Consider the following 252,972-nt stretch of genomic DNA (forward strand, 5'->3'; position numbering starts at 1 on the left):
TGAAGCGTCTGTAACCCGAGGTAGCACTGTATTTTGAATTGAAAAACACCCAGAAAATCAGTCATGTTACCCAGCTCCCACCTTTAGTGGGGGAGTCTGTCACAGAGCCAAACCTTGTGAGTCTTTCACACCTGATCATTGTCATGGCTGAGTGGAAAAGACCCACTTGATTGACTTCATCTATGTGACTGGAATGGTACGCGGGTGGTGCTGTGGGTTAAACCACAGAGCCTAGGACTTGCCCGTCAGAAGGTTGGTGGTTCAAATCCCCGCTACGGGGTGAGCTCCCATTGCTCAGTCCCTGCTCCTGCCAACCTAGCAGTTTGAAAGCACGTCAAAGTGCAAGTAGATAAATAGGTACCGCTCTGGTGGGAAGGTAAACGGCGTTTCCTTTTTTTTTTAAATAATTTTTATTAATTTTCCAAACATATAATAAAAACCAACAATAAAACAAAACAAAACATACAAACAAATAAACATATATAATTTCTTAAACTTATTTTCATTCACCTTACTTCCCTGACTTCCCCATACCTCCCTTTTTCTGCATCCTTATATTTACCCTTTCTCAGCAACCCTTCATTCAATTAATTAACTCATTTTCATTATAATTTCCTTGAAATTATGATTTACAGCTGCAATTCTCTATTTCTTAACACCATTACATCTCAGCAATCATCAATCTTACAACAGTTTTTAAGATATATTTTAAATTTCTTCCAGTCTTCTTCCACTGTCTCACTCCCCTGGTCGTGGATTCTGCCGGTCATCTCTGCCATTCCCATATAGTCTATCACCTTCGCTTGCCATTCTTCCAGAGTGGGTAGCTGCTGCGTCTTCCAATACTTTGCCAGGAGGATTCTTGCCGCTGTAGTAGCATACATAAAGAAAGTTCTGTCCTTCCTTGACACCAATTGGCCCACCATGCCCAAGAGAAAAGCCTCTGGTTTTTTAAGAAATGTCCATTTAAGGACCTTTTTAATTTCATTATAGATCATTTCCCAGTAGGCCTTGACCCTCGGGCAGGTCCACCAAAGGTGGTAGAAGGTACCTTCAGTCTCATTACATTTCCAACATTTATTATTGGGCAAATGATAAATTTTTGCAAGTTTGACTGGGGTCATGTACCACCTGTAGATCATTTTCATTATATTCTCTCTCAATGCATTACAAGCCGTAAACTTAACACCTGTATTCCATAACTGTTCCCAATCATCAAACATAATGTCATGACCTATGTCTTGTGCCCATTTGATCATAGCTGATTTTACTGTTTCATCTTGTGTATTCCATTTCAGCAGCAAATTATACATTCTCGACAAGTTCTTAGTATTGGGTTCTAACAATTCTGTTTCTAATTTCGACCTCTCCATCTGGAAACCTATTTTCCTGTCCTGTTTAAATACCTCGTTTATCTGAAGGTAGTGCATCCAATCTCGTACTTTGGACTTTAATTTATCATAACTCTGTAGTTTGACCGTTTCACCTTCTTGTTCTAAAATTTCACAATATTTTGGCCATTTGGACTCCATATTTAGTTTTTTTATCTCTTTAGCCTCCATTGGTGATAACCACCTGGGAGTTTTACTTTCCAGTAGATCCTTATATCTTATCCAAACATTATACAATGCTTTCCTAACAATATGGTTTTTAAAGCCTTTATGCAGTTTTACCTTGTCATACCATATATATGCATGCCAACCAAATCTATTGTCATACCCTTCCAGATCCAAAATGTCTGTATTCTCAAGAAGCAGCCATTGTTTCAACCAGCAAAACGCTGCCGATTCATAGTAAAGTCTCAAGTCCGGCAGGGCAAACCCCCCTCTGTCTTTTGCATCAGTTAAGATCTTGAAGTTTATTCTGGGCTTTTTGCCCTGCCAGACAAATTTTGATATGTCTTTTTGCCACCTCTTGAAACAGTCCATCTTGTCCAAGATCTGGAGTGTCTGGAATAAAAACAACATTCTAGGCAATACATTCATCTTAATGACAGCAATTCGGCCTAACAAGGAAAGTCTCGACCTTGACCATATTTCTAGATCTTTCTTCACCTCTGTCCAACATTTATCATAATTGTCTTTAAATAAATTCACATTTTTAGAAGTCAAGTTCACACCCAGGTACTTCACCTTTTTTGTTATTGCTAAACCTGTTTCACTCTGAAACCTCTCTTTTTCTGCCATTGTTAGATTTTTCTCCAACACTTTAGTTTTTTGCTTGTTCAATTTAAATCCTGCTACTTGACCAAATATCTCAATTAGTTCTAATACTCTTTTGGTACTAGTCTCTGGCTGTTGCAAAGTTAGTACTAAGTCATCTGCAAATGCCCTTAGTTTGTAATTTCTGGCTCCGACCTGAACTCCTTTGACCAATTGGTCCCCTCTAATCATATTTAGCAAAACCTCCAGGACGGTAAACGGCGTTTCCGTGCGCTGCTCTGGTTCGCCAGAAGAGGCTTAGTCATGCTGGCCACATGACCTGGAAGCTGTATGCCGGCTCCCTTGGCCAATAAAGCGAGATGAGCGCCGCAACCCCAGAGTTGTCCACGACTGGACCTAATGATCAGGGGTCCCTTTACCTTTATGTGACTGGAATGTTCCCGGGATCCCTTTACCTTTATGAGACTGGAATGTTCCCATGCTCTCTGGTGCCATGGGAACATCTCTCTGGGAAGTGGCTGCCATGCTACTAAGGACACGTCCATACTTCCGCTTGTTCTGAGTCTAGGAAGCACACATCTGAGAGGATTTTTTTTTTTGTCCCAGGCTTCCTAGGCAATGGTCTGTGCGGTTTTTCATTTGTCCTGCCACTTTACCCCAGAAAACCCTTTTTGCCACTGAATCAGAACCAAGTCAATCTGCAGAAAAACTAATCGATGTTTGTTCTGATTTAGCAGTGAACAGTAGGTTTCCCCCGGGGAAAGCAGAGGTGGAAGTGTGGCTTTTCCTTTGCGGATATGGGAAAAGATAGCAGATACTTCTGACCAAGGCAACCATACTGCCACATGAAAACATGCTTACTTGCATGAGCAAAGGATGCACTGAGCATGGACTGCCTTGCGCTTCTTGGGCTGGCTAGCTGCCTGCTTATTTACTGTGGGAAGCTAACACGAACCGCTGGGAAATGTATGCAAGTTTCGTTGCCCTGATCTCTTTTTCTTAGTATTTGTTATGCTTTGGCAACTGACAGTTAAGAGCACATAGAAAATAGGAGCACCAGGCCAATATTTACATTGTTCTGATATATTTAGCCTACCACTCATCTCTTCATTGATCTCCCTTTCTTTCTCTTGAGGGTTTCACCTCAACAGCTAGGTTACAGGTGCAGGGTTTCCTCTGCCAACATTGCAGGTGACTCCCTTGCCTTCTTAGCGAGTGCCAGGAACAGAGCCACACCTGTTTGGCAAAGAACAAGGACCTGGTTGCATCCTGAAGGCACACAGGGGATCATGTACACAATGATGAGTTCTAGAAAGGAAAGGAACATTGCAATCACAACGTGACAGGCCTTTTATTTTCTGTACTCAGGAAAAAGGCTTGGCATGATCCTAAAAGGCTCTTTCTCTCTCTTTTTTTTTTTTGGAAACGGGCATATTCTCTGTTGAAACAGGTAACTTCATGTTCGAAATAGCTGCCTTAAAAAACAACAACAACGAAAGCTTAGTTCTATACACCATTGGTCTTTAACCAGCAGGCTATGACCCACAATATACTTACGGCTAAATAACGCTAATACCATTCACTGCATTATCTCGTCCCAGTTCTCCATTATCTCTATATTTATTTATTTAAATAATTTCTTACTTGCCCGTTAGCGCTGGCTCCCAGAGCAGCTTACCAATAAAACACTGCAATATTCAGACAAAACAAACAAACAAATCGCAGCAGGCAGTAAAAATCCAACATCAAAGCTATGTTGAAAGACTAAATTAAGCTAAACTATAAAAGGCCTGAGCAAAAAAGAAAAAAGAAAGAAAGACCACCCACCCCTGAGGACGACGCTTCTGGCTTTTCTCTGATTTCCCCACTCTAGTTTGAGAAAATAAGGGGAAAGCTCCAGGAGAACACAGAAGAACAACAGCTGTATGGCAGTGGTATGTCTGCCCTGTAAAAAGCGAGAGGATTGTGCTGACTTCGTGAAACCAATTTTTGAGTGCATCTTCCTTAATAAAACTAGACAAATACCGTGCCTTTTTCACTGTGTCACTGTAATGTTTTTCAGGCCTTAAAGAAGGGCTCTGCACCATGCTGGAGCCCGAACTAATGCCCAGCTCCTTCTCTCTATCCCTCTTTAGGCTTATCTCTGAACGCTATTATGGAACATATGACCAGGGGACTCAGCTATACAGTGGTACCTCCGGTTAAGAACTTAATTCGTTCTGGAGGTCTGTTCTTAACCTGAATCTGTTCTTAACCTGAAGCACCACTTTAGCTAATGGGGCCTCCTGCTGCCGCCACACCGCCGGCGCGCCATTTCTGTTCTCATCCTGAAGTAAAGTTCTTAACATGAGGTACTATTTCTGGGTTAGCGGAGTCTGTAACCTGAAGCGTATGTAACCTGAAGCGTATGTAACCCGAGGTACCACTGTACAGCTGCAATTAAAATGTTTTAAGTGTGTTGTACAGTGCAATATACAAATGTGACAGTAGATGGTGACAGTGAGCGATGGCAATTTCAATGTGTTTCTCAAAACTTTTTTTTAAAAGCATTTTCACAGCATTTTTTATATGTGTGTAGATTCCACCCAGGACTGGTTTCCATGGTTTGCTCCCCCATTGCCCTGATCCATGGTTGGGGAAATAAACAATGCCTCTGAGGCTGTACCCTTTCCTTAAAGGCTCAGCCAAGTAGTGATCACTGGTTTCTAGGGCCCCCGGTTCAAGACCCACCTTGGCACCCTAGAGACTGTCACAACAGAAAATATCTGTCTCCAGGCATCACCCACCTACTTCAGGTGGTGGTGGAGACACAGAACAGGGCCTCTGAGATTGGTCTTGAGCCATATATGAGACTTAGGTGGAGTGGAAGTTAGAACATTACAAATGTTTGGTAAACATTTATTATATGAAATGCTCACTACAACACACAGAGACACACCCCATTTATCTATCTTCATATTTTCCTTAACTGCCATGGCTTTTGCTTCTGTAGAACAGGGTGTTCTTTTAATCTTTAGATTTGGATTTGCACCACATATTTATTAGGCCAAAAGGAGGTTTGACAGCTTTTGAAATCAAGAAGATCTAGGGTGGAGAAAGGAGCTTGTAGTACCAGGAAGGTCTAGAAGCAGAGTTCAATGTAAAAGCTCTTAAGGTCTATAGTGTTAAACATAAAATGACTGATAACGGTGGGTGGGGAAATTGACCTTTCCCCCTTTGCTTTCCTGGCAACTAGCCTGAAACAAACAGAACCCTTCGAGACTAGTTTTTTTTACTTGTCATTTGGCAACCATCCTTGAAAAGGTTTCCTAGATTCCGCTAGAATAATTAAGCTTGTGTTGCTTCCCACCTCTTAATAACTTAGCTGCATCCTGGTTATATTTAACATATATTGAAGGTTTATTTTCTTAGATATTTTTTTCTATAGAGAGGAAATGATGAATGCTTATTAATACTAGGAATGAACCCAAAAAAAGCTTATCCCTGCCTTGCTATTATTGTCTCCCAGTGACCACAGGCAGTATTAATGTTACTATTCTCTTCCTGATACATGCTGTTTCACATTGTGTTTCTATACCCAAAATGGCTAATATTCTACATTATGCATTTTGTAATCAAATCATCTAGTGAGGGGAGGGGAGTAAAGAAAATGTATTTTTAAAAATAATTATTAAAAATATCTTTTGAAATGGGTCTATATGGGAGCACATCACTGTGGAAAAGACAGAGCCTGTCTCCATAAGATCTCCAGCGACTGTTGAAACCAGGAAGGTTAGGCAGAGCCAGACTGTCTGGCCTCTTCACTGCTGTGTATCAGAAGCTGCATATTGCAATTTTGAAAATATATAATGTGACGTATGTTTGGGGCAAGAGATGAGGGATGCAAAGTTTCCCTTTAGGAAGCAGCCTTATCCTGAGTCAGACCAAAGGTCTGTGAGTGACAAAGCTGAGGGAACTTGAATTTGAATGTCTGCATGCTTGCCAAAGCAGATATGGGCCATGAAAGACTCTCCCAGTTTCATATATATATATATATATACATGCCTTGTCCAATTGTAGAATACTACAGTGGTACCTCGGGTTACATACGCTTCAGGTTACAGACTCCGCTAACCCAGAAATAGTACCTCGGGTTAAGAACTTTGCTTCAGGATGTGAACAGAAATCATGCTCCGGTGGCGCAGCAGCAGCAGGAGGCCCCATTGGCTAAAGTGGTGCTTCAGGTTAAGAACAGTTTCAGGTTAAGAACGGACCTCCAGAATGAATTAAGTACTTAACCCGAGGTACCACTGTATCTTCTCAACTCAACTCAACTCAACAACCTCACAGTCAGCATTATATCAACACCATTCAGTTCCTCCCAACAGCCACAAGAATAGCTTCTGAATGACCCTTTGCCATGAAAGGAGGAAAAGGAAAAGGAAAACAGCCTGCTGAACTGCCACCCCTCAGCTCCCAGATGTGGTGGCTCCTCCCTCATCCAACTGTCACCACGGAAACTTCTGCAGAACCATCTTGCCCTGCAGGGTGTGGAGAAGGAGCCGTTACTACAGCTTGTTCCCTTTACTGTAACATCTTTTCAATAGATGCTTCTTGTTGTAATCATCTTTTGTGAAACCACCTTGTGAGGTTCGTCTCAAAAGCAGCATATAAAGAATTTAAATAAATAAATGTGGAGATATGTGCTCCCTGCCCCCCCCCCGAGGCTGAAGAAAAAGTAAAATAGAATTCAATCCCTTTTGAGATGTGCCAAATTCACGTCAAAACTCTTTGTTCTTATTCATTCTTTGCTATGGGGGAGGGTAGGTAGTGAAATAACCAACTCTTTGCAGACAGGTAGATGGTTTTAAAAAATGAAACTGGTTGATGATGTCTTAAGATGCAAAGCAGTTTTTGGCTGAACTAAACCCTCTTGAGTGTTGCTTTAAGATTCTACAAATTCTGCAGTCAGATCTCATTTCAGGTTTTGCTCCAAAGGAGGCAACGAAAGAGGATCAGACAAAAGGATCCTAATGGCAGCACTATCTGATCACCCCAAATGTTCCCTCTCCTCTTTAACATGTTCCTATTTTTGGCACAATGGATATAGGTTTCTAAAGGACTGTTCAGAACACTGATAATAAGTTTTGCTTGTATATAGCTGAAATGGAAACAAGGCAGAACATGTAAAACAAAATCAGCAGGGCCACCAACAGACCTGTCAAATCAACTCCCAATGAGGATGTCATGTTACTCCAGAACTCGGTTTTACTGTCAGCCATTTGTTTTCATGCCACATAATATCACATTAACTAGCTGTTATTATGCATTCATTCTTGGCCTCATTAATGTGCTTTCAGCATGTCAAGCTGACATATATTTGTTGCATTGATAACTGCAGAACATTCAAAGGCCTGGTGAATCAATATTAATTCCTACACTACGTTTCTCTAACATGAAAGGAAGAAGAGAAATAACCCATCTCCCATTGTCTGTACAATAATCTGCCATAGCAGCATTATAAAGTAAAGGTAAAGGACCCCTGGATGGTTAGGTTCAGTCAAAGGCAACTATGGGGTGCGGCGCTCATCACGCTTTTCAGGCTGAGGGAGCCGGTGTTTGTCTGCAGACAGATTTTCTGGGTCATGTGGCCAGCATGATTAAACAGCTTCTGGCACAATGGAACACCGTGATGGAAGCCAGAGCTCACGGAAATGCCATTTACCTTCCCGTCACAGCGGTACCTATTGATCTACTTGCACTGGTGTGCTTTTGAACTGCTAGGTTGGCAAAAGCTGGGATAGAGCAAGGGGAGCTCACCTATTCACAAGGATTCAAACCGCCAACCTTCCAATCAGCAAGCCCAAGAGGCTCAGTGGTTTAGACCAAAGTGCCATCTGCAATCTCTGCTGTGTGGTGGCAAGATTCCAAGGGGCTCCAGGCACTCACCCAGGGTTGTGTTTCCATAGGGAAATCAAGGCACAGTGGACACCAGTGTCTGTAAGAAATATGGCTTATTTTACAGATTGTTACACCTAAGGCCTTCAATGGAGGGGGTACAGAACATTACATCCCAAGAGGGTCTCTCAGTGCTCTCTTCATAGTTTCAGCAAACTTGGGTCCTAAGCAGCAGCCAGTCTGGTCTCTTGGTGCAACCTCATCCAGCAGGTGCAATATGGCGTTCTCCTACTTCTTCCTTCTTGTTCCCAGAACACCTTGCCAAATACAGCCCCTCCCCTTCTGTCTGCTCGTCCCCTTCTCCAGAGGGACAAAATTTTTCCTTTGTGTCATCACACCCATGTTAACCTGGCAACCTTCATCTCTCAGATACAAACATCTTCTTTTGATGGGTCATCAACAACCTTTTCATGCATTACAACTTTGATCCCAAGAGAAGACTCCAAGTATTTAGTAATTTCTAGCAATCAATCATTTCAAACATTCAGTAACTTCTTAGAATTATGGGCGCTTTTGTAAAGCATCAGTGACAGGTGGCCATCCAACCACTGCTTAAAAACTTCCAAGGAAGGAGAGTCTACCACCTCTTGAGGGAGACCATTCCACTGGCAGACAGCTCATACTGGCACTAAAAAAATGCCCTTTAAGTTTCTCTCATGTGTCTTTTGCAGCTTGTGAATGTTGTTAATGCAAGCTAAAATGTAAAAGAGAACCATTTAATTTTAAAGTCAAAAGCACCTTCTAGTCAATGTCAATTTTATATCCACGTTGTCACTAGTCAAAATGCCCTTATGGGGCTACAAAAAAATGTCAGTCTATGATGCCATGTGCTGTGTTCAGAAATGTGCACAAGAAACACATTTGCCTCTATTTAATTATAATGACTTTAAAAGTTCCCAATATGTGGTTTCAAATTACTTGAAACCTGTCAAAGATTAGAGCAGCAGAGGGCAAGAAGGAAAGGTAATAGGGATTGGGAAGAGTTTAGGGATAAATGGTATTGTAGGGAGAAGAGCAGCAATCCATTTGCATATTTTTGAAAGTTTTAAAAGGGGGAAAATCCTGCTTCTTATGGTCCAGTTCTAAGCATGTTTATGCAGAAGCAAACCCACTGAGTTCAGTGAAATTTACTCCCTGGTGTGAACAGAATGACAGCTTTGGGGAGCTGATTGCTGTGCTGCCTGCTCACATTCTGATCCTGCGGTGACATGGAATACACACAGAGGCCAGATATTTGGACAAAAGTATATTTTGTGCATTTCTAAACTCCACAATACAAACACATATGCCATATGTTTCTAAAGTGGCATAAAGGACAGGTGCGTGCGATGTGGAAAATAAAACCACATACCACTCCTAGCTGCTGACACACCCAAAGATCTACTGAGGTTTGGGAAGGTAACATCTCAGTCCACCAAAGTGTAGTAGCACTGGGAGGGGCTGACACCCCTCACCGCACCAATCAGCTGTTGAATGGATAAGGAAGAGTGAATAGAGGAGCTTTGGCCTAGTCTATTTTTGAAGGTTTAAAATATCACTGGACAAAAGATTGTCAAGATCCATTAATAAATAGGTTCCAAGGGCAAAAATCAGACATCTTATTTAAACCTCATATTGGTTACCTCCTGCTGGCAGCTAGGCTGGTGATAGCTAAAGCTTGGAAGGACTTAAAAGGAATATATTTAACTACTGGCTCAATAAAACATTGGAATTGGCTCTTGTTTGAGAAATTTACTAATAAAATGTGCCTAACAAAAAGACAAAGACCTAAAGACCTATTTAAAATACACTGGTATAGCTTTATTACCTCTATGAACAAGGAGGACAATCCTGGATTCTTGAAGACATTCATTTTTTTGGTTGCTTTGAACATTTCTCTTTTCTGCATGCTGACCTTCTCGGGGCTGAATTTTTGTGATGTAATATTCTGCTGTATGCCAGGGGTTATTTTGGTCAAAGTGTGGTATAGGTTTAAAATTCAATAAAAGGTATAAACAAAGTAATAATATAAATTTATACTAACAACAACTAACAGGAATGGACTGAGTTGAGGGAGAAGAGAAGCCTGATGAAGCTGGTGTCTCCAAAGAACCAGCAACGTGACAGACTTCCCATCTCTCTCTCTGCTGCAGTCTGAGGGGCAGATTTCATTCTCTTTGTCTGGATTGATAGTTCCTTGCGTGATCCTGCCTCTCTTTGGGCCTCAATCTGCCCAAAGATCTGAGTCTCTGATGTGGAGAAGCTGTGCTTTCCAGTACAAGTTGGAAGGGTGTACGGATCTTGTGTGTATCACCAGCAGTGGAAAACCACAGAAGGAAATCAGTTAAAAAGTGTGTAGGTCAAAGCAGAGAAACGGGCACTGGCATTTTCAACAACTTCATCTGCCAGCCTCTCATTCTGGCCAAATAATAATAATTGTTAAAGGCTGAGTTACAACAGCAGACATGCTTCCACAGGCTTCAAGCCACATGTTTCCCTCCTCCCATTGTTAGCGCCTGCCTGGGAAATGCAGTTCTTGTATGGTATGGCATGGCTATTTATTATCCCTATTTTTAGGTGCTTCTGCAATACTCAAGGGACACGGGTGGCACTGTGGGTTAAACCACACAGCCTAGGACTTGCCGATCAGAAGGTTGGTGGTTCAAATCCCTGTGACGGGGTGAGCTCCCATTGCTCAGTCCCTGCTCCTGCCAACCTAGCAGTTCGAAAGCACGTCAAAGTGCAAGTAGATAATTAGGTACTGCTCCGGCGGGAAGGTAAACAGCGTTTCCGTGCACTGCTCTGGTTCGCCAGAAGTGGCTTAGTCATGCTTGCCACATGACCCGGAAGATGTACGCTGGCTCCCTCGGCCAGTAAAGCGAGATGAGTGCCACAACCCCAGAGTCGGTCACGACTGGACCTAATGGTCAGGGGTCCCTTTACCTTTTTACAATTCTCAAGGACAGATGCAACCCCACTCTGGGTTTATGCAACCCTAAAGGTGAGTGAGGCAGGGAAGTCTTAGCAAGGCGGATGACGGTCCGACCATGAGATAAAAAGGAGAGACAATTTAGGAAACCGTTCATCATCCTCAACTGTGGACAATGCAGTTCTATGCAGATGGAAGACAAATGACTGGGGCGTCGCAATACAAAGGTCTGCAATCCCCTGCCTTCGACACAAGCTAATCTGGACGGTCATTTACTCAAAACATACAAAGATTACACTATTTATACTGCTCAACACAGAGGCTGTTTGGAGACCCTCAAAGTGAACTGCGGACACAATTTGTCCGGAAGAGCCGTAAAGCGACAACGTCGTGAAGGAGGCGGGAACGGGCCCTAGAAAGCAAGAAGAGGAAACTTAGGGGCGGGGCCAACGCCGGAGCGCGCGCCAATGGGAAGCAAGGAGGAGGAGCTTCATCGAGCCCTTTCGTTTCCCCGCCTCAGGGTGAGCCGGGCGGTGGCTTGGGACCCGGAAGTGGAAACGAGCACGCCCCGGAAGCGCTAAAGGGTGGCGGTCGCTTTGAGGCGGACGGCTGGCTAAGCCTTCGTGGGCGGCGGAGCCCGGCTGTCGTTGTTGCTGCCGCCGCCATGTTTCTGACCGTGGCCAATTGTGAGTGGGCGGGGGAGGCGGCGGGGAAAGGCGGAAGGGCCCTTTGGGGAAACGGCTGCCTGCCGCGCCCCCGGGATGGATGGGCCTGGGCCGAGGCGCCATGGTTCCCGGGGGTATCTGGTTACAGAAAGCGCCGCTACTGGGATGGAGAAGGGTTGGGTGGCCGGGGCTTGTAGTTCCTCACAGTGAGACTTCCTTACCTTTTCAGTACAGTGGTACCTCAGGTTACAGACGCTTCAGGTTACAGACTCCGCTAACCCAGAAATAGTACCTCAGATTAAGAACTTTGCTTCAGGATGAGAACAGAAATCGCGCGGCGGCAGCAGGAGGCCCCATTAGCTAAAGTGGTGTTTCAGGTTAAGTACGGACCTCAGGAACAAATTCGGTAGTTAACCTGAGGTACCACTGTACTTCGCAGGGGTCACTTCGCCTGTGACACTTGATCCAAGGTCACTTGACGATGAAACAGGGCAGCTCGATGCGACCCCTTGTATTACTTTTCCCCGAAAAGCACCTTCGTCTTCCGTTAAATGCTTTCCCCTGCCTTTCCTCCAAACAGCTTGTGTGGTTCTCTCCCGCTCCCTCTCTTTTCCCTCCTTCCCATTTTATCCTCATGACAGTCCAACGGGGAAGGTTAGGCTGAGAATTAATCGGTGGCTGACTCACCCGAGTGGGGATTTGAACATGGCCCCCCAACCTAATTAACATTATCACCCAAATGCAGCACTCGAGCTCCCTGTATTTTAAAAAGGTAGCTATGGTATACGCAATAATAATGTACTGTACTATACACATCAAGGCAAAAGTCTGTAAGCAAGATGCTGACACAGACGGCCGGCGTTCTTTGAAGAACGCTGTATTGCTCACTCAGATGGGCAGCATGCAGTTTCTTCTAAATATCGCAGTGAAGGTAAAGGACCCCTGACAGTTAAGTCCATTAGGCGTTATAAAAAGGAAAACCCAAGTTTGCCATTGAGCATGCTTTGCCAGGGAACCATGGCCAACACTAGCTCCTTGGTGAGTTTTACTGACCTACACATTTTCATGTTCACATGGTGTGTTTTTTAGGCCATACCTAAGAATTTAAGTGTGCCTAGAGCCCTTTAGCCTCATTCACCAGCAGTTGGAAAAAAAATAAGATTGATCTACATAGCACTAATTTCCATCATTTCCCTGTGGTTTTCACAACTAGAGAAAATAGGTTTTATTCATGTTATCCATTGAATGACAGCTTGCTGCAGTTCGTTTTCCACATCAGGATTTTGTTTTGGGATAGATGGAAGTATTATGAATGCAGAGCATGCCTCTTAGTGTCACTGTCTTTCAGCCCAACCTGCTTCACAGGGTTGTTGTGGGGATTAAATGAGGGGGAGGACCATGTATATTACCTTGGGCTCATTGGAGAAAAGGTGGGATATAAATGCAATAAAAATAAATAAATAGAAAGTTAATATGCCTACTGAAAAGTATATATTTTAGCAGGCAAACAGGGACTCTTTCCAGTGAATTGTGTTAGAAGATAGAATAAGAGATTAACGAAGACAAGGCATAAATTGGGGAAGGTCTGAAGCAAAGCTGTGTGGTAGAATGAAATATTTACTCTTAATAGGTGTTGCAGTGCCATCGATGAACCTCCTCAGTGAAAAGAATTAGAATTTCATAGCCCTATTGCTTTAGAAGAGGGATGGGGGAACCTGTGGCTGTCCAGATGTTGGGCTACAACTTGTTATCCTTGGCCCCTGTCCATGCTGATTGAGGATTTAGAGCTTTGGAACCCAGCTTCTGTTCCAGCTTTCTGACCCATCTGCTTCAGATGGAAAAACACTTACACAAACAATTAAACAGTAGTTTGGTGTATCTTTCTGCATTTAGAAATTCATTTAAATAATAAAACAATTTCTCAGCAAGTATAATTTTGATAAGAAACATGATGGTAAAATAATTTCTCTTTTTCTTTCCTGTTCTGCAAAACCAGTGGCCAAGAGCAAATCAAAGTAAGTGAAAACTCCCTACTACTATGGTTGTTTTGCTTAGTGTCCCAGTGCGGTCTTGGTGCTTTTGTCTATGGAGATTGTGGATTTTCTGCAGTAGACTCTTGCTTATCTGTAGACGTGTCACTGCCATTCTTCTACAACTGGAAAGGACTTGTCCACAGAAGATTTCATGTGAGCAATGTGTATGAGGAATTGGGGCCTGATATAGCCTGATAGTGTTGTTTAATAACTCAGTAACAATGTTGCGTGCAAATGATTTTGTTAAACATATTGGCTAGTTAGGCAAGTACCTATTGTAGCAAGATATTTGGGCTTTGAATTGTTTGAGCAAGGTACTGTTCACTTGTGAGTAATAGTGACAATGGACTCATGAGGAATATGCAGTGAAATCTTGAAGCCTGAAGAGAGAAACACAGAATGCTACTGTAGTAAAGTATGAGTTGTATCTGTTTAAGTCATACTCAAGAGTTGGCCCATTGAAATTTGTAAACTTAGTCATGCCTATTGATTTCAGTGGGTCTACACTGACCATGACTTGGGGTAAAATCCTAACACAATTTACCTGAGTAAGTCCCATTGAACACTAGGACTTCCTTCTGATAGGATTGCCCTGTTAATAGGATGCAGCTCTGTGAATTGGGAGTGGTACTCACGACTCTGAAAAACAGGATTTCATGGATCAGAGACAAGTCTAGTTCAGCTTTAAAATTAAGTACAGTCATATCTCGGAAGTTGTACGGAATCCGTTCCGGAAGTCCATCTGTCTTCTAAAATGTTCAGAAACCAAGGCATGGCTTCCAATTGGCTTCAGGAAGCTCCTGCGGCCAATCGGAAGCTGTGACGGATGTTCGGGTTCTAAAGAATATTTGCACACTGGAACAATCACTTCCAGGTTTGTGGCATTTGGGAGCTAAAACGTTCATCTTGCAAGGCGTTTGACTTCCAAGGTATGACTGTATAGTTTGATTGCACTATGCAGTGAGTCTTTCAAATGGTTCAAGACAACCTGGCACTCATAGAAGCACTCTTTTCCATGTTTCAACCGCTTTGAGGTTGTGTTTTTTACAGTTCAGCAGTATATATATTTCATGAAATAAATAATGGCAGTGCTGTCTTGGGTTTCTATTCCCCAATTGAAATTTAATCTGAAGTAACTTCCAAAAACACATTAATAGTTTTTACCATTATTGCCACATCATCAAATTAAAATTTGGAGTAATGACTTCAAGAACAGTTTAGGGCTACTCTCTGTTCGATTTTTGACTCTGTTCGAAGACTAAATGCTTAAGTTATGCTTCGTTTGTTATACCAGTGGTTCAGGCCTATAGAGAGCTCTGCTGTGAAACTATATATGGTAGATCATGAGTACTGCTGCAGAACTCTTACCACTTAAGCTGCTGGGTAAATTCAAGGGAAGATTCCCTCCTTCTGGAAGGAGTGATACTAAAGTTGCTTTTATTTTTGGAGGGCACAAACCCTTGCATACAAATTGCTAATAGGTGGGGATGATGGGGAGAAGTTAAACAGTCTTGTAGAGTTTGAAAAAATCAGCCTTCAGTGGAGCTATTGCTAAGCCCCTGCAGCTCTGAAAATATCCCTCTAATTTTAGTAGTTTAATTAAATTACTAAAATGCATACTTAAAGACAGGTTTTAAGGGAAGAAACTGACCTCAGCCTCAACAGTATCCAAATAAAGGGACTTAATAACAACCACCCATCTGTTGGATGGTGAAAAATCATTTCTGGTTCAGAAGATTAGGTCTGCAATGTTTTACACACTTACCTGTGAGAAAGCCCCATTGAAGTAAATGGGACTTATTTTTGAATAGACATACAAAGGATTGCTCTGTTAAGAGTGTACCTATCTCTGCAGCTACAGCAGGCGCTATGATTCTCCAGTGATCTGACTTCATTCCTAGAGGTGCACTCCATTGTCTCTCAAGTCTGATGTATGCCAACAAGGGGCTTAGCCATGTGGTCATCTTTTTTAGAAAGCACAGCTGTTGTGTGTGTTTTTCAAATGCTGTTTTCGTTTTGTTTTAGTGTAATGAGCAATGAAATAGAGGAATTGTTATCTTTAATATTTATAGCACTAATTGTAGTTTACAGTTTATTAGACAAAATCTTTTGCAAATATAATTACAGTGAAGTTTTGGCAACATGTAACTTTATCTAAACTTAGTAAATAAACTAAAATTATTAATCATGCCTCTAGAAATTATATTATGAATTAAGGTAAAGCAGTAAGAATAAATGGCAGGCAGTAGTTCCACTTTTTGTTTATCGTTCTAGGTATATCCTTGTGCGGATGTTGAGTGAAGCAGGAACAGGTTTTGCTTTCAACATGAAAAGAGGCCGACTTGAAGAAAAGTTAGTTAAATTGAAATACGATCCTATAGGTAAGAAGTTGGGGGATGCTTTACAAGGGGTATAAAATTTTTATCTTAACCACTTATTGAATGTGAATAATATGCATATTCAAATTGTATTCCAAACATTCATCCTTGAAATATCCTGGCAGTTTTAGAAGGAACAGTGGGTCACAGTGTTTTCTTAAAAAATCTCTGAACTGTATAGGATGACAGTGGCAGAGTGTGGAGTGGCACATAACAGTGGATGAAATCAAGACCTGTTCCCAGCTGCGTGAACTCTAGTGCTGCTTTATAAGATGGCTTGAAATGAAAATTATATTACCGTATTTTTTGCACCATAACACTCACTTTTTTCCTCCTAAAAAGTAAGGGGAAATGTCTGTGCGTGTTATGGAGGGAATGCCTACGGGTGGCATGCCTATGGATTTTCCTCCTCTAAAAATTATGTGCGTGTTATGGCCGGGTGCGTGTTATAGAGAGAAAAATACGGTAATTTTTAGTCTTTTTAACCAAAGGTAAAAGTTAAATTTTATATGAAATAGTAGCTTGCTTTTAGAGGATGCTTTTTCAAATGTAAAAAATGTTTTTATTCTTCAGTTTTAAGTGATTGGTGCAATAGCTTCCCTTTTTTCTCTAGGGAAGCTGTAAAAACTGCAAGGATTTTAGCTTTTACTTAATAAAAGAGCATACAGAAGAGTCTAGAACACTTGAATTCACCAGCTTATTTATTGGCTAAAAAGCAAACTGGCCAATTCAGCAGCTTATTTACTAGCTTAAAAGCCACACAGTGGCCTTAAGTGCGCCTGGAAGCTCGTCTTTCCCATTGTTATTCTTTTTTCTAATGATGCACGTGTCTATGTGATAAGTCCAGGAACATGTAAATACACATATTTAGACATTGCAATGACATGTTAAAATGTATTCATTTCACTATCACAGTCAGGAAGATGCTGTGGTGCTGGGAGAGATTTTCAGTGACATAATCCAAATGAGTTAAAATATTAACAGTAGACAGTATTGATCAGCTTTGTAAGTAGAAATTCAGGAGCTGGTCATCTGCCTTGCTCGTTGTGCAACTGCCCCTGCCCTGCTATATTAGACTCAGTATTTAGAGAGTTAGGAACATGCACATTAAAGATGAATAGGAAGATGATGTGAGTATATTTAGCTAGAACGAACTGCAGGTCTCATTGCTTATATAAGGCAATTGAAAAAGCTATTTTAGAAGTTATTATTATTAATTTACATACCACCCTTTATGCGAAGATCCCTGGGCAGTGTACAACATTAAGAACATAATTTACGCAGCATAATAAAATAATAATAATACAGAGCATAACAATACACAACATAAAAATTAAAGAATCATAATAACGGTCCTCCCATATTTAACAAGCCATAGATTATTTAATGTCCAAAGGCTTAAAGAGGAATGTTTTTGCCTGGCACCTAAAGACATGTAATGATGGCACCAGGTGAACCTCGGGGGGGGGGGGGAGAGCATACTACAGACGGGGAGCCACCAGAAAAAGGACCCATTCTTGTATTTTCATCCACCGAACCTCTCAGGGATGGGGGACATAGAGAAGGGCCTCGGATGACGACTGCAGGTCTGGGTCTGTTAATATGGGGAGAGGCTCAGGGATTGAGGTCTTGAACTATGTAAGGTTTTATAGCACCAGCACTTTGAATTGGGCCCAGAAACTAATTGGCAGCCAGGATTGGCATTATATTCTCAAACCGTCTTGTTCTGGTGAGCAACTTGGCCTTCAAATTTTGCACCAGCTGAAGCTTCCAAACCATTTTAAGAGGCAGCCCCAAGTACGTCAGTGATGTAAACTGGACTAGAATTGTAAACAGAGACTATGTTTTCTTCCTTGTTTTAAAAGGAGACAATAGTAAAATTCTGTTTTTCCCCCATGCAGTGTTCTAATTCATAAGAACAGATACACACCTGTATTTGTGACTGCTCTGCTGCTGTTTTTGTAAACTGTGGTGTTGATTATTCATGCTTCCAAAAAAGCAAGATACATGGCAAGATACACATGACTGAGCTGGTCAGTGGTTAGGTATGTAGGTTTGATAAAGCCTTTTCAAAACCTAAACTAACTTTCTTTCATTTTCTGTCTATAGTTAAACAGCGTGTCCTCTTCAAAGAGCTGAAAAAGGTCCGTTCCCTGTAGACAACAACAGGCAAAAATGATTGATTCATACACAAGGCACACTCATAGGAGGAAATGCTAGCCCCATAGTGTTCTCAGAAAGGAGAGGAAATGGACTGAGATGGCTGTCTCCTGTAATTTGAAGACCATTGTGAAAGAGAACAATGTAGAAAAAGAAAGTTTTTTGTGTCTAGCCATGGATCATCTTAAGCAGCAACATATTTATAGTTAATTTTACAGCTCTCAATTTATAAAAATAAAAATAAAATTCCCTTGTCTCTGTGTGTTTCATTTCAACACCACTGTGGAACTGCCTGCAGTCTTGAAATGCTTGTTTCACATAGCAATAATATTAAAACTTCTAGTAGGACCTTAGTCGAACAGTTTCCAAAGTTTTCTTAGGCATCCAACCACAGAAGGCACACAAATAATCAGCAGCCAACTTCAAGGGGATGTTCCTTTACAGCTACAGCTTACTGGGTACATAATTACATCCCAGCATCTTGTCATACTTGAAAATGTTTCCAGTGAAACCACTATTAAATTCAACTTCATTGAAGGCTTTTTTTGGAACAGCTAATTAATTTTGCCTAAAGCAGCCATTCCAAATATATATATATATACTTGACAGACAGAGCGAGCTGCTACAATACTCCATTGCCTGGTCAGCTAGCCTTTCGTTAAGTATTTGTTGTGCTAGCAGGTCCAGTGTAAACACTGAACAACATTGTTTCTAAATTTATCAGCTGTGTTTTCCAACAAAGAAAATTCGGTTACCTAAGAAGTTTTAGTCTTAAAAAAAAAACTTGCCATTTTGAGATCACAACTTCAGAAATTATTTTGTGAAACATTTATTATAATTAAGGCATCATAACAACATCAAACCAAACTGCATCTCTTCACATCCCTTAACTGAGGAATGGGAGTGTCTCATTCACAGATCTGAAGTCAAGTATTTCACAGCGTCCTGGAAAGACCCTGCAGTGAATGGTACCCTGCACACCTTATTAGGGGCCAGGACCTACATATAAGAATGTGTTCGATACAGTTGTCTCCTTTCAGATATATGTAGAAATTGTTGAAATTATACATTATCTTACAAATTGAAAATTAGTGGACCACCATTGTGACAGTGCAGTGGGCAGGTTAGAATAGGTCTTGGGGCAAGTCCTTTCTATAGGGATAGGAAGCCTGTGTCCCTGTTGCTTGGACACTAATCATCGCAATGAAATTACTGTTCCGCAGCATTTCTTCTAGAGGCAGGTTGGGATAGTAAGCCAGGTAGAAAGCCAGTGCCCCCACAAAGCTGTCGCCTGCTCCCTGAAAGAGACAAACCAAAGTTACTGCTCCTTCAAACGTAGTTAAATAGAAAGTCCTGCAAAGGAAAACAGTTTGCCTAAACAAATAAGTATTTTCATGAAATCTGAGTTTGAATATACATTTAAATTCGGATTTTATGAAAATACATTTATGTACATGTGTGCTCTGCAGTGAATGGCTAGAATTTGGTGACATATAAACAGTGATTACTGTAATTACAGTAATCTTGGATTACTATTTTCAGACACTTTTGAATATTATTATATTTATTTATTTATACCCCACCCATCTGGCTGGGTTTCCACAGCTACCCTGGGCGGCTTCCAACAGAATATTACAACACAATACAATACAGCACAATACAATACAATACAATACTCTATTAAACATTAAAAGCTTCCCTAAACAGAGCTGCCTTCAGATGCCTTCTAAAAATCTGGGAGTTGTTTTTCTCTTTGACATCTGGTGGGAGGGTGTTTATTTCCCTACCTTAAGAACACAGAAGTAAATGTTGACTCTCATGTATAAGTGACTTACCGTAAATTCACTGGTATATTTCTGAGCTTGTGGACATGGAGAATAAAGTGATCAGTAGCTGCTACCCATGACGGCTATGTGACAAAATTACAAGTATTCTTTCTCCTATTCTGATGGATTGGCTTATTCTATGTTATACAATTCTCATAAATGTTTTATAAATCGTAATAAAGTTTCAACCTCTGATTACATATTAAAATACTGTAACTCAACAGCCTTGTGCCTGAGACCCACCTCCTGCTACAATAAGAAATGAAGTCTATCCATCTATTCATAAGATGATGTTGTCTTTGTTTGCCTCCCTTACTTCTAAGATAATGAAAATAAAAAAATTCCTTCCAGTAGCACCTTAAAGACCAACTAAGTTAGTTCTTGGTATGAGCTTTCGTGTGCATGCACACTTATTCAGATACACTGAAACAGAAGTTGCCAGATCCTTCTATATAAGAAGGATCTGGCAACTTCTGTTTCAGTGTATCTGAATAAGTGTGCATGCACACGAAAACTCATACCAAGAACTAACTTAGTTGGTCTTTAAGGTGCTACTGGAAGGAATTTTTTTATTTTGACTATGGCAGACCAACACGGCTACCTATCTGTTCTAAGATAATGAGTTAACCTAGCCATTGTAACAAGTTCTCCTACTTTAATAGAGAGGGTAGTAGGTTGTCTCCACTTTTTTGCACAGAGAATTCTTGCTGCTCCTAACCTGTAAGAAATTGTTCACATTCGGATTGTAAAGATGCCTTCACATACACCAATAGTAATAAAAGATGCAGTGGAATGTGCTACTGAAAAATTTCATATGCTTGTCTTTTTCCTTAGTTACGTTACTATCACGTATGAAAAAGAAAGTTAATTTTTTGAATTTTCAGCAAGTTGCGAGAACAGGCTGCTGGACTAGGTGGGGGGGTTTTTTAGTCTGATCCAGCAGGGCTCTCCTTATGTATTATGTTCTTATTCACAAAATTTTGTGTCAAATGATCACCATTCATTGAACATTCATTCTCCAAACTGCGGTACAAATCTGCAAGGTATAATATGAGTAGCAAGGAAAAATATGAAACAGTGGCTTAGTGAAAAGATTAGCAACCTCTCACATTAGTGGCATCTGTACAAGATTAGACTTCAAGGTGCTTTAAGGAGAAGCAATACAAACACAAACGTATTTCAGACTTCAAACTTGTAACAACCCACATTCCCCTGGTTACTTTCTAGGAGTCATCCTTAGTCTTTAAAGTTCTGCAGCCCAATGTATTAATACGAGCCTTCCCACCCACCCACCCACCCACCAAGTTTGTAGCAGAAGTGCCTTCATCCTGCTTTCCATATGTAGTTCTTTAATTCTGAAATCCAGCTGTGCTTCTGTACAGCTGCGGGTTCTAAAAGGCTGTTTGATGCACTTCTGCTTCCTTCAGTTTATACAGCTGGAAATGTAAGCCCTGTGCTGGCTGCCTCCTGTCCCTACTAGCACTCATTGATGCGGCAGCAAAAAAGAAAACCTAATGCTATTCCAGGTTGCATCAACAGAAATAGAGTGTCCAGATCAGGGGAAGTAATAGCAGTAATCTATTCTGCCTTGGTCAGACCACACCTGGAGTACTGTGTCCAGTTTGGGGTGACACAATTTAAGAAGAATATTGGCAAGCTAGAATGTGTGACCAAGATGATCAAGATGAACCAAGGCTTATGAGAAAGGGTTGAGGTAGTTGGGTATGTTTAGCCTGGAAAAGAGGAGAGTGAGAGGAGATATGATCGCCATCTTCAAATGTCTAAAAGGGCTGTAACGTGGAAGATGGAATAAGCTTGTTTTCTCCTACTCTGGAGGGTAGGACCCAAACCAATGGCTTCAAGTTACAAGAAAGGAGACTCCGACTAAACATCAGGAAGAACTTTCTGATGCTAAGAGCTGTTCGACAGTAGAATGGACTACCTTGGAAGGTGGTGGGCTCTCCTTCCTTGGAGGTTTTTAAGCAGAGGTTGGATAGCAATCTGCCATGGATGCTTTAGTTGAGATTCCTCCATTGCAGGGGTTGGACTAGATGACCCTTTGGATCCCTTCAATGAATGCACTCTGCTGGGCTGCCACAACCCTTGCGTCTGAGGGTCATGGAACTACCAAGGCACCCTCCACCGATCTTATAATCAGGGAAGGGGAAGGAGGCGAAGTTTTAGTTCCAGCCTATGGGTCTCGAAGCCTGGGCAAGTAGCAGACAGGCTACATAAATAAACCCCCAACAATTCTTGCTTTTCATCCTCAACTTGCATGATATTACCTCTTAGAACTTTTTGATTTGTTGTCATATTATAATGCTGTGTTGACACTTGTAACCAAATGTAGAAAACGCTTGTGTTAACACTTGGGAACTGCTTAGTCAGAATTTGTCCACAACCTTTCTGCTGAAGAAACAGAGATGCTTGAGTGGGTGGAAAACCCATTTGCAGCTGATGCCACAAAGTTGTTTTTATCTGTTCAAAAGGAACAGGTTATCAAATAGCCATGTGATTTGACCTTCAAAGACAATTCTTTTTGGAAGTGAGGTTTTCTGAATTTTGGCTTCTTTTTACACACATACACACACAGAGAGAACTTAGTTACTATTGAGTAGCCTGAGCTTGTGGCTTAAGAAATGCTTGTGCTTTCATTTGGTGGTACAGATTTTTGAGAAGCAGGTTTTTCTGCAGAGACTGCTATGAAGATGAAATAAAAGGCTATGTATCAATAATGATCTGAGGCTATGCCTGACAACCATCAAACCCTACACATTGCCAAAAAGCAAGCTCAGCCATCCCGCTAACACTTGCCCAAATTGGCTTTATTGTGGAAAAACTATTTTGAATATTCAGTTTGTTATATTTAACACCACTTGTATAACCATATTTTTTGGACCAGATTTTTATAACTTAGGAAGCAATATCTTGCAATTAGAAGAGTGGTATTCTTACATTCCCATTAAAAACTGTTAATAACTTTCTAAGTACTATAAATAGTTCAACGAATTCTACTTTAATAGAGGCGTTAAGTAAATTCGGATGCCTTGGGTAATGGTTATAAATAGGCAAACTTACATTTAAGATGCATGAAACTGACAGCTGCTGAAGACTAAAAGTCCCAAATTCATGTGATAATAGAATGATGGGTCACCGTGCCAAGCAAATTTGGACAGTGGGAGCCACTGTTTTATTTAACCCTCCACGAAAACCTGATCCACAATCCACTAACACAGGAGTGGGGAACCTCAGACCCAGGGGCAAAATGCAGCCCTAGCAGGCCTCTGGGTAGCCTTTGGGGCTCTTTCCAGGCTGCACCCTCTCATCAACCCTGCTTCGGGCCGTGAGTGTTTTTGCCTGTGTTTTGGAATGTGTCCTCGCAGTCTAATAATGCTTCTTGCTTACTTGGATGGAGGTTAGAGACGGGTGGGTGTATAGGACGATTGCCCAGAAGCAAATGTGGCCCTTGGGGTGAAAAACCTTCTGCAGCCTTGCAACAACAAATCCCACTGAGTCCAATGGTTATGTTCTAAGCATGACCAAGGCCCCATCTGCAATGTATCATACTACAGTGGTACCTCGGGTTAAGTACTTAATTCGTTCCGGAGGTCCGTTCTTTACCTGAAACTGTTCTTAACCTGAAGCACTACTTTAGCTAATGGGGCCTCCCCCAGCCGCTGCGCAATTTCTGTTCTCATCCTGAAGCAAAGTTCTTAACCCGAGGTACTATTTCTGGGTTAGCAGAATCTGTAACCTGAAGCGTATGTAACCTGAAGCGTATGTAACCCGAGGTACCACTGTGCTTTGAACAGTCACGGCTTTCCCCAAAGGATCCTGGGAAATGTAGTTTGTGAAGGGTGTTGAGAATTGTTGGGAGACACCTATTTCCCTCACCATTTCTGGAATTCCCTGAGAATTCTGCTTGGAGTCGTGGGGTGCAGATAGGCACCCTGACATTTCCCTGTGGGGGAAAGCCCAATATGCCTGTGCTTTTAAAATGAAAGTGCAGTTTATAAAGATGTGTACAGAGAGAAATTATTCTCTGTCTCAAAAAAACAGCTGGATTTTCACACCAAGATTCCTTGGCAGCAAGTTCAAGACTGACGAAAGGGAATTTTTGGAAACCACAAAATTATGGAATGCATTTCCCACAAGATTTGCTGGTGGCCACTTGCTTAGCTGCAATTTATTTATTTTTTTAAAAAAGGCGTAGACAAAATCATAAAGGGCAATCTCTAGCAAAATCTTATTTAGTCACTGCAGCTAAGAATGGATCCCTCATATACAGAGACAATCTCTCTCCCATGTTAAGGGGGTGGGGTGGGGGCACTTTTTATTTTCCTGCTCTTATTTGGCAATAAGAGTAGTAGTAGCTGTATTTTATTTCCTGCTGCAGCTTTAGCGTCAACTTGTAAGGGATGTTTTAACTTTGTTGCCAGCCATTTTGAGCTCTTTGGAGGAAAGGGATGGCAAATATGTTTTAAATAAAATAAAATAAAATCCCACCTTCTTTCTCAGTTACTCTGGAGAGGTGATGTCTTTCCTAATGGCCTCAAATCAATACCGGCACAAAATGTTGGTCAGCCTTATACAGAGTCAGACTTTTGGTCCATCTATCTCTCTTCTTCTTTGGTGATCACTCGTAGCCTAGTAAAATTGTCTTCCATAAATACGGTTTTAACAATGAGTCCATAAGTGACTGTGGAGGCCAATTCTGGATCATCCACACGTCCTTCCACAGTGGGGACATTGGTTACCGGGCGGGAGCTGATCACGGTGTGGATTTGCCCAACGTGCCTTCCTCTTAGCACATCTCTCCCTTCCTTCCTGAGTTCGAGCGTCTTCAAAGCCCATGACACCTTTGGTAAAGGCTGTTCTACAGTTGGAGCGCTAACAAGGCAAGTGTTTCCCAATTATTGGTGTTTATACTACATTTAAAAAATTTGCCTTGAGACAGTCTTTAAATCGCTTTTGTTGAGCACCAGCATTATGCTTTCCATTTTTAAGTGCGGAATAGAGTAGTTGCTTTGGAAGACTAATCAGGCATCCACACAACATGATCAGTCCAATGAAGTTGATGTTGAAGAATCATTGCTTCAACACTGGTGACCTTTGGTTCTTCCAGTACACTGATATTAGTTCGCCTGTCTTCCCACTATTGCCTGCTACACTGGCTGCCACTGGCTCTCCACAGTTACAGAGACGGATCTCTCCCAGCCCTATCTGAAGATGCTGATGATTGAACCTGGGACCCTTCTGCAGGCAAAACAGATGCTCTACCACTGAGCTATGGCCCTCCCTTCATTAAAGGTTAAAGGAAAATACTTCTTCACGCAGCACATATGGAACTTGCTCCACAGGAAACGGTGACAGCCACAAGCCTTTCAAAGAGGGTTAGACTAATTCATGGGAGAGAGGGCTCTTGATGGCTACTAGCTATGATGGCCCTGCTCTGCCTTCATGGTTGTAGGCAGCAGTGCTCCTGAATAGCAGTGGCTGGAAAACACAGGAGAGGAGAATGCTCTTCTGCTCAATCCTGCTTGTGGGTTTCTCATGGGCATCTGGTTAGCCGGGATGCTGGACTAGATGGGCCAGTGGCCGGATCCAGCAGTCTCTTCTTACTTCCCCCTGAAGGTGAGGTAAGGTGATCTTTGGCTTCGCTGTCTAATGGGCACACAGCCTTTTGGCTTTTCAGAATTCTGAAATGTTAGGCGGAATAAACTTGTGAGGGACAAAGCTGAGTGAACTCGAACATGTATCAACTGCAAATATAACGGGTTAGTCAGTGGCTCATGAAGCCATGATGGCTTTATATAACAGTCTAAGAAGCTCTTTAAGGACAAGTGCATTATAACAGGAAATAGTCTTATGGGACAGCCTTACTTCCCCTCTGTGAAGAACTTGCCAGCCAGTCCACTTTAAAAATAAAAGGATATTCTTCATTGTACAAAATAAAACACTTTGCCAAAAGGACACTTTGGACTGCAAAGATAAGGGTATGCTACACGTTCCCTCAACAACAACACTCAAGCCAGCAGTGGCAACCTCTGCCAACCTCTTTTTCTGAGTTATTTCCTCTTAGGGAAGAGTCATTGTGCAAATCTCTAATAATATTCATCAGCCGTTTAAAAAAGAATATGGAACTGGAATCCAGAAGTGTGAAATCAATGTGCAAGTCAAATTCTGCTCTGGTGACCCCAATTGTCGATTTAGGTACTTTTTCTGCTTTGTCGGACTAATTGCATTTAAAATGATAGCAAATGCTGAAAGGGATGAAATATATTTAAAGACATCAAGGGAAAATGACAGCTTTAACAAAGTGATGTAATAAAGTCATGGACAAGACCAGAGCCACTGCACTCAGTGGAAAATGCAGCAGAAAAAAAAGAAAGGAAATTTACTTTAAATGGTACTGTTCTATCCTTTCTGCGTCCATGTGTGTTCACGGTTAAAGACGGGAAAAGTTGGCTTTGATGGGAGTGACCAGCAGACAAGAGAGGGATACAATTAGTTCCAGTGTCTCTCCCCCAACAAATACAAATGTGTGTGTTTGTAATGGCAGTTAAACACTTGCATGTAAAGTGTAGCCTGGGTATCAGATCTGGAAGTCAGATCAATGGGAAACACTGCTAATTGCAGTTTTTCCAGAGAAGAGCAGTACAGGCACATAATCTAGCTTCCTCAGAAGCACACTTTTATTTTTATTTTTATAATGTACACTTTTAGACTTTTCGGCTCTGGAGAAATGGTTGAAAGTTGTGGGGCAATGACTAAAACAGGAATGGGGGCACTTCCCCCATGATGGTTCACCTTCCAAGCGTCACTTGGCAGTGGCAGTGGGGGTCAGAGGCAAGAGCAGCCAGAGCAACAAATGTAAAATTTAGCTTTGTGCAGTAGACTAGTTTCTACACACAATCACACACCCCTCTTTATCTTCCATCCAGACAAGCGGGAGGCATCATCGCGGTCCAAGGGTGCAATTCTAGTCAGGCAAAAACAACTGGGCGCAAAGTAGGGCCTGTGAAGGCTGTGGCCTGAGGAGAATTCTGAGGATCAGGCTGAGAGGCCTGGTCGACCACATTTGACTCCCAGCCCTGAGGTGGCCTACCCTGGCCTAAAACTTTTGAACCCAGAGGCGTGGCTGAAGCTGGTTTCTGATGGGGCTCCAGTGCCCTGCAGAGCTTTTCCCATCCCCAAATATCAGAAGATATCGTGCAAAAGTTTGCGCCTTGTCTAACTTTGCATCATTTATTCTCATTATGTATTTTATCACACATACAGTATTTTGACTACATGGGTGCTGGTTGTTGTTTTTAGTAGCACAAACAACTTTAGATCAGAGTTTGCACTGTTCAGTATTTCCAGTGGCAGGTTTCCCTGAATAACGAAAAAATAGATATTTTGGGAAGGCTGACATAGTATGGTGGAATGGAGATTAAATCCACAACACCACCATGTTTTGTTGGTCTCCTGTAGCTGTATGTCCTTGTGCTCTTTCACCACTTAGTTCCTTACTTTTAAAGCATTCCCAGTATAGGCTTGTGTAGTTTCATAGCCAAAGGACCCAAGGAAAGTGCCCATAAATTATGTTTCAACTTGTTTCATTCCTCAACAGTAGAAGGTAAAACATGCATCTGGTCTGTTTCAATTCTGACAATCCGCTTCTCAATTTTTCTTTCAATGGCCTCGGACAACAGCTCTTCTCCCTCTTTTTGTTCCTTGCTGTTCTCTCATTCTTTTCTTCAGTTCCTTTAACCTCTTCTTTTTTGCTTTTCAGTCACTGATATCCTTATATTTGCGATAGCAAAATTCTGTATTACTACTCACAGAGTTTATTATGCTTATTTTTGAATCTCTGCAGTACCTGTCATTCCACCCAATTTTCTAGCATCTGCAAATATGACATACATATCTTTACTCCAAGTGATTCATGCCAACATCAAACTACATTGAATCTTCAATAAAACAGTTGAGAATAACTTCCTGCCAATTGATATTGATCCATGTGACCGCTTACAAGCTTGGTGTGATCTGTTCTAAATGCACCACAGATAGATGTTTTGGACTACAAATCCCATCAGCCCCAGGCACCACAGACATAATTTTACTTTTCATGTTTTCCCCCCTACCTACAGGTTGCTGGAGATCTATCTATCTTTCAAGAGCTCACAATGTTATATATTTTATTGACTTCAGATGGGTTCAAATACAGTCAAATATTTGGATTTCTGTTAGAACTCCACAGTTAGGCAGCTACTACATTGTCCTTCATGTCTGTGAAGGGCATGTATATCAGTCAGACACAACCAGACCATGGACTGTTGCTAGGAAAGTATGCTAGTGCAATACTTTGCATCAATCCTCAGGAATTTGTACCCACTTCCTGACAGATTTCCTGATGGGTTATTTGCAAACGATTAAATGGTGCTGACTGTTAACCCCATGCATTCCTGAGAGATGAGCCCAGATAGAGTGTCTTGAAAACATCCTACTCCACAAAGCCATTCAAGATCAAAGCAGAACAGGGATCTGGAGAGTTATCTAGCTTGTGGTGTACCTTGCAAAAGAACTAAAGAGATACACAACTATCAATCCTAGGCAATCTCTCCCCTCCCTTCTGTACATTGACCTAAAAAGAGCTCTGTAGCCTGATAATTCTTGTAATCTCTGTAACACTTTGCATTCTCAAGGTCCATCAATCACCCGGAAGATAGGAAACGTCTCATTTTTTAACAGACTTGGGAACAGGCACAGCGATAAAGCGTACATTTTTTGGAAGTGTCAACTAGTTTTGAGGATTCAGACTACCATACATCTCTGATTTCTAAATAGTTAGTGCAACTCTTGTCTTGCAGCACATTTTATGGGACATTCATGAAGGCTTAACTTGCTGTTCAATGCAAGTGTGTGCATGGTCCTTAGTTGATTCACCTGGTTATAATTTACCAAACTTGCCAGCGGACATTTCTGGCACTGTGATCTTATTCTCATCTGAATGTGGCACAGGCCTACTGACCATGGGATAACCTGTTAGAATTGCTGGACAGAAGATACCTGCTTCATTAGACAGATAAGAACTAAAGGTCTGATGCTGTGCAAACTCCCAGCCTTTAGCCTTGTTGTTGAAACTGAGAACTCAGTACTTCAAATAGTCAATTATTCTGTTTCCAGTTGGGTAGTTGATTTGCCCAGCGCTGAATAATTTTTTTTAAAATGATGACTGATGTTCAGGAACTCTGCACTGTTTTTTTTGGGGGGGGGGAGAGAGAATCTCGGTATTCATTTACATTAATTTGTACTGTGATCCACAGAAGAAGTTACCCACTTTTATCCAGGTACTGAAGAATCTTTGTGAAATATTTGCTAAGAAATGGGGTGTGTGTGTGCATGTGTGTTTGTGTGAATTGTTCATGCCTTCCTGGTTATGATCGCTTTGAGTCTGAGTCAGGTCTTTCAGAAAACTATGGATGTGTCATCTCATAGTAAATCCTCTTTTCCTCTGACTTGCTGATTTGATCATTAAGAACGTAAGTACACTTATGGGGAATCAGACCAAGCATCAAGCATCATTTTGTCTCAGCAACTGGTACTCAGAGGGACACGGACTCTAAATAGTAACCCTACTCTCATAGGTGAAGAAGAAGGTGAAGGTGAAGGTGAAGGTGAAGGTGAAGGTGAAGGTGAAGGTGAAGAAGAAGAAGAAGAAGAAGAAGAAGAAGAAGAAGAAGAAGAAGAAGAAGAATTTTACTATTTATATGCCTCCCATTTGGCTGGGTTGCAAGTGATAGCTGTTTATCAGACTTATCCAGGACTGGTCTAATGAAGTCCATGGTCATCAAAACATCTTGTGCTAGTGTATTTCATACACAAATCATGAACTGTATGAAGAAGAATGTTCTTTTGCCTGTCCTGAGTCTAAAGCTAATCAATTTATTTGGGCAACCCCAACTTCTGCTAGGCTTGGGCTGATAGGAGGGCACCAGCTTGGAGTAGATTATAAAAACAAAGGGTGCTATGCTGTTTGTCACTTTCGGAAGATTTGTGGTGGTATGCATCATGCTGGAAGCAGTGTATGAACTAGAAGGCAGTACAAATATTTATCATTGCCCAATTTCCGGATACCAGCCTAAAACTGGGCCTGGCTTTACCACCAGGCAGAACAAGGCAGCCAGAGGGCAGGAAATTTCCAGCTGTTTAATTTATTATTATACTTTTGACTGCACAGGTGAGGTGATGTTTCACTCTGGTGGACCAAAAGGTTTGGTGCAATGCAAATTCAAACAAATACTCCAAATTCAGATGGTCAGCACTTGACCTCTAGGCCCCTGGGATTCTTCCACTGCTAAGGAGCACCAACATCCTCCCCCAAAAAGATGCACAGCTATAGGTCTGCTTATCACTCCATGTGCACCGCAGAACATGCAATGGGGAAAAGCCCAGTTCCCTGGTATACATTTCTGTGGGAAGAGATAGATGGTCATTATTTATTTTGCCGGTTTTTATCTTTCGCCATATATAAAGATCTTGAGGTGAGTACTGCATTAATAAAACAAACAAACAAACAAACAATCTCATTTTAAAAGGGGGTTAAGAAATAGCCAAGTCAGAGTGCCAGCAGTGTGGGAGCCATCTAAATTTCAAGGGCAAGGGCACTGCAGGCTTAGGGTGCAACTACAGACAAAGCCCACCTATGCATCATTGTTAAGTGCGCAGTTTCTGGAGTGGAATCTTAAGCTGGGCCTCCTTTGAGAATTGTTGTAACGTAGTTCTGGTTGGTGGCTCCACTCAAAAGGAAGGCCACCACATTTTGCCCAAGTTACAAGTCATCTTCAAGGGCATCCCTATGTAGAGTGTATCGCAGCAATCCAAGCAGGAGGTTATCAAGAGCATGGATTATGGTGGCCAAGCCACCCTGGTTCAGAAACTGTTGTAGCTGGTGAGCTAACTGGAGCTGGGCAATGGCACTCTTGCCATGGAAGACACCTGTGTCTCCAGTGACAAGGTGGTATCAAAGGACACTCTCAGAATATGCACCTGCTCTTTCAGGGAGAGCCCAGCTCCACCAAAAGGAGCCTGTTCCCTTGATTCCTGGACCTGAGAGCAACTATGCCACAGCACCTCCATCTTACCAGGATTTAGTTTCAATTTATTAGGCCTCATCATAGCAGCTAGGTATCAGTGCAGAAGCTGCATGGTCTCACCTGACTGATGAAAAGCAGAAGTAGAGCTCTGAGCCATTAGACATGTCCTGTGTTTAACATGTCTAAAGAGAAGCGCCTGAAGCTATGAGAAGTTCCACCTTTTGCCGTGACAGCTCTTCTCCCTTGTTCTACATAGACAGTGCCTGGTTCCAGCGACTCAGTAATGAGGGGCAGGCCCTCTGCACATCCCCATAGGCATTCTTTTTTTATTATATCACACACACCCCAGGATAGCCCTGGCAATGAATGCAATGTTCTGCGGCCGAGCCCTGGTCAAATTAAGGCCTAGGGCTGTCTTGTGTTTGAGCTACAAGGCTCTCTTTAAACTCAGAGGGAGAGCATGATGAGATATTGATTTTCATCAATGTCTTGATTTTATGGCATTGCTCACAATTCCCATCCCTCCAACAGCTGGGTCTCCATTAAATGTTTCGGTCCCATCTGGAAGGAGACTATGAAAGGCTTGCAGGCCCTCTCCCCCTTAAAATGAGAAATAGAAAGGGATTTAATTAGGGAGCTGGGTGGCTTAGAAATAAGACCAGACCATGACCTGGGTGGTCTTCCAGCTCTCCCGCTACATATGTTAAGATTGCAAGCAGCACCGTACAAACCCTTGTTTACATTTGCTCAATTTGCTTAAATTACATTTCCATTCATTGATCAAAAAGCCATTTATACTAAGTGGGGAAAATGCCTTTTTTTAATCATATGGTGCTGTCTTGTACTAGTCAGGGCAGGCCCTTGGGATCCAGTATTACAAGGCTTAGTATCTGGCTGCGTGGCAGTGAATCAAAGAGCAACCTTTGGCAACGCATCCGTTGCTTCATTATGTCGAGATGATCTTTGAAAAATCTGTGCACCTCCCGATGCTTCATTTATCCTCTCTGCAAATTAGGGATAATGATGCCTTCTGATCTCAAAGGGTAGTCAGATGCCCCAAGGTTTGCAAGGGACTTTGAAAATGCTCAGATGCACAATACAGGTCTGTTAGCAAATAGAAGCAGAGAAAGTCCCCCGCTTTCTTCTGGGATGGTGCCCAGAACAGCCCTAGTGCATGACAAGGAGCTCCTACACAACACTGCAAATGCATGTGACAATTACTCATTCTCCTTCACATTTGGCTCCTCGTCCACAGGAATACCTGCAAAACATATTGACTCCAGCATCCCTCAACCTGCTAAGAATCATCTGCATGTGCAGAGCCTGACTAATCCCTCTGGCCGTTCAGATTCTATTCTAAAAGCTATACTTGTGTTAGCCCCAATGCAACATCAATATGGCACCAGGTCCAGTTCCCATATAATGGAAAGTGAGGGACCGGTAGCCTTGCTATGTAGCAGGAAAGCTATTTGTTGAACTGATTGGATGAGGAACAATCATGGAGCATTCACTGAGCAAGCTTCTCTTTGCTGCTCAGACTTGGCAAACAGATGCTACAGTCAAGCAAGCGCTCTCAGTTGCTCTGAAAGGTTGTGATGGAACAATGGCAGGAGTCCAGGAGACTGATTATATCCAGTTGTGTCTGGAACGGGAGGGCAATCACTTACTAAAAAATGTTCCCTAAAAAATGGAAGGCTGGAAATGGACCTGATAGCTGGCTGGGAAGTCTGCATCCATTGCCGATTTATTTTTTTCTTTTAGCACAATCTCAAGTAACTGTAGATTTGAGGCTAGATGGCAGAGATGATGAACCTGAGACCTTTCAGAAGGTATTGAACCACAACTCCCTGCTTAAGGAAGTTTTTAATGTTTGATGTTTTATCATGTTTTTAATATTCTGTTGGGAGCCGCCCAGAATGGCTGGGGAAACTCAGCCAGATGGGCTGGGTATAATCATCATCATCATCATCCCTAAGCACTGTCCATCCTGATGGGAGCAATTCCTGGAGGGCCACAGGTTCTCCATCCCTGCCCCTTCTGTGGAAAAAGGCCCTGCTGCAGTAGTAGCCATGATACCCAACACCGCCACTTTCCATTGTACGTCCCACTGCACTATCTAGAAGGTCGCCTTCCTAGTGACAAATGCAAATACCCTTGGCAACAGAAGCACTTCCTGAAGGAAATACATCCGGATCCCCTGCAACCCATGAGCAACAAGTGCATGTTTATTGTGTGGAAAGAAAAGATCATCCGGAAAGGCCCCGAGGGGTCTGTATCAGGATCAGAAGCTGGGATGATCTAAGGGACCTTGGTCTGCTATAAAGTGAGTCAAGTCAGAGGGGATGATTTCGAGTCATGCGATGTTCGCGGCCAGCCTGAACTTTAGAAAATAATAGATGCAGTGTTAAATAAAATTTAATAGCTGCTGATTGGAGCAGCTGGTGGGTTAATTTATTCTGTAAGGCTCTTTGTATTACAAAAAATTCATTGGATTGCATATTTGTAGGCGAGAAAGCAGAAGGCTAAGTCACAGGGTTATTTTGGCTGTATGATAAATAAAGGGAGCTATTATACTATCACTATCTGGGGCGTAATTTTTTACAATAATACTCTCCACCTCACCATGCTGGTGCGTGCAATTAACCACAATTAGAGCCCAATTGCTCGCCTACTGCTAACAGCTGCCACTGCTAACAGGCTTCTCACACTGTGGTCAAGGCCATTTTTTCACTATAGTGCAAACAGCTATGGTAGGAGAAAGGTTAACCACCCTCCTTTGGTGAACGGAAGAAGTCTCCCTCAGACACTCTGTCTGCCAACTGCTTCATTTACCAGCAGCTGTTTTCTTCCCCATTGTCAAGAGGATAACTGAAACAAAAATCACTGTTCTTTGGGCAAACTGCATACTAGATAGCAAGCTCCGAGGGATATTATTGAATAGCAAAGGCATTTGATAGTATTAGAACCAACCACAGGTTCCACTTCTGCTGATGCGCAGAATTTTGAGCAATTAGTCACTGGATTAAGTTCAGTATTTATAACCCCCTGAGTCATAGCCGTTAGGCCACAGAGTTGGGAAACAAAGAAAGGTTGCTGTTGTTGTTTTTTTTAAAAAGACTCTTGTTCAGGGTTTATTTGAATATGCTTCCATTTTATTCCAGTAGCTATTGCAATTTCCTGGCTTGGTTTTCATCCAGAATTTGGAGAAACATTAAAATTATACGTAAAGAGTGGGCAAGAGTTTGAGAAGAGGATGGGCGGTGCTGAGGAATGTCCTTGGGATGGAGAACGGTCCTGACTTCTGTCACAGCCTTCTGGTGAGTGAGGTGAACTTCACATGTGGAGAAATTGTTGTTACAAGTGAGCAGAATGCCTACCCCAATGCAGCAGTTAAACAGCACTATAAGTAGTATGAAATAAATTTTTTAAATGGCATTTGAAACAGACCACTGTAGTCATCTTATCAAATTCAGGAGTCCACCTATCACATTATATCTGAGCTTTCACATGACGTAAAAGCCACTTCTGGAAAACCAACGGAATGGAACACATGCTCAGCGCTCATTTCCATGTATTTTGATTCCAGATAAAATCCATTTATAGCCCCCTTAGCCCAGAAAATTACAAGAGTAAAGTGACAGAATTTGGGGCGGTACCTTAGCATATGGTTCTTTCCTGCTGTTTTCATGGGGGAACAGAAGCACACACATGTGGAAAGGATGGGGGAGTAGTGATACTGTCCAATGGATGACATTCATTGTTGTGTCTCACCACCACGCCCACATATGAATGAAATTTAGAGCAATATGATGGTATATCAAAAAGCCGCAATTCCATAACACAACAGGTACTGCAATGTGAAAACGGGACAGAAATGCTAGCAGGAAAACTAACACGGTATTTCTATGTTTGAATGCACCGTACCAGTGGTGGCAGTGAATACAGGTGCCTTGCTGGGCCCCTCCAGACTGGTGGGGGGTTTTGCAGGCATATTTGCTTCAAGGTCATTAATGTAATGCTATTAGTGGTGGATTTATTCTACGCTGCCCACACACCATTCCGCTTTATCTGGAGGGGTATCCTTGCACTATAGTGCATCAAAAGAGGGACAACCAAACAACCTGCCCACCTTGCAGAACATTTGTGGTATGGGTATTTAAAGGATTTCGGTGGGGAGCTGTGAGTCATGCACCCACAGAAAATGAAGCGGTATGTCTGCTCCAAAACTTCAGCGGGTGTAAACAATATCAAAAGCAGAATTACGTATAACTGCCCCAGTAACACCACAAGCACAAATAATCATGGATGCATAATAATAACAATAAAGAGAAGTCTGAAGGGATTCATTATGAGTCCCCCACCTCGGACTGGAAGATACTTGCTTTTTCCAGATGCCACAACAGAAAACACTATTTTCGCAACTGACTACCTTCCCATAAAAGCACTTTATGGAGAATGCAAGAAGCCTACACCCGGCACAATATATTCTGCTGCCTGAGGCAGACAAAATACCCCCCCCCTTCCTGCTATCTGCATATAGAAGGCACTAAGACTTGTGAACTGAAGCTGATGGGTCTCCACCCCCATCGCTCTGCCCAGACGCTGAGGTCCAGCGCCGAGGGCCTTCTGGCGGTTCTCTCATTGTGAGAAGCAAAGCTACAGGGAGCCAGGCAGAGGGCCTTCTCAGTAGTGGCGCCCGCCCTGTGGAATGCCCTCCCATCAGATGTCAAATCGATAAACAACTACCTGACATTCAGAAGACATCTTAAAGCAGCCCTGTTCAGGGAAGTTTTTAATGTGTGATATTTTAGTGTATTTTTGGTTTCTATGGAAGCTGCCCAGAGTGGCTGGGGAAACCCAGCCAGATGGGCAGGGTACAAATAATAAATTATTATTATTATTATTATTATCATCATCATCATCATCATCATCATCATCATCATCATCTGAGGACACCAGGCTAGGTCATGGGACGCAGGACAGGTGGCACATGCACCTTTGCCTTCCAGCATCTCCTAACCCCCAATATCTGCCACCAGGGGCCATTACACTCACTCAGGTGTGGGGAACCTCTGGTCCTCCAGATGTTGTTGAACTACCACTCACATCTGCCCAGGAAGCAAGGAAGGCCAAAGTTTCCCCATACCCTATCCAAACTAATGGGAGGCCCATCTCCCTGTCCCTGAGAAACCACCACTGCAGTCGGCTGTTAATACGGTGAAACGTACAGTATATCAATCTTACTGCAACAAAGAGCTCCCCTTGCATCTTGTTACAAAAGGAAAGGTGGCAGAGGGAAGTTTCACACATATTGTGTGAGTGACATTTCAGGATTCTGGCAACATGACCTATTACAGACAACCACAAAACTTCAGACGGAAGGCAATTAGACAGGAGACATTTCTGCTTGTTGCAACATTCTGGTGTAACAAAACAGGTGAAAATGGGGTGGTTTTATCTTAAGAAGACCATTATCTCCTCAGCTTACTTAAATACACCCCTGTGTTTTTGCTGTTTAAAATAAGAGAAAAAACAGTGTGTGTGTTGGTGGAAGTAAGTGGATGGCAAGTTTTGAACACCTCAATCCCCAGTGGAATTTTCTTATACGTGATTTAAATTGTGACTACTAATCCTATGTGTGTTTACTCGGAAGTCTCACTGATTTCAGTAGGACTTACTCCCTAGTTAGTGTGCACAGGATTGCTGATTAATGGGTGCAAGCTTTTACATGTATGGCACCCGACCTCCCTCCTCCAGTATTCCTTCCATTTGCAGGTGGGACAGTGTGGATCTAACCCAATATTCTGTACTAGATGGGCCCTTAGTCCAGGCAGACTCTTCTTATATGTGCTGAAGAAATATAACAACAACAACAACAACAACAGCAATTTTATTATTTATTTATGTCTGTTGTTGTTGTTGTTGTTGTTGTTGTTGTTGTTGTTGTTGTTGTTGTTGTTGTATTATTCATATTCACCATGGTAAGGCAAGACCTGATTTTGAAAGCTTTTTGAAGACCAAAAGATACCAACACAATGTTTCTCTGGGGAATCTGGTTTATAATATTTGTGAAACTGGCTTCCGGTTCCTGTACTGTGCCATGGTCGCCTCAATGGCTCGCCCCCACACAGATCAGAGTGGGGGTGGGCGGAGGCACTGGGTGCTACGCACTTCGCCTGATGTGAAACCCCCCCCCCCAATTGCCATTGGACGTGGAGGTTCTCCTTATAATTGGGTTTTAATTGACATTAAGAATAGGCACACACTGGACGAGATGGACATTATAACTGCGAACCATCAGCTGCATGGAACTGAGGTTTGAAATTGGGAGAAGATTCTATCTTGAGTTGGCGGTGGATGGAGGAGAGGGGGGGCTTTGCTACGTTTTATGGGAATTTTTACATTTATGATTTGGCAACCCTCTCCTAATATTGAATTTAAGATATACAAGCGAGGATGGTTTGATGTACGTTGTAACACTGGGATTTAAAAGATGATGTAAAGCTGCTTGCGGCTTGAAAGGAGTCAAGGGGGGGGGGAGAGTGTGGTTGTTTTGTTTGGAAGGATGTTGCTGGGAATTAAGAGCCTACGCCCCTCATCCCTAAAAAAAAGACTGAAAGAGATCGTGGAGATGTTGAGATATAACCTTTTTTCCCTTCTTTAAAGCAAAATGCTATGGTAGTGGCAAAAGGAAAGTGGCATGAGGGGTTTTTGGGTGCTGGAAGAGGAATGGCGCTGTCTTCCTTTCTGGAAGAAGAAATGGCAAATCTCTGGAACTTGTCGATTTGGTGCCAGTGGAAGGGAGGGATCTGCTATTGGAATTGCTTGATTATTATGGGAAAGAGCTGAGCAGAGGAAAGAAGAAGGCTTAACCTTGAAGTTGCAGCTCCGCCCCAACCAAGCTGGAATAATACAACAGTGGGAATAAGGAGATAGCCCCAAATGCTACAGGATAAAGGAAAACATCAGAGAGACATATAAGGCCAGGAGACTAACAACCGACTTTTGGATGTGGCACATGCAGGATGAAAAGGAAAAAGCTATGGTTCCTCACTTGAAGCGTTTTTGGAGGGAAGTTAAATAATATAAAAACACAAATAGAAATCATTAAGAGTGCAGCTGTTAATGATGTGATAATTTTGAAAACAGAATAGAATAGAGATAAATAAGAATATGAAACACAGTAATATTAGATCATAAAGGCCCATCAAGAACAGTGCACGCAAAGCCTCTTGACAAAATTGTTTTAATTTGGAACTGATTTTTGTAATTGCGTTTATATTGAAAATCAAATTTAAAAATTGGCATAATAATAATATTTGTGAAACTATTTTAAAGGTTTTCACTGTAAGGAGCAATAAATTATGTGACAAATATAACATTGGTAGCCAAACCTTGAGGTGCCAATAATGCACCAGTAATCAGCAATTATTAAGTACATACAATTGTTTCACTAAAGCATTTCACTGTTGTCTAATCAGTAAAAACCTGTCTAAGAAAACCCTTCACCTAACCACAAAGAGACAATCTGCATGGACTGGGGTGTTTAAATGAAATATCACTTTATGAGAACAAAGGGAACTCGACTTGAAAACAGCCAAGTCATAAACCGATGTATTGCTCAGCGAAATAATAGAAGCTTTCATTCACGAAATCAAACATCAGCACTTTTATATTAAACCAACAGCTGAACTCAGTCTGAACCACAGCTCAGTCTCAGAAGCTGATATTAAGTGCCAGGATTGGCCTGGGAAGTGTAAAGTAAAAGCAAGTGCAGAAATTAGGCTTTTCAGCCTATCTTCTTGGAAACTGAGCACTTGCCTGAGCTTAGCAAATACCACAAAATTTCAACAGGCAGCAGTTCTGCCAATAAGTCTGTGCTTCTCTGAGTAAGGAAGTTGACAAATGTTTCTTTGTTACTCTCATCTACTGTGAAAAGAGTAAGGTCCTTCCCGGCAAACAGTGACAAAAGGGTTTTTGTCTGAGCACTAAAGTAGCAGTAGCCCAGGTCCCAGTTTGGCAACATCCTGCCTGTACCCAGTGGATCGGTGAGAGGAGGTGGATGTTCTCTGCGACAGAGTGATGGAGAGTCATTGCCGTGCAGTGGTTAGTGTGTTGAATTAGGATGCAGGAGACCAGAGTTTGAATCCTTACTCAGCCACGACTGTGGGTCACTCACTTGGGGCTTGTTCACACTTCTGCTTGTACCATTACAGTCAGGGTGGATTTGATTTAAATCACTAGTCAGTAAGACTTGATTTAAATAATTTTTTTTACAGAAAGACTCATTCTGACTGGTATAATCTTAATATTTACAACCAGAGGAAGGTTTCATTTTTGGAATGATAAACGTTCAGTGTAGTTTTTACAGCTATATCAAAAATTACTGATTTGGTTATACTATTAGAAATACATAGACAGATAATTACGAAATTATTGTGGGGTTTAATAAGCTAACTGTTTATATTTGGACAACTTTTCTGCTGTACTTTAATCATTTCCTTAATAACAATTTAAACAATTTATTTAACTAAAACAGTAACATTATAGCATATGTATCCATGTTTGTTAACTGATGTGGTTAAACGGTGTTGTTGTTTTAAAAAACTTAGACTGAGTTTTAGCACACATGAAAAACTTAGAACAAATCCTTATTTCCTGATGAATAGCCTTTGGACTATAATGTAACTTAAGCAGAAAACTGTATTTGGAAAGATTTTTCCCCCAAAGGCATTTTATTTTAAAAATCCGCTTTAAATTAAAAAAAAATTAATTTTTAAAAAACCATTTATTTATTTATTTTAAAAATCATTGATTTTTATCCACCCTGATTACAGTACAGTACTAGAAAGCATGGGTGCCAGTGACAAACTCAGTGGGGAAACTCCAGAAGCTTATGGCAGCAGTTGCTCTGGAGGAGGAAGAATTAGGTTGCACACACGAAGCATGGAAATACGGCTGTTTGGATCGTGGTCCATTCCTGCACAGACTCCTGGCCTGCTGTTTATGGCCTGGGAGGGGGCAGGAAACCTCAGGAACATTCAAGATCAATATGCTTGCCTGCTCCTTTGGATCGCAACTGCTTCTATTCAGAATTCCGGTCTGCTATTTTTTTTGGGGGGGGGGGTGAGATGCAAAGAGGGTCTCAAGGCAGCCACCACGGCACTGCGCACAGGCAGTCAGCACGAGCACAGATCCGTTTCCTTTGCCTTCCCCTGAATTGAACTGGCTATTCTGGTTTTAGGTACATAGCAGCACTATGTTTTGCCTTTTAACAAAAGGGGGGAAATGTCACGGTTGCAGCAGGAGAACACATGTTACATTTCATGACATCAGGCAGTTAAAATGTATAGCTGGTACATACAGTGCTCTCACCAGAACTACTCTGGATTTGCATCAGACAGAACTGCGAGTACAAAATGTCCCAGCTCTTGTAAAAATGTGGGTGAGATAATATTGCTATCGGAACCTTAACTATTGCCTTTCTTGATGGCTGCTGCTGCTGCTGAGCTAATAATCCTAACATTCCACTGAAGGAGTGTTCAGGCAGTGCTTGATCATAAACAGGAAAGGAATGAAGGGGGGGGGCAACCCCAACCTTAGGCTTTATGAAAGATGCAGGTCATTGACCTTACAAATCGCGACAAAATTAATTTGGCACGGCATGCCGCTTCTGCCTTTTAACTATGCCCTGTGGAATTTGAGCACCTGATATTACTTAAGCTCTACAAAGCAAAAGGCTTTTGCCAGCACAAACAGCTCAGGCATGTGTGGACAGAGCCAGTCATTCAATTTTGGGGAGTCTGAGGAGAGAATGGCTGGGCGTCTCCTTTCTCCCACCACAGAAAGAGCAGGGGTGTTTCGAGGTGATGGCGCTGAGGGATTATGTCGCCATCTTCCACAAGTAGCAACAGAGTCGCCGCGCACACTGTTTGCCGCAATACGGAATAGACAGGAGGGTGAAGGAGGAATACAATGATTTCATCAGTACATGCTGGTCTGTCCTGTCTATGGAACGCCAGCCTATAAACCTTGGGTGAACTGACATGCACTGTGCAATGGGATGGAATGGGATAGTTTGCTGGCATGCATTATGCCTTGCCCAAAGATGTGGCTGATTACTCTGGGTTTTTAGTGTTCAAATAATAATTAGTTGTGTACACACTCCGGTTTACTCTGCATCAAGCACTGCATCCCAGTGCTGGTTTGGGAAGTGGCGTGCACACGACATTAGCCACAATCCACACCTTTACTGTGATTTCTTATGAAATACTGTGTTTTGAGGTGTGTGCCCCCTGCAACCAGATTCTATCAGAATTGAAGAAAAAAATGACATAGCCACGTTTTAAGCTGGTAATGTGTACGCAGCCTCCCCCCAAAGAAAAGGCTTTTGAATCGCAAGTACATACCGTGGTGTCCACAGCGGTGACCTTCTTGGTGGGTATATGTTTCGGGGTGGGTTCCTTTGCGGAGACCAACACACAGCCCTCAGGACCCAAAGTTACAATGGCTGTTTTACAGCCTCTCTCGAGCAGGATCCGTCCCACACGCCCAGCATCTTCAACATTGCCAACTGGGATTCCCGTTAAAAGTTCTGCCTAGGGGAAAAGGTTGAAACAACACAAAACCCACATTAGCTTGGGGGGTGGGGATTAAGCAAAAACATCAATTTATTTCAAGACTACTAGCTATATGAAACAGATATGTAATATTTGCTACTATTAAATGCATTGAGAGACAGTGGTGTGTACCAGGAAATATAGTGGGAGGTGCAATAAATCCCTTTGAAAGCACAGATTAACCACTCAGCCCTTAATTTACTATTTCCACAAATGAGGTATCGTACTGATACGGTAAAGAAGCTGGTAAAATGTGGTCTTGACTATGCTACCACTCAGTGGATTTGTAACTGGCTGACTGACCGAACCCAAAGGGTGCTCATCAATGGTTCCTCTTCATCCTGGAGAAGAGTGACTAGTGGGGTGCCACAGGGTTCTGTCTTGGGCCCGGTCTTATTCAACATCTTTATCATGACTTGGATGATGGACTCAAGGGCATCCTGATCAAATCTGCAGATGACACCAAACTGGGAGGGGTGGCTAACACCCCAGAGGACAGGATCACACTTCAAAACCACCTTGACAGATTAGAGAACTGGGCCAAAACAAACAAGATGAACTTTAACAGGGAGAAATGTAAAGTATTGCACTTGGGCAAAAAAAATGAGAGGCACAAATACAAGATGGGTGACACCTGGCTTGAGAGCAGTACATGTGAAAAGGATCTAGGAGTCTTGGTTGACCACAAACTTGACATGAGCCAACAGTGTGACGCGGCAGCTAAAAAAGCCAATGCAATTCTGGGCTGCATCAATAGGAGTATAGCATCTAGATCAAGGGAAGTAATAGTGCCACTGTATTCTGCTCTGGTCAGACCTCACCTGGAGTACTGTGTCCAGTTCTGGGCACCACAGTTCAAGAAGGACACTGACAAACTGGAACGTGTCCAGAGGAGGGCAACCAAAATGGTCAAAGGCCTGGAAACGATGCCTTATGAGGAACGGCTAAGGGAGCTGGGCATGTTTAGCCTGGAGAAGAGGAGGTTAAGGGGTGATATGATAGCCATGTTCAAATATATAAAAGGATGTCATATAGAGGAGGGAGAAAGGTTGTTTTCTGCTGCTCCAGAGAAGCGGACACAGAGCGATGGATCCAAACTACAAGAAAGAAGATTCCACCTAAACATTAGGAAGAACTTCCTGACAGTAAGAGCTGTTTGACAGTGGAATTTGCTGCCAAGGAGTGTGGTGGAGTCTCCTTTTTTGGAGGTCTTTAAGCAGAGGCTTGACAACCATATGTCAGGAGTGCTCTGATGGTGTTTCCTGCTTGGCAGGGGGTTGGACTCGATGGCCCTTGTGGTCTATTCCAACTCTATGATTCTATGAGTAGTGGGCTGAAGAATAACATAATATCTATTGTAATAACCTCTACAAATAATTAATTCAGGGCTCTGGCGTTCAGCCAAACCCAGTTTCCTGATTTGTGCATGTGACACATGCTCAAAAGCACATTTAAAAAAAATTAGTACATTAAACAAGCAACATTTTTAGGTGCACATAAAAAACCCACCCTAGTAAAATGTGTGAAGTGGCCAACTGCGTGCTGTGCCCGTAACGGGGATTCCACCATGAACTTCCCTTGTTCAAGGGAGGTAAATGATTTTCCATTGCTTTACCCAAGGAGCTGCTTTGAAGAACCACCTCTAAGAAAACTACTGTGGGGCTTCCCTCTTGTTCCTTCCCCATTTTCCTTGGGAGTAGACCCTATGTAAAGCAATGGGGGGGGAGGTCTGTGTTGCTTTGCGCAGGAGGTTGTTTGGAAGGGCTTTCCTAGGGGGAAATGAAGGAGTTTGGATTGGTTTGGGAAATAACCATGCTTTCCCTTGGGGGGGGGGAGAGGGGAAGGGGGAAGGGAAGGCTTGGTTCATTTATAAGCCAATCCAATGTGTGTGTGTGTGTGTGTGTGTGTGTGTGAGAGAGAGAGAGAGAGAGAGAGAGAGAGAGAGAGAGAGAGAAGTTTTGGAATATATAACAAGACAGAGGGCCTTCTCGGTAGTGGCGCCCACCCTGTAGAACGCCCTCCCATCAGACGTCAAGGAAATAAACAACTATTCGACTTTTAGAAGACATCTGAAGGCAGCCCTGTTTAGGGAAGTTTTTCATGTTTGAAGTTTTATTCTGTTTTTATGGTTCTGTTGAAAGCCGCCCAGAGTGGCTGGGGAAACCCAGCCAGATGGGCAGGGTAGAAATAATAAATTGTGTTGTTGTTGTTACACACACACAGGGAGCTGAACCTGGGGCCACACTCTTGAGAAGTGTCCAAGTTGCTTTTAAGCAGAGGTTGAATGGCCACCTGTCATGGATGCTTTAGCTGAGATTCCTGCATAGCAGGGGGTTGGACTAGATGACCCTTGGGGTCCCTTCAAACTCCAAGACTCTATGATTCTGTCTCCTAAGGAGAGTCCACTGCTCAGTCTTTTCCACCGTCAAATGCCATCTACTGTTAGCAAGTTTCTCCTAGTGCCTTGCCAAAGTCTGCTTCCTTAGTAATTTCCACCGTTTCATTCTAGTCTAGAGATGCAACCCTGTAGCGTTGGCCCTAGCCCTTCTCACCATGCGCATGCTACAATGCCACACTGAGGCAATACCACAATGAAGTCCTTGAAGGAAGGGCAGGTTACAAGATGTAAATACATCTGCACCACACCCTGTTGATTGCATGGATTGTGATAGTACCTAGTTTAGAAGAGAACACTGTGTTATTGCTTTAATCCCAGAGAGCGCCCACAGTCCTTGACTGTTATTGTCTGGCCCTCCTTCTGTGCTGCACAGTATACAAAGGTGGTTGTGGACCGATTAGGCAAATACAGATGCCTTTAGGAGTTTCTGCTGCGTCTGCCATCTGCAAAGAGTTGCCTCCAGCTGTATTTGCAACAATTGTGATGCAGCTGAGATACAGAGGGAGAGGGGGGAAATGAGGACACCGCAAGGCAGGCCAGGAGTCGATTTCCCGCAAAGGTAGCAGACACAAGACAGATGCTACGTGCCAAAAGTTAAAATGTACCACGAAGTGTCAATTGTGAAATTAAATATAAAACTGCTGGGCTGTGTTGGAAAGTTCCTCCCTCCAATAAAATCACTTTTTTTATTAAAAAAAAATACAATTGGAGGAAATAACTAATGGCTGCTCTAAAAAAGAAAATGAAGACACAATAGCAGGAGGCCAAGGAGGATATTTTTAAAGAGCTTTCTACATAAGACCAAGGGAAAGAGATTCTTCCCTCTGGCTCCTACCACCACATTTTGCAAAAAGGCGTAAAACACACACAGAGAGATGAGGAAATGACCAATTACTTATATTGTAAATCTACAAGTCTATATACAGTCAATGTAGTACCCCCAGATGTTGTTGGGCTAGAGGTCCCATCATCCCTGACCATTAGCCATGCTGGCTGAGGTTGATGGGAGTTGGAGTCCAGCAACATCTGTAAGCCCCCCCCCCCGTATCTACAGGTAATGCTGCTGCTGCAGAACCAAGTGCCTAAGCAGAAAATGCAGAAATGCAGAATTCAACAGCTTAAAGATATGCAAGCTCACATTCTGCAGAAATGAATTTCTAAGGTGTGACTCCTTATTTCATTGTACCCACTCCAAACTGTCACACCTTTAGAAACATGACCAGGCATGTTCCAAGTCTACTACGGAAAATGCAAAAAGAGCAATGCATTTCCCATAACGTGGAAAATGCAAAAATAGCATTGTGCCACCCAGCCCCAGCCAGTTTTGCTCAGCAAAGTCCCATCCGTTGTTGGGATTTTTCACTTGCCGTTAGGTCCACATTACGGGTGGTGGTGGTGTAAAGACTACACTACTGTACAAAGATTGAGCTTACATTTGTTGCTCTGACCACCTTTGTCTCTGGCTCCACCCACCACTGTAAAATGGCCCTGGGATGGCTTCCCTGAAAGAAATATGGCCCTCAGATAAATATGTTCCCTACCCCTGAGCTTAAAGTAACAAAAACATAGGAACCAAATCCTAGGGACTTCGGGGGCTTTGGTTCTCCCAATAAAATATTTGAGGGGGCTGCCCCCCAAGCTGATAAGCATTGTTATTCAAATGGTTTGTGTGTGAACCGCGTCATGTAATCGATTATGAAGGCGGGGCTTACCCCCCCCCATATTTTATTCATATTGGCATCCCTGAACAGAAGCAAGATGGGAAGGGGGCAGGTTTGGGCTTCCCTCCCCTGCATGTTTTTTGTGTAAATAACAGCACACACCCACACCCCTTATATGTGAATGCAACAAATGCATTCAGTAACATACACATGGCTGACCCTGCACATCTGAGATTGTTGGTTTTTTTTACTGGAATAACTCTCTAAAGTGCCAAGGACATTATAAATGCAACACCTACAACCATTTCCCTTCAAGTCTGAAATCACTTAGTGGCACACAACCTTAGGGTTTTGGCTTCCACAGGACCAACATTTGATATACTTATTCTGCAATTCTTTTATTAGAAGAATTAGAAAGAACAGAGAACCAGCACATTCCTGGGCAAACCTCAGGGATTAGGCTCTGCTGCATCTGGTGCACAGTGAATTAACAAGCCAGTTTCAACAGGCTTGATCTTTCTGGGAAAAGTCGGGGGGGGGACCAAACTACCAGCTAAGCAAAAAATCAGGAACTGATAATCTTGCAAGATGCATTCTCAGTATTTTGCACACGAACCACATACAAAGAAGTAGAAGCTACACAAATAAAAGTTTATTAAAGCAATGAAAAATATGTATCTGAAACCACAGCTTGTGAAATATCCTTTGTGGTAGATAGCCCACTGATATTATACCCCTGTTTTTTGCTCCATTCTAGCACAACAATTCGGAATGAACAAAATGTTTCACAATACCAAGTATTTGTGGTTGTCAAAGCCTCCACAAGTGTTTGGTGGATGTGCTTCCATCCAACAGATATTTGGAGGATGCAGCCCATGTGGCAGGGTTTGCAGCAACTTGGGGTACTTCCAAGGCTTTGCAAAGTCACAGACTAGTTTTATGCCTCTGCTGCCGAGAAGATAAATAACAGAAACTTCCTGTCTGATCCTATAACTGTTATCAGCCAATCATAAATGGACGATTACAAGCACACAGTATGAATTATTAAGGAACCTGGCAGAAACTTCACAGCTCATGTTGACAATGGGGCATAAATTTCCACTTCCCTTTGAAGTAGGTGGCTAGTCAGCACAAAAAGTTGGACGGGTGTTAATTGTGATGAGCTCTGAATTCTTTTTTCCTTTAGAAATATTTCAAGATGATGATTGGCAGCTATTCTGCCCCCTACACCCACAAACCCACACACCCTATACTGCTGTGTTCTGTATGGTCAAGCTTCATCTGTTCCAATACAGGTAATAATTTTACTAAATTATCTATAAACCCTGCTATGTGGGATCTTTCACCTCTCAATATGATGGCCCTCAATGGGAGAAAACCTGGTATGAGACATGGCACTGTTCTTTTCATCTTTGGGACCATGTGGATGCATGAAAACTATATGGACACAGAGGTGGGCTTCGATCAGGCAGACCTGCAAGCATGCCCCATCTCTGCCACAGGCTGACTGTGTGGACATCTAGACATGATGCAAGACGACAAAAACTAGACTGGAAATGCCAAGAGTGGAGTTGGATATAGCTGAGTAGGTTCAGCAAGGCAGTGCACTGGATCTATAGTTTATTGTTTACGAGCCTATATTCAAAGCATGTTTACCCTGCTCTTCGATGAAAAAGGCTCCCAAATCAAGTTGCAGAGCAACTTTTTAAAAAGGCAGTCCCTGCCCTCAGCCTTACAATCTAAAGGACACAACACAAAAGGGGGGAAAGGATGGGTTGGGAGAAGAAAAGGGAAAAGAGGAGAAGTGGGAAGTACTAGTTCTTATAGTTACAGTTCTTATAATGGTGGCTGGCTTGCTGGCATGGAAAAAAATCAGGTAGTTTGCTAGCACTGGGCACTGCAAGGTGACACATGGAGGAGAAGACGACAGAATAGCCCTACTTTCCTTCTCTTTCTTTCTTGCAGTCTGATGGAATCACCCAGGTTTATACAGTGTGCTATCCTAGACCCTCCAACACTACTCAGATGAAAATAGGGACATTTCTCCTTCCCTCCCAACTGATCCTCCTCGACCCCCCATTTTTGCCACCCTCCAACAGAGCATTTTCTATCAGAAGAAGGGCGAGTGCCACCATCACCACACCAAGGGGACACAGCACTCACACCCCCCACCACCCCGAGAATATCACTTAATCCTCTTATTTTATTTTATTCTTGTAATTTTGAACAATGATTACACATTACAAACCCAGCCATCGGTCAAAGCTTTCTGGGTTGAAGTATGAACTGTATGTTTATTTCCTCTTTGGTATGCCACTACAACCAGTGAGATGGAGACCTTTTGTGGGAGGGGAGAGATTATCAGTTCTGTTTCAGGTGCTATCCAGCCCATTCCAAGTAAAGCCAGCATTGTACAACACTTCATTTTCAGAATTTGAAGCAATTACTTGCATTTAAATACAGAAAAGATGATGCAGAAAACAGATTTTAAAAGTTGCATTGGTCCAGAGCGACCAAAATCATGGTGATGACACGTATTTACCTCAGTTTCATTGCAGCAGATGATGTCAGAATAGGTATAAAATCGTGGATCTAGGTCAGCGACGGCTGGAGCAGGATTAAATAAAGTCTTCACTATAAGAAAATGGAAAATGTCTAAATCAATGGCACATGATGCTTGAATATGAATAATTGGGCAGAATCCAGCAAAAACTCTGTGTTGTTATGGCGAAGGCACTTTCAGCTCCACATTCCCCACCAAGATATATAAATTACTTGCAGACCAGACCCACAAATCTTCAGGAAAATATCCTACTTTCTCATGTTGCAAAACAAAAAAGCAACTCCGATTCACAATAAATAATAATGGTTTCGTTAACCAATTTTGTTAGAATATTAAAGCCCTGATTATCATGCCACTGTCATCAAAGTGAGAAAAGAAGAATTAATTAGCAGAATGAAAGCTCTGCTGAATTCAGAAAACAGAAAGTTGAGTTACTGCTAATTTGTTTAATATTTTTATAAGATATTCCATCTAAGAATCACAAGGCTGTTTGCTGCTTTTAATTTGAAAATCAAAGGTGCATGGAAACTCACTCAGCTAATGGAAGTACCAAATACAGAATCCAGCTTGTCTTTAACATCCTGTGCCCTGTCAGCCTTCCATATTAAACAAACCCTCTTCCATATTAGAAATGTAATTCACTGAACATGATTCTGGTTATCCTAACGCTTACCTATTGCAGCAGGAATACTTCCAATGCAGAACATGGAAGGAAATGAAGCTCATACAGCAGAAATGGCAGCAGCTCATTGCCAGCATGTGCCTCAGTAAATAAGCAGCCTGCCTCATCCCACAGAATCTCTGAAGCTTGGCCCAACCAAGGCTACCCGCTCAGCTAGCTGTTGCACCTAGACCCTTCCTCAAAACCGTGGTCAAACTTAATGCCTTTGAGTTGACTGTCTGAACCTCTGTAAAAGTAAATATGGGAAACAGAAGCACACAGTGCTCCTGCAGCACTCCCTAGTGCACTGCGTATAAGCTAAAGATGGGCTCAAATTCTCATGTTTTCTGATGATGAAGTGCCGGCAAGCGGAAAATATGTACTTCAATCTTTGTTGAGCTGAAAAAAATAGATTTTTTTTTTTGAGGGGCAAGGGAAAGGGACTTGCAATTTGATTTCAAGACACCATAGCTGTATCCTCCTCCTTTCCATAAACTTTCTGCCAATGTGACAAGCAAGGTTGGCGGTCCTAGCGCAGTCAGAGGCCATTTCTCCTCAGTGTGCCTCTGTGAGAGGATGCCTTGTAACAACCTTCCAGCGGTATTGTTGGAGGGCAGGGGGGTGGTTGTTCAATGGGGCAGCCACTCCTCTCTCCCAGCAATGCCTTTGGAAGGGTGCTACGTTGTAAAGTAGCACCCCCCTCACAGAGGCACAGTGAGGGAACTGACCCCAGATCATGGTAGCAGCACCCAGCAAAATGGTTATTTAAGAAAGGGGAAATGGAGGGGGGAGATTTGCCTAAACTATGCAGAAACTAAAATGTAAACACTGGAAATGAAGTAAGGTTTTTCACCACTCCATCCCTCAAAATGGTTGAGAGCAAACTTTTGTAGTATGAGAAAGGAGCTGTGAAGATAGGGAGGCACTTTCTATCCCGTTAGAGTATAAGCAAATTAAAGGAAAGGAGCTGGAATACGTCCAAGACAGGTTGCAAAATGCACGGGAGGATAATCCGTACAGTAACAGAAAAGGCTGCTCAAGTGACTACCAGCAATCTAATGCGACAGGGCAACCAACCAACCCTATATTCTGCTGACTGTGTGATGGTAGTTTGGCACAATGCTCTCTAGCCCCACCAAGACAAGGTAGGGTGGAGAAGGCAAGCAAAGCAGCTTGCCACCTACTGTCTCCTGTTGCAATGATGCAAGTCTCTACTGTCAGGACTGCTGGCTGAGTCAGAGGGATGGCAATCTGAGGTCTGCAGGCCACGTCAAGAGAGTCAAGGCCCATCCCTGCCAGCTTGTGGTGGCTTGCCTGCAAGCTGGTTTTCTTTGAAGCAAAGTGGGCAGGGGTCCACCCTTAGCAGGTAGGACAAGGGGTCATCCCCATAGCTGTCAGCTTTCAGATTTGAAAATAAGGGATCAGCAGCCTGTCCTGGGGACAGTCTACGGGATATCTAACAATCTGGGATAGCAGCAGGAAATGGTGCTGGAATAAGGGAATTTCCCACACAAAAAAGGGAAGGTTGACAGCTATGGTCATTCCCCCCCACCCCCATTGCAACGTTGCTTCAGGGAGCTACATCCTGGTGGTGGATTGGGGCAAATATAGTGGTGAGCAGGGCCAGAACCATCCCCTTCTCTCTCTCTCTCTCTCTCTCTCTCTCTCTCCCCCTTTCTGCTACTCGCTTCTCTCTCTCCCTTGCATCACCCATCACCTGGAGGGGGCACAGATCGCTCTTGCCTGAGATCTGAACTGGCGGCTTGCAGAAGGCTTTTGAAATTACACTGAAGGTGACACCAGGGCCATAGGTAGCCCAGCCCTGCCCTAGGGGCTTGTAAGTTCCTTCATTATATACCTTTAGGCGCCAGGCAAAAACATTCCTCTTCAACCTTTGGTTTATTGACACCCAAAGCTCCTTTAAAATGTGTTGGGGGGTCAATTGAGTTGTTCTTGTTCTTATTTTTATTATGTATTTTATATTGTGATTTTATCATGCGAATCGCCCTGAGACTTGTGGGTATAAGGCAGTATACCAATAATTATTTATTTATTTTTTAAAGCAGAATGGTGGGTGAATCAATGTTTTTGTTTAGGCACTTCTGAGAAAGCAGGGTCCATAAATGGGCGACTTCAGCTCTTCCATTTAACTACTCAAGCGAACAAGAAGAATAACATTTGAGTCAAGAGTGCTACAATCGCTTTGGCATGCTGGATTTAATGACCTGTCCGGGCACTGTGCCAGTCAAAACAGAGGCCAGCGCTTAGACAAAAGCTGCCACAGGGACCTTTAATGACTACTAGGAGGACAGTGAGACATCGGCAAGTGTAACACTGTCGGTTCGCAGCCTTGTAAAACGGGGGTAAGTGAATGGGGACAAGAGGGCTTACAACCGCAAACTTCCGTTTCCTCACTTCCCCTTTCTTTTGAGCATGGCATCTCGGTGTGCATCTGTTAAACACAAATAGTCTAGTGTGCTTCCTAACATAAACCCCTGCATTAAACATGCAGCGTCTGCAGACTAAAGGAAAGGAAATGCCACTAACACACTCCAGCTGGGAGGGTGTTTAATACTGCGCAGTGTTAGCAAAGTGTTTATGGGGATGTGGTTATACAAGGCAGTTTGACATGTTTGTCCTGTCATCTAGGGCAGAGGTGGCCATAGATTTACTGGAGTACGGAGCACACTGTGACGAAAGATGGAACGGTTAGGATGGTTCTGATCTTCCAATTACACAGTCTCTTGCCTTAACTTGCTAATGCCTTTCTTGCTCACATTCACCTAATAATTTTTAATTTATTTTTGGTTTAACACGGGTGATGTAATGAAACACTTAATAATTTGCCGTTGCTGCTACAAAAAGAGCTCCTTCAACACTAATAAATTTATTATGGCACAACAAATTTATTATGGCCACTTCGTAAGATGCACAAGGTTGTCACTCTAGCCCAGCGCAGGTGTGCACTGTTGAAACAAATGGGTTTTCTAAGCAAAAGATTACACAAACTTATGCATGTTTGCTCAGTGTAATTCCAATTGAATTCAATGAAGCATCCTCTGAGGTAAGTGGCTGTAGGACTGAAGTTTTAGGAACTTCTGGGGTAGCAAGTAAGGAGAAGAAGAAGGGTGACTGTAGGCAAAAGCAACATTCAGAGGTGTGACTGTTGCAGTAAAGGGTCTTGTAGAAGAATTTAGCCTCACTTTCCACAAAACGTGGCTTATTGTTATGGGTGAAGCAAAGATTGTGGTTTAAAACAAACTCTGGGCAATTTCTAAACAAGCCAACTACAAACTACGGGTTTCGAAGCTGGCTTAACTAACCAGTTTGTTTTAAACCCCAGTCTCTTGGGCAGTACATAATGACAAAAAGTGTTTTGCAGAAAGTGAAGCTATGTAATGGAGGAGGAAGAAAGGCAGGAACATAAAAATCCAAGGCTTGCAATGGCTTCTTGCTCCTCATGCACGGAACACTAAACCATGGTTTGGCATTGCCTTCCCAACTTATGTGCTCCAAATGTTTTCGGGCTAAAATTGCCATGGAGAATGATCAGGGATGATGGGACATGGCAGTCCAAAATATATGGAGGGCATCAGTTTGGGGAAGGCTCCGTGAACCCAGCTAGTGAGTATGTGCCTCTTATGACAATTAAGAGATGAACTTTGTCATGCCAATCAAATGAAATCATAGTTTCGCTCTTCTTTTCAAGTCTGGCACAAGCTGCCAAACACACGTCACCTCCTTTTCCACTACTGAGTTTTAAAAATAGTCCTGAAGCCCTGCTGCCTTGAAAGGATATAAAAACATTTTAAAAGAGAGCAAATAATTAAGACAGATTATTAGATTACCTCTACTGGTGTGTGCCATTTTCAGGGCTTCCAGAGAAATAGCTGGGTTTATTTCAAGTTGGCAGACCATGACTTTAGCATTTGAGATGACATGCGCAGCTCTCTTTAAGTCATCAGAATTCAAAAGCAAATTTGCTCCTGCAACAATGACGATAAAGTTTTCCCCTAAAAAACAAACCAATTCTGATTTTTAAAATGTTTACAAGTAACCATGCAACCAGTCTCTTTCGCAAAGGGATGGATTCTACTCACATAGCTGTACATCTCCCCTTTGCTTCAATTGGAGCTTGCACCTGGGGAACTTCAAGCTACGTTGTCGTCTAAAATAATATTATGGTTTGAGCTTCCATAGGCTCAAGACAATTCATCAGATACATGAAGCACACTGGAGAGACACATCCTTAGGTCAAATGATTCCTAAGTGTCCATTAACGTTTGTCAGGAGGATGCTTTAACAGAAATTTGTCAGTGGAAAACTTTTTGGTCCCAATACAGAATGCCTGTCCCAATATATGAAAATGTGTGTGAGAGAGAGACTCGCTTTCACCTGTCTACCACTGGCGCATGACTCTCAAGAGCGTTGGTCAAAGGGGAATACAACCCCTTTAGGTTTAAAAAAAATGATCTGCTCAAAGTTCTTCTAATAGGGGCCCTTCAAGGATGATTAAGCCAGTGTGGGGACAGAAATCATTCTGATGTGCTTTTATTTGTTTGCTTATTAAAAATATTTACATATCACTATTCCTAAAAAGTGTCAGAGCAGTTTACAACAATTATACACAAAATCATTCAATTAAAACTATATAAAATGTTGAAATCAGAAAATAGCCAACTATTATGGAAATATGTTATTCTTAATCGCCTGCTTAAACCTGATGGAATAGAACAGTTTTCAACAGCTGTTTAAAAATTGAGACAGAAGGCACCTACTTAATGTTTCAGCATGTGTGTTTGTTTTTTAAAAAGAAAAAGTACTGTGATGACTAGAACTTGCAAATAAGTGGACTAACAATTCTGAAATAAAACAAATAAACAGCAAGCGTCAAGTTATTTTAGAAGAACCCACCACTTCCTTGGAACAGGCACAACTTCAGATTTGTATTTTGATGGTGACATCAGAACTCAGTTATGTTTCATTACATTTTATTCTGAGAGGGGAGGGTGGGGAGGGGAACGTGACAAGGGTCTGTTGCTTTCGGCAGCAGCTTGCGTTTATCATAATGTATAGCTCCAGCTTACTGTAGCATGCAGCCTTGCCCTTAGGGCGTGTTTTACAGTGGTGCTGTTGCACATACTGCACATCCAAGCCAGAGAATGGTACAACTGCCTGGTGTGATTATATTCCTGGAGTCTCCATGACCCCAGGGAAGGAGATGTCAGTGCTGCTTCACCACACACTACACTGAGCCCGGCTTTCCTCCACACCAGTGTCTGCCTGCTCCTGAAGTTACTGCTATAGCTAGGGAGCGTTGCTAAGGCCACGTACACATTAAAGGCTTAAAATGCAGTGGGGCTGTGTTTCAATTCCATGTCGATACACTGTGTCATGGTTTGATGTGTTTCAACTCCGGCTGTGTGTCGGTCAAAGGAGGGGCTAAGAAAGAGTTTAAACTTCATCTCTGTGATTCTGCACTTCAGACTTCTCTCTTTCTCGGGAGTAAATCCCATTGCATTTGGAAGATGTATTGGGTCATAGTTGCAGCCACAGGAAGCTGATCTCGGGAGTGGGATGCAGTTGGAGGGATTAAGCTTCACCAGAGAAGGGTTGGGGCTTGCAAATCATGAATGGTCACCTGATTGGCTGTGGGTTGGTTGCAAAGAAAGAGCTAAGCTTTAGGAACACAGTATTTTTCATGAATGAGACTTCCAAGTGCCTTGCGTGCAAAAAAGCGCCTCCCAAAAATACAGTGATAAGATAACATCATGAACTCACAGGGAGGAATTCAAGTTTCCAAAGCAATTAGGCCACTGGTAACATAGCTCAAACAGTCACATGTTAAAGCTTATTTTGGTTAAAGCCCAGGCTTTTTGCCCTTCTCCTATCAGACAAAAGACCTGTTCTCCGAATATGTGGAGGGACAGTGGGAGAAGATCACACATGCTAACTGTAACTACAGTATCTTAATTGGTTCAACCCCAAACTTCATGTGTTGAGCAGGAAAGTCTGAAGTGGGACACACATTCTGCTAAATGCACTTCAAATCCTTGCTGAGAATGCAGTTTGAATCCTTGTGTCTGAATTCACGCAGACTTAAGACTGGGATCCCTGACTGCATGAAGAATTCAAAGTGTATTCAGCCAAACACCATTTGATTCCCCATTCAGACTCTCCTGCTCAAGGAACAGGGGAAAGAAACCTGCCTATTATTAACGAGCCCACCAAGAGCCTCCCGAGTTGCACCTAATGTGCCCTGCGCAGTGTCTGTTGTCCATTCCCCATGTCTGGGAACAAGGTGAACCAGAGATGGAGATGGAGCAAAGGTACGGTAACTGAAACAGGTTCATGGGAGGCTGAGCTTGGAGCTGGTTTATGGGAGCATGATAAGCAGCTGTCATCCCAGCACAAGTCCAGGAGAGACTAGGAGGCTTATATCCGCCCAGGAAGCTCCTCCCATTCCAGCTCAACTGCTGGATCTCAGTGCACACCTGGTTCTTCTCTGGCTCCCTCCCCTTCCTGACTAGACTGCTCCCCACCTATAGCGAAGCACCAGGCGATAACTCATCTGCCAGCTTTGGATTTCTTTTGGCCCAAACACCACCGCAGCCCCTGTATATGTGTGCATGTGTGCTCTATAGGCGAAGACAGAGTCTGTGCCAGAGGCAAGCATTTGTCTGGGGGTCATGGGGGCAGGCAAATTGTTTTCGGGGCTAGTAACTAGAGAGCTTGACTGTGACAGCATTTTCTTCAGGATCCTCAGTAGTGTTGGGGGGGTCTTCACAGTCCCCCTCCTCTTCCCGGGATGAGTTCCTCCAAGAGTCCTTGTTGGATTGGACTCTTATCATTTGGTTTCTGAAAACCTCAGTAGGAAGGTACTAGAAACTGTGTGAAAGTTTGTCCTAGATAACATTGGTCCTAGATATGAAGCACATGATGCAATTTGTTGCAAAGCTTCCAAGACTTAAGAAGAAAGGAATCCACTTGTTGAATCGCACCAAAGTCCAGCAGTTTATCTTCAACAATGGCGATCCAGTTGTCCCTGGGAGATTCTCAAACAGTGCATGACTGAGATAACTATTACCAGTGTTTGCAGTGGTGCCTTTTAATCAGAGAAATAGTGTCTATCTAACAAAGTTTTTCCATGCGCCTAAAGACTTCCACTTGCACCCCCTCCTAAAACTTGCTCTGAAAGGATGGGGAAACCCCAAAACAGATTTGTGAAGTGCAGAAGGAGCAAGAAAACAAGGAAGGGAAGTTCTGTTTATTTATTTATATTCTGCCCTTCATCCGAGGATCACAGGGATAAACTTGTTGCTCAAGTGGACTGCCCTTGCAGGACTGGGATGACCTTGTTGGATACAACTCAGAATTTCTGAACTAAATAAAGGTTCTATTTTTAGCAACAATGGCCATTAAGATACTTACCCACCTGGCTAATTTTTTTTTTAAGTCCCTATAAGCTAGTGGCCACTAAATATATCTCACACCACAGAATATGATAGCTAATGACTGCATGAAGAACTAACTCATTTGGTTTGTTCTGACCAAACAGTTGAGACACCCTGAATTCTAGAAGGGCATCCAGAATCCAGAGCAAAACGAACACATTACAACCCTATATCAAGTTGTTAAGATCCCAGATTAATGTGGGTTACATTTTTTAATATCTGTTGGGAGCCGCCCAAAGTGGCTGGGGAAACCCAGCCAGATGGGTGGGTTATAAATAATAAATTATTATTATTATTACATTAGGGTCTAGAATGGAGAGATTGGGAAAAGGGCAAAGTTCCTGCACCTTCGAAGTTGTATCAAAAAGGGAATTTTAGAAGGTGCAGAAGGTGCATCTTGCAGGACTATTGAAAGTGCTGAAGTCCTGTCCTCTTTATTTCCTGCCCCCCAATCTGGGATATAAATATCATTATCCTCTCTTATTATTTTTAAGAAGGAGACAGTAAAGCAGAAAAGGAACTGCAAACATATTGTGGAATGGAAAACAAGCACCATTAATTTGCTTTTTAAAAAAAGTGGGTCCCAGGTCTGAAAAGTCTGAAGGCTACTGTTTTATTGTGAGACTGAGAATTCCACACTAAGAAGTGGATTATGTGACAAGCTGACCAAGATTTGCAGGTGTCCTTTAATCTGGAGCATCTACTGCTGGACTGCTGGACAACAGTGGCCACACTTTGGCACACTGTCTCAACAACCTCAGCAGCAGAATCAGCATTCCTGTGTATCATTTTCTAAACCACTTTCCTCCGGCGAGCAAGCTACGACAGCTCGCTAGGTGACAGTGTTCAAGTAGCCAAGGTCAAGCTGTGGGTGGAGCTCCTCTGTTTTTACCTCCTGCCTACGATGTTGAACAACCCAACATGAACCCCTCTGGCTGTACAACAGCTGCCAAGTTTATTAAGCTAACACACGAGATCCACGTAACATCTCCCCACACCCCTCCAGAGTCAAAGTTTGTGTTTGACATACTTTTCTTTAATCTTACTTCTTTAAATTTTACGTGTGTGTGTGTGTGTGTTTGAGAGTGTGTAAATACACACACGTACACACACAAAAGCTTTCACTGGTATCAAGGTACACTTAAGACCTTTTGTACTCAGGCATCCGCATGCATGGAAAAAAGTCTTTCTTCAGTCTTTGTGTAATGATTAATTAACAGCAAAAGATACAGTTAAGCTGAAGCAGGCTTCTGCTGGTTTCCTGGTTTGGCTCCAACTCTGAGGGGGCCCTTGGCAAACTGTCTCTGTCTCCTGCGTTGGAGGGACCAACACTTACCTGGCAGTGTTGGTGGGCGGCAGCAGTGCTACAGTGATCTCCAAGCTGCTCAGCAACAAAATGAAGCTGAACGTTCAAGGACAGATAAAAGAAAGAACTTCTTCACCCAGTGCGTTGTTAAACTATGGGACTTGCTTGCACAGGAAGAAGTGATGGCCGCCAACTCAGAATCATAGAACAGAGTTGGAAGGGACCACGAGGGTCATATCAGCCAACCCCATGCAATGTAGGAATCTTTTGCCCAACGTGGGGGTCAAACCCATGACCCTGAGATTTAAGAGTCTCATGCTCTACCGAATGAGCTATCTAAAAGAGGATCGGACAAGTTCATGGAGGACAAGGCTATCAATGGCTATGTTCTACCTCCACAGTCAGAGGCATTGTACCTCTGAATACCAATTGCTAGGAATTGCAGGAGGGCAGAGTGCTGTTGGACTTATGTCCAGTTTGCAGGCTTCCCAAAGGTGTCAGGTTGGCCATTGTCAAAATAAAAAAATTCCTTCCAGTAGCACCTTAAAGACCAACTAAGTTAGTTCTTGGTATGAGCTTTCGTGTGCATGCACACTTCTTCAGATACACTGAAACAGAAGTTGCCAGATCCTTCTATATAGTGAGAAGGTGGGGAGGGGTATTACTCAGAAGGGTGGTGGGAATGGGTGATTGGCAGATAGCTGAGATGAGCCTGTTGACACTCTTAATGACTGCAATAGGTCTTACAGGAAAAGGCAAGGGGTGAGAAGGTGAAAAATGGCTTAGTCATGTATAATGAGATAAGAATCCAATGTCTCTGTTCAGACCAGGTCTTTCCATGGTTTTAAGTTTGGTAATGAGTTGCAATTCAGGTTGGCCATTGTGAGAACAAGATGCCAGATAAGAAGGGTCATTGGCCTGTTCCAGTAGGCTCATCTTAAGCTCTGCTTTTTAAAATTTCCCAGTGTCCCAGAACAATGCGACATCAGAGGTACTGTAGGAAAGTGAAGTGCTGGATGACCTGTCCAGGTCTTTAGCACAGTGCTGGGCCTTGCCAGGGTTTTGAGCCCCCAGAAGCCTCCCAGGGAAGTCACACACTTGTCCTGGCTTTTATATATATCGTATAGCAGCCTATTTTGGTGCTCTCAGCTAGACTGGCCAGTATCCTTTGAGGCTTCACAGTCATAGCATGCTGACACGCCCAATCAGAGCCCATGCCGGGGAACAAAGGAGATGTCATTCTCACCCAGAATTACTATGCTCCCCTCAGCACCATCTCACTAGACAGGCGCAAGGAAAGCACGTGAATATTGGAGGTGATCACGGAATAGCATGATACTGAGAGCTTATTTCAGGACTGAACATAGGTTGGGAAGGTTGTCCAGAATGCCATGGAATGCCATGCAGAGAAGAAGCCCTTGCATGAGCGGAAGTGAATTTTGCCCTCCAGATTCCAGCCTATGTCTACAAGCCCTGATCTTTGCTTGGTTTCTTGTGGAATTCATGCATGGGGAAAACGAAGTTCTACCTTTGGTCTTAAGCAATAGGTTCTGGGCAGGGTCAGCTTATCTGTACTAATTAACCTGATGTAGACATGTCAGCTATTTAGCCCATCAAATCCTTGCTCAGAACAGAAATAGCTCCTAGAAAAGACTGCTATGGAATTTGATCAAGGATAACAGGTCAGCCATCCATCCTTTCCTCTTCTAGACTAGGGATGAATGTTCTCCTTTGGTTTTGTAAGAGCTAATCTGCACTTTACAAGAGGACATCTCACACGTAAGAACAAGTCAAACAATGTGGAAAATTACACAGAGCATTTGGAGGGAGAGACAACACAAGGAAGGGGTCTGCAGAATACTACAGTTCTGTCAATGTTGTCAGAGCCAGCTTGACCCCAAGGCATCCACCCCACCAAAAATTTATGTGGGTCAGTAAAATGTCATAGCAAATAGCCGCAAGACCCCAAGTTGTCATAATACTCCCTCTTATTCCTAGGATAGCTATAATCAACAGCAACAAGGGAACATCTTGTATCTCAAAGGAATGGTGGGTGGAGATAAAAAGACGTCAATAACAAGGAAGAATGGAATGGCAGTTTCTTATGGTGGAACAAAACAGTACAAAGGGCCTGGTACTGCTCGATAATGCCTTGCCACTTTCTCTCCCCCCCCCCACTACCTGGATGGGGATAGGTAAAAGGTAAAAGGTAAAAGGTAAAGCACCCCTGGACGGTTAAGTCCAGTCAAAGGTAACTATGGGGTTGCGGCGCTCATCTCGCTTTCAGGCAGAGGGAGATGGCATTTGTCCACAGACAGATTTCTGGGTGTTGTGGCCAGCATGACTAAACCGCTTCTGGCGCAACGGAACACCGTGACCGAAGCCAGAGTGCACGGAAATGCTATTTACCTTCCCGCCACAGTGGTACCTATTTATCTACTTGCACTGGTGTGCTTTCGAACTGCTAGGTTTGTAAGAGCTGGGACAGAGCAATGGGAGCTCACCCCATCACAAGGATTCGAACCGCTAACCTTCCAATCAGCAAGCCCAAAAGGCTCAGTGGTTTAGACAACAGTGCCACCCGTGTCCCGATTTGGATGGGGATAGCCTGGCTTCCACTGGCTTTGCTGTGTAACCTGGGATTGAACCTGGGACCTTCTGCATCCTACCAATGCGATACAGCTCTTCTCCCTTCTGTTATAAATGACCTTTTCTTGAAAATATGAATGCTACAAAACCTATCTACGAAGGCTTGTGAGAAAAGGAAGAGCAGGATAAAATTGCAGGTTTTATTGTTACCGAGCAAACTAATTCCGCTAAGCGAGGATAATGTAAATGGCAAGAGTAATGTTGTACTGACTAATGTATTGAATTGTAGTGCTGTCCTTCCTGGATGTTGTTGGGTTGGTTTTTCTTTTCTCTACCTCCGCCCCAACAGTTATTTATTGTCCAAGCGCGAGGAGAACTTTAATTTTCAGTGAACATTAAACCACAGTGCAGCTCAAACCTAAGGAATATTGGGGGGGGGGGGGCGCGGCGGCCACTTTAACTTTCAGAATCCCAGAAAAATGATTGATTCCCTTCCCCCTTTAAAACCCAGCAACTTCATTAGAACAACAGTTGGAAAAAAATTCAGAATATCCCTAGATACCCACCTTCCTTGTTGACAATGATCGAAGCCGCTCCAGTAGCAGCATCCTCTGTTTGGCCCACAAATTCTAGAATAAAATAAAATAAATAAGACATAATGTTTTAGCACAGTACTTATGGCAATTTTTAAAAAAGAATGGAAAAAATGCCATTAGGAAAAGTGAAAACTAGAATAAATCCACTGGGGTGTGTGGGGTTGTGTAAACAATGGTACCTTGGGTTAAGAACTTAATTCGTTCCGGAGGTCTATTCTTAACCTGAAACTGTTCTTAACCTGAAACACCACTTTAGCTAATGGGGCCTCCTGTTGCCGCTGTGCCGCCACTGCACAATTTCTGTTCTCATCCTGAAGCAAAGTTCTTAACCCAAAGTCCTATTTCTGGGTTAGCAGAGTCTGTAATGTAACCTGAAGCGTATGTAACCCGAGGTACTACTCTGTGTAACCCGAGGTACTACATACACACACACACACACGCGCGCACACACACACACACACACACATATATATATATACAGTGGTGCCTCGCAAGACGAAATTAATTCGTTCCGCGAGTTTTGTCGTCTTGCGATTTTTTTCGTCTTGCGAAGCACGGTGTCGGGAAAGTTTTGGAAAAGCTTCAAAAATCACCAAAGTCTTTAAAAACCTCAAAAAAGGCTAACACACCGCGTTCTATGAGTTGCTCCTCGAAGTCAAGTCGCAACTGTGTTAACGGTGTTAAGAAAAAGGAAACAAACTTGCAAGACATTTCCGTCTTGCAAAGCAAGCCCATAACGAAAATCGTCTTGCGAAGCAGCTCAAAAAACAAAAAACCCTTTCGTCTAGCGAGTTTTTTGTCTTGCGAGGCATTCGTCTTGCGAAGTACCACTGTATATATATATAGAAATGCAGCAATACCAGAGGGTGAGGAGAACCTCACATGTGCTAAAATAAAATCACAAGACAATAAAAACAAACTCAGATTAATTAACTGCAGTTAATTCTCTGTTTCAGCAAAAGCGGGCTTTTAATACAGACTTTACTGGAAGCTGCAATGTACTGTTAATTCATGTACACATGGCAGAATAAACATTTATATGACTTCTGCACACGATGATGTCCACAGTTGTACATTTCCCCAATCTTGAACATACTGTCAAGCAACTACATTGGGTCACTTAGAATTATAATATTATGAAGATGTTCTTTTTCTTTATCCACTTTGTTTGAGTTTCATGCGCACAGTTTTACAAACTTCCTATGCCTCTGCTGGCCTGCTTTGCTGAGTAGAGGAAGAGGACTTTGGATAGAAATTATTAGTGCGGTGTTGATGTGAATATAGCCTCTGCGTCTTTCCAAAGCAGATTTCCCCTTTGGACCTCATAAACAACTACAAAAGAGACCACACAGGTGGCTCTTTTTCCTTGTGTGTAGCATCCAGCTCAATACTTAGAAATGCCACCTAGCTAGCTTTCAAATGCTGTTAATATTTCATTGTAACTATTATAATGGCTGTTGATTTAGTTCCAGATTAAAATCTCAACTAATGATGGATTCAGAGGACAGTTTTGTCTCATTACTATAATTTATCCCTCCGTCTTGGGGAAAAGACTTTAGCTCAGGTATACAGCAAGTACTTTGCACTTGCATCAAACCGTGGCATCTTAAAGTAGGATTCTGAAAAGTCCTTGTCTGAAATCTTGCAGAGCTGCTAACATTCAATGTAGTAGACAATGCTGAACTATTATTATTATTAATTTCATTTATGAATCACCTCCCATAAAGCATCTTGAAAAATCTTACAATACAATATAAAACATTTGTATTATCTGTTTTTTGCAGATAAAGTCGCTCTGATTCCGGAAGAGGTAGACTCCACCGTGGGAGCAGGGCCGGGGCGGGAGAGTGCTAGAGTCCTGTCTAGTCAAATTGCGTGGGATCAATTCCAATCTGTTACCTCCGAGGATGTGGACAGGCTGCTTGGACGAGTGAAACCAAACACCTGTCTCCTTGATCCTTGCCCATCCTGGCTTATAAAAGCTAGCCGGGAAGGGCTGGGCGATGGGCTTCGTGGGGTGGTGAATGCTTCCCTCCGTGAGGGAGCCTTCCCAGACCCGCTGAAAGAGGCGGTTATTAAACCGCTTCTTAAAAAACCATCTTTAGATGCGGCCATGATGGCCAACTATTGCCCGGTCTCAAATCTTCCATTCTTGGGCAAGGTAATTGAGCGAGTGGTTGCTGAACAACTCCAGGCATGCCTGGAAGAAGTGGACCATTTGGATCCCTTGCAGTTGGGATTCAGGCCTCATCATGGGACTCAAACTGCCTTGATCGCGCTGGTCGATGATCTCCAGCGGGCTAGGGACAAAGGTGAGAGCTGTTTCCTAGTTCTGCTGGATCTCAAAGCAGCTTTTGACACCATCGACCATAACATCCTTCTGGTCCGTCTAGAGGGGCTGGGAGCTGGGGGCACTGTTATACGGTGGTTCTACTCCTTTCTCCTGGGCCGTGTCCAGAAAGTGGTGGTGGGGGATGAGTGTTCAGACCCCTGGGCTCTCACTTGTGGGGTGCCTCAGGGTTCCGTCCTCTTCCCCATGCTTTTTAATATCTATATGAAGCCGCTGGGAGTTTGGGCTGGGTGTTCATCAGTATGCGGATGATACCCAGCTCTACCTCTCTTTTAAATCAGAACCAGTGAAGGCGGTGAAGGTCCTGTGTGAGTGTCTGGAGGTGGTTGGAGGATGGATGGCGGCTAACAGATTGAGGTTGAATCCTGACAGTTGAATCCTGAAGTACTGTTTCGGGGGGACAGGAGGTAGGCAGGTGTGGAGGGCTTCCTGGACCTGAATGGGGTAACTGAGCCCCTGAAGGACCAGGTGCGCAGCCTGGGAGTCATTTTGAACTCACAGCTGTCCATGGAGGCACAGGTCAATTCTGGGTCCAGGGCAGCTGCTTATCAGCCCCATCTGGTATGCAGGCTGAGACCCTACCTGCCCGCGGACTGTCTCGCCAGAGTGGTGCATGCTCTAGTTATCTCCCGCTTGGACTACTGCAATGTGCTCTATGCTGGGCTACCTTTGAAGGTGACCCGGAAACTACAACTAATCCAGAATGCGGCAGCTAGACTGGTGACTGGGAGCAGCTGCCGAGACCACATAACACCGGTATGGAAGACCTACATTGGCTCCCAGTACGTTTCCGAGCACAATTCAAAAGTGTTGGAGCTGACCTATAAAGCCCTAAATGGCCTCGGTCCAGAATACCTGAAGGAGCGTCTCCACCCCCATCATTCAGCCCAGACACTGAGGTCCAGTGCTGAGGGCCTTCTTGCGGTTCCCTCGCAGCGAGAAGCCAAGTTACAGGAAACCAGGCCGAGGGACTTCTTCGTAGTGGCACCCGCCCTGTGGAACGCCTTCCCACCAGATGTCAAAGAGAAAAACTACAACCAGACTTTTAGAAAACATCTGAAGGCAGCCCTGTTTAGGGAAGCTTTTAATGTTTAATAGACTATTGTATTTTAATATTCTGTTGGAAGCTGCACAGAGTGTTCTGGGGAAACCCAGCCAGGTGTGCAGGGTATAAATAAATTATCATCATCATCATCATCATCATCATTATACAACTACATATAAAGACAATTAAAACACTATTATTATTACTTGCCGCCCATCTGACTGGGTTGCCCCAGACACTCTGTGCAGCTTAAAGGTAAAGGGACCCCTGACCATTAGGTCCAGTCATGGCCGACTCTGGGGTTGCGGTGCTCATCTCGCTTTATTGGCCAAGCGTACAGCTTCCAGGACATGTGGCCAGCATGACTAAGCCGCTTCTGGCGAACCAGAGCAGCACACGGAAACACCATTTACCTTCCCGCTGGAGCAGTACCTATTTATCTACGTGCACTTTGACGTGCTTTCGAACTGATAGGTTGCCAGGAGCTGGGACCAAACAACGGGAGCTCACCCCGTCGCGGAACCGCCAACCTTACATTTAGGCAACTGTAATGGGCTTTGTGTGGGGCTCCCCTTAAGGCTATTCTGAACATAGCAGCTGCTGCTGAAGACTGTTGCCTGGGTGGTGGGTGGTGCCCCTTACCAGGTACATGTCACACCTGGGCTATGGGACCTGCACTTGCTAACTATCAGTCGCCAAACCAGTTTGAAGGTGTTGTTTAGGGCTTTCTGCGCAAGTAACAACTCTGGACCAGGTTATCTGAAAGCCAGACTTCCCCTGCATTGCCAGGGTCAGGGCATTAGGATGAACAAACGGAATCCAATTAGCCATGTCACACTGTAACGATTTTCACCGGTGGCCTAGTTGTGGAAGAACCACTCTGCTGAAAAAGGAGAGGTCCCATCTGTATTGGCATTCGGCCAGCTTTTTAAGACATACCTGTTTAAGCAGGCCTTCCCCTTGATCTCTTGACACGACTCTCCTGCTTCAATTACAGTGCTGTTTTATTGGGTATTTTAATTACGGATATTTATATTTTAATGCTTGTGTAATTGGTTTGCATACTTGTAAACTGCTTGGAAGCCTGCCCATTCATTTCCATGGGTCTAATCCAGTAGCCTCTGGCTGGCCTGTGCTCATCAGGATGACTATAGGACAGGATGTGGGGATGGAGAAGTCAGGGGAGCTCTAGCTTGGCAGCGGCTCTGCAGGTGGGCATACACCTGCAGGCTGCCACTGCCAACCCAGAGCTTTCCTGACCTTGCTACTGTCTCACCAGCCTTGGGAGGATGCCACTGCTGCCCCCACCCCCATACCGCTGATGGTCTGTGATTTACTTGGGTGCAACATAGTTAAAATATGAAACATTTACCTGTGGGAATCCCATTTTTCTTAAAGTTTTCAAGATAATCATTGCCAAAGGAATCCTTCCCAACCTACACAGCAAAAGTGAAAAAACATTAGATCTCTTACATTTAGTTGATGTTATGCAACTATATATTGCACATGTGTCACAGCCTTGTATTCCAAATGCAAATATTCTATATCAACAAGGGGGGAAAGATACACGCTCTTCTTGTGTATCTTGATTTACTGAGGCTGTAGTTTCAGCAAATTTTAACATTAAAGCATTCTGCACTCCTGTTTTGTAAGACCATTTCAAATACATGAGGTGGGATTTAACTAAGTTGTTCCGTGAGCATAACAATTCAAACAAGTGGGGGACTTCCTCCACCCCTTAAATCCACTCTGGAGGTTTGGGGGAAGCTCCAAAGAGGTTTAAGGGGTGCATGGGGTGGGAGGAGGGGGTGGAAACATCTTAGTGTGGGAATGAATCTTGTTCCCCATGCACATACCATATGTTGAATTCCACCCAGAAAGTTTAATAGGCATATTATTTTGCTGTATTGCTGCAACTCATATTTAGGATTCTACAATGTCCCACTTGGGATTTCTTTCACCGTATAAAGTGATTGCAAAATAATGTAGTGTAAGGTCTCTCTGGGAGAAGAGTATTTTAAAAATGCAAAAATAGGATATCCATAAAACAAGCTCCACAAAACCAGATTTTTAAGCAAATGTTTAGCACCATGGGTTGAAAGTGATTTCAAAAGCATATAGCAAGACAAAGCATTTTAGAAGATGCTATTAAGATGCCATTAAAGAATATCACTGTTCCTAAGGGAGAACATAGACATCAGGGACATTTTGGTAAAGATGGACTGTTGTGGTCACGGACCAGAGAGGAATTAGACAAATAAACATGTCAAGTGGTTCTTGAAACTGAGCAGGAGCGATTTGTGGTTTCAAGATTCCCAGTCGGTCCTTGATTCCTATGCTAACATTTTAACAGAGCTGACATTAGCTATGCTTCCCAAGAGTGTTCTGTGTGGTTCAATGCATCACGGTAGTGCAGAATGCAGCATAAAACCATCTAAGATTTTTTAAATTTTTCTTTTTGCTTCAAGCCACTGATTTCAGGAATAAAAAAAAATGGTACTAATTTCATAGAATTGTAGAGTTGGAAGGGACTGGATCCAAGGACAGGTCTTTGGGAAGAATATACCTTCTATTTGGGGGTCATTTCTTTCTTATGCCTCTTCCTTCAAGCATTTGATAACAAAAGCAAGACTCTTTGAATGGGAAGATAATTGGTTTTGCAATGATATGGCGCCCTCCTGATTTTTGGGCTGCCCCTCCCACCAGCCTAGTATCCAATTTTTCAGCATGATGTTGTTGGCTAAGATTGGCCTACAGAATCAAAATAATCTGTTAATCTATAAATTAATTATATTGGGATGGGCAGGAGTATTGGCAAGCATTTATTATTGCACTATGCCCTTTTAAAATGTGGGGTTTGGGGGCAGGGTTATTGGGTTGTTGTTTTTATTTTGATTATGTATTTTGTGTTTGGTTTGGGTTGTTTTTTTCTGTGAACCGCCCTGAGACCTCCAGGTATAGGGCGGTGTATAAATTCAATTAACAACAACAACAACTATCTGTTCTGCATAACTAAATTCTATGGTCAACTTTTTAAAGAAGCATATTTCTTATTTTTATTGCACTGGAATCTCAACTTTGTTATCAAAAATTAAAAATCTAGTAAGATCAATTTGGGGTGAGGGGGGGATTAAATCATAGTTTAGGATGTCATAATTCAGCTTCCAAATTCATTGTTGTCATAGATGCACTCACACCGTTATGTAACGAAAACAGCAATGCTGTTTCAGAGGATTGTTTCCCACATCAGTCCTGCAAGCATCACAGATGCAGTTGGCAGTGACCTACGATTTGAAAGCTTTTTTACATTCCATACTTAGCAAACCCAACCCTTTGCTAACAAAGCACAACTGAGGTTCAGAGGCGACTTTCATTCTTAAAGTGCTGCAAAGGAACAAAACTGAAGCTCAGCCAGATAAAATGGAGATGCTGGGGGTGGATGGTCTGTTAAAGGTGGGTGTAGGGCCACACTCCTTAGGAGAGCCGATCAATTTGGCTTTGCTTCTTTAAGTTGATGTGTCTGTCTATGGCCAGGAGTTATTGTCACCAGTTGGGAGAACGCTTTCTGGAAGGGCTGAACCATTGTCCAGCCTGATATGGCTATCTCTTGCCTTGACTAATGACATACATGGGCTTGCCCTTGAAGACATTTTTGGAAACATCAGCTGGTCCAGGATGCAGCAATACAGGGTTGGTTGGTTGGTTGGTTTTCACTAGTCCATTACAGCATTATTAGAAGTCCAAGGTGCAGGTTTCAGCCTTCAAAAGAGGAGTGGAGCGCTTGCGTCCGAATGTTAAGACTACAGCTCTCATCATCCCTGATCATTGGACATGCTGTCTGGGACTGATGGTCAGGACTGATGGGAGTTGGGCTGATTCCAATGACATTTGGAAAATAGGAATATAAGAACATAGGAAACTGTTTTATTCCAAGTCAGACCATAGGCTCATCTAGCTCAGCATTGTTGACAATGACTGATTTTATGTATTTGATATGATTTTATGTATTTGATATTTTATGTGAACCGCCCTGAGACCTTCGGGTGTAGGGCGGCATAGAAATTAAATAAATAATAAAATAAAAATAGTAACTGGCAGCAGCACTCCAGAAAGTCAGCCAGGGGGTCTCTCCCAGCCCTACCTGGCGATGCTAGGAAGTGAACTTGGGACCTTCTGTATGCTATATCCACTGAGCTACAGCCTATTCCCATCTCAAATGGTCTGCATCTGGGAAACCTTAAAGACTATCCACTCCTATATCTCCCTTGAGCAGAGCTATAAACAGTGCCACTAGCATCTCAAGTACTCCTACTCTCAAATACTGCTACTACAAAACAGTGTCAGGGACTGGAGGAATGGTGGAGACCGCCTCTGCCTCCTGAACCTTCCAGAGAAGAGGAAGACAGTATAGATTTACAACAGTGGTTTGAGGAAAGTCACAACTCAGAGATAGAGGAAGGGCAGAGTTGGGAAATAACAGGAGAGGAGGAGGGGAAAACAGAAGGAGCAGCTGGCTGTCACGTTATCACTAGAAAGCAATCCAGACCCCACTTCTCCCAGAACCAAGTGAGCATTGAAAATATGAGAGCAAAGGGCTCGTTGGCAAATGTCCCTAAGCGGCCACCATAAAGTGGGTGGTGCTGTTGACGATTGAGGAGAGAAGGGGGATGGGGATTAGTCGGAGCAATGCCATTACTCTAAGAGGCACCATTTCTAAGCCTCTCTGTGAATATTGAATAAAAGACATTGGTAAGAACTCTCCCTGTTTTGTCTATTCCTGGCAGCCTACTGGGGGGGGGGGAGTCGTATTCCCTGAAGCCTGACAAACAGAGCTTTTTGCAGTGGGGATACCCATTGTATCAAGTTCCCTCCTGAGGAAAATATGCCCCACTTGCCCCACTGTGGTTTTTAAGAAAAGGAATAAAGACTATGCTTTCTAACCAGGCTTCTGAGGAGCTAGCTTAAGGTGCACTGCTAGAAAGTTGACTTGAACCCTCCGTTCTTCATTTGTTTTTCACTGTTGCTTTTTAAAAATACACTTACGACCGTATGTCTATTTGGGGCAGGTGTGAACCCAGAAGATGCTTACCATGCATATCATGGAGGTTTTCGCCCCAAGTCGAGCAGCTTGGACACACTGGTTGGCACCTTTCCCTCCAAATCCAGAGAAAAACCTGTGACCGTGTATGGTTTCTCCAGCTTTTGGCAGGCGTGTGGTAAGGCTGGCAGTTAAAGAAAGAAATATAATATGGGGTTTGAGTGAATTAACAACTGAAATCATAAGAATTACAAACCTCATACTAATTGGGCATATACATAATGTAATAGGGGAATCAAAGCTATTGGGATACATCCAAAAGTACTTACAATAGTAATCCAGTACAGTGGTACCTCTGGATACAGACGCTTCAGGTTACAGACACTTCAGGTTACAGACTCCACTAACCCAGAAATAGTACCTCGGGTTAAGAACTTTGCTTCAGGATGAGAACAGAAATCGTGCTCTGGCGGTGCGGCAGCAGCAGTGGGAGACCCCATTAGCTAAAGTGGTGCTTCAGGTTAAGAACAGTTTCAGGTTAAGAACGGACCTCCGGAACGAATTAAGTACTTAACCCGAGGTACCACTGTATAGGTAAATGCAGTCTCTTTCACTATAAGCCTCTCCATTCAAATCTTCTCCACCACTATAACTATCGCGAAGAAAAACAGGCCTCACAACAGATGCATTGAACTTTGTTGTTAACAGATATGTCACAGCAGAAGGTGGTACCAAGAACCACAAGGTCCAAAATAAAGCTTTGAAGTTCCCGGGTCAACAGCTTTGCATAGGGCTAGGGAAGCTGGTGCTCCCCCACTGTTGCTGGATTACCATTTTCATCACCCTTGGTCATTGGGAGTCGGAAGCCAACATTTGGAGGGCCACAATATCCCCACCCATGGCTTAATAGAAGAGGATGAGACAGTTACCTTTGCTAATGATTACATATGCTATAAAAAAATTAAAACCTAACTAGTTTTTTTTTTTTTTTACAAAAAATGCAATTGCACAATTATGCCAGGAATCTGATGAAAACCACTCAGCAAATTCTATGTAATTCTCTCTCTCTCTCTCTCTCTCTCTCTCTCTCTCTCACACACACACACACACACACATAGCAATCATCAGAAAGAACAATTCTTCCTCAAACACATTTCCACCTTGCATATTAAACATACTCCCAAACACTCATCTATACGCAGTTATGGAAGGTTCACTTTTACCGATACAGCTATTAATAAAATAGAAGTATTGTTAAAATGTAATGCTATTATCTTGTCACAGATTTCTGCAATGAGAAGCAATTATTAGATTTTGCTTTTCATCAGACTAGCTTAAAAGGCATTTCAGACCGCTGCTTTGAATTGACAATGATGAGTAATCTGTACGATTAAGGAAGCATCGGAATTCTACACTTACTAACATTGCCACAAAACTGCATAATAGACCAAAAGCACACATACGCAGAAACAGCTAACGTTACAAACTAAACCCAAACAACTTTGTTAGGATGTTCACAATTGTTGCCTACAACATTTTCTATGTTAATTCATAACTGACATAAACATTCAGGCTGCCACCTTACACAGACTTATCAAGGAATAATTCCCATTGTGCTCAGTGGGAATTATTTCTGATGTAAGCATGGTTAGAATTACATACACTGCAAGCAAAATGGATATGTGCACACCACTGAAATAGTCTACAGATGAGTTAACATAATTTCCATTCCACTGTATACAGCACACTCTGTAATGTAATCAGAATTAAATTAAATCGACTCTTTCCCCAATTTTCTTCCCAGTTTAATTGTGCATGTTACCAATTAATCTTGACCTTTGTTAATATAATAGCTATTTTGCACTACCTCTTCTCTTTCTGGCACCATGTCACTGCTGATGGTGCTTTGAGACACAGCCTCTCTGAAAGGTTCTTCTTGAGGGACTGATGGAATGATAGACAGGAATGCATTCTGCTTATATCAGGGATCCCCCACTGTATCAGGGATCAACCATAAAAGAAAAGAACACATCCCCAAACAACCAACTCCCCCTACAAAAGTCTTTAAAAAAGAAAAGAAACTGACAGGTATCCATAGGTATCAGGGTGTCTAAGGGTGCCATATTGGGGACTCCCAGTCTCTGTGGTCACCTGGTGAGTGAGCTGCCATCTTTCAATTTCAGAAATTTGATACGATATATGTTGCACACCACCCAGGAACCTGACTTGGTGAAGGGTAGGTGGCACAAAAATATTTCCCCCTCTTATACCTGCTTTTCCTCATACAGATCCCAGAGCTGCTAACATTTGTAAAATTCAACATAAACAAGTTAAAACACATATCACACTCAGTTAATCCAACAGGGCTCCTCTCACTATGCTCTAAAAACCCGCAGAAATAGTTAGGTCACCAGCTGCTACCTGGATGGATATAAAGAAGAGGACAGCTGTATCTATACTGGGCAGGAGTTAAAAAAAACGAGGTGCTGCCACTGAGAAGACCCTGCTACTCACTCCAGCTCATACTCATGAGGGTACCACAAGCCAGGCCTCCCCATAGATCTCAAAACTCAGGTAGGTTTTTACTGGGGAACAGAAAAGGTCCCACGTAAGTATTTTTTCAAACATTAACATAGAGATGGATTGAGATCATTTGTATTCAGTGGTCAGAATTTACTGCCTTGCCAAAGACTATCAGAAATCCCACAGTACAACTGAATTCATTCTCAACTATAGCCTCTCTTCATCGGTCCTTACTTATGTAACATCATGAGAGAATTGTGGATGCAAAGCAAAATCCCCTGGAAAAATCTGATATGACCGCCTTCCCCCATCCTATTTTTGTTTCATTCAGGAAAGTGGAGCAGTGACTCATTTATTTGTAGCACTGTTCATTCAGCAATTAACACATACAGGAATAAAAACTGATACAAAGAGTGAAACCCTACTACCTACGGCTGGGGAAGACCATCCAGATAAGGGGTCTGAGAGCAACTGCCATAGCTGCTGCTACCACAGAGCAACATGTTAAATTGTGCACTGGGGCTGAGCTCAACAACCTGTCACTTTACTCTGCAATTTTAAGCATGTCTGTTCAATAGGACTTCCTCCCCTGCACATATGTATAGAAAGTATACAGAAGCATATTAAATAAAAGGAATTTAAAGAGAAATCTTCAACGGTGAGTGATCTGCTTATAAACCTTGGTGTACTGGGTTTGTCACACATCAAGAGTTTTGAGCAGAAGTCTTAAATGCATTGCTTTGAAGAAAATACTTAATAACCAAGGAAACGGGCAAAAGAACTGGCAAGTAGGCATGCTAAATGCCACATAGCAGAAGATGTTTACACAGGACTTTGTTCCTGGCAACAAAAAATGTTATAAGGGTGTTGACAACACAGCACAATGTTCAGTTTGTGAATATCTTAAAATATGGTGAGATGGAGTGAAAACTTTGCAGGGATCCAAAGCACGTCTCTCAACCTCCAAAGTCCAAGTAAGTTTGAAAAAACCCACCAAATAAGGGAGAGAGGGAGGAAGTCAGACTTACTCATGGTCCTGTAATTTGTAAAAAATTATCTCCTATCAAGAAGGTCTAATGCATTTGAAGGAGTCCCTGCCTATAGTCCTAGCCTACAGTGGTGTAGGTAAGGGACTCTCCAATCATCACAGGATGTCCCTGAAGTCTTGCCACTGGTTCCTCACAACTTTGGTTATGACAATCAGAGTGAGGGCTTGCTTGGGACAAATACTCAGTAGTCAGGTTGCTAACAGAAGAGCCTGGCTCAACATATTGTCTATGAAGATTCTTATTTTTGCAAGTCTTGTTGATTTCACCTTTGGACTGAGCTGTAAGAATGAACAGAGTCCATATAATACAAGATCTGGGGCAAATTGGCTCCTGTGTGAGTTGAGTTTCACATTCCCATGGAGGATTCATGTAGGATGATCAGGCAAGGAGATAGATCACTGGGAGAAATGCCCTTCTTCTGCCACTACTACAAAGGCTCAGCATGGCTGCATCTCAGCAATGTGGGCAACTGAGCACACTTGTGACAGGGCATGAGAAGTTAGCCTCTCACAGCTTGTACATAAGAGATGAAAAGGGCAGGACAAGGATGTCAGCCATACTTTAGCTTTGACAACAGGATTTTTACAAGTTCCTTCCTTTCCCAGATTCCTTGGAAGCTGGTGCCACTTATATTATCCGTTCGGAGTTCAAGACTTACAAATTCAATTTATGTCCAGATAATGGGTGCTGATGGCAAAGAAGAAACTGCATCATCAGAATTCTACCACCCAGAAGTGATCGCATTATTTCTTGCCCTCTTAACCCTCATCAGGATTAAATATTAGCCATGTCTGCAGCCACGGCCTGATTTCTGCAGTCTGGCACACAGCACTCATTTTTAGCACTAGACTGACAACTGATGCCAACGTGATGCCACGCACCACTTCTCATGTCACTTTCTACCAGTCGTGGGAAACCCTCTGCTCACAGTGTTACACATGATCATCCTTAAAATTCTTAAACAAGTCTCATTCTTTTTCAAAGCTATTAATCCTCTGCTTTTCTTGTGTATCCCTTAAATTCCACCTAATTTTACTTACAGTTGCAAATTCCCATAGTTTAGTGAACCACTCTTTTAGAGGAATTTCCTTTCCCCCTATATTTTACATGCAGCATCCTAGCTGCTAACACCATATAAAAGACATCCTGCTAATATTAAACATGATTTCTTGAAATAAATGTTTTGCTTCTAGGAAGTCCACCAACAGTGGATAACATCCACTCTGCCTGTTCAACACTTCCAAGAGTTACTGTTACCAGTATCACATATACTCTTTTAAGAGAGTTGAATATCACCTAGTTTATAACTTGAGTTTTCTATTAATGATATCAATACAATTCATATTGTTCATATATTTCCCCATATCCTCTAGAACCCCCTCTCCTATCATTGCTTCCCATGTTCAAGTGTAATCCTATTTTCTGTCTTCTCTCTTACTCAGTATAATTTGGTAAATTTCAAACAGCATATTTCTTGGTTTCTCTCAAATTAATCCTTCAACAGTATTTAACTCTCTCAGTTCCACTCTGTATCTGAACTCTCTCTTATTTGAAGATATTCAAATACTAGCGGCCTTATTATCACTCAAAATTTCCTTAACCCTGCTCAGGGGCCTGACCTGATTACTGTTAAAATTCCACTGGAATGATTCCATTTTTGTTAAACTGTTGCTAAAATAGCTGCATCCAGTGGAGATTTTAAGGAACAGAAACAGTTTTTAAATTTACCATCCCCACACACTTTCCATAGTGCTACTAATCCCTTTTTCTAATTTTTATCTTATTTTTCTGTGCACAAGAACACATTTGGTGCAATTCCAGCAGAATAGTTTTCCAAATTGTTTATACAGTATAGCCTTCTTCTATTTCATAACAACTTTTAACCGATCCATTTCATGGGCTGCTTCTGTAGCAGTAGACACACTAAGCTTTACTCAAAGGAGATCTATTGAAATGAATGGACCCAAGTTAGTCATATCCATTAATTTCAGTGGGTCTACTCTGAGTATGATTAACATTGCCTATAAACCAAAATACGTAATTTAAAGGAGGATATATCCATAGATGTCAGGAGGAACAGATCTGTAGTCCATAAATTTGTTAATCCAGCATACCTGAATCTCAAATATCTTTGACTGGAATGGAACAAAGCCAGTTGACACAGTTTTGCAATCATACTATCTAATATCAAAAGGTTACAGATCTCTGGTAAACATATTTCTTAAACGCACATGATAGAAAGGTTAAGGCCACAATCATATGCACACTAACCTGGAAGTAAACTCTACTGAATGCAGAGGGGCTAACTTCTAAGTTTCATGTAATAATAAGGGCTAAAGCTAGTTATTTCATTGCATGTTTCTTTGGAGTTGGCTAAAGGGACAAAAACAATGTCATGTGACAGGCAAACTGAAATGCTCCCAACTGATGCATAGCAATAGAAATTTCTCCGGGAATTTCAGTGCACAAACTGTAGTCATCAGACTGCAATTCATATGTGTTCTTTCCACCCAGGCACAGAAGACGCTTTCGAGTTGCTGATTTTATTTCATTTTAAACATAACTGTTTTCCTTCTAAGATCAAACAACGCCAATTCGCTTATTCCATTACCCATGCTAAGGCCCCAAAGAATTAAGCAATGGTTTCCAAGCCCCATGTGGGCTATAATGCCATGGAGCTTGGTAAAGGCAAGCCTTATCTCACAATCCATAATTTTTAATTGCCAGTACTCAGAGGAATGCTTAAATCTTCCACTGATGGCATCACAGTCTACTGCCATGGAAATAGTTAGCACTACAAACAGCGACCTCACCTCTATGGAAAACAGAGAAGACTGTGTAAAGTGGAAATGACAGCTGGGATAAATCAGCCTTCAAATATAATAAACATTTAAAGTAGCCTGCTTAAACATACACACAGACGAACACACACCAACAGTTCATACTAGCCTAGGGATCACTGCAGGACACACAAGTTTCTAGAAATATCCATGTGTCCTTACACACTCCTGTGCTGTTTCTATCTGCAGGATCTGCACCATCTGAGAATTTATTATTCATCCTCTCAGGGCTGGCCAACATCTCTAATCTCAGTCCTCGCTCCTCAGTTGTTACTATCCTGCATCCAGCCGATCTTTACTGGGATTGTGGTTCTGCGTACCAAAGTTTAAGAAGGCTGCCAACAAACTGGAGCATGTCCAGAGGAGCGTAACAAAGATGACAAGGGTCCTAGAGGACAAGACGTATGAAGAAAGTTGTGGGGGACACACAACAGACGAGACCATTTAGAGGTGACACAACAGCCATCTTCAAATATCACATGGATGGAGCAAATTTGTTTTCTGTTGCTCTACAGGGCAGTACATGAACCAATAGCCCCAAAATACAATAAAGGGGATTTTGATTAGACTTCAGGAAGTATGTGTTCATGGTATGAGCTGCTTGGGGAAGAAATGGATTGCCTTGAAAGTTATAGAGCAGGGATCAGCAACCTTTTTCAGCCATGGGCCAGTCCACCATCCCTCAGACCATGTGGTGGGCCGGATTATTTTTTTTTGGGGGGGGGGGGATGAATGAATTCCTATGCCCCACAAATAACCCAGATATGCTTTTTAAATAAAAGCACACATTCTACCCATGTAAATACACCAGGCAGGCCTCACAAATAACCCAGAGATGCATTTTAAATAAAAGGACACATTCTACTCATGTAAAAACATGCTGATTTCTGGACCGTCTGCGGTCCGGACTGAGAAGGAAATCTGGTTGGATCTGGCCCCAGGCCTTAGTTTGCCTACTGTCAGGGAACTGACATCGGAAGGAAGGGAGGTGGAAGGGCTCACACAGGTTGGGAGAGACTCAGCAGCTGAAGAGGGAACCAGCAGGGGGAGAGGAGGTGAGCCGAGGGAGGTGGAAGGGCTCACACAGGTTGGGAGAGACTCAGCAGCTGAAGAGGGAACCAGCAGGGGGAGAGGAGGTGAGCCGAGGGGAAGTGAGCAGGAGGGATGGCTCAGAGACACTTCCAGCGAAAACAGTGGGGAGGTTTCAGGACCTCCTGTAGGGACACCCACTCCTCGCCGGAAACTGCCACGTCGTGAGTCCAGGAGACGCGTTTCCGTTAAGGAGCTTCTATGCTGGAAGCGCTTCCGCAGACAGCCACTGTCAGACTCTACGAGTGATTAGAGCAGACATGTTTGAGGAGCTCTGTCACACACAGAGGTTTGTGGAGCCGCACAAACTCTGAGGGAGCACGATTTTACGCACAAGCAGCTAATCATCCCATCACAGCAGTCTGACAGTCTCTGTACGCTGCCTGTGCAGGAGAAAGCATCATGAGCGACCCGGCCGGAACCGGAGGAGCAGGGGCTGGAGCTGGTCCAAGCTTGGAAGAAAGATACCGAGCGTTGGAAGTCCAACTTGCGCTGCAGACGGCGAGGCTTGAGGAGAGAAGGGCTCAGGATGCAGACACGAAGGGGAGAGCCACCCAGTTCCCCAGAAAGGTACCTGGATTGGTGCAGAAGTTTGGGGGGGACCCCAAGGACTACCATGCCTTTAGGACAGAGATGCAATATGCCCTTAATGTGCAGTTTGATGAGTTCCCTGATGAGGAATCGCGAGTTGCGTTCGTGATTGGGCATCTTGAGAAGGGCGCGAGGGATTGGGTTCGACCCCTGATGGCAACGCACAATGACGTCTTAAAGGACACTATGAAATTCTTTCGTGCAATGGATATCATGTTTTCCAGCGATATTGAGGAAGGGTTGGTGCGCAGACAGTTAATGGCTTGCAAGCAGGGAACCCGATCTGTCCGTGAGTACTGGACTGAGTTTACCATGCTGGTTCACAGATTGGGGTGGGATTTATCGGCGGCACCCATTCAGATGCTATTTGAAGAAGGTCTTTCTTCGGCTGTGAAAGACGAACTGTCCTGGAGCCCCAGGGCGGTGTCTATGGATCAGCTGACCAAATCTGCGCTGACCATAGGAGCGCGCCAGGAGGCAAGAGCCTTGGAGAGGCGGGAAGGGAGAGGGGAACGTTGGAAGGAGTTCCGCATTCCAGACATTCCTGAGCCAGCTTTCCCGCCGGCAGAGCCGATGGAAATTGGAACAGCGCGCGCGCGCGCAGTTTCAAAACCCAGTGAGGGGGCTAAGAAGGAGGGAAAGGGCGCCCGGAAATGCTATCTCTGCCAACAGCCAGGCCACTTTGCCAGAGTCTGCCCCCAGAGGAAGGAATGGCAAGGGATGGTGGGAGCTGTTGAGGGAGGAGAGCAGGGGGAAACGGAGCAGGTAAAAGCCAACGCCTGGTTGCCACAGTCGGGGCACTGCAGCCAGGCCAAAGAGCAGTGAAAGTGCCCGTGCCAGAAGCTCCTCAACCTGCTCTAGTGATTGAAGTGTCGCTAGAGCTGCAAAATGGACACCCCTTAAAAATAAAGGCGCTGTTGGACTCAGGCAGCTCTTGCAATTTTATGAGCAAGGAGTTTGCTGCTGAACACCAGATACAGACGATCCCTTTAAGCAACCCCCTGCAGGTGACCACGATCGATGGCAGGGAGTTGTTGGGAGGAGGAGTCAGCTTGCAGACCGTCCCAATGATAATGAGGGTGGCAAGGCACACAGAACTGATAGCGTTTAATGTGGCCACCTTGGGAGGCGCTCCCATTATTTTGGGAATGAGCTGGCTAGCACTACATGATCCGCTGGTGGGCTGGCATCAAAGAGTGGTTTCCTTTGGTTCAGCACATTGCTTAGAACACTGCAAAGGGGAAAAGGGTTCAGCAGGGGCCCAAGCCTCCCTAGCAGGGACTGAAGTAATGGAGAAGGTGAAGGTACCACCCCAGTATGCAGATCTCAGCGACGTGTTCAGCGAGAAGGAAGCTGACCAACTACCCCCGCATAGGCCCTTTGATTGCCAGATCAATTTACTCCCTGGAGCACAGCTTCCTGTAGGCAAGTTGTATGCCATGTCAGACAGAGAAATGCAGGAGCTGCGAGAGTTCATTGACAAGAACCTGAAGAGAGGCTTCATCAGAGAGTCCAAAGCAGCGGGGGGTAGCCCAGTGTTTTTTGTGGATAAAAAGCACACGGACAAGCCGAGACTTGTATGCGATTTCCGGCGGTTAAATGCAGTGACAGAACCAGTCGCTTTCCCTATGCCCAGGATTGATGATATTTTGACCAGGGTGCGGAAGGGAAAGATTTTTACAAAGCTGGATCTAAGGGGGGCGTACAACCTGATACGTATAAGGAAAGGGGATGAATGGAAAACCACCATGTTCACCCCTTTGGGGGCATTTGAATATCTCGTTATGCCTTTTGGATTACAAGCAGGCTCAGCGTGCTTTCAATCGTTTATGAACCACGTACTGGGTCCTCTGCTCTACAAGAATTGCGTGGCCTTCCTAGATGATGTGTTGGTGTATTCGGAGAATGAGGAGCAACATGTGAGAGACGTCAGAGAAGTGTTGAGCAGGCTGCAAGCCAACAGGCTGTGGGTGAAACTGGAGAAGTGTCAGTTTCATACCAAGGAGGTGGAATTCCTGGGGTACCTCCTGTCAGACAAGGGATTGGCCATGGATCCCGGCAAGGTTCAGGCAGTGCTGGAATGGAAAACACCCAAAACCAAGAAGGACGTGCAGAGGTTCCTAGGGTTTGGAAACTTTTATCGTAAGTTCATCCGAAATTTCGCCCACCTGACGGCGCCCAGTACGGACTGTCTCAGCAGTAAAAAGAAGTTTGTTTGGACTGCGGAGGCGGAGCGAGCGTTTGAGGAACTGAAAAGGGCCTTCGCCTCTGAAGGACAACTTCTGCATGTGGATTTACAAAAAAAGCTGAGGGTCGAAACAGACGCATCTGACAGAGCCATAGGGGCGGTGCTTCTTCTTCTGCAGCCAGGGAAGGAGGAGTCAGAGTGGCGACCGTGTGCCTTCTTTTCGCGAAAGTTGAACAAATCCGAGAGGAACTACACGGTGTACGACCGGGAACTTCTTGCCATTCATGAGGCTTTCCGGAGATGGAGGCATCTGCTAATTGGTGCACAACATAAGGTGCAAGTGTGCACGGACCATAAGAATCTAGAGTATTGGAGAACTGCGCGAGTGCTCAACCAACGGCAGTTGAGATGGGCCCAGGAATTCTCCAAATTTAACTTTGAGATTTGTTACGTGCCAGGCCCAGAGAACGTTAGGGCGGACGCTCTCTCACGCAAACCTGAATATTTGGAGGGGGAGGGAGCACCCGAAGAGACCCATGTCATTCCAGAGGACCGCTGGGTGTGTGGGGCGGCATTGGTGGGGCAAAGGGAATTGGTAGAGGGAACGGTGCATGATGAATACGCCCAGGACAAACTCAGGGGTCTCAGGAGGGAGGGAGACAAACCCGGGGGTTTTGAGGAGAGAAACGGGGCGTTGTACTACAAGGGAGCGTTATATATACCTGAAGGTGAATTGAGGGAGAAGGTACTCAAGCAACTGCACGATAGCCCAACAGCAGGGCATTTTGGGCAACACAAAACCATGTGGCTGGTTACCAGGGAATTTTGGTGGCCCAAGGTCAGGGAAGATGTGCGGGAGTATGTGAGAGGGTGTGACCAATGCCAACGAGCCAAGGGGGAGAGGCGGGCACCGGCAGGTTTATTAGAACCACTACCCACACCTGAAAGACCATGGGAAACAGTGGCAATAGATTTCATGACTGATCTGCCGAGGTCCAGAGGGAAAACAGCCATAATGGTTGTGGTAGACCTGTTAACCAAAATGGCCCACTTTATAGCCTGCTCACATGCGGTCACAGCAGAAGAAACCGCTAAATTGTTTGTAGAAAATGTGTTTAGGTTGCATGGCGCCCCCTTGAGGGTGGTTTCAGACCGAGGGAAACAATTTACTTCCAGGTTCTGGAGGAAGCTCATGAGCTTATTGCATGTAGAGGTTAATTTCTCAACTGCCCGGCATCCAGAAACCAACGGGCAGGCGGAAAGAGCTAATGGTGTCCTCCAGCAATATTTGAGGTGTTATGTGAATGACAGAGAGAATGATTGGGTGGAGAAGCTGGCGTTGGCAGAATTTGCCTACAACAATGCAGAGAACGTGTCCACGGGGATGAGCCCCTTTTTGGCTAATCATGGGTGCCATCCCCGAGCCTTCCCAGGGGGGGAAGGGGAGAACTGGAGCGTTCCAGCTGCAGAACAGTTTGTGGAAGAAATGGAAGCGATCCATCGCCAGCTCCAACTTAACTTAAACAGGGCTAAGGAGGAATATAAGAGGCAGGCAGACAAAAACAGAAGGGAAGGTGAAAGCATTAGGGTGGGGGACCAGGTGTGGCTGTCTACCCAAGGGTTACCATTCAAAGGGGGTTGTAAGAAGTTAAGACCCAAAAGGCTGGGCCCATTTGAAGTCACGCAGCAGGTCAACCCAGTGGCTTTCAGACTCCGGTTACCGAACCACATGAAGCTGCACCCAGTTTTCCACAGGTCGTTGCTGTCACCGTATAAAGGGGACAGAGAAGGGAGGGTCAATAGGGGACCAGCAATGGAGGAGAAGGAACACAGCTACCATGTAGCGGAGATTCTCGATTCCAGGTGGAAGGGAGATCAAGTAGAGTATTTGGTGATGTGGGAAGGGGAGCCGGAGTCGGAAAACACCTGGGTCATGGCAGAGGAGGTAGATGACGAGGTTTTAATAGAAACTTTTCATCAGAGATTCCCACGTAAACCTCAGCCAGTGGCGAGGTTCCGGAGGGAATACTTTGCCACCACCGACGAAGAAGAAGAGTTGGAGGGGTTCGTTGATTCCGAGGAGGAGGAGGATTCAGCGAGCCGGAACGAAGACCGATGGAGAGAAATGTTCGAGACGTCTGAAGATGAAGAGGATTCTTTTCGGGGTTTTAACTCCTCACCGCCCAGAGGAGAGAGTATGGGCGGGGGGGAAGGGGGCCCTGGAGGGGAGGTGGATGCGACTGGACCTAACGGTCAGGGGTACCTTTACCTTTTACTCTAAGTAGAACCTAGTTAATGGAACCCAAATGAACAACTAACACAACTGCCAGGCTTCTGACACACATCTTGGTATCTTGGATGACACCTTCAGTGACTCTGGGTCACATGCCCAGTGACTACAATGAATATATTCTGTGGCAACAAACCATTTAGAAAATGAAAATCAGAAATGCAACTGGCCACTGTGAAACATTTTAAAGGTTTAGGGCTTTTAGTCAAGTGCCTGCTTAGAGATCTGTATAATGTATTTTCTTTTTCGCGGGTGAACAGCTTTAATTACAGGCTAACTAACAATGAAACAGAATGATAACTCAAATGTTTTGTTGAGGGTTTATAGATGTGTTTAAGGCTGGATGGAGAAAAAGAGCTGGAAGGTGGCTCCAGGCACATTCGCCAACATGAAAGAAGGCACGCATTCTGGAGAGGAGGAGAGAAAGACAAAGGGAAGGTGGAGAAGTCTAGGCAGATCGTGGGGTGTGGAAGAATGCAGGCGGAGATAAGGGCTGTGCAGGGAAGGAAATTCATTTTCTCCTCAAAGAACCCAAAGCAGTTTTTTTCAAATCTTGGGAAGATACAAATCTAGAAAACTGGTTTTTGGGAAATCTATGAAGGGAATGGAAACAACTTGTTGTAATTGGAAAAAAGAAATAATGAGGCCAAGACAGAACATTCTAAAAACAATACTGTTCATGGTTGCACATCAAAGGATGAGTTGCACAGAGCAGACAGAAGCAAAAGATAATTGCATACACACGTTTTAGAGAAGGGTTGGTACCCTGGAAGGAAAAATAATCTATTCAGTATCTTGGGCTTCACGGGAAAGAAATACCTTCAGCAATTGTCCTTGTTTGCCTGCCACAGTATGACAAACTATTGCTTACAGGGATTGCTCATGGCTAGCAAGAAGAGAACTTAAGAGCTTATGTTCAGACAACATGCCAAGCCAAACTTTGCTTGGCAGAGAAATAAAAAAAAAACCCACTGGGGTAGGAGCAAAGCAGCAGTGAACTCCTCTCAGAGAAACTGCATGTTTGTGAATTCTAGTAAGCCAGAGTTTACCACAAACAAAGCCAGGGGTCAGCAATTTTTTTCAGCAGGGGGCCAGTCCACTGTCCCTCAGACCTTGTGGGGGGCCGGAATATATTTGGGTGGGGGGAAATGAATGCATTCCTATGCCCCACAAATAAACCAGAGATGCATTTTAAATAAAAGGACACATTCTAATCATGTAAAAACACGCTGATTCCCGCACCGTCCGCGAGCTGGATTTAGAAGGCAATTGGGCCAGATCCGGCCCCTAGGCCTTACTTTGCCTACCCATGACCTAAAGCATATCTTGAAAATACCTGTCTAACCTTTTGCTTAGACTTCTTCAACAATTTTTTCCCTACTATTCAAAATGATTTATTTTTAATCATAATATGATAGTTACCCACTCCCTGCCCCAGGTCACATCTCATGCCATTCAGGTTTCATGACTGGCCGGATCTGGCCCCGGGCCTTAGTTTGCCTACCCATGAACTACGCCATTTGCTTACTGTGATGTTTGGAACCAGGTGCCACCACATATAATTGAGCTTCACAATAGGTCTGTGTGGTATAAGAAGCTAAAATACACTTTTACATACAGCTTTATGTGTGTATGGCTTTAAAAGAGGCTTAGACAAATTCATGGAGGATGAGCCTGTCCGTGGCTACTAACCCTGATGGCTATGTTCTCTTCAACCAGGGATCAAGTCTTTGGAGTGACAGGCCCTGCCTGTGGAACTCCTTGCAAGTAGAGGTCTGGAAGGAGTCAACCCTGCCTTATTTTGAAACTTGCATTTTTAAACCTACCAGTATTAATTGCTATTTTTTTTTAAGGAAGATTTTATGTTGTAAATTGCCAATTGTTGGCTGCAATTATATTTTAGTAAATTGTGGGTTGCTTGCTTTATCAGCTGTTGGTTTGCTGATATTTTACTTGTGAGTATATTGTACTATATATTAATTTTATTGGAAACCTCTTTGGAAGAGTTTACTCTTCAAGATGGCATATAACTGTTTCAAATAAATGCTATGCTGGTGGAATGCCAAATACACTGGTGGCATGACAAATACGCCAGCAGAACTCTTCTAATACACTTGCAGATGCCTCCATTCGCAGAGCCATTTCCGGCAGAATAAAGTATAGGATTGCTCTGCCTATCTTTTGAATGTATTTATGATTATGGTTTATTGTTACTCAGTGTTAAGCTTTGGTAGATTGATGCTGCCTTTATCATTTCCTAAAATCTAAGGCATATATTTTTCATTGTTCCTCCTCAGCCAATCAGCCTATTAAAAATTATTATTAACAGAACTGAGTACAAGATAGGACTAGAAATCAGGATGCGATTCCTATTTTTGGGTAGTGAAAATAGCAAGCCAGACGCAAATGAATCCCCATGAGAGGGTAAGAACTGAAATATTGTTTGCCCACAACAAGCATACGTGCTTGGTTTCAGGGTTGCAACTTTTCTTGTTCTCAAAAAAATTAGAAGGAAGCAATATTATTGCTCTGATTGTTTCAGCATAGCTCTCTGCATTTAATTTCATCTATTACAGCAATTTTCCATTTTAAATTTAGTTATTTTTAGTGTGTCTTATTCTCACTAGCCTTGTGTACTGGAACTCTCAACTGCATGAAATGCTATGCAGATCTTAAGCCAATACTGACCATCTCTAAGTTACCTTCACTGCCATTCTATAGCATTCCTGCAATGTTGCATGAGCATATATGTTGATCCGGAATTAAATTCCACTAGAATAAGGCAATATGTGTGTAGATTCATGTAATGAGCTAAAGACTGAAGGTTTTCTCAACTTACTGGCAGGATACTGGAGGGTAGGGCTGTAGTAAGCCATTCCCAATCCTCTATTCCCACATAAAGTTTCCTAAATTCTAGAGCAAAATGGGGGAGAGAGTTTTTGGACCAGCAGGTGGAGTGGACGAGAACTGGACTCCAACAACATCTGGAGGGCCACAGGTTCCTATTCTAGCTTTAACATCCCTTTTCTAGAGCGTCAGGTGTTAATAGACCTGACATACCGTAGTCTCTCCCACTGTTAACAACAACTAAAATGCCAATGCCACCAACAGACATTTAAAATTCTAACATTTAAAGGCTTATCATCAATCCTCAACACAGTATACACAAAACATGCTAGCCTTCTTATACAAAATGAAAGAACAAGGTCTCATGAGGGCCTTTTAGCATTTTTATAGTGAAATACTATGCATCGCTTCTCACAAATATGTCCCACTGAATTCAATGAAATGTACTCCCAGGTAATTATGTAATGGTATTATAGCCTTAACTTTCCGGGGGAAGAAACCTACATATGCCAAAATTCAGAGGTGCTTTATAGAGTCACTGACATTGACAATCAATACAAGAGAATGCAGTGGGGGGAAACAGTGTGTGTTTGAACATCACAATAAACCATAAGTTTCAGATTTTAAACCAATCTGTTTAGTGTTTTCTTTGTTGTACTTAAGTCAGTGTGGACACAAAAGTGTTTTTAACTTTGCAAAAGATGGCATATTTTTATTTTATTTTATTTTTTAGTTTAGTTTTATTCTTCCCTGTCTAATTAGTTTTAGGGAACAAACATAAAAGCTATTCATTAGCAGTAATATGTAATCTGCTCCAAATATTTGCTTAAATTAGTATTTGCAAAGTGTGTTCCGAGTAACTCTGGGATTTAACTGAAACTCTTCAGGAATTTCTTGATGAGAAGATAGATAATTATGGATATGCTGCCTGAAAGACTGTTGGGGAACTATTACTGATTTACCCTGGAATGCATAGTTGAAGAAAAGTAATGGAAGCATTCTAGGGTGACAAGTGAGCTTAACAAACCTGGCTGTGTGCTTGTCAGCCGACTGCAACCTAGACCAGGGTTGGAGGGTTTTTGTTTTTTCCAGTCCAAGGACTGCATTCTTTCAGGGACAACCTTCTAGGAGCCACTGGTCTATAGCGGGCAGAGCAATAGATGGAAGACTTACTTTTGCACAACAGGTTACATTTCAGGCACACAAATACCAGAGGTTTCTACACACACATACACCTCTCCAGCCCACATCCAAACAAGACAAATTATTGGAGACCAAGGAAACATTCTAGCCACACAAAATTACTTGAGGGTTTGAGTAGGGCCAGTAAGAGATGTGGCCAGAGGAACAGGGAGAATCTTAAGGGCCAGATAGAGACATGTGGTCCAAAGTTTTCCATCTCTGCCTTAGACCACTGATCTTCAGCTAGTGAGCTGGGACCCAACATGGGGCCATGATCTAAGGAGATTTGAAACAGCAGGTGGCAAAAAAGAGAAAAGAAATGGGTCTCCCAAAGGTGGGTCCCTGGTTTGAAATTATTCAAGGCTACTGCCTTAGAACATGCCCCAGAATTTTCTGAAAGACACTTGTAGGAATTTTGAAGCAGTCATCAACAATCCATCAAATGGGGAAAGTGTTGCTGGAAATTACTGACTAAATACATAAGCCACCCATCACTTCTGTAGCAAGTCACAGTGGTCTCAGAACAATACTTTTATTTGCAGTAGGAAGGCAAAAGCGTATCAGGCAGATATTCCTGTTTCCACTGGACCATAGCTCTGCGGCAGAGCACTTGCGATGCATGCAGAAGGGCCCAGGCTCAACCACTTAAAAGGACCTAGTGGCAGATGCTGGGAAACATCCCTGCCTGAAACCCTGGAAAGCCACACCCATTCAGGAGTAAGCATGGACCAATGGTACCAAATAGTATGGGAAACAGCCCTACTAGAAAAATTAACTAATAAACTGAAACTGACACGGGGACAAACAGAAGAAGACACCTTCACCCCGGTATGGCTCCCCTTTATCACACACACAGCCCAACAGGACATTGACAATAATCCACCAACAGCATACAAATCAATATGGCTAACCTGATCCAAAGCACCCACCCACCTCACTCACACACGAAAACAAAGATCACCACAGCCAATCACAAGCAAACAATCACACCCTAGGCCAACCTCAACCTCTCTCACCACCAAAGGAACACAAGTGAACAACACAAACAACGCTGACACCAAACTATACACATTAAACATAATAGAAACACCGCCACCCGACCCCACCCCCATCCATCCTCCCTCTCTCCACCCCTTTTCTTCTCTCTTTCTTTTTTCTTCTCCCCCTAATGCCTCAACAAATGAAATGGATTTGTAAAAATGTTACATGAAAAAAACAAACCAAAAATGAGGCACTACACTTCTGTAAAACAAGAAAATCCTTAATAAAATATTTTTTTTTAAAAAAGGAAAGCCACACCCAGAAAGAATAGATGGGCAAATAGCCTGACTTGATATAAGGTAGCTTCCTATGTTCTTGGGGGTCTTTTGGTTTGTCGTTATGACTGTTAGGCTATTGATAGATCTTTTACATCTTATGACTGTTGTGAACTTCTCTTTAACTCTGGTAAAAACGGGATACTAAGTAAATAATGTCAGGGAATGAATACATAATGGCAGAACATGGGATCCATTGTGGACTGTACCTTACCCTTCCTGTATAAACAGCAGGTTATTTCATTTTCATCAGTGGACATGATGCAAAGTAGGTACTTTTGTCTTAGTTAGAAGGAATATGGTTACTTGAGTCACACTGAGCACGAGGAATTAGAACTCTTCAGTTCTGCTTGTATATCACACTATGAGTTATTAATGTATTAACTCCTGAGAACTGAAAAGGCAAAGTCCACGGTGATAGTTTCATTGGGATACATTGATCTATAAGACTATGCAAATGCTTAACTTCAATTTTTTCTCCCTCTTGCTCGCACAAAAAAGCTATGTGAACCTAAAATTACTTCAAAAGCTTGAATGTTTTCACAAATTAAAGTTGATTTTTGCTCCAGAAAGAATCGTGGAGGTACTTTAACTACAAATTGTATTCACAATCAACACACAAACGGATAAAGTTTTTTTCCTACTTCAGTTCAATATGTGCAGAGAGGCGACTGCAATTACAAAAGGATAGTATTTATTTTGGACTTATTAGGAGCACGATCCTAAGCGTGCACCATTGAAACCCACCCCTCTGCATATTTACTCAGAAGTAAGTCACACTGGGTGGTATGCAGTGGGGTTTCTTTGGGGGGTGCAGGGGTACGCATATGCATAAACAATTTGTGAATCTTTGTACTTTTGTCCATTTACTGTATTCATTTCCCCCGATTTGAACTATAAAATGGTGATTTTCTTGAGTCAAAATGAGAGTACCCCAAAACATTTTTTAAGGAAAAAAAAGCACCGGTGGTATGCAATGAAACAGTTGTGCTAGTGCAATAATTAGTTCCAAAATTGGTGCAAGTGAAAAAGGATTACTCATTACTTTCTTCCCTACGTCTGTTCCAGAGGGTTTGGCGGCAGTGAGGGAGGGACAGGACCCAGAACAAGCTGGGGTTGTGTGGAAATGAGAAGAATGTTCCATTGTGGAAAGAGAAATTGTGCTAGCAGAATGGCTCACATCAGTGTACTGCTGCATGCAACCCGCAGAGTTTACAGGGACTTACTCCCAAGTTCCAGTTACAGATAGGTAGCCGTGTTGGTCTGCCATAGTCAAAATAAAAAAAATTCCTTCCAGTAGCACCTTAAAGACCAACTAAGTTAGTTCTTGGTATGAGCTTTCGTGTGCATGCACACTTCTTCAGATACACTGAAACAGAAGTTGCCAGATCCTTCTATATAGTGAGAAGGTGGGGAGGGGTATTACTCAGAAGGGTGGTGGGAATGGGAGATTGGCAGATAGCTGAGATGAGCCTGAGATGAGAAGCTGCTGAATTGCAACTCATTACCAAACTTAAAACCATGGAGAGACCTGGTTTGAACAGAGACATTGGATTCTTATCTCATTATACATGACTAAGCCATTTCTCACCTTCTCACCCCTTGCCTTTTCCTGTAAGACCTATTACAGTCGTTAAGAGTCGTCAACAGGCTCATCTCAGCTATCTGCCTATCTCCCATTCCCACCACCCTTCTGAGTAATACCCCTCCCCACCTTCTCACTATATAGAAGGATCTGGCAACTTCTGTTTCAGTGTATCTGAAGAAGTGTGCATGCACACGAAAGCTCATACCAAGAACTAACTTAGTTGGTCTTTAAGGTGCTACTGGAAGGAATTTTTTTATTTTTACTCCCAAGTGTACATCTTAGGCATGCTTCAGAAAAAACCTCCATGATATCTACTAGGCTGCAGCAGAGAGAGAGACCCTTTGTCAGCTCTGCTGAAATATCAGGACCATTGGGCTTTTAGCCCATCAACTGTCACCTGACATCAGCCCCTCAAGCAAACTGCAGTGGAGGGAAGAGAGAAACCAGTTCACTTGGGGCTCCTGCTGTCTTTGCAACTCTTTCCATTCCAGTTGGCCATGATGAACTTCGCCACTAAGACCAGAGTTTGCTCTTTTCCCCCTTCTCTCTGCTTCCAGAGGCTTGGGCTTGCAGGGCTGCAGCCTCCAACACGCCTCCGCCTCTCCCTGGACTCTGCAGCCACTTCGCTGTAAGAGCCTTAAGAAAACCGAACCAGCTGGTAAAACAGGGAGCGCAGCAGCAGCAGCAGAGGATCCCATTTGCCATACTAACCTCACCAGATCAGTCATACAGGATCCCACCACCACGACCTCAGCAGCTGCCATGTCAGAGAGAGGTTTAGGACCACAGCACCTAACCTGACTCGCATCTACCTGAGCTGCCTGGGCACTAGCTCTCCAACCACCGCTCACCCCGCTTTGCCACAGGGGGGTCCTTCGCCTGCCCGCTATGTGCGCCCGCCAAGGCGCCTGAGTTTTTACTTTGCGCTTTCCCGAACTTCGACTGCGGAGCGAGCTCAGCACACCGTTATCAGAGCACCCCATTATAACTCTGCTGCCCGTTCTAACGGGCGCGAAATTTTTTTTTTTCAGGCGCGCTTTAGTCGCCTATATATCCACGGAAGCCCCGATTTTCCTTTTTTAAAAAAAAACAACTGTCTATCGGGTGCGCGCTTGGCTTTTCTGCAGGAGATTGGCGCGCGGGCGCGCACGCAGGAGCGTGCTGGGCGGAGTGGGAGGGTCTACGCAGGCGCGCGGGGCAAGGCGAGTCGCAGCTGCTGGGTTTCTTGGAGGTTTGTTTGCCCGTACTTCTCCCCTCCCCCCCCCCGTGCAGTCTCCCTTTACACACAGCAACAGGGGGTGGGGTGGGGGGCAAAGATGGTTCCCCTTCAGGCTGGGTGGGGTGGGTGGATGCTGGTGGGGTTTCTCCACCCCTCCTCTTTCTCTTCTTATTAGGGGAGCAAAGCATGAAGGAAGGGGCTTGGCTTGGCTGGGGGGGGGGGGGAGGGACAGCAACCCCTCAGACCTGGGCATTTGACGGGGAGAGACCGTTTTATAGGAAACAGCCACTACCAATTGTGTGTAAGACTTGTGCTGCACTTACTTGTAGGTGCTGTTAATTTATGAATACTGCTGCTCATAATATCCGTTTCCTGTGTTTCTTAATAGATTGCAGGGTTGCAGCAGCTGGTGCCCTTGCTGGGCTCATGTGCCACTCATTCTTGCTACAGGTAGAAAGCCAGTTGTAGTGGATAAGTCCCCTGGCTCAGGCATCATCTCTGCCATGAGCTTAAGCAGCCATTTAACTGGACCCGCTGCATCTGCAATATGGGTATAATAAATAAATAAAAAATTGGTCCAGTAGCACCTTAGAGACCACATAAAAGCTTATACAGTGGTACCTCGGGTTACAGACGCTTCAGGTTACAGACTCTGCTAACCCAGAAATAATACCTCGGGTTAGGAACTTTGCTTCAGGATGAGAACAGATATCCCATGGCGGCGGCAGCAGGACGCCCCATTAGCTAAAGTGGTACCTCAGGTTAAGAACAGTTTCAGGTTAAGAATGGACCTCCAGAACGAACTGAGTTCTTAACCTGAGGTACCACTGTACCCAGAACAAACTTAGTTGGTCTCTAAGGTGCTACTGGACCAAAAAAATTCTTTATTTATTTCGACTGCGTCAGACCAACACAGCTACCTACCTGAATCTAGAATCATGGGTATAATAATTCTTTTAAGTATATACACACACACACACACACACACACACTTTTCAAGTTTATACATTTCATTAATTTTACAGTCATTTTAACATTTCAAAATTGGGAAACAGGTATAATAATTCTAGTCTACCGTGTAAGGTTATTGTGATATGACGTGTGTGAAGTGTGCATTCAGCGCTTCAACAGCTATCTGTGCATGCCAAGTATGAGTATTTTATGTTACGTTGAGGAAAACTGTTGAGTTTTACAACACATAGCTGTCAAAGGTAAGGGTGCCCTACAAAAACAAGTGCCAGCTGCCTACCATCGATATGAGGATAGGAGCTTGAAGAACTGCTTCCAGTCAGAGTTGACAGTACTGGGCTAGACGGACCAGTGCTCTGACTTGGGATAAGACAGCTTCATGTGAGGGTTGTGTAAACAATTTATAAATTTATGAATCTATAAATAAAAGTGGGAAATGATTCAATGGCATTTAACCATTTATCTTATTTCTGAAATGTTCAGTTTTGTTTGCAGCACTGTAGTCTTCTGCACTTTTATATGAATATTGTTATATACTACTTACAAAGTTTAATGCAATCTCATATGTAGTATTTGGGCAGAAATTCAAAGCACGTTAAGTTTTCTATTGTTACTAAGAGACACTTTTCTCCCAATATTTTTTTCAATTTTATTTGGATAAAAATAATAAGCACAGCATATTTGATCTCGGTTCTGACTTAACAAGGTATTTTAGTAAATTGTTTGGAATGGTAGGTAAATTTTATACTCTGGTAAACTTTAAAATGTGTTAATGGTCACTAAGCTCATTGAGAGATTAATAAAAAGGGCACTGTCCAACTGCTGAAGTAACTATCAGGCCTGGTGACACACTGAGTTGAGCACAGCCCATCAGCTGGATACAGTTGTCTGCCAAGAGCCTGACAACCACCCTTCCACCTCTGCTTTTGTCACCCCAAGCAACCAGCAGAACCAGAAGATTTATCAAGTCAGTGGTGGGCTATTCTCATCTTGTTAGGTCATAAGTTGTGTTGTATTTTATAATGGACCACTGAACAAAATGAGAGAACCATGTTTTATGAGTGAGATGCTTACTAAATATTAGGAGTGCAAATGGTTGTGTGGCTATAACTGTGGACCATAGGCAAGTGGATGGGCAGCAGCTAGCCCAAATGTGCCCCCTGTTCCCAGCAGGCTTTGCTTCCATTTCCTTTCCCTTGGCCCCTACTTGCATCAGCCTTTTTTAAAAAGTTGCTTGCTTTCATCATCCTTTCCTTGCTTGCCTTGTCTTTGGCCCTGCCTTGTGTGTCAGGTCTCAAGAGGCGTCTTTTTTAAAATATGTATAGAAATGGTGTGGCTACTCTTTGATACGTTCACAATTATTTTTCCTTGCAGAACTGTGTGCACCTTGCAGATTAGGATGTCCCCTGAAGTTGCTTTGCACAGAATATCTCCAGCACTTTCTCCTTTTGTTTCTAATGTGGTCAGGAATGGAAAAGTAGGATTGGATGCAACTAACTGTTTAAGGATTACAGATCTGAAATCTGGGTAAGTGCCCTCAATGGATTCAAATAATGTCTGTGTGCCAATTTTTGTTGTCAGTAATCACATTCAATTTATTTGGAATGAAGAAATTTAAGAAGTTTTAGCAAGGCTATAGAAATCGTGATGTGTAGTGCAACACAATTGGATTTAATATTATTATTCATTGGTAGAGCTTGGTAATTGATTTCAGAAATGAATCTAATGTGTTTGAGCATTTCATTTCCATATCACATTTGGTTTTGTATCCAACCCTAAATGCCTGTCTTAGGTATTTGGCTATACATAATCTGAAAAATAGGGCTTCCTCAAAGTTAACTTTTCTTAAGATGTTACTGTTAAATGCTAGTTATATTGTGTAAGAATTTTCTTGTTGTTGAATACCACCTTTCATCTTTTACTGTTGGCAATAATGCTAGATGTAGGTTTAGCACTAGATCTAGGGACACGGGTGGTGCTGTGGTCTAAACCACTGAGCCTCTTGGGCTTGCTGATCATAAGGTCAGCAGTTCAAATCCATGCAACGGGGTGAGCTCCCGTTGCTTTGCCCAGCACCTGCCATCCTAGCAGTTCAAAAGCATACCAGCACAAGTAGATAAATAGGTACTGCTGCAGCAGGAAGGTAAACTGCATTTCCATGCACTCTGGCACTTGCCATGGTATTCCGTGCACCAGAATCAGTTTAGTCATGCTGGCCACATGACCCGAAAAAGCTGTCTGTGGGCAAACGCCGGCTCCCTCAGCCTGAAAGCGGAGATGAGCACCGAACCCCATAGTCAAATTTGACTAGTTTTAATTGTCCAGGGGTTCTTTACCTTTTTTTACCTTAGGACTAGGATTGGGCTGAGGAAGAACTTTTATTTTAGGAAAGAACTGCAGCTTAGTGATATAGTGCCTGCTTTGCAAGCAAAAGGTCCAAGGTTCAGTCTCCAAAATCTTTACATAGGGAGAATACCCCTATCTGAAACCCTGGAATGCTGCTTTCATACAATGTATTGAGCTAGGTGAACTATGTTCCTAAACATGACTCTTCTACCTGGCCAGAAGGCCACCAATAGATGTAGGATGGTAGCTGTAACTTTGCATACATTACTGATGTCCAGTGAACCCTCAGTATAACTTGGTGTTGTATCAGCCACAACCACAAGTCTAGAGAAGCAATAGTAATAAATTTCAGTGGCTGACACTGCTGTCAAGCATGAACACTATGACATGTTTCTGTGCTGATTTCTTCATTAGTGGGTCTGTTCTGACAGCTGACATTTCTGAGCTGTGGGGAATAATTGAGCACAGCTCACACAACATAATAAGCACGTTCTTAACCTAGGGATTTGCTCATATAATTTTAATATAGAATAGGTCTTGCTTTTTCTGGGAAACTCCCCTGTAACCTATTTTATTTAAATATTTTATGCTGTCTCTTTCAGCCTATTTAAAGACACCTAAGGTGACTAATAATACCCATAATAAGATAAAAATAAACAACGACCAACCAACAAATTCATAAAAAATAGTAAAATAAATAAATAAATTGAAACACCAGCAGTAGCGAGATTCAAAACTACTGAAGTTGACCACTGCCTAAGTCATACATGTTCATCTGAAAGAGGGAGCCAGGTGTGGCTCACCTGGGTGGTGAATTGCAAATCTAGGCATCGCTATTGAAAAGGTACAAATTCCACATTGGGTATAATTAGAAAAGGAATAAATAAAATAAAACTGGCAAAACAATACCAAATAACCACACTTGGAATACTGTGTACAGTTTTGGTCACCGCGTCTCAGGAAGGATTTTGCAGAGCTGGAAAAGTTGCAGAAAAAGGCAGCCAAATGATCAAGGAAGGGGCTCAAGGACAGGTTACAACATCTGCGTCTTTTTAGCTTGTAAAAAAGATGAATGAGGTTAGACATGGTAGGTGTGTGAGAGATTATACATTGTGTGGAGAAAGATATGTTATGTTCTCTCTATCATAATATTAGAAGAAAGGGTCATCAGATACAGGGCAGACTAAAGGATGCACTTTTGCACACAGCACTTAGTTAAAGATGTGATGATAGTCACATCTTTGAAAGTGGCTTGAAAGATAAGACTGTCCGTGGCTACCAGGCATAATGACCGTATCATTTCAACACAGATAACTCGCAACTTAAATACATTTAACTTGTGCGCATTCAGCTTTACAGGCTTGGCTAAAAATTAAAAAGGGGACAGGCATCAAGGTAAAAGAAACACTTGGAAATAGTCTTGGAAATTAATTGACAACCAGTGAATAATCCTGGTTCATCTGAATCACGAACTCTTATCTTCTGCACTCTGTACTGATCAAAGTGTCTGAAAACATCCTCGCATATAGTACGTTGCAGTAGTCCAGTCCAAAGTTGATAATGGCATGCATAGTGGTGGCCTTTTCTAGGAGACGGTCCAGCTGGTATACTAGCCAAAGCATGATGTAAATGTTTCTGGCCATGGCTGCTACCTTGGCTTCTTGGAGCCTAGCAGGATCCAGGAGCACTCTCAGACTGCAAACTTGATCCATCAGGCAGAGTTAAACTCTGCTACAACAAGGCAACTGTCTATTTAGCCTAGATAAGCTGAACCCCTTGCTAACTGTATTTCTGCCATTATTTAGCATAGTAGTGAGGGGCAGTCATATTTCCAAATCTTATTTTTTTGGTGCTAACACAGCTGTGTTGGTTTTGTGAAATGAGTTTGAGTTTGCCTTTAAGTATCTTAATGTGTAACTTGGACAACTTCAAGACACTTTCTCCCCCCAAAGCACCCAAAGTTTAATATTTTAGAACTACTGTTACAGAAGGCTCATAATATGATACGGCAAACTTGTGGATAAGCTTTCTCTACTCTGTGGATGGGGCAGAGCAAAAGCAAGCAAGCTACGACTTTACACAACCAGGAAATGTTGCAGGATATGCTTCAGTTTTCTTGTATGGTGCCTGCATCTATTTGATTTATATCTTGGGAACCACTATTAATGCTCAATTTTCTCACTACTACTTCCTTTTCTCTTGACAGCATTTGTAGCTCCTTAAAAGTATTTTGCTAACTAATACTTTTTGCTCAGAAAGTACCTGCTTTTGAAATCTCTTGTGTAGCTTTATCAAAAAGTAATTTGACAAAATGTAGCCGCAGCTGCTGTTAGCTCTCATTTCTAGACCAGTATTTATATATATGTGTGTGTTTTTTAAAAAGCAGAATCTTAACAGCCTGGAAAATACTTAGTGTTGCTTTTAAGGATGCTCTTATTATTATCTCTATTACACCGTAAAGTATATTATCCTTTCTCCCCCTGCTATTCTGCAGTGAACTAAATGAAGTGGTTTATTTGCAAAATCAGAAATACCTTTTTTATTCCAACTGGGTATGTTTATCTAGAAGATGAGAAGACAAGGGTGCAGGGACAGTGGGCATGATTGCATTCTTCAGATGTCTGAAGAGCTGTCAAATGAAGAGAGCAAAGACTTGTCCTCTGCTGCCCCAGACAGCAGGACTAGATTGATGGGTGCAAGTTATAGGAAGGTAGATTTTAATGAGACCTTGGAAGAAATACCTGAAAGATCAGTTTGACAAGGAACCCAATTACTTACAGGGGTGGGGACAACCTTTTATTAGGTATGCTCTAGCTCTGAACATGAGGCTGGGCTAAACACTCTTCAAATCTATGATTTACAAGGAAGATTGGAATCACATGTCAAGCTACAGCTCAGTATGATGTCCAATAAGCAATAATCTGCTGCTGATGTGTTATAGGGAACTTGTGAAGTTAAATGTCATGCATTTGTGATTGTTTCAATGGAAGTTGGGAGTTCAGTGCAAAAGATGGATCTGTCCATGAGTTTGAATAGGTGTTTAGAATATCGGGCCATGCTGGGGCGAAACTTAAATGTGGAGCCTTTAATGGTAGACCACGAGGGAAATTATTCACAGGCCAGTGTTTCTGCTTGGGGTGCAACCCTCTCATGCACTGGTGGTCACTCACTGCTTGATTTTGATTCTGTATCCACTGCCAACTCTCTCCTCCCTCTCTACATCTTGGGGACATGTGATGACTGTTTAGTGGTGAGCAGTGACACTGAGCATGGCCAAAGGTGCCCATGGCAGTACGCTGGAGTTATTTTTAGATCATCCCTATTGGCAGCTCTTCACAGAGAATCCCCAAACGGCTTTGGTTTTTTTAAAACCAACCTTTTTGATTTTTTTGTCAGATGTGTGAAGTGGGGTGGGGAGGAAGTCTGATGTTATATAAGATAATAAAGACATACATATTTATAAATGAAAACTTCAAGGAAAAACCCCGAATACAGCAAGGCTATAGCATAAATGTGACAACGACACAGAATAATTCCTTGTATCGTATAAAAGTCAGTTAATAAAGGGTTGAGAAGGTTATTGAATGGCTTACTAAAGAGGCAAGTGAATCCTATGCATGTTTACTTTTATGTAACCCCCCACTGTATTCATTGAACTCCCACCTATGGCAGTGCATAGGACTGCAGCCGTAATAGCCATCTGAGGTATGTATTAGGTATTTTATTATATTATGGGGATGTTTTCCTTGAGAGAAAGCAAGTCCACATGCAATATATGGAGGAACTGTTGCAGCCATTGCTCTTTTCTTTTTGGACAGGAGCCATTAATAATAATAATAATAAATTTTTATTTATATCCCGCCCTCCCCAGCTGAAGCCGGGCTCAGAGCAGCTAACAATAATAAAAGCATTGAAGAACACATAAGGAAATGTGGATGAGGAGCAGTTTCCTACTTTTATTTGTTAACAGGAGCAACTGGAATGGACAAGAGATCCTGTACTGTGCTTTTATTTCTAAAGTACTTTACATACTTTGAGTGCTTTACAGTAAATAAAAACTGACACCAATAATGGCTTTCAGATTTCTGATTACTTTGGTTTTCTTATGCTTTTATCTAACGTCTTTGTCATTTAATCTGGGCATGTGTTGCTCATTGGTCAGACTCTGATATTGTGTGCATCTTGGTCCTTCAATTCTATCTTCTTTCCCTTCTAGCTGCATGTCCTTGACTCTTGGGCCCAGCTGTGATCGCTTTAAGTTGCATATTCCATATGCTGGAGAAACACTAAAATGTAAGTGCTCAAACTTTAAAGTCAACTACCTTCTGAGACTAACTGGGGAAAGTGCCTGCTGTATGGAATGCCTCTCCCCAGGGAGGCTTTCATGGTGCTGAACCTTCATTTGGTACAAGACTGATAGAAAACATTTCTATTCTCCTAAATGTTTTAGATAATGTTTGTTAACTCTGTTCTAATTGTGGTGGTTTATGAAAATACATTTCTGTTGCTTTTAGCCATGTGTTTATTTTTTTATATGCTGATCATTTGGTTATTTGTGTATTTTTAATGAACGTAATTGAACCAGTGAGTCCCATTAGCAGAAACCCTGCACAATGAGTACTGCTCATGCAATGAGGCTTTCTCCCTCCCACCCCCGTGTCCCCTGAAGTCAGCTCACGGGGTAGAGGGTGTCAGGAAAATAACCAGAACATCATACAGGGGAAGGAGGGATGGGTTTTTTTCCATCTGGCAAGGCAAAATGATTGCCCTGATGGAGCGATGGTCTTAGCATGATGTTGTATTCCTCCCCATGTATTGTTAAGCTGCCTTGGGAGTTGTAAAGTTGAAGAGTGGGGTAACACATGTTTTAAATAAACAGAGTAGAGGTGTTTCTGTTGCATCTTCTATATCTGTTAAAATATGCATGTGCATTGATTCCCTTTTACCAGTTTGTTAACCAACCTTGTTAAAGCTTCCAGGCTTTATGGAACTGGCTCTCACGACAGCAGCCATTGCAGCCCTTGTTCTGCATCCAAGAAATGCCTGGCTTGAGGAGAGAGTGCAGTGCAGGGAATGGGGAGGCAAGATTGGATGAGGCACCGAAGGGCAGGTCTCCCCTCCAGTGCAGTCTTTTTAAACCACGAGGGCTCGTCTCTCCTGCAGCTGACATGATCTGGCAGTTGGTCTAGTAGATCTGTCCTGTTGCAGCTGGAGAATAAAAAAAAATCTGCCTGTGTAGCAAACCCAGTGGAGTCCCTTCTGGGGAAGGCATTTGGCCTTGAGGGATGTATGCCCATGTCCTTAGTCCTGGGAGGTGGAGGAATTGAGCCTGGCAGGCAGGTTTCCAAAGGTCTCAGCTCTCTCCTGTGCAGTCATCAGTCTCTGGCATTATGTGGGGCTCTGTTTTAGGAGAGTTTCTAATTCTATTGATCTTTTTGGTTGCTTTTTGTGGACAGTTGTTGTTCCAATGGTGAAGCCTTTCTAGTAAGTGTCTCTTCTGTACAGGCGTTGGTTGCCAGATCTCAGTTTGGACTACATCACTCTCACACACTCCACATCACATCACTCTTAAAGTGGACCATAAACCAAGAAAGTGTTTTGAAGTCACTGGGAGAAAGCAAGTGGGAAGTGGCCAGTGAATCACCCCCTAAGATGCAATCCAAACCTATTACATCAGTGGTGGAAACATCTAATTCAGTGGAGTTAAAGATGGCATCTTACATGATGTGGTAGCATCTGGTTTTGTGGGTTACCGCTTTTGGAGTTCATTCTGCTGCCTGTGTGTGGTTTTATATTAGATTGAGATCTTTGAAACTGTTAATTGTGCAAGTCACATGAAAGAAAAATGGCATCAGGAAACAAAGGAGCAAGTATAGCTTTTAATTTCTTTATTGCTGTAAATGACCAAATGTGATGCTCATTTCCTAAAAAGGCTATGAGTTGTTGGCACCCGTCTTTCTCAAGAAACAATGGGAGAGTGTGTCATTGAGGGTAAGGTCAAACCGTTGGTGAGTTACAGCGCCTGCTGTGGCTGTAGAGAGCTATATGAGAGAGGCATGTTTTATTACAGCTGGGGAAGATGAAGGCACCCAGTTTCACTGTTATATATGCACCATGATGTTTCTTCTCTCTGTGCTCCTCCCAGCGGTCATGAGTTTTGCTTGGTTTGGTAGCCAGCTATCAGATTCTAGAATATCCATAGGGAGCTCATATACAAAGGACATGAAGCTGATCTTATCCAAGCTTCTGCTTCAAGGTAGGGTGTGAATATCCTCATGACACACTAGCATCCATTACGTAATTCTTTCTCCAGGTAAGTTTATTAAAATATATCAGATAGTTAGACAAAATGAACCGAGTCCCATATTAATGAGGGGAATCATTTTTCATGACTTGCTGTCATGTGGGAGATTCAGACAGGTGACTTCTTTGGGCCTCGTGTAGAAATAATTTTTCAAAAATCAGTATTTACTCTGTAGAAGAGGGCTTAGCCATTGATGTGCTTGATGTTAGTCTTTTTGGCTGTGTACACACAGCAGTTTAAAGTGGATTTGAGGTGTGCATGTTTTTCACATTCACATGTCATTGTCCTCATCCAAGTGGCAGCCATTGCTCCCTACCCCCTGTTTAATTTGGACATTCCCAATTGATGGATAAAGTGGGGCAAACACAATTGGAGTTCTTTTAATAAACCCAGTGTTTTGTGTAATATGGTATATTGGAAAACCCATATCTAAAAAAAGATTTTAAAAAATGTGTTAGGCACAGGTGAACAAATACTTGCATGCATTCCCACAGTGACCCTCAGATTTCCTGAACTTGGAGTGATTGAGGAAGTACTAATTGAGGCAAGGGGACAACAGCACACAATATAAATACATTCCCTCTAGCACTGCCCAGTAGTGTAGCTGGAAAACAAAAATCTCTTGAGACAAAGTTCATTTGAAAGTTCTCCTCTGTTGTCAGACATGCACAAAAGCTTGCATGGAAAAATCAGATCTGTGTGACGCACGTGCGTATTACCATTTTGGTGTGTACACTGCCTTAGCCTTATAAGTCGTCTATTTCATCCTAGTTCAAGGGCTTCGTTCTCAGTTGCCTGAACATGCACAGGTCTCTTTGTATTGGTGTTTACTAGCCTCTGTCATTCATGTTTAAATGGCCACCCAATGAGAATGATACGTTATTTCTAAGGTGCCTGGGTGGCCTCTGACCTGTGCAAGCTGCACCAATATATCTGAACAAGAGGAACATACTGTAAGCTAATGTAAATTGTTTAACCACTACTCTTGCACCTTTTTTCTATTTCATATATACTCATGTAATCGCTGAGAAGAAGAAAATTATATTCTACCATCTTATACTAGTTGCTAAGACTGGCTTTCTGCATTGTCAGTAAAGGACAACTGGAAAACAAGTAGCAAGTAGTCTATGTATTTTAGTAGAGCATAGAAGCTTATGTGTTCCTAAAATGTAGGAAATGTTTTATCATCCAGAGTACGTGTTTATACAGTTTAAATGTTGAGATTACACATAAACTCGGGTGGCAGCTTTTTCCTAACAGCATTATATCTGAAAAGGAATAATTATTTAGGCAATTTATGAATGTTTTTAACATCTTATGTCACAAAAAAGTATCTGAATTGTCTGAAACAAAACATTAGGCTTTTTCTGTGATATCATGTAAAATTCCAGTGGCATAGTTCCATGTATTTGGATATATACGAGGAAGAAAAAGATTTCACATCAATGATTTTTTAAAAAAGTCGTACTGCTCTTAAACTAGCCTGGGGAACCTATGTACTTCATATGTACTCTTCATATGTAATTAGACTCCAATACTTCTCAGCCTCATCTAGCATGACCAATGAGTGATTGGAGTTGCAGTCCAACAACATCTAGAAGGTCACATGTTTCTCACCCCTGGTGCCTTAAAACAAAACAGCCAGGGTTGTACAGGGAGGCACGATGAGACCTCAGTTCAAACCCTGTTCATCCATGGAGCTGTCTATATGATGTTTGCTATTTTAACCTAGCCTACAGTACAGGATGGTGGTGAAGTTGGAGGTGACAAGACTGTGATGCACAAAATATTAAAACAGTTACAAAGCAACAGGCGAGACCTGCCCCATGATGATTATTGTTGGGTCCTTATAGGATTGCAACAGTACCGAGAAAGAATATACTTCAGTGTTATGGTCTGCTGAATATAACAACTTCCCAATATTACACATGCCTCTCTTTACAAATCCAGCAAGATTGGCAGCAAGTTTTTTTGAGTCAGATCTACTCAAATGAAAAATCTATGCTAAGAGAGAATGCATATTTAAACCCATGCAAATATAGATGTGATATAGCTGCAAATAAGTAGCAGATGAAAAGTGTTAATATGTGGAAGCATTATGAATGACAGTGTTTGTGGTTCAGAACAAAATGTTTTTTGATGGGCAAAGGACATTCATAATTGGCACTTGTGGAAATTATTACTATAAGCAGACAACAGTGTACAGGAACACCAAACATCCTGTTGCTAGATGTGTGGCTGTTATCTTTTGAAAGCAGAATAATTCTATGAAAAATGGTCACTGAATGTCGTAACAGGAACATTTTGAAGTGTTCATGGTTTTGTCTTGTGAGATTGGTGCTGAGTACAAGCTGAAGTGCCTACTTCCTTTGCGGCTAACCACTGCATCCTCTTTGTAAGAGATCAGTTTTCCTCCTCCAAATTATCATTCACAACAGCTGCCATACTTCAAATCCAGGTAGCTTATTCTAGTGTGTTAATCAGTTGGCATTTGGGAAGTACAACTGTTTTGACTTTTTCTCTCCCTGGAAGTCAATGGGAAGACTGAATTTACAGTGTTAGGAATTGACTTTGTGGCAACACAGTGCATCTTGTATTGAAACTGATAGCTAGTTTACACTGTTCCCTAATTGTTTAAAGTTCCTTGGCATTCAGATGTGAACAAATCACTTCAAATTGCACGTTTATGTCACTTTGATTTATTGTCTGTCCTTGTTTCATAGTCTCTTGAACTTCATCAAATACCAGTTTTGCCAGGGCTATCAATCCTTGTTGTGATCTATTAAGAAAGATTAGCACTTTGCAGATGTAGTTTATTCTTTGCTATGTTTATACTCCACTTTCCTGTTAAAACCAAAGCTGCTTGTAGTAGAAAATACAATATAATAAGCATATAATTAACAGAGCACAACCATATAAGAACCAGCAGTATTGTCATTTAAGTGATGCTTAAAAAACAGAGGCTCGGATTCAAGTAACCTTGAATCATTTAACCACAAATGAATTGTAATTGTCAGGGGTTTAGGAGCAGAGGCACGGGCAAGGGAGGAAACAGAGAGCGAAGGGGAGGAGGCAGAAGAAAAGATGAGTGATGACGACGACCCGAGATCTCCTAGTCTTTCCAGTGAATCAGAGGATTCACAGAAAGGAGCACCAGTGGCCAGGGCAAGGGGGGAGTCTAGGGGGGCACCCCAGGAAGATAGAGCCAGAGGGGACTCAGGGGGGAGCAGCTGGAAATCGGGACCAGCGTCACCGCCAGGAAGCAGGGAAGAGGAAGGGAGCCAGGGGGGAAGCGCTGGCAGCTCACCACAGGAGGGAGGGCATGAGTCAGGAGTGGCCACACCTCCATCGGGGAGCGAAGAAACGGTTAAGAGGAAAGTGGAAGGTTGGGCGCGCGCGCCAAGTTCAAATGCAGAGGAAGGCGGCGCAGTAAGCAGCCCCGAAAGGGAACCAGGTCCTAAAGCCCGGCGCAAGGAGGCAGGAGGGTCCGGGTCAGCGTCAGAAGAATCCCGGAAGGAAGAAGCCCCGGGGGGTAGAGGGACCCAGAGGAGGACAGTCAGGCGGAAAAGGTGGAGCAAGGCTAGGATATTAAGTTGGTGCACACGGGGCGGAGACTCAGACGGAGCTTCGCCGATCTAGCTACTAGACGTAGAGTTGCGCGCAGCAGCGTGAGAATGGAAACTGTAATTCAATAAAGACTTTTACTTAATGATCGCTGGCTAGCGTGATCCTCTGTGAGCTAGGATCTTCAAGCAGCTCTGACAGTAAGCTCCGTCTCCCTCTTGTGGGCATCTACAGCCTCGAGGAGGGGAGAGAAACAGGTGCCTACTAGCGAGCTCACGAACGGCAGACGACATGACGGCTGAGCAGCAGATAGAGGAACTCAGAAACGCAGTGGCACAACTGAACGCCGAGGCTCTCGCATCCAGGAAGAGAGAGGAGGAGGCAGCTGCCGCCTGCAGGGATCTCCAGGTCAGGTTAGACGTGCTGACAAAGCAGACACCCCGGCAGGAGGGAATTGGGTTGGCGAGACGGACAGGCGGGCTGGTCTCTCACTTCGATGGGAACCTGCAACAGTATCCCAACTTTAGAGCCGACGTACTGTGCGCACTGCAACTGCTGCATAAAGACTTTAGAGATGAACAAGAGAGAGTGGGGTTCATCATGTCCCATTTGCATGGGGATGCGAAAGCATGGCTACGCAATTTATGGAGAGATAAGGATCCGGCGCTCCAGAATGCAGATGCCTTTATTAAAGCGATGGATGGGTGTTTTTTATCAAGTATTGACGTGGATCTTGCACGGAAGGAGGTGCATGGGCTGAGACAAGGGAGGGCCAGCGTCAGGCAGTATCATGCCCGCTTTTTCGCCTTGGTCAGTGCCCTGGAATGGGACAGAGATTCGGCTCCTGTAAGAGACCTCTTTTGGGAGGGGCTGCACAACTCGATTAAAGATGAGATCGCGAGGGGGGAGAGACCCCGAACCACCCAGGAGGTCGTTCAGAGGGCACTGGCAGTGGGGGTGAGGCTGGAAGGACGTCCGTGGAGCAGGGACGAAGGGCGTGGAGAGCGCGAACCAGCCAGGGGCCCCTCCTTCCTTCCCAGAGAAGCAGCGCGGGCGCAATCCACGCCTCCGCCAGGAGGAGGAGCCGAACCTATGGAGGTTGGAGGTGCAAGGGCTCAGTCAGCAACCAGAGCCCTAGCACCGGCAGCAGTGAAAGCGAAGCCTCCTAGAGGGAACAGGAAGTGTTACGTCTGTGAGGAGCCAGGGCATATGGCAAAAGAGTGTCCCCAGAGGCTCCACAAGCTTACTGCAGCCTCGGCAATGGTGACTGCAGCACCGCAGCAAGGGGGACCACAGCAGGGAAACGACGCAGTCTGGCTGGAGGAAGAGGCCCTGGGGCCCAGCCAGACGTGTTAGTGACGCAGTCCCCAGAGGTTTTACAGCCCGTGAACCCCCTCCCGCCCAAACCAGTGGTGAGGCTCACCGCATCTCTCCAGCTGCCCAATGGGATCACCACTGACGTGCCCATCACAATTGACTCGGGCAGCAACGCGGACTTTATAGGGCAGGACTTTGTCGACAAGCACGCTATACAGTTGCTGCCGGCCACACTGCCCCTGCAGGTTGTCACGGTGGATGGCAGGGAGTTGCTAGGGGGGCAAGTGGTGAAGCAGACGCCGCCCATGGCGATGCGACTTGGAAATCACAAAGAAATCATCAGCTTCAATGTCACTCAACTATCGGATACGCCCATTGTATTGGGAATGAGTTGGCTGGACAAGCACAGCCCAACGCTGGCTTGGTACCAGAGGCAGCTGATCTTCGGCTCTTCCTTTTGTGCTGAACACTGCATCGTGCCCCGGCAGGAAGGAGAGGAAGAGGAGTCACAGCTGCTGCTAGGCACGCTGCAAGCGATTCCCCACAAGTACGCAGAATTTTTGGAAGTTTTCTGCGAGAAGGAGGCGGACAGGCTGCCCCCTCACAGACCATATGACTGCAAGATTGACCTGCTGCCGGGGGTGGCGCTGCCTAAGGGGAAACTGTATTCCATGTCAGAGGACGAGCTGCAGGAACTCAAACAGTTCATAGATCATAATTTGGAGCGCGGTTTCATCCGAGAGTCCAAGGCAGCGGGGGGCAGTCCAGTATTCTTTGTTAAAAAGCGAGACACGCCCCAAAAAAGATTGGTCGTGGACTATCGCATTTTAAACAATGGGACCAAGCCGTCGGACTTCCCCATGCCCCGAATCGACGACCTCCTGGCGAAGGTGCGGAAGGGAAAAGTGTTCACCAAGTTAGACCTGCGAGGGGCGTACAACCTCATTCGTATGCGGGAGGGAGATGAGTGGAAGACGGCCATGTTCACGCCACTGGGTACCTACGAATACAGAGTTATGCCCTTTGGATTGCAAAATGGCTCCCACGTTTTTCAAGCTTTCATGCATCACGTGTTGGCGGGACTTCTCTACAAGACGTGCGTCTGTTTCTTAGATGACATCCTGATCTTTTCGGAATCGCAGCAGGAGCATGACAGACACGTCAAGGAAGTGCTGACCAGACTAAAGCAACATAGGCTCTACGCCAAGCTGGAGAAGTGCCAATTTGACGTGACGGAGGTGGATTTTCTGGGCTACAAGCTGTCTGACAAGGGGCTCGCCATGGACAGCGCCAAGGTTCACGCGGTATTGGATTGGAAGAGTCCACGCAACCGGAAGGAGGTCCAGAGGTTTGTCGGCTTTGCGAACTTCTATCGCAAGTTTATCAAGGGCTTCGCGATGCAGACAGCGGCCATCACAGACACGCTTAGCTCCAAGAAAAAGAAGTTCGTTTGGACAGAGGAGGCGGAGCAGTCCTTTCAGGCACTCAAGCGTCTCTTCGCGTCGGAAGAGCAGCTGCTTCACGTCAACCCCAGCAGGCCGATGAGGGTGGAGACAGACGCCTCGGACAGAGCCGTGGGGGCGGTCCTGCTGCAAAAGGACCAGCAGGGGGTGTGGCGACCGGCAGCGTTTTACTCCAGGAAGCTCAGCAAGTCCGAGCAGAACTACACCATCTGGGACAGGGAGTTGCTGGCCATTCATGCAGCGTTCAAAGCGTGGAGGCACTTCCTGATCGGCGCCAAGCACACGGTGCAGGTTTGCACGGACCACAAGAATCTGGAGCACTGGCGCACGGCACAGTTCCTAAACCAGAGGCAGATACGTTGGGCTGAGTTTTTTGCGAACTTCGACTTCCGCATAGGGTATGTCCCGGGGGACACTAACATCATGGCGGACGCCCTCTCCCGTAAGCCACAGTATCTGGAGGACGCAACGCCAGCGGCCGCCATGCACATCTTCGCACCAACAGTATGGGCGTGCGCCGCGGCCACCGTGGACCTGGAGGCGGTGCGACGAGCGTTGCAGGATGACTCCTTCGCGCAAGCAAAGATGGCAGAGGTGCAAAGGGGCACGGCTGCGGCCGACGGTTTCCAGCTACGAGATGGCTTGCTCATCCGTAAAGGGGCCATCTACGTGCCGGGAGACGACCTTCGCGCCAAGGTGCTGCAGCAGCTGCACGACGCGCCCACGGCCGGGCACTTTGGCAAGGAGAAGACGGTGGAATTAGTAGCCAGGGATTTCTGGTGGCCTGGAATGAGAGGGGAGGTCGCAGACTACGTGGCGAGGTGTGACACCTGCCAGAGGGCCAAACCAGTGCACAAACCGCCGGCCGGACTGTTGGAACCGCTGCAAACTCCGGTCGAACCTTGGGAAAGGGTGGCCCTGGACTTTGTCACGGATCTGCCCAGCTCGAGGGGCAAGACGGCAGTGCTGGTGGTGGTGGACCTGTTTTCCAAGATGGCGCATTTCATTCCGTGTGCTAAGGTGGCCACGGCGGAGCAAACCGCCAAACTGTTCATAGACCACGTGTTCAAGGTTCACGGTCTGCCACGGTCTATTCTGTCCGACCGGGGGCGGCAGTTCATCTCGAATTTCTGGCAGAAGCTGATGGGCTTCCTGAACGTCAAGATCAACCTGGCGTCGGCGAGACACCCGCAGACCAACGGGCAAGCGGAGCGGGTCAATGCCATCATGCAGCAGTACCTGAGATGTTATGCAAATCAACAGCCTGCGACGTGGGTGGATTACCTGCCGCTTGCCGAGTTCGCCTACAACAACACGAAGCACGTGTCCACGGGGGTCACGCCGTTCTTCGCCAACAACGGGAGGCACCCCAGAACCTTCCCGGGACTGGAAAGAATGGGGGAGGGGGAGCCGCAGACAGCAGATGCGTTCGCGTCGGAGCTGCAGGAAGTCCACGATCAGCTGAGGCGCCACCTGGAGCTGGCCAAGCACGCATACAAGGTACAAGCAGACAAGCACAGAAGGGTTGGAGAAGAGCTCCACGTGGGAGACTGGGTTTGGTTAGCAGCCCACGCAGTGCCGGCCAGGTCGTTGGCCAAGAAGAAACTAGGGCATAAACAACTGGGGCCCTACCAAGTCGAAGGACAGGTCAACCCGGTAGCTTTCAGACTGGCACTTCCGGAGGGTTCCAGAATGCATCCGGTATTCCACAGATCGGTGCTCACTCCCTACAAGGCACCGCACAGGTTCCAGGAACCCGGAACGGCGCCGAGTCCGGTCAGAGACAGAACAGGGCACGCGGGAGTGGCACAGAAGGAGCGCATCAACGAAGTCACGGAGATTTTGGACTCCAGATGGGGGGAAGAGGGGGTAGAATACTTTCTCGCCAAGGAGGGCACCCCGGCCAGTGCGAACAGCTGGGTGCCGGGCTACGCCTTGGACGAACCTCTGCTCAAAGACGAGTTTCATGCCCTCTTCCCACATAGACCTATGCCAGCAGACTTTTTCGACGACTGGCTTTTCACGCCCACGCTTTCGGCCAGCACGTTCCGGGGGTTCGACTCGGACGAGGAACCGACACGAGACGTCCGTTCCCCGGAGGGGTCACCCTCGGGATCTGCCTCAGAACCCTCGTATTGGTGGGACGATAGGCCAGAGGAGCAGTTCCGCAGAAAGTGGCTGGGATGCTCAGGACGAGCAACGCCGCCAGGAGGAAGTGAGGGAGAGACGGACATGGACATTTTCGGGGACGACCCTGGTTTCGAGCACGGCAGCACAGAGATGGAAGCGGAGGTGACCGTCGTCGACGAGAGCAGGGAGGAAGACCCGGGAGAGTTCAGATGGAGGCCCGCCACGGGAAGCGACCGATATCCGACGTTCGTCCCTTTGCAACAGCAGCCCCCAGCTCCAGCACCGGAAGGAGGGGAGGGGGGAATGGGGGGCTTCGAGGGGGGGATGGATGTCAGGGGTTTAGGAGCAGAGGCACGGGCAAGGGAGGAAACAGAGAGCGAAGGGGAGGAGGCAGAAGAAAAGATGAGTGATGACGACGACCCGAGATCTCCTAGTCTTTCCAGTGAATCAGAGGATTCACAGAAAGGAGCACCAGTGGCCAGGGCAAGGGGGGAGTCTAGGGGGGCACCCCAGGAAGATAGAGCCAGAGGGGACTCAGGGGGGAGCAGCTGGAAATCGGGACCAGCGTCACCGCCAGGAAGCAGGGAAGAGGAAGGGAGCCAGGGGGGAAGCGCTGGCAGCTCACCACAGGAGGGAGGGCATGAGTCAGGAGTGGCCACACCTCCATCGGGGAGCGAAGAAACGGTTAAGAGGAAAGTGGAAGGTTGGGCGCGCGCGCCAAGTTCAAATGCAGAGGAAGGCGGCGCAGTAAGCAGCCCCGAAAGGGAACCAGGTCCTAAAGCCCGGCGCAAGGAGGCAGGAGGGTCCGGGTCAGCGTCAGAAGAATCCCGGAAGGAAGAAGCCCCGGGGGGTAGAGGGACCCAGAGGAGGACAGTCAGGCGGAAAAGGTGGAGCAAGGCTAGGATATTAAGTTGGTGCACACGGGGCGGAGACTCAGACGGAGCTTCGCCGATCTAGCTACTAGACGTAGAGTTGCGCGCAGCAGCGTGAGAATGGAAACTGTAATTCAATAAAGACTTTTACTTAATGATCGCTGGCTAGCGTGATCCTCTGTGAGCTAGGATCTTCAAGCAGCTCTGACAGTAATGAATACAATACAGTTACAATCTAGAATCGGGGTTCTACAACACAGTCCCCATGGGCACCATGACACCTGTAGACTCTTCACTGGCACCCTGAGCCAGGGACCCAGGCTCTGAACGTTCATTAAAAAATAGTATTTACCCCTCCTAGTAAGAAAGTTAGGAAGTAAAATGTGCAGGTTCCCTTCTAAGTGATTTCTGTGAAATGAGCCAGCCTGACTGCTCCTGCTTGTCAGTGTTTTTAGCCAATGGGTAAGAGTTGTTATTGGTGAGTTGTTTGCAATAGGAGTCCCTGGGGTTGTAAACTGCTGCTGTTTCCTACTCCCATTTAGTGTGCTTTTTCTGCTTTTATCTCATGTTCTAGTCCTTGGAATCTCTGTAGTTTGCCCTTCCTTTTCCATAGCAACCATGATGCATCTTTACCGTGGCGGGATTGTCTTGAGATCAGGTAGTCCCTAAAAGTAATTTTCTGCAAATACTACTGCACAATAAGTGTGGGTTATATTAAAGAACCCTGCCCCCTTCTCGCCAAAGGCAAAGGTGAAAACTTTGTAAAGAGGCTTAGTCATGTCTTCAGCTGTGCAGGAGCTAAAGATCAGGCACTCATTAAGATTTCACTGTATAGCTAACTTACAGTACCCTGGTATACATGTCTACTGAAAAGTACATCTCTTAGAGTTTAATGGGGTTTACTCTAAGGTACAGGATGGCAGCCTGGGCTTTGATTTATTGTTGGCATTGAGGAATAAAGGGTTATTGTGCCTTTAACAGTATGTGTCAGTCAGAAATTGAACAGACTAAACCTTTTCTAGTATGGAAATACAATTTTGGGAAAAGCTTTACCCCGACAGTGCTCTCTAATTTTGTGTTCTGCCATCCTCCCTTCCCCCAAGCAGCCTTGCGCTATGACACACTCACTTGGCTCCATAATGTTCCCACTGGTCCACAAAGGTTGGCAACCTCTGATCTATATTGGAATAGCAAATAAGTTTCATACATGTGGGCAAAGGGGCGGGGAGGCAAAGCCTTGCACCCATATGTTCCTTACGTTTAAAATGTATATCTGACTAATTCTGTCCTCAAAGGCACCCAGGGAGCTTAAAAGATAACAAAAAACGCACACATAAAGAAGTAATAAGTAAGAGAACAAAAAGTTACAACTGAAGTGGGTTAGCCCTTGCTTCTCAAGGGTTCTCTGGAAGAGAGAAGCATTTTGCTTGTACTGTATCAGAAAGGATGCCAGGGAAGGGACCAACTGAGTCTCCCTTGGGAAGCTGTTCTGTAATCTGAGGGCAATAAAAGAAACAGTACTGGGATTGCCTAAACTAGCCTATGGTTGCAGAACATGAAACAGGGACCTGGGTGATGACCTGCGTACCTGGACAGGTACACACTTGGCAGCAGGTGGCTCTTCGTGTATCAACTTGCCTGGAAACCAGTTGGGAGTCACTGTGATGGATAGTTTTAGTCTGACCTCTGCATTGAGTTGCCTGCAACAAGATAAAGTTTCTATCTAATAAATTTTAATAAAAATATCAACAATAATTCTAGAGCAACTGCAGTTTCCAAATGGTCTTCAAAGGTAGCATTAATATTATATTATATGACAGGTTCACAGTAACATATTTTTTCCATTAGAACAGTATTTTAAGGAGCCAATACATCTTCTGGACTTTTAAGTATATATGGGAGACTTTTAAGTATAGTTCTCTTACAGAAAGTGCTTTAGCTAATGCTAATAGTTTAGCCTCACCATGGACTTGTATTGCACCTGAATGCAGTCAGTGTGTATAGACTTTTCTTTGCTATTGTGGTAGTTAAGCTATTTCCTTACTTGTTTGCTTGTTTTAGGGGATATAATTTTTAATGCCTACTATCCAGAACTGCCTCCTGACTTCATCTTTGGAGAGGATGCTGAGTTCCTTCCTGATCCCTCAGCTTTACATGTGAGTACATCTCTAGTGTTTTGTGTGCTGTCATTTATACAGACACCTACTTGGCTGCTTATCCGTGGCCCTCAAGCTCTGGAATGACGTGTGTTCACCCACCTTCATATTGGCAAGCCTTGCCTGTGCTGGCAGGCATTTGGTGGTGGGGCTAAGTTGCTTATTTATTGCTCTAATTGTTGTTAGTGGATTCTTTGTATTATAATATGTTCTGTATTTTTAACTGCATTTTGCTAATGATGTGGTTGAATTATTATAATTATAATTAATAAGTACCTTCAGCTATTGGTTGCAGCAGCGGGCTGAAAACGCACAAAACCAATTAAAAAAAGTTGAACTGAAATTTGCAAACCCAACAAAGATTTTCAGTCTTGCATTTTCGCTGCTCTCTTAATACATGTATGTTCTTTTATTATCCTAATGTAAATTAGATTTTGCCTAAATTTCGTGAATCAGGGTGCTGTCAACAGTTGGTCATTTTTTCTATAGCATATCGATTGAATAATTGTGGTAACTGTTAGTTTTCGTAGAGAATACATTACAGTTAGCTAAAAACTACAATCCTGGAGAGAGACTTCCATTGCCTGTTGTAACATCTGCTGAAAAAGTTTGCATATTCCTCTGGGTTTTCAATACTTCTACTTTTTTAAAAAAAAGAAATCAGCTGCCACATGGCCCTTAAAGTGATCACATTGCAATCTTTCCTTTTCTGATGAGTTATCTGTTTTTCCTGCTACTGTTATTGAGCTGGACTTCCACTGTCACTTTTCTGCCTTTCATGATCAATCCATTTTTCATTTTTGTGGACCACAACATTCTTGCCTTGAGACAGCAGGCCTTTCAAGGCTAAGAAGGGTTTAGTTCTTATATGGGTAGGATATTGTATTGGGGAACTCTGAGGAACTCTTTCCACATAACCATCTCTTGCAATCGCGGGAGTGGAGTCGTAGAGACCAAACGCATGGAACAGTATTCATTCGGGAAGATTAGATGTAGAGGCCATGGGAGATGTTTCATCTGATGTCTTTAGCCCTCTCATTGTAAAACGCCTTGCTGTAGGCCTAATAATAGGTTAGACTTCCCTCTAATAAACATTGTATAGGTTTTAAGAAGGGCTAATTCTATAGTACAGAAAGTACTATTTGTGAGGGTGAGGTTCTGTATTCATACCTTGAAGCATGGACGTGAAGTGAAGGTGTACTCCAAGTTTCATCATGTTAGGCAACACTCTGAAAGCTGGAGATTTAAGTGTGTGTTTTGTAATAAGGATAGGCATGCTTTCAGGAAGGGAGGATGCAAGAATCAAGTATGCTAGATGGACAGCCCTTCAAAAAAAAGGGATGTCATTGTCTAAGGTGGTAAACAGATCATCCCTCCCTTGAGGAACTGTTTTTGTTGCACTGTGTTTATATTATGGAAAGAAACTGCTCCATTGCTACAGATAAGGATCTGGTGTCACCCAAGTAATACATTAGTCTTATCCATATACAGTAGTGCAAAGCAAGGGGTAACTAGCATGTGGCTCTCCAGATGTTGGACTCCAACTCCCATCAGCCCCAGGAAGCATGACCAATGGTCAAGGAGGGGAGTTCTAATCCAGCAATATCTGGAGGGCTGTAGTTTAGCTGCCCTATGCTAAGCCACAGTTTGTGTATGCAACCAATGTTGAAGCTTAGCTAGGAGGCAGTGAGTCTCCTAGAAGCACATTTTGCAAGTTGAAAAGAAGTATCTTTCCAATTCCTGCCTTTTAATTTCATTTTTTAATGAGAAATCATTGAAATTAGCAATTCTGTGCCCTTTAGGTTCTAATTATTGGACCATAAGAATTTTTCCAGAGAGAAAGTAACTGCTTGCGAATGTGCAAGTAAAACATGTAATTTGTCTGATTAGTGCATGTCATTTAGGAAATAATTAGCTGTAGTTAATCCCCTTTAAAAAAAATTTTTTTCAGTTTGTAACTTCTGTTCTACTTGGAACAGAAATATCTTTCTTACGGGGGTTCCTTTTTGTTTTGATTTTTCCCCTATATAGCAATACAGTTTGCCTTGATTTTTGACATTTTATAATTGGAAAAGGAAACCAATAATATGTTGTATTGGGGTAGAAGTTGTAAAACTTTTCTCATCTACACTTTCATCCAAAGTCTGCTTACTTAGAGGCAAGCTGATTTATAGGCGGCGACCATTTTGCGCTGGGGTTCTGTTCCTGGCCCCTGCGAGCATCTATAGAGAGCCCATCTTCTGGGTCCAAAAGGAGCCAGGCCAATTGGTGGTCGCTCATCAATTGAGCATGCAGGAAATGGTTGCCATCTGTATGTGAATAGCAATTACTTTTAAGTATAAGTTTGGTTGATCAAGTCTATTTCGGACTATGAAAACAAGAAATACTAGCCAACTGTTGGTTGTGTACACTTAAGGGGACACACTGCATGGTTACAATTTGAATGTTAAATAATTTGTAGTATATTCAGAGCTACTTTCATACATTACACAGAGACTCTGAGACTGCAGAAAAGAGCAACTAAAAGGATCAGTGATCCTGGAGTAATTCTCTATGAGGAAGGGGACTTATTGGGGGGGGGAGGTTAGAGGACATGTTAGAGGTGCATAAAAACTATGGCTGGTGCGGAGACACTGAATACAGATACAATTTTCTCCCTCTTTCATAATAGTAGAACCCAGGATTGTCCAGTGAAGCTGAATGAAGCGAAATTCAGGATGGGCAAAAGAAGGTGCTATTTCACACAGAGCTTTTCAGTACAGAATTTGCTTCCACGGGATGTAGTTACAGCTGCCAACTTGAACAGGAGGTTAGACCAATTCATGAAGAATATGGCTATCAGTGGCTACTAGTCAGGACTGAATACTATTTTGAGACTCAGAGGCAGTATGTTTTTGAATACCAGTTCCTGGAGAACATAAGCAGCAGAGTGCTGTTGAGCTCATGTCCTGCTTGTGGGCATTCCATAGGCATCTGTTTGGCTGCTATTGGGAACAAAATGCTGGACCAGATGGGCTTTTTGTGTGGCCCAGCAGAGCTGCTCTTATGTTTTTATTGCCAAAGGGTTGGCCTGTCCTAATTCCCCGACCAGTGTGCCTGCCTACTACAGGTGTTTGCAAACACCTGTCTGTAACTTTCACATTTTTACATTTCAGGTGTATGTGTGTATGTTTAGATATTTTAAGTGTATGCCTAAAGCTGTAACATATAAACAGATTCTGATACTTCCTGTGAAGTGGACACTTTGGATATAAGTGGAAACAAATGCTTGTGGCTGAGAAGGTGATTGAATAGATGGAGAATGGAATAGTTATCAGATAAATATTCATATTTTTCTGTTGGTTTATGAGCATTGGTACATATCAAAACTGCTTCAGAATAAAATGTTTTCGACAGACCTTTTATAGCAAATCTCTTTTGCTTACATGTTGAACTTGTACAGTGTTTGCAATTAATCTGTGAAGAAAGGCTCTGCATAAATTTAATCTTATTAACTGCTATCAAGGGCTTGATTCTTGTGTTTCCTGACATTTATTTCCTTGACAATTATTGCACTTAATTCTATACTCCCTAAAAAAACCCCACAAAAAAACAGTGCACCAACTGAAGATCTTGCTGTTTTCTGTAGTACAGCCAGAAAAAACAGTAGCAAGCTGTCTTCTTCAAAGTCACGTTCCTGGAAGATATTCCGGCAACCTGGATGCTTTAAGCACATTCTTAAGAAAAACAAGTTCCATTTAATTAAGAAATGATTTGCTTATTCTCTTAATGACAGGAACAAATTGCATCTTATGCAGATTGTTCCTGGTTTTAGAAAGAGATCATACCACATGTATGGGAACGATGTCTTACAGGCACACAAGCTCCATCCTGACAAGCATTGCCTTGACAGTTCAGATCTAGACTTCTAATGGCTGGTTAAATATCCTATGAGCCAAAACTAGCTGATTGAAATGGGTAGTCGCTAAGCATGTTGAGATGGCAGGCAGCAGTTCTGCTGAAGTCAGTTGTTGTAGGGCTGCAACTATGTGTCATCCGGCATGGTAGCAATAAGTAATATTGGTCGCTTCCTTTTAGAATGGAGTACTGTTTTCTCACTATGATTGAGCTGCAATAATTTCTAAGTATTCAGTTTTCCCTTTCTTGCCCTGAGTGGTTTTTAAAAAGTGGAGGCTAGACGGGATGCACTTCAGCATGCTTTCCAAAGCCATAGGAGTGGGCTGGAAATCAAAATAAATAAAAGATCCAGTAGCATGTTTTTTTCCGTCTGTATAAGATGGATGGTGCAACTTGTCTTTGCATATGTGAACTTACCTACTGTGTATTTGGTGTATATAGGAACATATGTACATTTAATAAATAAAGTAATAAATGATATAAGTAGTATCTGGAAACCTGGGGCATGATATAGCCAAAGCAGCTGAGCACTCTTAAGCCTCCTTGAAGGTATGAAGAAGCATATGTTGAACGCTCTTTGCTTGTAATTACTAGGATTTGAAAGTGCTTGACATCTTTGGCTGTATTGTGCACATAATATTTTGGTTGACATTAGAATCATAGAGTTGGAAGGGTCCTCAAATATAATCTAGTCCAACCCTCTGCCTGTTTGGGGCAAAGGTACAGTTGCTCAGCTCAGTAAATATTTCTATATTTATACCCCAAATCCTTCTTTGCCTAACATAGGGCTCGTCCACAGTTCCCTTTTGCCTTACACGCATTCTAGGCACAGCTCCGTCTTTTCCCAGTCTATGTCCCGCTATTGTCCCCAGGAAGACTCGCTCTTTAATGCTGAATCAAAACAAACAGCAATTAGAGTCTTCCACGGAATGCCTTTTGCTCCCATTTGCTGGTAAAGAGTGGGTTTTCTGATCCTGACTGCAGTCAACTGTTGTATTAATAGAACCAAAAGAGAGAGGTACTCAGTGTAACCCCTGGTTAGTTAACAGATATATTAAGAAGTAGGTGATTAAAATCAATTATTTTCAGAGAACAATATTGTATGCATGCATATAAGGAGGAGTTAATGGCATATATCTTTGAACTCAATGGATAGCCCAAATGGCCTCAATTTCTTCTAGAGGCAAATAAAGCACACAGCAACTATAAAAGACATGTGGGGACTCTTAAATATGACTATAGAGCAGAAGAGAGGGTGTCAATACAGTGCGTGATTGTGTGTCGCAGCTTCCACAAGCAACCTTTCCTTCTGACTTTTCTTCATGGTCTCATGCAATAGCAAACCCAGTGGTAGACTGCTTCCCATGCCAGAATATTTTCTGTTTCATAGAACACATGCCTGTAGTAAAATATTGTTAAATTGTTGGTGTGGCAATATTTGATTGGCGACCCATAGTAAAATATGTATTAAATGCAATTAATCAGAACAGCATTAAAATAGCATTCCAAATCTAAAATTGCTATACTCTTCCATAGAAATGTTATATAGTTTTATGAATTAAGACTTGCCACTATACACTTCCTCACTTGCTGTATGTTTATAAAAGGCAGAAATTACACTGATGTTTCCCAACCTTGATGGTTTTTAATTCATCAGTATATCGGCCTCGGTCCAGTATATCTGAAGGAGCGTCTCCACCCCCATCGTTCTGCTGAGGTTCAGCTCCGAGGGCCTTCTGGCGGTTCCCTCACTGCTAGAACCCAAGTTACAGGGAACGAGGCAGAGGGCCTTCTCGGTAGTGACACCCGCCCTGTGGAACACCCTCCCACCAGTTGTCAAAGAGAACAACAACTACCAGACTTTTAGAAGACATCTGAAGGCAGCCCTGTTTAGGGAAGCCTTTAATGTTTGATGCATTACTGTATTTTAATATTTTGTTGGAAGCTGCCCAGAGTGGCTGGGGAAGCCCAGCCAGGTGGGCCGGGTATAAATAATAAATTATTATTATTATATCTACCTAACCAAGTCAACTTAATATCTGTTACATCACCCACAGAGGCTCTTAAGGAGTCAGCGTGGTGTCATAGTTAAGAGTGTTGGACTAGAACCTGGGAGACCAGGGCTCCAATCTCTGCACAACCATGAAACTCACTGGGTGACCTTGGACCAGTCACTGCCTTTTCAGCCTGACCTACCTCATAGGGTTGTTCTTGGAATTAAATGAAAAGGAGGGAAACCATGTATGCCCCCTTGAGCTCCTTGGAGGAAAAGGTGGGATAGAAAACCAATCATTCAACTTGCAGAAAGGAACTCCTTGCTGTTCTCCTCTGCTGAGAGGGTGGATTCTCCATTGAAACATACCATGTTTAAGGGGGCATGTTCAGTGGAGGAGAGGCCAAGCTAATACAAACAGGAACTGAGTAGAAAAGCAAACTGTCTCTTGTGCACTGTGGATTTTCAAGGGGATATTTACGGAGACCTTTTGTGGTAAGGTTACCAGATGTCCCCGTTTCCTGGGGACAGTCCCTGGATTTACACATCAGTCCCCATACAAAATCCATTGAAGTTGAAAAGTGTCCCCTGATTCAGTGAAAAAAACCTGGTAACCTTATTTTGTGGGCACCATGGGAGGAACTAGTGGGCACACTGACACTTGTCAGGTGCCATGTTGGCAACCTCCATTGTATAACATAAAAGGAGGATACAGTCTTTTGTGACTGTGATGCCTAGCTTCCTTTCTTTTTAAAAAAAAGGAAATGGAAGTCTGGTGAAACATAGCTAACTAAAGTTTTACCCAACTCGTGGTTTTACTCCTTTTTTTAATATTAGCGTATGAATTCAAGAGATGGATTGCTTCCTGGAATCTTACCCACTTGAAAGCATTTGGTAAAGGCAGAAAAACTGTCTTCAGTCATACTGCCCTAGAATGTGCCAGGAAAGAAGGTAGTCATCTGCAGGATGCTTCTGCCAGTGTGTGTTGCCATATCTGTGGTACTGCACAATCAGCTATACCGTATTTCTCTGTGTTGAAGATCTGGAAACTGTACTAACCTGTATCTGGTACCATTGCTTTTCTCATCTTGCTGGAATAATGATGCTGGCACAAATGTTTCTCCTTGCAGTTTGTACCTTACTTTGGTTCCTGATGCAGAACAGTAGTATAAGTAACTGAGGTGACACTTCTAAGGGTGGGTTTTATGTGAGTGTGGTCAGGAGAGTGTGTGTGGCTCCTCGGCCAGGCATAGTATAGTTTGCCTTTTGTGTGCAGATTGGGCAAAAAAAGTTTATTAAGAGGCTATAAGAACTGACAACATGAAGAAATGGTTCTTCCAGTGTTATGTTTTCCTTCTGCCTGACCGCTGTTCTGATTTACTTTGACAAAAACAAATTAGTTATATGTAATGGCTAGGATCCAAAATCTTTGGGGCCAAAAAATGTGCACAAGTTTGGTTGTCTCTAATGGGGAAGGGATAGTACAAATACAGTGAGTGCATTCCTTCTCCTCTGCCCTAGATTTACAGGAGCTCATTGAAAGTCATCTCCCTACTGCCTGCCATGTTTATTCTTTAACTTTCTGTTTTGCAGCTGATCACAAATCTCTTGATAAGCTGGTAGTTCTAAATGACCGTTTTAAGAACAGGGTCGTTTTGTTTAAATCAAAGCCAATTAAATCAACATGAAAAAGACAGAAGAAAATTGTTTTAAATCATGTGTTTCCTGAAGAAATGTGCATAGTAGTTGGTTCCTATAACAATTTGAACTGATTGGTCAGCATGGAGCCTTTATATTTCCTGGTGGCATAAGCAGAACCTTTAGCCATGCAGCCCACATGACTCTTGTGCCACAAAACTGTGTCATTTTAGATAAGGGAAACAATTGTGAAATTAACAGATCATTGGCTTGTCTCTCTTTCTGTGTAGAAAGAGATGAGAAGACTATCTTAATTGTCCAGAACGCTACAGAAACAAGGCTTGGTGGTTTGCCCAGTAATGCTTGGCCTTCATCTTTATACATACCCCCACCGGTGTTTGTTCTTTTTATATGGAAAAGCAGTTTTTTAATTAATACATTTCGGATTATAAAAGCAGATTTCGACATTTCAAGTTCTGACTTCAGTTAAAACCAGGATATTTTTTTTCAAAGAGAAACTTAACTTAAATGTTTAAAATATAGAAGTCTGACATAAAATAAAGATTCTCATTGATTCCCCCCCCCAACTTTGATTTTTATGTGTTTGTACTTCATTATCAGATTCAACATCATTTTCGTTTATCCTCCAAGTAATTTTTCTCTTATGACTTACTTAAAAAAATATAGTTAATGTTGGAACAAAACAGCTATCTTGTGAGATGATTTTTATGTCTAAAACTGATGTGTTAGGGTGAAGCTATTTGAAAGCTCTGTTCTGATGCAATATTGTTCAGCTTGACAAGAATAACCCTGCTGTCAGAACAAGAACAAATGACGGCTTCCTCTTTCTGCTTTCCCCCCTAAATGTTTGTTAGTTGTTTTAAAAAAGCATATATGGGTGTGATTTTCTGTCTCATTAGTGCTTGGGAAAAATACTCCACTCCAATGTAGGACAGTTATTAAAACGTTGGTCATTTCCTTTAACACAATACTAGTGATGCAACACAATAGAAAAAAGTGGGGGGAGAAGGCATTCCCATTTCTCATTAAAATGATGTCAGCCCCTACTGGCACATTCCATCCTTCAACTTTCTGGGAAAGCTGTTTGCTTAAAGGCTTGTGGAAAGGAAATAGCAACTATGCAGAACATGTCTGCTTGCTTGATTTCTGACCTTGTGATGCAAGATTGATTTCCTACATGATATGCTGTGGGCTTAGCTGACAAAATCTGATAAAAGTGAACTTTCTGATCAGTTGATCTGTACAACACCTCGATAGGCATTGCACCTAATTACCAGTTCTTAAATCACAGTACAGTGGTGCCTCGCAAGACGAAATTAATTCGTTCCGCGAGTGTTTTCGTCTAGCGAATTTTTCGTCTTGCGAAGCACGGTGTCGGAAAAGTTTTGGAAAAGCTTCAAAAATCACCAAAAACCTCAAAAAAGGCTACCACACCGCATTCTATGAGTTGCTCCTCGAAGTCAAGTCGCAACTGTATTAACGGTGTTAAGAAAAAGGAAACAAACTTGCAAGACGTTTTCGTCTTGCGAAGCAAGCCCATAGGGAAATTCGTCTTGCGAAGCAGCTCAAAAACCGCAAAACCCTTTCGTCTAGCGAGTTTTTCGTCTTGCGAGGCATTCGTCTTGCGGGGCACCACTGTATGTGGCAAGGATCACAGGCCTTCTCGCACTGAAAGATTCCAGACATCTCCTCTACTTAATGTGTAACTGAAAAATAGCCTTGGTGCCTACTTACTCACGTTGATTGCCTGTTCCCCATACTTTCCTCCCCCCTCCTATGTTCTCCCCTTCTAATAAAATTTATATTTGTAAGCACTTCTGAGCAAGGACCTGTCTTCTTTTCACTCTGCAAAGTGCCATGTGCATTACACTATAGTAGCAGCAGCAACAATGCTAATAATAATATGTTGTATTCAACGGAGTGCTAAGGAGATTGTACCATTAGCTCAAGTGTTCCTACTTGCCTGACAGAACAATCTCTCATTTGATTTCCACACACAGACTTCTGGAGGATTTTCCAACTCTTTGAAGCAGATTTGGGAAATATATATGGGAGTGGCAGAAGTGAGAAGTCCCTTTGCAATATTAGGAATCTTTGTGCTGGCTTCCGCTAATACAACAAGTTACTATAGTTGAACACGGCCCAGCGTTTGTCTAGACTAGTTCATCTTCTTCTTTGGTGATACTGAAGACACAATTTCTCCAGCTTTCCATAAAATGTCACACTGTTGATAGAACCTAATTCTACTTTATTTTTTAAACATTTAGGCTTATATTTTATTTTTGTCCTTGAGTCCTTCCTATCTTTGGAAGATTGAATAAACTATAGTCTCTCCCATAAATTCAATGCTCCTTGTCTAGGGCCTTATAGGAGACAGTGGAGCAAAGATCACTTTATTTCTCTGAATTTCTAATGCTGAAAGTAAATTACTCCCTTTAGTATAATGTCACTGCAGGTTCTTCCTAACATAGTTTATCTTTAATATCATAGCCTCAGGTAGAGAGAGAGAAATCTTTTTAATCTGTCTTGTATTCTCCCTAAGTTTTCATTTTAGCAGGCATTTGACTTGAGTTTCTAACTAAACTGTTCCCATGCTCTTTTAAGCAAGTGGAATGTCCTACAGCTTGGTCTAACTCGAAACCTTTGCTTGGTCAGGCAGTGAAAAAGCAACTACAGTCATACCTCGTGCTGCGTTAGGTTCATGTTGCGTCTTTTCAGCTTGCGAACGTGGCATGCACAGAAGCGTTCTGCATGCTTTGCACATGTGCAGAAGCGCTCTATCACGCTCTATGCTTCCACAGAAGCGCCGCTCTAGTTGCAGACTTTTTGGGGTGCGAACAGCACCCCAGAATGGATTGTGTCCCTAACTAGAGGTACCACTGTATACAGGTATACAGTATACAGTGGTACCTTGGGTTAAGAATTTAATTCGTTCTGGAGGTCCGTTCTTAACCTGAAACTGTTCATAACCTGAGGTACCACTTTAGCTAATGGGCCTCCCGCTGCCACCGAGCCACCGCCATGCGATTTCTGTTCTCATCCTGAAGCTGCATATATGACATTTGGTGCTCACTTTATGTATAGTCAAAGAAAACTATACAGTGGTACCTCAGGTTAAGTACTTAATTCGTTCCAGAGGTCCGTTCTTAACCTGAAACTGTTCTTAACCTGAAGCACCACTTTAGCTAATGGGAGCTGCCACTGCCGCCGCGCACCCAGAGCACGATTTCTGTTCTCATCCTGAAGCAAAGTTCTTAACCCGAGGTACTATTTCTGGGTTAGCGGGGTCTGTAACCTGAAGCGTGTGTAACCTGAAGTGTCTGTAACCCGAGGTACCACTGTATTAGTATTCCTGTTGTCATGAATTAACTTGGTCATTGTCTCAATTCATTACACAGAACTTGGCCTCCTGGAATCCTTCAAACCCAGAATGCCTGCTGCTTGTTGTGAAAGAACTTGTTCAACAGTATCACCAGTTCCAGTGCAGCCGACTACGTGAGAGCTCTCGCCTCATGTTTGAATATCAAACATTACTTGAAGAACCTCAGTATGGAGAAAACATGGAAATTTATGCTGGCAAAAAGAACAACTGGGTAAGTGGTTGTAAGTCTACTAGCAAAATAATGTAGAAATCCTTTCTTCATGGGGACTGTAACCATTGATTTGGAAAGGTTATTTGTGCTAGGTGTGCGGCTCTTAAAGTATGTGAGGTGTCCTCAGTTTACCTTCCTTGTCCTCAGCCTAACTTCCTTGACCTCAATTTACCGTCCTTGCTGTCTACTCCCTCTTTTGTTCTTTAACTCTGTTGCTCTACTAATTTAGAGGCAAACAGATGTAGAGAAAAGGATTGCAGCAGTTACTGGCAGGCAACCACTTTCAGGAGGATGGGGTCGAAGTGTTGCCCCCCCCAAGTGGCTTTCTATGAAAACGAATTACTGGCTGGGCTGCAGTTTGCACAGTGCTGTCTGATGTACATTTATCCTTCAGAGTTTTTCTTTTAGGTTGACTGTTTATAGATGGGTGTTGGAATAACACAGCAAAGAATTCAAATGCTTCAACTCAGTTTAGCCTGTCTCTGCAAAAAGTATTTTCATCAGATAATGATAATGTGGAAGGTCTAGCTGTATAATATATGATCTGCTCTCCAGATATTGTTGAACTGCAGTTCCCTCTATCGCTGACCAATGGTCATGTTTGCTAGGGCTGATGGGAGTTGTCTTTATTCGGGCCTTTTGCTATGTGAATTTCTCGTCTTCTCCTGCATTTCTGTGCACTGCTGCTTTGTTGTTGACTTTTTGTTTTTGTTTTTAAATGTAATTGTTTTAACTGTGACATATTTGCCCTTGGACTATCTGATGATGGGAGAGAGCTTACAGTATCAATCAAATAAATAAATAAAAACCATTTGGAGGGCACCTAGTCTAATTATAATTACAGTGGTACCTCGGTTTAAGAACAGCCCTGTTTACAAACAATTCGGTTTACGAACTCTGCAAAACCAGAAGTAGTGTCCCAGTTTGCAAACTTTACCTTGGTCTATAAGCCAAACGGTGGAAGGGCGGCAGGAGGCCTCATTAGGGAAAGTTCGCCTCGGTTTAAGAATGGTTTTGGTTTAAGAACGGACTTCCAGAATGGATTAAGTTCATAAACCAAGGTACCACTGTATTTGTTGTCATAAGGGTGTTCTGAGTACCTTTCCTTCCCTGTTGTGCTAAGACACTTTTGTGTACTACATACTAAACTAGAAATATATTCTTGGCTTCATTGCTAGAGTGAGCTCTCTAAATTCTTAGGACAGCATTAGGAAACTTCCAAAAAGTTTGATGTACAATTCTGGCTCTTGCTTCTGCTGTACAGTGATATTGCTCAGCATAGGTCTCACTATTTTTTCTTCACTTGACAGACTGGTGAATTGTCAGCTCGTTTCCTTCTGAAATTGCCGGTGGACTTCAGCAACATCCCCACTTACCTTCTCAAGGTAATGATTCACCACGGTGTTAGCTAGCCTGTTATTCTGTGGAATAATCTGAATTGATGAGACATTCGGCATTCAAATTATTCTAATCTGCTTGGAACAAGTGATAGTCTAGCATTTTAAAATATGTTTTTAATTTGTGCATGGGGGCACTGCTATTAGAATGATTTTGGATAATACTGATGATTGGACTCAGATTCCAACGTGATTAGTGACTATCTGCAGCCACACTTTAAAATTCATTCTACATTCATTTCTGGTCCCTGCTGTCTACTTTGGCATACTTTCCCAAAGAAGAAATGAAATGAGTTTAATTACCAGAGTGAGCATACAGTCCTTTTAAGATTTACAAACAGGCCTTTACTAGTTTTCAGCGTGACACCTAATATCTGACTAGACTTAAAATCAGAAGAGTCTGCTTAAGCCTTTGAAATTTAGTCATTGCATCAGCAAGCCAACTGAGGGGGAGGTGCCCATAGGAACTTTCCTATCATTATTACAGCTCAAGCTACTGAATTAGAGCCAAGGAAATTGCCTCTGTTCACTTTTAAATATATCCTTAAGTAAACAGGGAGTGAATATACAGAATTTAGATAATTACCAAACTTATGCTTGACAACTCTGCAGAGCTGGAGAAAGAGTGGGAGTTTGCATGAAGGAATACAAAACACAGTATGACTGTCAAAAGGACTGGTTCACATGTAACACTGGACCATGGTTAAGCACTACATAGACAAGCAACAGCAAAGGCAGTTGAATCATCAGGCCCACTCATCTCCCCACTGTGTGACCAGGAGGAGATTCTTCCCATTTCAAAGAATCTTGGCTTAGCATTAAGTGCAAAATGAAGTTGGCTTATGTAGGAAGTAGTCATCAGTTGTTGTAGGCCAGGTTCTGTAACATCTACACTGAGATTTGAAACTGAAAATAAACACAGCCGAAAATCTGCTCCCAGACATGCAAGTGGGAGAAGGGGAAATCATTTGACTCTGATGCTGTGCTTTGACTTGCTGAGGCTCATCCATGTAGGGCTAAACCATGGCTTGGCATTGCATGCAAATCAGCCCGAGAGCTAATGGTAAAGGAGAATTTATGAAAAAATACACTGGGTAGAATATGTTATACTGAAATGAGGAGATGTAACCAAAGATCAATAATTAAGTTGGAAGTAAAATTCCATGTTCCCAGATTTAACAGTGCAATATCATATAAATGATGCTGCCCCCAATATCAGGCAAAACAAAAATGTCCTTACCTGGCGCTGAGAGGATGACAGGTTTGGTACCAGGTGAGCCTCTGGAGTGGGTCTAAAGAGAGCTCTTGAAGCCTTTTTAGTTCACTTGGAAGCTTTCGTGGACTACTGGTAAATGGCATGCATGCTATCCTTTCAATGATGAAAGAAACGAGGGAAAGCTGGCAAAGTCTCATCATGTTTTGGACACATATTGTAATCTTCCAAGACTACTGGATTCCTGTCAGTGCTCATTTGACACTAAGTCTATAGTCCTCTACTGAGAGTAATCCCAGTTGAATTCAGTGTGGCTGACTTCTGAATAGATATGCATAGTTTTGAGCTCTAATTTATTGAATTTAAATCACTTCTGGCATCTCCAGCAAGTTCATTCTGTAGAATCTAAGTGATAGGAAATTTGTTTTGTTGAAACACAGATTGGAAGATGCTAGCGTTAAGCTGTTATCAGAAATCAGTGTTAGGAAATCAGATGGCAAAATATATATTTAGGAAATAATCTGGGGTATTGTACTGGGTAAGATGTAAATTCTTGACACTGAAAATGTTTCTGTTCACCTCCAGAATGAAATAATTAAGCGATAAGTATTATAGTCCAAACAACTCTTCACATTTATATGAATTGAGTTTATTGAGTGTGCAAACTGTGTTTCCAACTGAATAATGTGTGGGAGTGCATGTTTTCATAATGAAAGCTCACGTTAATGGTCTTACAAATGTATGGGGTCAGTTCTAGAAGAGTACAGTGAATTAACTTCAATAATTTTTTCTATATGTACAAGGTAGTAATGCCACCTTACCTGTACATTTTGTAGATACTAATTTTGAATGGTTTCACAAAGGGAAAATAATTCATGGAAGGAGCTTTTTACTGTATTGTTTCTTCAGCAGTTGTAAAGGTCCAACAATTTAAAGAACCTCAGAAATTAAATATCTTTCCCCTGCTATTTCTTCTAAATTGTATTTATGCAGTCAGTACAACTGTAATTGCTGAGAACTGATTGGAACCATGCTGTCTGCAGTCCAACTCAAAGAAATATATGCAGCCTTATCAAATAAGTTATGCTTTTATGACTGCTGAAATGAATACCCAGAAGTGCAATAAAATTTTAATATATTTTTCTGCCTGAAATTAAATACTTGATTTACTGTTTGATTTACTGTAACTATTAATCTGAGGCTTATATAAGTTGGGAATTTTAAAGAGTCACCACTTTAATGTCTTGCAACATTATTGCTAAAGAACAATATGCTTACCATTTCCTCTTGGGTTTGGTTTATGGCAATTTGAAAGCCATATGTTGACGTTAGATGGTTTGGATCAACTCCTAAAACCTTTGAGTCCTGTGTACCATGGCATCCAAAAATCCTTGACACAGGGTGGCTGATGTTTGCTTCTGAAATCCTGTATTTTGTGTTCTTGTATCCATAAAGGACAAAGCATCAGAGCACTTCAACACCATTTATTCAGTTTCTTATTATAGTGCCAGATTTTTAATCTGAATATTTGGGAGGGGGCAGTAAGGTTTTCAAACATTTTTGTTTATTTTATTTAAACAATTTATATACCTCTCAACTACAGGCATCTCTAAGCAATACACAGAAAATACAATATGGAAAAGGTAAAAATCAGTTAAAACTATTTAAAAAACTATAAAAAGGTCAGCAGGGAGGAGGCCTCTTTGACCACAACTGGAAATTCCATAAATTTGGACCTACGATACTGAAGGCATGGTTGATCTGGACCATGCATCCATGCTGCAGGGGACCACCGTCTTGGCTGTCTCTTTTTTGCAAGGACAAGCAAAGCCTTTGTGTAGCAGTGACAGTGGAACTGAAAAAGATATTGATGATCAACTAGTCACAGAATTAACCTTGATCTTTGCAGAGTGCTCAGAGTATTTGGCTGTTGGGAAGCTAATTGGAACACAACACACAACATTGGGGTCCTGTTTTTTCTTCCCACTACTCTCTATGCCACTCTCCCAAAGTCCTTTATTTCCCTGGTGATTAAAATAATTCAGAAATGGGAGTGACTCCTTGCACTCTCATCCGTAGTTCTTTGGTTGCTTTCACTCTCCCTACTGTTGCAAATTGTTTAAGGCTGCCTTTTTTAGGGGGCAAAAGAGCCAGAGGCATCAGGGGTGGAACAATCACTATGGGGCATCCCCAAAAGTCCACATAAATCCAGACATTTTTACAGCTATCTTCTATGCTGTGCACAATTCCATTTTTTTAAATATTTTTTTAATAAAATTTTTATTAAACACATACAATACAATACAATACACAATACAAACAAACAAACACATAAACACACAAGTATAATTTCAAATCTTTTCTTTTCATAAGCCTTACTTCACCGACTTCCCCGTACCTCCCATTTCTGCATTCCTATTTCCAAATTCATTTCAGCAAATCCTCCCCCTTACATTAATCTAATTTTCCTTGTTCTTCTCTTTTACTTGATCTTTTACAGCTGTAATCACCCCTTTTTCTATAACCTCAACATTTTAACACTCATTAATTTTACAATATTTCTTGAGATAAATTTTGAATTTCCTCCAATCTTCTTCCGCCGTCTCTTTCCCTTGGTCTCGGATTCTGCCAGTCATTTCAGCCAGTCCCATGTAGTCTATCACCTTCATCTGCCATTCTTCCAGAGTGGGTAGATCTTGTGTCTTCCAATACTTTGCGATGAGTATTCTTGCAACTGTTGTAGCATACATTAAAAAGGTTCTGTCTTTCTTTGACACCAATTGGCCGACAATGCCCAGGAGAAAAGCCTCTGGTTTATTAGGGAAGGTACATTTAAGTACCTTTTTCATTTCATTATATATCATCTCCTAGAAGGCCTTAATCTTTGGGCACGTCCACCAAAGGTGATAGAAAGGTGATAGAAAGTACCTTCCGTTTCATTACATTTCCAGCATTTATTATCGGGCAAATGATAGATTTTTGCAAGCTTGACTGGGGTCATGTACCACCTGTAAATCATTTTCATAATATTCTCTCTTAAGGCATTACATGCCGTGAATTTTATACCGGTGGTCCACAACTGTTCCCAGTCAGCAAACATAATATTATGACCAATGTCTTGTGCCCACTTAATCATAGCTGGTTTAACAGTTTCATCTTGTGTATTCCACTTCAGCAACAAGTTATACATTCTTGACAAATTCTTAGTATTGGGTTCTAACAGAATATTGGGAAATTCTGGAACAAGAGGGTGATAAACTGAAATTACAGAGCTATGAGAAGTTGAAGTCTAAAGTACGTGATTGGCTCCATTATTATCAAATAATGGAGGTGTACAAACAGGACAGGAAAATTGGCTTCCAGGTGGAGAAATCCAAACAATTCCATTTTTTTTATCACCCTTTCCCCCATGCTCCTCTCAATTCAGTTCATTCTTCTCCTTCTCCTCCTCCTCCTCCTCCTCCTCCTCCTCCTCCTCCTCCTCCTCCTTCTTCTTCCTCATCTTCTTCCTCCTCCTCCTCCTTGGCAATCACTCGTAGCCGAGTAAGATTGTCTTCCATGGAAACGGTTTTAATAGTGAGTCCATAACTGACTGTGGAGGCCAATTCTGGATCTGCACATCCTTCCACATAGGTTTCTGAGCAAGAGTTGATCATGGTGAGGATTTGCCAAACGAGCCTTCCTCTTAGCTCGTTTCTCCTTTTCACCCTGAGTTTGTGCTTCTTCAAAGTCCATGACACCTTTGGTAAAGGATGTTCTCCAACTGGAGCAATTGCAGGCCCATGTTTCCCAGTTATCAGTGCTTACGTTACTTCTTTTTAAAAAAGATTTGCCTTGAGAGTGTCTTTAAATCTATTTGGTGCTTTAACAGGAAACAAAAGCATTATATCTGTTGGTTCTTCCTCTCAGCTATTTCTTGGTTTCTTTCCTTGAACTCTGACCAACAGAGGGTAGGATGAGAACAAGGCAGTCAGACACACATGTAAGCTTGGTGGCCAGGTTGCGGAGCCTGGTGCCTAAGGCATAGTTCCAAAAGATGCTCTGCTGTAGCCCCTGCCCTTTGTGGATTGTGTACATACTTGTCTGGTCTCCCTCTTCTCTTGATACTCACCGTGGCACTCAGTTGCAAAGGAAAAACATGCCCCTGACATGTAAAATGTCCCCAGTATCCAGTTAAAGGATGTTGGGTAGCAGGACTAGGAAAGTCTTCTACCTGAAATCTTGGAAAGCAGCTGCTCACTCCTTATTTGAGCACCTGCATGGTAACCTAGAACTGCTACATGTATTGGTCCCAATGTAGAGATCCCTTTTTTAAAAAGTCATTTCATATCCCTAACACACTACAAATGCCTTCATACTGACTGGCTCCTTGATTCTGGATACTTGTGGCATTAAGGCTGTAACCCTAAGTCACTGAAACCAGAATAACTTGGGTCCCATATTTGATTGAAGTTGCTCTTTATGTTATGAATAATAGCTATATTCGATAGACCAGAAATAAGTGTGGAGAAATGGATAGATATAGCGTATTCACATATGTGCTTAACATGAGTTATATGTAGGCAGAGATAATTTGCTGACATGGAAAGAGAAACCATTTGAGAAAATAGGTTGTTTTTTTAGATTTCGTGTGTGGCCAGGCATTTGTATAAAATGCTTTGATCCGGATAAGAGGAAAATAGGTGATGCTATTGAGTAATAACCTGCAATTATTTTTTATAGCCATTGCATTCCAGTATCATAAATCAGTGCTTATATTGCTACGGTACAGAATTGGCATGATTACAGGTTCTGACAAGATGGTGAATCTGATTCAAGTAGTGTAATGCAAACACTTCCACCTGGTGCATAGGGCTTATGAGTGTAGAAACGGCTCAGTTCTTTTGTCTTTTCTATATATATAAAAAATTAAAATAACCCCTCCACTTGATAGTGATTTCTTGCATCTCTAAGTTGGGGAAACTGTTAGAGTGTCATATTTTCTTCCTGGATGCCAAGAGGAAGGTATTGGTTGAGAATGATTGACTGTGGGTGACATGGTAACCGATCATGAAGTAAGACGTTAAGAAAAATGAATGACTCAGGTTTGTACAAAGTCAGTAAGGGTGCTCCTCTGCTAGGGTTTTGATAGAAAAAGTTAAGTGGATTGGAGAAATAAGAAAAGTATGACGATTCCTGAGGAAAAGACTAAAAGCCGAAGGCTGTTTTGATAAAAGAGAAGAAAAACACACATGTCTTGAAAAACAGCAAGTATTTTATTCAGACCATATAACAGAATTCTCTTCCCACCTCTCAAACTTCTTTACTTTTTCTGCTACTCAGTCATGCAAACATGCCATCTTCTTTGTATGCTTTATGTATTTATTATTTGAGCCAGCAAATTTCCTTTCCTCTCTTGAAAAGTGCTTTCAGGTTGTATAAAATGCTAGACAGATGGGAAAAATCATCTTAGCTGACTGATGTCTCTCTGATGATACATAAACCATCAGTTACTTGTTTGGAAGAACCCTGGGGGCTGGTGGGTTGGTTAACCTCAAACGGTGATTGCTACAGAAGCTTGTTCCAGTCAGAATTTTCACTCTTTTAGTATTCATAATGCTGAGTATTCAAATGAAAATTAATTCCATTTAATTTCAGCCATTCTACAATGCTTATTTAAATGTTAATGTGCCCACTTTCTGATTTATTAAATTAGATTATGAAGAGATGGACATGTTAAATATCCCCACGAATCTGATTTGATAAGATTTGAAATATTCCTTATTTTGTCATATATTCCATGTTGCCTTTGCATATAAATGCCTTGCAAGTACTCTGTAGTTTATCTTCGTAACATAAGCAAAGGCACATCTGTGTAGAGCTGCTCCCATTCTAAGGTCATCATTTTGTGCCCAAAAGGGAACTAGGTGGAAACCATGAGAAGACAGTGGTATATGAAAGGAAGGCCAGGAAAAAAATGTTGCAGTAGGTGGGTGAAACTGGGAGACTTCTGCCTCACGTTTCAGCTGAAGGGACAGAAGTGGTAGAGTGCAGGTGGGTCACTGTGTGCTGCCCCTGCTTTCATATTTATCTCACATAACACTGCAAAAAGTTTTCCCTAATCAATATCTATATGATAAGTGTAACACCACACTGAATTTGTGTAAACTTATATATGCAAGTAGAGTTGAACAACAGCTGTTAAGTTCATAATGGCATCAGTGTTTGGGGTTCAGCTTAACTGGACAAGATTGACTCCATCCAGAAAGCTAGCAATGACCCTAGGAGCAGCACTGTTGTGAACATTGTTAATGTGTAAAATGGCCTATCCATGGATACAGGAGCAATGACTCTGCAGAGATTTTCCTGAACACTCTAGCTGATGAAAATATCACTGTAATAGTGGAACCTGCTGCTGGTTCATTATGGCTGTGGATGAGCAGATTCGTACAGTGCCCTATTTTGCATGTCAGCTAAGCCAAACCATAGCTTAGCACAAATGCACTGGTTTCAAGAGAGGAATCATAGAATCATAGAATCATAGAGTTAGAATAGACCACAAGGACCATCGAGTCCAACCCCCTGCCAAGCAGGAAACACCATCAGAGCACTCCTGACATATGGTTGTCAAGCCTCTGCTTAAAGACCTCCAAAGAAGGAGACTCCACCACACTCCTTGGCAGCAAATTCCACTGTCAAACAGCTCTTACTGTCAGGAAGGTCTTCCTAATGTTTAGGTGGAATCTTCTTTCTTGTAATTTGGATCCATTGCAGGAGATAGTGATGAGTTTACTCCTCCACCCCCAGTCATTTTGCTGCTATGGTGAACTAAGCCGTAGCTTGGCTTAGCATGTCATATAAACCTGGACTTGTTGTTTTAATTCTGCTGGACAAACCATAGGACAAACCTTGGTTACAGTAATAATAATAATAATAATAATAATAATAATAATAATAATAATGTATTATTTGTACCCCGCCCATCTGGCTGGGTTTCTCCAGCCACTCTGGGCGGCTTCCACAAAGACCAAAAATACACCAATATGTCATACATTAAAAACTTCCCTGAACAGGGCTGCCTTAAGATGTCTTCTGGATGTCAGGTAGTTGTTTATCTCTTTGACATCTGATGGGAGGGCGTTCCACAAGGCAGGCGCCACTACCGAGAAGGCCCTCTGCCTGGTTCCCTGTAGCTTTGCTTCTCACAATGAGGGAACCGCCAGAAGGCCCTCGGCACTGGACCTCAGTGTCCAGGCAGAACGATGGGGGTGGAGACACTCCTTTAGGTATACTGGGCCGAGGCCGTTTAGGGCTTTAAAGGTCAACACCAACACTTTTAATTGTGCTCACAGTTAGTCTCTTGTTAGAGAGCTAAGCCACGTGGATGACGTGGTAAGCCAAACTATGGCTTAATTCAGTGCAACGCAGCAGCAAAATGACGGAATGAGCAAAGAAGCCATGAGCTCCTTTTTGGGAGCTCATGTGCTTTGAGTTCACACTATGTCATAGTTTGGCTTAACATGTTATGTGAACCAGGTCACTGTGTTCTTCCCATCATGGATTGCAAGCATTTGACATAGAAGATTCTAAATGCATGTGGATGCACACAGTTCTCATTCATACAGTGACAAAGCCGACTCCAGGACTATATCTACATTGCTTCTCCAGCAGTACCCCCATTCTTATGTGAGCTCTGCATTTATTTAATTTTAAAACAAGGATCATAAATTTCTGAGTCATATGTGGTGGAGGGTCGCGTGTGGGTCTTCACCTTGCCACACAGAAAATCTTAATTTTTGCAAATGTGTGAACTTGCCCTAAGTGGCATTCGGCAAATACATTAATTCCTTTCCTGTAGCAGACTCCTTGCCTGATTAATCAATGACCTTATTCTGGTAAGCATTTCTGTCAGTATCTGTCTTGCTAATAACTCTATTTAGCCTAGAGCATACGAGGCATCGACTTCCTCTTCAAAGATTGTTAAGTAAAAAAAAAAGTGTTGGTAGTAATGTGGGCATTGCTTGTCCAAGAACGTTAAGACCTCAGTCTGATTTTTCTAACCATAAAAGGCGATGTGTTATGTCTTCCTGTTTTGTGTGGCTGGGAAAGGAGTAAAACGAACTTTTATTGGAGAAAAATATTTCCGTTCAAACAGTATGTGATAGAATAATATTCCAGAAAAGAGCCTTTGCAGCAAATTGTTATTCACAATACATACTTTCTGGCTGCTAATTACTATACTAGTCCATGAACAACTATATACTATTCTAATTACTATATGTGCATGTGAAGACTCACAAAATAAGTAACTGTTTCTCCTGAATAGTCTTTTTTTAAAGTACAAAATAGGTTGAAGTGGTTGCTTGAAAACTTTGAAGATTGGTTTATTAGGTAGCCAGTTTAAATGATGGTGTTTCCTGCTTATTTCAAGTGACAGAAAACATGTGATCTAATAGATGATGAAGCAGTTAAAAGTATAATGCGGGAGAAACTGAACGGTACATGTTGCTAGTCTAAGAATCTGTTTCCTGTACTGCGTTTTGCATTTTGATTCCTGCATTGCAGGGGGTTGAACTAGATGACCTTCGGGGATCCCTTCCAACTCTGCAGTTCTATGATTCATTTGTGCCCGGGTATAAATGTAAATGCAGAATATTATGTGCCGCAGCATTGTGATAGCCTCTCCCATGGGGATAAGTTGCAGGAGGATGCTAACCAAAAACAGCAGCAGCCAAACAATTTATGATGTGAAAACCGTACATTTTGTTGTGAGAAAGAACAGGCTTTCTCAGTCTCATGGAAGAAGTTGGAGGGGGCAGGATTGCAATCAAGCTGCTCTGTGTACTTTTGGGAGGACATATGTACCCTGCTTTAAATGCCCAACATTATGGTGCTTTTTATTTTGTGTATTTATTACAGAGGCTGCGGGAGGGGCAAGACTTCTACTGCCTTTCTGATCCCTTTCCAAGAAGTGCTGTTGTCAAGCCTGTTTAGAATCATAATCTGTTAGGAAGACTGTCTGTGCCTGGCATTATTAATCCAGATTGGTTCTTACATCAGGTAGATAGTCTAGACCAGGAGTGGGGAACCTGTGTCCCTCCAGATATTTGTTTTTGTTTAGTCATTTAGTCGTGTCCGCCTCTTCGTGACCCCATGGACCAGAGCACGCCAGGCACTCCTGTCTTCCACTGCCTCCTGCAGTTTGGTCAAACTCATGCTGGTTGCTTCAACCATCTCATCCTCTGTCGTCCCCTTCTCCTTATGCCCTCCATCTTTCCCAACATCAGGGTATTTTCCTGGGAGTCTTCTCTTCTCATGAGGTGGCCGAAGTATTGGAGCCTCAGCTTCACGATCTGTCCTTCCAGTGAGCACTCAGAGCTGATTTCCTTAAGAATGGATAGGTTTGATCTTCTTGCAGTCCATGGGACTCTCAAGAGTCTCCTCCAGCACCATAATTCAAAAGCATCAATTCTTCGGCGATCAGCCTTCTTTATGGTCCATCTCTCACTTCCATACATCACTACTGGGAAAACCATAGCTTTAATTATACGGACCCTCCAGATATAGTTGAATTCAAACTCATGTCTTTATGGTTGATGAACAGGAAGAAGGGAATTGGTGGCCTGCAATATCTGAAGGGCCACAGGTCCCCAAGCCTGTTGTAGACTATCTTAGAATACACTCTGGTGTGTTTTCATCTTGCATCTCTTAAGGATATGATGCTTTCCTCTTTGCATTCACGAAGGTTACTACGTTGGTTCTGGGTAGCACTTGAACCCGAGCTACAATCAGACTTCTAAGCTAGCGAAGGAGTTATCAGCATAATTATGTAGAACTGTTATATGCCATTCAGCTCACCCAAGGCAAGGGGACATTTTGGAGTGGTGAAGGTCCTTGCCACATCTGTGCTCATTGAAGCGACCAAAGGATACAGGTTGTCAAATTGTTTTTGTCCTTGAGATGATTGCAATATTCATCTGCTGTATCTTCCATCCTACAACCTTAATAAAATGAGATATGGAGCGGAAGAGTTGTGGAAACTGAAAAGGTGCAAGTTCTGTTAGAGAAAGAGAAAGTTAAACTTGCCTCTTCACTTTGGAACATGCCTCCTAACATCTATCTCAATAGTAGAGAGCAGCAAGAAGGGGAAACAAGCAACACCAGGTGCGTGGGACTTGTGAAGAGCAGGTAGATAAGGAAGGGAACGAAGACATTTGAAAGCTTGTACAAGTTCACAAATGTGAGAAGCAACAGGGAGCCAATGTTCAGAGAAGTGTGGTGGGGCAAAATGAACTTTGCAACAAATGGAACATAAATTTCTTTTTTATCAGTTAGCCTCAACGAGTGAGTTTTAGTCATGAAGGTGGCCTATAAGTATTTTAAATTAAAAAAAAAAGATGAGCTGAAGAGTTTAAGATAGCGGAAAGAGTTTTGAAGGAAGAGACAGAAAGAGAAGAATAGGCAATATGAAGAGCAAAGCTTTCGCAGATGTGCTCACTTACTTGCTACTGGCAAACTCATATTTTAGCCTGTCAAGAGTAGTCCTCCTTGCCAGGCAGGACTAGTTGCTTATTTCTAGGGTTTGTTGCCAAATATAGGTAGCCTTCTAGGTTGGGCACAGTTTGGCATAGAACACACTAACTCATACCACGTTTGCATCACCCTAAGATAGTTTATGGGAACAAGATGTCCTTTTACCCCCCATGTAGGTATGCAACAAGGGTTGATCATATTAAGAAAGGTATCCAGAATATCTGGGCTTGTGATCACACCTGAAAGGGGCATTGCTTTTTTAAAAGTGCCAGATTGGGCAGCTGAAATGAAAAAGAAATGCATTTTGATGCAGGATGCACATTTTAAATACAATGAAAGAAAATGCTGTCCAAGAATCAATCCTGATAATATAAATAGCATTATGATGTGCCACTGAAAGATCTTAAAGCAAACAGAGCATACACAGAATGTGTCTTAACTTCTGCAGATTAGATGTCAAATTTAATACTAAATAGTAGTGTTTATTACTTGTACTTCACAAGATCAAGCCCTGTGTTATAACATTCTCAAGATTCCTTAGTATGTTGTCAGTTCTTATCTTTTCACATTAAGATGTCAGGCTCCTCAGGCAAGAGTTCATCTTTTCCTTTATGTCTTGAATAGCTCAAGTACACTGTCACCACTTAGCAAAATAATACTGCAAGGTTTATTCGAAACTGTTTGGTATAGGTTTAGAGACTTGTCATGTAGCTAAAATATGCTTTGAGTGTTTTACCTGCTGGCCAAACATAGGCACATGACTGTAATGTTAACTCATTCTTACTGCACTACCATCATAAAAACAAAAGATGCCTTTAGTGTGCATTGCATGATGCAAAGAAACCACCCGCATGGATGAACTTGAAACTGATGCACTGTTTTTCATTGTTGCTTTGGCTTCCTATGTTTGTTTTTGGGCATAACTATGATTGTTCTGTTGAGGACAGGAAAGACATAGGAACTCAACTGGGTCACCTCAATCTTGAGACGTTCATAGTATTCATGCAGTGTATATGGTTAGGGGATGGGAATTGAAGGAGCCTGAGCAGGGTGTTCACACAGCAGTATTGTTGATAAGGGTAGAAATATCCTTTAGCTAGACTGCAATCAGTTTGGGGGTTTCTACTCTTTGTTTGACAATATCGGATTGGTTACAGTAACTCAATGTGTCACTTTCTAAAATATTGTTTTGACATAATCTGGTGAAACTGTATGTTCCTTTAAAAAATACTTTGGAGTCCTGTTTATTGAAAGGACAGTAGTTTTCCCAGTAGATTATATCTAATGTAGCCAAGTATGTGTTTAGATTTATAGCTCTTCCTGTCTTTCAGGCTTAGGGAAATAATGCAGTGTGTTCATATGAAATGGGAATAATGGGCATAATCAAGAAGCTTTCCTGAGCGAGACTCATGTGCAGCTTCCATTCCTTTCAAGAGGGAAATAAGAACTTGGGTTGTGCCCAGTTTGTGTAATATGAAAGCCAACAATCTCAGTTTAAGATGATACGGGTTCAGCTTTGAATATTGGTTTCCATCTTATGGTGGTAATAGTGACCACGAAGTCCTTAGTTGAGACCCAGATAAGGGAGCATTTGCCATAAATATTGAAGTCCCCACCCCCAATATGTTAGAAGTTCACAATGCCAAATCCAGAATGACCTTTGCCAGTCCTGCTGCCTGACCAACTTCGTGGCTAAGCTGAAAATTCTGGATGATGATGATGATGATAATTATATGCCACCCATCTGACTGGGTTTCCCCAGCCACTCTGGGTGGCTCCCAACAAAGTGTTAAAAACACAGTAAAACATCAACCATTAAGAACTTCCCTGAACAGAGCTGCCTTCAGATGTCTTCTAAAAGTCAAATAGTTGTTTATCTGTCTGACACCTGATGGATCCGCAGCACAAGGTACAAAACTGGCCATGTTCCCTACTGGGTTCTTCTGTTGGAAATACCTGAGTCATCTGGCATGATCCTTCCTTCCTGAATGCCCTCTCTTGGCTAATGTTGTATCAGATATATGGCTGGAAATACTCTAGGTCAGGGGTAGGCAATCTAAGGCCGTGGGCCGGATGCAGCCCAATTGCCTTCTCAATCTGGCCTGCGGACAGTCTGGGAATCAGCATGTTTTTACATGAGTAGAATGTGTCCTTTTATTTAAAATGCATTTCTGGGTTATTTGTGGGGCCTGCCTGATGTTTTTACATGAGTAGAATGTGTGCTTTTATTTAAAATGCATCTCTGGGTTATTTGTGGGGCATAGGAATTCGTTCATTCCCCACCCCTAAAATATAGTCCAGCCCATCACATGGTTTGAGGGACGGTGGACCAGCCCCCTGCTGAAAAAAGGTTGCTGACCCCTGCTCTAGGTCAAAAGAAACCCTCTTGTTTCATCCATCCAAGGCTGTATAATAAGCAGCAGATTTCAAGTTGTGGAAAGTGGATATTTTACTAAATAGTACTTACTTCAATAGCATCATATCCAGGGTGGGGAACAGCAGCTGAGGGAATTCCAGAGGTGTGAGTCTTGCATTTCTTGAGGTTAGAGGAGGCCTGGGGCAGCTGATAACAGACTCAGTAGAAATGATCCCCACCCAAGTGCTGGTAAGTAGAAAGTAAGGTGTACTCATGGCATTCTTAACTCTCTCCTGAGTAGTGAGAGCTGGGCTCTTGCATTGAGCATGAAAGCTGCCTGAGATGGAGGGAGAGCTGGTGAAGCAACTCTTATTCCCTCGCAGTGAAGTTGTTGTCGCTGTTCAGTATATATTCTAAAAGCAACCACTTAACTTGGAAAGGAGCAGTGTAGTCTCTTTACAGCTTTTATCAATCAGTTTTATTCATTATGATGGTTTTTACCCCAGAAAGCTGTAAAATTGAAACAAAATAACTTTGCTGTGCAGATCCATGTGGTTAGAAAAACCTTTCCAGTATGTAAGCAAGTAAGGAGTTTTCACAATCTCAGCAAGAGCTTTATCTGCTGTTTGGGCATGATTTGATCTGAGCCATTTAGCTGCAGAGAATATGTTTTGTGGGCAGGGGGTGGGAATTCATTACAGTCTTTCTCTTTTCTTGGTTGGATCTTTTGTCATCAGGGACTGAGCAAAATAACTTGGACTCAAGGAAGAGTATTCAAAAGTATTTCTGTGTGAGAGAAATGGCACTCTTGCCTGAGCACCTCCAGGTTGTGAATTTCTGAGGTGCTGCCATAAGGTTTGCGAGCAAGAGCTGGTGGAATGGTTGTGATGGTTTTGCTGTTGAAAATTCCAAAATAAGCTATTTGATCCGATCAAATGTCTAGTTACTCTGTAGCAGGGTGGGTCCAAGATGTGGCTCAATGCCTTTTTGGGTGCCCTTCGGCAACATTTCCAAAGTTGGGTAAGCAAGCCACTGGACTTTGGCAAGGAGGCATGAGCGTCCTAGAGTCCTCCCACCTCCCTCCCAAAGCCTAGTTAGTGCTTTCCCAGTTTTGCGAAGGAAGTTGGAGGGCTCTAGAACCCTGTCGGAGCAAACACCTCCTTCCCAAAGCCCTGGCGCCTTTCATAGCTGGCTTTGGGAAAGCAGCATGAGGGCTGGGGGGGGGGGAGGCATCAAATTTTAGTCTTCCCCTCCCACCCCCACACAGGACAAAGCAGTGTGTGGCTCGCAGGTTCCATGTTGAAGCTCACGTGGTATGAAAACTTGGGCTGCCCTGTTCTATAGAGCATTAAAAAGCGTTATAATTTATGTAGGTCCTGCAGCTAGGTTTTGCACAATGAAGAATAAAAGAGACAAGCCCACTTGCGGCATTAGAAACCTGAAAGAAAATCCAAAATACCTTCCAAAGAGGCAGATCATGTATTGCATGGAATGCATGAGACACTGAAGCACTGATATTTTTTAAAAGCACCACTTCTTTAGAGTTGAGGAGGTGAACAGAGATATCTGTGTGTATGTGCCATTGTTTTAAACTATGTATGGGGGTGTGTATAAGGGTGGTTTTTGTGTTTCAGGCAGCCTGCAGTTCAACAGGCAACTTCAAGAGTGGCAGTATGACATACAGTGGTACCTTGGTTCTTGAATGGCTTAGTTGTCAAACAAATTGTCTCCCAAATACCACAAACCCGGAAGTAAGTGTCCCGGTTTGTGAACGTTTTTCGGAAGCTGAACATCCGACGCAGCTTCCACTTGAGCACAGGAAGCTCCTGCAGCCAATCAGAAACTGTGCCTTGGTTTTCGAACAGTTTCAGGAGTCGAACAGACTCCTGGAACAGATGAAGTTCAAGAACCAAGGTACCACTGTAATACACATCCATATTTCAGCGGAGGTATTTAAGTTCTGTATGTTAACTATGCTGTGGCACCACTGTGTAATTCATCCTTGGAGATAGCCACTCTCCCTTTTTCCATTGGTCAGTAACCTTGAAGCTTGTTTTTCAGACAAGGATGGACTGCTGCTCTCCAACAAGTTTGCATCTAAACATTGATTTCTCCGTCCTTCTTGTGTGGTTGGCATTCACTTTTCTGCTCTCTCCTGGAGCCCTAGTGAAGCATCTGTCTGCCCGCCATGCCCAGTAGAGTACCTTTGCTGAAAAATGCTCCCCTCAACTGCTTAAGATAGCTACTATAATTAAAAGCTTCTTGTATTGTCCAGCTAGCTATGTCTTTATTCATACAGTACATGGTACCTCGGGTTACATACGCTTCAGGTTACAGACTCCGCTAACCCAGAAATAGTGCTTCAGGATAAGAACAGAAATCGTGCTCTGGCGGCGCAGCAGCAGCAAGAGGCCCCATTAGCTAAAGTGGTGCTTCAGGTTAAGAACAGTTTCAGGTTAAGAACGGACCTCCGGAATGAATTAAGTACTCAACCCAAGGTACCACTCTACAGAGGAGCTTCAGTGCTAGCATATTTAATGGATAACTTGAGATGCAAGCCATGCTTTTCTCTGAGATGGAAAGAGGAGTGTGTCTTTGTAGGAGGCAGAAACTTGTTTCATATGTAGATATTCATAAAGTTGGAGCATGAAGAAATATTTCATACAGAACTGCTGTACAAAGGAGGAAGGGCCCAAAATCAAGCAGTGGAGTTCCATTTCAAGCAAGATTCCTCCATCTGATTTCAGGCAGTTTCCCCCTTTACTCCAGTTCCATGTTCAGGATCCCCCCACCACCACAAAGAAAAAACAACCTCTGGAGAGGGGAGGGGAGAGGAAAGCTTGTTTGCGCAAGCTGCCTTCCTCTCACGCAACCACTGCATACAACACAGTATTTTTAGCATCTAATATCTCCAGAATGAGGAAGCTGTCTCCAATACTGCCTATTAACACGAGGCTATAAATGTTAATAATGGAGGGGGGGACGCAGGCAGGCAGACAGGCAAATGGTGGTGTCCTTCAATCTAACTGGGCAAAAATGGTTAGGATAATTGTGTAGATTTGTGCAAAGAGCTGAACTGGGAACATGTACACACCCTCTCTGATGGGTGTTAGTTACAAATAATTATGGGTACTTGGTTGGCATAAATATTGCCTTTTGAAAAATCGGTATCCTTTCCTGAGTTTATACCTGTTTTTTGTAGGCTTCTTCGTTTCTCAGATCCTTACTATGCAACTTGGTTCTACTCCAAACACAAGGGGAAATGAATTATAGCAGTTGTAACAGTGTAGAGCAGATGTTTTGGTTGGACTGGCTATTAGCACTGTGACTCATCATAAATCCTCAGTTCCAGTAAGTTCCCAGTTTTTAGTTACAGTAGGTAGAAGGATGCAGGAAAACAATGTGTTCGTGCATTGTGCTTTGAATGTGTTTGGGCATTAGTTGCCAGGAATCTATTTTTTAAAAGGTTACTCTGTTGTTTAATGGCTTACATGGTCAAATAAAAAACAAATTGTGAAAGGTATCCTGAAACCTACATCACTACAAGTAACAAGAACTGGCGCATCGTTTAATGATCCTAATGGATAAAACACAAAATTCAGTTAAGAGAATTTTAGCATACTATACATTACGGGGAAATGATTACTTTAAAAATGCATTGTCATTAAATTATTTGTTTTTAAAAGAAACTTATACCCCCATCACTCCAATATGCACATGAGGCAGTTTACAAATGCAAGTAAAAACAATATCAAAATCTTTGCATAACGAATTGTGTGAGAGTTTTATGGTGAATGAAATGGTTTGTTGTTGTTTTTAAAATAGTTGTATGTTCTAAGCATCCTTCCCCCTCCCCCCTTAAAATCTGTGATCTTCAAAACTGGGAACAGTGGCTTTTTTTGAACTAGGAACAGTGGCAGGGAATTTTGAGCAGTGTGTATGATCACACGGCTTGTTCACAGTATAAACCATAAAGGTAAAGGTAAAGGGACCCCTGACCATTAGGTCCAGTCGTGGCCGACTCTGGGGTTGCGGCGCTCATCTCGCTTTATTGGCAGAGGGAGCCGGCGTACAGCTTCCAGGTCATGTGGCCAGCATGACTAAGCTGCTTCTGGCGAACCAGAGCAGCACATGGAAAACACCGTTTACCTTCCCGCCGGAGCGGTACCTATTTATCTACTTGCACTTTGACGTGCTTTCGAACTGCTAGGTTGGCAGGAGCAGGGACCGAGCAACGGGAGCTCACCCTGTCGCGGGGATTCGAACCATCGACCTTGTGATCGGCAAGTCCCAGGCTCTGTGGTTTAACCCACAGCACCACCCGTGTCCTTGTATAAACCATAGTGCCCCATAAATCTGTTCTGGGCTTCCCCCCATCCTCTGATTTAGTATGAATGAGTAGTGTGATCATACACTTAAAGAAGAGGGAGAGAGTCTATCAGACTAGGGGGGAGTTCTGTAAAAGTTGTGCCAACACTGAGATGACCCTGTTCCTGGATCCTACCAACTGTCCTTTCAGTGTGGGCAGTCAGTAAGCTGAGTGAGGGCAGTCACTGAGCTGAGACTTTGATCAAGTGGATTTATACAGGCGAAGGCAGCCCATCAGGGTGTCATTAACTTAAACTGGGCCTGTATACTAATAGGTAACCAGTGCCTTTGGTATAGAATCTTTGTGCTCCAGTTGCCACAGCCTGTTCAACATCCTGACAAGCCACTTTTTGTACCAGTTATCATTTCTGAACTCTCCTTGAAGGCAGCCCTGCATAGAAAGTGTTGCAATAGTCCATTCTGAGCGCGGTTAAACCACTAGGACATCGACTACCAATGTCAGATCTGCTTTCTTTGGTAGGTGCACTCTGCCTAGAGAAAATGCAGTTAAGTGTGCAAAACAATACATATGCAGCCCTGGGCTCCCCGATGTCTTGGGGTGTCCCCCCCCCCAGCAGATGCGGAGTAGACAGTGACAATGAAAAAACAGACATGCATATAGAAGTGACTCAGTATTATAAGCAGGCCTGCATGACCTTCAGGTCTTGTTCAGGCATGCTACAAATTCTTCCTGCAAGTGTCATCTGTGATACCTCTGGCTTGGTTTACCCCCCATAGGGTATTTCTCTTTCAAGTTGCGGTAATTAGAAAAAGGATTCCATTACGCTTACATAGTTGTATTGTTATCTCTTGACCAAATAAATAATTAAGTGTATATATTTATCACAGTATTTATATACCCCCCTCTTGCAAAGCTTCAGGGACATATAAACATTTAGGAGTAATACAAATACCCTACTGAATTATGGAATTAGAACAAACTGATTTATTCCCAAATTAAGACCATTGCTGCATCTAGCCCAGTATTGGGCCACAACTCTCCTGGATTTCAGACTTTCCCAGTCTTTCTACCAGTGAATGAACCTGATTACATTCCGCATGCAGAGCATGTGCTCTACTTCTGAGCCATCGGACTTTTGCCAGAATATTTATTCTCTGGGATGTTAGCAACACTGGAAAGAGATATTGCTTGGTTGCTCACGAGCCCTCTTCCAACTTTTAAAACAAAAACAGAGAAAGTCAAGCTGATTGAAACAACTGGAGAACTACATTTTTCAAATTTTGGGAGGGTCAGCAGAATAAGTCATGCACATGGCCAAATTTGCCATCTAGGAAACCATAAATTCACTTCCTTAATTTTAAAAATAATCTTGCATTCATAGTTGTGAAGGGCAAATTGAAATGGTGGCAGCAAAACTCAAGATTACAAATCATGAAGCAAAGAATCAACCCATATTCCTTGTTTGTTACAGTTATAAAAAAATTATTATTATTAAGAGCTGAGTTGAGTTTTGAGGGCAACAATTTCTGCAGAAGAATATTGTGACATGCCCACTAGCAGTAATTTGACATCTGCCATGTTCATAGCAATGACATGTAATTTATGTCGACCACATGCACCTAAAATATGCAGATTTGTCCCTGCTAATGTTCTGTTTTCCAGTGTGCCCCTCAGTGCTGAGCAAGTTGTCTCTCCACATTTTTTTTAATGGGTTGCACTTGCAGACTGCAAACCTCTTGAACAGGCCTTGGACTCTCTCCCATTATTGAGCTTATGTCTACTTTCAGTCTGAAGTTGTTTTCTTTTTGTGTATGTTTGTTTGTAGGATGCAAATGAAGACCCCGGGGAAGATGTTGCTCTTCTTTCCGTCAGCTTTGAGGATACAGAAGCTACTCAAGTTTTCCCCAAACTGTATCTGTCTCCACGAATCGAACAGTAAGTGCAGCACCTCATATATGATATTCCTGTTCTCATAACATTTAATTATACCACTTGCTGTTCATGCATGAAGTTTTGGGGGGCATCAAACCTCTCTGACTTTTAATTGTCAAAAGCCAAGATTATGATTGTAAGTGGCTGTGCTGGTAAATCCATGCAGTTTGCCATGCCAGATCCATCCTTAAGTATATAATACTATTAGAGCTGAGCCAGCACTGGCAGTATTGCAAGCAGCTTGTAGCTTCCTGAAATGGTATTGGTTGAAGGTTCCATCTTTTCTCTCTTTATTCCATTGACCACACCCCCCACCCAAGGGGATTTAAGGTGCAGAGATTTTTCTCAGATTTTTTCCATTAGGGGAAACATATAAAACGCCAGTGACAGGCTGATCATAGAATCACAGAATTGTCGAGTTAGAAGGGACCACGAGGGTCATCTTGTCCAACCCCCTGCAATGCAGGAATACTTTGCCCAACGTGGATCTCGAACCCACATCCTTGAGATTAAGAGTCTCATGCTCTACTGCCTGAGCTGTCCACTGCTTGTATGCCAGTCATCTGGTCAGTCAACGCACTATCCCAGTAGCAACTTTGACAGAATAGTACATGAAAAAACAGCAGTGAATAACCATAGCAAATGGCACAACTCACCAATGGTTCTAGCACCTATTAAAAATGAAATAAAGTAATTAAATGCTACCATTCAGCAATGTCACAGCTGCATGAGTGACAGCCCCAACTCATGCCTTCGCCCAAGTTGGGTGTCTTGTTAACCCTTTCATTGTGTTTTGCTATGCAGTGAATTTACATACTTGCAATGTGTTTCAACTGTAGCTAGTGGATATTTTTATTGAGAGGCATAAATCAAAGTGTCTGGAACTCTTTGGCTGTTGTGCTAGCTTGTGATCTCTGAATCTCAACTACTGTGGGAATGGGGTCAGAGTGATGTGAACCAGGAAGTGATGCTTGTTTCCCTGCCGCTATCTCTGTATGCCTGGTGCTGCGTCATTATTACATTGTGAGTAAGTCAGTAGCCAATCTTCCAACCTGTGGAGTCAGGAGTGAGGAATGCAATGCAACAAGCTTCATTCTGCAAATGGACAGAGCACTGGTTAAATTTAATTCTCACCTTTTTAATGCAGTATTTAACAGGGAATAGGATCAAGCTATTAAATCATTTTGTTCTATGTTGTTGTTGAATAGCATTCCCCCTAAACTATGCCCTATGAAGAATAGAAAAAGGCTTCTTCAGATTAAGCGGTATTTAGGCAAGCTGTAAGAATGCTTTTCTTAAAGTGCAGTTGGGAATCTGTGGTCTAAAAAGCTGTTTTGACCAAGCACATGAAGGAACATTTTACTTGAAAGTTACTGTGCAATACATTTAGCAGACTTGCTAATAAACTAATTTTGCTCCTAAAATGGAAGCATTGGAAGTGGTGGGGAAAATCCACCTCCTTCATTAGTTTTCTCTTCTTCCATTTTTGGAGCTGAGTGCATCTCTGTTCCTTTTCCAGCCCCCCCCCCCCGGCACTTTGTACTTCAGTCTTGAAAGGTCTGCTTCAGAGCTTCAGAGCTTCAGGCTTAAATGTACTTTACCTTAGAGATAAGAATCCGTGGAAAAACCTCTTGTTTTGCTTTACGTCTTAACAGATGAAGGCTTCCAAAGAGAAAGTTACAAGTTGTTAACCTGAAAGAAAGCCTCAAAGGCTTTAAAGGTTTCTAGTGTCCTTAAATGGACGCAGTATCTAAAGTGGAAGACCTGCTTCTTCAAATACCTAGTCTAGACATAGTTACAGGTAGGTAGCCGTGTTGGTCTGCCGTAGTTGAAACAAAATTTAAAAATCCCTTCCAGTAGCACCTTAGAGACCAACTAAGTTTGTTACTGGTATGAGCTTTCATGTGCATGCATACCAATACCAAATTTAGTTGGTCTCTAAGGTGCTACTGGAATGATTTTTTTAATATATATTTTTTTAGTCTAGACAGTGTAGGATATTGAAAGAAAGAAATGGTCTCAGGTAACTGATTGGACAAATACATCCTCCATAGGTTTGTTTTTATTGTAGATGTTAAATGTGCATACACTTGGATTGTGAATGCCTATGGGACACAGTGCCAAGTAATTTGCAAAAGAAGAAAGTGTAATTAGACAGGATTAATTTTTGATTAGGATTAATACTGATCATAACTGAAGGAGGCTTTGGGGCTTGGGAGTATTGCTGGACCTAGCTTTGAGTGGCCACTGTAGCCAGGTATGTTCCTTCCCCCAAAAAAGCACTTTGAGTGGTATATTGTGGTATATTCATAGTGTCTGCTTGAGAAATATGTGTGCCTGCCTACTACGGTCCAGTAGCCTAGTTGCAAGGCATCCTTAATACTCTACCTTTGAACAATGTCCAGGATGCTGACTACATTGTTAACTGGCTACAGCTTAGGACAACATACCTCCAACTCACAAATGACTGCTCTGGTTACCAGAGTTTCCAGAGCCAATTGAGAGTATTGGTTTTAGCCATTCAAGGCCTAAGTGGTTTGGACCTCAGATATTTGGGGGAACTCCACCTTCTCTGTACACCTCTGTGTGCATTAAGTTCTGCATTACTGCAGACCAGCATAAGTAAAAATGTAATCAGTGAGCTTAATCAGTCATAAGGAATGTTTCTCAAAAGCTGCTGTTTTCATTGAGAGGATAGGTCTCTGGCCCCAGGCCCATACATAGCATGAGGGAAAGGGTTAAACTCACCCTCTCTACGTGCTGTAATCCTGATAGTTATCAAATACAACGCCCAGTAGCCGCTGTTTTCATTTTTAAAACTATGCACATTAAATCAAATATGCATTTACCATCACATTTACTTTGACCCTATGACAGCTGCTGTCAAATTTAGCATCTAGTTAAGCACTTAGACATATTTTATGAAAATATATTGTTCAGACACCTTCAAACATTCTTTAGCAATAATGGGGTAATAAGATTTTAAATACAAGTCATAATGGTCTCATGTGAAAAGGTTAAGTGAAATGCATGTCATCAAGATTCTTTTAAGGAAGAAAGCACTAGAAATAATCTTTTGTTGACTTCCGATGCAAGCAAATTACCCAGTTTATTTCATTGTTTTAATGCTAGCTGATTATATTTGTGAAAAGGAAGGCCAGTGCTTCAGCAAGTGCTTGTTACAATGCTAATTGTAATCTCCGCAGTTGTTTATCTCGCATGAAAAAGTACAACTTTGACAATTTTGCTAGGAATACAAAAGTTCAGGATAGTTAATGGTCTGTCACCTTCTTTGGTGTAACCTCTACCGACTAAATTATACTACCATTTTATTTGGGGGGTAATTTGTGGTGTAAAAAGATAAAGGTAAAGGACCCCTGACAGTTAAGTCCAGTTGCAGGCGACTCTGGGGTTGCGCCGGTCATCTCACTTTACAGGCTGAGGGAGCTGGCGTTTGTCCTCAGACAGTTTTTCCGGGTCATGTGGCCAGCATGACTAAGCTGCTTCTGGTGCAACGGAACACTGAAACCAGAGCAGCGCATGGAAACGCCGTTTACCTTCCCGCCAGAGCAGTACCTATTTATCTACTTGCACTGGCATGCTTTCTAACTGCTAGGTTGGCAGGAGCTGGGACACAGCAATGGGAGCTCACCCCATCATGGGGATTCGAACCGCCGACCTTCTGATTGGGAAGCCCAAGAGGCTCAGTGGTTTAGACCACAGCGCCACCCGCATCCCAGTTTGTGGTGTAGAAGAGGGTAATTGCAAAGATCGATCCATCTCTTTTAGATTTATGATTGGTGAATTTTTAAGGTAAAGTGTATACAAAAATTTTTTGCAAGGAGAGAAAACTACTCAAGAAACTTTGTTAAATTTGAATAATTGCTTACTTAATTTTTATCAGGTATTTCTGAACTGGCAAATCTTTGCTTCATGTTTAACATCTTCATGAAACATGAGCAGTCACTTGCAGTGTTCAACTTTGTGGTACACTTATCCTCCTGAAAGTTAACGGTTTAAATGTAGACTTAATCCATCATGGAGCCTTGGCTTATCAAGTCAAACTGCCACTTGTGATCACTTGACACTCATACAATATATCTACTTGCATGTAATTTTGTCAGAACATTAGAAAGCCTCCAGAAACCTAAAAGGTATGCTTTAGTGGCTAGAGCTCTTCCAGATTCTTGCTGTGTACTTTATATAAACATATTCACAAGGCAGAGCTCTGCCGCATCAGTTTTGAAACATTAACCAAGAGGTATTTACTCCAAAATTAAGAAAATGTATCTGATATCTGTCTTAACAAGCAAAATTATTATAATGGGTCAACTTTAGTGAGCTGTGCCAGATATAATAGCTGTAAACCCTGCTTCTATGTTTTCCCGCACCAGCAGCCCTGTGTTGCACAGAATAATTGGGTGCAGTTTATAGATACAGCTGCTGCAAGTGGTCATGAAACAGAAAAGAGCAAGAACCCACTCCCTTCTTCCAAGATGGAGGCACGTTTAACAAAGAGAAGGAGTATGCGTATCAGGAAGGATGAAAAAAAAAGTTCTTGGTCTCTTCTTAAAAATAGGTGGCCCCTGGCCTCCTTCTCCAACTTACAAGTCAGAAGAAAGGGAAATTTTAATGAGATCACAAGCAGCCTGCTCTTTTTTTAATCCCATGTTAGGTCCAAGGAGTACCTTGGAGACAGCGACCACAAGTCTTAAAACTGATATTATTAAATAGGTGCTGGACACACATGGTGATTAACCGCATTACTGTTATTTGGCAATGGCAAGGAGGAAGGAGTCTGAGTGACTAACATGGATTTTGAGCATCAAGTCATTCAGCAACAATGTTGGGAATGGAGAGACATCAAATTCCTGCTGCCTCCCTTTAAAACATTTTTAAAAGCACAGTGTATTACAGTTAGCAGCACCAGGAGTTGCATGTTTACATTTCTATTACGCTAAACACTGATTTATTGTTTGACTCACACTATCCAACTGTTTCCAAATTTGAGCAGCAAATGAAGTTCATTTCCAAGTGATTTAGAGAGTGAACCAGTTTCAGGAACATAAATCTCCGGGGAACTTTTTTCCATTTGGTAGCCTTCTCTTTATTACCAGTATATTATAGCTTCCTCTGGCTTCCAGTATGCTTCAATATTTAAAAGTGTCATATCAGGAGATCCATCTGGCAAAATCACAGCTAAACGGAGGAACTTTTAGAAATAGGTAGAGGGGGCTTATTAAAATATAAAACAAAATTTTAAACAACAGTACAATCTGAAATGTAAGTAGAAATCTTAATCAAATGGTTTAATTTTTTTGCTGGTCAAGTCAGGTACAGTGGTACCTCAGGTTAAGGACTTAATTCGTTCTGGAGGTCTGTTCTTAACCTGAAACTGTTATTAACTTGAAGCACCACTTTAGCTAATGGGTTCTCCCACTGCTGCTGTGCCGCCGCCGCGCGATTTCTGTTCTCATCCTGAAGCAAAGTTCTTAACCCAAGGTACTGTTTTTGGGTTAGCAGAGTCTGTAACCTGAAGCGTCTATAACCCGAGGTACCACTGTATTAGTGATAGATTTACAGGCCATAGCCCTTTGGGGTCTCCAGGATTTCATATGCTTCACATTATGTGTATATCTGCCCAGAGTGGGAATTGTGTCCTTGCTAAATAAGACCCACCATAACCGTATTTGCTGGCACAGGAAGTCCTGTGAGGGAGGCTGGAAGGAATTTCAATTCTGTAGCAGCAAGTCAACTTCAAAGTTGTTCACATGACCCTGCCTCTAAATGCTTCTGTGTGTTCTGTAGTCTCTCTCAGACAGTGTTGGAAAAGCATTTGGAGCTTTGGGTTTGCTGCACATATGTATACTAATTCAGCGGTGTAGGTAGCTGCTGCTGCCGCTGCTAATTTAAATAAGTCAGTTTCTGTAGTGCTTTATGAACACAATCTCCTTGACCTTGTTTGGCATTTGTGCAGTAAAGATGGAGAGCCTGACATGATCTAAGCATGCTGATTTCTAAGGACATGTCTCCCTGGGTGGGCCTGTTTTGCATTTTGTTGGCATTTTAGGCCTCCTTTAGAGCTTTTGTAATATTAGCTCCTCCGGGAAATAAAGCCCTGGCAGCTAGTTTCACCTCGGAACAAGTCTCTAAAAATTGGTTCCTTGTTGAGCTTAGTGGACTTTGTAAACAAATTATGCAGCCATTAAAAAAACACATGCAGCTGAACAAGTATGGTGTATGTATGTTGGGCTCTTTGCATTTGCATAAGCATTGTGTCCTAGTCTTTAATATGATCTGCTCTGAGATTGTTTGCAATAGAGGACGAGATATAAAAGCGAGAGCCTATACCTATATGCAGCGTTAGCATGTTCATATCCAAGCCAACTAAAATGTCTGGATAACCAGTATATTAGTTATAGCCCACCCTTCATTAGATGATGTTAATTTCCAGCTACTTGAAACACAGGCAGCTGCTGCAATGCATTCATTGCTATTGTTTGTTTACACAGGACCTTTTTCCTAACATCCTCGTCAAACATTTCATAATGCACTACATACATGCAAACTAGGCAAGATTTCCAATAAGCTGTCACCCTACAATCAGCTATAAATGACTCCTTTTCACATTCACTGTTTTCCTCCTTGCTCATCAAACATCTCTCTAAAGATAACTGGGTGAAAGCATCTAAATATTACTACTTGCTTAAGGGTTGTTTGCATTTATATAACAGCATGTTTCCATAAATACTTAATTCCAAGATAGATTCACACATGACTTGATTTTTTTCTCCATCAGTTTTTTAAATATATATATTTCATTATCAAGCTGTGTGAAATAAAAAAGCTAAGTCCATACATTTTGGGCTGTGTGTGTGTGTGTTTGTAACATTGCCCATAATGCTGAAAACTTTTTGAACTTGGAATTCCATCTTGAGTCACATAGATCCCTCCTGGCCTTCCTCCCAGACCCCCGCAAAAAGAACATCTTGGCCCCTAAAAGCTAAAATATGAATTTTGCTCTATGAAAACTTCTGCTGCTGGGCATGTTTTCTCAGGAAACCTACACACACACACACACACACACACACACACACCCTATCTTATAGGGCTGTCTCCATGCACACATGCGTGCATGACTGAATAATTCTAATTTCACTGTTTCTAAACTGATAAAATACTAAAAACTGTAAACAGATCACTTTATTTTGTTTTGACTGACAGACGAGAGAATTTACAGATATATTATTTATAAAGAAACTTGTGATCCGTAACATTTTGCTATATGTTCTCAAAAGCTTTGGTTATAATTCAGCTGGTATACAAATCAGATTTCATAAAGTTGTACATCATATTGCTTAAATGCTCATTAAAATGTTTATAAGGTGAGGATCCCGTGCTGGCAATGTCTGCCAGCTGGAATGCATAAGGCGGCAAAGGTCAGTAAGTGGTATACAAACACAGCTGTATACAAGTAAGGCAAGGCAAGTAAGCTGCTGGTTCAGAACCAACACTGTAGAGAAGCAGAAGATGTATCAGAATTGGGCAAAAGGACATGGAGATTTGGAGAAAAGTAGCCAGAAAATGGGGACATGGGTGGCGCTGTGGGTTAAACCACAGAGCCTAGGATTTGCCAATCAGAAGGTCGGCGGTTCAAATCCCCACGACGGGGTGAGCTCCCGTTGCTTGGTTCCTGCTCCTGCCAACCTAGCAGTTCAAAAGCACGTCAAAGTGCAAGTAGATAAATAGGTACCACTCCGGCGAGAAGGTAAACAGCACTTCCATGCGCTGCTCTGGTTCGCCAGAAGTGGCTTAGTCATGCTGGCCACATGACCTGGAAGCTGTACGCCGGCTCCCTCGACCAATAAAGCAAGATGAGCGCCGCAACCCCAGACTCGGCCACGACTGGACCTAATGGTCAGGGGTCCCTTTACCCTTTACCTTAGCCAGAAAATGGCTTATGTATGAACACTGAAATGACTCCTAACATTGAATAATGACATCTTTTCTCCCTCAGTTCCACTTCCCATGTTACAGTTTTAATTCATGGCAAAAAAAGTTATATGTAAACTTCTCAGAGGCTTTAGCATGCTTAAACATGGGAGAAGTGTTAGCTGTAGATCTGAAAGTTCTGAGGTGTCAGAACCTGTAAATAAAAGGGTACAGTGTGGCCTCCTGAGAAGTATGGTTCTTCAGTGTATTTTAACTGTTGCATATTACATTAAAACAGGTTTTTTTAATGAATGGGAAGACTCTGCTGATAGAGGAGTCTCCTCACTTAAGATGGTTTTCTCCAAATCCATCGAGAGCCAGTGTGGTGTAGTGGTTAAGAGCGGTAGTCTCATAATCTGGGGAACCGGGTTCGTGTCTCCGCTCCTCCACATGCAGCTGCTGGGTGACCTTGGGCTAGTCACACTTCTTTGAAGTCTCTCAGCCTCACTCACCTCACAGAGTGTTTGTTGTGGGGGAGGAAGGGAAAGGAGAATGTTAGCCGCTTTGAGACTCCTTAAAGGGAGTGAAAGGCGGGATATCAAATCCAAAGTCGTCTTCTTCTTCTTCAAATCAGGGTAGAACTTGTCCTTGCAGTTCTTTCCTGTGCATTACCATGCTGTCCTCATACCTGCAGAAAGCTTAAGTTAGCATAACTTTTAATGGGCTCCCGTTTGGGAGAAGACCTTTGTAAACCTTCAAGCTAAAGAAAGTATCCAGTCATTTCTATACTGTATCTGCAACCCACATGCCCTGTGGCTGTGATGCACTGCCCAAGCCGTAAAATATGTTTGTGACCTGTATCTGGCATACCTCATCATCAGTGCATGCCCGTGATCTGCATCCAATTTGGGGCAAGAAGGGCGCCCCAGTTTCCTTGGACAAGAACATTTGCAGTAGCTAGTCACACAGATTTTAGGAGTAGAAGATACCTGATCAGGTATGATGACTACTTCAGTGTAGTACTAGCAACCTAGTAGACAGAAGTTGATTGTTCCCCATGTGTCTAAACAGCTTTTCAATTCATCTCAAGTAAATGTTACAATAAGCTTTTTTTTCAAGGTTCTCTGTATGCTTACAGATCAAAAGCTAATTAGCTTTGCTTTGGTGTTTTGGGTACACTTGCAAAATGTTTCAGGGGGGGGGGTGAAGAATTGCTGGGAAATCACACTGAAGCAGCACTAAAGACTGCCCAACCCACACAAATTATGTCTCTGCTAGAACAAAACATGACTCCTGCTGGAAAAAAGTATGTCGAAATTATTGAGTGCCATAGAGTTTAATGCTTCTCCAAGGGGTCCTGTTTAGATTTGCCAATTTATACCCTTAAATGTGCACTTATCACAGTTGTAGTGTGACTGGGGCATCACATTTCCTGTTCCCAAAAAGAAAGCTTCAGCCGTTGCCGTATCGTTCCTTTGCCCTGCACCACCGCCCACCAAAAACACACAGACCCAAGCACTAATTACTGAAGTGAGTAACAGTAGTTTTAAATTAACTAATTAGAATTTGTCCTCAGAGTGATTGTAATAGGTTCAAAAAGGTTAATTGTTCAAAGCTCTTGACAGGCATGGTTTCTGGTTAACTCCCTCTCTGTAAGCCTCCTTTTGTTGCCGTGCGGACATAATTTTTATTTATTTATTTATTTGTGCTTGGTAAGAGTCCAAACCCTGTTCAGATGTGAAATCTTGCCATTCAGAATGTTCAGTACTGTTACCGTGGCCAGTTTCATGTGCAGTTAGCTTCCTTTTAATAAACATGCATGGAAACCTCACTCAGTTGGGAGATTGCCACTTCAGTCTTTGTTTCACAATGCCCTTTACATTTCTGATTTTGTTTCTGCATCTTTGTACGAGCCCTAGTTTGCCAGCCTGTGAATCTAGTAGGAGACAACTATTTATTGCTAAATCAAGAGGCTGGAAAGGTTTTTGCCGAGACATTCTTCAGAAGTGTTCCAGCTTCCCTTAGAAAGACTTTGCTTTGTAGTTTGGTCTGTCCTGCTAATGTAGCCGATGGATCTGCTCAAGGAAATTGTTCAGATATGGCAAATTTCCTTGTTTTTGTGACTAGTGACTACCAGTTGCCCAATTAATTGTGCAGGTTGTTACATGCACACACAGCTCTGTTCCACATCATATCTTGTATGATCAAGGCTTTTAACATCAAGTGTAGTATAAAATGTTTCCTTTTTCTCCAGTGAGAAATTGAATGTATCTGTATATAACCTAAAAGCAGTTATTGATATGTAACTTAAAAGCAGTGTTCTGTTGCAGTACTGGGCACCTTTCATAATAATAAAAAAGTAACCCTATTAAATGAGCAAAATCTTGTCAGAGCTAGTGATGAAGTTACACCAGAGCTTTCGGGAACAAAACTTGTACAAATAGAGCAAAACAATTCTGCTTGCAGATAACATGGCGTTTCTGGAGGAGAGGCTCTGCTCTTCTGTGTGGCTTAGCAATGTCAAGCTCTTATCTTGCTGGAGGGAGTTATGCTACTATAGTACTGTTCTGACCTTGAATAGCCTATTTACTGGTTGAAGGCACACACACAGAAACACAAAAACCCAGGTCACTTAAGGACATAGGCAAGCCAGGAGAAATACGTCTGGGGCCCTGCCTTCTTCTATGTTAAGTGATGTATCCCGCAGTATTTTTCTTCCTTGAAATTTTTCCAAGATAGTCTCAAAACTGTTTATGCTAATTGTTCCCTTGCACTGCTTTGGTAGTCTTTGTTCCATATGTTTGGTTCTGCATGCAAAAAAATTCTGCCAGTGGCTGGCTGCCTTGTGTACAGTTTCTAAGTTTATGCCCCTTTGTTCTGTTTGCTAGTAACTCCCAGCAGCCTTCAAGCATTCATCTGTGCCATTCCCTTTGGAAGATTTTCTATCTCCATGTTATGCTTGAATTCTCCCCCCACCCCACCATCCTTGACAGCGATTTGGGTATTTGGGGGAAAAAAATCATATTGAATAAATTGCTTCTCTGGGTTGAAACAATCTCTTGGATTGGTTTCTGGTTAGCTTTCTCCCCCCCCCCCCTGTAATTATTTTTGATAGGGGTGGGATGAGAGTGATGCTGGTTTGCAAGTTGCTTGTGGCCTTGTAAGATCACATATTAACCAAGGTGACTTGCTCAGACTAACCTTCATGTACTATCCTGATTGCTCTTTAAATATGCTACCAATCAAAGTTGTTTCCCAAATGTTCGTAAATGTTTTTTCTATTGTATCTCAGTTGTCATAACTACGCCCATGTCATAGTGGGTTTTTCTCTCCTCCAAACTTTATGACACACCCTTGAGTAACAGCTTTGCGTTCTCTTGAGCTGATGGAGGCAGAATAGACACAAAGCTTAGAATAGTCAGGTATTCCTGTAGCAACTGGTGGTGATGGACAGAGCAGGTACTAAATACTAAATACTAGATACTAAACCCCCTTTAGAATACTTAATTCGGCTTCCGGTCCTGTCTCCCTTCCTGGAGGCAGCCCCCAAGACAGCGGGAAATTGTCTGCAAACAAAAAACAAGGATGACAGAGGGTAAATCATCCTTGCAAATTCCCCCCAGGGACAGGGGGAATGGACTTCACTCGCAGTTCATCTTGGTACCTGGCTCTCACTCCGACATGGAATGTGGGAGGCAGGGAGGCACCAAGTGCAAAAGCATTTTGCCTGGCAAAAGCCCTCCCACGCCACCATTAAGAAGCAGAGGTTCTCCATTTCATTGGATCTTTAATTGGCTTTAAAGTACCGCTGCATGATGGGAAAGGGTTGCAAGAGCATACTGTAAAATATATCAGCCACATGGAACAAAGGTTTGAATTGAGATAAGATTTTCTTTGGCGCAAGAGTCGATTGGAGAGAGGGAAGCCCACGGTTTGTTTATTCTAAGCTGCTTTTATATATTTATGATTCGGCAACCCTCTCCGGAATACAAGATAAAAAAATGTATTTACAAGTGAGGAAGGGACATTGGGGTAATACTGATATTAACAAGCAAAAATGGAAACTGCGTGTGATCTGAAATGAAGAAAGGAGGGGGAAGGAAAGCTCAAGTATGACTGTGTTGGAAAAGCAGAGTAATTACCCTCAACTCCACTTAAAAACAACAGACAAGGAAAAAGAGACCGAGATTTGTGTGTGCTTCTGACAGAATGTAATCTAAGATAAAATTTAATTGGGCATTAAATCTCTAGCTGAAAGGAAAAGAATTTGGGGGCTGTGATAAGAATGATGCAGAGATTCTGGGAGTTGGAAAGGAATATTAAATCTTCAGTGCATTCAAAAACTGCCCACCTTTTCCTAGGCTGAGGGGGAAATGGCAAAGATCTGTGACACGTTTTACTAGTGAGGCAGAGTGGTTTCTAGCAGACTGTTGCCTGTTCCGAGACATTGAAACAAGGGACGGAGAGATAAGACCGCTGAGAAACTTTGAGATTCAGTTCTGCCCCAAGTCACGATGGGAGAAAACAATAGCTGGGAAGTGAAAGAGACAACACTATACATGGACAGAAGGAATCTCCAGGGACATGATAGTTTTCACACGCAGGGCAGAATAAAGATAATAATTTGAGTTCCTCACTTGAAGCTTTATAAATTTTTATATTGTAACATCACGAATGGAAATTATTAATTATGTAGCTGTTGACTAAGGGATTATTATAACTGAAATGTAACTGACATTAATTGAGTGATATAACATCGGAAATGCACCCAAACCACCATGTGGGGAGCCACTTTAACTAAAATGTATTGATTGGAAGTTGATTGGCATTTTGATAATTGTATGCCTTGGGAATTAATTGTTATTGTTATAATTTAGCTATTATTGGGGGCATATTGGAAAACTAATTTAAAAATTATATATATGAATACTTCTTTCTGTTTTGCTTCATGTTCTGTTGCTGAGCTATCATTGCTTTAAGAAAACATTTCCCCAGATCTAACCCAAACCTTTTTACCTAACAATTACTTCATACGTAAGGTTGGAATCTGTCGTGTGCTTACCAATACCAAACCATTTTCTCTATGAAAGGAAGGATGACTTCCATCTCTACCTTCCATTGATGCTTGTAAAGTGGTCAGTAATAATAATAATAATAATAATTTTTATTTATATCCCGCCCTCCCCAGCCAAAGCCGGGCTCAGGGCGGCTAACAACAATCAAATAAACAATCAGTATTGATTATCAGGATGCAAAATGTCACAAAAATGAATTCCCCACAACGTGTTTCATAGTCAACTGGCTTATTGACCACCTTCTCCCGCATGAAATTTTCAGAGGCAATTCTTTGTGCCCCACTGCCTTCAGAAGTGAAGAGGGTGGTCTTTTTCAGTTGTGTCATCCTGGCTTTTGAATGCCATCCCTAGTGAGGTTCACCTGATGCTGAATCTGATATCTTTTTGGCACCAGATCAACACCCTTTTATTTTCCAAGGCCTTATAAGATTTCAGCCTTTTTAGAGCAGAAGTAGTCAAGCTGCTACCCTTCAGATGTAGTTGGGCACCAGCTTCCATCATCTCTAGCCATCATGGCCAATGGTCAGGAATGAGGGTTGTCCTGCCACATCTGAACGACACCACATTGACTACCCCTGAGTTAGTGTGTTGAAGTACTGTTTTTGCATGTATTGTGCTTTCCTTGCCTTTTCTAGATGGAGCTGTGTTAGGTGTTTGTTTGTTTGTTTGTTTGTTTGTTTTGCTGTGTTAGAATTGTGCAAGCCATTCTGAGAACCTTTGGCAGTGCATTCTTTTTGATGTTATCAGCTTTCTAGGTGGTGTTGACTCACCCATTTGCTTGTACATTGATGCATGGTAAGGGCCAAAATTTCAGGGTAGGCATGAAAAAATGAGCTTGGATATGGAATTGGGCAAGTGCATGAGGAAATCTGCTTTGTCTGTAGCAATAGAGGAAAATTTCCACTCCTTCTTTCTTCTCTGTGGCAATCTTTAAGACAAGGGATGGATAACATTTTTCACGTGAAAGGTCATGGTCCTATGGGAGAAGTCAGTTAGGAGGTGAAGCATGGCAGGATTGTATAGCTCACTCTATTTGCCACCACATCCCTTCTGCCTCTTTGCCATTCTTCCCATCTCTGTGAGCTGCGTGAAATAAGGCAAAGGGCACAGGTTATTAAGCTAACAAATACAATTAAAACTCAACAATATAATCAACATACAGAAAAGCCAGTACAGCAGTGGAAGAAACAAACCACACAATTGTCAAAAACAAGCCAATCACTTGATTTTGATCTTCTGGGGAACCGAAAGTCAGGGAAACTTGTTCTGGAGTCGTTATGGGCTGTTACATTACTGCTATAGTGTATCTTTGGGATTAGTATTCTTACATATTCCCAGAAATACTGTACTGCTATTAACATGTATTTGTTCACTCAAATGTGTTTCAAGGCAGCTTGCTAAATCCAAAACCATAAAATAATTAAAACTGAGAAACCAGAACAAAAAATTACACATTTCAGATGTATTTAATCATTCAATATACAAACAAGTCAGCCTTTTTTAACCATCTATTTGAAATGCTAGAATCAGCCCTCAGGGAATATATTCCACAGAGCTGTGGAAATCTGTGAACTAGTAAAGAAAAACAAGAATATACTTATTTCTTTTTTAAATTTTTTTTTTGAGGAATGCCACTGAGAATTGTTTCCCACAGTATATATTTAAAATTGCTTTCCTGGGCATGATTTTATATAACCAATAAACTGTCTGACAGATCTTCTGGTGCCATTCTAGGTCTAATAGCACCTTTTGCAATTCTGTCTGTCATATAAGGATCACTAAATATATTGCAAAACTTGTTAAATGTGTAATGACTTCTTTGAGAAGTAAAAACCAAAAAACCTCCTGTTGCATGTCATATAATTTATTCCCTTCAAAGGAAAAAGTTTAAACAATGGGTCACAAACAATCCTCTCTCCCAATTTCTTTTTCCATCTCAAGCCTCTCTCTCTTTTGCTTATAACATTTCTGAGTGATATCCCAAGTAAGTGATACTTGGAGTAGACCCATTAAAATCAGAAGAGCATCAATTTCAGTGGGTTTACTCTGACGTTGGATAGGTCTGTAGTTGAATTTTTATCAGAAACAGAAACGCCTCCTGTAGTATTGAAGTAGCATGTAGTTCTTATGAAACAAGATTGTGATCTCCTATCATTCAGTTAATAGTTGTATTAATTATCTTGTGCACATCTTTATATGCTACTGCCCTTTTCATGTTGAAGTCATATTGCATGTCTTTGTCTTAACTTTGAGAAACTAGTTAATGCATTTTTGCAATCGGGGGTCAGTACATCAGGAATAGGGAACCTCTTTTCCCTATTCCATCCTTTCCCAAGGATGCAGGTGGCGCTGTGGTCTAAACCACACAGCCTAGGGCTTGCCGATCAGAAGGTCGGCGGTTTGAATCCCCATGACGGAGTGAGCTCCTGTTGCTCGGTCCCTGCTCCTGCCAACCTAGCAGTTCAAAAACACGTCAAAGTGCAAGTAGATAAATAGGTACCACTCCGGCAGGAAGGTAAACGGCGTTTCCGTGCGCTGCTCTGGTTCACCAGAAGCGGCTTAGTCATGCTGGCCACATGACCTGGAAGCTGTACATCAGCTCCCTGGACCATTAAAGTGAGATGAGCACCACAACCCCAGAGTCATCCGCGACTGGACCTAATGGTCAGGGGTCCCTTTACCTTTCCCCCCTAAACCATGCCCACCCACCAGCTGACAGTGGTTTCACTCTGCATTGGCTATTCAATCCTGTTCCCAGATCTGACTGGTACCTGCTGAGGTCCCTGGCACTCGCAATACACCACCCTGCCAAGGCCATGGTGAAGTGCCACCTTTGAGTCACAGCTGCTGCTTACCGTCACTGGTTTCTTACCTTTCCCTTCTAGGCTTGTTTTGCCTGCTGGTCTGTGAGGCAGCAATGCTTTCGAATGTGAGCCAAGCCAGCCGTCAGCTCCAGTCTGCAGTGGCCATTTGCCATATCCCATTACCCGCATTGGGTCAGGCATTGCATTTTGGGTAATCAGAAATGTCAGTTTTCCATCAGAGACTGCCGGCTTATATTCAAAAGTGGTAGTGGAAGGTATCAGCCTCCGCCACCTTCCCAGGTTGGCCCAGTTTAGGGCGAGATGAGTGACTAGCAGTGGAGAAATATACAGGGGTGGAAGCAGCATGCAGCAACACTGGGTAGGGGCCCAGGTTGGCCCATTGGTGGCATCATGCCAAGGGCCCATTGATGTATGGCAGCAGCCCTGCTTAAGGTATATGGCTTTGCACCACTTCTTAATCCTACTTCTGTTGTTTGTAAATCACCAACATCACTGTTTTGCAGGAATGAACAGCATATTTTTCAACAAAAGAGTTCAGATTCAGGTAAATAAAGCTAAAAATACTTCCTTTAGTGAGGCATTTACAGGAATTTCTTTGATTCCTTTGTAATTAGACAACATATTATACATATACCCACAATAAGTGCTCGTATTTATGTCTATCACCATGAGGAATTAATCTCATTGTTTGGCATTACAGTAAATTGTTACTATAGACTAAGCAGTACCTGTGTTTTGACCTCTAAAATGAGGGGAAATCTGTGGGAAATCCATAACGCAAGTTTGCTCTGAAATGCCTTTAAAAAAAATTTCTGGTATGGCAGGCAAGTTTTCCCAATGCAATCCTGGTAATCCAGATTCTAAAATGGTTGAAGTATTTGAGAATATTAATGCTGCTGATGCAAGGAGGATACTGATCTGTTCTTTCTGGATACTTTGTCATGGGGGGGGGGTTGTTGCATGAGAAGAGAAGATGAAAGCATTTCACTTACTGGTACCATTATTTCCTTTGAGCACTGAGAGAAGGATAAGAAAGTTAGTATGTACACTTAGAACATAATTCTCCATCTGAAATTCAAAAATCCTACTCAAACAGCACCCCCCAATTATCAAGGGACTAGAGAAAGATGCAAAATTAATGCAGTATCTGAAGTGGGGCCTTTTGCAATGGTATTTTTTAATAATACCAGTAATATTCTTGGCAGTGTTGCAAAGAAATACGTTACAACAGTACAGACCTCTGTGTGTTTACTCAGAAATAAGTCTCACTGCATTCAATGGGGCTTACTCCCTAGTCATTGTATGTGGGATGCAGCCAAAGAATATCAATAAAATAAGAATAGTTAATAAATTATCCAATTTACAATCTGTCACTAGAATCTATACTAAAAAATTAACCATTTTTATATTTCTGAAAATACTTCAGTGGTAAGTTTGCAGGGGCTCTAGACCTCTGTTCTTCATCTGCATATGCAAATGGCATAAAAGCAACTTGGTGGCCTTAGCAATAAAGTTTGTCATTTTTTTATTTTATTTTTTGGAAGAAATGTCAGCCGTAGTGTATGCGGTTAGCCCTGTTGGCTGCAGTAGTCAAGCATAATGGTACCTAAAATGCTAGAACACAACCGGTTGAGTAAAATACATATTGATTGTAAACAAATGCAAGAACAGTTATGCAGACAGTTCTCCCTGATTATTTGGCCAAGGGTAAAATAAAAGCTTTTGCTCTGGGAAATGTTGGTTAAAGCCAAGACTAGGGACATTTCTTTTTCCTTAGGGAACGGTTCACAAGCTTGAGAGCAAAAATTTGCAGAATTGGAAAGCTCATGTTTAAGAGAAACGTATGAGAAATTTTTAAGGAAATTAGAATTCTGACAAGAGTAGCAAAAATTTAGGTGGGTGTGGGAATGAGCTCTCCCCCCCCCCAAAATACCTATTATTGCTTACAAGGCTATTCATGGACACTAAATAATGCTAAATAATCTGATACAGCAACCATCTCATAGCTGGCACCTCAACATCATGCAAATTAGTTGTGCTTAGGTATGTACAGTCATACCTCGGGTTACAGATGCTTCAGGTTGCGCACCATGACGAACTCTGAAGTACTGGAACAGGTTACTTCCGGGTTTCAGCACATGCACAGAAGCGCTAAATCACGCTTTGACACAGCGCTGCGGGTTGCGAGTGTGCCTCCCGCACAGATCACGTTCGCAACCCAAGCGTCTGCTGTGCCTTGGTTATATGCTGTGTTCAAATTCAGCACTTCACCTGATAAAGATGTGCTGAATTCTCTTCTTCTCCCACTCCCAACCCCTGCTTTCCTGTTCCCCTTTTGTAGTGTGATGCAGTAGGACGTGGGATGGGGCAGTTACTGGCCCTTTCTCCTTGGTTCTGTCACCATGTGGATATACACCCTTCCAAATAAGTTTTTATTTATTAAAATTGGCCACTGGGGCTTTGTTGCTTGTGTTTGTGTGTTTTCTCGACTTTCTTCCTTGTTTTCATTCTTTCCCTTGCCCGCCTTCCATTTGATGATTTCCCTGAAAGGTGTGTTTATTGGTTAACATTCTTTTAGGCAAGAAGAGACAAAGAGAGCACATTCTTCCCATCAGACTAGATTGCAGAAGTCTTTATGGTAAACCCTGTGGTGTACCTCTCCTGTCTCCAGCGGTCCCTGCTAATTTTACAGACTTTGCTGGCATGCTGTATGCTACCCAGCAGACAAGTGTTTACTGGTGGTTTCTTGTCCCATGAGTAATGGGTTAAGCTTATTTTCTGAACTTAATTTTCATTTTCTGTTCTTTTGATTGCATCAGTAGTTCATTGTCTCTCTCATTATAGAGTCTCTGATCTTTCATGTTGTCTTTCAAGAATATTCTATGCCACATGGCATGGAAAATGTCAGGCACTTCTTTGTGATGGTGATGATGATGAATAAAATAGTGTGGAGCTATAATCACATGTAGATATTTCTAGACAATGGGGGGTCCTGCAACCAAATATTGCAGCATGGAGTGCCGCTGTTCAAGGTTCAAGCCTATGGTTTCTCCTCAGGTAGTATAAATCTTTGGCCTTTTACTAAAGAAGGTTTAGACCAATCTCTTTCAATCCCCCTTCTTTGTTTTTCTGTCTCATCCTGTTCCTGTGTCCTCAAGCCTCCAGTCAGCATTCTATGCTATGCAGAGGATGGGGGCCCACTGGTCACCAGGTCCTAGCAGCATTAAAATCTCGGGTTTCTTTTGATTTCTACTGGCAATTGTCAATTCTATCCTTGAGGACTTTGAAAAGTTGCTTCTGACTGTGAATCAGAAAATGACCTATTCAGATAATCAGATTAGGCTGTCTCCCCCTTTAATAACTGTTTATCTTCCTCTAGTTGTTATTTGGAATTATGGGGAAGTACTGTATTCTAAACTGCAGGTCATTTCACACATCCTGTTCTGTAAGATTCATCAGGACAGAATGCAGGCATATGAGGCATCAATATACTTGTATTTTTGCAGGGGGAAGACTTACGATGGTGAGAAAATTAAATTGTTCTTCTGTTTTTAAAGTTCATTTGTGAAATACATGATATCCATCAGGCATGTAAATAGGATTAGAATCCTCAGGCTTGAATTTTGTTTGTGGTATCTCACATTATTTTACCAAGGCTTAATACAATATAGTCAGTTTCCAGTAAACAGTTGGGACACTTTGCAAGACTTGACTTTACTTTACTTTCCTAAGATTAAACACAAACATGTTACCTTGCTACTGCAAAATGTTGAAAATGTATAGTTAAGCTTCATATAATTTTGCTGAGATTTCTCAGCAAAATGAATTGAAGAGAGCAAAAAAATCAAAATGATTTGAAGATCACTCAATGTACATTCCTATACTATGTCTGCTTCTTAACTAGCAAAGTTTTAACAAATATCCATGCCCATTCTTTTCCCCACTTAAACTGGAGAGGATCTGATGGCAGCATTTGCGAACCTAAAACAACAGCACTGCTAGTTTACATGGTTCACAACCTTCCGGACTGCAAAATGTGATACTCAATAAATTATCATTTCCTCTAAGGATATTGGGTTGTATCCAATGGTTGCATGAGCAGATGGTAGCTCATGCAGCCAATATTTTCCTCCTCTTATCTGCAGACCCCTGTATTTCCTGAAAAACTTCTCCAGAGACTCAGGAGGAATCTACTGAAAATTTGATTTGGGTTGTATAGGGATGAAATGGGAAGGGGAATCATCTGAAATCAGGTGGAAGAATCTTGCATGAGGAGAGCTGTGCTAATGCAAGATTTCTTCACCTGATTTCAGGTGATTCCTCTCTTTCCACTGCAGCCCCATAGGACGCAGCCCGTAATGTTCTGTAGGTCTCTATGACCCTCTGAAGAAATTTTTAAGACATGCAAGACACTGCAGGAGGGACGAAAGGAAAGATCTGCTGTGCGAACTCTAGCCTTGCTATCATTATCCATGCCCTGGTAACCTCCCATTTGCATTGCTGCAAAGAATTTTACATGAAAGCTCCCTTTGAGAACAGTCTAGAAACTTCAGGTGGTCCAAAACTATATGTACAGTATATAGCTTTTAAGTTATATCGCCTGCTGCTCAGAACATGGAAGTTATGGGTGGTACACAAATGTTACCACATAAATAAATCCCATCTGCCTTCTATTTTGCAGTGCCACAAGAATAGCTCCAAGTTATTCTAGTAGCTAGAATGTTAGGTTTAGATGTGGAAAACCTAGTTCACAAGGTCATTGTGTGGCCGTAACAAACTTCTTGAGGAGTACAAAGAAATGCAACAATCAAATACAACATTTGCAAGGGAAATAGGCTACAGCTGGCTGGATATTTCCTGGTTTGAGGGAAGCAAGAACCTGTATTTGCCGAGAAGCTCCTTTGAAGTTGCATGCAAATATATGTAATTTATTCATTTTATTACAGCAGCTGTTTCCTTCATGGAATAATTTATTCCCATGAGCATCTTAATTTGTTAAATTTCCTCATACATTTTGTGAGCTTTCAATACCCACCACTGACATTGGTGAGGAAGGAGGATCACTCCATAGAGCCCCCTCCTGTGAGGATTCCAGCATCAAGTCAGCTATCTGTGAGAATGGTGTGCCAAATCTCTGCCCTATCCTCTTCTCTGCTGCCGGATCTCATCTGGGGCAGGATTGTTATTGATCAAGGACAAGACAGCCAGGCTAGAAGTTTAAAGTGCCTTCATTTTCAATAATAATAATAACAACAACCAATTACCAATCTTCCAAGTGGTTTTTTCACAGCTTCCTCCTGCCTGTACATCATACACATTCACGTTCATCTAGTTTTCAGGTGCAACCCATAGTTGTTGCTTCTAGGACATTTACTGATAATTTCAGGATGGGCATCCCAAAACAGATTACAAGCCACTGTTCTATGAAAAGGCTGTTTAACCAACATGAATTGTTCAATTTCTATACTTGTTATGTTTGTATCCCTCCAAGAAATCAGGGGCTGGAATGTTGTGTAACATCCAAAATAATTTTACGGATAGCCCTAAAACACCTGTATATATAGACAGGTTTACCATATGGTGAGGATGTATTTTCTGGCTTCTGTTTGTCTGTATCTGTCACTGTTGCTTGTATGACAAAAACTAAGTTAAAATTTAGGGATATACATGGGATTCCCTCTCCTATCCACATAGCAGGGGGATCTCTTAGTTACAACAGTGGAACTTAATAACACATCTTATTTATTTTTTTTATAAAAATTTTTATTGGTTTTACAAAGTTTTTTAAACAAACAAACACATAAAAAGACATACAAACACGTATAATTTCATAACATTTTTTCATAAACCTCTTTTCCGGGACTCCCCCATACCCCCCCTTTCTGCATCCCAATGTCCATAATTTTTTAGCAACTTCTAAATATTTTTTCCCAACCTCTTTCATCTTAATCTTTCCTCTAGTCTAATCTTATATCACTGTAAACCTTTCTTTCTGAAAACCTCGACATTCTAACATTCATCAAGTTTATAGTAGTCCTTAAGGTAAATTTTAAATTTCTTCCATTCTTCTTCCGCCGTCTCTTTTCCCTGATCACGGATTCTGCCAGTCATCTCAGCCAGTGTCATATAGTCCATCACTTTCATCTGCCATTCTTCCAGAGTGGGTAGATCTTGTGTCTTCCAATACTTTGCGATAAGTATTCTTGCTGCTGTTGTAGCATACATAAAGAAAGTTCTGTCCCTCTTTGACACCAATTGGCCGACAATGCCCAAGAGAAAGGCCTCTGGTTTTTTAGGAAAAGTACATTTAAGTACCTTTTTCATTTCATTATATATCATTTCCCAGAAATGATATTTCTGGTTTCTCTTCAGATCGTATAAATCTTTCGCCTTTTACTTAATAACACATCTTAATCCTTTGCCTGCATATCTCACTGAATGCCTCATTGTGCAACACCCGATTAACCGTAGCTCCAAAAACCACAGACACCCCTTTGTCTGCCCATTGTAGTATAGGATTTGCTACTTAGTGGTGAGTGTGCTGGAGACGTTGTAAAATTGGATATGTAAATCAGAGCTTCTCAGTGGCCTTGTTGACACATCACAGTAAACCACAGTTAATCGTTTTCCATAATCACACTTTTCTGTGTTGATTGTCTCCTTCCTGATAGCACATGGAGGAAACAAACCACAATCCCTGATTTAGAATTATCTCTGAAACAAGGAGTCATGATTTGTTTGCACCCAGCCAAGCATAGCCTGTGACCAAAGTTTGTTTTTGGCATATTGATGGCTATTTGTTTCAGCGAGGCAAACCATGCTTCTTTTGGACAGAGTGTGGCTTGTTTTCTCCATTTGGTAGCAGCCCATAAAGGTGTCATTAATGATGTTTTACTGTGATCTGCGAAGTGCCCGAATAAGATGTGGGTCATCTCATAAAGAAACACAAGAAAGTGCTTTAGAATGCATAAGCTCCCCTGTGACCCTTCTGGCAGCACTTCTGACCAGCAGCTGCATATTGATCCTGGCACTGACTTGTCTAGAACCACCACGTTCACCCCGTTTTCCTCAAGATCTGTTTCCCTCTTCTGAAGAAGCAGGGTGGGAGGCTAAGTAAAAGCTTGCCTGGTGCTTTTGGTTGCCAGTCATTTGGGAGGTCTGAACCTCCCAAACCTGTATGTGTTCAGTTCCTGGAATCTTGCTGTGGCAAAACTTGCAAATGCTTGACTTGGGCAGACAGGATCAGACTTCTGTTGTTTTGTTGTTATTACTACAGATAAAAGCAGAAATACGGCCCTATTAGCAATATGATATGGAGGATAAGGTATGGGCAAATGCGTCTGAAACTGGTAAACAGATGACAAATTTGGAACAGGGAGTCTCAAAGGCAGTTTCTGTGGTCACATTCCTTGTTGTGATGTGGTTTCTTAAGTCATCTGTACAAAATGGGGTAATGTATAAAAAGTGAGAAATCTGAAAGAAAGAAAAAGATGAAAGGAACTGCTTAGTAATAAAAAAGAAAGGGGAAATAGTAAGAAATACAGATGGAGATCAAAAGGTCATAGTACTTGCCATTTTAAAAAAATGTAGAAATGAGAGGGAAGAGCACTCCTGCGTATTTCTTAATTTCTTATCTCAGGCTGCCATTAAATTTCAGACATACTCTCTCTCAATATTACCTATCCCTGAAATAAGCTGCAGTTTCACAATGAAACAGCGCATAGTGTGTGTATTTAGAGAATTATGAAGCGTGTGTGCTGGTAAAGAAATAATTCTTCATGCCTTCAATTAATAGCAATATTAATGCTTGAACATTAGCCAGGTGAAGGGATAAGCGTCTTGTGGTTAAATAACCCAATACAAAATGTTTCTTATGTACAGGCATAGCATTATTTAAAATCTTAGTGTAGGGTAAACATCTAACAAAATAGTTTACAAGAGCCCCAGTGCTGTTTTCTGATGATTTCAGTTTTAATATATAGTCCATATATGATTGCATAAATTTCTGAACTTGAGTCAGTACTGGGTAGTTTGCCTGCCTGGGCAAAACCATGTTTATGGGTAGAAGCATATGCCCGTGCAGGGTTTTGTTTATTTTACCAAACTCCAGTCTCAAACCTAGAGCTAATTCCCTTCATGGAGCAAATATAATACATTGTTGCCTGTTTTTTTTAAAACACACACACACACACACACACCCAGCATATCAACCTACACCTACCCCCAAGACATGCAGGATTACCCCATCTCTATGAGCTTCCTTTTGCAAATGTTGTAGAAAGCAAAGTTAATATTCTCTTGCTGAGAGAGCTAGGGAATAGCTTTATACTGAGTTAGACCACTGGTCTGTCTAGCTTAGCCTACACTGATTAGTGATGTCTGTCCATGGTTTCTTTGTTTGTTTGCTAAATTTGTATACCGCCCTTCATCCACAGATCTCAGAGCAATTCACCAGGGATTGAACCTGAGGCCTTCTGCTTGCATACCTTGTGTTCTTTCCCTGTGAGCTGCGGCTCCTTTCCAAAATCATGCCTTCTCATGCAGGGGTCCCCAATCTTTCTGGGTCCAGAGGCACATTTTGGAATGCTAAGAAAGTGTCAACAGGACCACAAATCCCCATTCCGTGGAATAAAAAATGGCAGTGTTCAAAAGCACCTGCTCCCCAAAACAATAGGTGAAATGCCCCCACAAATCCCAAAGTGAAGAGAACATGGGCAGAAAAAAGCAGACACCCCCCCAAAAGGCAGAACAAATGAAGCTTGCAGACTGCCCTCCTAACTAAACCAAAATAAGTAAGCAATCCCCTCCCCCAATGAAATAACAAAAAAGCAAACCAAACATGGTCATCCCCTATACACACACAAAAGACAAACACATACCCTGTGGTTCTTCCAGACTTGCCAGGCAGTAGCATATACCGGTATTTCCTTTTCTGAAGAATTTCAGGTGGAGACTAGAAGGCAAGACAAGGCCTTTCCCTCAGCTGCCCGACTCTCCTCCTCCTCCTCCCTTCCTACGGATGTCTTCCAGACCACTTGAGCCCAGAAGCATTCTGGAGAAAATGAGAGAAGAGGTTGGAGTGGCTGGATAACCACACTACACTTTTGAGTAACCAATGCCACCCAAAATTAGAAAACAAAAACACCCTCATCTCAGTTCTTTAAAAATACATAAATCCGGAGACACAAGGGGCACAGCAGGTGGTGAGAAAAATGGCTTAGAGCCCCACAGCACCCACAAACAACATGTTGGGAATCCCAAAGTTACAGCAAAGGACTTTCTTATGGCCACACAGTGCCTGTATTGGGGAGAATAATAGTGCAAACCACTTAAACTGCCACAGAGTTTACAAAGCATCCTCTCAGAATATTTTTTCCTGCACTGTGCTGTGCTTCAAGAATATGTTTTTACTGCTACCTCCTATGGTTTTAAGACATTATTGTATCAAGCTTCCTTTTGAGGATCTCAGGTTAGTATTGGCTGCAGTACCACATATTATTATATTTTCTGTTTCTGGTGCACTATCAGCTTTAAGTGTGCCACTTGGGCCCTAAAATCTGGCCTTAAAATCTGACCATACCTCTAAACTTCCCTGTGGTCTCTCTATAATTTCATGCAAGAACATGACAAGACCCCTGCGGGATCAAGCAAAAGGGCCATTTTGTCCAACACTCTGTTATTTAGTCCAACATCCTTGTTATTCCCAGCATACTGCCCCATGAAACTATAGCAAAACACAACCATCATGACTGGTTGCCATTAATATTGCCTTACTCCCCATGAATTTCTTAAGCTATCAAAGTCGATGGCCATTGCCACATTTTGTGACAACAAGTTCCATAGTTTAACTATTTAAAGTTGCCGGGGGTGTACTTTATACAACAGAAACGTTCATAAAGCCCTTAAATTTCTTGCTGAATTGTGCTGTTTTGTAAGGGGAAGGACCTTGTCCGTTGAAAGGCAAACAACATTATTCAGACAGGGTTGGCCCCATGAATAACTGCTCCTGCACACTTAATATCAGAAGAGAAGTAGTAACCCTCGATGGATCTCCTCCTCCATTACACCCACTTGTGTGGCTGCAGTAACTGTCTGTTCCTGCTCTTAGACGGTACGCCTGTGCGCAGGAGCTGTGTCTTAATTTGTTTTATGTACAACGCCTAGTTACTGTAGGCACTCGCGAAATAATAATTAAAAATGTGCACGGCATTTACTGGTTAGGAGGGGCTGCCACTCTGTCTGCTGTCTTGGAAAAGGCACATAGTGGGAAAGATCAAAAAGAAGTGAATGCTTTGTTGGCAACTGCTGCGATGTCCCTAGGAAGGGAAAACTAAGCTGATGTTCCCAAACTAAGCTGTTGCTATTGAAAGGGGGAAAAGAAAAGGAAGGTGGGGTTCTGCTTGAAGGAGACTGAGAACTCAGTTGTTTTGTGTGAGAGCAAGTTTAAAAATGGCCCAAGGCCATAAAATCTTCTCAGCTTGGTGAAAGTCTACAGTTTCTATAATATTCTGACATAAGAAAGCAACTAACACCTGATTCCTGAGTACATTTACTTAGATAAGACAGGCAGGGGAATGACTAGAGGACTCCAGCTCTCTCCTTCCTACTGGGATAAAGGGCACACACCTTGTTACAATGGCTGAGTGGTGTTTCAGAATTTGGAGCCTTTCTTGGGACCCATAGTTATGTGTGTTTCATTCAGACAAGGTGATGACTGGGAATGACCAGGTCTGCCTGGTCTGTGTTCAACATTTTCCCACTATGTCGCATTGCTTCTACAGACATTCACAAGCATCACTTGATAGCAGATCACTGAAGTGACATTCTGTGTCATATCAGCAGATTTTCCCTTCCTCTCCTTTCCCTGCACCCTCCAAATCTGCTCCAGAGGGGCTCTAGCTTTCCAGACCAGATTTCAGGAAGTACATAGGGAGCTTCAGGGGGAGGAGGAATCTTTGCCATCAATGGTGTCCGTTGTTCTGGCAGACCTGCTCTATTGGATTTCACCCTAAAATATTATTTTCACTTGTTTGTGGTTCATAAAGTGGAGTCGTTTGGTTTCCTTTTTGCAGCAATATCATTTATGCAACTAAAATGCTTCTGTAGTAATAATCCCCCCTTTGCTGTTTCTTTGCTCTGTGAAATCAATTTCGTGAAATGAAATTTAATGAAGTAGCAGTTGTGATTTATATGCTTTTTAAAAATATATTGTCCCTTCTAGGAACTTTCATTTTTCATTTTTTTTTATTGTCAAGGTTTAACATTTACATACGGTGCATACTGGAAGAATAATCACAAATATGAATGTGTCTTAAACAGTTAGTTTTTCAAAAAATGGAAATTGGTTTATATTTAGTGCTTTTCTGGGAGGGGCAGAAATACCTGGATTTATTTTATAGAGTCAAACATCACATGGGGGGGGGGACAGTAGAAAAGTTAAGGAACAGGGCAGTGTGGACATGTATATTATGGTGTCCCCTAAAGAATGATTTCTTCTATCACTGACATTTCTTAAGAAAAGACCACTTTTCTTAAGCTGGTTTCGTTTGTGAAAGGCATACTTTGGGCACTTCAATCTAGCCTCACTGAGATAATGAAAATCAGATGACTATTTCCCTTGACCTCTTTCCTGAAAGCTAAATAATTAACTTCAGGCTATTGTTGTCCTTTTGATGGATCTGAAAGATATGGCCCAGAAAGAATACAATTTGCTGCTTGCTTAGCCAGACATTTGACATGGTTATTCATTTAGAATGGGCAGTTTAATCTGTCCAGGAACATGCCCATTAGTCTGTATTCCTTTTTGGTTTTCTCCCATCTATGAATTTATTATTTTATTTTGTTGACAGTTTGATCAAAGCTGCTGTTTCTTACCTCCTGTCTTTTGTGGTGCGTCATTAGGGTTGCAGTATCTAAATAGGTTAGTTTGGGCTCCTCGCAGAGGAGAGTTGGTATATAAATTCAGTCAATGATTTAAAAACATTTAATTTGCTGAAAAGCTGCCTCAGATTAATTACAGGTAGGCATGGCATGTTGGTCTGCTGTAGTCGAAACAAAATTAAAAAAAATCCTTCCAGTAGCACCTTAGAGACCAACTACCGGTAAGTTTGTTATTGGTATGAACTTTCATGTGCATGCATCATAACCTTGGTTATGAATGGAAGTACCCCATGCTCATGCTGTCAGGATGGGATTTTGCATCTTTTCTAAAATGTTTTTGTTGTTTAGTCATCTCAGTCATGTTCAGCTCTCCGTGACCCCATGAACCAGAGCATGCCTTGGAAACTCTCACTTGCTTCTCAAAGCTTCTCCTTTTTATGTCTGTGGAGTTTTCTTGGCAAAATACTGGAGTGGTTTGCCAGTTCCATCTCCAGGTGGATCACATTTAGTCTCAATTCTCGGCTGTGACCTGTCCGTCTTAGGTGGCCCTGCACGGCATAGCTCATAGCTGAGTTATTCAAGCCCCTTCACCACAACAAGGCAGTGATCCATGAAGGAGTTTCTAAAATATACATAGCTGTAAATACTCCTGATAGAGGTTGTAGGCAGTCATGAGTCTAGTTTGCATTGATAAGACCACCCTTGATTTTATTGTAGATGGAAAAAATAAGAATTTCCGGTTATAGTTTATTAAAAAGCTTAGCATTCCCAGCCTCCTGAAAATAGTGCAGTCACTTGATTGCTTAAAATAGCACAGAACTAGTAATCATAGTGACAGACTCATAAATTGGGTTAAATATTTACTGTTCAGATTTTATTTTTTTTAAGCATTAGAAGTTACTGAGTCAATGCTTGATTCATTTATTTAGGTATTTTACTCCATCTTTTAGCTTTTGCAAGCCATATTGATGCGTTTTGAAACATAACAAAACAAATCATGTAAGAATTCAATATGAAAGTAAAACATCCTGAATTAACCGTGAAGCAACAGAGATAATTTATTTATTACTTGCTTCTGATATGATCTAATTCTAGTCTAGTCTATGGTTATAGTTAGCAGTCAGGCTAGGGGTGATGAACTCCCTGGGCTGCAGGCCTGATCTGGCCTCTTAAGTGATTTTGTGTGTCTCTCCCCTTCCCCAAGTCCAAGAATTTGCTGGGGTCTACCCAGTCTAAGGATCAACTTAAGGGATCAGTTTTGGAGAATCTTTCCCATAGTGACCATGCCATGTCTTCCTAGAGTGTTTTGTTTTGTTTTTTTAAAAAAAGGTTTAATGAGTAGTTAAAAGGCTCTTAAATACCATTAAAAGTTTCAGAGAGCAGGGTGGAATTCACCTGGCACCTAAAAGATAACAAAGGAGATGCCATGTTTGGGAATAAGTTCCAATTGTGTGTCATCACTGAAAAGCCTTTCCCATTATCCAACTTCTGATGGCATCAGCAGCCTGAGTGGGGTCTTTGAAGATGACGGCAGTTAATGGGGAGGTTCATAGCAGAGTAGTATGATACTGGAGGTGGGGGTAGTACAAAGCAATCTTTACTATTAGCTGCTGATAGCGTTTTCCTCCATAAATTTGTCTAATGCTCTTCTAAAACTGTCTATGTTGGTGGTCATTACTAAATGTTGTGGCGGCAAGTTCCTTGGCTTAACTATGTGCTGCGTAAGGAAGTACTTCCTTTCGCCTGGCCTAGAGAACCAATGAGATAAGGAAACTAGAGAAGTTTGGTTTATTTCATGTCTTCCTTCCTGGACTAGACAGCTATGGAAACACTACGTACATAAGTCTTGAAAGGTCTTCAGACAACTTGGAATGGGACTTGATTTCCTCCTTCTGCTATTCAAGTGTTGCCCTTTGAAGCCTGTTTTCAACCTGCCTGGATAGAACATTACCAGTCCCAAGCACTAATTTGTGTTGCAGGAGTTAGCGCTAAGAATAGTGAGATCAAATATGCCACATGCTGTTCATTGCTACAGCTAGGACCTTATCAGCATTAGTGCTTTATGCAATCTAAACTTTTTCTTTACTCCCTCTAGATGCGTTGGTGCTATTTCCTTGTTCTTGCAGATATTTGCATCATGTTTTAAAAGTGATGAAGAAACATTGCCCTTCAACACATGGGAAATCGTTCTCCTGTTAACTATTAATTGTAGAACTTTCAAAACAGGTCTTATTCTGTTGACAAGACACCGCCTTTTACATTTCATGACCATAAAACCATTGTATTAAGTGGAACCTTTGCAAATTGCCCAAGACAACCATAAATCCAGTGTTCTTGTGTCCTTGAGAAAGTTAAAGTATGCAGAAATGTGTTCATTTTTTTCCTTCTATAAAATATCAAATAGGTGTATTTTCCTGAAAAATAGAGAGCCCAGGATGCTTACAGTAGTGATTAATAAATTATAACCACTATTTGCCTGCCACTTTTGCTCTTCTCATTTGGTTCGTTGGTTTACTAAATATAGTGTACAAAAAGTTCCAAGTTCTTGAATCCAGAAGGTTGAAAGACAGCCTTTTCTAGACAGGGTTGCACACAGCAGCTGTGTACAGGACATTTAGAGACTTGTCCAAAGTCAATACAGTGGTGCCTCGCAAGATGAAATTAATTCGTTCCGCGAGTTTTTTCGTCTAGCGAATTTTTCGTCTTGCGAAGCACAGTGTCGGAAAAGTTTTGGAAAAGCTTCAAAAATCGCCAAAAACCTCAAAAAAGGCTACCACACAGCGTTCTATGAGTTGCTCCTCGAAGTCAAGTCGCAACTGTATTAACGGTGTTAAGAAAAAGGAAACAAATTTGCAAAAAACGCAAGACGTTTTCGTCTTGTGAAGCAAGCCCATAGGGAAATTCGTCTTGCAGCTCAAAAACCGCAAAACCCTTTCGTCTAGCGAGTTTTTCGTCTTGCGAGGCATTCGTCTTGCGGGGCACCACTGTAAGTGCTCTTTGTTACTGAGCATAGATTGGGGGCTGGCTCCCCCGTACCCAAAACAACGCTTTAGCAGTGACTCCATATTGTATGTAAACATATAAAAACATGAGAAGAGCCTCTGGATCAGGCCATGGCCTATCTAGTCCAGCATCCTGTTCTTACACTGGCCTACCAGATGCCTGTGGGAAACCAGAATGTAAACACAGACACGTGACAACAGCAATCACACATCTGCAGCACGGAGGAATGAAATTCCCAATAGCAAACAGAACCTGAACACTAGAGTACTTCCCCCTCCTGTGATTTCCAGCAGCTCATACCTGAAAGCTTTACTGCCTTCAACAGTGGAGGCAGAGCTTAGACATCATGGCTAGAAGCCTTCGATAGCTGTCTCCTCCATGAATTTGCCTAATTCTCCTTTAAAGCTATCTAGGTTGGCGGCTATCTCTGCTTCCCTTGGGAGAGACTTCCATAGTTTAACTATGTGTTGCTGTTAGGGGAAAATCTAGGTGTGAGGCTGCTCAGTCACCCAGCTCGTCGGGCAGAGCCCGCGGGTCCCTACGGAATAAAGGAAGGAGTCCAGCCAACCGGAGCAAATAGCTGTAGACCAAAGTTTATTGCGCAATAGGTTCAAAGAGCAAATTTGAACCCCGAGGATGGGGTGACAAAGACTTTTAAAACTTTCCCACCATATCCCAGAATACAGTTCGTACAGCATCATTGCTACATCACTGACATGTCACAAAAGGGGAGGGGTTAACCTTGGCAAACATGCCCAGACAAGTCCTTGGTACAAGATTAGCATAAGCAGACATGGCAGGGCAAGACTCAGATATAAGATTAGCATAGACAAATATGTCTTAAGTACCCACCACCCAAAAGTACAATAGAAGTTGCTTTGCATGTCTGGAGCCTGAGGCGAGTCAGGTGATGAGATTTGGCTTCCTTTGGCTAACAATGAGCCCAGCAATTGTCACCTCTGGGAACTTCCTGGAGTCCTTTTTCAAGGGGAAAATAGCTTTGGGATGGAGAAAACTGGGAAAGGAGATGATTTTATATTATTTTTAAAGCTAGGTAACTTCCCTGAGCTGTCAAGTTGAAAGGATACATTCAGTCATAATATTTGTAATATTTAACTTTAAAGATGTCCCCCCCCCCCGGTAATTTCTGTAACATTTGCTTAAAGAAGCTTTCCAACGTTCAACTTCATTGGATGTCCGCAAGTTCTGGTATAATGAGAGAGGGAGAAAAACTGTTTTCTACCCACTTCCTTAATACCATGCACCATTTTATAAACTTATTGTACTTTACTGAGACTCAAGTAATGCTACTGTTATACCTATATTATGTTTTGTATTATAGGATGACTGTGATCTTGTTTGTTCATAAAACGTGATTTGAAAAAAGGATTAAGAATAATAAAGGTAATATGTTCAATGAACTCATCTTTTTAGTGCTCTTGGAGGATCCTCTGCCCTTCACATCCCTGCTTTTCCAGGTGGAGGCTGCCTCATTGATTACGTACCCCAAGTATGTCAACTCCTAACCAACAAGGTAAATTGTTGTAAAATTACTTTTATCCTATTGAGATGTTTTATAAAGATGTTACCATTATGAAGGCTGGAACCCTGAAGAGCCTTTATGAACCCTTTATGAAATGTTAGCATAACCTAAGTCTCTGTGATCTGATAGGGCTTCAGGCCCAAGCTTTTTGAGTCCGTCTGTACATGCTACATGGCAAAGTGCTTTTCAAATTGGTAGATATGACATTTGGAGGTGAGGAAGTACCGTATTTTTCGCCCTATAGGACGCACTTTTCCCCCTCCAAAAATGAAGGGGAAATCTGGGTGCGTCCTATGGGGCGAATGCAGGCTTTCGCTGAAGCCTGGAGAGCGAGAGGGGTCGGTGCGCACCGACCCCTCTCGCTCTCCAGGCTTCAGGAAGCTCTGCGCAACCCTCGGGAGACCGGCTCCGAGGGTTGCGCAGAGCTGCCTGCAGTCCCCGGCTCAGCACAGCTCTGCGCGGCCATCGGGAGGGGGGCGCTAAGTCCCGCCCCACTCCGGATGGCGGCGCAGAGCCGCCTGCAGTCCCAGGATCAGCGCACTTCTCCCCATCGCCAGCCCCACAAGCTCGGGGGACAGCGGGGAGGCAGAGCGTGCCTTCCCACTGTTCCCCGACCTGGTTCTTCCAGCCCCGCATCTTTATTTCCCCCCAAAAAAACTAGGTGCATCCTATGGGCCGGAGCGTCCTATGGGGCGCAAAATACGGTATACTTCCCTGGGGGGGGGGAGTTAAAATCTGATTGTGTGTTCCTGAGTTCTTCAGCAGACCTAAAGTTTCACATCCCAGTCAGAGTATATTAGTTTCTGACTAGATGGCAGCATACTTAGGCAAGACAAACTATTCTGCTAGTTCCTTCCAAGAACAGTCTTGGAATCTGATGGATTAAAAAAAAATCTTTAAAAAACAATGCTGATAAGGAAGGTGTCAGGCTGTACAACAAATGCCAGTGCCCAACAAAAGTATTTAAACAAGCTTTTCACAACCTGTTTTCCAGATGGTTTGGCCTCCAGCTCTTATCAGCCGTGTTCTGGCTGGGATGGATAAGAGTTGTAGTTACAAATATCTGAAGTGCACCGGGTGGGGAAGCTTATAAGGAGATGCATCTTTCTAGAGTCATACATGCTGATTACCACTGTAAAATTTGGCTGCTTTGTCTCTTAAAGGAAATGCTGTTCTCCTTTGGGATTTTTCTCTGCGAGCACATCCAAAAGGCGTGAACTGTTGCCTTTTGCTGCTGTTATATGTTGTAGTGCTTTAACAATGTGAAAAGATAGCAATCATGCATATGAGATGAATATACTTGAAGTTTCATGTAGGCCAGGATCCAAAGAGTTCTAAAATGCATGTGTTGATTGGCTGATGATTTTACCTTCTAGTGCCAGAAGCGGCTTAGTCATGCTGGCCACATGACCCGGAAACTGTACGCCAGCTCCCTCGGCCAATAAAGCAAGATGAACGCCGCAACCCCAGAGTCGGTCACGACTGGACCTAATGGTCAGGGGTCCCTTTACCTTTACCTTTACCTAATGAAATACCTGTCTGGTGGTTCTCCCAGTCTTCAGTGGTAGTTTGGGGGGGGGGGAATGCTCCAGATGGAACAGCAGAAAAGTCTTTGCATAGCATTCTGAATCTCAGCCTCAGTAGCTTTTGAGACAACTTGTGGTCAGAGCTTTCAGCAATCTGGCTATCAAATATTCCAGATTTGTCCTTTATTCCAATTTAAACTTTCCTTCTAAAGGAAGCCTATAAATTATGACTTTATGAAGCGTTCTTTCAAAATGCATTTCTATAATTATGCAGAAATCTATCTTTAGAGTTGTTTTTGTTGTGGCTCTCTATTGAAGTTAGTTGGTGTTTTTTGTGTGTGTGTGTGTGTGTGTGTGTGTGTTTTACTTTTCAAGTGCACAAGCCTGTTTTTAAACTTTTTTTCAAGCTTGCTTAAACTAGATTAGCTGTTTTTTTCCTTTTCCCAGAGTAACATTTTAGATCCCACATAAAGCCTTCAAAACAAGCATTTGTTCATGAACTGAAATACATCCAATTTTATAAATAGAATTATTTTATTTTGAGAGGGTGTAACATGGCTCTTAGCACTGATTGTATCATGGTTATTTCAAGTAATTTAGCACAGCTGTTTGCCAGCCAAGGTAATCCAGTATTAACGCAGCCAACATAAACAACGTGTATACTTTATTTTATTTTTTTACTGTAAGAATGCAGCTATAGAAAGTTGCTGTTATAAGATATTAATGGAGAATTGTTTGAGTGTTGTGCACAGGCACAACATAGCTACAATACTTTTATAATTTCACATTTTGTCATATACTTTCATATTATACTGGCATTGCAGTTGACATTTTCTAAACTTAGGGATTAAATGTTGGCACAGTAAATCTGAAGAATATGAAATAAATGTAAAATTGCCTTTTTTGCATAACAAAGCAGCCTGGAAATCTAAGGGTACTGCTTTTAGGTATAGATACTCTTTAGTATCTAGTATACAGGTTTTTAAATACATGACATTCCAGAGACGTAACATGCCACTGTTATTGCAAAAACAGCAGAGTCACATAGCACGTTCAGGATGAGTAAATCTGTTAGGTTTTAAGGTGCCAAAAACATTAGGTAACTCTTATGTGAGTCTAATCTTACCTATCCTTATTGCTAATATGAATATTAAAATGATATTCTTGAATCCCATTCTGTTAAACTCTGTATTAATATAGAACTCTTATATATACAGTGGTACCTCAGGTTACAGACGCTTCAGGTTACAGACTCCGCTAACCCAGAAATAGTACCTCGGGTTAAGAACTTTGCTTCAGGATGAGAACAGAAATCGTGCGGCGGTGGCGCAGCGGGAGGCCTCATTAGCTAAAGTTGTGCCTCAGGTTAAGAACAGTTTCAGGTTAAGAACAGACCTTCAAAACGAATTAAATTCTTAACCCGAGGTACCACTGTACCATACTTTTCCGTGTATAAGACTAGGGTTTTTTTAGTTTAAAATACGGTTACAAATCTGGAGGCGTCTTATACACGGATAGCGCATATGCCCATTTTCTCAATTTGGGGTCCCCCAAAATAGGGGGCGTCTTATACACGAAAAAATATGGTATATACTGCTTCTTGGCCCAAAGTCCCCCAAAGCATTGAACAGCTCATTAATAAGAAAGATAAAGTAGAAGTACAATAAATATAATTAATTAAATCTATCATCAAAACAATATAAGATATCAAAATCACAGTATACCCGGAAGTGGCTTATCATGTCACTGTCAGCTTCCCCAAGGATGGTAGTCAACCTAGCACTGTGTCACTTAACCCAGTCACCACCTTTCATTATCCCCATTTCTCTACATCACTGAACAAACAGCAGCTCATTCTTACTTTATCAACCCACTTGCTGATTCCCCACCAATCTGCCATACTGCAGAATCCAGACAACTACAGGAGATGTAAAAAGAAAGAAAGAAAGAAAGAAAGAAAGAAAGAAAGAAAGAAAGAAAAGAAAAACTTGTAATACCACTAACCAGCCACACCGGATATGCATCCATAACTTTGTAAGCTATTCCTTCCAGTAGCACCTTAAAGACCAACTAAGTTAGTTCTTGGTATGAGCTTTCGTGTGCATGCACACGAAAGCTCATACCAAGAACTAACTTAGTTGGTCTTTAAGGTGCTACTGGAAGGAATTTTTTTATTTTGACTATGGCAGACCAACACGGCTACCTATTTGTAAGCTATGTTATTAATAGGAAATCAGCACATTTTCCTAGAAAAATGCCCTAAGATGAACAGTTTGTACCATTATTTAGCTTCACTGTGTCTTTACTGGTTTCTTCCTTTCTTTTTTATTCAAGGTACAATATGTTATTCAGGGTTACCATAAGAGAAGAGAGTATATTGCGGCATTTCTTAGTCATTTTGGAACGTAAGTATTTCTACGTCCTTTTTTAAAAAGTGAACAGAACCATATTAAAATGTTTTTTTATTGTCTAGCTCGCTACCAGATCCTAGCAGTTGTAAGTCAGAAGTGTGCGCCTGCTCCCAGTTTTCACTTACCCTAATTTTACAATGTATGTTGAGAATCGTAGCCCTGGTTAATACCTCTTAGGACATTTTTCTTCTCACCATCTGCTGTGGTGGGTCGGGGGACTCTCTGGACCAGTGAGCGTAGTTGCACATGGGGCTGCAACAGGAAGGGATGGTCTATGAAATCACCTTTCCACAGCCCACCATTTTGCTGGCAGGAGCCTCCTTTGGTTTGAAAGTTTTTCCTTAAACAAAAGAATCCCTTCCATTTGTGACAAAGCTGCATAGGATCAAAGCCAACATCACTGCTGTTGAAGGTGAGATCAATGGCAGCAGCCACCTGCGGGGGCAAAAGTTTTAAGTCCTCTCTCTCTTCCCATCACAATTCAATTCACCATGGTAAGTTCTGTCAGGCTGATCTGCACTTTGGATAGGGCATGACCAGCGCCTTGGAATGTCATTCCTGATTGAATTTGCTTGACACCTACTTTGTCGAGTTTTGCACAAAAATTAAAAATAGGTTGCATCCAATGATGACTTTGCGCCATCACTTGTGCAAAGTGAGGCACTTGTTTTTCATTGATCCCCGCCTTCTTCCTACCTACCCTCCATAATATATCCCTTACAGTTCCCAGAAAGTCCCCCAGCCCTCAGGAGCAAGCTTGTAAAGCAGTGTTTCCCAAACCTGGGTTCCCAGTTGTTGTTGGACTACAACTCCCATCATCCCTAGCTAGCAGGACCAGGGATGATGGGAGTTGTAGTCCAACAACAGTTGGGGACCCAAGTTTGAGAAACACTGATTTAAAGGAACACTTGGGGTGATGACAGTAAGTTGGGTGGCTTGTTGAAAATTGGCTGCCCCACTTCACACAAGCAGATGTGTTTTCATCTAACACATGGCTTCATTAGGTGCAGCACAATATTTTTATGCAAACAGCCTTTCAAGTTTTAATTCAGCCACCTCTCTTAATGACTTTAATTGCTGCTTCTTATGATTTTTTTTTATTCTGCATGTTGTTGTTTTTTAAAAAATGTATGTTTATTCTTCAGTGTATTATTCCACACACAAACACCCAATTCTTTTTGTTAAGGAGCTCTGGGTACTTACTGGTGGACTTCTATCAATATAGAATGTTATAATAACCCCCTATGCATGCAGCTGCCATAACTGTAGATGCAAAATGTGAGAGGGAATTCTCTAAGACCAGTGTAGAGCCAGGGACCTGGAAAAAGCTGCTGGATGGGGGGTACTGATGGTCCTATTGGGAGTAACTGTTTGATACTGTTAGTTCCTGGCCAAAAGAGGGTGGAACTGCATTATATCCTTGCAATAAGCCCATGCCTGTAGATGTGTATTCGAAGGAAGAGATGGCTCCCTACAGTCTGACTTGTGCTCATATTCGAATCTATTTTTATGCTTCAATATTTATAGTTAAAACTATGCTTTTTTATAGTGGCGTGGTAGAATACGATGCGGAGGGTTTCACAAAACTCACCTTGTTACTGATGTGGAAAGATTTCTGCTTCCTGGTTCACAGTGAGTAGCTGTTTGCCTTGGGCACAGATGTCTAGCCTCTTAAAGATAAAAAACATTCAAAAGGGTAAAAACCAATTACAAGAACAGTTTAAAGGTTTGGGCTATTTTTACTCTATGTTTATGCATTTTTGATATGGCCCTCACACTTGCAAAATCCCACCTGCAGTCTGAAAAAAGGAGGGGAAATGTTTTATGCAGATTAGGAACATTCATTTGTCTGTGTGCACATTTAAACTGTCACATGCAACAGAAAGTCACTTAAAAGTCATAGGCAGAAAAATTAGATTGTACCACTCTGACAGCCCATCAGTTAGTAGAAGGCCAACAAGTGATACTTATGGCTGAAATAGCCCAGGATAGAGCATGAGACTGATGCTCAGGATTGCAGGTTTGAGCTCCATGTGGGCAAAAGATTCCAGCATTGTAGGGGGTTGGACTCTCTTCCAACTCAACAGTTCTATGATTCTATGATTCATTGGAGTTTGTCCACTCACCTCAGTGAGTACGCTAACAGAGACCCAGCGCAGAGGTGTAGAAAGGGATCAATACAGTAGGACCATGCATATGTGTATCTGAGATCCAAGCCTTTATCAATTTAGTCACCTGTTGTAATGAGAAGGGCAAGTATTTTATGCAAGCAGCTTTGTTTTCTTGCAGCAGTTGTCCTACCTCTTCACCTGCCTGCTTCCCATCCTCTTTTCTCACACTGCTGCTTCCTTTATTCTTTGGTGGCCCCAGCAACACCACTCCCAAGTTGGCTCTGAGGGTGCTCCATCTTCCCCTGGCTGCCATGCATCTTTTGCAATGATTTTCTGTGAAGTTGCAGCTTAACCTGAGACACCATTTTTTAAATCTCTCCAGCATTTTATTTTCCTCAATTTAAAACAGAATTTTGTCCTATGGCAAGGTAAGGTTAAAAGACATGTAAGGACAGATTGCTGATATCCTTTATTCTCCATAGTTGAGAGTCATTTTGAATCCCCTTGTACTCTTAGCAATCACTCCATCATTTGGCAAAATTTCTTATGTTAATTGTGTACAGTGCATGTGGTAAACTTTACTGAGATTACACTTTCACCAAGCAGTGTCCACAAGATCTCAATTAAGAAGCCATTATCGTACATTTAGGATTATTGTTTCCCCATTTTGAATCATTTTTCCTTTATCTGCATTGAATTTCATTTTCCTTTTTGTTGGGATCTTCCTGATTCTTTACACAACTTGGTGGATTTTTTGTTCTTTTCATTGAGTTCCCCACATGAAGCACGTCTTTATCCCCTCTGTGATTCTTCTACTTAACATATGACCCTAATTCCATGTCTTACAGGTGTTGCATTTCATTCTACAGAAATTTACATTACTTTGATAAAGTGTGATTCAATTCAGGCATAACCACAAACTACATCACGTGAATCACATCACCAAGTGGCAGCCTTGGTCTTGCATTCTCCATCTTCCTCTTTACTTGTGGGAGATTAAAAGCTTGCGTTTCTAGTTTGCTATTTTGTACAAAGGAAGTAAACTATGATTTGCACAGACCATAGTTCTTTTCATCTGGATAAAATGGCAAACCAAGACTTGCCACTGCACTGCTTGTTTGATTTGATTTAGGTTGTTTGATTTGATTTGAGCTTCTGTTTTTGCACGGAGCAGTTTTGAAGGATTGTTTGGGCTAATTCATTTTCCTCAAGCCACATGGTTGGTTGGTTCATGGTTTTTGGTTGATTATTTTTTATTTTTAAGAAAACTATAGATTGTAATTTAAGCTTACTTAAAATTCAAATATTTGAAGTCAGAAAGAATGTGGAATATGTTCTTGTTAAATTTTAAATTGCCATGCTTCACAAAGTCAATTCAGTCTTCAGTAACCAAAGGTTTTCACTGTAAAATAATTTTTCGAGCTTCCATTTTAATTAATTTTAAAGCTCTTGAGAAAGATTATTACAATTGAATAGCTTGTCACTATCAATTAATCCTACAGCCTTAGAGCTCACACAGCAACTTACACATGCAAGTTGTTGCATCACTAGCTTTGATGAATAACCCAGGGCAAACCATTCCATGTATTAAAAGATAGTGCAAAGAAACCACTCATACATGAAATGATACCAACATTTGTGGAGAAAAACATTGAATTTATCGATTTTTTGTTTATGGAAGATACAAAATGTATGTACAGGCAATGACCAATTTATACGCTTCCAATTGACGGTTCACTGTGCATGCATGTGACCGGAAGATAACCTAGAAGGCAGCCTCCACGCAAATCGGGGGCTGCCTGTAATGGATTGTTTCCAGATAAGTCATACTCAGAGTAGACCTACTAAAATCAAGTTAGTTGGGACCAACTTAAAACCATTGATTTCAGTGGGTCAATTCTTAGTTTGGCTTAGTCAGATATAGCCCAATGGACATGATTGTGATCCACCTCTGTGTTCTTTTAAGGCAAAACTGAACTTTTCCTCTGAGCTTCCCAGGTTTTAAGAAATCTCTTGTCAACCAAAACATAGTTTTCCAGGGAAACATTTCAGTTTTCAAATCTGAAATTATTTATATTAAAATGTTGTTGTTCTTTAGTCGTTTGGTCGTGTCCGACTCTTCGTGACCCCATGGACCAGGCACTTCTCTCTTCCACTGTCTCCTGCAGTTTGGTCAGACTCATGTTTGTAGCTTCGAGAACACTGTCCAACCATCTCGTCCTGTGTCGTCCCCTTCTCCTTGTGCCCTCAATCTTTCCCAGCATCAGGGTCTTTTCCAGGGAGTCTTCTCTTCTCATGAGGTGGCCAAAGTATTGGAGCCTCAGCTTCACGATCTGACCTTCCAGTGAGCACTCAGGGCTAATTTCCTTAAGAATTGATGCGTTTGATCTTCTTGCAGTCCATGGGACTCTCAAGAGTCTCCTCCAGCACCATAATTCAAAAGCATCAATTCTTTGGCGATCAGCCTTCTTTATGGTCCAGCTCTCACTTCCATACATCACTACAGGGAAAACCATGGCTTTAACGATATGGACCTTTGTTGGCAAGGTGATGTCTCTGCTTTTTAAGACTATTAAAATAGTTTGTGTGTAAATGTGTGCATAGTGTCTATTTAAAAGAAAGAATTTCAAAGTGAGGGTGGGGAATGAGTGGAGCAAGTGAAATCTGCTAAGAGTCTGGCAAGTCTTTAAAATGTGGGTAGAGCATGTAATTGTCAGATCAAAAAGAAGATAGGGAGGCATTGATTCTGCTATTTAGATTCTGTGAACAAAGAGGTGTTTTCACTACTCTATCATTTTTAATTTATGTTTAAAATTAAAAAGATTGAGTCGGGTATGTTAAAGAACCTAATTTTTTTGGCTGTACAGTACTCAAGTTCTGTTACATTTAGTGGTGGATATTTTAATGAATGGGTTTGACTTTTGTTCCTGAAGACTGAAAATATGCCCTTGTGTATAGAGTTCTTTGGAGGTTTTGTCAGATTTCAGAATGTTAATTTTAGTTCAGCTATTGGTGAGCTGAACCTTTTTAATAGCTCTACCAAAAAGTTACGATATGAACACTGCTACTTTTTAATGACAGCACCCCTCAAAGAACAGTTTCTTTGACTGCGAATTACTTAAGTGGTTGCTATCAGCCTGTTGAATAAAAGGAAACTGCAGATAGCTTACAATAAACAATTAAGCCTTTTTATTATGATATTTTGTTGAAATATTTTATCTTGATGATATATTGAAGGCAAAGATTCTTGTAAAGATGGGCACAAACATCAACATTTCTGTAATTAGTATTGTGATGGACACGTAACGTTTTTTATATTGCTATTGCTTCATCTGCTCTCAAATGAAAATGGAAAGCACTTTAACAAATGGATTGAATGACAATTATTTTCACAGTAGCTTCCTTCATGCCACACAACTAGGGGGGCGAGCGAAAATGGCACTTAGGCACATTTGTTCAGAAGCTGTAACTATTGCCTGAGTTCCTTAGACACAAATATGAATGTATTATTTTAGGTTTCCTCTGAAAAGCAAATTAATACTGCATTTGGTAGGTCAATTACTTGGAAGAAGAGTAAGTTTACATCCAGACTGGAGTTGTCCCCAGAGAAAAGAGTCTTAGCAACATAGGAACCTAGAAATCTGACTTATTCTGACTTAGACTATATAGGTCTATGTAGCTTAGCATTATCTACACTGACGATAACAGAGGCTTTCCAGGGCTTCAGGCAGGAGCCAATCTTACCTGGAGATGCCTGGGATGAACCTGGGACCTTCTTGCATGACTGGCCCAGTGTTCGAGTCCAGTGTTCGAGTCCAGTATCTTACTTAGAAACTTTGCTCAAGTGTTGGAATCCTGGGAAATCATGATGAGTAAATGCTCTGAGAGGTGAGGAAAGTGCTATCTAATATTGTTGGGCATTTCCAGTGAACTGCTTCCACTAGTGCACAGACTTTTGGTGCACCACCTAAAATCTTTGGGGGTTTTCCCAACCCTCCGGAACACAGTTGGGGAGGCTGTAAGGGGAGAAAGATAGGAAAAGTTCCATTAAACAAGCAGAAATTCTTGTGTTAGCAGAAGCAGTTAGCAGCCTATTACTCAAAGTGTTGCCCAAATACTTGGTTGGATTTTGTGTTGTAAAAGAAATAAGGTTGTGCAGTATGATAGTATAGTGAATCATATTCTGATTTTCTTTATTTATGAAAGGAGCCTTCTGAACTACGTAACTGTTGCAAGAGACATAGGGGGAAGACTTGTCAGTCTCAAATGGCAAAGCAGCAGAAAGCAGTAAATGGCTCTATGGCTTCTGCTGTAGTGCTATTTTTTCATTGTCATTGCCTCCTCCGTTCTTGTCCTCCAAAATCCAAACTATGTGTACTCACTGCAGTTTAAGCAACAGTGTGTTGTCTGGAACATTTGTCTTCCCTATCTCACTCTTTCCCCAACTGAGACATCTTTGGACTGCTTCAGACACCCAGTGTCTTAAGCCCGCAATGCCAGTAACTGCCTAAAATATTCCAGAAGCCTTCCTTTTCTCGCTTCCTTGCATTTTATTTTATTTTAAAATGTTTAAAATGTTCTGAGGTGACCTACAACAGAACTACAGACCGAAGGAAGGAAGGAAGGAAGGAAGGAAGGAAGGAAGGAAGGAAGGAAGGAAGTCTTGGAACTGTTAAGTATCTATCTCTGTTTTGTCATTTGAGTCTGGCCGTCTACGGACTGTCCTGATATAATGGGCTTCTGCGGTAAATTTTAAATTACTTCCCTATTGCCAGCTCCACAGCCAAACTACAGCAGTCTTCCACACCTGGATTTGAAGGCAATAAGCCTCCATCCTCCTTGTTCCTTAGCAGGCTTCTCAGTACTCATCTACCATCCCACGATTGTAGTTCCACCAACAATAGAACAGTCCTGTTTCATCACCGAGAGACACTGTGTTCTGTGAAAAGATGAAAAATACAAACTTTCATAACTGGTGCTGTGTGTCCTTTTGGGCTTCAATGTGGGTTTGTAAATGGCTCGTGTTGGCATAATTAATACTCTGTAGTGAAATACGTATTTGTGCCAGTGTAATCACTGTTAGGAGGGGTTGCTATAGCAACTCATGCAGCAGAAACAAAGCTAAGAACTGGGAACTAGGAGAAAGGCCTTGAGAACTAAAGGAAGATAAAGTAGAAGCCATTACGACTAGGCCTGTATCTCATACTCAGTAAACTTCCAAGGTCCTTATTAGAGGATAAAGTGGATTGTTCCTTTTAGTGCACTCTCGGGTGTCTTGTTCAGGCTAGTTACTGAGACTGTTGTGTAGTAGTAAAGAATTTTCTACTGTGGCTACATTTCAGAGTAAGTTTTTTCTTGCTTGCTTGCTGATAGTCCTGTGCCATATTTACTCAGAAGTAAGTTCCACGATGTTCGGTGGGGTTTGAATATTCAGAGCAACACAGGGTTTAGCCAACTCTGCATTAGCCATCTCAAAATAAGTGAAGAAATACTTTAAATTTATTCAAATACTACTTAAACCAGCTTGGCTGTCAGTCCTGGAAGACCTGCTCCCTGCCTTGCAGGCCCTTTTCCACCTGGCCTGCGAGGGAGGGGCCCTGACTGACTCCAGCTACAAAAGCTGAGGTGGCTGAACAGGCTCTTGGGCTTGGAGCATTGTTTAGGGATTTTTGTTGCTGTTGTTGATATTAGCTTTCTGCATCTTTATTTTTAGATTTTATAATATATGTGGAAGTTATTAATTTGGTTGTGTACTTTTTATGTGTTTAATTATGGCTTATGGCTGCTTTTGTGGTGTCTGTAATGTCATTTTTTCTTGTTGTAAGTCGCCTTGAGCATGGGTTTAACTGTGGAAAGGCGACATACAAATAAAATGATGTACAGTCATACCTTGGGTTGCGAACGCTGTGGGTTGCATGTTTTCAGGTTGCGGACTGCGCTAAACCCAGAAGTACCGGAACGGGTTACTTCTGGGTTTTGGCGCTCGCACATGCGTAGAAGTGTGTCATGTGCGTGCGCAGATGCAGCATTGCGGGTTGCGAACGCTGCGGGTTGCAAATGTGCCTCTCACACGGATCACATTCGCAACCCGAGGTTCCACTGTATGTATGTAAGACATATATAAAATATGGGAAGCAAGCTTTTGAGTCACACTGAAAGCTGCTTCCAGAAACATCTCTGAAGCAGTATTAAATTTAATACTGTTAAGGTTACGGTAAATGACTAAACAAAGCATGGAGAAGCTCTGCACTGACACATGCAGTGTACTAGATCAGTACTTGATGAGGTGGGACCCACCTCAAACCCCAACCTACAACCTGGAACCTTTTTCTGAGAGTCCATGCAGTGGGGTAGAGTGGAGCTCAGCACTAAAGAGGTGGAGCTGATCTTCCCCACAAAGCAAAAATGGCAGTGGCTGTATAACCTCTGGTCCCTATCTTATCTGTGGGGGGGGGGGGAAGCCTCCTGACAATTTAATGTGTATTCTTCCCATCCCCCCAAAAAGTGAGTTTGCGTTGCTGCTTATTTATCCTAATTCAGGGTCAGCTTGGGCAGAATGGGTTGATTTCCTCCCTCTCCCAGCAATCTGCAAAAATCACTTCTTATCTGTCCTCTGAGGAACAGCATATATCTAGGCAAGTATAGAACAAATAGTTCCTGGGGGTGGCTGCTGCTCATGGGGGGGGGAAATTACTTTAGGCAGTGAGTGCTTAGAGTTTCTGCCAGCTGCCTGCAACTCTGATGTGTCCAAACTCTACAAAAACAAGAAAGTGAGCAGCAGCTTGGTCAGGCTTGGAGGGAACAGAATTATACTCCATGTTCCCTGCTTGGGCTGGTCTGTCTCCATGTGGAGAGGCAGGGCCCCTGCCTACCTGGAGCTCAAGCATGCCTATATCTCAATACAGTGTATTCCTACCATTGTAGCTTCTTGCAAAGAAAGGTCAACCTGGGGATCCATTTCAGTGCTATCAATTTGGAGTGAGGGTTTTGTGATGATGAATTTCCAGTGCTCATGTGCCCACTGGGTATGCATCAGCATTCACATGACCTAAAAGTCTAAATTGATCTTGATATTTAATACAAAAGTCCAAATTGATTGGCATATTTGGACTTTTGTATTTGACATTGCATGTGTCCAGTTCTGAGTGCCACAATTTAAAAAAGGATGCTGATCAGCTGGAGCGTGTGCAGAGAAAGGCAACCAAGATCATCAAGGGTCTGGAAACCAAGCCTTTGTCAGGAAAAAGCAGCAATGCGAGAGCGAGCTGCAGGTGTCTGGAATGCAAAACAGGATGTTGATGTTTGGGACTGTACCATGGGAACGAAGGGGCAGTCTATACACTGTTCTGAGCACCGGATATTAGCTCAGAGTGTCATCTGACCTGTACTGGAAGTACAGGGGTGGAGTTAACCTCTCTACTGTTGGAGACTGGAGAGTGCAGACGTGTTTCTCTGTACTGCTGCAATGACAGAAATAAAGACATGTAAATAGATTTCTGTCTGTCTCTTTCCCCTCCCTGGGGAAGCAGGGAGGAGGGGAGGAGTGGTGTGTGTCCCTCTCACGCAGACGGGGAGGTCAACAAGGATCTCAAGCCGAGTGCCGGGAAAGTGGCCAGTTACCTCTGATAAAGGCTAGAGAATCCGACAGCCTTATGAGGAATGGTTGAAGGAGCTGGGTATGTTTTACCTGGAAAAGAGGAGACTGGGAAGAGATATGATAGTCATGTTTAGATATCTTAAGGGCTGTCACATGGAAGAGGGAGTATGCTTGTTTTCTCCTGCTCTGGAGGGTAGGACCTGAAAGAAAGGAGACTCCAACTTAACACCAGGAAGAACTTTCTGACCGTAAGACCTGTACAACACTGTCTCCCTCAGGAGAGTGTGGCCTCTCCTTTCTTAGAGGTTTTTCAGCAGAGGTTGGGTGACCATCTGTCATGGAAGCTTTAATTGAGATTCCTGCATCGCAGGGGGTTGGACTAGATAGCCCTTGGGGTCCCTTCCAATTTTCTGATTCTATGATGGGGGGGAGTTACCGAGCAATAGATCATCTTTCTTAATGTCAAGATGCACAGTGAATGAGTTTCCTTTGCTAGCTTTTTGTTCTGCATACAGAAAAATGAGGTACAGAAATTGTTGAAACCTTAATTAGAATAGGAAATACAGGAGCAGGTAAAGCACAACATACAGCTGTTAATTATATCTAAATACACTAGATTCAGCTTCATCTTTGTCAGTGTTCATTTAAAAATATTAACATGTTTCTTCTGTCAATAACATGTGAGCCCTGAAGTACTGGCCAAATTCCAATCCAGGTAATTATATTTGGCTGACCTATATTCCCCAGTTAGCCTTAATGGAATGTTGTTCCTGATTCCCTTTTTTCCTTTAAAATTAAATATGAGTTTATAGTGTTACAGACTCAAGAAGGCTACTATATATGGATGAAGAGAGGACAGTTTATTGAGAAATATTGATTCTTGCTCATCCTGTCCTTGATTCACATATACAAGTATATTAAATTTCACTAGTCCAATTTTTCTTATGGCTTTTCATGGAAAGTAAGTAACTAAGGAATACAGAAGGATTGTAGGAGCTTTGCCAACTATGAAACGCTGTTCCAGATGTTACTTGAGTCAGCTGAAGTTTTCAAAGTAAATAATGCAAAGCCAAAAAATGGCACTTCAGATGCCATTAAAAAGGTTAACTCCTTTTTTCAGGCAACTTCCCATGGCATAGATCTGTGGTTCCCAATTCAGGGTCAGGGGACCCCTGGGGGTCCACAGAACACACCTGGGGGTCCGTGGCAACATCTTCTGCCAGAGGCTCACTTACCTTGTTGATTGCACAGAGAAAGCCACAATGATGATCCACAGATCACCCAGCCTCTGCTCCCAACCAGGGCCTGCTGTGTTTCAAACAGAACCAGGATCCAGCACTTGGCATTGGGCTGTTGCATACTGATTCTTGGGAAATGTTGACTTCTTTCCCAATTAAAGAGAGAGCTTTGATTAAAAAAATTAAAATCTAGAGTGTTGTTAGTAGCGGCTGCTGAACAGGTGCTCATGGTATGGATGTAATGAATGAATACACTTAATTTTTTTGTAAGGGAATTCTTGACTATTATTCTTTCTTCTGTTATTTAGCCCTGTGCCATAGGGCAGAATGTGCAGGCCATAGCTCAGTGGCAGAACATCTGCTTTGTATGCAGAAGATCTCTGGTTTAATCGCTGGCATTTCCAGGTGGGGCTGGGAATCTTTCTGAAACCTTGCCAGTTTCCCCTGCCAGTCACTGCAGACAGTACTGAGCCTTATGGACCAATGGTCCAACTTGGTGCAAAGCAACTTCCTGTGTTCCTTTGTAGGGCAGAGATTCTCAAGTGTCTTTTTGTGTGCTCCATCTTTCTGAAGTCATGTTCCATAGCATCTGGTGTCATAGTAATTAAATGTTTAAAAGTCAGAATTAAAAGTATGATATTTAAATATAAAGGCTTCTGTACATCAGAGGAAGTATAACAATACCAGGTCTTGTTGTGTTCTTCAAAACATGTATAGGGATCACTAGATGGTGATAATTAAAGTTCCAGGCATTTTAACTTCTGGACCCAGCACAGATTTAGCCAACAGTTTGTTTCTTCAAAACAAGGGGTAAATGTTATAATATACTTGAATGTACTTTTATGATAGCTGTACTCCATTAGGCATTCTTAAGGGTACCTTTCTAAGTACCCTTTGTGATAAGCAAGTCCTACTGAACTCAGTAAAACTTCATTCCAAATAATCATTTGTAGAACTGAGCCACCAACCTCTTTCTATACCACAAAAGTGAATTGAACTCATTTGCTATATGTTGAACTGTCAAGGGTGTTTGTTTGCCGTACAGCAATTTATTTATGAATTAATAGGTAACTAATCTACTGGGAGGGTCTTAGTCAAATATAGGTTTAGTAGAAAGATAAAGCCAAACTGTATTTTTTTATGTTCTTACTATATGTTTACCTTTAATGAAGTTACTTTATCTTTCGCTTAGGATTTATAAACGTGGGAAACAAGCCCAGTGTATAGAAGGAGGTTGAAAATATGAATAGAGCTATTGTAATAGAAAGCAATGCATTGCCGGGTCACCTACAGTTAGACAATTATTAACACACTGGACCCCTATATTTCTCTGCTTCCTTTCTTTCGGCTTTGTTTGCTTGGCTGCAACATACCACAGAGTTTGCAATGCAAACATTTTTTGTTGTTTCTGTCTTTTTTGTAACATTCACACTGCTTCTTCTGTCATGCAGTTCTACCGTATTTTTCGCTCTATAAGACGCACCAGACCACAAGACGCACCTAGTTTTTGGAGGAGGAAAACAAGAAAAAAAATATTCTGAATCTCAGAAGCCAGAACAGCAAGAGGGATCGCTGCGCAGTGAAAGCAGCAATCCCTCTTGCTGTTCTGGCTTCTGGGATAGCTGCGCAGCCTGCATTCGCTCCATAAGACGCACACACATTTCCCCTTACTTTTTAGGAGGGAAAAAGTGAGTCTTATAGAGCAAACAATACGGTAGGTTAGCTTCAAGCAAAGCAATGTCAATATGGAGCATTCCTTAGAGCTATCTGCATCAGTGTATGCCTCACTGACTGACTTTCTTGGTGTCCCACCTGATTCATAGCGTACTAAGCAAGCTCCTAAAATTCTGAACCCTAAAGGAATAATTCAGAGTAGATCAATGAATAACTAGGAACAGATAACTAGATGAAGTGCCAGGAAGCTGTTGTTTGTTGGCAGAATATCATGGGAAACCTAATAAGGTCTTGCGGGCTTCAAAATAGTCATTGTCTTAAATGCATAGCTGTGTCACATACCAATGTGATAAAATATAATGGAGTAAAACCTAGGGTGGAGTCTTGCTTGCTGCCTACAATCATTGAAACTCTTTAAAAGAGAGTTAAGTTGCTCTCTTAGAAAGCAGTGATGGCCATCAACTTGGATGGCTTTAAAAGAGAATTAGACAAATTCATGGCTATCAGTGACTACTAGTCATGGTGGCTGTGGTCAGGGGCTTAGCATCTGCGATTACCTCCAGAGGTGCATGCTTGCACTGGGCTGGGTGGATGAGTGCCACCAGAGCCCCCTGCTTCCGCTCCTGGGTCAGGCTTGATGGGGGGGGGGTGGAGCTGCCAGACCAGCATCAGAGAGGGGTAACGCCTCTTCTCCGAAGCTTTGCAAGGCCAGCATTAGAAATGGGCAACGCCTGGGTCAGCAATCTCTTGTCTCTCAATTAGTTATGGAACTTCCCCAGTAGTAGGAATAACAGCTAACTTGCGTGGGTTTCACATGAGCTTTCTGGTCCATTTCCCTTTCATTTTCATTTGTGAACCACCTTGTGATCTTTGGGTGAAGGGTGGCGTGCAAATTTAATAAGTAGTAATAATTTTCATAATCCCGCTCTGCCCTATTTCCGCATGTACATTTTGATCCGCATATTAGTTGGCAAGATGAGGGTCGGCTCAGTTCATGTTGTGATTCATAAAGATCAAATTTCTCAAATATTGTTTATGTGCAGCAGAAGTTGTACGTGACCAAAGAATCGCAGCCTAACATCTTGGCAGCTTTTAAACAGAACGGCTAAATGGAACTTGCATGTTCAAAAGTAGCATGCCCCCGAGTATCAGCTCTTTGGGTATGCAAACACAGAGCTCTATTTCTGTCATTCCCTTCTTGTGAGCTTGCCATAGGAATCTTGCTGTTTGGTGTTGGAAATAGAATGAAGGGCTATGCTGGCTTTTGACCTGAACCAAGAAGCCATTGCCTGTATTTGTAACACACGATTTTTAGCCCCTGACCAGTCATCCCTAGTGGAGTAAGATTTGCACAATACTTTTGTAGCAGGAGTGGGAAAACTCCAGCCTATGGGCCATTGTTGGCCAGCTAGGGTGTGCAATTTGGCATGCAAGACCGTTTTCTCCAACTCCTCCTCACATGTCAATCAGCTGGCATCACTTGTGACATCAGCTTATGGGGGGGAGGGGGGGTTCCTTTGTGTGCTGGCTGCATGCGTACCAAGGATAAATCATGCTCAATTGGCTAGGCATACCTGTTCCATGCATAGCCAAACCTGTCCCACCCAGTCAAAGCAAGCAGTCTCATTTTTTTGCAGGTATTGGCTGAGAGAGGGACTTTTTGGTCTCGCAGCAGATGCTTTCAAAATGCCAGCTTCTCCCCCACTCCATCAGTTGATGGAGATGGGAACAAGAAGTGCTTTGCTAGCCTGCTGCAGAGCATTGGGCCAGCAATGCCCCTTATGCTACAGTTCCCAAGCACCTAACAGCTATTTGGGTGTCAGACACTTGGGAGCCCTGAATATAGGGTTTTGACACATGCATGAGACAACCCACCTGTTAATCATGTGGTCTCAATAATGGCACCATTTGATTGACAGGGGGGTTGTTTCACCCATCTGTGAAAGTTCGCCTGCAGGGTAGGCCAAATTTTTTCCTCACCCTTATTCTATAGCTAATTAATTTAAGAAGCTGCAATATACCAGAGTGAGAAATTTGAAATACTCATCTTTTGACGCTGTGGTCCTCTCTGTAAGGCAAAAAGTATTGGATTTGAGTCTAGCTACTTTTGTTCAATACTGCTGGCAAGAATTTTAATTTTTGTACCACACTCTTATAAAAGAAAAAAAAAAAAACTGCAGCAGCAAGAGTTGTTGCCATTTTGAACTGGTGGGCATGTCCCCCTACGCCTGTGGGCCACTTGTCAGTTGCCTGATTTCATCATAACATCAAATGAGCTGTTTTCCTTTGCCCCTGCAGTTTGGCATCAAGCTGTATGGACAAAGAATGTGTTTTTCTGCGGAGCCTGCCTTAGGCGCCAGTCAACTGATCAGCACTTCAGTTCCAGTAGTGCCAGTCAACAAAGCATTTGATGACACATGGGCCCCTCTGCACCTCATATTTGACATCAGAGAACACTAGAAGCTGTGCAAAGGGAACTGAATCTGACCAACAGGTTGCTTCTTATCTCCCCCCCCCCCCACCCACCACCACCCATTGGCCAAATTTGAGAGATGGACAGCACTTTGCAGCACCAACAACCATCTCATCAGTGGAACTTCAGTTCATTGCATTGTTATTTTGAGTCAGCTGATCTTCGGTGCTTCAGAAGCCAAGTGTGAAGCACTTCTTTAGCTCTATAAATCAACTGATCATTAGGACTTCAGAAGAATCTGCTGATTGGTACTTCAGAAGCCCCTTTTGGCCGAGCTAGCTTAAATGAAGAGGCCTGGCAGGCCTAATTAGATCCATGGGCTGGAGGTTCCTTAAAATTAATTATTGTGAAGCTTTGTGGCTTGTAATAGACTTCGTGGAAATATTCCTCAAAAAGCACTTCTATTCTTGGGGTCAAATAAATCTCATGTCTTCCACTGACACATTTTTCCTTTTTATTTTTAGCATGGCGACAGAATTATACCTTCCTGACTAGATATCACTGTTTAACAACACAAGTTGTGCAAACGTGTTAGATGAAGTGACTCACATGTATGAAGTTATTTTTAGACTTTTAATTTGTGCTATACAGAATGTAACGGGGGGAGATGGTATACAGCTAGAGCCCTTTATTATGGCTTACAGAGCTCGTGAACTCATCATGCCTTTAAAAGATGACTAAGCAAGGGGTCTGTTAGCACTTCCAGGAATTTACAGACATGACTCATGCATCTATTGTCTACAGACATAGCACCAAGGTATCTGTGAGTCAACTTGTTTGGAAATAGTATTTGCAGCAACTGACATGAATGCTAACATACTTTTTATCTAGAAAACATGGAAAAAAAAACTTAAGCATGGTTTTGCAAAGTTCAGATTCTCAAGCCAAATTCAGGCAGTCTTTGGGCATGTAGCAGGCTGTCTGAAATGTTTGCATATGCTGGTGTCAGCGTTTTCTATCTTTATTAGAGCTGTTCCTTGATCTAATCTAGGATCGCCAGTAATTCTGCATAGAAGCCTTGGGTTTATCTTTGCTCCCCCTTTTCTAATGCAAAGCCTTGTCACTTCTATATAGCAAAATCTCTCTTTCTCCTCTTGGTTGAAACTCAAGGTTTGTGCTCTAGTCACCTCCTGCCTTGCCTAATTCAACCTTATTTTGGAAGGAGGATTATGGCTAGAGATGAGAGAACTGAGATGTGCCAAAGTCATTCACCTCATTCAGTCCAAATGATCCCTTTCCTCAGTTTTCTACACTGTTTACCAAGCTCCTTCCCACCATCTGGTATAAAAACTCCTTGCTCTTACCGCTAAAGCCCTCCACAGACTTGTCCCTGTCTCCTGTCCTCCACCCCATGACTTTCCTCAGACACATATTGCCTCTGCTGCTCAAGTGTCCTGCTTTTTTAAGTTTTTCTGCCCTTCCTTTCTTGCACACTGAATCCCCTCCTAGGACTACATAGTTTTAACTCCCAATATTTGTTCAAAATCCCTCATCAGACTTCTCCTGTTTTTTATATAATTTTTATTAAATTTTCTGTTTTACGTTTTAGAATATTCATTTAAGCAACCTTAAAATATCAATGACTTCTCTTCTTCTCTTTCCATGGTTCATTTTGCATAACATAAATTCCTGCATATTTTACATAAACTGAACCATTCAGTATTCCATTCTTACATCCATCAAAGCTTATTTACACTGTTGAATTTATCTTAACGCTGCCAACGTTTTCAAGTATACACAATTTCAATAAACATTTTCCAGTCTTCTTTAAAGGTATGTTCTTCTTGTTCTCTTATTCTATATGATAGGTCCGCAAGCTGCGCATATTCCATCAGTTTAAGTTACCATTCTTCTTTAGTTGGGACTTCGCTCGTTTTCCAGCCTGTTAAGCCTTTGGCTGGTAACCTCAGCTGGTAAAAATCCCCATGTTATTCCAACTGCTGCTGTCAGCTCATTGGCCCAGGCTTCTGAGGATGGGAGAGGTGTATTGGATACCTGAGTTCTTGTTCTTGCTGGTTTAATTTATAACTGGAATGTTGTGTTTGGTTTCCTATTTTTGATTTCATTGCTATGTTTTGTTTTGAATTTATGTCTTTCTGCCCTAGGACTTTTGGGCAAAGGACCAAGGTTAATTTTTTTAAAGAAATAATGAAGAGTGTCTGTGCATATCTTCCCCTGTCCCCCTTGCTTTTCCTTTCCCTCTCCTCCTGTTGGACTTCCCGTAGATGAAATGTAGGCTGTTTCTGATTTGGTGGTATGAGAGTCAGTGTGGAGTAGTAACTAGAATGTTGAATTAGAACTGGGACAGACACGGTTCAGATCCCTGCTCAGCCATGCTTCTCACTGTGCCTATGGCTGGTTGTGAGGGATACAGGTTGCGGGGACAAAACATCTATTCTACCTCAAACTCTTTGGAAGGAAGGCAGAATACAAATGTAATGAAATAAATGCATACCTGTATGTATAAATAAATACATTCCAAGGCCACTGCTTGTGTTAAACTTTTCAATTTTGTATCTAGTTATATTGATCTTTTATATTTCATGTGGGGCAAGTTCTCGTCTTCAGAGGGGGGTCATGAATACAGGGAGCAAGGGGAAACTTCTGTAAGAAATTGGAAATCAGCTGGGGCTAAGAAGTGAAATTGTTCACAGGAGATTTGGGGTCAGGAGAAGCTGCACGTTAAGGAGGAATTATAGAAGTACAAATGTACTATGGGCAAGAAAGCTGAGAAGGCATGGGGGTCAACTTGATCATGCACATTGATTCAATAACTGGACATAATAGAACCTTGGTGGGGGTTTGTTAACTGGAAGAAGCCTTTGCTTCCCTTTTCTTCTGAAACAGTCCTGTGGTTGGGGTGGGTGGGGGATTCAGCAATCACTGAAAGACTAATCACCGCAAATGAAAGCTTTTCTGAATTGACAGTCATGTCTCTATTATGCTTTTAAACATGACTTCAGTACTATATACTTTGCTCTTAAAACAAAGCTTTTGACTTACTTAATAAGAGGAAAACTGCTATTAGTGCCTTTCTCAGTAAGGCAGAGGTTTTAAAAATCTAGATAATGGGGAAATTTAGGATTCTTGAGTAAAAAGACAAATGAAACTAATACAACAGATACTGTTAACTTTCTTCACTGAAGTTTTATTATCCTCTCTCACTGCTTTATACCACTTGCAGAAAGAAATTTTGCTTTTAAAAGAAACCTGATGCTTGAGGGAAAAGTAATTTAAAATAACAACCAAACACATAAAGGAAATGGAATTTAAATACAAAGCGCAAACAACAAAGAATAGAATCATAGAATTAAAGAGTTGGAAGGGATCACAAGGGTTATCTAGTCCAACCCCCTGCAATGCAGGAATCTCAACTAGATCATACAAGGCAGGTGGCCATCCAGCCTCTGCTTAAAAGCCTCAAGGGAAGGAGAGCATTTGTGGCCCCCACCTAGAGCTTATAAAACAATTTGAAACAAAATTTAAAAAATCCTTCCAGTAGCCCCTTAGAGACCAACTAAGTTTGGTATGAGCTTTTGTGTACATGCACACTTCTTCAGATACTTTTGTGCATGTACAACATAAGTTCATACCAATAACAAACTTAGTTGGTCTCTAAGGTGCTACTGGAAGGAATTTTTAAATTTTGTTTCGACTACGGCAGACCAACACGGTTACCTATCTGTAACTAAAACAATTTGAGTTTGTTGAGTGAAAGGAAGCTTTACGTTGTCATAATGTTAAAGTTTTGCTGTGGATGTTACACTGATAAGCTTAGAAGTTTCTTAATCTGTTTGTCAAATGAGGAAGATGAAAGCAAGAAAGAACAAAATCCCTTAACCAATCGTCTCTTTCTTCTTTGCAGTTGACCTCCCACTCTATTTTCCTCGGGACCAGCCAACATTAACGTTTCAGTCTGTCTATCACTTCACTAACAGTGGGGAGCTCTATTCGCAGGCCCAGAAAAACTACCCCTACAGTCCACGTTGGGATGGCAATGAGATGGCCAAAAGAGCAAAGTAAGTCACCTCTCCTTTTGTGGGGTAGTTCTGCAATATACTATACATGTACTGTAGTTTGCTTTCTGTTTGAACTAGCTAACCGCCTCTGAAATGTGATTAGGGGAAAGTGAGGTGAATGAAGCCTAAGCTACTTTCTTACATGCAGATACGCTCTGCTCCATTCACTTTCTTCCCTCCAGACCTTTTCCTTACCGCCAAACTTTAGCTCCTTTTCCTTTTAGCTCCCCTCCCTATTACATGACCTTCCGATTCTCAGGTGTCCTCCTTAAATGAAGTGCAGATTTGTCAAGTACATCCCAGGGCAGTTCCCAACATAAAAATGATAAACATAAAAATGGGTTTTTCATCTCTGTCCGGCCATGTTCTCCTCAAGTCCTCCAGTTGTTGACTCTGCCATTCATTGCCCTCAGCTCCTTGAAATACCAAGGAGCCAACATAACTCAGTGACTTGCTGACAGACATGTCAATGTGACCATATTGGTAGCATGAGTAATCTCCCAATTTCTGGCAGGACCACTGGACAGATCTGTGGGAAATTCCCCCAGGGACATTAGGAAGCTATCTGGCTCCATACATCTCCAGTGGTAGATGTTTCCATTGGCCCCATACCCTGCAGCATACAGCCCAAGCCTGATTAGAGGGTCATATATCCATGACAGCAGTCTTTGTCAGCTCCTCCACCAAACACTAGTACAGAAAAGCAGGTCTAAAGTGTGTCCTGCCACATGCATTTTGCCAGATATAATCTGAGACAAACCCATGGTTTTCATGGCAGTGATGAAATTTTGAGCTGCTCCAAATAAGGTTGCCTCAGCATGTGTGTTGAAATCCCCCAAAACTATAGCCTTGGGGTTCTCCACACCACCTCCACAAGCTCAAGCAGGCATTTAATTGTTACTTTCAGCAATTTTCTTATTCTGAAACCTGTAGTGGGATTATACAATTGTATTTATCCATTTTATTGTGGCAATATTGAGCAGATCTACATCGTTAAGCCACTTTTTGCTTTGTTTCACTTTACATCAAGGGCCAAAGTATTTGAAGTAAAATGAAAGGAAGATTTGAGATTGGGAGATAGTTGGCCATATTGGCCGCATCTAAAGATGGTTTTTTAAGAAGCGGTTTAATAACCACCTCTTTCAGCGGGTCTGGGAAGGCTCCCTCACAGAGGAAAGCATTCACCACCCCGCAGAGCCCATCACCCAGCCCTTCCCGGCATGCTTTTATTAGCCAGGATGGGCAAGGATCAAGGAGACAGGTGATTGGTTTCACTTGTCCAAGCCCCCTGTCCACATCCTCGGAGGTAACAGATTGGAATTGATTTCATGCAACTCGACTAGAAAGGACTCTAGCACTCTCCTGCCCCAGCCCTGCTCCCACTGTGGAGTCTACCTTTTCCCGAATCTGAGTGACTTTATCTGCAAAACTTTGCAAAATCATTGCAGGAGATCTTGGGGTCTTTACCAGGCCCCGATGGCAAAGGTGGTTCTGTTAAATTGTGAACTACCTGAAAGAGTCTCCTGAGGATGTGAAGAAAGTCCTCTTCATCATCGCTGTCGCCACTTGGTAGGCTCAATATTGACCTCCAACCTGTGTCTGGTCCGATTCAGAATGAGTTTTCCGCCACCGGCGCTCTAGCCGTCTCAGTAATTGTTTCATCACCCTCAGCTCCGGGGGAAACCGTGGGTCTGACCGGGCTTCATGCAATTGGAGAGGGCGCTTCAGAGCCATACAGTTGATAGCCTTGGTTAACTCTGCATTCCAGTGGGCCACCAGGGAATCAGCTGAAAGGCCATCAACATCCCTTACCACCCTCTGGAAACCATTTGGCTCCATTAAAGGGGGGGCAGACCATCGGAATCAGTCCCACCTCCCTGCTCCCTGCAAAGGGGAAGGGTCGCAGAGAAGTCCAGTTGTACCAGGAAGTGATCTGACCATGGCACTTCCTTTGTTTCACTTTTACTGGGTGTCAGATCACCTACGTCAGTAGAGGTGAACACCAGGTCTAAGGCATGTCCGCGACTATGAGTTGGACCAAACTTATTCAGGGACAGCCCCATGGAGGCCGTATTTTCCACGGTCCCGAGCATCCCCTTGTAGGTGCTTTCTATTGGCCTGTCAAATTGCAAAAAATGTTGAAACAGCAGCATGTTAGAAATCAGCAAGTTGTAAAAATAAAATAGGTTTGATCACTCCTTGAAATATAGCAGAAAGCACCATTCGGTTTAGTTTAGTTGTGATTAATGGATGAATATGCTGATACCATAGTATAAACTCAGCAAAATAGAAAAGTTTACGTTACGTGTGGATTGCTACATGTAATTAATGCATTCTCTGTGGGGCTCCATTGCATTTGATCCAGAAACTGCAGTTGGTGCAGAATGCAGTTGGGGTGTTATTGGATTGTTGTTTTTATTTTGATTATATATATTGTGGTTTTTCTGTTGATCTTTTCTGTGAACCTTCCGGAGATCTCCGGGTATAGGGTGGTATATAAATCTAATAAATAATAATAATTAATTATAATAATGCTGCCACACAGTTGCGGTCAGAGGGAGACCCTGCCAGTATATAACATCTTGTTCAGATGTTGCCGATTTGCTACCAGGCCAAGTTCAAGTTGTTAATATTAGCACATAAAGACCTTAAGAGCTTGGAATCAGTTTACTTGTGGGGTCATCTTAATCTATATATGCCCACTTGACCGCCTTGATCTGCAGAACTGGCATTATGGCACGTGTTGCGTAATACTCACTAGGCACTGGTAAAAAATTCGATTTTTTAGTCTGCAAGCACCTGCACTTTGGAACTCTCTGCTGATTGACATCAGGCCGGGGCCTTCGCTGTACTCTTATCAGCACCTGCTTAAAACATTTTCATTTAGTCAAGCCTGCCCAGACAAACAGAATTTACATGTGTTTTATTTCTTTTTAACTACTGCTGATTTCAATCATATTTTGAATGTTTAAATACCTGTTTTTAACTGTTTTTTAAAAATCAATTTTGATTTTTTTAAAATATTTTTTGCAACCCACTTAAGAGGGCATTTTGTTTGTTTTGCTTTTACAGTCAAGCAGTATATAATTTTGTTAATAAATGAATAACTTTTGCCAGGGGAATATAAAGAACTATTATTCTGCCCTCAGTTAAGTCTGTGATCAGTGACATGATTGATTTAAATTAATCTAAGGATGAATAAAGTGACTGGTAGAAGTGCCACCCGATAATTAGGGGGCTTCTCACTTCATGTTTTGCTTTATTTTGAAGCATGTGGGCTGGTCGTGATTGCATGAAGGTATAGATTACAGTTCAGGGTGAGCACATGGAAATCTGAAAGCATCCTGGGAAGGGAATGAGATTCCTTGTCATTGTGAACAAAGGCTGTCAATTTAAGGTGACATCCTTGAACCTGTGAAACAGCTTCAGCTATGGAAACACATATTCAGTAATATGTGAAGGGAACTGTACACCTGAATTTCTTCACTGCTGAAGGCGACCAGGTTCTGAATTCAGGCTGGCTGATTATTCTGTTTCGCTTTTTGCTTATTTTTCCATAGTCATGGAATAGACCATAAAAAAACCTCTCACATAGTAGGAGTGCAGTATACAGCATTTTTAACTATCTGCAATGGTGAATCGCAGCATAGTTAACCAGTGTGGTTGAGAATTCGTACTTTTATAAAATACAGAAATGTCAAATAGTACCTGTCTTCATGGTGATATACTGCAGTGGGAATTTTTAAAGACATTGATCCTTCATGGGAGGTGCTGCCAGTTTAAACATGCCTACCTTTTATTGTCTTGTTGGGTGTGTCCTTATTATCTTGCCCTTCCAGGGTTCTGGCATGGGTGTTACTCAGAAGATCAAGAGAAGCAGTTATAAATCAATATCATCTCTCACAAAATATTACGCAGCATAGACTGGTGTAGTAGTATAAGAATTCACAGAGGTCACTGTAAATTCTTATTATAAGACCTTTTTAAGAAAATGAACAAGTTAAAATGCAGTGCCATCACAGTTTCTTCAAAAGTTTGGGGAAGACATCATAAAAGAAGATCTTTTTTTATTCCCTCCTTTTCACTGCTTCTGGTTGTGCTCTCTGCCCTGACCATTGGACTGACAAAGCTGTTCGTATAATCAAGCAATAGCCTTCAAATGTGAAGTCAATGGTGGTGTTCCTCCAAATACCACCAGCTGGAGGTTGAGACCAAACATTTTTGCCTTCAAACGTGGGTTTCCCAGAGGCATCTCTCCAACTACTGTTGGAATCAGGACTAGATCCTGGACTGGGTGGACCTTTGATCTGATCCAACAGGGTTATTCTTATGCCAGGATTTAAGACAGTAAGGCTCTGCACAAAATAATCCAATTCATGCTTGCAAGGAACCAAGCCCTGTTTGTTAGTCTTGATATTCAGAGGTTGGGTTTATTCTGTTAAGTCCCTCGTTAGGAACTTGAATGTTCATTTTTAGCTTTCATTGTGCATTAAAGTCATATGGGGAACATTTTCATTTAAGAAACTTAGAATCTTTTTTCAGATTTCTAATTTTTTCATAAAAATTAGGAAACACCTATAAAATTTCTTGTTCAGGTTTCATTAGTAAAAATAATACAAGTCGATGGTTGGTTTTTTTACAGGCTATTTTATCAACTTTTGTTATTTAATTTTAAGTGCCATTGTTGAGTGAAATGGTTGCGTGGCGCTGTGGTCTGAACCACTGAGCCTCTTGGGCTTGCCAATCAGAAGGTTGGCAGTTCAAATCCGCACAACGGGGTGAGCTCCCATTGCTCTGTCCCAACTTCTGCCAACCTAGCAGTTTGAAAGCATACCAATGCAAGTAGATAAATAGGTACCGCTGCGGCAGGAAGGTAAACAGTGTTTCCATGTGCTCTGACTTCTGTCACGGTGTTCCATTGCACCAAAAGCAGTTTAGTCATGCTAGCCACATGACCCGGAAAGCTGTCTGTGGACAAAAGCTGGCTCCGTCGGCCTGAAGCGAGATGAGTGCCACATCCCATAGTCACCTTTGTCTAGACTCAACCATCCATGGGTCATTTACCTTTACCTTTTTTACTTTTTATGTTCAAAACACCCACCTTCTTTCTCTTTGCCTGTTTTCATTTATAAATTCTCTCTACTTATGTGCGTCCAACTGATGAGTAATTTCTACACAAGCTTTCTCCATTTTTGCTCTTGCTTTTTATATACAAAGTGACTCCATATATTTCCCCTTGTAAAGCCTTTATTTATGTCCCGTATTTACAAATGGGGACAACGCACAGTCACATCGTCCTGAAAAATCTTGTTTCCTCTTTTAAAGAGATTTATGAATTCTTAGTTTGAAAATAAATACCGTATTTTTCGCCCCATAAGACGCACTTTTTCCCCTCCAAAAATGAAGGGGAAATGTGCCTGCGTCTTATGGGGCGAATGCAGGCTTTCGCTGAAGCCTGGAGAGCGAGGGGGGTCGGTGCGTACCGACCCCTCTCGCTCTCCAGGCTTCAGGAAGCTCTGCGCAACCCTCGGGAGACCGGCTCGAGGGTTGCGCAGAGCTGCCTGCAATCCCGGGACCAGCGCAGCTCTGCGCGGCCACCGGGAGCCGGGGGAGAAGCTCCGCCCCGCTCCCGGTGGCCGCGCAGAGCTGCCTGCAATCCCGGGACCAGCGCAGCTCTGCGCGGCCACCGGGAGCCGGGGGAGAAGCTCCGCCCCGCTCACGGTGGCCGCGCAGAGCTGCCTGCGGTCCTGGGACCAGCGCAGCTCTGCGCTGCCATCCGGAGCGGAGCGCTAAACTCCGCCCCGCTCCCGGTGGCCGTGCAGAGCTGCGTGCGGTCCTGGGACCAGCGCAGCTCTGCCCGGCCACCGGGAGCCGGGGGAGAAGCTCCGCCCCACTCCCGGTGGCCGCGCAGAGCTGCGTGCGGTCCTGGGACCAGCGCAGCTCTGCCCGGCCACCGGGAGCCGGGGGAGAAGCTCCGCCCCACTCCCGGTGGCCGCGCAGAGCTGCCTGCCGTCGCGGGACCAGCGCAGCTCTGCCCGGCCACCGGGAGCCGGGGGAGAAGCTCCGCCCCGCTCCCGGTGGCCCTGCAGAGCTGCGTGCGGTCCTGGGACCAGCGCAGCTCTGCCCGGCCACCGGGAGCCGGGGGAGAAGCTCCGCCCCACTCCCGGTGGCCGCGCAGAGCTGCCTGCCGTCGCGGGACCAGCGCAGCTCTGCCCGGCCACCGGGAGCCGGGGGAGAAGCTCCGCCCCGCTCCCGGTGGCCCTGCAGAGCTGCGTGCGGTCCTGGGACCAGCGCAGCTCTGCCCGGCCACCGGGAGCCGGGGGCGAAGCTCCGCCCCACTCCCGGTGGCCGCGCAGAGCTGCGTGCGGTCCTGGGACCAGCGCAGCTCTGCCCGGCCACCGGGAGCCGGGGGAGAAGCTCCGCCCCGCTCCCGGTGGCCCTGCAGAGCTGCGTGCGGTCCTGGGACCAGCGCAGCTCTGCGCCGCCATCCCGAGCGGGGCGCTAAGTCCCGCCCCGCTCGGGATGGCGGCACAGAGCTGCCTGCCGTCGCGGGACTGCAGGTAGGTCTACGCCGCCATCCCGAGCGGGGCGCTAAGTCCCGCCCCGCTCGGGATGGCGGCACAGAGCTGCCTGCCGTCGCGGGACTGCAGGCAGGTCTACGCCGCCATCCCGAGCGGGGCGCTAAGTCCCGCCCCGCTCGGGATGGCGGCACAGAGCTGCCTGCCGTCGCGGGACGGCAGGCAGGTCTACGCCGCCATCCCGAGCGGGGCGCTAAGTCCCGCCCCGCTCGGGATGGCGGCACAGAGCTGCCCTCCCCATCGCCAGCCCCACAAGCTCGGGGGACAGCGGGGAGGCAGAGCGTGCCTTCCCACTGTTCCCCGACCTGGTTCTTCCAGCCCCGCACCTGGGGGGGGGAATAAATTTTTTTTTCTTTATTTCCCCCCAAAAAAACTAGGTGCGTCTTATGGGCCGGAGCGTCTTATGGGGCGCAAAATACGGTACCCACTCCTGAAATAAATATGTATGAATGCCAGTCTGCTGTAACAGTGGCATGATTTGAAACTGTTTGTTTCTCTGTCTTACCCAGTTTGAGTTGCTATCTTCTTTGAGGCCCGTATATAAATTTCCATGAGTATGAATGAAGTAGTATGGAGCAAAATGTAAATAGTAAACAGAACAACATGTGGTTCTTTTCTGCTTATCTATTGCCGTCCATATGCCTATTTGTGGTCAAGTCAAATTAATGAATAGGAGACTTTGTGGGGAGAAAATGTGAGTGCATTGGTAAGGTGAGCTGGGGAAAGTTGAAGGAAGTTAAAGGAGAGACGACAAATGGCATTATAGGAGCAAAACAAGGAAGCGTGAGAAAGTAGCTAGGACCATTTTAAGGGTGGAGATAGTTATAGAAGAAGGTAGATTGCAATGGATTGACCCAGAAATTCACTCTGACTTTAATGACCTATAAGAAAAACAGAAGATTGGGGGAAAGAGGACATCTATAGATTAGCCGTCAAGAGTAGTTCTACTCTCACAACACAAAAGCTGCCTTTGCAGAAAAGGGGAATGCATGGAGACAGCTGCAGACCAGTGCACTGAAACACACAGTTCATGGTAATCTATGGTGGGCATAAAATATATAGCTAATTGTGAACAACCAATGCTCCTATTCATGGTATAGATATAAAGCAGACCCAGGATTTTTGTTTCCATGGGAAAAAAATGTTGTGTTTTTCTCTTCTTAAGTAGGCATTCATGTCTATGTAAACAGAACATACAGTCTCTCAGCCTGCAATTTTATGTAGGAATATTGTAAATAAAGCTTACTTGTTTGTGCACGTAATACTTAGCTATTGGAAGCATGCCGGATTAGTGTCTGTTCTCAGTTACGCTTTGTTCGGTTCCAGAAAAATCCCATGAGGCTTCAGGAAATGCAGGCAAGGCCTGGTGTTAGCCATGTTTCCATACCATAGTCTAAATTCTAAAAAGTACAAGTTAGGCATTTCCCACACATCTAGGCAAGGGCAGTTAAAATGTTTCAGCATCTTATGAATCTTCTCCTTGTCTATGGGAGAGGGAAGGAGGCGAAATTCTAGCTCATTTGGGTGCAAAGAAGCTACATGTAGGGCAATACTTGGTTGACTCTGAACCATTTCAGATACTTGAAAGTAAGACTTCTGTGGTTGGCAACTCCTTGCCCCTCCCCTTGATTAGAGAAGCAGGATAAATTATGCAAAAACACAAATATGGTTTATTTCAGACCTGGTATCCATATTCTGTATTGTTAGGCAGGTACTGGAGCACCAGTGCCTTGGTAGGTTCTGCCATGCTGATGATGCTTGCCCACCCTCTGATCCCCCAGTGACCACAGCTTACCTGGAAGCTACCATTTTCTTTCCACAGTGTCCAAATGCCAACTCAGTCCAGGGCATTGCAGATGGGGGGGAAAGAGGGCTTTCAGGGGCAGCTGACATATGATGGTGGCATCTGGAATCTTATCCTGTCACCCCAAGTGGCATAGATGACAACATCCAGTGCATGCAGGAAAAAGAAAAGGTCAGATGCCAAAAAGCTCCATTGCCACTCCTTTCAACTGCTATTCTTTGCAGTTTAAAGTTGAAGAAAAAAACGCTCTTCTGCCATGTTCTAGGCTATGCTTCTGGCAAACCTTAGGAAGGAACTCAGTGATGTGCACTTTTCAGAGGGCACTTTAAACCTGAAGCCAGCAGGAGAGCTTCTTCTATGAAAGTACCTGCCAGCCACATTTTCTGTGAATATTTTTAGTGTTAGAAATAGTATTTTAAATAAATAAAAAATTGTAAGGAGAACTCTGCTGAAATGACTTTTAATCAAATGGATTAATTAACTAAACACTGCAAATCTCATTAGAAGTATTGATAGTGAGATTTCATTCCCGGAGCTGGAAAGTATAGTGGATTCTGGGAAAGAACCCTAAAGGTCCGTATTTACTTACTTTGAGTTAATGAAGCCTGCCCTCCTTAAATTTGCGCACTTTAATTTCAAGGAATTGTTCACTAAATAAAATATATAGTTACCGATGGGATAAAATGCCAACATCCAGAAAGACGAAAGTAGAAGGAAGCGACATTTTACTCTAATATCACATAATGCTTTATTATTAAGATACTTAATGCATTATTAGCTTAACAGCTCTTGTAACAAAATCCCCTTTAATTAGATAGATGCTGTGGTAGAGACAAATAAAAAACCAGTGGACCAAAAACGAATGCAAATGATGGCCTGTAATGGAGCAATCTATATTGCAGTGAAATCTGTGTATGTTCATGACGGTGGGTGGCATTACAGTAGTGTCTGGCTAGTTGAATCACATTTTTCATGTACATTTTGAAAAGTGTCGTCTTGGATAGCTGAGTGCAGCTCTTAAGACATGGTATGTTGGTTTCTGACAGGTGCCTGCCAGGGATCTTCAGTGCTGTCATGCATAATGTGGATTTCAGCCAAATTAGGAGGGTTGGGAAACTTATTTCTGGTCACTTCTCATTAAATCTTTGACTTTGGCAAAGGAAAAACAATGATTAAAGATGTAATGCCATAGTGGGAGATAAGCATATGCGAAATTCTTGACGGAATACAGGGTTTTCTAAATAACGAATATGCAGTATTGAAACATTCCATCTCAGCATTGTTGTATATAGCAAAAATTCAAGTATTAAATAAGGGATATAATTACATTTAGATTATTTTATTCAATGAAAGTATAGGATCTCTTATGGCAGACAGTACATTTTTTAAAAAGTGTAGCTTCCCCCCCAGTGCCCAGAAATGAGTACTCTTTAATTATGTATTGATCTACATAGTGAAATTCTTCACAAGATGATTTCTGCTCTCCAGAATGTGAGCTGAATATCTGGTGAGAGATATTTCTCTGCTATTTCCTTCTGTACCCTAAATATGTGTGTGGACACCTTGAAAATGAGCATGCATGCGGCATGCATCTTTTGGCCTGAAGGAAGAGGGAAAGAAATCCAAAAGAAGCTGAAGAATTGCTGCTAACTAATGTTGGTTTTAACTTGAGTATTCATCTATTGCAGTAGAATATGCTAAACTAGAATACTTCCATGGTATTTTTCATACGACCCAGTAGTAAAATACTTGAACAGCAGCAGTGCTTTCAGTGACTCCCATATTCATAGAGAGTCTTTGAGTACAGTTGCCCAACTACCCATGGATCCACCGGAGAGTAATACCGTATTGGCCCGAATATAAGCTGTACCCGAATATAAGCCACACCTTTAAAATTGGAGGTGGGGGGAAGAAAAAAAGGAAAATATCCCAAATATAAGCCGCTCCCTTCCTCGCTGCTCCTGGCTGCATACTGGGGGTGGGGGGGAGCCATGCTGCGTCGCGGTCGGCCTTTCCCCTTCCTCACTCTCTCCCTTCCTTGCCTTGGGGGAGAGGACAGGGGACTATGCATGGGGCGGGCGCCGCTTTGCCATGCTCCTGGCTCTGTTTGCCCCACGCTCCTGGCTGCATACCATAAAGGTGCAAATATAAGCCACACTTTAACTTTGCTTGGTCGGAATTGGGGGGGGGGGGGAGTGAGGCTTATATTCAGGCCAATACAGTAATACTTAGTCCCCTTTTAACCAGTTTACCAACCAAAAATGATTGGGAAAGTTTCTTTTTGGAATTCCATAGGAGCTCATCTCACAACCAAATGGAAATGGTGACTTGATCTCTGCATTTGAATGTGGAAGCTGATACTGTCTAGATTTATGACAAATAATTGCCTGTTCTTCAGAGCACATGTATAATGACTTAGATAAACAAACACATTCAGTCTCATTTTGAAATAGTGTGTTTGATGGACCAACCCAACAAGATGCTTTCCTAGAACACACAAAACTTTTCATCTCTTAATGTAAACTTTTATGTCCCATGAGGACAGTCAAACACAACTAATGCATAGGAAAGCAAAATATATGGAATTTTCCTTTACTTTTTTGGAACAAAAGAATTGTAGATGACAGTAATTAGAAATAGAAAAAGATTTTAGAATGTTAATTTGAATGTAAACAGAACTTAATTTGAATGGAAGTTGATTTTTAATAAGGCCTGCGTCTTTCGTTAAGCATATTTGAAATGTTTTACGTGACCTTGGGATGTTCATAAACTTTGTTTATTGAGCAAATGCTTAACGTAAGACTTTCTTTTCTAGATCATAGGGATACTTCTGAGTATAATGATACATTACAGTTCCATCTAATCCTGTTATGAAATGTGACCTACATACCAAACCACACTTGAAACAAGAACTATTTGCAGTTTTAAATTCTCGTTGTTTTTCTCAATAAACAGGACTTTAAAACTGCTAGGCATACATAAGTTAAAACGAGACAAGTCCATAAACATTTCATTGTATTCTTTTGTCCCACTTTTAGTTAGAGTGACTGTCACACCAGCTGTGACCTGGGGACACGTGATCAGGCTCTCTCATTAGCCATTGGCAAAGTTGGGCAACTTCCAGAGGCCTTCATTAGAAAGGTGTGTACTGCTGATTGGACATCCAACAAATTGCTGCTGACCTTTAGAATAAACACATAGTGGAGAATCTGTGTGCACGTGCCGCGGCTGCCTATGTAGGTGGCAGATATGGAGGTGAGGGAGACCGAGGATCACAGAGCCATGCAGTTGATTGCCCAGTGGTAAAGTGGGTTACTTCCTCTCAAGCTGGCTCCTCAGAGTCCATTTGTTGCAGAAATTGAAGAATCCCGCAAGCTACACCCTTGAGACTTTAGGCATTGCTGTGTAGGAGCTCAAGTTCTGATTCACAGAACTTAAGCTCCTGCCTGCTGTACCCTCTCATGCTCCTAGCAGCAAGTAGCAATTTTGAACTCTGGCAGTCACCTCTGACCCGCCCCCCAGCAGTTTCAGTGCTTGATTGCCACCACATATGCCAGAATCAGCTTGCCAGAAACCACATAAGCTCACCAGTCTGACAAGGGTAGTGCACAGAGGTTGGTCCCAGAAGAGGACAACAGTGTCAAAAATTGTACAGCAGTGAAATAGCAGCCTGCCTGATGATCAGGATCAGGGTCCCTCATGTGAGTATCTCTGGATGGTGGCCTTTACATGTGTGAGAGGATCTGTCTCAATGTGTTGCTTGCTTGTATGTGTCAATAAAAGAGGGTATTTCCATCTGTCAGTCCGTGTGTCCTCTGTGGGGTTGTGCAGAAGCCTGGCATAGACCTTGCACGTGAGCTTCAAAATAATCCATTTGAGCTGCAGCGCAGGTCAATAATTCCCTGATTATTATTTTTTATTCAGAGAACAAAAATCATCCATCATATTTATCTTCTTAATGCCGTCTATGCCCCATGATGTTTACATGACAGGTCACCAATTCAGTGGCCTTACAATATAAAATTGATGCACGGAAACAGAGGAAAGGAGGAAATGGAGGCAGGGGTATGTTACTGTTCCTGAGTGATCTGGAAACATACCATTTGAGGGGAGCACTTCATAGGCAGTTTTCTTCCCTGCCACACTGCAACAAATCAGTTGATTAGGAAAGACGTTTGTCCTATCACTTTTTGAGTTAATTGACTAGTGGCAAAAGATGCTGTGTTGTGTTTGTACTTCAGACATGAAGGTGCATGTGGTTTTTATTTTATACATCAATACTCTGCCATTCCTCCAAAGAACCCATAGCTCCTTTTGTGTTATTCCAAAGCAGTCGCCAAGGAGGCATTGCACCGAAACCACAAGGAGCCAAAAAGTTTTGAAGTGTTTTTCCATGGCACAAGATGCAGTTTCACTTTCCACAAAAGCCATGCAGATGTCTGTCCACCACTATGGCTAAAATACCTCTTTGGGATCAGTTTCTATGCGTTCTTAAATTTCACCTTTTTGCCTTGATCACTTCAGTTATATAAGTAGTAATAAAACTAAATATCTTGAAATCACTTGTGTTTTTTATAACCATCCCCACCCCTAGTGCGTGTCTCTGGGTCAGTGCATTTGGAAAGGTAGTAACCCTGTCTCTCAGAGCATCCTATTATCTGTCTTTTGTGCTTTTAAAGGTTAATTACTGGGAGTTGCACAAAAAGAGCCAGCCAGACTATCTGTGGTCAGGGAAGGGTTGGCCCTCTCCTCGTCAAATGCCCAAGAACAGACTGTTGTGGGTGGCAAGCATTTTCAAAACAAGTTTTCTTTGTTTCAGGACAAGTCGCTGCAAGAACAGGGAACTATAAAGCCTTTAGAATTACCAGTCTGAGCTTCAAAAAGTGTATAGTCAGAGGGATTTACAAGAACTTGGATGCACTTTGTGGCCACACTGTTGACATCCTTTATGTAACATGACATTATTATGAATTGGCAACATCATAATTACAGTCTGAGATGAATAGGTCAAAGACACAAAGTCATATGATCTTTGCCCTGGTCTTTCTTGAGTTTAGCTCTAGCTTTCATCTCATCTATGGAAGAGAGTGGAACGCTCTCCAGATTTTCCCTGGTCTGAATTATTTTGATTAGAAGGGATTTGGTCTGGATTGCAAAGCCTTTGATACTGAAAGTCTACTCTTGGCCTGCTTGCATAAATCATGATGGTTGGGCACTGTTGAGATGGAGTGACTCCTAATAAGATAAACAGAAATGCTTGATAAAAGCCACATTACTATGGTGTTCTCATGTTAATATTTCTGAAAGGCATTTTCTTCCACCTTTTTCCATTTATCACTTGACCTCTGATTGCAGTGCCGAGACAAATGCAAGAAGAGAAGTTGTAATTAATATTATGATTCTTAGTTTGTCCTGTATAAGTTTAGTGTTACTCTGGGCTACGTACAGATGAAGAGAAGAAACAGGTCAATAAATACCTTAAAATGCACTTTGGAAACCATGCCAATTCCCCTGAAACCTTTTTTAAAAATGCAGAATTGCCCTTGAATTCACGGTTCTATTCAGACACGTGAATCTTCCAGCCTGATATGTCTATCATCTCTGCAACCCTTTACCTATGTTTCCCATAAATCCCAAATTTGTAATCCAGTGCCTCCTGTCTCTGGGCTCCCCATAACTGCCCTTTGGGCTCTTTCCAAATGCCTGTTTCTCTGCTTTTGTCCCTGCTTACTGGCCACAGTGAATAATCATCCTGTTCCTAATCTCCCCCAGTCTTAGAAACTGGGATAGAAAAGCTAAGAGCCAAATGGCTTATGGCAGACATGTCCAGTTTCCAAGAGACTGTGATCTACTCCCAGTATAAAAAAACTGGCAGTGATCTACGCATTGTCATTGGAGGGAGGAGGAACATGCGTGGGGTGGGTGGATTGCCCAGAGTTGTTGAGCTTTTTGTGGGGAGGATTGCACAGAGTTTTTAAGGATCCTGCAATCTAACAGGATCAGCCAGGGATCTACCGGTAGATTGCAATCTACTGGTTGGACATCCCTGGCTTATGGGATCCGGGGTGTGGGCACCAAAACAGAATGTCTAGTCACCACTGGGGGAGGGGATCAGCAACACTTGTTATTTATTATTTTGATAAGCATGAATTAATACGCAATTTACATAAGTAAGGTAAAGGTAAAGGGACCCCTGACTATTAGGTCCAGTCGTGACCGACTCTGGGGTTGCGGCGCTCGTCTCGCTTTATTGGCCAAGGGAGCTGGCATACAGCTTCCAGGTCATGTGGCCAGCATGACTAAGCTGCTTCTGGCGAACCAGAGCAGTGCACGGAAATGCCATTTACCTTCCCACTGGAGGTACCTATTTATCTACTTGCACTTTGACATGTTTTCAAACTGCTAGGTTGGCAGGAGCAGGGACTGAGCAACGGGAGCTCACCCTGTCACGGGGATTCGAACCGCCGACCTTCTGATCGGCAAGTCCTAGGCTCTGTGGTTTAACCCACAGCGTCACCCGTGTCCCAATTCACATAAGTAACACATTGTTAATATCACATTTTAGCAGAAATTGTTAATGTATGTTTAATTTGGTGTTGACAATAAAAATATTGGTACCATGCTTCAGTTTTCAAAACACTCTACTCTTTATTGTTAAACTCCTTAATATATTGTCTATCCTTAACATATACTTTGAGGCTTCAAAGCCCATACATTTCTGTAATCCTTGAGTGTCAGCCAGGTGCAAAAAATGGCATCCAGACTTTTGGAGGTGCTCACAAATGCGCCCTCTGGCGCCCTGCTAATTTCGAACGCTGATCTCCACATGAGCTTTTCCATAATCAAACTGTGATCCTTCATTTTCATTGAGGTATATCCATATAGCTTACCATCCCCTTCCCAGCAGCTAAAATATTTGTGACAATATTTGTGATTTTAGCTTTAGAGTGATTGATACGAAAACACTAATTAGCGGGGGTAAGCACACCAGAAATAACTGGCACATCTCTTGAAAGCCACCAATAAAGAGAAGCACAAGTGAGATTAGTTGACACTGCCCCCAAGTAAGAATAACCGTAGAGCATTCAGTGGTCTTGTAGGAGGAAATGGCACATTACATAATGTTGATGACTACTCTTCAATTTATTTATTTTCTCTTAAAGGCCTGTCACTTGCTATTGAAAATTGGGGTTAAGTCAAACCATTCTGTACTGGCGATGAATTGTCTACTTTAGGTGCTGACTTTACACTTCATACTTTCAACCATCTTTGGACCATCAACTGATGTTTGCTTTTTCTTCTTGAAGACACTTCTTGACATTTAAGGCACTGGGGCAACTATAGCCAGAGTATTAACAGATAGAAGTACGTCAACATGAATAGTTATATCATGGAAAGAAGGCTTTGAGGCTCTCACTGTCAAATGGCATGGCATCAGTGTGCTTCTTAAGCAAGTGAAATGTGAAGTTTTCCTTGATAGCTTCTAGAGTATGTATGGTGAAAGAAACTAATGATTTTCCTTGTATTGATATGTCCTTATAGTGTATTTATTGAGACTTCGAACCCCAGCTTGCTGGATCAAAATCAGTCCTCCTTGGAACATTAGGAAGAGGAGATACCACAACTCTAGGGCCCTGACTCACAATTTAGCTAACCTAGTCAGTGTGTTCCTCCACACAGGGTCATTTAAAAAACAACAACCCAATTCATATTCCTTCTTTCTTTTGTTTCCTCTTCCTTTGCAACAGATTTTGTTGAACACACAGGAGTGTGACAAACCTCATTTCTATCAGTCCCCCCCCCCCCCCACTTTCCCTAACGGTAAATTCACAAAACTTTGCTGCATGGATTTAGACTGTGATGAGAACGAGGACGGAATATAAGCTAGGATAAAGAGCAGCTGAAGCATGTGAGAAGGGTCCTAATGAATTGTTACACTAATAAAATGGGGACAACAATATTACAAGGTATCATTTGTCAGCTGTCTTGGGAGGATTCAAAATAAATATATGAAATACAGTGGTATCTTGGTTTGCATACGTTTTGGATTACAAACACGTCAAACCCGAAAGTGTGTGTCCTGGTTTGCAACCTTTTTTGGATTACAACCCTTCTTTTGGGGGGGGGGGATTACAAACAAAAAAAATTTGGAGGCCCCATTGGCGAAAGCACGCCTTGGGTTACAACCTGTTTTGGTTTACAAACGGACCTCCGGAACGGATTATGGTTGTAAACCAAGGTACCATTGTAACTGTGTAGGTTGAAATGCAGTGCCTTTCTTTCCCTGCCTTGAGCTCCACTGCAGTTGTGGTCCAACATCCCCACAACAGGTGGTTTCATAGGAAGAGTTCCTTAAATCCCTCCCTCTAGCTATACAAAGCAGTTGGTGCCTCTGGTGTGAAGGAAGGGGATGTGAATCATACAATATTATACCCTCTGTTGGTAGGGGAAATGCAACATTTAACTTTCTTTCACTCACCTCTCTCTTGTCTCACTATCACCGATACCACTGACCCTAGCTTAGGGGATTGGGGGGGGACTCGCAAGCATAAATGTTGCACTAGTTCAGCCTTTCTCAACCTGAACTACAACTCCCATCACCCTTAGCTAGCAAGGCCAGAGCTCAGGGATGATGGGAGTTGTAGTCCAACAATATTTGGGGACCCACAGGTTGAGAACCGCGGCACTAGTTGATGCAAACTGAACAAATTTACATAACTTGTGTGGGTTCTGTGTACAGCGACTGCACACTATCACCAATTTGAAGTGCAAAGACATTTTTTCTCCACTCCAGTACTGCCAAGCACAACAACAGAATACTAAATGCTAGGTAATCTACGGTCACCCACATGCTATGGTACCTGGGAAGCTTAAATCAACACCACATACAAGCCTAGCGAAACTGCTGAAAACATGTAGGAGGAAATGTACCTTGACAAATTATTACAAAGTTCAGGAGGTGAGAGTGGAAGATCCAGCATGCCAGTGGCATATGATAGACATTAGGAGCGAATATAAGCAGCACGTGCACAGCTCATTTAATCATAGGGCAAGTGTAACATTTTCTTGAAGTTTCATCACATCATTCTTTGTTGTTGTTGGCATCCGTCTGTCTCGAGAGACAATGGAGTGCGCCTCCGGGGGTGAAGTGTTAGCAGCACCGAAATGACCTTCCTGGGGCACAAGCCTGGGCAGTGTGCATGGTGTGCCTGGGCTGCCCAGATGACAAGACCCACCCTGTTGTTGTTCTTGCTGTTGTTGTTGTTTTATATTTATCTATACCCCGCCTTTTTCCCTGACAGAGACTCAAGGCAGCTTACAGATAAAACAAGAACAACTAAAAAGAGAGCTGTGCTTCACGTGAATAGAAATTGTTCTGTTCCGCATTTCACATGTACAGAAACGTTTTTTTGTTTTGATGCTTCTCAAGATTAACTTGTTTTTTTGTTTCTTTCACCGCAGTCTTTTGTAAATTATGGGGAAACTGTTTATCCATTTGAATGCTATTTCCATCTGTTGCAGGGCAATAGCTTCTTCAATCTATCTCTCTTTTGTAGTAGCAGTAAGACTCTGGTATCAGCTACCCACATTTCAGGCATGCCAGATGGTATGGAGGTGAACTGCCATCTCCTTCCCTTGCCCTCAAGTTGTTACAAATTAGTTTATAATTGTGCTTTCCCCCCACTCCTTTTCCACAAAGAAACTCTCAGCACAACTTGTAACTTCTCTTTACATTTATAACATTATGCAGTTAATCCTGTTTTTTTCTTTTTTTAATGGTGATCTGTATGGCTGTATCTTGTTTGCTTATTCTGCAGCATGATTTTTTAAACTCTTATGAAATTGCACCCCAGTTGTAAGTTGACTAAATCTTTCACATACACATTTTGGCTTCTGGACTGGCACGTGTGCAATTAGCACTTACACTTTGCATGCTTCTTCCAGTTTCATGGTACCTAAACATGTGTGTGTGTGTGTGTGTGTGTGCGCGCGCACACAGTTCTTTCCTCCTGGCCCTACTTCCTGCATACACCTTATTTCCTCTTTTATTTTTATTTGGCAAATATAACAAGAAGAAACATCCTCAGCTCACATTAGCACATCATTTTTCTCTCACACACACACAACAGACACACAGAGTCCCTATGTCCAAATAAATATCCAAATGAGATTGACAATTAGAAGATATACATTCAAATGTGGAAAGGGCAGGAGGTCTTCAGACCACTAAACAGTGGGTGGTGAGTGTTTTATACTTCATGGCTGGAAGGATATTCTCTTTGCAACCATAAGGGTTTGTAGGATCACACCTTTTCTATTTCGGTTGATATCCAGCCTGTGGTAACTGCACTGACAGCAGTCAAGAGCTTTCAGCGCTTCTTGTGGAGGTCACTGCACACACAGAGATGACTTTGTAGACCTTTAACCAATAAAGTGGTTTGTGCCCCTTTCCACAGATAACCAGTTTGGTTTTTAAACTGTGATTTTTGTTTGTTTGTTTATTTATTTATTTTAAAAATATTCAAACGATTTCCTTGAAAGCAAAAGCATCTTCAAACAATTCCATATAACATACAAATATAATGAGACATGGTAGGAAAGATACAGAGTTTGCGTATCATTTTGACAGTTCCACTCTCCACTCTTTTAATCATTTCTTTTATTTCGTCTCAGGTACATTTAAGTGCAAATGTAGTGTCTCTGATAAGGCAGATCAGAGTATTCCTGTTTTAAGGCAACCATGACAAATCTGAGTCTGTTTTCAGCAGTGGTGATAGAGGATATAACCTGTGCATCACTCCCAAGTTTCGTATTGATATGCCTGTTGCATTTCTTTTTTTATTCTGCAGTCTACCCTTTTGCTCCCAGACAGTACCATCATGTTCCAACAACCAGTTTGAGGCAGGGAACAGGGGGCTGCATTGATTTTTACTGTGTTCCATCCCTCAAGATGATAGTAAGGTGCAGTGTGGCGTATTTTGTTTTACATACCAAGCCAATATTGTGAGCAACTGCATAATTTGCCCAAGGCTTTGTCTCCGTTAATGGTTCCCACAGGTCCAAGAATGGGTGGGGGATACACTCACTCTATAAAACACTGCCTCTTACAGAAAAATATGAACACAAGAAATGGCCAATATAAAAAAATGGGGGGAGGATATATTGCATGCAAGACATTGTAAACAGAGGTATCATTTTATTCTGTTAGAAGATGGGTGAGCTAATTTCTGCAAGTCACAAAAATCAGAGCTTTGTGTAAACAAGGAAAGGAAGAAGAAACACGTTGTGCTTAGCTCTGATGAAGCCTAGTTGCACAATGGTTTAAGCATTGGGTTCATTTTGTGTCAAACAACACATGTGTGAAAATTCAGGGAACTGGTGGCAAATTGTTTACACTGTTGGACAATGAGGAAATTTGCACAGCATCCTTCTGGATTCCCCTTCTACAGAATGTTCAAAAGGAGTTGGCTTGTTTGTACAGCTAGATCCCACTTGCATTTCTATGATACGGTCAGATGTCTTTGTGATAAAGTCAATAGCGTTTCTTGAGTCTGCTTTAGGTCAAGGGAAGTTTTGAATTGCTGGGAAGTGGGCTACTTTTTTTTTGACGTATTCCAGTTTTGTTATTCTATGGTTACTCAGGTTTTCCAACCTCCACCATTCAGAGGAATAATTGGAGTTCAGAAGCTGCTAATGTCTCTATCCAGATTGTGACATTCAGAGCTATTCCCTCCCCCCCCCTTTACTTGCTTTAGGGATGCTTGGCATAGAATTTGTATTAAGAAATGCCTGGGATTTTGGCAACTTTCTTCATAATAATCATTGTAATAAAGCAAAGGATATAATTCACAGCTACCTTCTCTCCAGAAATTTACCCAGAACAGCATGAGAGGAAAGAGAAATATTAATCTGTAGAATAACTCTTCTACAGAAAAAAGAAAGGGAGGCTAGTGTCTGCTCAAATTTAAATTTTAGCCTAGCAAGTGAGCAGTAGTGGATTACATTTGCTGCTCTTCTTCAATTACAAGATGCAGATTATCATGAAACTGTTTGAATTTATTCAACTTTGGGGTAAATGTAACATTCTCTGCCCATTATTGGAACAAGAGAGGATTCTGAACCTAAACCTTTTAAAAATGTTCAGTTAATGCACTCATCAGTTCCAGGACATACACAAAATATTCTGATTTTAAGTTACTGTAAAATACCATGTTTTTTCTCAAAAAACCTGAATTAACTGATCCCCTTAAGATCAACTCTGACTGCCTCTGGCAGCCCTGCTCTGCTACTTACCTGAAAGCAGATTTTAGTTTACGACCAGCTGCAGTATTTATTACCTCCATTGGTTGCTCTACTAAATATCCGTGCCCTATCACCATGGATGAATCCAATTAACCCAGAAATGTGATAATCAAAGATGTTAGACGTGCTCTACCACCTTCACTGAAGCAAATGGTATGACAGACAATGTCAGGCATGTCCATCTCTTGAAGTTCTGTGGAGGGGAGTACATTTTTCATGCTGATTGCTGCAAAATACTGCTCTGCTTAGTTTAAAAGAATTAGAGTTATTATATCTGGGCTGAGGGAGACAGGAGAGAGAGCCATTGTTGATGATACTTAGCTGCCTACAAAATCTATTTCAGTGGGAATGATAACAGATTCCATGACAAAACACCAATAAAGAATTGCAATAAAGAGTGGCTGGGGTATAAATAACAGGGAAACTCACTGAGAGTAAGATTGAAGTGTGCAAACTGGTCATGGTTCAAGACCTAAGAGACATATCTGCTGTTTGGTGTTTGTTTGTTTTTTAAATGAAGAGGAATATAGCCCTCTGACATAGCAAGGATATCCCTTATACTTTATTTGGGGCTGAGAGATCGTGCTGCTAGACTTGATCTGAGGCAGGCACAGGTGTTACACAAGGAGATTTTTAACTGAGAAAAGTTCTCAATCTCTCTTGAGGTTTGCACATTAGAAGATCTTGCCCTGTGCAGCATGTTCTCTGTTTCGTTCTGTGAACCACCCTGAGACCTCTGGGTATAGGGCAGTATATAAATTCTAATAATAATAATAGTAAATAATGTTGTTCTTTACTAACTTCAACCCTTTTCTTTCCTCCACTAGGGCTCATTTCAAAACATTTGTCCCTCAGTTCCAGGAGGCAGCATTTGCCAATGGAAAACTCTAAGATCATAGAAGGGGGAGACAACCTCATCCTGCAAGGATGCCAAACAGAGTCTTATGCCATTGCCTGTCAACAAATTGCAAGATGGCTTCCCGCAAGTAGTTTGGACTTCAGTCTCTTGGTGTGTTTTGCCTCTGGGGTGCTGTTGTGATCACCACAGATTGAATTTACTCTTGTCTATATGAGGACCTTGGCTGACTAAACATTTTTTGCTATATTTTGCTCATTTTTCCTACATGCAAACACATTTCTTATTTTATCTGTGTGATCAAAATTAAAAATAATTTGCATAGATGTGATGCCTTATTTATGAATTTTTTTTCTATACCAGTGTTTCAGGCTTTCTTGTGAACTTTTCCGTGATGAATTTCAACTTTTTGACGTATTAGAAGTAAACAGAAAATAGCTGAGCAATAAGCCTTGTTAGACGAAGTACTGCCGTATTATGCCTTTGTAATTATTTGTGTTCAAGGTTTATCTCCAATTGAGTCTGAAAGAACAAAACCAGAGGAACATTTTAATTGCTACAGAAGGTAGTATGATGGCACATAACTCTTAGTGCTTCTAACTGGAAGTCCCCCATGTTGTAGAATTCTGCTTTGTACTCTTGTTATCAGTACCAAATCTGAGATGAGCTATCTTGTCACTATCCAGTATGTTACTAAGAAATGTCTACCATTTGAATACCAGTAGTGTCTAAAAATTAAATGTGTAAGTTATGATGAATTCACGTTTCACGGCACAGCTCTGATGAGAAACACAAATGCCACTATTGAAACAGGCTTTTAACGTCAAGTGTCATTAGTACCTTTATTAATTTTAATGCATAGTCTTTCAGCCTAAAATGTATGGTTTAGTTCACATCTAGATGACTTTATGAGAAAACATAATTGGATGCATCATTCTTTCTTATACAGGAATTGTACATTCAGCATCTGAGCCATTTGTTGTTCCTTTCCTGTGATACATTTCAGCAAGCCACTTGTCTGACTAGCCGTGGACTAACTTCCCATATTTTGTAAATAGCTCAGGGTGCTTTCCAACAGGGAATCAAACGTTCATAAATAACATGTGGAAAACATACTTTAGTTCCGTTGTGATTCACAGAACAAAACTGAATAATTTCTGCTGTTGTATCCAGAACACCTCTAGTTGCCTAATATGTCACTATACCTCGAAATGTAACTAACATTATAGGGTTGTATCTAAGTCATACTTTGAATGGCTGCTTAGTGGGATAGAACCCATAGAACATCATTCTTAGAATGTTAGTGGACAGTACTCTTTATTATTACTACCCAATTACTTTGTCCCAGGGATTGGATGCACCTGGTTAGCAGGCCTCTTTCTGCTGGCATTGTGTGCACAAGGGAATCTTGCCACCTGGTCCAGCAGGCTTTGTCTCTACTGCTTCCCCTTGCCATTGCACTACCAGGATTTGTACTTTAAGGCTCCCAATTGCGCATTAGTGCAAATAGTTTACTGATGAAAACAAAAATATGCCATTTTTCCACCGTAAACCATGCCCAAAGCAGATTGCAATAAACATTTTTTTTTTAATGTGGAACATTTTTTGTAAAAAATGTTGGTTTTTTAAGCACCAGCATATTCAAACAATACAGCATCAACAATTCCAAAATCATAGGATAAATTATTACAATGAAGTAATCTAGACTTAATGCGGGATAAGTTCAGAACAAAATTAACAGACAGGTAAAATAAATGCTAACCCACGTAGCTAGTTCCAGTCTTGCATTCCAAGGGGCTGGCTTAAATACAATTTGGAGCGGGCAGGGTCTTCTTACCAGACTAGATCTGCTTTCCCCATCCTGGTGCCCTCCAGGTGTTCTGCCTTACCATTCCCATCACCCCTGACAGTTGGTTGTGCTACCTGGGACTGATGGGAATTGTAGTCCCAAGTATCTGAAGGACTTCCACGGTCCAGAGCAGCCTTGTTTGAATACAGCTCAGAGGGCAGAGGTCTTCTCACCAGGCTAGGTGGCTTACAGGGCCTTCTACCTCCACACCAGCATGTTGGGCTCAAATCTTTTGAGGCATGTGCACACAAGGCCAATTTTCCTACATCGTACATGAATCCAACATTATATTGAAGTTGCTTCTAGGTAGGATTGGTCAGCGTTGGCCAATAATGGTCAATTACATGGTCAAATATTCAAATATATAGGGGTGGAGTTTTTTTAAAGTTAGAAAAAGACAATGCTGAATATAAAAAACTGTCATCTAGAACTCAAAAGTCCATTTCTTCCCAGAAGCTTTCCAGAGTACCATATAAGATCACATAGAGACCCTTGCTCCCCATAGCAAGTGCAGTAGACTAGTTCCATGTAGAAAATGTGTTTTGTGATTTGCTCCAGTGCAACTTTAGTCCCAGGTACATAGCATCGTGGCCTATGCTTAGAACGTACCAAAGTGAGCAAGGTTGCATCTCCCTTCTGGTTCAGTTCTATCAGTGATGGATCAGTGTCTAAAAACAAGTTGGCATTGTTGTTGTTTAGTCATGTCGAACTCTTCATGACCCCATGAACCAGAGCACGCCATGCACTCCTGTCTTCCACTGCCTCCCTCAGCTTGGTCAAACTCATATTAGTAGCTTCGAGAACACTGTCCAACCATCTTGTCGTCTGCCGTCCCCTTCTCCTTGTGCCCTCAATCTTTCCCAACATCAGGGTCTTTTCCAGGGAGTTGGCATGGCCAAGCATTAATGAGCATTTAAGAAACCACAAATTGGCAGGTTCTCAGTTCCAAATACATGCATAGAATTGGATGAATAATAAGTGTGAGAAGCTAATCGCCTCCATCTGCTTCTTTGCAAAATAAACTGCCTCACTTGTAACCTGCAGGTACCCGTAAGCATGCTTCTACATTTACTCTTTTCTCCTTTTAGATGACACCATTCAGCCACTCGTTTAGACAGACAACCTTCTCCCAAACTATTGCATCGTCACTTTTTTATAGCTGGTTTACAGTGGGTTTTTAAAAACCCCAAAATACTTCTATTCCAGATGCAGCTACTCACTTATTACCTTCACTTCTGTTTTCTAGTGAACCTGACAACAGTGTGTGAGAAAGGGAAATCTTGTCGGTTCACTTCTGCCATGTAATTTCTTTTCATTAAATTAGTACTGTGGGCTCCACTATTGATGCACACATGTCTTTACCTTTTTTTGACTAGGCTGCCCTCCTCTTTCTCAAAGCCTGGTGAGAGGGAAGTTTTGGCTTATGGTTATAAAAACCAGAAGCCTATTGTTAGCATGTGGGAACTTGATCATACACAGCCACTGCAGATCAAGGGTATCGCTAGTAATAGGTCATGGGGGGGGGGGAAATGCTTTTATTGTTATTAGCTGGAAGAGCTATAAGATCCTTTGACATCTGTGCCAATATTCTCCTTATACTTTATATTTACATGGATGCCTAAAAAAGAAAAAAGACTTGCATGAAAATGAATTGGACTGGTTTCAAATCACCCTTAAAGCCAAGAAGCTATCGGGGTCCCCTTCAGAAGTCAGTATCTCTAAGCTTAACCTCCTTCAAAGACTTGTGAAACTAGAAATTGAGGTGACTCGGCTATTCTGAGCAATTAGAAGGATGCAAATATAGGAGATACATGTTGCTAAATGTCCATTATGAGCCCAGACAGATGTGATGTGGTGGTGGCAGAGCCCAGTACAGGGTTGGATCTGCTGCTCAGTCTATACCAGCAGAGACCAAAGGGTTGGCAGGAAGTTTCTATGGCATTCCCCCTCCCTTCCTTGGTTCAGTTTTTGAATACCTTCTTGCTGGATTTGTAGCCCATGTTCGTGAGTTTGAGAAATGATCTACATTCATGATTTATCTCTTGTCATTAAAATCGTACGTTTCCATGCAGGGATCCGATTGCAATTCCTCTCATTTCACATTGTTTGTTGAAAGGGCACCAACGTTGTCAATTCCCCCACCACCACCACCACCACCACCACCACCACCCAGGTGAGGACGGTAATGATAGAGAAAATGTGGTGTCCACATTGCTGTTTCCAGCTTTGCCAGTGAAAACAAACTGTGCACGTTGTTTCATCTGTGAATGGATAGTATGTGACGAGCACCTCCAAAGTTGGCACCCCAGGTGTTAACCTGGTTCATCTCCCCCTAAATCTAAGCCTATCTAGGATGGAGCAGTTTATAAAATGGGCTGGTGGCAGCTGATCCCTCCTCCATACTTCCAGTTGACCTGCTCCTAGAAAGCACGAGTCCAAGCAGTATTCCGCTTGATTCATGCTTTCTAGGCACAGGTCTGAGCAGTTTCACCCTTGCCCCGCTCCTTTCCCAGAGAAAACCTGCTCTTCAGTGCTAAATCAGAGCAGACGTCTATCTAGAGAAAACTCGAATTGCTGTTTGCCCCTGGGGGGAAACAGCGGGACAAGAGAAAGTGTGGATCAGCCCTTTCTTTGCTGTGCTCCTCATCCCTTCCCTCAACTATGCCCAAGTAATTCTTCTTACAGTGAAAAGAGAAAAGCAGAAAAGTTTCAAGCAGTTGTTTTCTTGTGAAAAAAGTGCAGGCTACTGGAGGATCAGTTCCTCCTCCCTCCCAGTCTTGTGGCTCCTGCTCCCCATCCCTGTTCTACAGACAATCAACAGGATGCAGGTTGGCTGCTGCCGCCGTCGCATCTTGCTGTGCCTTGTGTTGCAAGGCCTTTGGGACTTATGAGGCCTCCCGTTCACCTGTGTTTACATGCGCCACTCTTTTCCACCACCGAGCAGCAGTTTGATTTGCACAGCAATTAATTTTGGAGGAGGAATGTGGGCAAGAGGGGAGGCCAAGATCAATTGCTGAGCGTAATGTTTGAAGTGTCAAGAAATGGACAATGAATGCAGGCATAGAATATTTAGCAGGTGCCCCGCTGATTTGCCAAGGCCACCATCCAAACCATCAAATGAGTCCCCGGCACCACTTAAAAAGAAAAAAGTATCTAAATGTGAGGGCTTTCATAAGTCAATAAAGAATAGACCCCCATCTTAAATAGCTGGAAAGGAGGCAAGTGCTTAATTGCAGGTGCCTTCAGAATAAATAGAGAGCAAAAGTCTAACATTATTCATGCGGGTAGCTCTCTTGAGCGCACTTGTTTCCAGAACTGGTTGAAGAATTAATGCGTTCTTGTTGAATAAATGTCCTTTGCAAGCCACCTGCAGCGAAAATTGATCTCTGGGTCGCTACATGTTTTCATCGGAGTGTATTGAAGCCATAATGTTTCCTTTTTTCCACCTGTGAGGATTGCAAAGCCGTGCCAATGAAATGCAGAGCTCTGGTGTTGTGCTCCAACTGTGCAGAGCTGTAAAAGTCCTCGAATTGCAGTGCGGCAAGTCATTTCTGCAAACTGGTTAAGTCTGCCAGTGAGCCAGGGTACCTTTGTCGTGCCTCTGGATTTGTTCATGACAATTCGAGCTGGATTTCAGTTTGACATGTTGTTTCTTTTCACCCACCATCCCCTACAGCTAAAAGATTGTTAATAATTGCCTTGGAAAAGAAAGAAAAAACACATTGGGGGTTTGTGTGTCTGGAAAGATTGCAGCGCTAGCTTGCATAAGGTATCTTATTAACGCATCTACAGCTAGGACTCCTGTTTATCTGACTGGGGCGGGAAGGTTAGGTCTATGGCGACTGTTTTGCTGCAACAACAGTTAATGCCACCTGTGCTGAATATGATTACATGTCCGGCTTAGCAGTTGCTGGCACGGGGATTTTAATCCAGAACATGGGGATTGTGGTTGACCAGTGCTCTGAGTCACCACTCGTAAAATGCTACATGTAGAAAATGCTCCGTCCAGAAATGTCCTGAAATCTGCCTCTGTGGATATAGGTCATGGTGTAGTCAATAGGAAAATTTGTCACATCCATGGGGCAATCCCCATTAGGTTACATTTAGAAAACAAACCAGTCCCATCAGTGATGGAATATGGCTGCAGTTGGCAAAGGGTGGTCCTATTTGGCTGGTTCACTTTTATCCCACACTTCCTCCCAAAAGTTTATATTGTGCCACATCCCCCAAAGTAGCATAAATGGTTCCTCCACCTCCTCATTTTATCCTCACAACAACTTTGTGCAGTAGGCAGGGCTGCAAGTACGTGGTCAGTGATGGTTCAGAGTTCAGCAGGGATTTGAACTTGTGTCTCCCTGGGCTGGGGTTCAGAATGTTCAAATGACACCCAAATATGCCCCACATCTTTGTAATCGTGGAGAAAAGGTTTACTACATTTGATTATTTTTTTACGGCAGAATTAAAACAATGCAGGCATTGGGGGAAAGAGTACAAACTTTAGAAGAGACTCTGGGATCAGGGCAGTGGTCCATCTAGTCCAGCATCCTGTTTTCACAATGGCCAACCAGACCTTTATGGGAAGCATACGTGCAGGACGTTCCCCCTCCTGCAGTTTCCAGCAACTGACATTCAGAAACATGCTGCCCTCAATAGTGGATGTGGAACATAATCATCGGGTTAGTAGCCAGGTTCAGTTAGAGTGGGAAACCCGCCTTTGAGTTCAGGGTCACTATCCAGTAGGTGCCTGCAACTCAGGCATATATACCAGAATACACAAAGTAATGAAACCTCGCATTGGAGGGATAATTGCATTTCCCTGCAGCAGCTGCAGCTGCAACATAGGTTTGGATCCTGGGGGAACCGGTTTCCTTACAACTGCCATGCTCTGTAGAGGAAAGGATGTGGATTCCCTTGATGCAGTGGAGATGCTGATTTGAGAAATATCATCCGAGCTATGGCTCAGTGGTAGAACCTCAGCTTTACATGCAGAAGGTCCCAGGTTCATCTTCAGGAACGGCTGGGAGAGAGGCATCCTAGAGAGTCACTGTCAATCAGTCCGTCCAGCTCAAGACATCAACACCAACTTCTAGTGGTGCAAGGCAGCTTTCTGTGTTCCTGTTCTGCATTATCAGAAAAGCCTCATCTGAAAAGACCTCGCACCATCTCTCGGCATCTTCCGCCTGCCTCAAGATGCCAAATCCCAGTTTCCCTTAACCTGCTGATGAACCAAGGAAACGGGATTGCATTTTCTGGTTTCAGCAAGAACAAGGTGAGTTTTGAGTAAAGAGGAGCCGTCTTCCTGCCAAGCACTAACAGTACCTCTAGCTAACAAGGGGAAAAAACATCTTCATGCTAATGGGGTCAGGTGGCTTAACAGGGCAATTTCCACATGGTGGTGGATTATATAATTATATGCCTGGCCTTGGCGTGTCTGGCTGTAATAGCACTTTGGACTGCTTTTGATAAATGACTCACCCTGTGTGTGAGCCTAATTATGGGCTACTTGAAGGTAAAAGCAAAGTAACTGGATCTTCCTGTGCAACTTCCAATGGAGTGGCATTTATTGCCCATGCAGACTGGCCACTGCAAAGCTATATAAACATCTGGTTATGTTGATGGAGCACAAAGGAAAATGTAAAACATCATGAAATCAAAAATTACTTAGTCAATGCAGCCAGACCTTTGAGCTGAAGCACCGGATTTGCCAACTTCAACGTCAGTCTACCAAATTCAATTTCCTGTGTGTGGTGCTAGTTAGCCAATCATGTGGCACTTTATGCGGAAATGGACACTCCCTCGTAACCCATATTAATCTGCTTTGAAGGCAGCTGGGCTATTTGTGAGGTCATTTTTTTGCAACACCAAATGCAGTTTGAACAGTGTTTCAGGTGATCAAGATGTGCCGAGTTAATTCAACAGAACTGAACATGGGTTGTTTTTTTAAAGTTAAGACTCAAAACACCAAGGAGGTTCTGTGTCCCATCGAGATTTCCTGCTCCCTCAAAAGGCTGTATTTTCTTCCTTGCTGCTCCATTTTCTTGGAATGCCCATCTTGATTGCACAATTCAAAGTGCTGGTGCTGACCTTTAAAGCCCTAAATGGCCTCTGCCCCGTATAACTGAAGAAGCGTCTCCACCCCCATCATTCAGCCCGGACACTGAGGTCCTCCTCCAAGGGCCTTCTGGGAGTACCCTCACTGCGAGATGTGAGGTTACAGGGAACTAGGCAGAGGGCCTTCTCAGTAGTGGCACCCGCCCTGTGAAACGCCCTCCCATCAGTTGTCAAGGAAATAAACAACTATCTGACTTTTAGAAGACATCTGAAGGCAGCCCTGTTCAAGGAAGTTTTTAATGTTTGACGTTTTATCGTGTTTTTAATATTTTGTTGGGAGCCACCCAGAGTGGCTGGAGAAACCCAGCCAGATGGGCGGGGTTATAAATAAATTGTTGTTGTTGTTGTTACCTGCCTAATGATTCCTCTTTGTCATCATTAAAATCATGTCCCCAAACTCACCTTTTCTGTGATGCCTTTGGCACAACCCTCTACTTCACCTACTTTTCTGGAGCTCAGCCTAAGCATATGCAACTGAAACCTCATATTTGGTGTTTGCTGCTCCCTCCCCTTCCTCGGGGGGGGGCAGTATAGATATTTAGAGCTGTGTGCTTCTTGGGGCCAGAGAACTGCCCTCTTGTGTTCTGTAAAGCAGCAACACTGGCTTGTCCCTTACTTTTTCTGTAAAATCTTTATTTCCTCTCAGACTGAAAAGTAAAACAAGCACAAATCAAAGTACCATACACACTGATAGTATATAAGAAAATACTGTGATATTATTTATACAGTGGTACCTCGGGTTACATACGCTTCAGGTTACAGACTCTGCTAACCCAGAAATAGTACCTCATGTTAAGAACTTTGCTTCAGGATGAGAACAGAAATCGTGCTTTGGCAGCGTGGCAGCAGCTGGAGGCCCCATTAGCTAAAATGGTGCTTCAGGTTAAGAACAGTTTCAGGTTAAGTACGGACCTCCGGAATGAATTAAGTACTTAACCTGAAGTACCACTGTATTATGTAAGTTTATACGAACATTCTGCCAGTCACTGATTTGTTCCATAATGGGTTACATAGAATAACTCAAATTTAAAACAATGTACGATTAATTAAAACCATTAAGTTAAAGCCACAGAACAAAATGAAATCACAAGAGCAGCAAAACAAAGTAAGGGAAAACATCCACTCACCCTGGTTAAAGAGATGTTGATCTGACACCAAAATCTATAGCGATGGCAAAATATACATAATATACATAATGTATAAGGGATGCAATTCTAACTAGATAGCTTGCAGAATAAGAAAATGTAATAGAATGTTGGTCTGTTTGGGGGAAATGACTAAACCTCAAGATTCTCATGATTTTATAGGAACGTTTGAGATACTGCGTCCTTTTTTGAAAACTTGAAAATCTTTTAACTTGTAAATTTATTGTTACAGTCAAGCCTCGGTTGTTGAACGTAATCCATTCCGGAAGCCTGTTTGGCTTCTGAAATGTTCGACAACCGGGGCTTCCGATTGGCTGCAGGAGCTTCCTGCACTCAAGTGGAAGCCACGTTGGACATTTGGCTTCTGAAAAAAGTTCAAAAACAGGAGCATTTGCTTCCGGCAGCCAAATAGTTCCAAAACGGAGCCGTTCGGGAACCGAGGTTTGACTGTATCACTTTTATACAAGCCACAGAGCTTCAGTACTGTGACTGTCCATCTTGCAAACAGGCAGTGCTTTGCTCTCCCTGATCTCTGAGAGTTAGAGAGCTTTAGAAGCTGAATTTTATCTTATTATGACACAATCCTGCAGACCTCAAGGCCTTTTTTTACAAATACACAACATGAACAAGGAGAAAGCAAGCGTTTCTCTGTTGCCGCTGCCCACATAGTCAGAACCTAGCCGGTAGCCATCAATGCTCATTTTAGAAAAGCATATTTTAAGCTCCTTAAATGTCTTGAGCTAATGTCTAGAGCTATTAGCTGAATAAAAACATAGAGGAGAGGTCATTGCCTTCCTTGACAAAGCATTGTAGTGTTTTCTTTACAGTTGGAAGACTCTGAATACTCATCAACTGTCCAAAAAAAAGCATAATGTAATATGCTTTGGGAGTTCTGCTGCAGCAACAACCCTGTCAAGCTGGGGTTTCCTTGGGCAGATCCGTACCATACATTTAAAGTGCATTAGAAGCACATTTAAAAGCACATGGCTTCCTCCAAAGATTGCTGAGACCTCTAGTTTCCCTTCCTACAACTTCCTAGGATTTGTTGGAGGAAGTCACATGCATTGGATTTGTTTTAAATTGTATGGTATGGGCCATGCCTCCCTAATTCAGAGACCTTGCTCATGGTTGGGGACAACTTAAAGAAGCATGCCTAGAGCAGGTGCCCTCCAGCTACATTTCTCGTCCTCTGACCATGCTGGCTGGGGACTGGTGGGAGTTGGGAATCCCATGTTGGAGAAGGCTGAGGTCCGGTCAAAGTCCAGCCAAAGGCTACTGTGGGGTTGTGTCACTCATGTCGCTTTCAGGCCAAGGGAGCCGGCGTTTGTCCACAGGCAGCTTTCTGGGTCATGTGGCCTGAATGACTAAACCGCTTCTGGTGCAATGGGACACCGTGATGGAAGCCAGAGTGCACGGAAACGCCGTTTAGCTTCCCGCTGCAGTGGTACCTATTTATCTACTCGCACTGGTGTGCTTTTGACCTGCTAGGTTGGCAGAACCTGGGACAGAGCAACAGGAGCTCACTCCATCACGGGGATTCGAACCGCTGACCTTCTGATCGGCAAGCCCAAGAAGCTCAGTGGTTTAGACCACCCTTGCTGGGTGGGGATCACATCCTACTAAATATTGTGCTGCCTAAGCAGCTTGGGATGCCATGTAATACTGAAATCTCTGAAAGCATAGCTATTTAAACAAAATACTGCTTTGTCTGATATAGCAAACAGCATAACTGGGCTTGATCCGACATCAGTGCACAGCCATTGATCAGATGTAGTGGCGTCAGTATCTACAGGGTATTGGTGTAACCTCAGATACTAATAAACATCAAGGGTCCAGTGCTGTGCCTCTGCTCCCAAGTCTGTTTTCTGCCATTCCACCACTTTGCTCTATTAAAATGCTTTGTTTTGAAGCTTTGTGTCTGCGTGTGCTCAGTTTTATGTATCAAGATTTAATCGCACAGACAAAACAGCTGTTTAGGAAGCAGGCTGACCAAAACAACAGTCGCAGAAGGCATAAACATTTGGGGGACTTGATTATCTGCTCTTTACAGTGTGGCGTTTTTTGGTCAGCCAGGATATCCAGAAGTCCCAAGAGCAACATCCCTCTTTGGCCTGTGCAATTTGGAGTTGCTATTGTCCTCTTTTGCTGTGCAAATGGGCAGAGCCAAGCCACCAACAGATGCCCAAGCAGTTTCTGTAGCGAGTCAGTATGTTTTTAAGGAGGCCCAGTGAAGCAGGTGGGTTTGGAGAAGTACTTTCAGGGATTCCCTCGCAGTGTCAAGGATGCTGGGATACTCTCTCTTGTTCACAATCACCCCAGAGGTGTGACCCAGGTTCTCCTGCACCATAGCAAAATATCTTCTCCCTGATCACATGGCATACCCCACAAGGGTCCCAGAAAAAAAGGGACATATCATTTTCTCACATGAGAGCACGGCAGGCATTTTAGGTGCCATGAAAAAAGCACCCCCCAAAAAAAATCTTTTTCTGCAGCCGTGATCTCACCCAGCACCCCAAAATGTGCTAACACACCCTGGAACAAACACATTTTGGACTCTTTGATCTTGTGTGTGTTATGTGACTCACACTGGAACACGGGTGGGAAGATGCACTTCCCAGTTTTGGGACTCAAGATGTTGGAAGATATGACATGGTGCATCAGTTTGTGGAAGGAAAAATATATTTGTGCTGACCCCACAGACCATTTGGAGGCAAGTGTGGGTTGTTCTGATTCTTGAAATTGAAATTCTTGATTCTTGAAATAAATATGGCTACCCTAATTCAAAGCAGCCCTGTTTCTTCTTCATGCGATCCATTCTGATGAGACGATAATTAAGTTCTCTAATTGCAATTACTGTGCAAGGCTAGACGTGTCTACTCATAAGTAAATCCTAGTTGAGTTCAATGGCGTTTACTCCCGGAGGAGTGGATATCGGATTGTTGGGTCTTATAATGTGGCTCAGCTCAAGCCCAGGTTGAGCTGCCTCATTTTTACAACTTAACAAAGTCATAACTTGTTTGTAGGGCCTTTTACAAAGGGTGGTGACGGTGGGGTCCGAGCTACCAGCCACCTTAGTTTGCCAGGAGACAAAAAGCAAAGCCTTCCCGCTCATACTAGAAAATTCTGTTCCTGAATTCCAGAGGGAAGGACGATTGCATTTTAATCTTCTAGACTTTTAAAACCTTTTGTTTACCTATTTATCAGTGTGCTGCACTCCCAAGTATGCCCTATATCCAGCTTAAGGAGGATCTTCAGCAATGTAACCTCTGGCGAGTTCTCCACATAGGGCCTTGACTGTGGCTCAGTCAAACTGATGGCAGCAGTGGGCAGCAATAAACCACTATTTAGAATTTCCCACAATACCCTGCAGCCACGGGGCACTGTGGAAAATTTAAGAAGGCATGAGGCAGACCCACTCACTCCCAGGAAAGGTGTCTGTGTGCCCCGGGCCCTGCTAGGGTGCTGTGTCTCAACAGCTGCCTAAGAGTGCCAGATTCTGAGCCCAGCTTTGTCCTAGATTGCACCCCTCAGTGGGACTCATTCTGAGTGAATACGCCCGATTCTCCACTGTCGGTCATTAGAATTCTTCTCTAGATCCCACTGACTGGTGACTACACAAATTCCTGGAGCAGCTACATAACTCGCAAGGATTCATCTGAGCCATCTGCAACCAATATTCTTGTTTGGGTAGGCCTGAAGTTGCCTCTGCTGTCCTGCCGCCCAACTGCTTGGCCAAGCAGGGCCCACTTTCTTGAGCAGTGCTTTGTTTTCCTGGAGCGTTCTCTCAAGTCTCAAAACAACAACAACAACAGCCTCTGCGTCCTTTCCTCTCATTGTGTGCCCAGCTGCTTGCACCTGAAGCTAGCCAGCTTTGCTTCCTTCCCCTCCCTCTCCCATGCGTTCCCTCTCCCCTTCTCTTTCTCCAGGCATAGCACGCCAGTAAGGCTGGGGCTGGGCGCTGGCCTTGCATTCACCACTTCCTCGCCACTAACCCAGCCTGCGAGGGCTGCTGCTCTGGTCCTTTGAACTACTTCCAGAAGTGTGTGGGCAGAAGCCATGAAAAAGTGCTTACTCTAGGCTTTGCCCTTGCCAATGCTGCTGCTCCTTTCCACTGGCATGCAGACAGAGGGCTCGTCCTCTGCGCACAACACGGAGGCTGGCATCTCCCCGAAGATCTCTCTCTGTATGTAAACAGTCCTAGGAACTCACTGTACAGGTACCTCAGAGCGCTGTGACACCTGCCTGCCTGGCCGCTTGCCAGGAATCCTTCGCTCGCACGTAACAAAACATTAATTAACATATTTATCTTTTATTAATTAGAAGGACAGCGTCTTTCAGCTTAAGCCTGGGAGGTAACAGCAAAAAGAAAAGCTGAGGTGAAGCTTAATCTCAATCCTATCTATGTCTCCTGACTTGGCTTAGTACTATTGCAAAATTAATCGTTCTTTGCATGCTTCCATTACCTTTTCCTAACACAGCAATATCTACTACATATTTCTCTTTGCTTGCTATGCCTTTGGACACTTCTCAAGATACTGTAACCAAATGGTGCATGATGGTACCTGAAATCAAGGAGCACATTTTTATCCGTGTTTGGCTGCCATTTTGAATCAAAGTGGCGGACTGAACTTTTCAAAACTGTGCTGATCTTAAGCACTGATTTCAAACCTGAGGTGCTTTTTTTGAGATACTAGAACTCCCAAGCAACACCACATGTGAATTCCCAAGTAATGCCTAGCATTTATTTATTTATTTTGACATACCCTCCAACATTCCTCCGATGAAAATAGGGATGTCCTATTCCATGATGATAATTTTACTGTTTATACCCCACACATCTTATTAGGTTGCCCCAGACACTCTGAGCGGCTTCCAACATATAAAAATAATAATAGAACATTAAACATTCCCTGTACAGGACTGCCTTCAGATGGCTTGGGGGTTGAATAACTCCATACCCTCCAACATTTCTCCAATGAAAATAGGGACATCCAAAGAAAAAGCAGGACATTCCAGGATCAAATCAGAAACTGGGATAGTTTCTCGAAATCAGGGATGTCCCTGGAAAATAGGGACACTTGGGTCTGTTTTGAAGGTGCATTTGTCACATCCTTCAGTAATAATTCTCAGGGCAACATGCAATAAAATAATAAAAAACGACATCTCGGAATCACTACGAGAACGACAGCAACTGAACAAGGCCATGACGTTCAGCAGAACACCTAAAACTATATTCAAAGCATCTTACATTTAATGCCCAAGTGACTAGACAAAATAAAACTTCAACTGCATGAGCAATCGCATGTGCACTCCAGATGTTTGGGGCTACGATTCCCATCAGCCTCAGCCGGCATGTGGGAGTTGTGGTCCGAAACATCGGAAGGGTGCCAGGTTGCGAAACCTAGAGAATTTAAGGCTGACATATATGTGATGCAGGAGAGCTGCGATCATATTGCCTGATTGATTATTAGAACAGCAGCCTTCTACCTCCCCAGTCAAACTCACCTTGCTCCAACCCAGGTATTAACCTGGCTGGGAGAAGAAAGAGAGGCACCCACAAGCCAACACTAATATTAGGCAGAGTGAGGCAGCTATTTTTAGGAGCTGATTTGGGGTGTCATGCAAGGGCAGGATTTTATTGAAGGTGATGATTCCCAAGGAGACACACTTGTGGGATTTCCAGCCACAGGTGTCAAAATAACTTAGACAGCCTTGACTACTGTGTACCTTTATTTGAGGGGGGGGGTTGCCTCAAAGCTGTGGCATGTTCTGTTCTTGCACTACAGGCAGGCCTGTTCAGTGGTTTGATATTTTTGATCAGCCAGTCATTTTTATAATTTTGTGTTGTTTTTATTGTGTTTTATACTTGGTGGTATATACTAATGTACACCGCCGTGTTACATTGTATGAACTGGATATGTGTAAATATTATAATACATAGATGATATTATAATTATAATTATAATTATAATTATTATTATTATTATTATTATTATTATTCTGCCCATCTGGCTGGGTTTCCCCTGCCACTCTGGATGGCTTACAGCATATATAAAACATAGTAAAACATCAAACATTAACTTCATTGATACAGACAGGGATTGGAGCTAGCCTTCATCTTTATCTGTGATTTTTGCATTGCAGGGGATTAGACTAGATGACTGCTGGAGTCCCTTCCAGCGCCACAATTCTGTGATTCTTGCTGTGATCAAGACTTCTCCCCACCAACATATTCTGACAGATCACATAAGAGAAAGGGCATTGCAGGGAAACCCAGTTCATAAAATCAGATATGGGGATAGACGAGTTTTTAATGCATGATCATTATTTTAAAAAGCTTGTTTGATTTGAGGTCAAAATATCGTGGTACAATTTTGAATGAAAACTACTCATAATTTCACCATATCAGTATCTCATTATACTTTGAAGAAATGCTGGAGGATTGTTGTTGCCAACTTTCCATGGGACCAACTTCATCCTTGTCTCGCAGTCACAAGAAGTGGGCATTTGGGTGGGACTCTGCTTGGATGGATAGTAACTGCAGCAGCTGTTAATAAGCATGAAGAAAGTCATGTTTAGGCAGCTTCCGTTAATGTATGCATCACAAGCTGATCCTATCTCATCACCCCTCCTGCCAGGTGAAGACAGCGTGCGAAGTTCTGGATTATATTAATAACACTTTGCAATTACACAGCACCTTTCATCCAGGAGCATCAAAGCACTTTGCAAGCCTTAATTAATTAAAGTTCACAACAGCCCTGCAAAGCAGCCAACAGGCCTGTTGTACATGCAGGGGAACAAAAGCATCCCTCTGGGAAGTCGTCCAGAAGCCGTCAACAAGAACTAATCAACCGCAGAGCTGGGAACAGAATCCTACGACTGGAAGACAGCAAAGGATGCCTTCTGTCTAACTGCAGGACCACACCCACATCCTATGACCAGCCTCATTCTAGGTCAGGCTACCTGGATGTGAGTCTCCAGGGTCCTAGGCAAAGATCTTTCCCACCCGGAGATACTGTTAATGGCCTTCTGTGGGCAAACCATTTACTGAGCTCTGGTTAGGGATGGATGAATTGCTTGTCTCTTATCTCTGTTACTGTTTCTGCCCGTAAGACGTGTGCATGTGTACAATCACATTGCAGCTCTCTTTTTTCTAAAAATGTGTATTCAAATGCTTATTGTGATATGTTTTCAAGAATTGCATCTTGCAGTGTTCAGAGAAGTGGGAAATTTGGTGCAGAGCTCTGTTCCGGTCTACTCAATAGTCCAAGAGATGTGTCTCATGTCGTTTCATAATGATTAATCTCTTCAAGCATCCCTCGCTATGGTTTCACCTGCAACTATAACCTCTCCTGGGTCAAGTATTGTGATTGCTCTGTAATAGCTGCATTTGTGCATAATGCTAAGGCATGTTTTGTTTTAACAGTGGTGTGTTCAACAACCCACAAGTCATCTCTCAAATGAGCAAACAAGCCGTGGCTTCTATCTTTGGCACTTGTTTTGTTTTCCAGCTGCTTTTGCCTCGTGCCTGTGTAGCTTGGGGCTGGGTTGCCAAACATGGGTAAGCAAGGCTGTTGTGTTCAGACATAACGGCAATCTATGGTTGGACTAAAACATAGTTTGTAAACCAACAACAAACCATTGCTTCACATCACGGTTTGCTGGCAGCAAACAAACTATAGTCTGCTGGATAGGTTCACACATTCATACAAACCGTGATTAGGTGAAATGTGAGCCAAGTCATTGGCTCCAGTTCTCATTGGCCTGTTCCAGCTCAGGAATTGAGTTTTCTCTGTGTACAAGGCGATTTACAACAGTTTGCCTTGGTCTGATCCAGCAGGACTCCTCTTATGTTCATGTTATCTCAAAAGAAATGTGTTCTTTGCTCTGCCCCCTGCAAAAAGGTTTTTAAAATGTGGGTGGAGGGAAGAGTAGGACTGCTGATTTGCATAATACATCTTACAGGCTAAACAAGCTGGTTTTTATGTCATGAAATGGTTTTGGATGAAAGTCCTTTGATCAGCAAAAGGAGCGTGGAAAAAGAAACAGAATGAAGGAACACAGATTCCATTACAGTAGACGCGAAAACACTAAAATAGCATATTTTCTTGAGAATGAAATAAGATTAAATCCAGATGATCGGGAATAGTCCCACCCAGAAACAGGCAGTGAGAAGCTAAAAATGTTTTAGATATCTGTAGGTTATACATCTATACATTACAAATGTATGCACACAGAGCCAACGAAAGCTGAGGTGGCAAACTCCACTGTTTTGGATTGCGGATGGGAACTCACGTAACTGAATGTTGCTCAGGACTAAACATAAAAAAACCCTCCACATGCCAGGGAGATGGATTCGACTTTTCTGAACATCAGCCTCTCAGGTGCCCAATTTCTTGGGGGGAAGTTATTTTGTACAAAGGAGCATCATGTGAGTTGTCTAATGTGGTACAGCCTAGCCACTGGGTTACAGCTTCAATGAAAACTAGGCCAAAGGCACTGATACCAAACGTGCCATTGTTTTTCCAAAAAAAAGAAGCAGTATTGCCTTCCTTTGTAGGTGCAGCTTTAAATGCAAGCCCTGTTCTACAATGCAAGAAAGCAAGAATTGGGAGCACACTTAGTTTTCCTTTGAAGTCAAATCACCTGATGTTATGGTGACATTAGGTGATTGATAACAACAGGATGGCCCCACCCACCTGTCAGATGACTCACAGAGAGGGTTCAGGATCCATCCCCCATGACTAGATTCACTGAGAGACCTTCGGTCTGATGCTGTATGATGCTTTTTCTTTTTGAAATTTGTTTCTTATTGAAACTTTTCAGCATAGAATAAAATTCAAAAAAACAGATTTGTCTAAATAAAAAGAAAGAAAGAAAATAACAAAAAAGAATAAAAAAATACAAAGCCCTTTATTGGAGGTATTTAAAAAATAGAAATGAATACTGCACCCCCATTTTGCTTATTGTGAACCATGGTAACCATCTGGATAAGGCTGATAATATTTGCTCTTGCGTTCTTGTACACTTCCTGGGAATTTCTCTCTTAAAAAGGTTTGTGCATACAGATAGAACAATACCTGTGTGCCTGCCCAGAACTGAAGAAGACAGTGGAAGAAGGAGTGATTAAGCTGGGGAGGACTTCTGGATACAATCTGTTGAATGCTGCAGACTGGTGTGGACAGCAAGCCGGGCAATAGCAATCAATTTCCATGACTTTGTGAAGGGGGAATAGGAATGTACAGAATGTACGGATCTGCACACACCCTGTTTGTGATGCAAGGTCCCTGTGCCTCCATTATGGAAAGGCATGAAGTTGTAGAGGTGCCCATGTTTACTAAACCGTTTGGCTTTCCATCTTATTTGGAGGCTGGAAAACAAGGACAAGTTATTGCTGGCATGTCAATGAACTGGGAAAATGTAATCAGGCAGTACCTTCGAGCTATTAGGCACAGTACAGAGCAAGATAAAATCACAAATCAGGAAATTCTGCACTGAGATTGCACAACTAAAGCAGGGTTTATTCTTTATTTTTAAAAAATTGGCTTCATTGGGGTTTACATGCCCCCTGCATTGGGGACATCATCCTTTGATCGGTGAAAGGCAAACACTGGAGGCATGTTTGCTGCTTAGTGGGTTTGTACTGGGCAGAAGACCAACAGAGGAAAGAGATCCAGAGATGTATTGTACAGGACCTCACCCAACATGACATCAGTATCGCCATGTGGGAAAGGGACAGAATAGTTAACTAATATGTGGTGCAGAGAAGCATGAGAATGGGTTGTGCCTGAAGTGCTTCCCAGTGAAGTACAGTAATGCTGGATTAGAAGCCAAACACACACCCCTCTTGTGGAGATACTTGACTTTGTTGGAAACTCTAAAGCAGCCTTCCCCAACCAGGTGCCCTCCTGAAGATTTGGGCTGCAGCTTCTGTCAGCACACACTGGCTGGAGCTGGTGGGTGTAAGAGTCCATGAGCCTAGGGAAGGATGCTCTAAGGCAGGCGCCACCATACTCGGTCCTCCAGATGTTTGGGGACTACAATTCCCATCATCCCTGACCACTGGTCCTGATAACTAGGGATGATGGGAGTTGTAGTCCCAAAACATCTGGAGGGCCAAGTTTGGGGAGCCTGCTGCAAGGACTTCACCTTAGTCCCAGAGTTGGATGCACGGGTAAATTTACTGCGTTATGTGTGCATGTGTTGCTGAGTGTTGTTGTTATGGAGGCACCATTAGGCACCTCCCCTAGGCATAAACTGGTTTGGGGCACTAAATGGGCATCAAAGATCATGTTGACAGTTATTTAAAATAATACTCAATTATTCCATGCTCTCTTCTTGTTTTCGAAACAGCAGCCCAAACCAGCTTGCTTGCAGGCTTTCTGAGAGCGCCAAAGGCAGGCAGAGATACACTGCTGTGACTTTTATTTTGTCCTGAGTCTGCAGCCTAACACAGCAAAGCACACCCAGCCCCTGCTGAAGGAGGGAGGGGAAGGAGGGGGAAACCAGAGACATGTGACACCAACCAGCCAGCTGGAAGGGCTGTTTTGTCACTCTAGCTCACAACCAGTGGCTCTCAGCCTTCAGTTCCTCCAGCTATATCTCTTTCCACTATCTCCAGGTGTTTTTAGACTCCACCTCCCTTCAGTCCCAGCCAGCATGGCTACAGTCAGGGATTATGGGAGCTGTAGTCCAACATCTGGAAGACCACAGATTCCCCACCCCTTCCTTAGGGACTGTGCATTCTGAAATAACAAGAGGAATGTAAATCAGGGAGCACAAGTGCTTTGTTCAGTTTCTGCTCCCGTCAAGAGGTGGCCCTACATTTTCTAATCAAATAACATTGCATTATCACAAATGGAATAGAGAAAATCCGCTAATATGAACTGCCTTATTAAGGGTCAGATCACTGGCCCATCTACACTAGGGCTGCCCACTCTGGCTAGAAGTGTCTCTTCAGAGACATACATACTAAATCTGGTGGAAGTGCCCCCCCCCAATATCTTGACTGAAAACAAATTCTGCAGGGTGTCACAACTGTGAGTCAAAACCACTTCCTCTACATTCTAGGACAGCCTTCCCCTTCATTGTGCCCTGTAGATGTTGTTGGACTACAAGTCCTATCATCCTGGACCATAGGCCATGCCATGCTAATCGGGGTTGATGGAGGTTGTAGCTCGGGATATAAGCGAATATGTCTATTTCAATTTCTCTCCATTTCTAATCTTAAAGTCAGCTCTCCACATTTCTGCATCAGTCTGCAATTTTTTATAAAAAAAAGTCCTCATGAAAATTCATAAGTGAATTTCTCCTAATGCACACATGCTTGTGTACAATTTTGCCTAATATTTGTGTTTCTATACTGTAAACTGCCCTGTGATCATTGGATGAAGGGCAGTATAGAAATGTAATTAGTATACACATCTTCAAAGCAATTTCTCCTCATATGGTGCATTTTTGTATTTTATTTTCACTATTATATGCATTTCTAGGCACACTTTACTCCAGGATTTGCACTTTTGTGCCCATTACTTGTCCGGAGAACTACAGTGCAAAATTCTGAGAAGTGCGAATTTTGAAGGATGGTTGTGTTTTGTTTCACTTACTGCTTCAGAAAGTGAGAATTGAGTAGGTTCACCATAAATGCAACCTGAATCAATTTATTCTGCCAACTGTTATAGTGCAAACTATCTGGAGGGCACCAAATTGTGGAAGGCTGCTTTCGAAGTTGTATTTATCTCTCTCCACTTATATGGTACAGCCAAAAAGGAAGACTGAAAGTTTCTTTGAACTGACAGTGAAAGTCAAGAGGTAGTAATGTTTTCCCCTTCTTACAAACAGAGCTGAGTTAGTGCAACAGACTTCCTGATTTTCCTCGGTTAACAGATGTGACGTCTTGAGGTAAACCACACGAAACCTGCAACCATTACTGCTGTGTTGTTTATATGACCTTCCTCTGAAGAAGCTGTAGGGTTGCTTTTCAGCAAAATGTGTACATTTCCCCGAGAACATCATTTCCAGTCATTCAGGGACTGGGCACTAAAAGGAAGAAGAGTCACTGATAATTTAGAAAAAGAGAGAGACTGAGGAAAAAGACGTCAGCAAATTACGATCAAAGGCTCTCTTTTTTTAGTAGTTCATAAAACACAATTATTATGTGGAAAGTCACCGGGGGGGGGGGTGTCTTTGAATTTTAAAAGTTCATTTACAAACCATTCTTCATTTAGAGGCATGACCTAAGGAGGATGAATTTTCTCCACTATTTTTGTCTTCAGGGGGAATTTGGGTACCCAAACCCAGAAAGAGAAGGCTGCTCCAGATGCTAACCTATATTTTTCAGGTGCACGCCTAAAATATTTATAAGTGTATTAGGGGGTGGGCCCCTGCTCACCACCCACCATGACCCTTGTCAAAGCCTCATCTCCTTCCTCCTCACCAAAATTAGCCCCTCCCCTTACCTTCTTGCCAAAGCCCCCCTCTCCCCCCTCTTAAAGGTAAAGGTAAAGGGACCCCTGACCATTAGGTCCAGTCGTGGCCAACTCTGGGGTTATGGCACTCACCTCGCTTTATTGGCCGAGGGAGCCGGCATACAGCACGACTTAGCCCCTTCTGGCAAACCAGAGCAGCGCACGGAAACGCCGTTTACCTTCCCGCCGGAGCGGTACCTATTTATCTACTTGCACTTTGACGTGCTTTCGAACTGCTAGGTTGGCAGGAGCAACGGGAGCTCACCCCGTCACAGGGATTCAAACCGCCGACCTTCTGATCAGTAAGTCCTAGGCTCAGTGCCACCCACGTCCAAAGCCATCCCTCCCCTCACTCCTTGCCAAAGCTATCCTTCCCCTTACATCTCACCCAAACCACCCCAGAGCCCACCAAAATCATTCCACCCCTTCTCCTTAGACCTTCCCAAGCTTCCACTCACTAGCCTGAGCTGCCTGCCAGCCTGGGCTGCCTGGCTTTTCGCTTGCCAGCTTGGGCTGCCCACTCATTTCTTTTCTGGCCTGCAACACCGGCCTGCCTCTGTCTCCATTTCCCTTCCCCTTTCCCTCTGACACTGTTGCAATGGCCCAGCAGCTCTGCAAGCCCAGTTTGTCGTCATGCTGCCATTCATTTTGCCACCTGTTGGCGGCCATGCAAACCGCGGCATGACGACATCCTTAGGAAAATATGTATTAGGAAAGATATCCAAGAACAGGACGGAACGTAGCTCAGGAACAGAATGTATTATATGCATGTTATTGTAAACTGCCTTTAGTTCAGTTCAGTGTAGAAAGGTGAGATATAAATTATATATAAATCCAAGAGGAGAAATCTGGAATAGAGAAGCAGCAGCAGCGGGTAGGGGTGGGCTTGCTTAACTCTTTCCTCACTCACAGCTACTCTGCTTGGAACTCCCCTGCTCTTATCCTGCTGCAAAGTTACATTTGTATGACTCTGTGTTTGGGATTCCATAGGCAAAAAGTGGCTTGGGAGAGGGGAGACCATATTGGATTGCCAACTTTCCTGGGCTCAGAATTGATAATGGATGGTGGGGAATTGAATAAATAAAATAATGTGTTTCCTGCCAAGTTGGTTTTCAGTGCACCGTAAATTCCCTGTTGCATTCTAGATGAAGAAGCTCACTGCAAAGGCATTTTGAGCCCGAATGGGTTTAAATAGTTTTCACTTGGTGTAAAATAAACAAGCAGACGGAGTCTCAACTTTCTTAGGTTTTTTTTAAAATAAATAAATCTTAGTTTCCCTCAATTGTAGTCATTGTGGCCAGTTCTAATGGGCAGTGTGAAAAGAGACAGCGTGTGCAAATGAGTAGTTCTGGTTCTTCATCCTGAAAGACGTTGCAACCGTAAGATTTGGAGTGGGGGACATGTGGCCCTCCTGATGTTCTTGCAATCTAGCCCACCATCATTCCTGCCCACTGAGAATGCTGGCTGAGGCTGATGGGAGTTGCAGTCCAACAATAATCAGGAGGGCCACAGGCTACCCACACCTGCCTAAAATCAAATATTCCCCTCCCCGCGACAAAAATCTAAGGCCAATCAACTGTTGCCTGCAGTTCAGCCCAGCTTATCACTGTTTGGATTGCTTTTTTTAATGGCTGAACTCTCAAGTCAGAGCAAGTTCCAGGTCATCTCAACCTTGTAGTGCTGCCAAGGAGAAGATATGCAGCCTCTCTCTGCTCTGGGTATCTGATAATCTCTAAGCAGTAAAACCAGCCTGGAAGCAGAGAAGCCTAGCCCTGGTTCTGAGCTTGTGGAAAGAGAGTTATGAGAAAAACCTAAGAACATAAGAAGAGTCTGAGTGCTGGAGCATCTGCTCTGCATGCAGAAGGTCGCAGGTTTGATCCCCAGCATCTCCATGTAGCTTTGGGAGTGACTCCCTGTCTGAAATCCTGGAGAGCTGCTGCCAGCCAATGTAGGCAATACTAAGCTAAATGGACCAAGAGTCTGACTCAGTACAAGGCAGCTGCCTATGTTCCTGTGCATGTGCACATTCAATGTGTCTGGTGGATTTTGAGATCCCGTGTGGTGTAGTGGTTAGAGTGTCAGACTAGGACCTGGGGCTCATCCCCACTCTGCCATGAATCTCAGTGCGTCAGTCAATGCCTCTCAGCCTAACCTAATACTCATTTGAGGATTAAATGAGATGGGGGAGAATCATGTACACCACACTGAGCCCCTTGGAGAAAAAAAGGTGGGATATAAATGCAACTAACTAACCAACCAACCAACCAACTAACTAACATCTAAAGTCCATCAAATAAGCACAGACACATGCAGAGAAACAGGGTATATTCATAGTGTGGGATTTTAAAGCACACACACATTGGTACATCAACATCTTCTTTGCTGTGCAGCAAACTTTACTCTCGGAACCCGAGGGAGAACAACCACAAGGAAACAGAAAGCGAGGGCAATAAAGAGAAAGACTCTGACAAGAGAATTTGTTCAGTCTTTATCTGAGTGTATGTCATGTACCAGGCATGCAGAGAATCCCATCTCTCCATCACACACAGATTAATAGTAGGGTTATTGTGTTTTTTAAAAAGGGAACTGCTTTATGGGGGGGGGAAGTGGTTGAACAAATGCTTGGACAGCTAGCGGCCTTGCTAGACTGAAATGTGTACGGTTAAGGCTCTTGTGGAATATTGAATCAGGCCCAAACTGAATATAATGAGTGATCTCCCAGCATCTTTGTCTTTTGCATTACACACACACACACACACACACACACACACACACACACACAAAGCTTCAGGGAATTGAGTCTGGATCAGGACCATATAAAGGGCCCTGGGCAGAGGGCAAATCCCACCAACAGAGCTGCTATTACCTGAGAGGGTAAAACACATCAGTGTTGTTGTTACATACATACATACATACATACATACATACATACATACATACATACCCCACCCATCTGGCTGTGTTTCCCCAGCCACCCTGGGTGGCTCCCAACAGAATATTCAAAACATGCTAAAACATCAAACATGAGAAACTTCCATAAACAGGGCTGCCTTCAGATGTCTTCTAAAATTCAGGTAGTTGTTTTTTTCCTTGACATCTGATGGGAGGGCATTCCACAGGGCGGGTGCCACTACCAAGAAGGCCCTCTGCCTGGTTCCCTGTAGCTTCACTTCTCTCAGGGAGGGAACTGCCAGAAGGCCCTCGGAGATGGACCTCAGTATTTGTTGAGGGTTCCCTCTGTTGTCACCTGGCATGGCCAGGCAAATGCTGGGGCCCACCAAGGCTGATAGCAGTCACTAGCATCCTTTTGCTCTGTTTCCCCCTCCCACCCCTGATATTTGTACTCAGATGGTTGACAGGCACAGTGAAATAACATGCCGGCCAAGGCCACAGTGACTACTCATCTTCATTTCCCCACCATGACTGTGGTCCCCAAGTGTGTCAGATCCCAGTGGCCTTCTGGGGGAAAGAAGTTGGAGGGCAGCTGTAGCCTCAGCTGGTGCTTCCCTTTGCAATGTGCTTGCAATTTGCAATCTGATCTTGCTCCCCCATCCTCACCAGAGTGGTCTGCTGTGGGTGGGGGGGGGGCATCGGGACACAATGGACCTCTAAGTCAAGGTGCTGGCTCTGTGTGCAGGTTGCAGAAGCCAGAGATGCCCAGAGGTTGGGGACAGGGACTGTAGACATGATCCTGCTCCCCCAGTCTTGCCTTCATATTTTCAGTAAACACGCGGACATCAGGTGAGATCGAAGCTATAGTTCATGCAGCCAGTAAATAACTTGATGTTAACTGTGTGACTGCAGTTACAGCAAACACTTTAGTTATGTTACTAAATACAGTGGTACCTCAGGTTAAGAACTTAATTTGTTCTGGAGGTCCATTCTTAACCTGAAACTGTTCTTAACCTGAGGTACCACTTTAGCTAAGGGGGACTCCCGCTGCCACTGTGCTGCTGTTGTGTGATTTCTGTTTTCATCCTGGGGTAAGGTTCTTAACCCGAGGTACTATTTCTGGGTTAGCAGAGTCTGTAACCTGAAGCGTCTGTAACCTGAAGCATCTGTAACCCGAGGTACCACTGTAGTAGCCTTGGAGTTGAGCAGCATCAAGGCCAGAAGGGGTAAGGAAGGGAAGTTTAATCCTACCATGGTCCCAATGAATCCAGAATTCATAGGAGGAATGCATCTAGTGGACTAACCCCAGGTGCAGGATATGGGATGGTCCATATAGAGCTCCAAAACAGAACAGGTGCTTTACATGCAGGTATCTTCAGTTAAAAATGAACTCTTTCAGGTAAGGGGTTTAGGAATGCTCACCCCCTCCTTCCACCTGGGGGTGTGGAAAGCTACTGCCATTCAAAAGAGAGAGGGGACTAGAAGGTTCTTTCTGATGCTGCTCAATGAATTTCTAGGTGGAATAACTCCCACGAGAAAACTGGATCTGAATATGTAAGTGCAGGTTATCTTCTTCTGCACACGAATATCAAGGAGCTGAACCCAGTGATGTTGTTTTCCAAGGGCTCTGGCAGCAGCTCAAAAAGAAGAGCAAAGACAGCCAGTTCCCGTTCACAGGCAAGTCCCTACATTTCCATGGGGTGAACATTACGCTTTAAAAAGTGTGATCCTCACCCCCTCCAGGGCTATTTTGCAAATTGACGACTTCTAATAAACACTCATGCACACACACATGCTGCAGATTGCTCAAGTAGGCAAACGAAATGGCAGTGGGTTGTTGTTGTTTTATATACCGTACTTGAACATTCAGAGCCACGGAGCAACTGAAGCCGGGATCCAGGTGAAAATTCTGCACAACTGCTGATGTGCCAAGTTGAACTCCGCTTGTATGGTGGGTGGACCAGCCCTGGGAATTGATAAACATCTTATTTTTGTTTCCTGGTGGAGGACTGTAAAAACGGAACGCGTTGTGTTCGTGACTAAGGGCTCGTCCACACCTGCATCTGCCTCATGATTTCCAGGCACAGGTCTGAGTTTTTCTTTTGTTGCACTGCCTTCCCTGGGAAAACCCACGTTTTGCCACTGAACAGGAACAAACACCAATTAGGCTTTCTGCGGACTGATGTTTGTTCAAATTCAGTGGCAAACGTGTAGATGAGCCCCAAGTTTGACTTGGACATAAGGCAAGCCCTGCAGGAGCAGAACAAAGGCTTGTGGAGCCCTGTATCTCACAGTAGATAGCCAAGTGTCTCTGGGAAGCCCACAAATAGAACATACTGATGACAGCAGCAACCCAATCTTTAATGGCCCTAGATATCTGGTCTGCAGCGGCCTATTGTATTGGGAAGGGCAGATAAGCTGTGGTCCTCTAGATGCTGTTGAACTCCAACTCCCATCAGTCCCAGCCAGCATGGTCAATGGTCAGGGATGGTGGGAGCAAGAGTCCAACAACATCTGGAGGGCCACATGTTCGCCATTCCTGGATTACAGGGAGAAAACAAAAAGAGCCTGCATTATCTGGAGATGGAGCAAAGGTTGCATGCTGAGCTTCCAAGCTCCTCCCCCTCTTGACTCTATTTTGGCTTCTTTTCCCTTACACAGTTACTTGGCTTTATGATGTCGCTGCTGATTATGTTATGTGGATTGGTTATTTTCTAATGTGTCTTTTTTTGGTTGTTAGTGGCCTTGGGCATTTTTTTCTTCTTCTTCTTCTGGAAAGTTGGAATAAAAATGTAACAAATCTGTAATAAACCAATCAGAATGGTGGGAACTAGTAAGAAGGTGGAGCAAAACTGCTTACTTCATTGATTGACAGCACATTGGCATCCTTTGCAAGTCATGAAAAGGCCTGGATCAAGTTGCTTTGGGGAAAGGTTGTCGTTTCCTTTCCCCAAAGCAATTTGATCCAGCCGTTTTACAGTGGAGGCTGGCTGGAAATCTATGGGCAGGCTTGGGAATTTTGCTTATGCAGGCTTTTCTTGACTAAATTTGAGGTTCCTTTTCAGATCCCTTCAGACTTTGTGGAGTCGACAGGACTGGGATTTCAGTTTGTCATCTACCTGTCTTGGCCTGTGCCTGCATCATCACTCTTGTCAGTTTTTAGTGTCTTGCTGGCTGAAATAATTGTGCGTTCTCCGTCCACAGGTGGTCCCCCCCCCCCCGGGAATTGCATGCAACTCTCAGCTTCTGCAATTCCGTTTATGCACTTTTCTAATGAGTTACATGCAGTGTGTAAATAATAATAATAATAATAATAATAATAATAATAATAATAATAATAAGGAAGAGATCCTGAAGTACCCCAAGATGTCAGTGTATTGTGTGTGATTTTTAGAGGATGAGAACGCAGACAGTGTTCAGGATCACGGTGCAGCAGATCCTGAATCCAGATTTTATGTTTTTTAATCGTAGAGGATATTAGCACCTTTTCCAGAGAGTGTAAAGAAGGAAGGACGAGATAGGAAGCACCACACAAGATTATTATTTCTTTGCACTGATTACGTAGGAACATTTGTACCTATTCAATAAGAAGCACGATTTTCCCTGCAAAAAACAGATAGTTGAGGACAGTCACAGATCATGAAATGCAAGTTGGTCTGTGTTCTCCTCCTTGTAAATATTACTACAGCAAATCATGTGAAGAATATATGGTGTGGTCACTACCACATGTAGTATGGTACTCAGACCAAGAAATCATAGGATCAAATAATTTTAGAATTGGAACTTCCAAGAGATCTTGGGGGGGTCATCTAGTGCAGCCCCCTAATGTAGGGAGCAACTATAGCGACCATTAGGGGTGCCATGTTTTGAAGAGCAAGAAAGATGGCGCTATGACAGCCATTCAAAGCAAATAAATGCGATTTTTCTCAAATTTTACCCCTGCAAAAGAGGATGTGTCCTGGAAAAAATAGGAGCCATGGCAACCATGTCAGATGGCTATTCAGCTTCTGCTTCAATGCCTGTCATGAAGGAAAGTACATCACCTCCAGGGGCAGTCTGCTCCACTGTGAAACAGCTTTTAGCATTAGGAAGTTTGTCCTGATGTTTAGCGGAAATCTACTCTCTTGCCACTTCTGTCTGGTAATTCTTGTCCTGCCTGCAGAAGCAATGAGGTCTTGGCATCTTTGGCATGAGCCTAGACTTTAGATATTTGAAGAAGGCTAACACATCTCTTTTTAATCTTATCTTCTCTGCATTAAGCATGCCCAGCTGCTCCTATCAATTTCTATTAGGACTTGGATTCCAGATGCCTCATCATCCTTGGACCTTGTCCAGTTTTTCAATGTCCTTCTTAAAATGTGATACCCAGAGCTGGACACTACACTCCCAAGGCTAGCACAAAACAGAACCAGCACTTCTCATAATTTGGTTGCTATGCTACTGTTAATACACCTAAGATTGCATTAGCATTCTTTGCAGTAGCATCACACTTCTTGCTCATTGTTCAGCTATTTATCAACTTTGATCCAAGCTTTGTAACTGGATATGTGTGAAGGAGCAGTTATTTTTACTGTTATAATATTGAAAAGGAATTCTTAAAACTCTAAATTATTATAGCTGTGTGGAACACATTAAGCACACAGGAATAGGAAAGAAATGTTTTCCTAACCTTTTCCAAGTTTTTATAAACAGTTGTATAAAGCCACGTAATAGTTATATAAATCTATAAATTATGAGTATTGTATGTTTTATATATTTATTGTCTGGGGTGTGTGTGTGTGTGTGTGTGTGTGTGTGTGTGTGTGTGTGTGTATTCTCTGCCTTATACTTCTACACCAGTTTTTCCTTTCATTTGGTGATAGCAATGGGAAACTTTAATCTGCAACACAGATTCATACTCAGTATTCATAGGTAGTATATCTTGATGGACTTATTGGGAGCAGCAGATTAAGCACTAAATTGGCAACCAAAACAGCAGCCAAATTTGCTCTTTGAACAGTAGCAATTCCAGTGTTTAATTCAATTACAGGGCAGTAAGAAAAATTACAAAGGCAATTACTTCAGAGATCCCCTGACATCATCATAAGCAACATGGCACCATCATAAGCAGCAATTGGACACATTTGTGCGAGGAAATACATTTTCTAGGATCACAGAAATCCTTGCAGATGTGAAACAACTGGTAGAAAGAAAACACAGCAAACAAGTTCATTCTCATGACTGAGTTATCTACACCCCCGCATTTCATCGCTCCCAAGAAATGACTTTCCTTCGTGGAGACAACACCTTAATAACAACGGGAACCTTGTCCTCAAAAGTGAAAAACAGCTACAGGTAGGACTGCAAAGAATTGTCCCACAAAACCCAGAGTAAGCCAAAGATAAGCAGTATGGATTATGCTTCACAATACCTGTATTCATTTAAACGCTGCTACTGTGTTGGCAAGTTATGATGCTTTTGACTGTGAATTCAGCTCTTCCCCCGAGATCTGTTGTTAAGTGCACTCTCCAAATTTTTGGTTTAGCTCTACCGAGGAAATAAAATTAAGACAATGCAGCAGATTTGGCCAGCCTGGTATGCACCAGATGTTTGGGTTTGTTTTTTTAGCTTTTAATATTTAATAGACTATTGTATTTTTAAAATTTAATTTATTTAACATAATTATTACAAAATATAAGCAAAATATTGCAAATACATACATACATATATACATATTTCAGATAAGCACACATATATAAAAAGAACAAAAGAGAAAAAAGAAAGAAATGAAGAAAAATAAAGAGAAGAAGAAAAGTTAGAAGAATTTCTTCCAAATTTATTCTACAAATATCTCAATAATAAAATTTCACTGATTGACTTCCATCGCTTACACTGCGTTTCCTGTATAAATTTTAAGCAAGATTGTATCTGTTATTCTGTATTTCTCCCATACAATCTCACACGAATATTCTAATCAACAAGTTTCTAAATCTTCAGATGTTTTGGACTACAATTTCTATTGGGCCTGATGGGAATGGTAGTCCAAAACATCTGAAGGGCACCCACTCCCTCCAAGAAAGATAATCGTAGGAAGGGAAAAACCAATCTCCTCCTCCTCCATCAGCAGACCGGGTTGCAGCTGCAGGGAGATTCCCCTTCCCTTCCACAAAAAAGACCCTGCTGCAACCACCATTAACCCTGGGATTGTGGAACCAAAGGGGAAAGGACTCTGGCCCCATCCCTTGGCCAAATGAACAAGGGCCTCCACCTGCTATTCAAGGAAGGCCATCAGCACAGAAAGCCTGGCCTCCCACTGTACCTCAGCTGTTTCTCAGGACTGATGCCAGTCTAACTTTTTCTTCCACTCCCCTTAGCTTGTATGTCATATTTTTTGTATGCATGATGGCATGACCTCTCCCTCTTTCTCTGGCTGTGTGCACACTATACATTTAAGCACATTATTTCCCCGAAAGAAGCTTGGGAACTGTAGTGTGTCAAACTACAGTTCCCTGGCTTCTTTGGGTCAAGTTATGTGCTTTAAGTGCATGGTATGTATGTAGCTACAGTCGCATCCCCATCTCCTTTCCTTGATTGCAGGACTTCTCTCCCCCTGCCCCTTAGGGGGAAAATAATTTTCTAACAAGCAGGATTAAAAAATAGTAAGCAAATAAATAGGGACGTGGGTGGCGCTGTGGGTAAAAGCCTCAGCGCCTAGGCCTTGCCGATCGAAAGGTCGGCGGTTCGAATCCCCGCGGCGGGGTGCGCTCCCGTTGCTTGGTCCCAGCGCCTGCCAGCCTAGCAGTTCGAAAGCACCCCCGGGTGCAAGTAGATAAATAGGGACCGCTTACTGGCGGGAAGGTAAACGGCGTTTCCGTGTGCTGTGCTGGCTCGCCAGATGCAGCTTTGTCACGCTGGCCACGTGACCCGGAAGTGTCTCTGGACAGCGCTGGCCCCCGGCCTCTTAAGTGAGATGGGCGCACAACCCTAGAGTCGGACACGACTGGCCCGTACGGGCAGGGGTACCTTTACTTTTACCTTAAGCAAATAAATAAACATATCCTGAGTTTCCAGTCTGTTAAAAATACAAATAACAATGGCTTATCCAATTATGGGTAGTTTTAATTTTTTATTGCTTGTGGGTGAGCTAAGGCTTGCAAAGTAGCTATATAGCATTTAAAAGTGCTATATAATATAAAGTTTGATTAATGACTCCTGATGTTTGCAGGCATCCACCTCCCATTTTGAATGTTTAGCTCCAAGTCTGGGTTTAGCGATAGTTGATGTCTAACCACCTCATGGAAACTGCTGGGCTCTGTGGAAGGATCAGGGCCAGCGGAAGGTGCCTTTGTTTGTGAGGAACAAGGCCAGAACCAGACTGGAAGATAATTGGTTTGGTCTGCTTTCCGAAACCCGGTACCGCAGGAGCTAAGATGTGCAGACGTTACGGTTAAGCTGGCTTGTAGATTTGAGGAGGCTTGTGGGAGCGGGGAGGCCAGTTAGGGGAAGGGTTACAGCCAGAAATTCCC

The 252,972-nt window shown here is 42.7% G+C and overlaps 3 protein-coding genes across 6 annotated transcripts; 2 read left to right on the forward strand and 1 right to left on the reverse strand.

Annotated features, from left to right (window-relative positions):
* Positions 1 to 11,671: 11,671 nt before the first annotated feature.
* Positions 11,672 to 18,499, forward strand: MRPL33 (mitochondrial ribosomal protein L33; the record flags this gene model as incomplete). Its single annotated transcript, XM_083493934.1, has 4 exons — positions 11,672 to 11,813; positions 13,669 to 13,687; positions 15,980 to 16,086; positions 18,193 to 18,499. 4 exons carry the CDS (start codon positions 11,672 to 11,674, stop codon positions 18,240 to 18,242), a joined length of 318 nt encoding a protein of 105 aa, XP_083350060.1. The 3' UTR covers positions 18,243 to 18,499.
* A 549-nt stretch (positions 18,500 to 19,048) lies between these two features.
* Positions 19,049 to 89,939, reverse strand: RBKS (ribokinase). 4 transcript variants are annotated; one of them, XM_083497212.1, is made up of 8 exons: positions 89,645 to 89,931; positions 69,482 to 69,614; positions 65,765 to 65,828; positions 60,968 to 61,030; positions 52,901 to 53,065; positions 48,371 to 48,462; positions 41,560 to 41,748; positions 19,049 to 19,541 (listed from the first exon to the last, which is right to left on the reverse strand). In XM_083497212.1, exons 1-8 carry the CDS (start codon positions 89,914 to 89,916, stop codon positions 19,368 to 19,370), a joined length of 1,152 nt encoding a protein of 383 aa, XP_083353338.1. In that variant the 5' UTR covers positions 89,917 to 89,931; the 3' UTR covers positions 19,049 to 19,367. The 4 variants fall into 4 exon arrangements, with proteins under 4 accessions (XP_083353338.1, XP_083353340.1, XP_083353341.1 ...); XM_083497214.1 differs by having other exon boundaries at positions 89,746 to 89,895; XM_083497215.1 differs by lacking the exon at positions 89,645 to 89,931 and adding an exon at positions 69,760 to 70,029.
* A 140-nt stretch (positions 89,940 to 90,079) lies between these two features.
* Positions 90,080 to 224,927, forward strand: BABAM2 (BRISC and BRCA1 A complex member 2). The gene is made up of 12 exons (XM_083497233.1): positions 90,080 to 90,164; positions 92,496 to 92,648; positions 97,684 to 97,760; positions 111,179 to 111,273; positions 122,221 to 122,415; positions 123,726 to 123,800; positions 144,049 to 144,158; positions 176,305 to 176,404; positions 180,274 to 180,344; positions 181,900 to 181,982; positions 199,309 to 199,462; positions 220,975 to 224,927. The coding sequence occupies exons 2-12, from the start codon at positions 92,521 to 92,523 to the stop codon at positions 221,036 to 221,038; spliced, it is 1,152 nt and encodes a 383-aa protein (XP_083353359.1). The 5' UTR covers positions 90,080 to 90,164; positions 92,496 to 92,520; the 3' UTR covers positions 221,039 to 224,927.
* Positions 224,928 to 252,972: the final 28,045 nt, after the last annotated feature.

The sequence above is a fragment of the Podarcis liolepis genome (genome assembly GCF_965112155.1).
Source record: "Podarcis liolepis genome assembly, chromosome: 3".
In the NCBI taxonomy this organism is placed as follows: Eukaryota; Metazoa; Chordata; class Lepidosauria; order Squamata; family Lacertidae; genus Podarcis; species Podarcis liolepis.

What these genes read in the sequence shown, in the direction of transcription:
- BABAM2 (XM_083497233.1), top strand. Translation starts at nt 92,521, where the DNA reads ATGTCCCCTGAAGTTGCTTTGCACAGAATATCTCCAGCACTTTCTCCT. An exon ending in TGCTGGAGAAACACTAAAAT is followed by an intron (nt 97,761 to 111,178) that starts GTAAGTGCTCAA and finishes TGCTTGTTTTAG; the next exon opens with GGGATATAATTTTTAATGCC. An exon ending in GAGATGGCCAAAAGAGCAAA is followed by an intron (nt 199,463 to 220,974) that starts GTAAGTCACCTC and finishes TTCCTCCACTAG; the next exon opens with GGCTCATTTCAAAACATTTG.
- RBKS (XM_083497212.1), bottom strand. Translation starts at nt 89,916, where the DNA reads ATGGGGTGCTCTGATAACGGTGTGCTGAGCTCGCTCCGCAGTCGAAGT. An exon ending in AAACCTCCATGATATGCATG is followed by an intron (nt 65,829 to 69,481) that starts GTAAGCATCTTC and finishes TTTGCTGTGTAG; the next exon opens with GTTGGGAAGGATTCCTTTGG. An exon ending in GAAAAATGGGATTCCCACAG is followed by an intron (nt 61,031 to 65,764) that starts GTAAATGTTTCA and finishes ATTTTATTCTAG; the next exon opens with AATTTGTGGGCCAAACAGAG.